The sequence below is a fragment of the Panthera leo genome, chromosome B3 (genome assembly GCF_018350215.1).
Source record: "Panthera leo isolate Ple1 chromosome B3, P.leo_Ple1_pat1.1, whole genome shotgun sequence".
Taxonomy (NCBI): Eukaryota; Metazoa; Chordata; class Mammalia; order Carnivora; family Felidae; genus Panthera; species Panthera leo.
This window is the reverse complement of record NC_056684.1, coordinates 32,665,416-32,909,208: the sequence shown is the minus strand read 5'-3', so window position 1 is coordinate 32,909,208 and position 243,793 is coordinate 32,665,416. Positions and strand designations below refer to the sequence as shown.

Below are 243,793 nucleotides of genomic sequence, written 5' to 3'. Positions count from 1 at the left end.
TGCGGGCGAGAGAGGCGCGCGCTTGCGCGTGCGCGGGTGTGCGCGCCCGGGGCCCCCGCCCCCCACCCCCGCCGCCCGCGGTCTCCGCCCCCCTCGCGCTGGTGTGTGGAGTCGGAGTCGGCGGCGGGTGGCGGCGCCTGGAACCTGGAGACCGACCCCCCCCCACCCCCGGTCCGGAATGTACTGACTCCCCCTTCTCTGCTCTCCTCCCCTCTCCGCCCCCCTGCAGGAGGGAGGCGCCCCCGAGTCTCCCCTCCCGCGAGAGGGGCCGCGCAGGCCGGGCCGGGCGGAACAGCGGCGGCGGCGGCCGCGGGAGCCGAGCCTGCAACGAGGGACCGGCTGAAGCGCGCGGGAGGGAAGGAGGCGAGGGCTCCGCGGCGCTGGCGCCGCCGCCGCTGCCGCCGCTCGCGGGGCAGAGATGGCGGCGGAGCGGGGAGCCCGGCGACTCCTCGGCACCTCCTCCTTCTGGCTCTGCTGCCTGCTGCTGCTCGGGCGCCCGGCGCCCGCCGCGGCCGCCAGGAGCGGCTCCCCGCCGCAGTCACCAGGTAAGCGGGGGCGCGGGCCCTAGAGGAACGGGGTAGGGGCGGGGGCGCGGCACCCGCACCGGCGGCTGCGGTGTTTTTGTTTAGGATCCTGGAGGAAACGTGCAGGAACTTCTCTGCCGCGGCTCAGGTTGCCAAAGAGAAAGGGGGTCGCGCGGGGCGGAGAGTGAAGTAGGCGGGCGGGGGCGCCGCCGGGGGAGGGGCGGCCGCAGGGGCGCGTCGGGGGCTCCCGGGTCTAGTTCCGCGCTTTGTACCCGGAGGCAGGTTCACCCCTCGCCTCCCTCCCCTCCCCCAGGCTCATCCCACTTGTAAGAGTGGGACATTCTTGTGCTCACACAAGCACCAGTAGAGGCCACTACACACCTCATTAAATAAACAATCGCACGGCCAATTCATTAATTTTCAGGAAAGGAAGGGGGAGGGGGGGCTTGAACTCCCCATTCCCTGGCCAGGGATTTCCCAGCTGAAGTCCCAGGGAAGCGCTGGCTGATCTCGAGGGACTCCTCGTGCGAGGATTGTAGCCCCGAGGCTGCGGAAGAGAGGGTGTCAGAGGGGCACAATTGCCTCCTCACAACCCCTGTTGTTGACTTAACTATGAGGGCGCCTTGGAGAACCGCTCCAACTGATTATATCTGTTAGTGTTTCCGTTATGAGATGCCTCTTCTTTCCTGGGGGTTACGAGGATATTTACCGCCTGGTGATTGCTCTTAACCCAGGGAATTGTCTAAACACTGGATTTTAAGTACTTTATGTTTCCAAGTGGCAATATATATATTTAGCCTGAAAAGCCTTTTTCAGGTGTTATTTTTAAATATCATTGATTATTGAAATTACCTGCATCCCTGTTTATTTAAGGGAGCGAATGGACCAAACGCCAAGCCTGCCTGTAGACCTCACAGCGTAATACGTTGAGAAGAAGCGGGACACACGCAGCAGTTGAAGGGCAAATTAGCATATAATCTGTTTAAATCGTTTGACCAAGGTGGTATATCACAAAACTTGACAAAACTCTCACCTAGTAGTATGATATCTGAACTATTTGCATTTGAAAGTCATCTGATGGGGAAGTGGCAGCTTCTAATCGCTGAACCTTTACTTGTTTTTCCTATTCATAGTGAATAGGGTTTAAAATCACGCTGCAAATGTAACTTTACTGATAAACTTTCTTTTGATTTTCTTGCAGAATATTATTAGCTCATGGCTTTTGTCAGTGTTAAAGAAAGCTTTAACTCTGAATACCAATGGGCATTATCTAAACAGCAGTATAAACAACGGTTTTAGTATCAAACTTGCACATCAGCCTGTACCTAGTTCAGAATACACATTTTGGGCCTGAACTGTAGGTAACTGATCCAACCTTTCTATTCTTGGGGATGGGCAAGTAACATGTAACTATTTTGGAAGACAAATTCCTTCTTGCTCTTAATTTATATGTAGTCATATTATATATGTGTTAGGTAATTGGTGGAGTTTGTTTAGAATTTTGTCAGTAATTTTGAAAGTAAAGTGCTAATAATTCTATCAGGTTAATGAAAGTAATGTAAGCAGTCTGTTAGAAGTGGTTGAAATATCTATTTCAACATTGATTCAACTGATGAGCTTTTATTTTGTGCTGAGGAGGTGCAGGCATTGCTTAAAATGTGTGTCCTACCTTCCTGGAGCTTTGAGTCAGGTGAGTGGGTGGGAAGGATAGTCATTAAACTGCTGATTATGTAATTAAGTAATTGTGATTAACACTAGAAAGGAGAAGAAGAGTGTTTGAGAAAGTGTATTCTGCAGGGACCTAACCTATTGCGGTGTCAGAGTATCTGAGAAGTGAGATCTGAAGGGTGAGTAGGACTGGAGGCTGGGAGGCTCGCAACTAGTTAGTGATATAGTGGCAACTAGAACACAGATCTGATTCTTTTTTTTTTTTTCCTTCAGTGTTTATTTATTTATTTTTGAGAGAGAAAGAGCACAAGCAGAGGAGAGGCAGAGAGGGAGACACAGAATCCAAAGCAGATTCCAGGCTCTGGGCTGTTAGCACAGAGCCTGATGTGGGGCTCGAACTCAGGAACTGTGAGATCATGACTTGAGTTGAGTCTGATGCTTAAATGACTGAGCCACCCAGGAGCCCCAGGACACAGATCGGATTCTTGGTTCAGAGTGCTTTTCCCAAGCCACCTTGCCTCATTTCAAAAGTGAAAGGAATAACGGCAATAAGGAGGGGCTGGTCAGTTCTGTCATACGCTGTGGAGAGATCAAAGGAATTGAAAACTGAGTAAGTGGCAACTGAAAACAAGTGGTCAGTAAATCACATGTCATTTGTCAGTGGTTTTAATTTTTTTATTTTTGTAGAGGAGTAGACTCAGAAACCTTTTTGTAGGGGATTACAGTGAGTAGGTGGTAGGGGATGGAGGTATTTGGTAGGAAAAGGAGAAAATTATAGAGCGTGGGACAACAGGATAAATGGAGTGGCTTTCCAGTCTAGGGTACACGTTGAGGAGGACAGAGAAGGGGAGGAACTGGTGATAGAAAATGGTCAGCTGTGGTGGAGGGTTAGAAATGATTAGGCATTTAGGCACACTATTTTAGGAAGGAAGGAAGGGGAGATTTGATGGGTAGGGACCTAAGGAAAGACATCAGGGCAGAGCAGCCTGCCTGAGCAGTGCAAGTCTTCTCTAATCAGAGTGAGGGTTAAGGAACGGCCATTCCGTAGAATTGAGATGCAAGAATGGGGAAAGTTAGGAAGTCAGCTCAGGTAAAATCAGTTTGAATATAAAGTAGACTAGATCAGCTATTTCCACACTTTGTCCAGCAACTTTCTGTATGCCAAGAGCAGAATTCGTGAAGTTTTAATCCAGTATTGGTTGCTTATGAGTTAGTTGAAACACGTAGAAACCTTTTAAAAAAACTTTTATTAGGGTAGTCCGGTATTCCATTCCTTGGTCAGAATGCAAAGAAGTACTTGATGCAGTGCCACAATGGTGGTGAGGTTAGCCTTGACCTAGACATCAGAGGTTTTCTGTAGAGGTCCTGTAGCCTAATTGCTCATTTAAGGGAAGAATCCTCTTGTCAGCATCTTGCATAGATGACTCTGTATGCACTGTTTACTTGGTGATGTGATTCATTACCTCACAAGGTGGTCTATTCCTGTTTTGAATAACTTCTGTTAGTAAAACTTTGCTTTATGCAGTACATTTAACTTTAATTTTCACCCTTCCCACCCTTCTTGATTTTTCCCCCCTTTTCTCTGGCCTTTTTTGACATCACCCTATCTCTAATTCATCCCTTACTTTTGTGATCAGTTGTTATTCAAGTTTTCTTTCTCTCCCTCATTAAATTTGGGTATCAAAGTTGATCTCATTCTGCTTGTCTTCACTTGCTACCTGTAAGCTAATGACTCTCCTAGACCACTTTTCTTTATGTACGACTCAGTAGCTTCACTGAACAGGCACCTTACATCATACGATACTGAAGGTAAAACTCATTTTTGTTCCTCTTCTCTCCTCCTTCCTTCATCCCCTTTCTCTAGACAATAACAAACCAGTTCGTGGCCCAGGGCTCTCACATTTTTGAATGATTGCATGGACCTGTCTTCCCGTGTTACCTGTCTTGGGCATCTCTGTTTGCCATTCACCTAAGTTGAGGTCTAGAAGTCATCCTGGACCCTCCCATGTCCCTCATTCCTATAGCCAATACTTCTATTTGATTTTTACCTCCTAGATCTTTCTTGAATCTGAATCTTTTTCCTCATCATCTCCACTGAGACTAACAATAGTGGTCTTATAATTAATCTCTTTATCTCCACTGTTACCCTCCAGACATCTGTCCTCCAGCTGGAATGAGTTTTCTTATGTCCTTTTCTGAGCTTGCCACACTCCTACTTATAGCCTCTTATTAGTGTTCCACAGCTTGAGTGTTAGAGTCTAAACTCCTTGGCCTGGAGATTGTGAAGGCCCTTTGTGTTTTTTACCACAGGCCTCTCCCATCCCCCAGTTTAAAGCCTCGCCTGTTGGCACCTGTAATGTGTACCTGGTGTTCTGCCACCTCAGATTTACTGCAGGGCTTCATGTTCCCATGCCTTTGACATGCTGTCCTTTCTTCCTGTTAACGCCACTTCCCACCTTGTCTACTTCTGAAGTTCCTATTCATCATTCCGTGAATTTTTCTCTACCATCCCGCTGCCCAAAGAGAGGCAGAGTCCTCATTCTCTGTGTTCCCATGGCTTTTGAGTACTTTTTGTCTTGTGGTATTTTCTTGTCTCCTCCAGTAGTCTGAACCTCTTGAGGTTTGGGACTTCTCTTATTTACCTTTTGTGTAGCTAGTGTAGCATAAGCATCTGGCAGAGGAGGTAACCAGTAAATGTTTGTTGAATGAATGTTGAATTGCCTTTGTTTCTACCCCTTAGGGCCATATAGCACAACTGGTTTCTTTATATGATGGCCTTTCATGTGTCTAATCACAACACTTGTGTGTAAGAATGTCACTTTCCCCTCATTCTCCTTTCTTTTTTTTTTTTTTTGAAATTTTTTCAACGTTTATTTTTGAGACAGAGAGAGAGAGAGACAGAGTGCGACTGGGGGAGGGGCAGAGAGAGAGGGAGACATGGAATCCGAAGCAGGCTCCAGGCTCCAGGCTGTCAGAGCCGGATGCGGGGCTCGAACTCATGAACCGTGAAATCATGACCTGAGCTGAAGTTGGACACTTAACCATCTGAGCCACCCAGAAGCCCCTCCCCCGCTTCTCCTTTCTAAATTAATTGTCCTTTATTCCTCCAGCCACTCTTCACATTACCTAGTTTTCTGCCCCTTTGTGAGTTTGGTCATCCTCTTGATAGGCTATGGTTTTAGCATTTATTACCTTTGTCATCTTTGGGAAGATCAGTGATTTTACTGAGTCTTCTGTAAATAGAGACTGATGCTTGCCTAACAGGATGAGGTATAAAAGAGTGTAGATTTCCAGGAGGAATGTTCAGAGGAGATAAGAAATGTGGCTATTCTTAGCAGACCGTATGAAAATTCGTATGTGATATGGGATAGAGAAAAAAGACTTAGGGCATGAGCAGAGGATTTGGGATATGACTCCTGGTTCCACGCTTTTTTGTATCTGATGGGGGCTATAGGCAGGCAAGAATAATACCTTGCTTATGTAACTGGATTCTCAGAAAAATGAAATGTAAAACTGCTTACAAACTGTAAAGTACTGTATCTTTGTGGGATGGTTTTAATATTTCTTTATGAACTTTTTAAAACGGTAATTCTGTTAAATTTTTGAAAGTGTAGATTTTTTTTCTGTTGGCTTAATTGATCATTGTTGGTTTCTTTAGAAGTTTTCTCTACATTAATAACAAATATTGGGATAATGTTAATCTCATTACATGTGGAGGCTTTGGGCTCTATTTAATAGTCTTTACCCAAACATTGTATTTTATTAGTGATTTCTGTGTGGTTGGGAGGTATTTACCGTGTCATTGGTAGGTATTTTGGCTTCTAGGTAAAATCACATCAGTAACAGGAGAACAGAAGAAATGACCATAGATAAGATCAGATTGACCAGATTAGCTACTTGAGTTTAGGAAAAATCTAGTGTTTATGATTTTAAAACATTGACTTTGCCATGGAACACAAGCCAGTGAAAAATATTACAATATAACCCAAATTTTGGATTCATTTAGAATGAAAAGAGTTTTTTGATTAAAATTTTTTGGATATAGAGACAAAGGTCATTTAGAACCACTGGTGTAATCTTGGTATATTTCTTTCTTGTTTCTGTTAATATGGCACATCATTGTTACATTATAATCATAGTATATGTACAACTTTATATGTAGATGTTCTCCCTTAATGGTTATGCCAGCCAGGTTTTGGTTGCTACATTATCTTTAATTAATTAATATTTATTTTTAATTTTTGTTTATTTCTGAGAGAGCGTGAGTGTGGGAGGTGCAGAGAGAGAGTGGGGTGACAGAGGATCTGAAGAGGGCTTTGTGCTGATAGTAGAGAGCCCGCTGTGGGACTTAAACTCACCAACCGTGAGATCATGACCTGAGCTGAAGTCAGACCCTCAACTGACCGAGCCACTTAGGCTCCCCTTAAATAATTTTATTTTAAAAAATTTATTTTAAGAATAATTAAATATATGTTTGAAGTAAAACAACATAGAATTAAAGTATCACTTCTACCAACAAATCCCGTTTTTACCCATAAATAACCACTTTGAGTATTTTTTCTCCTTACATTTTTTTACATTTTTACATATTTTCTCCTTACATCTTTCTCCTTACATTTTTACATATTTTCTCCTTACATATGTATGTGTAGTTTTATTTTTTACACATAAGCAGTATCATACTATCTATTGCTTTCCAACTTCATTTTGTTAAATAAGTGTATTCATGTTTTAAGTTTATTTATTTTGAGAGAGAGAGGGAGAGAGCATGTGTGTGCACACGCATGATTGGGGGAGGGGCAGAGAGAGAGAATCCCAAGCAGGCTCCACGCTGTCAGCACAGAGCCTGATGTGGGGCTTGATCTCATGAAAGATGAAGTCATGACCTGAGCCAAAATCAAGAGTCAGATGCTTAACCGACTGAGCCAACCAGGTACCCTGATTTTTTTTTTTTTTTAACTTAACAACGTGTTGGAAATCTTTCCAGTATGTATAGATTTTCCTGTAACCCTTATTGAAAATGTCTGTATAATATTCCAGTGAATGAATATGACATTAATAGTGACCAATAAAAGTGATATTTATTGAACACTCACTGAACTATAGGCATTTTGCCAAACTCTTTTACATGCATTTGATTCTTTATGCCACTTTGTGAGGCAGACGGTAATATCCAGCCATTCTACAAATGTGAAGAAGTCGGCATTTGAATCCAGGTCTTTTCAGCTCCAAAGCTATGCTCTTTATGATACTGCATACCTCTGCTGGTATTCTCCTGTTATGGATGTCGAAGTTGTTTTTAGAATTGTGCTATAATAAAGAATGCTGTCATGGACATCTTCCTGCCTGTGGTCTTTCGTTTTATATTTTGGATCCCCACAAATGGGGTTATTGGTGAAAAGATAATTTTTGTGTGTATATGAGAGTCAAGGTTGCATTTTTTATAGAAGAGCAATGATATCATTAAGAATAATATTATTTACTAGGACTTGTACAACTTTTGCAAGACAGTTTCACCTCTGATTTGAACTTTGAGTACTTAAGTCCATTATTTTAAAATGCAGGTCCTATAGCTTTTCTGTTTCATCTGTTAACTGCAGGGGTTAATTACCAAATTAATAGGTAATCTCAAAGGTCCTTTCTACCTTCAAGTTTCTATAACTCTGAAGTCTATAAAATTGAGTGGTGGATATCTAAATGACCTCTATTTAGTTCTTGTGCTTGAACACTGATCATTTCTGTTCGTGGATGCAAGAATTAACCTTTTGTCATTCTTTAGATGTCGTGTTATTGTACATTTTTTTTTCCTGGTATGAAGTTGGATATGATTGGAGAAATCTTTTAAGTTGCTTGTAAAGGATTGTGTGTGATTTTGTGTAAAAATGGATTTATTGATGATTTCAAGAAATGAAGATTTAAGTGTTAAGAAATTGTGAGCTATTTTAAGTTGCAGTGTTACTTGCAACATTAGATGCTTATTCTTAGGCTTATAAGTGATACAAAGTAAATTGCCGAGGTTATAGATCTGACTGAAACCAGCCGATTTTGATTCCTCCTTTGGATTCCCTTATGTAAAGAAAGGGGAGAGAGAGGAATGGATGTTTTATATTGTAGACATTAGTACTTAAATTCTTCTTGAAAGGAGTTAGTAGTTGGCAATCTGAAAATCAGATGTGTGGTTTTTTGCTTCTTAAAAAGAACCATGAAGGGGTGCATGGGTGGCTCAGTCGGTTAAGCCGACTTTGGGCTCAGGTCATGATCTTGCAGTTCATGGGTTCCAGCCCTGCATTGGGCTCTGTGCTGACAGCTCAGAGTATGGAGCCTGCTTCAGATTCTGTGTCTCTCTCTTTGCTCCTACCCTGCTTGCACTCTGTATCTCTCTCTCTTTCAAAAATAAATAAACATAAAAAAACTTTAAAAAATGAACCATGAAAATAAGCCCTTTAAAATTATTTTATAGCAAGAATTTTTATTTTTTAAAGTTTGTTTATTTTGAGAGACAGATAGCACGAGTTGGGGAGGGGCAGAGAGGGAGGGGGGAACAGAGAGAGAGAGAGAGAAAGAAAGAAAGAGAGAATCCCAAGTAGCACAGAGCCCGACATGGGGCTTGAACCCATGAAACCATGAGATCATGACCTGAGCCGAAACCAAGAGTCAGATACATAACTGACTGAGCACCCAGGCACCCCTAGAACAAGAATTTTTAAATTTAATTTTCTAGTCAGACAGTTTTTCTGTAGCCAAAACTAAAAATTTAGGTAAATTTGGCTAGTTGTAAATATATTGATGGCTAATTATGCTCTGTAGAGATACTAAGGTGAATTGTACTAATGGTTTCTTTCCTTAGGAAGCCTTAGTCTAATAGCAGAGATAAGACATACTCAGAGATAATAGATAACTTAATTTGGAGGGAGAAAGTGTCATTACTGCTGTAGGTGGAAGTACAAATTCTGGAATCACTGTATTACTGTTAATCAAGTAATAGTGCTACTTTTCTCGTAATTTTGGTTCTATAGCATTAGAGTAGTCCTAATTTAGTTTTACCAAGTCGGTAGACTAGAATTCTCAGAGGGGGTTATTTTTCATTTCCTCTGAGTGTTATGGTTACTGGAATGTTTGAATATATGAGAATGCTAATAGTGAGCTGTCTGGGGGTGCAGCTACTTCCATGACCTCAGGAATCCCGAGATTGATTATACTGGTTTTCAGGATTTATTATTGGTCAGTAATAGCCAGTAAAACTTGGTGATAAGTCCTGGGCAAAGGGAATTTTTAACATGATACTACATGGAAATTGGATACAGAATATTTGTTTTTCAGCTGTAGAGTAAGTGAATTAAAGAAATCACTTAGATATATTTATATTTATATACATACATACATTATATGTTTATATACATACAGACCTTATATACATAAGGTATATAGTTAAGTTGGTAGCATTATAATGTACAAATTTAGGGACAGAATAACAAATTATGTTTTATTGATAACCTTTTATTCATAGCATAACTTTTTTTTTTTTTAACGTTTATTTATTTTTGAGACAGAGAGAGACAGAGCATGAATGGGGGAGGGGCAGAGAGAGAGGGAGACACAGAATCGGAAACAGGCTCCAGGCTCTGAGCCATCTGCCCAGAGCCTGACGCGGGGCTCAAACACACGGACCGCGAGATCGTGACCTGAGCCGAAGTCGGACGCTTAACCGACTGAGCCACCCAGGCGCCCCCATAGCATAACTTTTAATGTAACATTAAAATTTTTGTAAAATTTAAGGAATTTTTTTGCTGGTTCTTGAATCTGTTACAAGTTTGAGGTGGGGTTATTGTGTTATTTTTTTAGTATTTTAATTTATTTTTTGAGAGAGCAGAGTATAAGCAGGAGAGGGGCGGAGAGAGAGGGACAGAGGCTCTGAAGCAGGCTCTGTGCTGACAGGCTGCTAGCAGTGAGCCTGATGTGGGGCTTGAACTCATGAACTGTGAGATCATGACCTGAGCCAAAGTCAGACACTCAACCAACTGAGCTACCCAGGCGCCCCAGGGTTATTGTGTTAAATTGATGTAGTGTTACCTTAAGTATCCAAGGGATTTTGGGTACGCTTCTTATGGCAATAACCCCTTTATTAATAATCTACCTCACCTACATAGAATTCAACCAATATGTACCCTTACCCCTAGAATATAACTGAAGATTAGGGAGTAGAAGAAATAATTTTCAAAGTCTGTGCAACGAAGTAGGTAAGTTTCTCAGAATCCCAAAGGTCCTTGTTTAGAGCCTATTTACCTTTAATTCACATGCAGCTCTAACAGATTGTACTGTCTGATTTCTAATTCCATTGCTGATCAAAAGTGGGTAGAAGCTATCTTGGGAATGCCCCTTAACAACAGCAAGTTGTGTCCTTTGTAAGGAGGAAGATTCAAAATAAGATTATAAATAAGACCTCCCCTAAACAGAAATAATTGTCTCAGCTATGTTAGGGAAAGTTTCTTACCCTGTCACTGCTAATGGATTTTGCCTGCCCCTTGCTCTTTCTTTTCCCCTCATACTATAGGTAGTTGCTAACTGGGAGATATATCTTCCCTTAGAAATCTCTGGAGTCTGAAACAAACAAACAAACAAACAAAAAGAAAAAAAAAATTTCTGGAGTCTCATCTCATCTCAAACTAATATGGGCTGGGTTGACCCCCGAGGTGGGAGAACGAACAGGAAATGTGCATAGGAAGAGGTGAGGCGGCAGGGCAGGGTTCCTGCTCTGCTGGTCCCTGCCCCTCTGGCTGTGGAATTTATCCTTACTAGCAGCATCTCTAACCCTTGTTGCTAAAATATGTATTGAATATGTATATGAATTTTTAATTTTTATGTAAAATAAAAAGGGAAATCATACACTTCAGCCTTTTCCCCAGGGATCATCACTCTTAATAGCTATGGACTTTCTGTTTTATATGTACAATTATCTGAACTATATAATATTTATATAATTAATATATAGATAAACTAACAAGTTGGGTTGTGCTGTGCATACTGTCTTCCAGCTTGCTTTAAGGACATCTTTCCGTGTGAGTACATATAAATTTATCACACCTGTTTTGATAGCCGTATGGTATTTTTATAGATTTTAAAAAATTTATTTAGCCAGTTTCATTTTGATGCTCCCCATTTTTTTATTGTGAACATATTCAGTGAACTCATTTGTACAGATGTCTTTGTGCATATGTTCAAATGTATTCTAGAATAAGTCTGTAGTTGTGACATTGTAGGGTAAAAGAGCACGTGTTAAAATGTTTGATAGTTATTTTCCAAATTTTTCTCCGAAAGACTGACTTATTCTCCTGTCAGCAGCAAGTGAGACAGTGCTTGTTTCCCCACACATTTGCCAGCATACTAGTTATTTTCAGACTTTAGTCTTGCCAGTTCGATCGGTGAAGAAAGTATTATCTCTTTAAATTTTATATTTTGAAATCGTTAATGGGGACGCCTGGGTGTCTCAGTCAGTTAAGCATCCAGTTCTTGATTTTGGCTCAGGTCGTGATCTCACGGTTCCTGGGATTGAATCCTGTGTTGGGCTGTCAGTACAGCGCCTCCTTGGGATTCTCTCTCTCCCTTTCTCTCTGCCCCTCCCACTTTCTCTCTCAAAATAAATACATAAACTTAAAAAAATTGCTAATGGAGTTGAGCATCTTTTCAGATTTTTATTCATGGTTTGTTTCTGAGAATTGTCTATTCAGGTTTTTTGTTCATATTCCTATATTATTTCTTGAATCATAGGTTCACTTATAAACATAAATTAAACAATACATAATTAAGAATGGGAGCAATTTAAAATTTTATAATTGTTAAAACTCTCATGGTTGCTTGCAGTTTTCAACTTAATGAAGAAGTGAACTGAGAAACCAAGTCAGTCTGCTTATCTGACTTCTGCTGACCACTGCTCATGTTCACTTAATATGGTTTTGTAAGCTCTCAAACTATTCTATTTTGAAGGGAAATAAGTTAAATATTTTATTCATTGATTTGAGTGAAAAATAGGAATTGAAACAGATCCAATACCTCTTTTAAGACAGGACGAGCAATTTTGGTTCACAGTGAGTAAGTTCAGTTAATCAAATACTTGAATGTCAGTTTGGCTCAAGGTACTAAGTGGTTTCAAGTGGAAAATGGATTAAGAATGTAGCGGGAGAGACAAGTTTGAGGGACAGGGTATGATTTCCATTTTGGACACCTTGAGCCTGAGGTGCCAACAGAACATCTCTGTAAAGACATTACAGAATTAGGCTCAAGTGAGAAACATGACTAGACCCCTGGCTAGAAATGTAGGTTCAGGGGGCAGCTGGGGATGGCTCAAATTGGTTGAGCGTCCAACTTCAGCTCAGGTCATGAGGTCCTGGTTTGTGAGTTTGAGCCCCACATTGGGCTCTGTGCTGACAGTGAGGAGCCTGCTTGGGATTCTCTCTCTCTCTCGCTCCTCCCTTCCCCCCTTCAAAATAGATAGATAAACTTAAATGTAGGTTCAGGAATTATATGGATAGAGCTTCAAGTCATGAGGCTAGATCATATCACTGAGGAAGGAAAAAGAAAACAGAGGGCAAAAAGACTTGAGCATAGTTGGGTGTCCAAAGGAAGGGAAATATTACCCTGTCTACAGAAGAAAAGGACCTAGAGTCAGAGATATGTAACATAATAAAGTTCATTTCACCTGTGGATATCTTATTCACAAACATCTGTATGACTAAATGGGACAGTGCAAAAGTAATATTGGTTCTTTTCCCTACTTGCATGGCATAGCCTGGGTTAGAGTGCTAGGCAAGGAGAGGGGAGGCTTCCAAACACCATTCTGAACAACTTTAAATTAAAAAAAAAAAAAAAAAAAATATATATATATATATATATATATATATATATATATATGTGTGTGTGTGTGTGTATGTTTATATGTATATATATTCACTTACCATCCTGCTGGACTGAGGTAAAAGGTGAATGAGTAAATATATGTATGTGCTTAGAACAGAACCTAGTTTATCTTGATCATTCATTAAATGTAAACCACTGTTATTGTTGTTTTTATTTTATAAACTGGATGGAGAGCCTAGCTAAAAATACGTGAAAATTAGATAGTGCTTATGTAATTTGTTCTATATTTTTACTTGATGGCCGTATATATAATTAGATTGTTAAATGAGGGTGCGTATGTTGAGGACAAGGATTTGTTTAGTTTGGAGTATTTGGTTAAAATCTTAGAGGAGGTAGGACTTGACTTGGTTTTGAAGGCTTTTTAGATGGGTAAGTTTTTTTGGCAAGGGGGATGAAGTAAAGAGCAATAGGGGTCAAGGCAGAGTCAAGGCAAAATCAGTTGAAATGTTCTTGATCAGTAAACTATTTCTTGAAAGGTTCATTTTTTTTTTTTTTTATTCTGAAGTTTATCATTTGTTATGAAGTGGAGAGGTGATTTCTCACCTGCTAAGAAGGTCCTAGGCCAGATAATCTTGTAAAGATTGTGATGCTAAAAAAGAAGCTGGAGACAGTGTTTATTGCAATTTAACACCTGAAAATTAACCTTATCATTACGTACCTGCTTTTTAAGACTTTGTTTATCTCCTGGTAGATGTTATAGGCATCTTTTATGAAACATTGATTTGTCTGAAGTTTATTCAAAGTTACAAAAATAAGATTCAGGATAATGTGTATTGTGAAGTTCTGAGAAGTTAATTTTTTCCACTTTTGAAGAAATGTTTGTTTTTAAAACATTTTTGTGGAAGCTTTGTAGGGGAGTGAACTTCTTTCTTCAGAGTAGCTGTAGTTAAGTAGAGATTTTGCAGCTTCAGAATTAGTTTTATTTGTCAGTCATTAAAATTTGTGGGTAAGAAGTATCCGATAACATTGTGGTAATAACTTGGTAGTCAGTTCCATTTTGTGCACATTTAAGTTTTAAAATTTGCCTCTGCATATGCACGACAACTTGATCTTGATATCAGATTCCTGTGTCATAGTCTTTTTCTTTCAAAACTCCCTGGACAGTTCTTTCCCTCCTCTCTACATTTAATGTTGTACATAGTATTAATATCTATTAGATCTCTTTAATTTTTTAATCTGTATATTTGTAGAATTTTTTTTAGTGTGTGGACTTTGAGATCTAGAAATTTCACCAGGCTCTGACTAGGTGGGAGTTTATTAATTGATTTTTTTTTTTCAACCTGGTACGGTGGAGCTTCATTTTAGTTAGGCACTAGATTTAAAGTCTGTAAGTAAAGGGAAGACTGCCTATTATTACATTTCCCTTTAACATTCCTTAGACAGGTCCACCTTGGAGGCTGATACTTCATCTCTCAGTATGTAGGGTATAGATGGTTTTTCTTTCTAGCATTGGAACAGATTATTGCCTTTGTTAAGTATGAACAAAGAGGAACACTTACATTTATATTGTTCAAAAACATTTTTTTTTTTAAACTCTAGAACTGTGGTGTGATGAGATGCTCATACTAGGGCCCACTGGAGCTGAGCTCATCTGGGAGAATAAGTTCATGTCTCAGATTGCATGTTCATATTGAATGGCAGGTAGAATGAGTTGTTCTGTGTGTATTATTTCACATTTTCTCTCACCATATATGGTTGAATTCTTTTAACTTAAAATGTCCGTATGATGTGATTTCTCTGTTTAGTGAGTCTTTTTGTTCTGAATGCACACATCTCTGTTGGGGTAGGACAATTTTATTTATTACCTATACTCTTTTTTTTTTTTTTCCGGAATTCCGGAGGCATTTGGTCTCTTATGTCTTTCCTCTGTGACACTCTATTTCTCCTTTTTTGTGTGTGTCACTTAATAACTGTATTATTAGATGAATACAGATTTGGAACATTATCTTTTTCTGGTGAAAATCATGCTATTTACCTTAAAGTCTACTTTTTCTGATATTAATATGGCCCTATCAGCTGACTTTTTAGTGGTTTAAGTGTTTCTGTCCTTTTATTTTCAGTCTTTTTGTAGTCTTTATATTGCTGGTATAGCATATTGTTAGGTTCTCTTTTTTATTTAGTCCAATGGTTTTTGTCCTTTTACTAGAGTGATCAGTCTATTTACATTTAACGATACATTAGTGGTATATTTGGCTGATATATTTGGCTTTTAAAGCTTCCATTTTATTATTTACTATTTGCTTTGCCTGTTCTGTGTTTTCCTTTCTCTCTTTTTCTTGCCTTCTTTTGATTATTTTCAGTTGTGCAGTTTCTCTTTTGGCTTACCAGTTATATATATTCTTTTTTAAAATTTTTACTTATTTTTGAGAGAGAGAGAGAGAGAGAGAGAGAGTGTGAGCATGAGTTGGGGAGGGGCAGAGAGAGAGGCAGGGAGAGAGAATCCCAAGCAGGCTCCATGCTGCCAGTGCAGAGCCTGACTCGGGGCTTGAATCCATGAACCATGAGATCATGACCTGAATTGAAATCAAGAGTCAGACATTTAACTGACTGAGCCACATCGTCTACTGGATGTATATTATATTCTTTTGCTCTTCATTTAATGGTTCCCAAATGTATGTTTAACTACTTTTCCCATTTATTGGACAATGTGAGGTTTTTAGAATACATTAATTCTGTTTGTTCTTCACCTCTGATTTTTGTTATTCTTGTTACGTATTTTCTCTTTATATTTAAGGCTTATAAGACATTATTTCATAAGTCATTATTCATTTAGATTTATCCATATATTAACTTCCTTAGTTACTTTTCATTTCCTTCCCCATCACTGAGCTTCTATCTGGGATCATTTCCTTAGGCTTAGAGAATATCCTTTAGTATTTAGTTAGGAGTTATGTCTGCTGGAGGTGAATTCAGTCAGTTTTTTTATGTTTGAAAACATCTTTATTTTACCTTCAATTTTTTGGGCAGGGGGTGGGAAGCACTGGGTGTAGAATTCTAGTAGATAGTTTTTTCTTTCAGCCCTTTAAATTTGCCATTCCATTGTCTGCTGGGCTCTATCATTTCTGATTAGAAGTTAGCTGTAAGTCTTAATTTCTTCTTTTTGTAGATAATGTTCTTCCCTCTTTGATCACTTTTAAGAGTTGTTCTTTGTCCATGGTTTTCAGAAATGTGACTGTGATGTGCTTACTTGTGATTTTCTTTGTATTTATCCTGCTTGTTGAGCTTCTTGTATCTATAGGATCACTTTAATCAGTTTTGGAAAATTCTTGGCCATTATCTCTTTAAATATTCTTCCCTGTTGGAGTTTAGTTCACTTAGGTCTTTGAATCCTCATCACACTGATGGGTTCAGAATGACTAGTTTTTGTAGCTTATCTGCCCTGTTTTGGTTATTAGGGTAAGGGCAGTGGTCTCTTGTGACTTTCTACATTCTAACCAGAGGCAGCACTCCTTTTATTGATTTCTAAATTATATTTATTGTATTCTTCAGTTACAGAATTTCCATTCTGTTTTCTTCTGTAGTATCTAGGTTCCTGCTGAAATTCTCCCATCTTGTATTTTTATTCCTTTAACCCATTCTGTCATATGTATTCCCATGCATGTTTGCTTTTATTTCTGCTATTTCTCCTTATTTGGGGGTTGTTTTGTCTTCTTATGTGCCTGTTTGTGATTGAGGGCCAGGAACTATGTATGAAAAATTATAGAAATAGTTTGAATGATGCTGTCTTCTTCCAGAAAGGATTTGCCATTGCTTCTCTTCAGGTATGTGGTTATACTAGAGACACTGACCGTGTCAGATCACTTCAGGGCTGGATTTGAAATTACTTAAAATGGAGCTTCAGACCCTATGAGTTGAAATATTTTAGGAGCACCTAGGTGGCTCAGTCAGTTGAGTGTCTGACTTTGGCTCAGGTCATGATCTCGTGGTCCTTGAGTTTGAGCCCGTGTCAGGCTCTGTGCTGACAGCTTGGAGCCTGGAGCCTGCTTCAGATTCTGTGTCTCCCTCTTTCTCTCTGCCCCTCCCCCACTCATGCTCTGTCTGTCTGTCTGTCTCTCTGTCAAAAATAAATAAACATTAAAAAAATTAAAAAAAAATATTTTAGGTTTACCTTTACTTCTTGGATGTAGCCCATTGAGGTCCTAATCCACAGCTTAAGGGGTTCACCCTCTTCCTTGACAGCCCTCACTCATTTTTGTCCCTTCAGGGATTGAATTTGTCAGAAGCTAAGCTCATCTTTTCAGGCTCTTCAGCAGTAGTGGCCTTTAGAATCTGCAGATACTTCTAGATAAAAAACAGCTTCAAATACCAGATTTGTCTCTTTGGATTTTCTCATTTTCCTGATATTGGTCCCTTAATTCTTTATCATTTTGATTGACTTCACACAGATATTTTCTATTTTGTCTAGTTTTGTCCCCCCCCCCCCGGTCGTTCCAGTGGAAGATTTGGTCTGAACCACCTAATCTGTCATTTCTGGGAGCTGAACTCTCACAATGCCCCTTTCATCTTTTCTCTTAATTGTGTTCTGTGAGGAATATTCAAGCTTGTCTAGTTTTTTGTCATGTGCAATCTGCAATTTATTGCCCCTATTGTATTTTTTTGAAAAATCATTCAGTTTTGTGGCTGAAAGCAGTCTTCCCTTATGTCAGATTGCTCTCTCTTCAAATACACAGCATTTTCTTAAATTTGGGGGACTTTCTATACTTGAGATTTCTGCATTTGAGAATTCTAATGATATTTGAAAGTTTGTTCTCTCTCACTAAAATTTCCAGGGAAAAATGTTGCTCCCGTTAATAGAAAAATCACTCCTTTAGCTTCTGGGTCTTTTCTGGTATCCAGGAAGGGGGGGGGGATGGGGGGCTGGTAATTGTGATGATGGCATGGTGTCTGTGTATGCTCAGTGTTGCTGGTAGAGGTGGTTTCTTTTGAACTTGTGTGGAGTCTTGTTCTCATGTTTCAGGTCCAGATGAAAAAATGAAAAATTTTAGATTTGCAGTAATTTTACGTTGCTAGATCATTGGTTTGGTGATTTGCAGAGATTAGGGACAAAGTATCGTCAGATAGCTGGGAAACAGGGAGGTTTACTGCTAAAGCATTTGTTTTCAGTGCTGAAGTAAAAAAAAAAAATTATAACTCAATGTTGGCAATTGGTTGTAGCATTAGCAGTGCCTCTTCTCTTTTTGCTCCATCAATGAACTTTACTTAGCACATTATCTGCAACATGAATGCTTTGTCAGCCTTTTTACTCAGCGACTTCCTAGTCCATACATGGTTGGTACTCTTCTGAGATTTTCAGTGGGCTACAGACTTTTTCCCCAGGTTTTTTTTTTTTTTTTTTTTTTTTTTTTTAATTTATTCCTTTGGTTATTTCGGTGGCTATTGGGGTGGAGTGTTGGGTGGACATCAGTTAAATTCATGAGCTCAGTTTTGCTGTCTTGAATTGATAATCTACACTGTGTATTGTTTAGTCTTTTTCATTTGGCTTGGTTTGGTGTCTGACTCAAGAATAGTTTTATTATTTTCTTTTTACTTTTATGTACATATAGATTATAATAATGCAATTACTGAAGGACTTTAAGAGACTTTTTAAAAACATTTTTTTAAGTTTATTTATTTATTTTGAGAGAGAGAGAGAGAAAGCATGAGTGGGGTAGGGGCAGAGAGAGGGAGAGAGAATTCCAAGCAGTCTCCATGCTGTAAGCACAGAGCCTGATGTGGGGCTAGAACCCATGGACTGTGAGATTGTGACCTGAGCTGAGATCAAGAGTTGCACGCTTAACTGACTGAGCCACCCAGGCACCCTGGAACTAATTAACTCTTATATGAAAGGAACTCTTTGGTAGAATGGGGCATTTTTTATTCTACCTTTTTGTGAATGCTGTGTTCCCAGGGCTGTGCCAGGTTTTGTTTGGGATTACAGACATGGGCAGAGATTATGTATCTGTTGTGGCAGAGATACTTTTCTCTGAGGCTGAGAGACTTTTCTTTGGGAGAATGAAAGCACCAGTGTTCATTTCAAATTTTGATTTTTTAACCCGTTAGTTACATTGTTGAATATAAATGAATATTTATAAAGATGTTGGTAATAATTAAAAATTTAAAAAATATATTTATTTATTCTTGAGAGAGAGAGACAGCGTGTGAGCAGGGGAGGGTCAGAGAGAGAGGGAGACACAGAATCTGAAGCAGGCTCCAGGCTCCACGCTGTCAGCACAGAGCCTGACCTGGGGCTTGAACTCAAGGACTGTGAGATTATGACCTGAGCTGAAGTTGGACTGAACCGACTGAGCCATCCAGGCACCCCAAGATGTTGATAATAATTTTTATGTATGTGGAAAATGTTCCAGTTAAAATCTTATTTATGATTTTGACTTATTACATATATATATATATATATATATATATATATATATATATATATGATACATTTCAGTTTATTCTCTGACCAGGTGATCATATATTATCAAATGTAAGGTTTTATGTTCTTTATATGATTCAATTTACTCCTGTGTTACACATATGAAAGGAGGATGGCATGGCTTTTTTTTTTTTTCCCCTCTAATAAGGAATCCAGTTCAGAATTTAGTAAGGTAGGACATGAAACAGAAAAGTAGAAGCATTATATATTCATTTTGCAACTTTTTACTTAGGGAAAGAAGAATTAGGAATTTGCTTTAGCCTTATATGTGGAGTTTGCCAGTCTGGAAATCATGCTTTGGAAGTGGTTTGATAGATCAGATAAAGAAGGAATTAGGAAAAGCAGGCAGCTGCGGCCAAAAGGTGGATTGGAAAAGAAAACGGCTAGCTTCATTATGCTGTTTCAAGAAGAATCAGGTTATTTCTGTAAGGAGAGTTGGCTGTCTTCATTTTACATCCAACAAGAATAGTATAATTTAGGGAAGGCTATTAAATTGAATCTTCCTGACTAATGCTTTGTCATGATAGGAGTTAATTTTCTTATATGTTCATCTTAGGTTAAATACATTATTGATGTAATGTTATAAACTTGGTATGACAAAGTACAGTTGCTGCCAAGTTTTCAGTTTTTAATGCAATAGCTTTCACACTTTTTCATGTGTTAGAACATCTGGAAGTAGTGGAGTGCTTTGTGAGATATTGTAGGCTATTAATACCTTTAATTACATTAAACAAATGTATAATTTATAAGTTGTCAATATGACTTATATGAAGGTAATTCAGCTCAGTAGTTCAGTTCAGGAAATATTTGGTGAACATTTATTGTGTACCATAACACAGGATAATTTCATGATGAAAATGAATCATAGAAGAGGTAGAAGAAAATAGAAGTGAGTTTTTCCCCTCCCAAACATCAATGGTATTTATAGTATCTTGTAAGACTAGTTTGAGATCTTCACAGGCACTGTTTTCCTTCAGCCAATGGCAACATGACTGAGTGATTCTTCAGGTGTTGTCACTACTTTCAGGGCATCATTATACATCTACTGAGACAAAATTTTTGGCTCAGGATCCTGGGAATCTGCATTTTAAGAGCATCTGAGTGGTTTCTTCTACACAAAGCTGGGGACATATTTTCTAAGTTTGACTGAGGAAAAACTCAGAATATTGCTTCTGATTTTAAAAGGAATAGTATTTTAAGATGAACTTCCTCTCCAAGGAAGAATATAATCCATATGATGGGGTAGTTGCTATTTATTCATTTGTATTTGAGAAACATCTTTTTATAACTATGAACATTTGGAATATTGAAAGAGAATTCCATTTCTCAGGAAGTCTTTTACTTTAGTTGTTTTTACATGGAAATAATCACATCTAATGACCGTTAATAGTTTTTCAACTATAAAATGTCATTAGAATTTGAACTATATTCCATTAATAGACTATCTGGAAGATTCAAAATTATAATATATTTCTAAAAGTTTTTTGCTTTTTTGACTGCTTCAGCATTTGGTAGCGGGAACATAAATGAAAAGTTGAACTGAAAGTCTTACGTATATAAACTTAAAAATAATCTTTTTCCCAGTGAATTTCAGACTGGTTCACTCGGTAAAGTTCTAGGAGTACATACTGCATGCCAAGCTCTATATTGGGGCCATGAGAACGATTAAAACTTAAACCCTGTCCTGGTAAGGTTCAGACGCCAGTGGGAGTAAGATGGGGAAGGACTATATGTGAACCCGTGATTTGCGCTTTGCTTAGCTTTAAGGAGTTTGAAACTTCAGTAAAAGGTAACTAACCTAACCATTATGATACATGCAAGGAAAAACCTGAGTGTGTTTGTGTGTGTGGAGGTGGGTGGTGGTCATGGTGTTGTCTCAGTTAGGCCATTACGTTAGTCTGGGGAGTCTACAAAGATAACTTGGATTAGGATGACGGAGGTGGGGAAAAGTTTATGGAGTGGAAAGATATTTAGGGGATAAAATAGAATTTAGTGATGGATTGGATATTGTGGTAAGAGACATGTCCGAGATGGTTCCTAAGTTTCTTTAGGATTTATATTGCAGTATGGATGGTAGTATTTTGGCAAGGAAATAAGTTTTTAGGGGACAAAAAGAGCATGAGTTTAATTGTGGACTTAATGAATTTGATAGGCCTTTGGGTTATCCAGGGGGCCGTTGGTTCCAATCTGGAAAATAGAACACACGGGCTGTAGATTTATGTTATCTGCGTAGAGAGTGGTTGAGTTGAGAAGGATGGCTGTTACACAGCAAGAGAGGCGAGTGGAGAAATAGGAAAACCAGGGGGAGGGTTGTATCATAGAAGTCAAGAAAGGAGTCTCAGGTTTTGCTGGAAGAGGAGAATGTCTTTTGCATTTATCTATCCACAAGTTATTGGTGGCCTTGCTAACAGCTTTAAGTGGAATTTGGAAGCAGGTTGAGGGATAAGTGGGAATGGAGGAAGTGAAGACTGAAAAGTTTCAGAAATTTAGCTGTGAAGACGGATGACTTGAATGTGGGTGAGGTCTACTATGAGTGAGGTATATGTTTAATTGGGAGAGATTTGTGAGTGTGTCTAGAGGGCAGTGGGAGGGTAGTTTGAATATACAAAGAAAATGAAATAGTCAACAGTGTAAGTTTCCTGGGGAATATGGGGCTTGTTCTGAGCATAAATAGAAAGACTTGGATTGGATCGGAGAAGAGTGGTAAGGTCACTCTTTAACTAGAGGGAAGGAGCATGAGAATAGGTGAATATTCTTAGTAAGAAAGCAAGGCCTTCTGTGCATGACGAGGATTGAAGTGTTAAGAAATAGTTTCCAGGCGAGTTGCGGAGTTAGTTGATCAGAGAGGAATCCTCCTCATATACTTTTTAAAGTATATGAGAATTTACCATACTGGAAGAGTTAACAAGATTTTAAGTTCTATGGGGATAGCATTGTTTTCTATGCTCCCCCACCCCCCATCTGCTGGGGGAGGTGGTCCACGAGCATCTTGGCAATAGTAGGTTCTCAGTAAATATTTACCCAAAATTAGAATCTCAAATGAAAAATTCATAAACAGTAACTAACTCTTGACTGACAAATGGTAGAATTAATAAGTGAAAGAAGCCTCTTCCTATAACAACGTTTAATATACCATTTCAACAAATTTCTCCCTGCAGCCTACTAAGCTCTTTTTCTTTAATTAAGTACCTGATTTACACAGCAGATTTTGCTCATTTGAGGCCTCAATCCTCGTCTAAACAGATAAAGGTAACAGCTCAGGCATAGTTAAGATACATTGTAAATGCAGTCAGGATTTCACCTCAGGGCAATTCACTTCAGACATCCATCTCTAAAGACCTGTTGTGTCTAAAAGTGGGGACTTTTATAACCAATTCCCAGTTATTCAGGGGCTAATTAACTATTTTATTTGTCTCAAGATTAGGTAATCGCTTTGCTTCTCACTGTCTTCTAACCTGGCCCTCTGTTTGGCTATTTTGTTAGTGTAAACTCATGAGTAAGACAGGGAGAAGAAAAACAGAATATAGATAAATTAATGGCTAAAATGAAGTTTTCTTTGGCTTGTTAGTTTTTCTTGTGCGTTTGTTTCTCTGGTTAGTTGGAAGCTGTCAGAAATGACTATAATATTCAGTGTAATAAAATGAGTTTTCAATATGCGAGGAATCCCTCATGTTATTTAGATTATAAAGATAAGGCAGTTCCAGGCAGATAGTATTATTTTCTTATGTTTGAAGTAGTATGGGCATATGGCCCACTATGGGCGAGGAGTAGCCCTTTTCTCTGTGTCCATTTTCACACCCCTGTCCGTGTGACTGTCCCCTGTCAGTCTTCTTCGTTGCCCCAGGCACCCCCAGCCTCCTTCCTTGCTTTGCAAGCATATGAAGTGCTGGCATCTGGTGACCTGGGCAGACTATACGACCAAGGTCAGGCAGGGTGCAGAGGTCAGGTAGAGGAATTCAAATTATGATCACTAGACCATGACCCTCTAGGTAGTGGCCATGAGTTTTATCTCCAAATCCTCAGGAACTAATACAATACTTGGAATATGATTTGTCTAGAAATATTTATTTGTGGAAGGATTTTCAAAATTACAAAGTCATAGTAGGAATGATTTAATTTATCTTTCTGCTTTTATAGATGAGGAAAGTGAGGCTTAGATTGAGTAGCAGTTATTTACATATCTGTGACATGGCTAATTATACTTTAGACTGTACATAGAGGTGAGTCCCAGCCTTCTAGGAATCCCAAGCTAAATAGAAAGTCAGGCAACCATTTATCTTAGCAGAGTTTCTTTTTTCTTTTCTTTTCTTATTTATTTATCTTATTTATTTTTAATTTTTTAATTATTTACTTTTTATTTATTTTTGCGCAGGGTTGAGGTGATTGGTGGTGATGGTGGTGCTGGGGTTTTGTTTTTGGTGGTTGTATTTGCTGAACACTGTTGTGGCAGGTACAGAGTTGCTTAAGACATAGCTTTGCCCGTAAGGAATTTGTCTAATGTAACATAAGAATCAGTATGTCTCAGAACAGGATATGATTAAATATCAAATGAGTGGTACACTTTTATATATGCCAACTTCATAAAGTGAGAAAAAAAAAAGCTAATGATCCATCATCAGGAAGACATGCATTTTTAGTTACTTTTCTAGAAGTGGGAACAGATTTGAGTTGGGAGAACTCTATATCTGGAAGTACATACTGGTGATTATTGGCCACTAGGTAAGAGATGATGGGAGGCTCTTTCTTAGTGGAAGCTGTCCATGAGGAGATGAAGCCAGTTGATGGCTTTTTTGTGCATGTGATGCCTTGTCAGCAGCTAAGGAATTCATTCAGCCCATTCAGTTAAGTTGAATAGTGCTGACCTGTCGTAAAATTATTTTATCCATCTGTGTGTTTGCATTGTGAAACTCATAAATTCCAGAATTTTTTTTTTTTTAACTGGAAGGGTACCTTTAAGATCATCTGCTTTACCTCTTCCCTTCTCTCTGGTCCAGAGAGGTTGCATCACTTGATTAGGTCACACATTAGTTGAACTGTAACTGGCACGAAGGCGTGTCCTCTTGCAAGTTGTACCTTATTTTTCTCTCTGTTGAATTTCTTTTCTTGCTAAATTTAGCAAGACATTCCCCATGTAAAAAATAAATGTCACATGTTTACACAAATTTGGGACATAGATGAGTGTGGAAGGAGAGGGTAGAAATCCGGGGAGGGAAATGGTGAAATGTTGCTTCCAGTAAATTTAGTAGAAGTACAGAGAACCAAGAATGTAGGTACAGTTCTGGTCTCCCTTTTGTCCACTTTTGGTTTGTGATGGTGTAACTTTGCCTGCAAATAGCCATGGTGAATATTTTCCTTTTTATCAGCAACATGGAGGTATGAATAGATCCTGTGACATATCTAGCTGAAAGAAGCTGTGAAGATAATGACACTTAGTATATATTACTTACCCTGCTCTCAAAGTACTTGTAATCTCTTTGAGAGATACTGCCTTCAGAAGGTTTATAGTCAGATGGGGGTTAAAGCGCCTGAAGAAGTTAAATAACAATACTGAATGTCTTTGTTCCAAATGAATGCTGATTACAGTTTTCCCAGTGTCTAGAATGGCGCTCAGACACATAACTTATTAGCAGTAAGTGTTGGTTGGGTGGCTACATAGAGGCACTGACAGTAAACATGGTGGGGGGCTCTGAGGGCTATGGCAGTTGGAGAAGGCCTAGGATCTCCTACAGCGTGAAGGGTAAGTACTTCATTCCGTCTGATCCTGTGTTTCTAACTTCTGACCTCAGCATTTCCCCACTACCTTCTCAGAACCTGAAGCAGTCTTCCTTTGGGTAACTGATTTTTTTCTTTACCTGACTTCTCACTTTTATTTTGCTACTGCTTTGGCCACCTCCTTAACTCTTCCTTTCTTCTGTCCTCAGGGTTTAGAAGGATCATGTTTTGGTTTCTAAGTTGATTGTGTTTTCTTAGGTCTTAGTTCCCTCTTCCCCTGAAGGGGTTAGGTACTATCTGGGAAAGACCTGAGTTATCGGAAAAAGTTCAGAAACATCTTGTATGATTCTTAAGAGGAAAATTCTGTGGGATAGGTGATATCTTACAATAACATAGCATTTTTTTAAGCCACATTTTCAGGCTGTCATAAATACATTTTAATTGGCTGCATTTTAAAAAACAAACTAGTTATGTTCTCCACCCTCTTCAATTTTGGCAGTATAAAGGCCTGTTTCACAGAACACATAAACAAGTAAGTACAAGGCAGCTTGTGTGAATGAAGTTCTGCTGTATAGCACAGTGACTTTCCCTAATTTAAGATGTAGCTCTTGGCAACTTCAAATAATTTGTGTTCTCTGAGGGAGAAGTCCAGTCTATTTAGCTGTGTTTAATGAAAGCTAATTACGATTCTCCAATGGGAAATAGACTCTCAGATTCATGTATTCACTCAGCACGCATTTATTGAGTAGCTACCATGTGCCAGGCACTGTGCTAGGAGGTTATGGGAGAATATAAGAGTATTCAGTCTAATAAAGGGTGTATCATGTATAAAAATGATAATGCTGTGTTGAACGTGATGTATGCCATGAAAAGGCTGTAGAGTGCTCTGGGAGTTCTTATTTATTTACTTATTTTTGAGAGCATGAGCGAGTGCACATAGGCTGGGGAGAAGGGGCAAGAGGGAGAGAGAGAATCCCAGGCGCTTCCTGGGCATGGGGCCTGATGCGGGGCTCGATCCCACAACCCTGGGATCATGACCTGAGCTGAAACCAAGAGTCGATCCTTAACTGACTGAGCCACCCAGGTGCCCCAGTAGGAGTTCTAAAGATGGAGAATTTACTTCCAGACACATTAACTTAGGGTAAACTTTGCCAGGGTGGTAGAATTGGAGATGGACCATGAAGGCTGAGTACATGGTCCTGCATCGGCAGTACAGGCTATTGTAGGATGTTGGCCCTGGCTAAGTAGAGGATGTGGACTTGTGGAGATGGGAAGGGAGAGAGGAAATAAAATGGGCAAATGTTGGTGAGCAGGACAGCATTGGTGATACGGTCAACAGAGAGTAGTTTACTTTGAGATTCAGTGTATTAACATAAAGTGGCACAAGATAGGGATGGAAAGTTTCAGTGCTTGGTCTGACAATTGGGTATATTATGAATTGGAAGGGTGGATTAAGTCTAGGCTATTTATCAAAAATTACTGTTTTGTGGGCCATTGTTCCACTAGTCTAGGAGTTAAGTTTTATCATGAAGAAAAAGTGTTCTCTCTTCAAGTAAGAGAATCCTGCAGGAGAGGGAGAAAGATTGATATTTTAGAGTGATTTGTGTGATAATACTGTATTCATTTGTGTTGCTGCATTAAAAATCCATTGTCCTATAGATTTTATCAGTTGAAATCTGTTGTAGTTTTTCATGTTGGTATCTTGATTGAAGAGCCGCAGTGTAAGTGATCAGGCTGGGCTCATCCCCCTCTTCTTACTCCACAGAGGACTCTGTTAGACTGTGACAGTGCTTCCCACCTTTTGCTAAATAAGAAGTCCAGTACATAATAAAAGGGTCCTAAATGATTTTAGGGACACTGTGATGTAGGCATGGTATGGGTAGCTGTTGGTTACACAGATATAGTAAATGCCCTGTTTTTCTGCTGTGTAAAGATATAGTTGGCTATATTTTCCTTATGTCTTTCTGCAAATCTCTTCCTCATGCCTACTCACTAGCACTGTTGGGCGTTTGCAAGGTTTGGGAGACTTGAGTCAAGCTGGTTAACTTTTCTATGCCTCCGTTTTCTCATGTGGAAAGCACTACATTTAAACTGGAGTTATATACCTAGTAAGTGACAAGCAGGAGTTTCAACCCAAGCCAGGCTATTAACCAGCTGGCTGTACTACAGTATCCTAAACAGTGTGGTTTTCCCTTCTGGATTGCTGGCTCTTTTCCTCTCTAATGTGCATTCATTCCCATCTCCCCTCTGTTTAGTCATACGTGCTTCCTCTGTTCCAGTGAGAAAGGAAAGCAGCTCTTTGTATTTTATTTTTTTATTGTAGTGGACACACAGTGTTACTTTAGTTTTAGCGTACAACATAGTGCTTGGACAACTCTATACATTATGCTGTCCTTACCACAAGTGTAGCTACCATCTGTTGCCATATAACTCTATTACAATACCATTGACTATATTCCCACTGCTGTATCTTTTTTCCCCATGACTTACTCATTCGGCAGCTGGAAGTCTGTATCTCCCACTCCCCTTCACCCATTTTGCCCATTCTTCTACTCTTATCCCCTCTGGCAACCACCAATTTGTTCTCTGTGTTTATGGATCTGTTTCTGCTTTTTGTTTGTTTGTTTTTCTTAAATTTCACATATGAGTGAAATCATATGGTATTTGTTTTTCTGTGACCTATTTCACTTAGCTTTATTTGTATTCTCTAGATCCTCCCATGTTGTTGCATATGGCAAGACCTCATTCTTTTTTATGGCTGAGTAATATTTCAGTGCGTGTGTGTGTGTGTGTGTGTGTGTGTGTGTGTGTGTGTATCACATCTTTTATCCATTCATCTATTGATGGACACTTGGGTTGCTTCCATATCTTGGCTATTTTTTTAAATATTTAATTCTTTATTTTGGGGGAGAGTGCAGGCAGGGGAGCCGTAGAGAGAGGGGGACATTGGATCTGAAGTAGGCTCTTCACTGACAGGCTGATAGCAGTGAGCCTGATGCAGGGCTTGAACTCACAAACCATGAGATCATGATCTGAGCTGAAGTCATGTACTCAACTGACTGAGCCACCCTGGTGCCCCCCCATATCTTCACTATTGTAAATAATGCTGCAATAAACATAGTGTCTATCTTTTTGAATTAGTGTTTTCATTTTCTTTGGGTAAATACCTAGTAGTGGAATTACTGGATTGTATGGTATTTCCCTATTTAAGGAACCTCTATACTGTCTTCATACCATGGCAGCATTAATTTATACTCCCAGTGACAGTGCACAAGAGTTCCTTTTTCTCCACATCTTCGCCAGTACTTGTTTCTGACAAGAAACTAGCCTAGCCATTCTGATAGGTGAAAGGTGATGTCTCTTTGTGGTTTTGATTGGCATAAGAGGTGCTCCTTAAATTGTTTTGAAGTGTATATGGCAAAGAGAATGCCAAAATAGATTTTGCTTTAGAGTCTTGTTACTAGTTATTTAGTGCCCCAATTCCTTTGCTCCAAAGAGCAGAAGTTTTACTGTGAAAAGTTTGGCCTATATTACATGTTGTTATGCCGTACAGTCAGCCCATAATTGTGACTCTAGGAATACAAATGATGTATTAAAAATATCCTGGAGTTAAAACATACAAGGTAATTTCTGTCAGTATTTTTCCCTGAAACCAGAGTTAGAAAAGAGACCAATAATTTTTCTTGTTAGTGGGGAAAATTACCCAATTTTACTCTTGGACTTTCTTTTTAATTTAATTTTTTTTAATTCAGGTGTGATGAAATATAAATATAGTTGAAATGAAGATGTAGATCTCAAGTGTGCTACTATTCAGTTTTGATGATTATACCATTTTATTAATTTTTTGCTTATTTTTAATTGGCATGTGAAAGCATATTCTTAGTTTAAATAATTGGGTCCCTTTGCTTTGTTTTCTGTATATTAATAAGATCCATATGTATTTTCAACTCATATCTTTGTTACTCAGATATGTTGTCAGACCATAACCTAGTAGCGGAGGTCGCCTTTTATATGAGCTTCTGGTGTACTTGAATAATTTCCCTTCAAAAATGAGCTGTTAGTGTTGGAGCTACATGGAGTGAATAAATTTCCTGGGAGGAAACGATAATAAAATATTCAGGAAGTTATTAGGAAATGAGAACTTGTGTTCTTGTTCATTCAGATAAGCTGCTGAGACCTGTGTGTATATCAAAACAGTTGGTATTAGAGGAAGGACTGAGAGGGTTGGCAATTTTTTTCTAATAGTGTTGGGGACTTTGGACTATAGAATGATGGAACGTATAATGCGTAATTCAAAGAAACACTTCCCAAAGCTAAGTTGTTTGGGAATTGTTTTTTCTCTATTTGAGTGTTTCTGCCAGGGAAGAAAAGTGAGAGCTTTCTGAAGCTGGGTTGTATGAGTAAGAACCCAGTGGGAACAGTGCTTCTGGGGGAGCCTGATGGCATGTGCTTTTTAAGAGTATACAGGAAGCGGATGAGTATACATTATCCCTGCTTGGATAGAACAGTTTTCTTCCTATGCTTTTCTCTCATGTCATTAGACAGTTTCGCTCTGTCCTCAATTTTAGCCACTTTGTTCTAGAGGAACTGTGACCACTGTAACTCTCCAGGCAGTATTTTTCCTTTTACTAACTGGAATTGGCGAACCGTTTGTTTTGTTTTATTTGACAAATCAGGTTTAGAGTCTTATTTTTTCCTCAGCATGTGTCCATGGCAGGGAGGATTTACCCTTAAATTGATGAGTCTGGATCCCCTCACTTCTGGAGGCCCCTCTGGAGCCGGGGAGAGGCTCTAGCACCACGTTCAGTATTCATATATTTCTGTAAAGTCTGCAAAATTAAATTTTCCCCCCTATTCTTATTCCTTAAAAAGGGCCCCCAAATTATATATTCTTCAAACACTACAAAACTCAGTTCAGCCCTGGTTCATGTGGCAGGTTGGGTGCTGATTTCTACTTGTGGCTAAGGTAGATTTGAAGGATAAAAAGAGGAAGGAAATAGTAGTGAGGATGCTGAGCTATTGCCTGGTGCTTGTAGTGGTTAGGGGTCTCTTTCTGAGTGTCAGGGTCCTTGGCTCCTTCTCCTGCAAACAGTCCAGGAGGAGGCAAGAGAAGTAGGGATAGGAGTGGTAGAGGGGAGGGTGTGCCCCAGGCAGGGGAGTGAGAAGATAAGGATGTCTACTTAGATTGAAAGGATGCATTTGCAAATAAGGTTTCAGAGAGCATTTAAAATAACTCGAGTCATCCCAAGATCGTCTGTTTCGTCCTAAAATTTAATAACACCTTTTTAGAATTTTAGGATAATTTTATTGAAATTTTTGAAAAATCAATTTCTTAATTAACTGGTTGACTTGAGATTAAAGTCTTTATTGATGAGAAGAATATTTTGCTGGAAACACAAAAATGTCACTGGTTCTTTTGGGTTGCTGTTAATTTGGGTTTTGACAGCTTATAGGTTTGAGAGGTGTTTCTTGTTGTCTGGTCTTCTTTTCTCATCATGTCTTTTTCTACACTTCCTTTATCTCTTGCTTTTTAAACTTTTGCATTCAGAACTCACTCTTAGCACTTCTGAGGATTTTGAATAACTGAACTGGATAACCACATTTAAAAATCGTATTTAAAAAAAATAAAATTGGGGCACCTGGGTGGCTCAGTCGGTTAAGCGTCCGACTTCGGCTCAGGACATGATCTCGCAGTTCATGAGTTCAAGCCCCGCGTTGGGCTCTGTGCTGACAGCTCAGAGCCTGGAGCCTGTTTCAGATTCTGTGTCTCCCTGTCTCTCTCTGACCCTCCCCCGTTCATGCTCTGTCTCTCTCTGTCTCAAAAATAAATAAACGTTAAAAAAAATAAATAAAATTGTATTTCAGTGTTCTTTATTTAAAGATAATTGTTGCTCTGCGTGGGTTGGAGACAGATTTACAGCTAAATAGGTGTGTAATGTTCTGAGAAGTCATCAGGTTCAAATATGTTTAAAATTATTTCACTTTTTCTAAGTTTTTTTCTAATTGGACTAACTTCTTGTGACTGATAAGAGCATTTCTAGAAAGTTGTATGGATCTGCCACCTGGTGGTGAAATTATAGTAAGTACTGAATATTTAATGAGTTTAATAATGGATTCTTGACTTTGTGGACATCAGGTTTAGATTTAGAGTCTCCTTAGGCTCTTGAGATATATGATATTTTCCTCTAAGTTTTTTTTTTTTTTGATTAAGAAAATGTTACTTAAATGTGACAGAATTGGGAAATTTTGACTGTGTTGTGTCAATTGTATAGGACTCTTCCTGACTCATAAAATGTATTTATTACTGAGTTGAAATAAACTCTGAGCATTCTGAGAATGTACTCTCTTAAATTCAAAAGAGATATGAGCTTTTGAGAAGAGAAGATTGTTAATTATTCTAAATCTTTTAATATGGATAGTCATTGACTTATAAGAAAAACAAAGATCATAGGAACAAAGCAATTTTTTAGAGAAATAAAGCATTTTGTTTATTTCCTTCACAGAACAGCACCAGGCATTTTAAAGCTTTTTTTTTTCTCTTTAGCAAATGTAAAGATTAACAGTACTTTATGGCCCTCAACTGGATTATTAATAAAAATAAGTATTCTATACTGAGCACTTTGTTAGGTGTAGAGGAGAAGGTAGTGAATGTATTTTGTCCTTGTGGCATTTATAATCTAGCTAGAAGCAGATATTAAGGAAGTATGTATAGAAATAATTAATTACAATATTTAAGTGCTATAAAGGCCAGGTACATCACAGAGAGACTTAAGTCAAGCTAGTGTGTCAGGGAGAGCTTCTGTAAGAAGGTGACATTTCAGCTGAGATCTGACAGATGCAGATCTGGTCAAATGTGGGTATATGTCCCCCTGAAGCAGGAAGGAGGTTGGCAAGTATGAGAAGTTGAAAGAAGATCAGGATGGCTGGAGTGTAGCGAGAGAGGGATTGTGGTGTGAAAGAAAACAGGAAAGGTAGTAAAGGAGTAAATCAGGGCTTTGCTGGGTGTGTCTGGAACTTTGGACTTCATCATAAGAGTAATGAGAAGCTGTTGAAGTGTGTCGGCAAGGAGTATTAGAATGAGATTAATGATGAATCAATTGGACAGGGCAAGACTGAGGAGAGGGCAATTGGTTAGGAAGCCATTATGGTAGTTCTGGCTTGGACCAGAGGGTATTGTTGATGTGGTAAGAGGCTGACATATTTGGAATGTAATTGAAGTAGGATAGACAAGACTTGGTGAATGATTGGATGTGGTGGTCAATTTTTGTGTCTTAGTTTCCTCATCTGTAAAATGAGGATGGGGCGCCTACGTGACTCAGTTGGTTAAGCATCTGACTCTTGATTTCAGCTCAGGTCATGATCTCACGGATCATGAAATCGAGCCCTGCGTTGTCAGTGCAGAGCCTGCTTGGGATTCTCTCTCCCTCACTCTCTGCCCCTTCCCTGCTTGCGTGCACACTCTCTAACATTATAAATAATAATAAAAGTGAGAATAATAATATTACTTAGATCATAGGGTTGTTGGGAGTATTAAAAGAGTGAAGTTCTATAAAAAACTACATTTTTTACTTTTTCCCCTTCTGTTCAACATGGTGCTTTCAGGATGTATTTGTCCATGTTGTTATATGTGTGCCTACTTAGTTGCCTCTGATATCTGCCATAGTTTTCACAGTATGTATTTTACTTATCCATTTTGTAAGTTGTGCATTCCTAGCTTTGCCCCACCTTCCACTGCCACAAATACAACCATGACCTAAGTTTTTTTTTTAATGTGAATCCTTACTGAGCTTTGCATAAATTTCTCGGAGATATAAGTCCAGGAGTGGGATTGGGATTGTTATAACGTATGGCATATATATAATTTAATTTTGCTAAATGTAGCCTATTTTCTAGAGTGTTTGCACTAGTTTATTCTGTCACCATCTCCTCTATCCTTGCCAGTATTTGTTAGGACTTACCTTCTAAGCTGCCATTTTGACATGGGTATAAGAGTTATTTCAGTATTGGTTGAATTTGCAAGACTTGCAATGATTGCAGCCATTCTGTTGTCTGCTTCTGTGTTTTTCCTATTTATATCCTGTATTCATTTTTGTGTCAGCTTTCTAGTCTTTCTTGTTGATTTGCTGTTCTTTGTATATCCTGGCTACCATTCCTGTTGGTTCTGGTCTTCTGGTCATTGCAAATCATTTTTTCACTGTCATCTGTTTACTTTGCCTATTGTGTTCTTTGAACAGAGATCCTTAGTTTTAATGTGGTTAAATCCTTGATTTTTTTAAAATTTCACCTTACTCTTTGGGCTTTTTTGTGTTAGGGACCCTAGGCCTCCTACATTTTCTTCTTTCTTAATATAGTTTTAGATTTCACATTTAGATAACAAATATTTATTGAGTACCTCCCATATTCTAGGCGTTAGGGGGTAGAACTGTGAACCAGATATAAAGAGTGCTTAGATCATCCATGGAGCTTAGGAAAGAGCAACTTTACTGATTTAGGTAACATGAGTGATGAGGAAATTTGGGAGAGGTGTGGGGGTTGTATGGCATACAGACCTTTAGTTCAGTTAAAATTTTAAGTTAACTTATTATAAAATTAACTGTGCGTGTTGTGTGTGTGTGCGTGCACACTTCTGAGTTTTATCATGTGTACGATGGATTCCTTTAACCATAATCAGGATACAGAACAGTTTCCAAAAACTTCCCTCATGCTGGCCCTTTGTAGTCAAACTCTCCCTCCACTCCTGATTCCCACTGATCTCTTCTCCATCCCTATAGTTTTGCCTTTCCCAGAATGTCATGCAAGTAGAATTGTATAGCCTTTTGAGGCTGGCTTCTTTCACTAAGCATAGTCTCTTTGAGATTCATCCATGTTATTATGTGTATCCATAGTTTATTCCTTTTTATTGCTGAGTAATATTCTGTTGTATGGAGACACTGCAGTTTATCCATTCACCTGGTGAAGGACAACTGGGTTGTCGTCAGTTTGTGGATATTATGAATAAACCTGTTACAGATGTTTATGTACAGGTTTTTGTGTCAACATGTTTTCATTTCTTTAGGGTAAATATCCCAGAGCGAGATTGTTGGGCCATGTGGTAAGTGTTTAACTTTATAAGAAACTGCCAAGCTGTTCTCCAGAGTGACTGTACCTTTTTGTATTCCCTTTAGCAATATGTGAGAGTTGTAGTTGGTTGGCATCCTCACCAATATTTAGTATTGTCAGTTTGTTGTTTTTTTCTTTCTTGCCACTGTAATGGTAATAGTATCGTGGTGTATTGTAGTTTTAGTTTGTATTTCTGTAATGACTAATGTTGAACATCTTTTTCTGTGTTTATTTGCCAGGGTTGGTGAGATGTCTAGTTAAATCTTTTGCTCAATTAAAAAAAAATTAGGTTGTTTTCTGATGGTTTTTAGTTTTTTGTATACTGTATAAATACAGTTTTCTTTGTTAATGGCTCGCAATTATATTCTCCAGTATGTTGGTCTATTCATACTTTCAGTGTCTTTTGCAGAGCAAAATCTTTAAGTTTTGGTGAGGTTCAATTTATCAGTTTTGTCTCTCTATGAATTGTGCTTTTAGTGTCATGTCTAAGAACTTTGTCTGATCTAGGTTTACAAAAATTTTTCTCCCTGATTTTTGTAAGGAACTTTATAGTTTACTTTTGAATGTAGATTTTGATCCATTTTGAGTTAATTTTTATGTAAAGTCAAGGTCTGTTCTTTCTTCTTTTTTTTCCCCTAGCATATGGCTGTCCGGTTGTTTCAACCCTATTTGTTGAAAAGACTCTCCTTTCTTCATTGAGTTGTATTTGCACCTGTGTCAGAAATCAGCTACCATAATTGTATGGGTTTATCTCTGAATTCTGTTTGCTTCCAGTGATCTATGTGTCTGTCCTTTTGCCAATCCCACATCATCTTAATTCCTGTAGCTTTGTAAGTCTTAAAATGGGGTAGTTTGAATGCTCCAACTTTGTTTTCTCTTTTTTGAAATTCTTTATTTTACTTCATTTGCTTTTTCATACAACTTTTAGTTCTCTTGTCTTTACCTACAAAGCTTCTGGGTAGGATTATGATTGGAATTGTATTAAATCCATAGAACAGTTTGGGAGGAATTGTCATTTTAACTATGTGAGTCTTTCATTTCAGGCATACAATGTGTTTGCATTTATTTACATAGCCTGTGATTCTTTTCATCAGCATTTTGTAGTTCTCAGATACCTAAGTATTTCATGTTTTTGGAGCAATTGTAAATGTTTTTTTTCTCATTGTTGATTGTTAGTATAGGAAAATATGATTGATCTTTTGTATGTTAACCTTGTGCCCTATGACCTTGCTTTCTTAACTCATTTAATAGTTCTGAAAGCTTTTTTGTAGACTTTTTGTTATTTTCAAAGTAGGCAGTTCATGTTCTCTGCAATAATGATGGTTTGATTTTTTTTGGATCTGTATGCCTTTTATTAATTTTCCTTGCCTTATTACTTTGGCTAGGATTTCTAGTACAGTGCTGAATGGTGGTAGTGAGTATAGATGTTCTTACCTTGTTCCTCATCTTATGGGGAAAGCAATTCAGTCTTTCACTATGATGTATGATTTTAACTTAAGGTGCTTTTGTTTGTTTGTTGTTGTTTTAGATACCCTTTATCAAATTAAGAAGTTTCTTTCTGTTCTTAGTTTGCTGAGTTTTTGGTATGAATGGGAGTTGAATTTGACAAGAGCTTTTCTACCTCTGTTGAAAGATCATGCAGTTTCCTCTTTAAGTCTCTCATTCTGATGGATTACATTGATTTCTGAATATCAGACCAATCTAACATTCCCGGGATAAACCTCCACTTGGTGGTGACTTAGTAATCTTTTTATATTGCTGGATTTGATTTGCTAACATTTTGTTGAAGATTATTCCAACTGTGTTCATAAGGAATTTTGGTCTATAGTTTCCTTGTATGATATTTATTTGTCTGATTTTAGTATTAGGGTAATGCTAGCCTCATAAAATTAGTTGTGGCATGTTCCTTCCTTTTCTGTTTTCTGGAAGAGATTGCACAGAATGTTATTCTTTAATGTTTGGTAGAATTCAATATTGAAACCAAATGGGTCTTTTAAAATGTAAAAACTTTTGGGGCTCTTGAGTGGCTCAGTTGGTTAAGCATCCGACTCTTGATTTTGGCTCAGGTCATGATCCCTGTGTCATGGGATCAAGCCCTACATTGGGCTTCGTGCTGGGCATAGAGCCTGCTTGAGATTCTCTTTCCCTCTGCCCTTCTCCTGCTTGCACATGCTTGTTGGTGCTCTCTTTCTGTCTCTCTCTCTCTCAAATAAATAAATGCAAAAACTTTCATAATCAGAATAATACCATTTCTATTGTAGAAAACTTAGAAAATACTGTCAAAAACTTCATAAGTATAGAAATTAATGAAAATAAAAATCACGTATTTCACAATTTAGATGATTTGGTTAACATTTTGGTATTTTTTTTTCCTAGTTTTCCTCCTCTGCATATACATTTGTGTATTTCTAAACTGCATATATGTGTGTTTAAAACAAAATTGGGGATCATATTACAAATACCATTTTATACTGGGATCCAGTATTGCTACCTAAGTTTACTGTATGCCATGATTTTACATAAACGTTATTCTAATGTTGAACATTTAAGTGTGATAAATGCCTCTTATATAAGTTTTTTTTTCCTGAAAATTTACTTAAGATATGTTTCTGCAACTAGAAAGGGTTTGACATATTTAAGGCTCTTCATACACATTACCAAATTGCTTTTTAGAAAGGATGTATAAATGTTTACTCACTAATAGATACTTTAAAAAGTATGTATACATTTATATTGTATGTATTTGTGTGTAAATATGTGTAAAATATATTAATATATATTTCTGTTTCTGTGTGTATACATGGTTTATTTTAACTAATTTTAAGGAGTGGAGTATATTATTCTTAAAAATTTAGTTTCCCAAGTGAGTGTGATTGTATTTTATAACTACACACACTTATAGAGATAGTTTTGATACAGAAACGAAAGTTTTTAAATTATGAATGTGCAAAAATGCTGGTAAGAGGTTATTCTTACCATAATAACGATGTGACATGATTCAGTCTTGAATTTTATTCTCTGCTGATTTTTATCATTGAATGTAGTTTGCACAATATAATTTTAATGAAATCATCCTTGAAAATATGTGTGTTGACTTTTTTATAGGAAATACTTAACTTGTGTCAGATAGACACTTTGATTTACAAGGTTAGGGAAACAGATTTCTATGGTATAAAAAAGTATGGAAAGCTCCCCAAATAGAAGTAGTCAGCAATCAGTTTTTAGGTATATTTCAGCAAGGCCATATAGATGTAGAGTTACCATAGGTCCTGGTTTGCTTGTTGTTTCTGGTATAATTATATTTAGCACCCCCTGTCACCCTCAGAAATGTCCTGGTTTGGATAATAAATTATATATTAGGCCTGTATTTATGATAAATTGGGCCTTTCCAGAATATAAACTTGTCAAAGGCCTTGAAACCAAGTTTAATGAGCCAAGGAACTTTCAAATTAGTGTTTAGTGTTTAGGAAATTATGTGTGCTCAAGAAAATAGCATTTTTGGACTTCTGGTAACACTTTGTCAACCATGGTTTTTAGCAGCGGTTTTGAAAAAATCTGGTTTTATATTTGTATACCAACATTTAAAAATTTGCCATCTCAAAGTATGTTTAGTTCATTTATTTCCCATTAACAAAATAATAGGACAGCAATTACTGCTTCTCACTCTCACTGTAGACGGTGTTTTCAGGTCCTTGAGGCAGTGCAAAGACAGAGATTTTATTTCCATATCAGTCTTGGTATGTATAGATAGAATTTTAGACTCAAAAAATGAACTTAAACCCTGCTTAATTTGTGACAAGCATTTGGCCAATATTTGCAAAATGACAGAAGAATCCAAATACAGAGAATACTCTATTTCAGGACAGTAAGAAAAGAAACACTACAGTCTATATAACATAAAATCATAGGACATTTAATAAATTTATTCTATGCAGAGTATGTTCTAGGTACTATTCTGGGCTCTGGGGTGATCATTGAATAAGACAAACACAATTGTTGCCCTTATGGAGCATGAAATCTAGTGGGGAAGACTGAACATTTAAACATGTAAATAGTGAAATGTAGTAGGTGTTTATGGATAATGGTAAAGTGATACTTAAAATGCCCAAGTAATACTCATATACTTTACTAAAATTAGGAATTAAGTACCCAGAACTTAAAATAAGTCCTGAAACCCTAATATCCTGGTGTGATATGTTAGGCATTCACTCATTCCTGTATAATTTACATGAACCTACACAGAAAATAGATGTGCCCAAGTCTCACTTGGAATTTAATCAAGCTAGGTACATTTTTACAGTTGTTCTTGCTTATACATTTTATGTGAGTTGTTATGTAGGCTTAAATTAAATTGGGGCACCTGGGTGGCGCAGTTGGGTTAAGTGTCTGACTCTTGATTTCAGCTCAAGTCATGATCTCATGATTCATAGACTAGAGCCCCGTGTCGGACTCTGAGCTGGCCGTGTGGAGCCTGCTTGGGATTTTCTCTCTTTGCCCCCTCCCTCACTTGTGTGTGCTTTCTCTCTCAAAATAAATAAATAAACATTAAAAAAGTTGATCAAAATCCTAGTATTATAGTAACAACTTTTTTTTTTACTATGACACATTTGAATTTGATATAGTTTATTGCAGTATACGTTTTATATTTAAAGACTACTGAATATTTTAAGAATTCCTGAAGCTGTACTGTTTAGTATAGTAGTCACTGTCTGCCTGTAGCTTTTGAACACTTGAAGTGTATCTAGTTCAACTTGTGATTTACTGGGAGTATAAAATATACACTGGATTTCAAAGACTTACTATAAACAGTGTAAGATATCCCAGTAATACTCTTTCTGTTGATCACTTGTTTAAATGATTTTTAGATATATTTGGCTAAGTATAGTCATGATTAATTTCATCTGTTTATTTTTTAATGTGACTACTAGAACTGCATTTCATCCCATAAGCTAATTCTCAGGGTAGGCAGTGCATTTGGGTTTCCCATTGAATTGGAACAGAAATGTGATACTGTGAGGGTACCTCTTTAACTTTACATTTTTTGTCTTAAGTCGGTTTGTATGGAATTCTGTTTGTAATCAGAAATGACTTTTGCTCCATCATTTAAGTTTAAGATCTGTTTTCTAATTAGGGTTCTAAACTTGAGGACAGAGATGGTCTTGTATTTTTAAAAAAAATTTTTTTTAATGTTTATTTTTGAGAGAGAGTGTGAGCGGGGGAGGAGCAGAGAGAGAGAGGGAGACACAGAGTCCAAAGCAGGCTCCAGGCTCTGAGCAGTCAGCGCAGAGCCCAATGCAGGGCTCAAACCCACAAATGAGATCATGACCTGAGCCGCAGTCGGATGCCTAACCCCAGGCGCCCCTGGTCTTGTATTTTTTGCAAATGACCTGCATTATAAAAGTGATAAGTACTTGTTGAGCTGAAGAAGTGCCAACACATAACCACCATCTGTAGCACTGATTTTTAGAGTTACTCAGAGGAGAGAGAGAACATTTATGGCTGTGGTGATCTGCAAAAGCGCCATGGAAAAGGTAGAATTTGAGCTTTGACTGGTAACAGTAACAAAGTTACCTAGCATTGCAACAATTGACACTTTCAGAAAGCTTGAATGGGGCCATCATACTTTTGCTATCATAGTGAAGATGGATGAAACTGTCCAGAAGTCTTTCAAATAAAAACAATGCAAAGAGGACTGACTGCCCCTGAGCTAAAGACAAAAACTGAAAAACCAGCACGTAAACATCACAAGACTTGTAATTTACCAGCATTTATGGAAATAATTTCATCTTAGAACATAGTTTTATGTTCATGTGAGGTCAGAATTATCTCAATATTATTTAAAGGCTTTGATTGTGAAGTTAAAGAAAATAACAATTCAGGAAAAGAGGGAAGGGAAATAAGCAATGAGAAGGCAGTAAGAGCATTATAGCTAAAGGGCATAAGCCCCGTATCAGTTAGGACCCAATGCATAAAGCAGTGCAGAAACCCTACCAGTAATTTGAGCAGGGAAATTTTAAAAAGAATTGTTATTCAGGTCAATGGCAATTAAATACCAACAGGAGTAAAAGAGAACACTAAGATGTATGGAGACAGATTCATCCCTTTGGCACCCTTGTGTTGGCTGAGCCTCTTAACAAGTCAGCTGACAGAGGAAGCACATAGTCTAAAGAATCCAGTTCCAGGCCAGTAGGGGTGGATTTAAAACTTAGAGGTGATAAATTAATAACTGGCACAAGCCTCAAAGGAGAAGGAATTTTGTACAAATTTGGAGTACTATTTTGGAAGTTATCAGTAGAAAGGAGAGTGCTGATGTCACTTTCTGTTCTTTGGCTATCAGGATGTAGAGACATGACCAGGATTGTCCTCAGGGAGCCAGGTTTTGGGACAGGAGAGCTAGGAACATTTCAAAATGGATAGGAGATTTGTTTGCAGTGAGATGAATTTGGTAGGATTCTATAGCATCTTCTCAGAAATGATATTGGTGGCTGAGACTGGAAAATGTGCGCAAATTACCAGGGGAAAAGAATATAGAAAAAGAAAAGAGAAAACTAAGGATTGATCTTTGTGAAATACTTTCATTTAGAGAATTGTAGAAGATGCCAGGGAGGTAGAGATAAAAGAGAGTTTTGAAAGTGCACTGTGACAGAGAAGGTGCAGTGAGGGTAGGGGCAGGTGGTCGACATGAAACACCTGAAGATTTTAGAAGTAAAGGCTTTTGATTTTTGGTAAAATGGTGATTGTTGGTAGCTCCAGAAAAAAGTTTCAGTAGAGTAGATGAGTGGATAAGCCATGTTATTGTTAAGGAATGTGAAGTGAGGAAGGTAGAGGCAGGACTACAAACTATTTCAGGAAGTTTGGTAGTGAAGGGAAGGAGTGAGAGAGGAGAGCATCTCAAAGTGTTAGCAAGGATAAGGGAAACATTAAAGAAGACATCTTTTTTCATTTGATAAATGGGAGGTTTTTGTAGATCAAGGCAAAGACAGTAGAAAGAAAGAGTTTGAAGAGGAGAAAGCGATCAGGAGTTGTTTCAAATGATAAAATAGGGTCTAGGTGAAAATGTTGGAAGAAAAAATGATACCAAGGAGAGAAATGTAGGGATCAAAGGAGTTGCACCTCTTTTAGGGTACAGCCATATGAAATTGCTGATATTGACCAGTTTTTACTGAAGTTTTTTCTATTTCAAATAGTTTAACCTGATATTTGTGACACAAAGAGGAAGGATGAAAATAAAGAAAATTTGAAGTACGAAGAAGACAAGTGCAATTTATATAAAAAAGGATTGTGTTTTCTCAGAGGCAGGGTCATCTTAATAGTATGGGATCAAGGCAAAAAGTGAAGCATTTTGGGGAAATATACTTTGGAAAATGTGAGACTAGAGAGAGACAAAGATGAATTAGGAGGCAGTGGTCTCAGCATAAGATGAAGACTAGAATTAATGGAGAGGCACTAGGAGTGAAAAGGATGGGCACGTTCATGAGAGATCACTCCAGTTAATTTGGTTAATTAACTGGGTCTGAGAGTGGTGAGGTAGAAGATAAGTTTTGAGACTCGAGGAGTGGAAAAACAGTGATGCTTCTTAAGGAGATTTGGACAGAATAAGGAGAGAGAGATGTTAGGTTTTAACTTGTTGATCTTGAGCTGATGTGAAGGAAGAGATTCAGATTTGTGCACCATTGTTACAGTTAATGGAGTGTGGACAATGAGTAAATGGCTTGAGGAAGTAAATACAGATAAAAGATAATTTTATTTTTATTGGTTAATAAATCAACAGTGTCTGATATTTTCAGACCATTTATCTTGCTATGCTTTTCATTTTTATTGAGATTTAATGACATATAACATGTTTTAGATGTACAGCGTAATGGTTTGAGATATATATATGTGTGTGTGTGTGTGTATGTATTTTGCACAGTGATTATCAGAATAAGTTAACATCCATCAACACAAAGTTATAGTTCTTTTTCTTGTGATGAGAACTTTTAAGATCTTCTCTCTTGTACAAGTATATAATACAGTATTTAGTATAGTCAACATGATGTACATTACATCCCCAGGACTTACTTATCTTGTAACTGGAAGTTTGTATCTTTTGACCACATCTGTCCATTTTACCTACCCATGGCCAACCCCCCTCCATCAGTGTATTTTCTGTATCTGTGAGTTCAGTGTGTGTGTGTGTGTGTGTGTGTGTGTGTATTTAGATTCCACATATTAATGAGATCATGCAGTACTTGTCTTTCTCTGTCTGACTTATTTCACTTAGCATAATGCCCTCAAGATTCATCTATATTGTCCAAATGGCAGGTTTTCCTTCTTTTTTTATGGCTGGATACTATTCCATTGTATATGTATACCACATTCTCTTTATTCATTCATCTATTGATGGACCCCTGGGTTGTTTCCATGGTTGACTCTTGCAAACAAATGGTGTCTTTTTGAAATTAGCAGCTTTTATTTCCTCTGGATAAATACCCGGAAATGGAATTGCTGGATTAATGGTAGTCTGTTTTTACATTTTTGAGGAACCTCCATACCATTTTCCATAGTGGCTGTACCAATTTGCTTTCCCACCAACAATGCACATCCTCTCTCCAACACTTGCTTTTTCTTATCTTTTTGATAATAGCCATTCTGACAGGTGTGAGATGGTAATCTTATTGTGGTTTGATTTGTATTTGTCTGATAATTAGTGATGCTGAGCACCTTTTCACGTACCTGTTGGCAGTCTTTATGTTTTCTTTGGAAAAATGTCTATTCAGGTCCTCTGCCTATTTTTAATTGATTATTTATTTATTTTTGCTGTTGTATGAATTCTTTGTGTATTTTGGGTATTTAACCCCTTAATATATATGATTTGCAAGTATTTTCTATTTGGTAGATTGCCTTTTCATTTTGTTTCCTTTGTTGTGCAGAAACTTTTTAGATGGATACAGTCCCAGTTGTTTTGCTTTTGTTGTCTTTGCTTCTTGATTATGAGTGGACACTAGATTTTCAATGTGATTAAAAATAATTTCTTTTGTCCCCTCACTCCCTTTTCAGAAGTAGGAAATTTTGCTTTCTTAAGACTGAGCATAATTATATGTGTAGGAGTAGGAGTACAGATTAAAATTAATTTGCTCAATGATTTGTAAATAACCTGATAAAGTATTATCATAACTGTTTTTGATATCTCAGAGAAAAAAAATGTCTGATAGGCAAGACAGGTTGTTTTGGATATAAATGAAAGTGTTTTGAAATATAATAGAAGACGAACTAATGGACTAATCACTTTTTTAGACATCTGTCTCACAATCATGAGGGTGTAGTTAAGGTTCTTTCCTGTCCTAAATTAAAACAATTTTTTTTAACGTTTATTTTTATTTTTGAGATAGAGAGACAGAGCATGAATGGGGGAGGGTCAGAGAGAGGGAGACACAGAATCCGAAACAGGCTCCAGGCTCTGAGCTGTCAGCACAGAGCCCGACGCGGGGCTTGAACTCACGGACCGTGAGATCATGACCTGAGCCGAAGTTGGCCGCCCAACCGACTGAGCCACCCAGGCGCCCCAAATTAAAACAATTTTTAATTCTAAAATTTTTGACTTTTGAAGTACTTTCAGAAAATTCAATAAAGACTTTGGTAAGCAGTAAAATAAAAATATGCAGTGCATGGAAAATAACAATTGTGGTAAAAAGATATTTGATTTTACCCATAATTGAGGGAAGTACAAGGTAAACAATTTAATAGCATTTTTTTGCCCATTAACTTGGTAAACATTTAAAAGCTATCCAATTTTGGGGCGCCTGGGTGCCTCAGTCGGTTAAGCGGCTGACTTCAGCTCAGGTCATGATCTTGCGGTCCGTGAGTTCGAGCCCCATGTCGGGCTCTGTGCTGACCGCTCAGAGCCTGGAGCCTGTTTCAGATTCTGTATCTCCCTCTCTCTCTGACCCTCCCCCATTCGTGCTCTGTCTCTCTCTGTCTCAAAAATAAATAAACGTTAAAAAAAGGTTTTTTTAAAAAATAAAAAAATAAAAGCCATCCAATTTTGACAAAGGAAAGAGGGAAAATCTATCTTATATACTATTAAAGGGAATATAAATTGACACAGCCTTTTTTGTAGGTGGTGGTATTTATCAGAATTTAAGGTATGCATTGTTTTTGACTCAGTAATTTTGCTTCTGGAAATCTCTCTCTTACCATTTGCAAGGGGTTATAGGTACAAGGATGCTCAATGAAGCATTATTTATAGTTGTAAAAAAATTGGAGATGACTTAAACATAACCGGTAGTTGTAGCTCTCTTTTGTAGTGTGACCATATGTGCCAGTTAGCTTGGGATGGGTCTGATTTACACCTGTGCCACTGGCATAATTGTTAAGAGCACTTTCTTTCACTCAGTAGTGTCCTGTTTTGGATAACTTCTGTGTTTATCGTATGTATACACTAATAGCATGGATCACTGTGCATCTGTGAAAAGAATGAACTATATGCACTGACATGGAACTATAGTCAAGATACATTAAGTGAGAGAAATGAGTTGCAGTACAGTATATATCACCGCTTTTGTTTTGTTTTGTTTTTTTAAAGTAAAACTCCTAAACTGTGTATGTGTGTGTGTGTGTGTGTGTGTGTGTGTGTGTATGAAACACAGAGAGAGAATCTGTTGAAAAGGTGTGGAAGAATTCACACTAATTTGTTAATATGATAACCACTGGAGAGAGGTGTCAGCCCCATGAATAAGCATTATGTTTATTTAAAGAACCTTGATAAAGTATCTCTAAGGTATCAGAAACAGTTATGATAATACTTTATCATAACAACAAAATGGAACTGTTGATTGCCTGCAGATACTATAATTTTTAACTAGAAAACATTAATAATTTACCAATATAAAATTTTTAACTTAATGTATCTTGTCCTTATAGATAATAACTTACATTTTTAAAAATGTACTCATGGAAATTTAAAAAGTTATTACTATCATTCTACCACTACACATCAACAAAATTTTTAGATTACATCCTGTTCCTTTTATTTGTATATACATAATTCTTACATAGTTATAATCCAAGTGCAGTTATAATTTCATATATATATATATATTAAGATTACACACTATAGTATATTTTTGCTACAATCTAGTAGTTTTCTTGAATGCTTACTGTGTGCCAGGTGCTGTGTTAAATGGTTTACATGGGGGTGCCTGGGTGGCGCAGTCGGTTAAGCGTCCGACTTCAGCCAGGTCACGATCTCGCGGTCCGTGAGTTCGAGCCCCGCGTCAGGCTCTGGGCTGATGGCTCGGAGCCTGGAGCCTGTTTCCGATTCTGTGTCTCCCTCTCTCTCTGCCCCTCCCCCGTTCATGCTCTGTCTCTCTCTGTCCCAAAAAATAAATAAAAAACGTTGAAAAAAAAATTTAAATGGTTTACATGTATGATTTATGCATCCCAGTTGCATTATGCATAAACTGAGTCTAGATAATTTGCCAAGACCGTCGTTAACCATAGTTAGAAAATGACAGAAATGGGGTTTGAACTCAGGCAGCCTGATTCTTCAACTCATGCTCTTATCTACTACTCTTATTGCCTCCCTTCACAATTTTTTAGTGATTATATAATATCAACATGCCATACTTTACTTAGCCATTTTTCTAGTTACATATCTATATATCTAATTTATCACTATGGATGTTGACCTTGATTACTTGGCTGAGATAGTTAATGTTTGCTAAGTTTCTCCACTGTAAAGTTAGCATGCCCTCTCCCCTTTTGGAAGGAAGTCACTGTGCACAGCCTACCTTTAAGTGTGGAGGTTATGCTCCTCCTCCTTAAGGGTGGAGTCTTTATGTAAATTATTTGGAATTCTTCCACATCGGAGGTTTCTCTGTTTTTAAATGTATTCAACCATTATTTTATACTCTGGGTTATAATATACTACTACTGTTTTGTTGCTCAAATTGTTCCCTGCTTTGGCCTTTGGAAGCTTTTATTTGGCTCATTTGTCCCTTTGGTATAGCTCCATTTTATTTTTTGTTTTGTTTAAGCACTTCCTTACTTTCTGACACCACAAGGTACCCCAGACTCATCTATTATATTTCTTGTCCCAGTCCTAGAATTAGCCATTTTTCCATGGAGCCCTGGTTCTTTTCATAACTATTATTATTGTTATTACTACTATTTTTAGAGAGAGAGAGAGAGAGCATGAGTAGGGGAGACAGGCAGAGGGAGTGAGAGAGAGTCTTAAGCAGGCTCCACGCTCCGTGCAGAGCCCAGTGTGGGGCTCAATCCCACGATCCATGACCTGAGCCAAAATTGAGTTGGATGTTCAACCGACTCAGCCACCCATAACGATTATTTTTTTAATAACAGCTTTTTGACATATATCATGTGTGTGTGTGTATATATATGTGTGTGTGTATACATACATATACACACACACACACACATTTCACCTATTTAAGATGTACAATTCAGTTTTTAATATATTCACAGAATTCAGTAGGTATAGCACAATGTTAGAACATTTTCATCACCTGAAAAAGAAACCCTATACCCCATTACCAACCACTTCCCATTTCCTGTGTTTCTCCCTCTGCCACTGCCCCTCTGCTCTACATAACACTTTCTGTCTCTGGATTTACCTAGTCCAGACATTTCATATAAATTAAATTATACAGTATGCAGTCTTTGGCACTTGGTTTCTTTTACTTTACACTTTCAAGGTTCATTAATGTTGTAGCTTGTATCTGTACTTTATTCCTTTTCAAGGCTGAATTATATTCCACTGTATTGCTCTATCACATTTTATTTATCCATTTATTTTAATAGATGGGGTGTTTCCATGTTTTCATCTTCTGGCTGTTACAAATAATGCTTCTGTGTACATTTGTATACAGTGATTGTTTTTTTTTAAGGTTTGTGTTTGTTTGAATCTGAATTGAGAGCTACATAATAGGTTGGTATGTGTTTTACATTTCTTTTAAGGTATAATTATCCCCCTCCCCCACCTTACTTTATATGTTAAAATTCATTTGTTGAAGAACCTGGGTCATTTGTCCTAAAGAATTTCTTCTCAGTTGATATGTTGTTGATTGTATCCCCATGGTGTCTCTTACTGTATTCCTCTGTCCTTTTTATTTTCTCTTAATTGTTAGTTGGATCTAGAGGCTTGATCCATTTCAGGATTTGTTTTTATTTTTGTTTTATTTTGTGGGACTACCACATAGGTGGTGGTGGTACATACTTCCATGAAAAAGCATGTAATATGTGATTGGGTCTGTTTCCCTGTTGCTCTCAGTCACCAGTATTTAGCAAACTGTGGCCTATGGGTCATATCTGGTCTGTGGCCTGTTTTTGTATATCCCGTGAGCTCCTGTTAGTTTTTATATTTTTAAAGTATTGTAAAAAAATGGACAGTTAAAAACAAAGGAGAATATGGGACAGAAACTGTATGTAGCCTGCAAAGCCTAACATATTTACTATCTGGTCCTTTTAAGAGAAAGTTTGCTGACTCCTGGGCCAATGATGTTTATTGCCTAGAGCTGTCAGTTCATTAGGGGTTGCAAAATGGTGATATTGTATCATTCCCTTCTTGTTAGGTGGAATACTTGTATAAAGAGAAACTTACTTTCAGCAACAGTTTTATTGCCATAAGAAACAGTTTGATTAGGAAAAATGCTTAGTTCTTTCACTTTTACAATGCCAGTTTTCAAAATAATGGTTTGGTTCTGAAACATTCTCTAAAGGTGATGAGTTGTGGGTTTTTTTGTTTTTTGTTTTTTGTTTTTTTTTGGTTTTGGTTTTTTGAGGACATTATAAAGTAATGGAATTCAGCATATTTGAATGTTTCAATTTGTTGCATTATTATCATTATCGATGCTTAAATGTGCCATATTTGGCCAGTAAAAACTTCTTAAGTCTGTTGTGATGACCCTAGTCATCATTTGATAGCTTTTTGTTTTCTGATCTGACAAGATGTTGCAGATTCATCTCATGTTCCAATTGCACACCCGGAATTAGCCAGTTTTTTAAAGATTCTTTTGTGTGGAAAATGGAGTTTAGAGCCAAAATATCTATGTGGAGAGTATTCATTGCTACTGGCTGGGTCATTGTTACTAGGTCTTTTCAGTCAAGTGAGCTAGGAAATACGTATTTTTTAGAAAAGTAAAATATAAATTCATATTGGTTCTTAAGATTAAAACTGAGGGATAGATGGTTTTTTACTTTATTTCATTGATTTTTTTTTTATAGTGATTCAACACTTCTGTACATCACCAGGTGTTCATCATGCCAAGTGCACTCCTTAATCCCCATCACCTATTTAATCCAGCCCCACCCATCTCCCCTCTAGAAACCATCACTTCTCTATAGTTAAGAGTCTGTTTCTTGGTGTGTGTCTCTCTCTCTTTCTTTTTTTCCCCTTTGCCCTCTTTTTTTTTTTCCTTGACTGACTTATTTCACTTAGCGTTTTCTGTAGCTCCATCCATGTTTTTGCAAATGGCATTATTGCATACTTTAAAAAGAACAATATTGATACATCTCCCAACATTATGCCAAATGAAAGAGGTCAGACACACGGGACTGCGCATTCCCATTGACATAAAGTTCTAAACAGGAAAAAATAACTGACAGTGGTGGCCTGGGGGAGTCGGTGAGTTGCCTGGGGAGGCAAGGCAATTTGGGTTGAGGGGAGGTTGTCTGTCTTGGTTGGGGCTGCATACATGGCATATGCAGTTTTCTAAACTAATCTGACTATACCTTAAAAATGAGTACATTAATTTTATAGCATGTAGATTGTGCCTTAAGATTGTTAATTTTTTTACACTTATATTGGCTTTAAAAAATGTTTTTATTTAAATTCCAGTTAGTTATCATACGTGTATAATTATTTTCAGGTGTACAATCTAGTGATTGAACACGTCCTCATCACAATATGTACACTGCTTAATCCCCATCACCTACTTAACCCATTCCCCCACCCACCCCCCTCTGGTAACCATCAGTGTGTTCTCTATAGTTAAGAGTCTGTTTCTTGGTTTGTGCCCCCCCCCCCCCCCGTTATTTTTCCCTTTGCTCATTTGTTTTTCTTCTTAAATTCCACATATGAGTGAACTCATATAGTTTTTTTTTCTCTGACTTATTTCACTTAGCATTATACTTTCTAGCTCCATCCATGTCGTTGTAAATGGCAAGATTTCATTTTTTTAATAGCTGAATATTACACACACACACACACACACACACACACACACACACACACACACACCACTTTTTTATCCATTCTTCTATCGATAGACACTTGGGTTGCTTCCATATCTTGGCCATTGTAAATAATGCTGCTATACACATAGGGGTACATGTATCCCTTTGAATTAGTCTTTTTGTATTCCTTGGGTAAATACCCAGTAGTGCAATTGCTGGAACTAGGGTATTTCTATTTTTAACTTTCGGGAGGAACCTCCTTACTGTTTTCCAGAGTGGCTGCACCAGTTTGCATTCCCACCAACAGTGCATAAGTATTCCTTTTTCTCTACATTCTCACCAACACCTGTTGTTTCTTGTCTTGTTGATTTTAGTCATTCTGACAGATCACCTCATTGATTTTTCATCTATATTGTGTTTATTCCATACTGGGAATCCTGTTCTCTGTGATGTTAATGAAATGACTCATTTGCTCTATTCTACAACACACATGTTCACATACCAGTCTCAGAATAACAGTACCAATAGTAATTGCAACAAAGTGTTTATTAAAACAGTTAAAAAATTTTTGCCATTCTTTTGGTCCTTAGGGCATATTCCACTGAGTATAGCTTGGTTGTTGTGTTCTTAAATTCTCTTATGCTAGTTCCTGTCTGGGTGGTTATAATGACAACTAGAGATTTAAGTTTGTTTCACTTCTGCTTTCAGTGTTTAGGGATTTTTAAGATTAGTTTTGTATTTTATTTTATTTATTTTATTTTATTTTATTTTACTTTATTTTATTTTGTTTTGTTTTATTTTATTATTTTATTTTATTCTATTTTATTATTTTTTATTAATGTTTATTTATTTTTGAGAGAGACAGAGACAGAATGTGAGTGGGTTGGGGCCAGAGAGAGAGGGAGACACAGAATCCGAAGCAGGCTCCAGGCTCTGAGCTGTCAGCACAGAGCCCGACGTGGGGCTCAAATTCACGAGCTGTGAGATCGTGACCTGAGCTGAAGTCGGATGCTCAACCGACTGAGCCACCCAGGCGCCCCAGTTTTGTATTTTAAATATGTAAAATATTTGTACAATCCCAAAGTCAAATCTATGGACAAGTTCTATTCAGAGACATCCAGCTTCAATTTCTTATCTCCGCTAACCATATTTCCTCTCTAGTATGGGTTAAAAATTATGTGTGTGTGTATGTCTAGTAATATCCTACCTTTCTTAGATAAATATACCCACTTTTCTCCAACCTTGCTTTTTCACTTGATTTATTATAGAGATAGAGTTATTCTGTCATCCTGTTTACAGCTGCATAGTACCTCATTGTGTCCGTGTACCACAGTGTGTTCAGTGTGTGCCTTGTTGTTGGACATCAAGATTGTTTCCAGACTTTTACTACATGTAGTAGTGCAGTGAATAGTCTTGCTTGTACCTGTTTTCATATTTGACCAGTGTATCTTTGGGATAAATTCACAGACATAGGATTACGAAGTCAAGGGGCAAATACAGTTATAATTGTGTTAGATGTTGCAAACTTTTTTCTATAGTGGATATGACATTTTGCATTTCCATTAGCCTGTTTCCCTATACTTTGCCTACACAGTATGTTGTTAAACATTTGGATTTTTGCCAGTAGGTAAGAAATTTGTATCTCAGTGTAGTTTTAATTTGCATTTCTCTTATTATGAGTGAGGTTGAGTATCTTTTAAAGTGATTAAGGACCATTTGCATTTCATTTTAGTAACTAATCCTACATCTGTGTGAAAATGGTAGGCAGTTACAAAAGCACGGAAAAGTCTTATTTTACTCCCACAAATGTATTTACAACTGCTTGCTTGATATATATGTGGCTTCATTGTGAGTATTTTGGGGTTTGTGTCTTATCTTTCTGATGCTGTTAACATCTTTCTTGGATTTTTAAGTCTTCTTTTCTCCTCTCCCCCCCCCCCCCGCAGGATTACTTCATATCAGAAATGTTATCAAGAGATTAAGAACTCAATTAATGAAATATGAATTCATGACTTAGTATGACAGCTTACTAACGTAGGCTTGAATTAGCTTTAGGCTAATTAACAAGCTCTTGAATTCAGTTTATTTCTGTCATTAAAGACACAGCTGAAAGAATTCTAGAACCTGGTCTACAGACCTTGGGAAATGATGACACGATCTTTCTGAAACCTGTTTATTTTGCAGTGAGAGCTTGTGCATGCACAGCTTTCTTTGCCGAAAATAGCTTTGATATTATAAGATTCATTATTAAGGATTTTTGGTCTTATGTTCTTCCCTTTTGCATATATTTGTTAGATTGTCCTGTGGGATTTCATAAATTTTTACTTCTGTTTAGTAAAGCTGCTGACAGCAAAAGCTTTCAATAAATTATTCATGTGCAATTTGTTTTCTACGTTCAAGAATTAATGCATCTTTACTCAAAAATTTTTTTTTTAGCTGAACTTGGTAACAGTTTGTAAACATATGGTGGTATAGTCGCATAAAATCTGTAATGCTTGTTTTCCATGTGAAAAAAGTACTCTATTTGCAATATTTAGAGCAGTATCAGCTCTCTAAAACATAGCTGATTACTGAAGAATAATGGAAAAAATAGCTTTCAAAAATGTGAAATAATTACTCAAAAAAAAAATTGCTGCTCTTTCGAGATGTGGGCCACTAAATCTTAACGGTTTTGCTTATTCTCCATTATCCGTGTACTTAACATACTCACTTTCGTTCATTGAAAACTTTAGGTTTTGTTTTATAGTCTTCATTGCAAGTCTGTCACTGTTGTGGAAAATGTGTCTGTTTGGCTTACTTTCTGCTGTCATTTTCAGTTCTTCAACTTCTTTGTCTCCGGTGGCTTCTCTTTCCTGCCACTTCAAGCACCAGCTTCCAGAATTGCACCCTAGGCCCGTCATCCCTCGGCAGCGCCGAGATATTATTAAAATGGTATCACAGCCTCACCAGTCTCCTGGTTTCCCAGGTTTCTCCCGTTGTGCTGGCATCAGTTTTACCGACTTCAGTTCACTCCTGTGTATTTCCTTCCCTGTCTGTCTTAGATTCCATTGACAACCACTTGCTGATATCTTCAAACCTCTTACTTCATTGTCACTTGCTACTCCTCTTCTTAGAGAACTTCAGTTTTAAATGTCTGCGTTCTCTTCCCTTTATAGTCTGCAAAACCCTGTTCTCATAGTGGCACTTCTTTAAATACCGTTACCAACCTAACTGTTCCCACAGTGCAGCCCAGTAATCCCATTCTCCCTTTCTGATGCTCCCTTCCATTCTCGCTGCAGCCCTTTCAGATGTTTACCATCACCTGCAGGCCTCTGACCCTTCCCGACAGCACAGCCTACCCACAGCAGCAACGGTCATACTCACCTCCTCCGTCAGCAACTGTACGAGCAATGAAGTGTGGCGCCTGGGACCCCACACCAGGCTTACTCATATCCTCATCTTTCCTTCCTGTTACAACAAAAGAAGTGTCCTTTCCCTGATCCAGAATAATTGTCTGACATTGTTTTCAGTATAGACATTTAACGCTTGAAATTTCCCTCAAAGCATTACTTTAGTTACGTTGCACAAATTTGACATGCTGTATTTTCATTTTCACTAAGTTGAAAACATTTTGTAATTTCTCGTGTGATTTCTTCTTTGATCTGTGAGTTATTTAGAAGTATGTTGCTTAGGGGCACCTGGGTGGCTCATTTGGTAGAGCTTCTGAGTCTTGATTTCAGCTCAGGTCATGATCTCATTCATGGTGAGTTTTCCAGCTATCTGTTACTAACTTCTAGTTTAATTCCATTGTGGTTAGGAGATATACTTTGTACAATTACAGTCCCCTCATCTGTACATTAGTAGTCATCCACAGATTTGAGGGGACTCTTCTGCCAAACTCCAAAGTTCATGTGCATCATTCTCTCTTTGCAGGTCCCTCCTCTTTTGTACTCTGCAAATTGTAGTAACCTTGGCCTCCCCACTCTGATCTGTTTCTTTAACTGTGAAATTTCAGAGGTCTCTTTGTTTTTCCCTTCTCATGTTAAGGACTGGAAAGATAGGATATTTACAGGCTGTAAGATGGGGTGATTTTAGGGCTCATCTTGTTTGCTTCCTCTCTCTCAGGGGTCACAGTCCTGTATTTCATGTTGTCCAGTGTCTGAAAAGCATTGTTTCATTGATTTTTGTCCAGTTTCCTAGTTGTCTATGGCAGGATGGTAAGCCTAGTTCCTGTTACTTCATTATGGCCAGAAGCCTGAATCCTGATCTTTTGGCCTGAATATTCGATTTCACCCTCTCTTCTGGTTCTGCCCATCTTTCAGCATACTCCAGTCTCTCTTCCATTACAGAGAATATAAAAGATGACCAAGCTCAGATTTTCTTTATTTGCCAGTCTATTTCTCCTCTGCCTTTTACAGCCAGACTTCTTGAAAATGGTCTCTATATCTTTCTCAAAAATGTTGCTTGCGGACTGGCAGAATCCACATCACTTGCACAGTTGTTAGAAATGTGGAATGTCAGGCTCCTCCCTAGAATTACTGAACTGGAGTCTGAATTTTAAGGATTTGACAAGGTGATTGGTATACAAACTAAAATTTGAGAAGCGCTGTTGCACATTTTATAAGCTCTGTTTCTTCGTTTTCCATCTTGTTCCTGAGTGCATCGTAATGTGGCATCTGTCTTCATGACACCACTAAATTTGTCCTTGCCCAGGTCGTCAGTGAACTTCTTACTGCATATCCAGTGAGTGAGTGTCCATTTGTATTGTACTCTCAGCAGTTCATCCTCCTTCTTGAAATATTTCTTTGGCTTCTGGGATGCCTGTTTCTTGTCCTCTAATTTATGTGACTTTTGCAGGCTTTTTTTCTGCCTTTCTCTTAAATGTTGGTGTTTCGCAGAATGTGGATCTTGGCTTCATATTTTACATTTCTTATTATATCTCATTTTCTCTTGCAACTTCAGTTTCAACATATGTCTCCTGAGTGGAATTTGTGAATTCAACATGAATCTCTGCTGAGTTTCCAAGCTTGTATGTCTTCCACATCCATGTACCATAAATACCTTAAACTCCCACATCTACAGCAGACTTCATGATCTTCCTGACTGTGTCCTCTTCCTCAGTGACTGGCACCTCCATTCAGCCATTGTTGAGGCCAGAAACTTGTCAGTCATCTTTGACTCCTCCACTGCCCTTACTCTACATTTACTCATGCTCACTTCCACATTTAATCATTCTCCAAGGCTTACTGATTTGACCTTAAGAATTCCTCAGATCTTTCGCCTCTTAGTCACTATTGCTACTTTCCAAAATAGGGCTTTATCAGGCTTCCACGGAGATAACTACAGTGGCTTCCTAACTGGTTTCCTTCTCTCCAGCCTTGTCTCCATTTGGCAGCAAGCAAAGTAAATAAGCATTTACTTATTAAAAGTAAATGTGATCTTCACTTTTCATCTTAAAGCCCTTGCCTGCTTACTAACTTCTTAGCATATAAAAATCCTTATAGTTTTGGTCCTTGCCTACCCACTTCTGAGTTTCTTTGAGTACTTTGCCTCTTCCACCTTGTTTCTAGGCTTTTGCACCTGCTGCTCCATTGATGATGCATTCTCTTTACTAGCTGGCTCTTACTAATCCCTTAGGTTTCATGTTGGGGACACCCAGGTGGCTCTGTCAGTTGGGTGTCCGACTCTTGATTTCAGCTCAGGTCACAATCCCAGGGTTGTGAGATCGAGCCCCACATCAGGCTCCATGTGGAGTGTGGAGCCTGCTTGAGATTTTTTCTGCCCTTCTCCCCCACTTGCACTGTTTTTCTCTAAAAGTTAAAAAAAAAATTAAAAATCACATTTTGCATAGGTGTCCTCCCTGACTGTCTAGGCCTGGTTTGTTTCTTTCTCTGCATCTTGTACACACCCTGTAACGGTTCCCACCACATTGTTATGATTGTGTTTGTGTGAGCCATGATTATATCATTGTGTGTTTCCACTGTCAGCACTCTAAGAGAGGGTACTAGTGTCTTCCTGTTGTAATTAAGGTGCTTAGCATCCTTCATTCAGTCAACAAATGTTTATTGAGTACCCACTATAGATACCAGACAAGGTTCCTGCTCTTATCATGCTTGTATTATGGGGATGGGAGTGGATTAGGGTGAAGTAAGAAATAATAAACAAATTTTTGTTCTTATACATAGTAGATCTTTAATAATTTTTTTGGAAAACTAGTGTATAAATTATTATTTTAATAAGCCCTTGAAGTCCATAAACCTTTGATGTTATTGTTACTGACTTCAGCTCTTGAAATTTTGCTCTCTAAGAATTATTGCACCTTTTTGGATATAGTGAGCTGTGGTAATTAGGTTATTGTTCAGAGCCTTTTACTCTACCTGATCTTAGTTTTATTTTATCTAGTTTCCTTGAACAGAGCTGAGGTAATGAAAGGCTATTAGAGGTACACTTTAGAAAGAGTGAGAAGTGATGTTTAACTTCAAAAATAGAAAAATAAAATAAGTTATTTTAAATAATAATACATATAAATTGTTAAATAATAATAAAGGTCAAGGCCTTGATCCTAAAATCAGAAAAATTTCTCCTCAAATAATTAAAATATACATTTAATAGTAGATTATCTGAAATTGGCAGAATATTTGGAACACTTTTCTTAAAGTGCTGTCACTTTATCAGTTTGTAACCAATTATATGAAAATGTGGTATTATATTTATTTAAAAATCTTATGTACCCAGAGTTTCAATTAAGTACTTTTTGTAAGCATCACAAATTTTAACTAACTTAAGCAAAAAAGGAATTTATTGGAATGATGTCAAGTAGTTTAAAGGATCAATGGAAATACTAAAGAAACAAACAAATGCCCACTGTATCTTTTAGGCCAAAGAGATTAGTATTTAAGCTAAATCTAAGCTTGAGGAAATAATTCCACAAATCTAGAATTGAAGACATTCTATAATACAGCTGTCCTGGTCTCTTCAAAAAGAAGTCAGTGTCATGAAAAACAAAGGCAAAAGGACTGTTCTACATGAAAAGAGACAAAAGAGGGGCTCAGTTGGTCAAGCATCCAACTCTTGATTTCAGCTCAGGTCATGATCTTATTGTTCATGAGTTTAAGCCCTGCATCAGTGTGGAACCTGTTTGGGATTCTCTCTCCCTCCCTCCCTCTCTCTGTCTGTCTCTGTCTCTGTCTCTGTCTCTGTCTCTCTCTCTCTCTCTCTCTCTCTCTCTCTGCCCTTCCTCTGCTTGCACACACACACACACACTCTCTCTCTCAAAATAAATAAACTTAGAAAAAAAAGAAAAGAGACTAAAGAAACAAAAACAATACTAAGTGATGTTTTGTTCGGCCTTGGGCTTTAAGAACATTTAGGGAATATTGGGTAGATTTAAATTTTGAGTATATTAAACAATATTATTGAATGAATTTTAATTTTCTTAGATGTGATTAATGGTACTGATATATAGGAAAATACCCTTATTTATAGATACTTTCACAGTATTAAAACTTTGAGAGGAAAGCTCTGCATGAGGCTATTGATGATCTAAGGAATTATAAAAATACCAGAAACTATGTGACATGTAGCATGTACTCTTAGGCATTAGAACACAAGAAATTCAGAAAGGTGGAATTAATTAACGAAGGAGAGTTATAATTTAAGGAAAAGTAATCTCTTTGGTCTAAAAGAGTTGGTTGAGTGTCCAACTCTTGATTTCAGCGCAGGTCATGATCCCAAGGTCACGGGATCAAGCCCTACATTGGGCTCCTCACTGAGTGTGGAGCCTGCTGGAGGTTCTCTATTTCTCTCCCTCTGCCCCACTCATGCACTCTCTTTCTAACATAATAATAATAAAACAATATAATAATTCTTCTTACTGCATCCCATCAGGACACATATCACGTCAGGTTGTGTCGTTACTGCTAATACTGAATTTGATCACTTAGTTAAGGTGGTGACCACAAGATTTCTGTCCCATGTAAAGGTACATTTTATCCTTTGTAATCAATAAGTAATTTGTGGATTACACTCTGAAATTGTGTGAATTGCAGAAACCTCTCACCCATTTCATCAATAAAGAATTGATTTTTTTCTGCAATTTTTGATTAAAAGTTTCTAAAAAATTTAGTTTCTAAATAGACATTTCCGAGTAGGTACTAAAGAGAGGGTGCTGATAGTTGCTTAAAATCTTTTAGTTTTTACTGTTTAGATAGTAGACCAGTTGTTTCTATTTGACAGCAAAAAGAGTTTTGCTTTGCTTTGATCCCTCACATCTACTGTCATCATTCATAATCTTTTACCCTTTGCAGAAACAATGCAACTTTTTTTTCTTTAAAAAGAATTTGTTTGTTTTAAAGCATATTAATGAAGGGTAGCATCTGACAAGGAGAAATATAGTGCAAACCACATACATAATTTAAAAGTTTCCAGGTACCACATTAGAAAAGTAAAAAGAAACTGGTGGAATTAATTTTAATAATATATTTTATTTAAATGACTATATCCAAAATATTTTAAGATACTATCAGTATAAAAATTATTAATAAGATGTTTTATTTTCTTTGTGTGTGTGTATGTGCATGCACTAAGGCTTCTGAGTCTTATGTGTATTTTATACTTAAATCTTAATTTAGATTAGTCACATTTCAAATTCTCAGTAGCCACATGTCACCGAGTGGCTACATATTGGATAGTGCAGGTTTAATGGTTATGATCTTGGGCACAGGAAAGCCAGAGACTAATTTGATTCAAATCTTACTTTCTTCATGGCTTTGGGCAAATTACTTTTTCTCTTTGTGGCTCAGTTTTCTCATTGTAAATGAGGATAATAATTCCTACAACAAGGGTTGGAGGGCTTAATATAGGTTAAGCACTAGAACAGTAGTGACTTTTCGGTAAATGAAAACTATTATTTTTATATCTTTGGACTTGGTCCTGTCATTCTCATTCTTAGAAGTAAGCTTGTATTTTGTTAGGGAAGTTGGGACTAGATCTTAGATCCCTTGCTGTTTTGGATCTTACTATTTCTTGCCCTCAGTCTCTTACTTTCTGTCTTCTGTGGTGAATTTATAAGCCAGTAAGACAAACTAGATTTTCCAGGCCAGTTTTGATTTCAAGTGTTCTGTCATCACCATAATTCATTGAAATGAATGGGAAAACCTGATAGCTCTGCAGATGGCAATGAGTTATTAAAAGATTTGTCACTATGATTAAAAAACCTCACAGAAGGTTGAGAGCTACAGTAGTCAGGATTGTTAACTTTCTCTCTGTAAAACCCATAAATACCTCTCTACTACAAAAGCCTATATAATTATAGCAGTAAGATGAGATATGAGCACGTGTAGTAGAGGCAGTCCTGTATATTCATGAGTGTAATTGTATTAGAGTTTTTTAGAATGTGTTTTAAAATAGATAACTATCGGGGCACCTGAGTGGCTCAGTCAGTTAAGTGTCCAGCTCTTGATTTTGGCTCAGGTCATGATCTCACTCAATGGTTTGTGAGTTCAAACCCTGCATCAGGCTCTGCCATGATAGCATGGTGCCTGCTTGGGATTCTCTCTCTGCGCTCTCTCTCTTTTTTTCTCTCTCTCAAAATAAATAAATAAACTTAAAACAAATAACTATAATAACTATTCATTTTCATATTAGGTCAAAGTAACTATAGATGATTGAAAAAGTATTTAATGGAGGTGCTTGGGTGGCTCAGTTGGTTAAGTGTCAGACTTTGGCTCAGGTCATGATCTCACAGTTCATGAGTTCAAGCCCCACTTTGGGCTGTGTGCTGACAGCTCAGAGCCTGGAGCTGACTTCAGATTCTGTGTCTCCCTCTTGCTCTGCTCCTTCCCCATTCATGTTTGCTCGCTCTCTCTCTCTAAAAAACTAAAAATTAAAAAAAAAGAAAAAGTATTTAATGAAGGCCTGCAAAAGAGATATTCTGTTGAAAAAGAACTTAACAATTTACTGTAATAAAACATTTTGTACCAAAAATGCTAGTAAAATACTGTATTGCTCATGGTAGAAAAATATGATACCACTTAATAATCAAAGAAGTATTAAAATACAGTATAAAACAATGTCACAATTCATACCTTTGGAATGTACCTGCAAGTTACTTTTTACATTATATTATCATTGAGCCCATATTTTCATCAGTATAGTAGGCAAAAGTGGAACTGAAAAATACTTTGTTTCAGAAGTTGAAAATACGCTGCATCAAGTATTGGGTAAAATGTCTTACTCTTAGGAAAATCTTCTTACCACAAATAACAAAAAGTTGCTCATAAGATATTTTCATGGAAGTTCTATGTAATTAATATGAAAATTCTAACATTTTTCTCACCTAGCATAATGAAAAATGACCAGTTCAGATTTCCCTATTTTGAGCTGAAATATAAGTATTGCTAGTATTGTTGGCATGTTGACTAAGACTTATTAACATAATTCTCTAGGACAACTCTTAGGAAATTTCCATGTAACTATTCAGGACATTGGTGGTTGGTATTATTTTTAGGTTATCAGATTGTGCCTACTCATCTTGACAATCGTATAGAAGTTACCATAAAATATTAATATTTATGATACTTTAAAAAGTGATATTGAAACATTTTTACAAAGGGCAGATTTGTTTCTTGGTGCTTTAAAAAATATTTATTTATTTTGAGAGAGAGAGAGGGAAAGAGTGTGTGGGAGAAGGGCACAGAGAGACAGGGGGAGAGTGAATCCCAAGCTGGCTCTACTCTGTCAGCGCAGAGACTGACATGGAGCTCAAACTCATGAACTTGAGGTCATGACCCTGAGCCAAAATCAGGAGTTGGACACTTAACTGATTGAGCCACCCAGGCACCCCACAAAGGACAGATTTGAAATCATCAGGATATACATTTTTGAGGCTGATTTTAGAAAACCAGTAGAGACTTGATGCAAAGTTACTGAGAATCACTAATACGTAATTACATCTTGGCCCAGGAGCCTTTCTGACCTGTAGGATCCTGAAAAGAATGCAAACAAAAGGCAAAAACAAATGAAGGTACAAATAAGCAGGACTTTCATGAAGTCTAGCCTTCTATCAGGGAAGATAGGCCTTAAAAACAGAGAGAAAGTGAGTTGCTAGAAAAGAGCACATAAAGGGTAGGATTAGGAGACTGGGACCTTCACAGAGATAGTTGTCAGAGAAGGCCTTGTAGAAGTGACCATTGAAACATAGAAGATGAGACGGGAAGAGTGGGTGCAGAGCAAGTTCAGGCAGAGGGGACAGCAAATGCAAAGACTTTCAAAGGGGAAAGAACATGGCTTGTTCAAGAAATTGAATAATGTGACTGGAGCTTATTGAGTTAGTGGGAGCACGATGTGAGATTAGGTTGCAGAGAGGCAGGGACTAGATCTCAGGCCCTTTTTGCATGCCGTGGTGATGAATTTACATTTTACATTTACTGTAATAGAGGAGTAGTGGTTTAAAAATTAGGCAGAGGAGAAAGATGATCAGACTTGAATTTTAAGATCACTTAATATTATTTTATATGTAATTGTAATTGTCAAAATGTGGTTCAAAATGAAAAAATAAGGTCCATGTTATGCATGGCACTTTGTAAAATGTGATTGGTGAAAACTAAGGTGCTAGATGTTAGCAGTTTGGGAGAAAATACTGTAGGTTTTTGGACTGTTGAACTTTTTTTTTTCCTGTTTTTCTTCCAAATTTTAATGTAAATTTTAGTTAACATTCAGTGTAATATTAGTTTCGGGTGTAGAATCTAGTGATTCATCCCCTAATACTCAGCATGAGTGCTCTCCTTAATTGAATAGTTAACTTTTTATTGAGGACTTGTTACCTGCCAGGCAATGAAGTCGGTGCTTTATACCTGTCTTCATGGAGACTTTCATGCAAGGAGGGCATGGCATTCTTTTTCCTGTTTTATAAGAGAATGTCAGACACAGAGAAACTAACTAGAACAGCAGAGCTAGAATTCAAAATCATGTCTGCTTGACTTCATTTTACAAAAGAGTTTTCCACCATGGCTGGTTTTTTTGGTGGGGAGAGGGGAGTGGCTGAATAATAAAGAAATGGAAAGCACTCTTACTATAACAGATGTTTCTTGAATAAACAAATTCAGATATATTTTGTTTTGGGGGAATAGTTTGGAAAGTAGATGCTATAAATGAGAATAATCAAGTTGAATTTCCCCGTTAGGATATTGGTAGCCTGAAAAAGAATTTCAGATTCAGCTTCGCTTAGAAGTTGACGTCCACTGTTTTTAATGTTTTAACCAGTACCATCAAAGTTCTTCAAAGCATATGTTTATCAGGCAGGTAGGACCGTCCATATGTAATATTAACAACTAACCACTTGCCTTACTTGAAATCCCAGGAGAAGAATTCTGCATGTTCTGTAATTGAGTCTTTGGAAGAACTGGCTGTTCAGGGCAGACAGGGGATGAGCTCTGGAGCTGGGAGCACTAATTGTTATGTAGCAAAACAGGGTGGAAGACATTGAACTCTGAAGTATTGCTTGTTCTTGGACATTTTAAAAAATGGTTTATTTATTAGAGAGAGTATGGGCAAGCAGGGGAGGGGCAGAGAGAGAGGGGGAGAGAGAATCCCAAGTAGGCTCCGTGCTGACTGTGCAGAGCCTGACACAGGACACAGACTCACCAACCATGGGATCATGACCTGAGCTGAAATCAAGAGCCAGACGCTTAACCAACTGAGCCACCCAAGTGCCCCAAGTATTGCTTGTTCTTAATCAACAACGTGAATGTATTATTTTGTTGAGTCCTTTGAATGGAGTATTGTTTTAAGTTCCTAATTTTTATACTTTCTGATTATAAATTGAACTTGAAGCAGGAAAGCCTGAACTATATGGTGATTAGTGGACACTAAAGAGTCAGGAAGGATGAAATGTAGGATTTACAGACTGGATAAGAGAGTGTGGTCAGAAGTAATGTTATTAAGGAGTAAAGTATGAAGTCCCTTTGACATTAGTCTCCTTAGTTTATAATAAAGACATAATTTTCATAGTATGAATAACAATTATACAGGATACTTACATTGGTAGGTGTGTAAAAAAGGCTTATCTTTCTATCCTGCATTTCTGCTGCTGTCAAACTTAGAACTTCTGTGGGTGATAAGGCATTTTTTTCTGCTGGTATTCAAATATTGTATGTTTTTTTTTACTCCGGGCATGATAAAATTTAGAATTATTGTCCACGCTGGTGTGCAGTGAGTGTATGATTTGTTGATATTTGGGGGTTGGGGAAGTACAACTGAAATAAGTTCCCTGTGGATATTTTCCTTTCATAAGATGGAATTCTATCAAGAAGTGTGAAATATTTTATCAAAAAGTGAGGAATAGTCTATCAAGAAGTGAGAGCTATTCCATTAAAATGTGAGAAATTTGCAGAGACCTGGGAGTGTAGAAGAGATCAGACAGGATCATTAAGCCTGTTTCAGAATAATGTATAGTGACTGTGGTCATAGTAAACTCAAATTAAGCAAACTTAAGTGGATAGGGAATTAGGACCCTGGTGGGAAGTATAGGCCAGTTTTTATACAGAATCAGCCAAGGAGTTAGTGTCTGATAACTCCTCTAACTGTGACAAAGGAAAAGCGGTTAGAGAAACCGTGATAGATCTTAAAAAAAAAAAAAAAAAAATTATGTTGCTAGCAAAGTATTGTTTACCACCACCACCAAGAAGTTATTTTGTTATTAAAAAATAAAAAGATGACAAGAAGAATGGATAAGCACTTGTTTATATTTTAAGAAGTAAGCAATACAGAAATCCGTGGAATAAAAAGCCTTCCCCCTGTATGCTCTCTGTCAGTAGTTGAATCAAGTACTTTCCGCAGGAGAAAACACTGTTACACTGTTCAGTGTTTATTCTTCTAGCCTTTCTCCTACATTATTTACGTTTAAATATATGCTTGCACGCATATGTGTATATATATTTTTATATCTTATGTATATTTTAATATTTATATTTTATGTATATATTTATATTTTAAGTCATATTATATACATTTTGAACTTGAGTATTTTTTATTTATATATTTTGACAGTTTTTGAATAACAGTATGTAAATATGCCCCACACTTTTCATATTGTCCCCCTCCTGTGCAGACTACATATAAAAATGAAAATAGCTTTTTTTTCTGCTTCAGCAGTACTATGTTTTATGTAAAATATTCATGCAGTCGCAAAGGTGAAAGAAAAAATTAAAAGTTAACTGAAATCTCACCATCCTGAGATAATCTGCATTTTAATGACTAGTTTTTAAAAGATGTATCCCTTTATGTATTCACACAAGCGTGAACATACAGAACTGCCACATACACGTAATAATATTTATAAAGGGATTATACACACCAGCTGATTTTTGTCATGAAATTATTTTCTAGGTGCTTGAGGATTTTTATCTACCCACCCCTCCATGTCCTTCCATCCTTCTTCTCGCAGTAATAACCTGATACACTTTCCTACTTTCTCAGTGCTCATACAGTCATATGCACATGACATTTCGTTATTTGTACTTGTCCGTATTGTTCCCTTTTCTCAGAATTCACTCCAGATCAGCTAAAACATAGCTAACTTATTTTTTTGCTGGCTAAATATTCTAAGGCAGGAGTCAGTAAACTATAGTTACTGGATCAAATCCATCCTGCTGCTTGTTTTTATAAAGTTTCATTGGAATACAGCCTCCACTTTTCTATTGAGTGGTGTGACTTTTTAAATTCTTTATGTTACATATGATATATTTCCTCCCAGCCTTGTTGTATTTTGCTTTGTTATGATATTTTACCATAATTTTTTTTAAATTTAAATGCGGGGTTCATGGGTGGCTCAGTTGGTTGAGCATCCGACTCTTGATTTTGGCTCAGATCATGATCCCAGGTTGTGGGATCAAGCCCCACGTTGGGCTTCATGCTGAGCGTGGAGCCTGCTTAAGATTCTTTCTTTCTCCCTCTCTCCCACATACATGAGCTCTCTCTCTCTCTCTCTCTCTCTCAACAAAATTTAAAAAATAGAAAAAAATAAATGCAATGAATTGAAGCATATCTATCTTTTCTAGCTTTGAAGTTCCCTGTTTTAAAAAGTTACCTGACTCGGGGCGCCTGGGTGACTCAGCCGGTTGAGTGTCTGACTTCGGCTCAGGTCATGATCTCACAGTTTGTGAGTTTGAGCCCCGCGTCGGGCTCTGTGTCAACAGCTCGAAGCCTGGAGCCTCCTTTGGATTCTGTGTCTCCCTCTCTCTGCCTCTCCCCTACTCATGCTCTGTCTCTCTCTCTCAAAAATAAATAAACAATGAAAAAAATTTTTTAAAGGTTATCTGACTCAAGGGTTATCCTTGTGTTTTCTTAAAATTCTTACTAATTTTTGGGGGCCTGGGTGGCTCAGTCAGTTAAGCGTCCAACTTCAGCCCGGGTCACGATCTCGCGGTCCGTGAGTTCGAGCCCCGCGTCAGGCTCTGGGCTGATGGCTCAGAGCCTGGAGCCTGCTTCCGATTTTGTCTCCCTCTCTCTCTGCCCCTCCCCCGTTCATGCTCTGTCTCTCTCTGTCTCAAAAATAAATAAACGTTAAAAAAAAAAATTAAAATTCTTACTAATTTTTTCATAGGCCTGGAATGTATTTTTCTATATGTATATGAGTGACATTATAGTGTAGTGTGTTTAACATCACAGGCTCTGGTTTTGTTATTTATAACCTGTGTGACCTTGGACAAGGTGACATTTCTGTGCTTCAGTTTTCTCCTCTAAAATGAGAATAATAGTACCTATCTCATAGGATAGTCATGGGGGTTAAATGAGTAGTTAGTTTGTAGAGAATGTTTAGAGCAGTGTCTAATACATAGAACCATGTTAATGTTAGGTTTGTTTTTCTCCCATGTGGATAACCAGTTGTCCTAGTAACATTCATTGAGTAGTTCATCTTTTTCCCCATTTGATATAAAATGCTACCTCTAATGAATGTTAAGTTTCTAAATATATATATATAGCTCTATTTTGTGACTCTCTAACCTGTTATGTGGCTCTGTTTATCCCTGCTCTGGAGCCATAGTGGCTTAATAAATACTGAAAACTGATGAGTGCAGTCCCTTTACCTTGTTATTCTAAATTATTTTCACTCTTCTTGGCTTTCTTTGCTCTTATATATAATTTTTTAGAGACTCATCAAAGTTTGCAAAAACCAGTTCATTAGTTAAGTTTTATCATAAAAGATAGTGATACTAATGGCTAGTATTGGAATGGAAATAAATACTTCAAGCAATGGAAATTTTTAGAAGCTGGTAAAGATAGATACCATCGATTGTGGTAAGTCGACATTATGAATATGGAGAATAAAGATATGTAGAAAGATTGTGAGCCTCTAGTTCCCAAACTATATCCCGACATACCCCAGGTACCTCACAGAACTCCCAGGCGTATTTTAAGCTGTCTAGGGAAACACAGCGACATCTGTTGGACACTGTGCAGACTCGTAGGTGAGAGGAGTTCACAGTTTCAACATTTGATTGTGCTATCTTCATTTCAATGCTGTGATGTTTGTGAAATTGGGTTTTGGTGGTTGCTGGGATAAAAACCAAGTACCATGCAAAAATCACTGTGGAGCAGGAAATGAGGATGGCAGTATCCAATCTGATTTCAAGGTTTGAGAACACGTGCAGTACCCAATAGGTGTACACACCCCATAATAACTGATTGTGGTTAATTAAAAGTTGAAGTATTTTTCAATGTATGTGTATTATTTTTTCAGCAATGTACTAACTTGTTAGGACATGAATATTTCTTCATTTGTTTGAACCTAACTAATTCCTAAACAGAACTGTTAGGTATTTCTTTTAGCCTAGGGAATTCATGAAAAAAATTACTAAGAAAATAAAGGCACCAGGAGCCAAGAAAATTTGGGAACTTCTGTGCCTGAACAAACAAGTTATTACAAATATTTAAAGATTAAGAACATTTGAAGTGCTGTGTAGGTAGAGTACTGTATGCCATGCCTGCTTGGGACAGATGAAACTAATCTTGTCTGGGTACCTGGGACGGACAGCATTTCTGAGAAAGTAGTATTGAAGCTGAGCCTGAAGGAGGACTAGGAGTTAATTGGGGAGGGATGGTGGTGGGAATGGCTTGTGTGAAGAGGGCAGGAGCTGCAGGGGCCGACAGGAGTGCAGCATGCCTTACAGGGTGAGGGGACAGTGGTGCGGGGGGACGGCTGGAGAGTAGGCAGAGGCCAGGTCATACGGTCACATGGAAGTCCAGCTAGGTAGTTTATTTAGATCTTTTTGTAAAAGACAGTGGCAAGCCTTTGAGGGATTTTAAGTGAAGGAACAATATGTTAGGTCACTGCCTATTTACTGAGGGAATAAAATACGAAGAGGATATATGTAAGTATTTAAGTAATGCTGTATTCTAAGTAATGTAGAGTACATATTTGTAAAATTTGAAGTGCCTTGATTTTCAAAGGCATTTGTAAACTTTCATATAATTTAAAAAACTCTTGGAAGACATATACTCTTGTTCACTGTGGCTGATACGGACTTTTAAAATGAAAGAAAATCAAAAGTATGGTAGAGTGTTTAGCTGTAAAACATTTACATTTATGTAATTATTACTTTTTAAATGGCAGAAACTTTGTCCAAATTTTAAAATTAAATTTGGTTTGTTAATAATTATCTAAAATTGTTAATTTGCATATTTTGATTGCCAGTCTAATACATTTATCTCTTAAGTTCCTGAATTGTTTAATTTGGGTGGTATAATAAGATGTAATGTTAAACAGGAATGGTGTAAGAGTAATTTCTCTTAGTTTAGCTGTCATTTTGTACTGCCCTGGAGTTGATATTTTAATTTATTTTGCTATAGTACCAATATAACATTTTTTACTGTAATAAGAAGCAAATCACCTCAGCTTACTTTTGAAAAATTCCCAAGGTTATTTTCAAGAGTTTTAAGTCTTGAAGAATCAATTTCATAACCATCAAATAGGGATGGGACCCATCTCTGGCTTTTGGGGAAGGATGATTAGTCTGTTTGGAATTTGATTAGCATTGTAAGTGTTAGAATTATTTTATTTTAGGGGCGCCTGGGTGGCTTGGTCGATTAAGCGTCCGACTTCGGCTCAGGTCATGATCTCACGGTCCATGAGTTCGAGCCCCGCGTCGGGCTCTGTGCTGACAGCTCAGAGCCTGGAGCCTGTTTCAGATTCTGTGTCTCCCTCTCTCTCTGCCCCTCCCCTGTTCATGCTCTCTCTCTGTCTCAAAAATAAATAAACGTTAAAAAAAAAAAATTAAAAAAAAAAAGAATTATTTTATTTTATTTATTTATTTATTTATTTATTTATTTAATGTTTATTGTTGAAAGAGAGAGAGAGCGCGCGAGCATGAGTGGGGGAGGGGCAGAGAGAGAGATACAGAATCTGAAGCAGGCTCCTGTCTCTGAGCGTCAGCACAGTGCCCGATGCGGGCCTCGAACCCACGGACTGCAAGATCATGACCTGAACCGAAGTCGGACATTTAACCAACTGAACCACCCAGTTGCCCCAGAAAATTTTAAAACAAGCGAATATTATTCCCTTCCCTTTGCCAGTGTGTTTAGTATTTAGTTAGAACTATTGTTTCATAATGTAATAAAGAGCTAGTTGCATCCTTAAATTTACAATGTAAATAAATTTAGATAAAGGGGTGTGTAGATATATTTTAAAAACAGTCTTGGTTTCATTTATTTAACTAAACTTCCCTAATTGTTCACATGAAGAAACCTGATTACAACTGATTGTAATCTGACTGCAAGGGAGTTGGTTAGTACTTTTCTTGAAAAAAAGAGGTAACGCTTGGACTTGGAAAGCTTTCTTTGGCTGAGAATTTAAGGGTTATAGCAGAAATTTTTTAAATGAAATCACAAGAGTACTAGCACAAAACAAAGCTGAAATTTTTTATAATCTTGGGGTAAAAACTTCTTAAGCATAACAGATTTATTTCTGTGTAGTTAAAATTTATTTTCTTACGATCAAAATAAATTCAAAATGGAAAAAGGAGTATTTGCAAAACATGATAGATAATACCCAAAGATTGCCAAATCAATAGGATGAATGATCCACTAGAAAAATGGACAAAGTGTATGTATGGTGAATTTTGAAAGAAATACAGCCAGTAAACATACCTTATTACTAACAAAGAATCATTTCAATTTTATGCTTCCTTTATGTTTCATAGAAAAGTTCACTTTGAATACAATAATTTTAAATATTTATAAATCCCATTGTAGGGTTTGAAATAAAGCTTTTACTAAATATTCATGTAATTTAACAATGATTATCTCATCTGGCAGGGTCTTTTTTTTCTCATCTTCTAAATGGGTCAAATTTTGATTTCCTCATAAAAGAAATTTTATTAGACACTCATGGTGAAATGACTGTTACTATGTATCATATCCAAACAGCATAATTATTCGACAATAATTTTTGTCCAAATTATATTTTCTTACAGAAATAGAAGAAGAAAGTTTTGCTTAACTTTGTTCTTTTCATTATTTTTATAGGATCCAGCGTTCGAACATTCACTCCATTTTACTTTCTGGTAGAACCAGTGGATACACTCTCAGTTAGAGGCTCTTCTGTTATATTGAACTGTTCAGCATATTCTGAGCCTTCTCCAAAAATTGAATGGAAAAAAGATGGGACTTTTTTAAACTTAGTATCTGATGACCGACGCCAGCTTCTCCCAGATGGGTCTTTATTTATCAGCAATGTGGTGCATTCCAAACACAATAAACCTGATGAAGGTTATTATCAGTGTGTGGCCACTGTTGAGAGCCTTGGAACGATTGTCAGCAGAACAGCTAAGCTCACAGTAGCAGGTAAGTTTTTTTTTAAGTAATTTATGTATATTTTCAAATTTATGAAAGGTATATCTTGATAAAAAGCATTATCATCCTGGAGTTTTCACTTAACTGATTACCATAAATAAACTCATTTAACAAATACCAATTGAGCATCTAGTGTGTGCATGGGATTATGCTAAGACTTGCTTAGTGCTGTAGGAAGTAAAATGCAGCACTTTGCCCCTTTCTATTATTTAAATTGCTTACAGTTGCTATTTGAAGTATTGAGTCAGTTCTTTTTTTTCTAACTTGGAAATGACAGGGGAAGTTGTATAGGAAAATTGATTCACTGATTGCTAAATTATCTTCCCCAGCATAACAATTTAGTATGGCTTTGTAAGACTTGCAGGATAGTCAGAATCTTGGTTCCTTTATGCCCCAAGCAAGGAACTGACATTTAATTGGATGATTTAAAAACCTACAGGATATAGGTATTAAGGTGAAGAACAGAAAGTTTAAAGAGAAATATTCACTCCCTTTTAGAACATTCTTATTTGAAGAATAATGGAAAGTGTAAACTGAGTAAGTCATGCTTATTTTGTATTAGATACTTATATTCCTCAGGTCCATGTTTTTTCACTTGAGTACTAGATGAAGTAGTTTTTGTTAAGGGTCACATTGTACAAAAATTGTATTATGTTGGGACGCCTCGGGGGACCAGTCGGTTAAGCGTCAGACTTCAGCTCAGGTCATGATCTCACGGGTCATGAGTTTGAGCCCTGCATTGGGCTCTGTGCTGACAGCCTGGAGCCTGCTTCAGATTCTGTGTCTCCCTCTCTCTCTGCCCCACTCCTGCTTACACTCTGTCTCTCTCTCTGTCTCAAAATAAATATTAAAAATTTTTTTTTTAATTGTATTATGTTTAAGTCATATATATATATATATATATATATATATATATATACACACTCGTCTTGGTAAAATGCTAACATGTAAAAAAAATATGACTGCATGAATAGTTCCCCATTTCATTGCCACTCTAGGGTGATGGTTCCCCATCTCCTGCGCACTTCACAGTATACTTGTTCATTCATTCAGAGTATCATGACTCTTTTTCTCTTTGGAACCAGATACTCAAAGCTGAATTTGAGTGTGATATAGAACTACTGTAATTATTCCATAATCACAGATTGAGGATGGAAAAAGAAAAGGGTGAAAGGTCACTTCTTTTGATAATTAGCCTTTCCTCTCTTTTTTTCCCCCCTTCTTTCCTTCCTTTTTCCCTTTCCCCCCTCTGCCTTCCTTTCTTCCTCTAATCTACTTGTCAGGCTTTCTCCAACCTGTTGATAGATAAGTTAGCATGATGACTGCCCCTGCACAGTTGCTTAGGTGAGCTCCTGTTTATTGTTTACATTTTTAAGCTGGGCTTTAATCGTAACTCCTTCTTCTCAGCTGTCTCCCACAACCAGTCGCCAAATCCAGTGAATTCTGCTTCCTAGTTTCTTGTATGTGATCCTGAGGCCACTTCTCACCATCCCTCACCTTGTAACCATCTGGTGCCTCATTCTTTCCCTCTTCCAGTCCAGTGGTCAGGGCTCTCTTCTCACCCTTCAGTAGCTCCTCAGTGACAACATCAAGTTGATGTCTAAACTCTTACAGGCCTTGTGTCTTTTCATGAGCTAGTCTCCACTTCTCTAGCTTCATTTCTTAACATTCCACCCTGCCTGTCCCTGCCCTCTACCCTCGTCAGCAGGACCACCTGCAGCACATTTTAAGCTCTGCCAGTACTGAACATTTCAAATCCCTTTTATTCTTGGTCTCTGCCCTTTGCTCATGGCTTCCCCACTGCCTGTTAAGCCTGTCCTCTACATTTTCCTCTTTTCTACTCTGCTAGGTTTGTCCAGCCTTCTTTTTAGCTTTCAAAGCCTTCAGGAAATATTTTTGGCCTAATGTAATGTAAACAGCCAATTTTAATATAGTATAATCAATCCTTTGGCTGCAGACAAGATTCTGTAGGAGAGTTATTTAACTCACTCATGGCCTTGAGTATCAGAAGGTAATAATATCTGAGCTAAGAGATGAATAGAAGTTCTTTTTAATAGTTGCATAGTATCCATTGTATAGATATACTGTGATTATCTAAAGATTCCCTTTTTATGAACAGTTACATGGATAAAAATTGTTTGATATTATAGGCAGTACTGTAGTGAACACTCTTTTCTGTAAATCTTTTCTGTAGAATAGATTACTGGAATAAGTAATTCTACTAATTGCTGGATCATAGGATATACTGTGTGTGTGTGTGTGTGTGTGTGTGTGTGTGTGTGTGTGTGTGTGTGTGTAGAATTTTAAAAAGAGCACTGAACTGTTTGGCTCTTCCTCAAAATTTTAACCATAAAGTTACCATATGACTGAGCCATTCTATTTCTAGGTGTCTACCCAAGAGAAATGAAAAGACAGTATGTACAACAATTGTACATGACTTGTTATAGCAGCATTACCTGTAACAGCCAAAAAGTGAAAACAACCTACATGTCTGTCAAGTGTTGAATGGATAACCAAAATGTGGTAAATACGTACATGGAATGTTATTCAGCAATAAAAAGGAATGAAATTGTGCTATATACTGCAACATGGATGAACCTGAAAAACATGATACTAAGTGAAAGAAGCCAATCACAGATCATGTGACTTCATTTTATATATATATATAAATGTCCAGAATAGGCAAACACAGGGGGCCAAAACGTAGATACGTAGATTGGTGGTTTTCTAGGGCTGAGGATGGGGGAGAGGAGACAAGGGCACAGGAGATAGGGTGAGTGAGTACAGGGAATGTGGAATGACTGCAAGTGAGTACAAAGTTTCTTTGGGGGATGATGAAAATGTTCTAAAATTAAATTATAGTGATGGTTGCACAACTTTGTGTGCATACTAGAAACTGTTGAATTGTGGACTTTAAATGGTAAACTTTATGGTATATAAATTGTATCTCAATAAAACTTTTTTTTTTTTTTAAGAGACTACCAAGTTGCCATTCTATTTTTTTTTTTTTTTTTTTAATATATGAAATTTACTGTCAAATTGGTTTCCATACAACACCCAGTGCTCATCCCAAAAGGTGGATAGAGCTAGGAAATGTGTGTGTGTGTGTATATATATATATATATATATATATACACACACACACACACACACACAGACATATTTACATATGTATTTGTTTATATTTATACAGACACACACATACCTATGTGTATATCTCATATATATTTGTACACACACATACACTCATGTACACACACACACACGTATGTGTATATCTCCTAGCTCTGTCCAGAGAGAGTCCAGAATATATACGTATACATATATATATACACACACACATATACATATGTCTGTTTGTAATGACTATGAAATGTATATATATTATACATATATACATTTACATTTATATATACATTTAACTATATTTGTATAATCACATAAAACTGTAAGCTTAAACTGATACTTCAGTTCTACCAATACGAATATGGGATTTATTCTGCCCTCTGCTTTTCCATATTTATACCTTGCTTCTCCAACTGTGAGGAATCTGATTCCGTTTATCCCTAGTACATTTGCCTCTTTGACCTGTATCCGCGTTGTAGCCAATTTCCTGACCCACAGACCTTCGTCTGGACCCTGGTTCCACTCATGGCCACAGGGGCCGACTTGCTCCTGGTTCCCATGACTGCATTTTAAAGTCACATTTAACTACATTTTATTTCTTCTTTTCTCTTTTTTTTTTTTTTTTTTTTTCTTTTCTCTTTTTTATTGTCCAGGTCTTCCAAGATTTGCTAGCCAACCAGAACCTTCTTCAGTTTATGCTGGGAACAGTGCAGTTCTGAATTGCGAAGTCAGTGTGGATCTGGTCCCATTTGTGAGGTGGGAACAGAACAGACAGCCTCTTCCTCTGGATGATAGAGTCATCAAACTTCCAAGTGGGACACTGGTTGTGAGCAACGCCACTGAAGGAGACGGAGGGCTCTACCGCTGCACAGTTGAGAGCGGCGGGCCGCCGAAGTATAGCGATGAAGCGGAATTAAAAGTTCTTCCAGGTATCCCCCTGTCATCAGGACCCGTGGTTTTATGTTCGTTAATGGATAAAAATGGTTCTTTTAGAATTTTCTTTTTTCATCAAACACTGTCAGATGTGTGGTGTGACAAGCTAATGTCAGCATAGGAGTTTCAGTTTTTTACAGGGGGAGAAAAGAGGAAAACGTGCCAGGAAGATCCTCTCTTTAGTGAATACATTAGTCAGTAAAAATGTATCAAGTGATAAAATGTGTTTCATATCGATGGCTTTCTTCTTGGCCAAACACTAGCTCTGTGTCTTTCGTCAAGCCTCCATCTGCTAGTTCCCTGTAATACTTCATACACTTAGGTGTCTTTACCCGTCAGCATCAGAGACTCGCTCAGGCTAGTTCATAGAAGGGATGTGCAGAATGGTAACAAAAACAGCAGCTCTGGAGACGCTGGTAAGCAAGAGTCCTTGGATCTTTATAACACTCCCTTATTTTAATGCAAACCCAGCTCCTTCTTCCCTCTCTTGGTGGGTTCTCACTCTTCCTGCCCCTGCTGGCTCTCCTCATGATCTTGTTTTGTGTGTCTCTTCCTGGCTGTGTCTCTTCTGCTCCTGGCTGTGTCTCTTCTGCTCATGACACCCTCTCACTTGTTGCTCACCACAGTCCTTCAGCCTCCTGATGTCTCACCTTTCGGCTTCCACTCCCACTGCTGGGTGCCTGATTCTCTCCACATTTCTCCCTTACACCTGAGCTTATAGATATAGTTGGGCCATCCTTACGTTGTTTTGGCAGGTTTGTCATATACAGCTACTTCATAGGCTAATTTTTGGTCTATGGATTGGCTTGCAAAGTGAGACCGGTGTTTGAACAGCGACGCTTGAGGGTGTTCCTGATGAGCTTTGAACTAATTTTTTTTTAAATTTTTTTTTTTAATGTTTATTTATTTTTGAGACAGAGAGAGACAGAGCATGAACACGGGAGGGGCAGAGAGAGAGGGAGACACAGAATCTGAAACAGGCTCCAGGCTTTGAGCTGTCAGCACAGAGCCTGACGGGGGGCTCGAACTCACGGACCGTGAGATCATGACCTGAGCCGAAGTCGGACGCTTAACTGACCAAGCCACCCAGGCGCCCCATGAACTAATTTTTTTTTTAATGCAGTTTCTTTCTTTGTTGTCATCATCCATGTCCTTGGCATTCCTGTCCTGTGTGTTTACACCTCAGGAGCCACAGTTATTTTTTTTAATGTGTGTTAGATCATGTCACATCTTTGCCTAAAACCTAATGGTTTCTCATCTCAGAGTAAAGGTTAAAGTCCTTGGCCTGTAAGGATTTATATAATCTTTTTTTTTTTAATTTTTTTAACATGTATTTATTATTGAGAGAGACAGAGCATGAGCATGGGAGGGGCAGCGAGAGGGGGAGACACAGAATCTAAAGCAGGCTCCAGGCTCTGAACTGTCAGCATAGAGCCCGATGTGGGGCTCGAACCCACAAACCACGAGATCATGACCTGAGCAGAAGTCGGATGCTTTACCGACTAAGCCACCCAGGTGCCCCAGGATTTATATAATCTTAATGCCACCTCTCTTCCCATAACGCTCCTTCCATCTGGTACTCTTCTCTCCCTCACTTTGTGATTGTGGCCACCTTATGTTTCTAGAACATTCCAAACACTGTTTTGCTTTAGGTCTTGCTACTTGGCATTTGCTCTGCCTGGAGTCCTCTCTTCCCTCAGATGTCTTCCTGAATCATCTGTCTTATTTCTTTGCTCAAATGTCACTGTATCAATTAAGCCTTCCTTGACCACTGTTTAAAATAAGTCTTCCATTTCTACCCCATAGTTTCCTCTTCTCCTTCGTTTTACTTCAGAACATATCACTATCTGACATATGCTGTCTTGTTTCTTGTGTCTCTCCCCTAATAGTAGGTAAGCTCAATAAGGGTAGGGAATTTTGCTACCAAGAATGGTAACTGGCAGAACAGAAGACAATAGATATTCGTTCAAAGGTGTCTGTTTCTATCAAAATTTGATTAAATGTAGCTAAATCTGGGGGGGGGGGGGGGGGAAGAGAACTATTACCATATTGCAGTGTCTTCCAGCCTACTTCCTGACTTGCTTTTACATGGCAGAGGTCCTGTTTCTTCTTTATACCTGGGGTACCATTCAAGCAAATCCTTAAAACCGGATCCAAGGAAACAAGATTTTTCAGTGTCAAAGGATGAGCCACCACTCAATATCTGAAACATAAACGAAGTACTGAATGTTTCTTTTTACTTAAGTAAGAGAAAACCATACTTTCAAGCACAGTCTTCTTGAATTAATGCAAACTGCTAATCTCGTATAGAATTTTGGGGAAGACGTTGTTTTTGGTATGTTGGTTAAGAGGCAAGGGTGGGTTGATGTCAGCCAAAGAAGCATGTTTAATGGTTGGTTACAGAGGCGAGAGCAGGTTAATGTCAGCTGTAGAAGCAAGTAATTCCACTGCTGAATGGCTGACTTCTAAAGCCTGAGGCTATCACTCATTGGCTGACTTTCCAAGGCATGTTCACTGAAGCGAGTTGTCACTGATCTGTTAGCCCTTGTTTATTTGTTACCATGGCTACAGAACTGTCATCAATTAGTTACACAAGGTTAAAGCCAGCCCTGGTGGTGGTTACCGTGGCTGTAGAATATCTTTTCCTAAGAGTATGGAGACCAGAATCACGTCTCTTTACCTGAGAATGGTCTGTCTTCTCAAAACTTAATACTGGAAATAGATGTTCTACCCATAAAAGTGTAGCCTTTTCAGATGTCCATAAGAGGGCAGCTATATAAAGTGGACACACTCCGAGTAGTAGCCTCATAGCTGTACCATTGTAAAAATCAAAGGATTGACAGACTGCGTGAGTAAGGTAAAGAGACAAAACTCAGAAAGATTTTCATAAGTAACACAGATACAGGGATGTAAAGGAAACCTCTTATGATACCCCTGTGAATGGAGAGGATGCTGTTAAGGATCCTGAACTTGCTCAGTCTTTTCTCTTTGTACCACTCATGAAACATTTACTTATCCAGTCTTTTATTTTTTATTTTTAAAGTTTATTTATTTGAGAGAGATAGAGATAGCATGAGTGGGGGGAGGGGCAGAGAGAGAGAATCCCAAGCAGCAGAGCCCAACACAGGGCTCGAACTCACATACCGCAAGATCATGATCTGAGCTGAAACTAAGTGTTGGACGCTTAACCGACTGAGACACCCAGACACCCCCTTATCCAGTCTTTTAAGGTGAAAGGGATTCGTGTCAAATAATCTCTCAGTTGGTCAGTAAGCACCTTATGTTAGGAGCTATAACTTGTACATCTTTAAGGCCCCCAGAGAGCATAGCACGATGTTTTGCACATTGAAATGACTTAAGAAATGCTTGCTAATTTAATTGGAATTTTCTTGTGTCACTTTTTCTTAAAATATTTAGTTATATAAAGCCAAACAGGGTGCCTGACTGGCTCAGTCAGTAAAGCATGCAGCTCTTGATCTCAGGGTCATGAGTTCAAGCCCCACATTGGGCATGGAGCCTACTTAAAAAATAAATAAAACCACACAGACTGAACAGGAAATTGCAATTCCTCATGATGAAAGTGGTAAAGTGCTTTCTTAATTATTGTCTTCTATTTTTTAGATCCTGAGTTCACATCAAACTTGGTATTTCTGAAACAACCTTCTTCCTTAGTCAGAGTCCTTGGTCAGAATGCAGTGTTGCCGTGTGTCGCTTCAGGACTTCCTCCTCCAGCCATTAGATGGATGAAAAATGAGAAGGCACTTGACCCAGAAAGGTAACGTTGTCTGCCTAAAAGCCTTTTTCAGCCTTAGCTTCAGACTTGGTCTAATCTTGTTTGGGACTACTGATTAATAATGGAAAAAAATGGCCATCTACTTTATTTTTTGTTTAAACACATTATAATGCTCATTTGTCATTCTTGAAATAGTTTCTATACTGTATATGATAAGGATGTTTAAAGAAAAAACTGCTTTCAAAGTACTAAGCGTTTATTCCATTTGTTCCTTCTGAGCTACAGTATACTTAGCTTAAGGCCTCAAGACCTCCTTCCCTAAACTGTTGCAAGAGTTTCTGGTTCTGACTAGCCTGAGGCTTATCATTCATTTTCATGAGTGCAATTTGCATTTTGTTGGTAGTAGTTTTCTTTAACAATAGAAGAAAATGTGTTCCTCATCCTTTTGTTTTTGCCTTTTAAACTCCTGCCACCCTTCTTCTGTGATCAAAATTCTTCCTCTTCCACAAAAACCTTTCTATTAACATCAGCCATCATGTCACCCCTCATTACTTCTTATGTAATGGGTACTTGACCTACGTAATGGGTGCTTTTCTCTGTTGTACTTTGATAAAAGAACTGAGGTAGTGGCAGTGGTGGTATTCAGGTATATTTTGTTTCCAAAACAAAGTTATCTTGTGCGTTGTAGAATGTTTAGTATCACCCTTGGCCTCTGCCTGCTAGATGCCAGTAGCACTCCCAAGTTGTGACAACCAAAAATGTTTCTGGAGCTTGCCAGATGTCCCCTGGGGGACAAAGTAGTCCCAGTTGAGAACCACTGTTGCAGAGTAGTGCTGTCCAATAGAGATATGATGCAAGCCACATATGTAATTTAAAAGTTTTGGTAGCTAAGTTAAAAAAAAACTAAGATGTACATGTGCACTACTAAATACAATAATAATAATTTATACAGTGCACCAGTTAAAGTGAAATGTAGCTCTCCCAAACAATAAAGTCACGGTTAGTGTTACTTCAGCTTTTTAATTTTTTTATTTTTTAAAGTTTATGTATATATTTTGAGAGCGAGAGAGACAGAGTGCAAGTCGGGGAGGAGCAGAGAGAGAAAGAGAGAATATTCAAGCAGGCTCTGCACTGCCAGCATGGAGCCTGACACGGGGTTTGAACCCACAAACCATGAGATCATGACCTGAGCCGAAATCAAGAGTCAGATGCTCAACCATCTGAGTCATCCACGCACCCCTGTGTTGCTTCTGCTTTTATATTTAAATAAAAATTAAATAAAATTCAGCATTCAGTTCTTGAGTCATTCTAGCCACATTTAAAGTGTCAGAAGCCACATCTGGCTAGTGGTTATTGATTTGGACCGAGCAGGTCTAAAGATTCCCAGCTGAGTGATCCAAAGTAAGCAGACAGTCTTAGTTTGTGCACTTGAGTAACCAAGACCTGGGAAGGGGTATCTGTCTAGTCAGCTTGGTGATTGACCTTCAGGTGGGGATGATAGACTGCAGTAAGGTGTTCCATTACCAGAACTAATGGTATCATCTCCAGTATCACCTCTTTCTTTCTCAGCACCCAGCCAGTCACCAACTACTTCTGCCTCTATTTTACTTCCTTTCTTGCCACTCCTTTCTCCAGCTGAATATTTTGCAAAGAATTTATAAGACCTCAAGGGAATATTTAAAATGTATGCCAACTGAAACATAGGGAACCTTTGAAAAGGGGATAAAAATTTGAAGCTCTTAGAGTAGCAATTTTAATTGGCTACATCTTAGAACATAATCTTTATCAGGAGTAGGAAAACTGAAATAGGTTATCTTAAAAGATTTTGTATTTTATCATCATAGAAGGACATTCGGAGGATAGATCATGATAAAGGAGGTTGAGTTCTTATGTAAGAGATAAAAGTGAGGATTGCTGTGATTCTCATTTGCTTATTCAATAATTATCAACATATTGAACACCAATTATGTTAAGCACTGTTCTAGGTACTGGGAACAGAGTAGTGAACCAAATAGACTTTTGCTGTTATGAATCTCATATTCTAGTGGGGAAGAGTCAGACAGTAATTATATAAGCATGTAAAATTTCAGTTTATGGTAAGTGCTATGAAGAACATTAAGACAGAGTATGCCAGGGATGCCAAGAGAGGTAGAGGTAGGATTGCTGTTTTATATATAATGTGTTGGACAGTTGTTCTGTTAGTAGAGTGATTCTCATCTGGGCTCTAGATGTGGGTTGGGGTATACAAACCATGGTAGAAATGTTACATATCTTCCTTTTATGTTGCATAAAATTGTTATATTCAATTTTATTCAAAGATATTTCTCAGGGAAATTTTTTTTTAATTTTTAAAAAATATTTATTTTTGAAAGAGAGCACCAGAGAGAGAGTTGGGGAGGGGCAGAGAGAGAGGGAGCCACAGAATCCAAAGCAGGCTCCAGGCTCTGAGCTGTCTGCACAGAGCCCAGCGTGGGGCTTGAATCCATGAACCATGAGATCGTGACTTGAGCCGAAGGTGGACGCTTAACCAACTGAGCCATCTAGGTGCCCCAAAAATGTTTTGTAATTAAACCAAATGTGAATATATCATGGCTAGTAGTATCCCTCTGAATTTTAAGGATAAGTCAGAAGACTTAAGACTAAGTAGACTGTTTTCTACCTTGAGTTCTCCAGGTTTCTGAATACTTGGGTTAGGTGGTAGAAAAGTCTGAGAAGCATTGCTTTTGTATAGCACTGTCTCAGGAAGTTCACAAGCATATAAAAGGGCAAATGTTGATGTTGTTCATGTCAGTATTTCCAGACCCTCGCATAGTGTGTGGCACATAATGGGGGAGGGAGAAGTGGTGACCAATATTTTTCGGTCAGATGTCTGAATGTAGTGTAGGAAAATCAGAGTGCTTCAGGTTAGATATAGGTAATTACTCAAAATGTCTTTGTTTCTACCAGTGTATTATGAGATATGTCGATGGGCCTTAGCTAATAAATTATTTAGACCTCAAATTAGAAAGAAATTTTGTAATTGGAAGAAACAAGTGGGTAGAAATCTAGATAGTACTAGGCTGGCTCTAGTAAAAATCTTTAACTGTTAGACATCTTTCTCCATTGCTAATCTAAGACCGCTTTGAAAATGAATATTTTAAAACATTACTGGGTAGGATTTAAGATGGTGGAGTAGTAGGAGCACCCTAGGCTTGGCTTGTTCCTTGAACACAGCTAGATGAATATCAAATCATTCTGAATACCCAAGAAATTGATCTAAAGACTGACAGAACAAACTGCACAACTAGAGGGAGAGAAGAGGCCACATCGTGGAAGGTAGGTGTGGAGATATGATTTGGGGGAGAAGTAGATCATGGGTGCTGCAAAGATGAGAGAGAGAGAGAAAGAAAGAGAGAGAGAGAGAGAGGGGATCACACAAGGAAAACCCTTCTCCAAAACCATTGGCTGGGAAAAGGAGAGGGGCTGATTTTTGTGTTTTTACAACCAACAAGGCTCAAAGACTTGAGTTTTGGAGGTCTGTGGCATGGGTGGTGTGGAGCCCAGAGGGCACTGTAGTGCTCCTGTAGAGAAGAAGGGCAGATAGCCCAGGGGCAGATGGTGTACTGGGAGAGGTGGTTCCCCCTTCTTAAAGAGCATCTGGGAAAAGTGGCATTGTCTCTCCAGAGACAAAAGGGCTGGTGGGCACCATTAACCCTCCCTTGCCCCTCAGCATAGGCACAGAGCCATCTGCTGAAGGCAGCTAATGTGGACAGTGGCTCTTTGCTGTGCTTTACTCCAGATTCCACACCCCTGCTCTTTGCTGCGACTGCCCTTCTGGGACAAACCTACATCAGTCCCAATGTGGCAAGACCCTCCCTTAGAGGACCAGTGTGAGTCCATACCACACTAGTTCCCTAAAGTTTGGAGTTTTAAAACTCAGCCAGCCTGCCTGGGATAGAACACAGACACATTGTGCTGTTGGATGGGCAGATGCCCCACACATAGGCAGGGTGAAGGCAGTGAGCTGAAGGACACCTGTGACATTGAAGGAGATTGTTTGCTCTTCTAGGAGGGCTCCTCGAACAGCAGTGGGCATGAACTCTCACTCTGGGCATGAGGGAGGGGGCTGGTGCCATTTCTGTCCCCATCCCTCAGGGTAAACTGACTTCAGTAAGCAGCACAGCACCAACAGTGGTGGCCTGAACCGCTTACATAAAGGCCCACCCCTCTGTACTTTGCACCCCTCTGCTTTTTGTAGGGAAGTGTGCCTGAGAACCAAAGCAGCAAGCCCCTCCCCCAGGAGACCAGCACAAACCCCCGACCATAGAGTTCTGCAAAGCTTCAACTCTGGTGGAAATAGCATCAGGTCTATTTTAACAAGCAGACAGACTAGAGCACACCTAATTAAAACCTGCCAGCCACACTCTGGCCAAGGTCCAAACACTCCCCACTGCAGGCAAGGAGTAACTGCAGAGGACTGACCTGAGGGAAAGAGCAGCCAAAACACAGCAGTAGAGTGTACACAGAATACACCAGAGACACTTCCTGAAGCACCAGACCCTGGACAGTATATGGCCTCTTCTTCATAAAGCCGTTATTCTCAGGAGGCAGAAACTTAACAGGCTTTTCTAACACAGAGAAGACAGCAGAGACATAGACATAATGCCAAGATGGAGAAATAGATCCCAAAAGAAAGAACAAGAAAAGGTCATGGCCAGGGATCTAATTGAAACAGATATAAGTAATCTGCCTGATCCAAAATCTAAAGCAGGAATCATAGAGATACTGGCTGAGCTTGAGAAAAGCATAGAAGACACCAGGGAGTCCCTTAGCACAGAGATAAAAGCCCTAAAAACTAGTCAGGCTGAAGTAAAAAATACTATAACCAAGATACAAAACTGAAAGCAGAGGAACTAAGTGATACAGAAGATAAAATTAGGGAAAATAATGAAGCTGAAAAGAAGAGGGAAAGAAAAACACTGGATCACAGATGTAGACTTAGAAACTCAGTGACTCTATAAAGCATAATAACAACATTCAGGAGTATAGATAACATTCTTCTAGAAATCCCAGAAGAAGAAGAAGGAGAAGAAGAAGGAAGAGGGTTTATTTGAAGAAATTATAGCTGAAAACTTCCCTAACCTGGGGAAGGAAAGAGACCTCTAAATCCAGGAGGCACAAAGAGCTCCCATCAAAATCAACAAAAGCAGGCCAATGCCAAGACATACCATAGTTAAATTTGCAAAATATAGAGATAAAAAAATCATAAGAGCAGCAAGACAAAAGAAGTCCCTAACTTACAAGGGAAGACAAATAAGGGTAGCATCAGATCTCTCGACAAAAACTTTGCAGGACAGAGGGAGTGGCATGATATATTCAGTGTGCTAAGTGGGAAAAATATGCAGTCCAAATTATTCTTATCCAGCAAGGCTATCATTCAGAATAGAAGGAGAGATAGTTCCCAGAAAAACAAAAACTAAAGGAGTTCATGACCATTAAACCAGCCTTGCAAGAAATATTAAAGGGGACTCTTTGGGAAAGAAAGACCAAAAGTGACAGAGACTAGAGAAAGGAAATCTCTAGAAACAACAAAACAAGTAATAAGATGGCACTAAATTCATATCTATCAATAATCACTGAATGTAAATGGACCAGATATTCCAATCAAAAGACATAGGGTGTCAGAATGGATAAAAAAACAAGACCCATCTATATGCTGCCTATATAACTCATTTTATAGACCTAAAGACACCCGCAGATTGAAAGTGAGGGGATAGTGAGAACCATTTATCATGCTAATGGACGTCAAAAGAAAGCCAGAGTAGCAGTACTTAATATCAGACAAACAAGATTTTAAACTGAAGATTGTAACAAGAGATGAAGAAGGGTACTGTATCATAATAAAAGTGTGTATCTCACACGAAGACCTAACAATTTTAAATATTTATGCCCCCAACTTGAGAGAACCCAAATAGGTACAACAATTAAACATAAAGGCACTCATTCATAATAATACAATAAAAGTAGGGGGCTTTAATATCTCACATCAATGGACAGATTAAGTAGAAAATCAACAAGGAAACAATGGCTTTGAATGACACATTGGTCTAGATGGACTTAACATATATATTCAGAACATTTCATCCTAAAGCAGCAAAATATACATTCTTTTAAAGTGCACATGGGAAAATCTCCAGAATAGATCATATACTAGGTCTTAAATCAGGCCTCAACAAGTGCAAAAAGATTGAGATCATACTGTGCATGTTTTCTGACCACAATAGTATGAAACTTGAAGTCAACCACAAGAAAAAATTTGAAAAGACCAAAAATACATGGAGATTAAAGCCATCCTACTAAAGAATGAATGGGTCAACCAGGAAATACAAGAAGAAATAAAAAGTACATGGAAACAATTGATAATGAAAATGTGACAGTCATAAACCTTTGGGATGCAGCAACAGAGGTCATAAAAGGAAAGAATATAGCAATACAGGCCTACCTCAAGAAGCAAGAAAAATCTCAAATGTACAACCTAACTTTACACCTAAATGAGCTAGAAAACAAACAACAAATCAAGCTGAAAGCAGAAGAAGGGAAATAAGATCAAGCAGAAATAAATGAAACAAATAGAAACAAAACCCAGTGGAACAGATCAATGAAACCAGGAGCTGGTTCTTTGAAAGAAGTAAAATTGACAAACTCCTAGCCAGACTTATGAAAAGAAGAGAGGACCCAAATAAATAAAATCACAAATAGGAGAGATCACAACCAACACCACAGAAATGCAAATAATTATAAGAGAATTTTATGAAAAATTACATGCCAACAAATTGGGCAATCTTTAAGCAATGGATAAATTTCTAGAAACACATAAACTACCAAAATTGAAACAGGAAGAAATAGAAAACTTGAACAGATTGACAACCAGCAAAGAAATTGAAACAGTAATCCAAAATCTCTCAACAAACAAAAGTCTAGGGCCTGATCGCTTCCCAGGGGAGTTCTACCAAATGTTAAAAATGTTTTTTTTTTTTTTTAACATTTATTCATTTTTAGAGACACAGAGCATGAGTTGGGTGGGGGGGGGGGGGGGGGGGAGGGGGGGCGGGCAGCACAGAGAGAGAGAGAGAGAGAGAGAGAGAGAGAAAGAGAATCCGAAGCAGGCTCCAGGCTCTGAGCTGTCAGCACAGAGCCTGATGTGTGGCTCGAACTCACGAAGCATGAGATCATGACCTGAACCGAAGTTGGATGCTTAACCTACTGAGCCACCCAGGCGCCCCTCTACCAAACATTTAAAGAAGAGAATACCTGTTCTTCTCAAACTGTTTTCAAAAAACAGAAATGGAAAGAAAACTTCCAAACTCATTCTATGAGGCCAGGATTACATTGATCCCCAAACCAGACAAAGACCCTACTAAAAAAGAATTCTAGGCCAATATCCTTGATGAACATGCATGCAAAAATTCTCAACAAAATGCTAACAAATCAAATCCAACAGTATATTAAAAGAATCATTCACCATGATCAAATGGGATTCATTCCTGGTTTGCAAGGGTCATTTATTATTGGCAAATCAATCAACATGATACACCACATCAATGAAAGCAAAGGATAAGAACCATATGATCCTCTCATTAGATGCACAAAAAGCATTTGACGAAGTACAGCATCCATTCTTGATTAAAAAACAAAACAAAACCTACTTCCACATCATAAAGGCCATATATGAAAGATCCACAGCTAATGGTCATTCTCAATGGGGAAAAACTGAGAGCTTTTCCTCTCAGGTGAGTAACAAGACAGCGTTGTCCACCCTCACCATTACTATTTAACATAGTCCTAGCGTCAGCAGTTCAGACAACAAAAAGAAATGAGATGGCAAGGAAGAAATCGAATTTTCACTATTCATGGATGACATGATACTGTATGTAGAAAATCCAAGAGTCCACCAAAAAAGCTGTTAGAACTGATCCATAAATTCAGTAAAGTCGCAGAATATAAAAGTCAACGTACAGAAATCTGTTGGATTTCTATACACAAATGATGAAGCAGCAGAAAGAGAAATTAAGGAATAGATCCAATTTACAGTTGCATCAGAAACATAAGATATGTAGGAATAAACCTAACCAGAGGTAAAAGATTTGTATGCTGAAAACTATGGAACACTTCTGAAAGAAGTTGAAGATGACAGTGGAAAAACATCCCATACTCATGGACTGGAAAAACAATTATTGTTAAAATGTCTAAACTACCCAAAGCAGTCTACACATTTAATGCAATCCCTGTCAAAATACCATCAGCATTTTTCACAGCTAGAACATACAGTCCTCAAGTATGTATGGACTCACACAGGACCCCAAATAGCCAAAGCAATCCTGAAAAAGATAAGCAAAGTTGGAGGCATCATAATTCTGGATTTCAAGCTATATTACAAAACTGTAGTCAAGACAGCATGGTACTGGCACAAAAACAAACACATAGACCAATGGAACAGAATAGAAAACCCAGAAATGGACCTGCAACTATATGGTCAGCTCATCTTCAACAAAGCAGGAAAGAATATCCAATGGAAGAAGGTCTGTCAACAAATGGTCTTTGGAAAACTGAATAGCAGCTTGCAGAAGAATGAAACTGGATCACTTTCTTACACCATACACAACAGTACATTCAAAATGAATGAAAGACCTCAATGTAAAATAGGAAACCATTAAAATCCTAGAAGAGAACACAGGCAGCAACCTCTTTGACTTCAGCTATAGCAACTTCTTACTAGACACATCTCCAGAGGCAAGGGAAATGAAAGCAAACATGAACTATTGGGACTTTATCAAGATAAAAGTCTCCTGCATTGGGAAGGAAACAATCAATAAGGCTAAAAGGTAACTGATGGAATGGGAGAAGATATTTGCAAATAATCTATCTGATAAAGGGTTAGTATCCAAGATCTATAAAGAACTTATCAAACTCAACACCCAAAAACCAAATAATCCAGTGAAGAAATGGGCAAAAGACATGAATAGACATTTTTCCAGAGAAAACATACAGATGGCTAATAGGCACATGAAAAAATGCTCAATATCACCTATCATCAGGGAAATACAAATCCAGACCACGTTGAGATACTACCTCACACCTGTCAAAATGGCTAAAATTAACATAAGACAACAGACTTTGGCAAGGATGTGGAGAAGGGGGAACCCTCTTATGCTGTTGGTAGGAATGCAAACTGGTGCAGCCATTCTGGAAAACAGTATGGAGCTTCCCTCAAAAAATTGAAAATAGAACTGCCCTGTGATCTATCTACTATGCACTAAATGCACTACTAGGCATTTACCCAAATGATATAAAAATACTGATTCAGAGGGGCATATGTACCCTGATGTTTATAGCAGCATTATCAACAATAGCCAAATTATGGAAAGAGCCCAAATGTCCATTGATTGATGAATAAAGAAGATGTGGTATACATGCAGTGGAATATTACTCAGCCATCAAAAACAATGAAATCTTGACATTTGCAGTGATCTGGATGGAGCTCAAGAGTTTATGCTAAGTAAAATCAGTCAGAGAAAAGACATATACCATATGATTTCACTCACATGTGAAACATGATCGTGGTATGGGGAGAGAGGGAGGCAAACCATAAAACAGATTCTTTTTTTGTTTGTAATTTTTTTAAATGTATATTTATTTTTGAGAGAGAGCTGGGAAGGGGCAGAGAGAGAGGGAGACACAGAATCCGAAGCAGGCTCCAGGCTCTGAGCTGTCAGCACAGGGCCTGGCATGGGGCTTAAACTCACGAACTATGAGATCATGTTCATGTGAGACTTGAGCCAAAGTCAAACACTTAACTGACTGAGTCACCCAGGCGCCCCCAAACAGAGTCTTAACTATAGAGAACAAACTGAAGGTTGCTGGAGGAAAGGTGGGTAAGAGATGGGTTAAATGGGTGATGGGTATTAGGAATGCACTTGTTGTGATGAGCAGTGGGTGTTATATGTAAGTGATGAATCACTAAATTCTACTGAAACTAATGTTATGCCATATGTTAACTAAATGGAATTTAAATAAAAACTTGAAACTAACTACATATTTTTGACCATTAAATTAAATAGAGGCCCCTGGGTGGCTCAGTCGGTTGAGCGTCCAACTTCAGCTCAGGTCATGATCTCACAGTCTGTGGGTTCAAGCCCCACGTTGGGCTCTGTGCTGACAGCTCAGAGCTTGGAGCCTACTTTGGGTTCTGTGTCTCCCTCTCTCTCTGCCCTTCCCCTGCTCATGCTCTGTCTCTCTCTGTCTCAAAAATAAATAAAAACATTTAAAAAATTTAAAAAAATTAAATAAATGAAACATTACCATGGTGTTTGTAACTAAGAATTGATGTGTTTACTTAATCTTTTGATTGCATTTGTTTAGATCTAAACCAAACGTAGTATTGAAGGAAGGGTGGTGGAAATGTATCCCATTCATTGAGTTGTTTTAAAGGGAGAGAATTGAGAAAATATAAATGATAAAGTATAGAGGAACTGACAGCACAAAGTAATTTAGTAACCATGTAATTTCTGTTTCTGTGCAATGATAGATCAGAACTCAGCTGCAAATGAACAAGTTACAGTTATAAAAATGCTTAATGTTATTATAATTGACAATAGTAGAAAAATTGGATTACTTAAAAAAACAAATGAGGACTTCCATTTCTGGGAAGATGGAATAGATATGTTTTTTCCTGTTCTTCCTACTATAAAAACCCCAGACATCATATATGAAACAAACATAAGACTTTAAAAGGTGGAGAGAGGAAGACTGACTGGTTAGAGACCTTGGGACCCAAGTAACACCATGATGGTGACTTCCTTGGGTTTTGTTTTTGTTTTGCGCATCTCAGCTTGAGCTGAAGAAGCTTCCAACCTGGAAGTGCCAAGAGGCACATTCAGAATTGCTCTGAACAAAAGTGTACTCTCTCTGGGCAGAGGACCGGGGAAGGTGGTGTCAGTGGACACCATGTGAGAATGGTAATGAGACATTCCTTCTGCACCCAGCCAGAAGGTAGTACCAGTGAAGGCCTAATGGGGAGCTCTGACTGTTAAGGAATAAGAGGAATCCCTTTCTCCCCTTGGATATTAAAATGGAGACTGAGGAACCTGAACTTTTGCCTCCCATCTCACAGTAATGAGGTGGTGCCTCCCCCTTCCTCTGCTAGAGCAGTGTCAGAAGAAGCCAGCTAAAGCACAAGGTTTAGTGACATCCAGAGTCTCACAACAATACCCCAAATATCCAGATTTCAATTTAAAATCACTCACCAGGGGCGCCTGGGTGGCTCAGTCAGTTGGATATCTCATTTCAGCTTGGGTCATGATCTTGTGGCTCGTGGGTTCGAGCCCCGCGTTGGGCTCTGTGCTGACAGCTTGGAGCCTGGGCCTGCTTTGGATTCTGTGTCCTCCTGTCTCTCCGCCCTTCCCCAGCTTGCACTCTGTCTCTCCTTCAAAAGTAGATAAGGATTAAAAACAATTTTTTTAAAAAAATCACTCATCATACCAAGAACCAGAAAAATCTCAAACGAGAAGAGACAATAGATGCTAACACTGAGATGGCAGGTTTTAGAATTATCTGTTGGATTTTAAACCAGTCACCATAAAAATGCTCCAATAAGCAATTACGAACACATTTGAAACAAGTGAAAAAATAGAGGATCTCCAGAAAGACGCACATGGGTGGCTCAGCTGGTGAAGTGTCTGACTCTTGATATCGGTTCAGGTCGTGATCTTGTGGTGGTGGGATCGAGCCCTGAGCTGGGCTCTGTGCTGAGCGTGGAGCCTGCTTGTGAGTCTCTCTCCCCCCTCTCTCTGCCCCTCCCCCACTCGATGGCACAGGCATGCATGCCCTCTCTTTCTCTCCAAATAAACTTAAAAAAAAGAGTATCTTAGCAAATACATAGAAAAGTCTCCTCAAATAAATAGTTTTAAGGGACCTAGTGGAAATTTTTGACCCGAGACATTAAAAAAAAAAAAAAAATTAAAAATTCAGTGGATGACCTCAGCAGCAGACTGGATGGGACAGAGGAAAGAATCCTTGAACTACAAAAAAAGAAGATGCAATGATCAGCATTAGGGCTGAAACAGGGGATGCTACTACAGATCCTGCAGGCATCAAAGTGATAATAAGGGAATGCTATGAGCAACTATACACAAGTAAATTTGACAACTTATGCAAAATAAACTGTTTGCTCAAAAACACAACCTACCACATCTAGCCCAATATGAAACAGATAATTTGAATAGGTCTCTGTTAAGGAGGTTGACTTTGTAATTTTAAAACTCCTGAAAAAGAGGGGCACCTGGGTGGCTCAGTCGATTAAATGTCTGACTCATGATTTTGGCTCAGGTCACGATCTCACAGTTCATGAGTTCAAGCCCCATTGTCAGGCTTTGTGCTTTATCGGCATGGAGCCTGCTTGGAATTGTGTCTCCCTCTGTCTCTGCCCCTTCGCCACCCATGGTCTCTCTCTTTTTCTCTCTCTCTCTCAAAATAAACAAGTTAGAAAAAAAGGCTCTCCAAAAAGAAGTCTCCAGGCCCACATAGTTTCACTGGAGAATTCTAATGTTTAAAGAAGAATTAACACCAGTTTTACACAATCTCTCCAGAAACTAGAAGAGAAGGAATTGGGGGTGTCTAGGTGGCTTAATTGGTTAAGCGTCTGACTCTTGGTTTCAGCTTAGGTCATGATCTCATGGTTGGAATTGAGCCCTGCATCATGCAATGTGCTGACAGCATGAAGCGTACTTGGGATTCTCTCTCCCTGCTTATCCATGCTCTCTCTCTCTCTCTCTCTCTCTCTCTCTCTCTCAAAAAAAAAAAAAAACACTTTAAAAAAGAAGGAATTGAAGCTAGTATCACTCTGATACCAAAACCAGACAAAGATAGTACAAAAAAGAAAACTGCAGGCCAATATACCCCATGAATATAAACATAAAAATTCTTATTTTTTTTATCCTTTCTTTTTCTTCCAAATTTTTATTTACATTCTAGTTAGTTAACATACAGTGCAATATTGGTTTCAGGAGTAGAATGCAGTGATTCATCACTTACATACAACACCCAGTGCTCATCATAACAAGTACCCTCCTTATTACCCGTCACCCATCTAACCCACCCCCACCCATCTTCCTCGGTTTGTTCTCTATCTTTGAGTCTCGTCTAGTTTATCTTTCTCTCCACCTAAGTGTTCATTGATGAATGAATGGATAAAGAAGATGTGTGTGTGTGTGTGTGTGTATGTATGTATGTATGTATATATACACACACATTGTGTATACAATGTATATATACAATGTGTGTGTGTATATATAGATATAGATACACACACTGTATATATACATTGTATACATGTATATATATATATAAAAGCTCAGATCTCATAACATCATTGTCAACCCCCTACCCATTTATTCATGTATGTATGTATGTATGTATTTTTTTTTTATTGTTTTTAGACTAAGGACTCAAATTATTAAAATGGCTTTCAAAACCTTGTGTGGTCTGGCTCCATTCTCCTCTTTCTTTTTTTTTCTCTCTTAAACCAGGCCACACTAGTTATTTTTAGATCCCCAAACACAGTGTAGTCCTTTCTGCCACTGTTCCTTTGCATATGCTAGTCCTTCCTTCTGAAATCTTTTTCTCCTTTTCATTATTGATTAGCTCCTCCTCATTTTTCCGATCTCAGTCCAAAGGTTACTTTGGTCAGAATATTTCTTTATTTCTAATTTCCTGGTAGGTCCTTTTGGTATGCCATTTTGTAGAATTATCATCTTTTATGTGTGTCTTTCCCACTGAGTTGCATGGGTGCACTGTTGTGTTTTTGCTCACTGCTACATCCCCAGCTACTACCTGACACATAGAGGCATGCCAACAAGTGTTTGCCAAATGAGCAGATATATCCCTCTCCTTACCTTCTCTTGCATCGTTTCTAAGAGTGGTCAATACTTTTTGTTTTCTCTTTACCTCTGTTATTATTGCCCATATTTTATCTTCTTTCTCTTTAATTCTGGACCCTTACAGTGATTTTACAATCAAACTTTCTTCTTCTAGTTTTTTCCCCTTCCTCTTCTTCACTAAATTATGTGATTTATCTGCTTAAAAGCCTTTTCCTTGGCCAAAAAGAAAAAAAAAAAAAGTATTCTTAGCACACTAAGCTCTCTTAGATTGACCCCGACTACCCAGGGGATACACACACATACTCCCTTTGTCCAGCAACACTCAGTCTAACTTGAGTTCAGTGACCAGGCATAAACTTTTCACATATTGTTCCTTTTGCTTGTATCTTTGAATTTTGGAGTTCTAAAGACTTGATTGCCATCTTACTGTAAGCCAGTATATCATCGTGTGAACAAGTTAAGTGAATTCTACCAGGCTAATGGACATTCTTCCTCCCAGGCTTCTTTTAAGGGAGTAAAATCAATTCCATTAAGAAAGATTACAATCTGTAGTGATACTCAGTTATGGCAAATATGAGGCAAAACAAGTATCAGGAGTATTTTTTAGCATAACTGTTAGATATAAATTACTATCTGTCAGTTCAAAAGTCCCATACCAACTAGTATTTCAAGTTATGTTCAACTGGGTATCACATGTATATATTGCTGAATTTCCACTCGTGAATGTTGTTTTCCATTTCTTAAGATTAATAGCGATTTTATCTAAGGGTGAAATAGAGGATTTTAATTTTTGTGAATTTTTTCCTACTTTTTGAGGCACGGAATGCCTTTCTGTCTTATCCTAGTAGTCCGTGCTCTGTTTCATGATATGTTGTATTGCTTCCCTATCTCATCACATTAAGTTGGGATTTGAGGGCATAATAGAGATGTTTCACATTGGAAGGCCGCTTGACAAAGTTTAGTTGTGACCTTGCAGGGTATTTCTTAGAGAAGTCGCCAGACCTCATTCTGGTTTTCCTCTTTCTTTGTTCAGAAACTTAATCTTGTTTATCAAATTCAGGAAGACTAATTACTCAGACTAAAAGTGTACTGACATTTAAGCCAGAATAGCACTTTACTTAGGTTGAGAATTATAATCGTAGCACAGAATAGTCATTTCCTCTATTTTTTGCACAGCAGGAATTTTATGTGAAAAGCCAAATTAGAATCAGAACATTTTTCATTGAACATAGATACAGATAGGAAATGTGACAGTACTAAAATTTGAGAGAAAAAAAATCGGCCTATGAAAACCAGGTTAGACTAACATAGAACCTCAAAATAAAAATAAAATTACAACTCTACAAACTCTCCAAATCAACTAAACTTGTTTACTTTGTAAAAATTTGATGAAAATATTGATTTGTGATTTCTTCCTCAATGTTGTAGGATTATTTTACTTTTTCTTCAAATATTCCTTTAAAAGATTTAAATCACTCTGTAGATTTGGATTATAGTGGGCAGCATCCTTGTTGATAAATGGCATGATAGCTGATTCTCACCCGGCAACCACACCCAGGGAGCTGTTCCCTGGCAACCGTGTTCCCTCCCTTCCCTGCCCTTTTTCCTCCCCTTCCCAGCCAAGCCACCAGAGGAAACTTTCAGTAGGCACTGTGGCCCCATGACTTTATGTCTCTGATCTGACATTTTACCCTCTCCATTAGTCCTCTCAGTGTGGCGTGCTATAGTGGAGTGACTCTGAGATTGATTCCAGACTTAAAAATTACATAATTTGTAGAAAAACTGGGTAGAGTCGGGAGGCAGGGATGACTATGAGGAGTGGAATTGGTTACAAAAGTGGTCTGCTTTTGAGAATAATTAGAAGTGTTGGAGATAATTCATTGTAACATTTTGGTTTGTATTTGTGATATTTATGCACTTAAATATGAGCAAAGCAAATTGGACTAAATTATATTCTGCTAATTTTATGTTAGTCTCACTCCTTATGTAGCCATATGAATAACCTGTTTAAGTGTTTTCTCTGTTTTATGTGGAAAGTTTCTCAGGTATTATTTTCCTAGCTCTGAAATGTATCAATATTTTTTATACAGCTCTGAAAAATTGGCGTTGCTGGCAGGTGGTAGTCTGGAGATCAGTGATGTCACTGAGGATGATGCGGGGACTTACTTTTGTATAGCTGATAATGGAAATGAGACCGTTGAAGCTCAAGCAGAGCTTACAGTACAAGGTATGTAACCATTTCCTGTCTAAATAAATTCTGTGTACTGTATGGGTTTGCTAATTATTTAACATCAAAGTGAAAGAGGCAATATAGGATAGAGTTAACACCCTGAGCTTTAAGCCAGATTGCTTAGGTTCATACTATAGGAAATTTGCTTAACTTCTCTGGCCCTCATTTACCTCATCTGTAAAATGGAGATAATAAGAGCACTCACCCCATTGAGGTTGTTTTAAGGATTAAAAGAGTTCGTGTTTGTAAACCTCCTGGCCTATGTGACTAGAATATGATAAGAGCTCAGTTACTGGTATTATCTGTAGTACTAGCAGTAGTGTGGGGAATGCTGTGTTCTGGGACATCTGGAAGGTTCAGTTCACTCTTCTTGTCACAGAGACTTCTTGTACTCTGATCTAGAACCCTTTATCTCCTAAGTATTGGTGTCCCCTCCTTTTAGGAGAATAGATCACCCAGGACGGAATGCTCTGTGACTCTCAATGTAACATGGTCGTCTCTCCGATGATTTGATGATGTATTTCTTTCTGTTCAACTAATGTTGGTCATCACAGCATCTCCTCTAACAGGTTCTCTGATTTAGAAGTCAGAGAAAATGAACATGACATGTGCACATAATCTCTTCTTTATCCTATCTCCCTTGCCCTTCCTCCATATTGAAATGTACCCTCAGAGAAATATTTGCTCTCTCCTATGATTTGTCTATACCCTCATTTATCTTGTTTCTTTCTTTTTTTTTTTTTAATTTATTTATTTCTGAGACAGAGACAGAGCATGAGCAGGGGAGGGACAGAGAGAGAGGGAGACACAGAATCAGAAGCAGGCTCCAGGCTCTGAGCTGTCAGCACAGAGCCCGACGCGGGGCTCGAACTCACAAACCGTGAGATCATGACCTGAGCCGAAGTCGGTCGCTCAACCGACTGAGCCACCCAAGCGCCCCTCATTTATCTTGTTTCAAATAAAAATTTTTAAGGACTTTTCTAGTACTTTCAGGAAAATTTACCATTGTTTGGATATGTAGAGGTATGTATTGGTTCATGATATTCGTTATTACCTTGTCTCAAATTGTATCATATTTGATAAAATACTTCCTGATCTGTGGTTTGGGGTTGTCTCACATTTTTATTAAAGTTTCTCTTGGTACACTGGTGGGTTTTAGAGTAGGAATCACAATAGTCACATTTATACTCCCAGCAGTCATGAGAGGACTCAAATTTGTTTTGTTCTCATCCAACATGGGGCTCAAACTCATGACCCCAAAATCAAGAGCCGCATGCTCTTCTGACTGAGCCAGTCACGCACCCCTCAAGTTTGTTTTTGATAGGAATTGGAGAATAGATTGCTTGGGATCTTATGCTGACAAAGGCACAGAATGTTTATGTTCTCTGTTGCTATTTGTGGGTGGATTCGTAATCTCTGAAAATCAAAAGAGCAATCCTTAGACTATAACTATTACAGTTATTTACATAACTTTTGCCTCAGTTGAGCTCAGCCATTGTTCTTGGCTAGGTGGAAGGTTGGCTATGACCAGTTGTAGAATGACCAATTTATTTCTTTACCTCTATGTGGGTGGGATCATACAAGTAGAATATTAGTGAACTCCATCTTATTTGGCCCCTGTGCCTCCCTTAGTAGATGTTTTCTCTTTTTGTTTTTACCATTAATCAGATTCTTAGCCTAACACTCTCTTCCATTTCCTACCTGTGCCTGTTTCCTCTACTGTGAAGTACCTTGTCGTTAACCTCACATTGTGAGGCATGGTGTTCACCATACATGTCAGTTCCATTTGTCCGTGTGGTTATTTTCTCCTTTTTAACTTTTATTCATTGTATGGAATCAAGTTAGGACTCTTCCTGTTAACTTAATTAACTATATTTTTTTAGTTATAATACATACATCTTACAGTTTATACCAAGTTCCATCTTATTATCTGTGCCTATAGAAAGTACCTTTTAAATGAGTACATTCTAGAAAACTGAGAAAAGAATAAGAGTGAGGAAACCTAGGTGTTAAAAATTGTCACAGACCTTCTCTAATCAAAACAGCATGGTATTGGCCCAAGAGAAGTCAACAAAAAGGAATAAAATCTAGCTGTTACAAGTGAATACAGAACTTAAAAATATTATCAAAGTGGGAATTCAGTTCAGAGGGAAAATCTTTTATTTACTAAAGGGTATTGGTATAATAGATTTTCAAGTAGGAGGCTATAAAATTGGATCTGTACTTCAGACCAAAGGTCAGAATGTGAAAAAGTGAAGATTATATGGGTTAATGTTTATATTATCTCTGCTGGAAAAGACCATCTCAGGAAAAACAGAAAATAGGATGTCAAGCAAAAACTGACACATTTTGACAATGTACACATTTTTAAAGAAGTTATGTAGAAGAGCCCCTGTAAATAAAGGCTAAATGCGAATGGTAAACTAGGAGAAAATAGTGTAACACATAACTGAGAAAGGGTCAGAATTCTGAAAATGCAGTTTTCAGAAAATGATTTTATTTTTAATTTTTTTTAATGTTTAAATGTTTATTTATTTTTGAGAGAGTGTGCGAGCAAGAGCAAGGGAGGGGCAGAGAGAGAGGAGACAGAATTCCAAGCAGACTCCACACTGTCAGCACAGAGCTCAGTGTGGGACTTGAACCCACGAACCATGAGATCATGACTTGAGCTGAAATCAAGAGTTGGTCACTTAACCGACTGAGTCACCCAGGTGCCCCTGGAAAATGGTTAAAAAAAAGAAAGAAAGAAAGAACCTAAGGAAAATTGGTAAAGAATATGAACAGGCAGTTCACAAAGAGGAGTTTATCAGCCTATTGCATTTCTTCATCAGCAGATAGGAAAAATTAAAAGATACCATTTCCCCAATGATTATATTGGCAGAAATTGAAAAGATTTTTTTTTTTTATTTTTTTATTTTTTTAATATATGAAATTTACTGTCAAATTGGTTTCCATACAACACCCAGTGCTCATCCCAAAAGGTGCCCTCCTCAATACCCATCACCCACCCTGCCCTCCCTCCCACCCCCCATCAACCCTCAGTTTGTTCTCAGTTTTTAACAGTCTCTAATGCTTTGGCTCTCTCCCACTCTAACCTCTTTTTTTTTTTTTTTTTCCTTCCCCTCCCCCATGGGTTTCTGTTATGTTTCTCAGGATCCACATAAGAGTGAAACCATATGGTATCTGTCTTTCTCTGTATGGCTTATTTCACTTAGCATCACACTCTCCAGTTCCATCCATGTTGCTACAAAAGGCCATATTTCATTTAGAAATTGAAAAGATTTTGACCTCCACAGCATGTGGTGTGGTGTTCAGAGTTGAAAATTATTAGTGAAAGCATCTCAACAGTTACAGAATACTGTTGTACAGTAATACAAGCATTACCTCCTTGGTACTAGATAATTGTATTCCTCAATGAAATTTAAGATTGAATTAGCTTTTTGATACCCTTACTATAGGGAACAACCAAATTCATTTATTAACCACGCCTTATCAATTGTCCACCAGCTCTTTCTCTTCCTCCCCAGCCTCACTTGGAGAGGATGTATAAGGTTCTATGTCAGGTCACTTCACTTCTTGCCTACTATTGATAAAACATCCTGTATGCTAACTTCTCTTTTTCTACCATAGTTTCAGATCGGCTTGAGGCTAATAGTTGTCCTAATTCCTGACTCACAGAATCTTTGAGCATAAGAAAATGGTGGTGGTTTTATGCCACTATGTTTTGGGCTATGCAGCATTAGTAACTTGGGAAAGTTCATTATTATTTTTTAAAAGGCTAGAATCAAAGGAAAAGTATATCAGAGATAACCCAGAACTAAAAATTTTGGCCAAACCAAGTGTGGTGGTAGAATAACATATACCATTTGATGGAGAATTATTGGAAAAGATTAACCAAGAATTGAAAATAAGCATGATAAATATATTTCAGAAGATTAGAAAGATATTAGCAATGTATTTGACATTGATAGGATATTGCAACAAACAAATGAGTAATTTTTTTTGTTTTTTTCTTGTGTGTGTGTTTTGTTTTTGTTTTTTAAAGATTTTGTTTTTAAGCAATCTCTACACCCATCGTGGGGCTCGAACTCACAACCCTGAAGTCAAGAGTCATATACTCTACTGACTGAGCCAGCCAGGTGCCCCTAAACTGTTTTTTTTTAATAAGTGCCTGTGAAACAGTTACTAAAAATGCACCACATATTGAGCATAGAATAAATCTTAACAAATTTTAGAGAATGGAAAGTCTATAGATTTGACTACTGTAGAATTAAGTTTGGAACTAATTACAAACAAAGTAACTTTAAAAAATGGTAACTTGAAGATCTGCTAGTGTTTGGGCCTTAAGTGAATCACTTTGAAATAATCCATGAGTCAGGAAAGAAATGATGAAAATAGAAAACAGTTTGATGAAACAGTGGAGGTGTGACCTATCAAAACTTATGGGATACTTACAAGACATTTATAACCTAAGTACAGGTATTAGGAGAGAAGACAGACTGAAAAATCAGTGACTTAAATATCCACCTCAAAAAGCTAAAAAAAAAAAAAAAATAGCAAACTTAACCCAAAGGAAATAGAAGAAGGGAAGTAATGGCAAGAGCAAAATTAATAATATAGGAAAAACCATTCAAAATGGAGAGTTTCAACAAAGTCAAAACTTGGTTCCTTTTGTAAAGCATAAAAACACTGATAGACACCTGACAAGACTTAAATACAAGTCTTGACAAAGGTCTTTATTTAGACCAAGAGTGTGCAAAACTACAGCTTACAAACCAGATCTGCCCAACTGCTTGTTTTTGTATAATAATAGCTAAAAATAGTTTATACAGTTTTAAATGGTTGAAACAGGATATTTAGTGATACATGAAAATTTTATGAAATATGATTTTATTGTCCATAAATAAAGTTTTATTTGGTATACAGTCACATTCATTTGCATACTGACTATGGCTGTTTTTAATGGATTTGAGTAGTTGTGACACAGACCACATCACCCACAGATTCTAAAATACTATCTGGTCCTTTTCAGAAAAAGTTTAAACTCTCCATGTATACTCTGTAAACTCTTACAGATCAACAAGGTAAACAGGTAAACAAAGACAGATAAACCAGTAAAAAATCAGCAAAAGACTTGAATGGCTACCTCACAGATCTTCAGGTGGTTATTAAACATTTGCAAAAGTGGTTTATTATCATTAGTTTTCTGATATATGCAAATAAAAGCTACAGTGAGATACTACTGTACTCCAGAGTGGTTAAAATTAAAGAGATTAACAACAGGAGGTGTTGGTAAGGATGAACACGCTGATGTAGTGTTATTAGGACTATGCGTTGATGTAATCATTTTAGAATACTGTTTGGCAGAATCTACTGAAATTGCACACAAACATATTTTACGATACGATGGTGGTATTCCTAGGAGTATACTTAACAGAAATGTATAAATATATGCATCAAAAAACACATGATAATATTCTCATCAGCTTTATTCACAGTAAATAAAAACTGGGAATAATTACAACATCCATCAACAGTAGAAAAGATAAGTAGTATTTTTAATCCTACAGTGGCATATTATCATTGACAGAGCACTGCTACATTCAGCAACATGGATAAATCTCACAAATACCATTGAAAGAAGGAAACAAGGCACAAAAGAACACATACTGTATGATTCTATTTATTTTTTATTTATTTATTTTTTTACATTTATTCATTTTTGAGAGACAGAGACAGAGCACAAGCGGGGGAGGGGCAGAGAGAGAGGGAGACACAGAATCCGAAGCAGGCGCCAGGCTCTGAGCTATCAGCACAGAGCCCGATGCAGGGCTCAAACTCACAAACTGTGAGATCATGACCTGAGCCAAAGTTGGATGCTGAGCCACCCAGGCGCCCCATTTTTACAAAGTTCAAAAATAGGCAAAACTAATCAGAAATTAGGATAGTGATTACTTTTGGACAAGGTAGTGACTGAATATGGGACAACAGGACCTCTGGTGTGTTCTGTTTCTCAATCTGGATGGTAATTAAAATAATTGAACGTGTACTGTTAATGTGTGTCACATGAGGTTTTCTCTTTTTTATGGTTTACAGATAAAAAGTCATTATGTACAGAAAAAGTTTGGAAAATTTTATTTTGAACTTTGTCCCATAACTGAAAGTATTTTCTTTTTCAAATGGGGTAACCAGTTTATGAGAAAGAGTTGGAGATTATATACATAAATATTTATATAGTTATTTCTATATATGGTCATACCTATCTGACTTCTGTTATTTTTTAAGAAGTTATAGCCGCAGGAAATGCCATAGTGAGTGTTAATGCAGAAAAAGGTTATAAGTTCATTATTCATCTGGTAAAAATTTCAGATGTATTTTTTTATCATTAACTCTTGGGATTTCTACACATGCTGTGACGTGAATTAGCCCATCGTGTATTTCCTGTCATCTCAGATTGCGGATAACACCCATTGGTCATGAGTTGTTTTTTTTTTTTTTTTTTAAGAGGAATTTTTCCTTTTCTCTTACAACATTCATAACAGTCTGTGATACACATCTCCACTCCCTCCCCCATGCACAAAAGAAGAAAATTTTCCATTTGTATCCTTGTGAGATAAATTGATAAATTCTAAATTGGCCACCTCCTTGACTTTGTCAATACTCATAATAAATGTGTCACTGAAGTTTAAATTCTACCATCTTTCTCTGAAGTCAGAGGCTAATGTCATTCTACATTTACCCTTCTACTCTGCTCTCTATCCACATCAAGACATTGATCTCTCCTTTTCTGCCAGTCTGCTGCTTGATTTCATTTCCCTTTAGTTCATAATGAGTTACAATATTCTGCTCTCATTTATTAGAACTCTCAGTTCTCTTGGCTTAGGATAAAATAAACTCCTTGTGGCATATTTATAAAACATTACCAGACCTGGGGCACCTGAGTGGCTCATTCAGTTGAGCGTGTGACTCTTGATTTCAGCTCAGGTCATGATCCCAGGGTCACGGGATCGAGCCCGCATCAGGCTCTGCATTGGGTGTGGAGCCTGCTTGGGATTCTCTCTCTCCCTCTCCCCAAGTCTTTCTGTCTGTCTGTCCCTCTCTCTAAAAAAGAAGGGAAAAAAACAACCAGACCCTTCATATAAAGTCAATTTTTTCTTTTTTTTTTAATGTTTATTTATATTAGAGAGCATGTGCATGCATGCACAGGTGAGGGAGGGGCAGAGAGAGATGGAGATAGAATCTGAAGAGGCTCTAGGCTCTGAGCTGCCATTGCAGTGTTCAGCTTGGGGCTTGAACTCACGAGCCATGAGATCATGACTTGAGCCAAAGTCTGATGCTTAACAGACTGAGCCCCCCCAGGCGCCCCTAAAGTCAACTTTTTCATTGTTAACTGAGAGACACCAGAGAGTAGTTAAGAGCAATCTTTGGACCCAGCATGCTTGGATTCCAGTCTTATTTCTTTCGCTTACAGAAATGAGAACACGGGCAAGTTATGTAACTTACCTTTGTCTTAGTTTCTTTTATCAGTTCAGTAAGTGGTTGCAAGGAATTGGTTAAATAAACTTCTGGCATTCTTCCACCTGAACCTGGGATGGAAATAGAGGTCATCTTTACCAAACTGCATATTGTTTCCTGAACATACTATATTTGTTAGCTCTATTCCCCTGTAGCCTCACACCCTCAGCTAAAATTTTCCGATAGTCCTTCAAGATTAGTTCTAATCTTAACCTTGCTATCTTTTCGCAACCATTCTCTTACCCTCAGGTAATTATTATGTCTCTCTCAGTAGTTCTCTTTTTACCAGTGTTTCTTACTGATTTGTTTGTATGCCTTTTCCCACTACTGTTAGACTGGGGTCCTTACCAAACAGGGACTGGTCTTAATAATGATTTATCATAATGGATTATCAGTAAACAATTGTATGAATGAATGAAACTTTGCATTGAAATTCTGAAATGGGAAAACTAGGATGAGTTCATGTTTGTGGTTACTTTATTACCCATGTTTTCCTTTGCACCTTGCTTTTTATAGACTTGTAGCGTAAAAAATTAGGATTAAAAAAAGTCTTCTAAGGACACCTGGGTGGCCTAGTCAGTTGAGCATCTCACTCTTGGTCTCTGCTCAGGTTGTAATCTCACAGTCATGAGATTGAGCCCCACCTCCAGCTCAGCACTGACAGCATGGAGCTGCTTGGGAATCTTTCTCTCACTCTCCCTCTGCCTGCTCCTCTGCTCACACGCTTTCATGCTTGCTCTCTCTCTCTCTCTCTTTCTCAAAATAAAGAAATAAACCTAAAAAATCTTATAAAAGCTTATCCTGGAGAAAGATGAGTCATTACCCTAATTTATATAATTGAGGCCATAATTGCCACGTTCATGTATATAATGTTTATAAACAGTGCTTTATGGTCTTTATTGCCATTCTTGACTTTTTGATGCCTTCCATAAGCCAACATAAAACTTGAAAGTACCAAAGCCAATAAAGATGAGCTTTCTTCCAAATGGCTGCTTAAAAACACTTATATTCCTGGGTGGCTCAGTTGGTTAAGTGTCTGACTCTTGATTTTGGCTCAGGTCATGATCTTGCAGTCTGTGGGTTTGAGCCCACAGTGCTGACAGTGCGGAGCCTGCTTGGGATCTTTCTCTCTCTGCCCCTCCTCTGCATGCATGCACGGTCTCTCACTCTATCAAAACAAATAAACTTTAAGGGAAAAAAATCCTTTATATTCCTTATTTGCTGTTGTAGTTCAAGACTGTGTGCATTGAATCCCTTCGTCTTTACTTCCAACCCCATGAGATGCTCCAGTACTTTGTCTTGATAACACTGCATTATCCTGCTTCTCCTTTTATTTGTCCATTCCTCTGCTTTTCTTTTATGGACATCTTTTCTTCACTTCAGTGTGCTCATTAAAATATTAGTGTTCTGCAAAGTTCTGTCTTTAACCTACGCCTCTTTGTACTGCTGGCTTCTGGTATAATTGACATCGCAATAACTGCCAAATTCCTATAGCAGACCCCTTGCTGCTCTTCAGACAATTCCAGTTGATGTCCTTCAACCTTCACATGTCCAAAACTGAACTGAACTTTCTTCCTTCAAAATCTTCCTCTGGTTTTCTATGTATTAGTGGTGTCACTGCCCACCTCTTCACTTGTGCTTGAAACATGGGAATCATTTTTGATCATTTCAATCTTTTTTATTTCTTCTCACTTCTAATTCATTAGGTTCTCGTTGTCCTTGTCTTTACTCACCGAGTTCAAGTTCAGTTAATCTCTTTCGTAGGCTGTCTTAGTATCCTAACTGGTCTTTCTTGTTCTAACCTGGTTTTTCATCAAATCAGTTTTATCAGAATGGCAGAAATGACCAAAATCCTTCCATTAAAATCTTGGAAAAATAACTGCCACAGATAAAAGTGGAACGTATAAATGAACAAGAATGAAAAGAATGCCTCTGTTGAAAAAAAGGGAAAGAGAAAATAGTCTGTTTAAAAAAACGAGATGAAAATGGAAAATAGACCTGAAAAAGTTCAACTTCACAAATAGTAGAGAATGCAGATTAAAGTATGGGCCTTTCTTGGCCCATAGTGCCATATATGTGCTGCTGAAGCAAGCACTTTTTTTTTTTTTTTTTTTAAGAGAGAGAGAGAGAGAACACAAGTCAGGGAGAGGGGCAGAGGGGGGTGAGAGAGAGAGAGAAAGATATCGAGAGAGAAAGAATCTTAAGCAGGCTTCATGTTCAGTGTGGAGCTCAACATGGGGCTCGATCATGACTTGAGCCTGAAGTCAAGAGTTGGATGCTCAACTGACTGAGCCACTCAGGCACCCCTGTAGAGTTTTAAAATAATAATCTACTCTTGGCAAAATTGTAGTTAAGTGAGGATTCTCATACATTGCTGGTAGTAGTACAAATTGGTGTAATCTTTTTGTTAAGGCAGTTTGTTAATCAAAAGTCTTAAAATTTGCACATCCTTTGTCCCACAATTCTACTTCTAGTAATTTCTTTTAATGAAGTAATCTAAAGTAATCTAGGATGTGTGCAAAGATTTATGCATAGAAATTGCAATGATACATATTTTTGGAGTGACAACATATTTAATGGAGAATTATAAACCACCTAAATGGCCAACAATAGGTGATTGATAAAATTTTTGTCCTATCCATATATCAGAACACTGTGCATCTAACAAAAACCATATTTTATAAGACTATTAAGTGGCAAGATCATATGGTTTGAATATATTAAATAATATTTGTGTCATAGTTACGGTATAAATTGGGTCATACCTTTGACTTTCATTTACAAATTACCACAGTTAGCAAGACGCCTTAAATGTCTTCCTTTTGAGGTCTCATATGTAATTTTCAGAATATTGGATGTTTACTTATCTTGATGGGGTCATTTTTCTTCTAAATGTCAAGCAGAGAGAGAACTAGAGTCTGAGTCTGATCGGTTCCAGTATTGCCGTTGCTTGTTTTTTTTGTTTTTGGTTTTTTTTTTTAATTTTTTAACGTTTATTTATTTTTTGAAAGCAGACACAGAGCACAAGCAGGGGAGGGGCAGAGAGAGAGAGACACAGAATCCAAAGCAGGCTCCAGGCTCTGAACTGACAGCACAGAGCCCGACGTGGGGCTCGAACCCACGAACTGTGAGGTCATGACCTGAGCCGAAATCGGCTGCTTAACCCACTAAGCCACCCAGGTGCCCTGTTTCTTCTTCTTCTTCTTTTTTTTTTTTTTAACGTTTATTTATTTTTGAGAGAGAGAGAGAGAAAATGAACCAACAGGGGAGGGGCGGAGAGGGAGAGGTCAGCTGAGCTGTCAGCACAGAGCCTGATGCAGGGCTGGAAGATCATGCATGCAAGATCATGACCTGAGCATAGTGTCTGACACTTAGCTACCCAGGCGCCCCTAATATTGCCATTGCTTCTTAAGGTATTATAGCTAGCTAGCTTCTTAGAAATCCCATGTGTTTCTTTTCTTTGTGCTGTTCCTTCTGTGTGGTTTTCCTCTTTTTACCCTCTTGCCTGGCTTTTCTCAGAAATCTCTGAAACTCTTGCTCCCATTTACTCCCTTTGTTTGCATGGACCCATTTTCTCTTACTTCTTCCATTACATATTCTGATTTTGCATATATACCTTGCATATATCTTTCTCACTTTACTTGTTACATTTAAGTTTCTTTTTTTCAGTTTGTGTATGTTTTTTTCTTGCCAGTTCCTTGAAGACAGGTCTGCATCAGTTTCAATTTTTTGATCCATAACACCTAAATATAGTGTCTGACACTACATTTTTAAAAAATGTTTATTTATTTATTTTGAGAGAGAGAGCGAGTGTGTGAGCCAGGGAGAGGGGCAGCGGAGATAGAATCCCAAGCAGGCTGCACACAGCCAGCATGGAGCCTAACGTGGGGTTCAATCTCATGACTTGAGGTGAAATCGAGAGCCTCCCAACCAGCTGAGCCACCCAGGTGCCCCCAACACATTTTTTTTAACAACAAATGGGTAAGATACTTGGACATTTTTATAATATGCAATCTCTATCCAGAATTTTTTTATAATTTCACTTTATAGATGTTCCATTTTTGAAGTCATTGCTGTAAGTCAGAAATTATTTTATAATCTTTATTGGGACCTGAATCTCTTTGAATTGGTTTGCAGTTCTTACATTTTTATCATACCAGTGGTCATGTTAGCTTTCAGGTAAATCCCGTATTTTACAAGCTTGAAATAATTTTCTAATAGTTATGTAAATTTATTCTGAAGTACAACAGCCTCATTTCCATGGCAACTAACCACCTTCAGGAGATAACCTGCAGGTATAATAGAAGAGATGAGGAATATCCACATGAAATAAAATGAAATATGATGTAAAGTTAGAAGCTAGATTTATGTGGAATACAGATGCATGTTTCAGACCACGAAAATACTACAAAATAGAAGAGCCATTCATATGTCAAAAGATCCTGCCTGTTTTGCTGTTTGTGCATTAGTCAAAGTGCAACATGACAAGAAGAATTCAACTCTGTTGTGCTTTTATGTTACCAAATGACCCTAATTAGGAGGAAGCTTTGTGGGACAAATAAGCAGGAATCGTGTTATACAAATAGATCCCTGGTTTCTATAAGATCACTACGAGATCAGGGACACCTGGGTGGCTCAGTTGGTTAAGCGTCTGACTTTGGCTCAGGTCATGATCTCGCAGTTTGTGAGTTTGAGCCCGCATTGGGCTCCGCGCTGGTGGCGTGGAGCCTGCTTGGGATACTCTCTCTCCCTCTCTCTCTGCCCCTTCCCCACTTGCACTCTCTCTTTATCTGAAAACAAGTAAGTAAACTTAAAAAATAAATAAATAAATAAATACCCCTTAAGAGACCAGCATTACCTCATAGAAGGAATATGATATGATGAAAAGAGCTTTGTTTTTGGAGGCATGTCCCTGTTTCCCAGTCTCTGGCCATGTCACCTTGGCAAATTAGTCAGTTACTTGAGCCCTATTTTTCTTATTTGTAAAATGGAGATGCGAATGCCTTCTTTTTGGTGATGAAGTAAAGAAGATGCAAATACAGTGCCTGGTGCTTTGTGGGCATTTAGTGAGTTGCCTCCGCTAATGTCCCTGGGGTTTAAAGACTCTTTCCTTTCTATCTAAATCGTCTTTACTTGATTGTTTCTTTGATTTCTTTTTTGTCTATTTACCTAGATTCTACTTCCTCCATGGATTATTCAAATGGACATCTCAGATGACTTTCCACAACCATCAGATACCATTGGCTCCACATTTTGTTATCTGTGAGCCAGGCCAGTGACACTCCACTCTTCAGCCCAATTTAGCTTCTTAGGCTCTCCTGCTTATCTACTCTGGCAGATTGGACAAAATATTAGTATACGCTTTTTAGTGTTTGTTTAAAGACCATAAGAATTGCAGTGTTTGGGCAAAGTCATTTAGCTTACTCTGGGTCTCTTATTCATTAGTTTTAGCTATCTTTTCTTGAATCTGTTATACATTCAGTCTTTTTGAGTGAATGTATTCCATATAGCATTTACTGTCTTACTAGCTATATTTCTTTTACTTCGAAGGGTGCTATTGAATTTACCAGATTTGGTAAAGAGATCCATGCCAAGAAGAATTTTAGTAATTTCAGTTGTATTGGCAATAAGCCTCTCATTAAATATATTGAATCTCCTAAACTTCCCATTCTCTTAATTTTAGTTGTTTTTCTCTTTCTTCATTAAAGAGGCGATAGCTGGAATTAGGAACGACAGGAAAAGTGGAACAACTTGATGAATTAAAAAATGCCACCTTCTACTAAAAATTGAACTCTCAGAAGCTCCAGAATGGTCAATAGAAAGATACCTCCTAGTTAGAAGAATATGTAGGGCAGGTTTCTTCTTCATTGCAGATTTCTTCCCTGTTTATCCACTCCCACCCCCTATCATTAAGTGTTTATTGTTGGCACTTTCAGGTGAACCCAGTTTATGCACAGGAAAGGAATCTTACCCCAACCAGAATATCTTATCAATACAGCACTGTTATCCTCAGTGTATCTGAAAGCTAACTTCCCTGCAGTGATATAAATTGTGAGAATAACTTGACAGCTTAAATGAAATTAAATCTGTTCTGCATTTTCCCCAATCCCCATTGTAATGATAATGAGCACTTTATTGGTCTTTTTGTCCAGAGAAATTTCTGAAGGTGAGATCATGTCAGTGCTTTTCAAACTTTTTGGAGGTGGGAGGATGGAGGGAACTCAAGGAAGATTTACTTTCTAAGCAAGAAACTTAAAATAGATAAACATGGAACTTCTCTAATGGAAGCTAAATAGGAAGGGGATAGTCTCCACCCCACATCTTCTCCATTCTTTGTGTTAATATTTTTCTTGTCCGTGATTACAAATACAGCGTTTCAATGACTATCTTAAAAGTAATATCAAAGTGGGCGCCTGGGTGGGTCAGTCAGTTAAGCATCTGACTTCAGCTCAGGTCATGATCTTGCAGTCCATGGGTTCGAGCCCCGTGTCATGCTCTGTGCTGACAGCTCAGTCCGGAGCCTGCTTTGGATTCTGTGTCTCCACTCTCTGCCCCTCCCTCGCTTGCGCTCTGTCTCCCTCTCTCTCAAAAATAAATATACATTTTTTAAAAAGTATTATCAAAGATATTTTTCAAGCAATATTTATTCAGTACTTCAAGTTAGGCATAGGGCAGAATCTAGTGTTACTGGAGATAGAATGGCAAATGGGTTGCAGTCTTCATCCTCGAGGGTACAATAGGTGACACAGTGAAGTCATTAGGCATTTCTAGCCCAGGGTGATAAAAGCTGCGATACTATGTGTCAGCTTTGTCTCTGACACTCATTCTTGTCTAGTTGATTTCAGTGATTCTTGCTCAGAAAGTAGAAGAAAAAACATGACGCTGGATGTTTTTAACAGGTGAATCTAATTGCTTGAATTCTTGACGTCACATTGTGAATCAGAAATGGACAATCAGTCCAGACTTTATTTAAGCATTGTTTTTTTTTTTTTTGTTATTTTCAACAACATGGATGGGCCCTCAGGGCATTTTGCTAAGTGGAGTAAGTCAGAGAAAGACAAATACCGTATGATTTCATTGATACATGGAATCTAAAAAAACAAGACAAAACAAAACAAACCATCAACAACAGAAAAACCTGAATTCATAGATACAGAGAATATCTAGATTGGTAGCTGTCAGAGGTGGGGTGTGTGTGTTTGTGAAATGGGTGAAGGTCATTGGTACTTGTTTTTGTGAGGCTTCTTTCACCAAGCATAACATTTAAAATTCTTTCACATTGTTGCATGCAGTAGGAGTCTGTGTCTTTTTGGTGATAAGGAGTATTCCTGTTGTGGCTGATCTTTCCCCAGAGTGGTTGTACCAATTAATATTACTGCCAACAGTGTATGTGAGTTCTCTTTGCTCCGCATCTTAGCTAGCAGTCTTTTTAATTGTAGTCATCCTGGTGGATGTGAAATGGTATCTCTCTCGCTTTAATTTGCATTTCCCTGATGATTAATGATGTTGAGTAGTTTACCATCTGCTTGTTGGTCATTTTTGTATCTTCCTTTGTGAAATTTCTAAGTTTTTTAGAGTATTGATTTTGTATGTAGGTGATGCATCTTATTTATTGGTACCTGAAAGATGTGGGAAATCGAAAAGTTAAAATATTTTTTTAAATTTTTTCTTATTAAAAAAATTTTTTTTAATGTTTATTTTTGAGAGAGAGAGACCGAACAGAGCATAAGCAGGGGAGGGGCAGAGAGAGAGGGAGGCACAGGATCTGAAGCAGGCTCCAGGCTCCCAGCTGTCAGCACAGAGCCCAGTACGGGGCTCGAACCCATGACCTGCGAGATCATGACCTGAGCTGAAGTCGGATACTTAACTGACTGAGCCACCCAGGTGCCCCCTAAAATATTTAACGATATTAATTTCAGGTCTTTGCTTTATATGTCTTTAGAAATAGTTGAATTTTAGCTATCACTACTACTTCTATTATTTTTGGATTTGGAATTTTTCTCAATATAGCTGTTTGAATTTCTCTGGAAGAAGCAAAAGAATAATGTCAAATGTGCTATGAAATATCTGTAAATTCCAATTCAATTCCAATTATGTTTGCCTCTGTAAACTGCTATTTCATAATACCTGTACCTTGAGTAAATAATTAAATTGGCCTAGTATATTAGTCTTCACCTAATTATAAGTATTTTAAAAAAACCTAATTATCAAACCTAATCCTCACATTAGCAGAGGTAAAATACCATTTTCCCAAAACCCTTGAGAATTTTTTTAAAGTGTATTTATTTATTTTGAGAGAGAGAGAGAAGAGGAGAGAAGAGACAAGAAGAGAAGAGAGAAAGGGGGAGAGAGAGAGAGAGAGAGAGAGAGAGAGAGAGAGAAAGAAAATGAATCCCAAGCAGGCTCCTCACTGTCAGTGCGAAGTCCGACCTGGGGCTCGAACTCACAAACTGTGAGATCATGACCCAAGCCAAAATCAAGATTTAGAAGCTCAACTGACTGAGCCACCCACGTGCCCCAGAGAATATTCTATTTCCATACTTGTGAGGTAAATTGTTTGTGAAGCATTGACCTTGAGCTCTAGATTAAAGGGAGCTGTAGAACATACACTACATCACACTAGTGTGTTCAAGTGAGAAAGTAGTATTAAGCAAGTGCATTGGCCAGAGCTCTTATCGTCTGCCCTTCTCAGGGGATCATAAGGACTAATTTCCAGTGATTGTGTAACAGAATTATACCTATCAATGCATTTTACATTTTGAGACTCTAAAGGGATTTAATAGATAAAGCACATGTTATCATATTTGACTCATAGCTGATGCTCCACAAAATTTAGTTTCCTTTTCACTTATAAAACCCTAGAGGGGGTATTGTTACTAATCTACTGATTGATAAAGCTTCCATAAGTCTCGAAATTACATTTTCCTCTTAAACCTTTTTCTTGGGAAACTGAAAATAGTTGCTGCTGAATTTTTAAAAAAATTGTAACAGGACAGTGGAATTATGAGACATTTTTATGTGCCAAGAAATTTTATCATATTAGAAATATCAAGCACCTTTTATTTTATTCATAAAATATAATCTATACTTTATCACATTTACATTGTATGAGTATACCTGGCAAATTCCTTAAATGCCTTTTGTATTAGCAGTTTTCACATGCATATGTCTTATATCCTTTCAAGGAAAAGTAATTTCCCTAATGTCACAAAATGCACTTGAAGGCAAAGCTAGCAGTAAAAGCCTGGAACTTCTTATTCCTAGTGTGTTCTCTTCAAGCAGTGTATACCACTTCATGAGGGTCTTTATTCTCCCCCAGTGCTTTTTAAACATTTTTAACTACTACAAATAGTAAGAAATACATTTTATGCCACAATTCAATATATATATTGGATCCTGCACCTTTCTATTGATCTATATCTATTATGTAGACAGGTTATAGATATAGGTAACTACAGATATATCTGTCTCTGAAGCAAACATTTTACGAAACAGTACCTACTCACACTATGTAAGATGCACTGTTTTCTGTTCACCCCATCCTCTCTTCCTGTTCCGTATTTTTAAACATTGATGTCACGAAACACCAAAGGAAGGGTCAGCTAACAAAGTAGTAGTGGGGGAGTCCACTCTGATGGGAAGGAGGCTTGTATCACTGACGTTGTGGAGAATTGCTGGCACATGGTGGTAATAAAAAGCAGACCAACTTTAACTTTACGTTGGTTTGATTATTGTTTTTAACCTCTACAGACTGTCCTTTCTCAGTTTCTGCACCAGAGTTGACTATGCCCACTGGACTGCCCTAGGTACACCAGTGGGTCAACGGTTTGAAAAACAGATATTCTGCTTTGTACTAAACTGCTGAAGCTTGTGATTTACTGAACTTCTACAAGAACTAAAATGCTTATTTTCAGCTGCTGTGTAGAATTTTCAAATAAATATATTCTTATTTGCATATGGACAAAGGAAGCAAAGATTTTTCTAAGTTAGGCCAATTTGGAGAATTTTCATGAGTAGTAAAGAATGAAAAATATGCCAGTAGCAGTTTGATAAATCAGGAACATGTTTAAGAACAAGCTTTTCATCTTTGGAGATGAGGAATTAGTTCACAATAAGCTTAATGATCATTTACTGGGTTTGATTGGATTATTCTTCAGCAAACCGTATTCACTCATTCAAGGTTTCTGTAATGAGATTATAAAATTATTTCTCCAGAATGTAAATTGATATTACAAAAATAATTTCATCACTTTTTTAGATTATAAGAAATACTTGATATTATGTATTCCCTCTGCAAAACCAAAAGAAATCTGGAAAGTTAAGAAAAATAAGTCACTTATAATTTCATCACCCACAAATAGCATTGTGGTTAACATTTTAGTTTATATATATTTATAAATTTATTTAGTTGTTTATATATTTATTTTAGTTTATATATATTGGTGAAATATATTAACTCATCAATAAATCCATGTTTCTTAAAATATGAAATGATACCATTAATTCTGATTTTGGCATGTTTTTATTGGGTATCATGGTCACATCTTTCTGTGTCAGGACACACAAATGTACATTGTATATAGTGGTTTACAGCAGTCAGTAAACTTTTCTTAAAGGACTGGATAATAAGTGTTTTAGTCTCATGCACCTTTTGGTCCCTGTCACAAGTACTCATTTTTGCCATTGTAGTAGAAAAACAGCTGTAGACTCTACCTAAACTAATGAGCATGACTGTATTCCAGTAAAACTTTATTTGTAAACAGGGAACATACTTTGCTGACCCCTGCGATAACAGTATTCCAGTGTTTGCATGTGTTTATCCAGGTTTTTAATAAATATTTAGGTGGCTTCTAGTGTTTTACTGTGGTAAATTACACTGCTATAGACGTACATATCCGCTTGTACACTTTATCTTTTTATGATTATTCCTAGGACTGTTATTGCTAAAATAAAAGGTATTCATGTTTTAAATATTGATACATCTTGCCAGGTTGCCATTCAGAAAGGTGGTATCACTTTGTTTACTCCCTAGTAGTGGATTTTTAATTCAGAAGAGATTTGACATCTTTCAGATTTTTTTTGACTTTTTATTCTCTTTAATTGTCCATTCTTAATGGACAGTGTTTGGATTATCTTTTATTGACTTGTAGAATTTTTTAATGTATTCTGAATACCAATTCTTTGACATATGAATTACAAATAATTTATTCAAATATTTCACCTGTATTTTTTTAACAGCTGCATTGAAATATAATTGACATCAATGTACTGCATACATTTACAGTGTACAGTTTGATAAATTTTAGGTTTACATGCATGAAACAATGACCAAGATCTAGATAATTAACTTATTCATTACTCCCCAAATTTTCTGATGCCTCTTGGCACTCCCACCTGCCCTTCACACACCCCTTATCTCTAAGTAACCAGTAATCTACTTTCTGTCTTTATAGATTAGTTTATATTTTCTGGAGTTTCACATACATGGAATTGCATAGCATACACTCTGTTTTTGTCTTATTTCTTTCAGCATACTTATTTGAAAGCAGCCATGTGATTGTTTGTATCAGTGGTTTGTTCCTTTTTTTGCTGAGTAGTATTCTAATGTATGAATATACCGTAATTGTTTATTCATTTTGATGGACATATGAGTTGTTTCCAATTTTTAGCAACTTAAAACTGCCATGAACATTCCTGTAATTTGTCTTTTAATTTTAAAGTGTATTTTATCATACAGAGAATTTTTATTTCTTTGTAGTCAACTATGTTGGAATTTTTCCTTTTGGAATTGTATCTTGCTCCCCCTTATTCAAAAACATTCTTTCCCATTTTCTTCTATTGCTTTGTAGTTTATTTTTACTTTTTGATTTTTGATCCATCTGGAGTTTTTCTTTTGTTTTGGTGGTTTTTGTGGGGATTTTTTTGCTATATGGTAATATTTCCCCAAATGGATTACCTGTTGCCCCACCACTGTTCTTGCTTCCCCCACCCAGTTATTTGAAATAACACACTTTATAATCCAGATTTCCAAATTGTGTAGGTCTTATTTCTAGACTCTATTTTATTGATAAATTTGTCTATTCCTACATCAATACTGTACTGTCTCAGTTATTGTTTAGATATTTTGTTAAGAGGATCCCCTCTCATTGTTATTCACAAAAAAATTATTTTTCTCAACATTTTTTCATCTAGATGTACTGTGGAATCAGCTTGTCAAATATTCTTAAAATTTTTCTTGGGATATTAAATGGCATTTTATTGAATTTGTAGATTGACTTTAAAAGAGTTATGGGGGGTGCCTGGGTGGCTCAGTTGGTTAAGCGTCCGACTTCGGGTCATGATCTCGCGGTCCATGGGTTCGAGCCCCGCGTCGGGCTCTGGGCTGATGGCTCAGAGCCTGGAGCCTGCTTCCGATTCTGTGTCTCCCTCTCTCGCTGCCCCTCCCCCGTTCATGCTCTGTCTATCTCTGTCTCAAAAATAAATAAACGTTAAAAAAAAATTAAAAATAAATAAAAATAAAAGAGTTATGGTTGACCTTTTGACACAAGCATGTCTGCCTAGCCAGGTGTATGCATGTCTCTCCACTTTTATTATTTTTAACTCAACGTTTTTAATAGGTAAGGTAGATAGAAGATACAAAATGATATATAATGAAATATTACCTAGTGTCCTACCCCCTTTACAGAAGCAACCACTACTATTAATTTCTTTTGTATCCTTCCAGAGATACTCTGTGCCTATTCAAGCGAATATGTTTGTAGAAGTAGCATTAAATGTAACAAGCAGATCTAGCTTCTGTGGGGCCTGGAGTGAAAACTAAGGCCTTCTGTAAGAAAATGAGTATCAAATTAGGTGCAAAATGAGTATTTACGATGAGAAAAGAAACCACAACAAATACTTTTTTAAAAGAACTGATAAAAGTACAAACAAGGCAAAAATCCAGAAAAATAACACTTCTTTTTTACTGTCTTCTATACACTTACATAATATTTGTTTTGCCTGTATTTTATTTGATTGTCTCCTAACAGTGATTTTTTTCAAGTCATTCTCTGTGAGAACAGAAAGTTCATTTGGTCTTTTTCCTCCAGTGTTTAGAATTTGGCCATGTGATAGGACTCTGCACCTTTTTGTCTCAGCTATTTAATTATTTTTGTAGCATGAATTAGTTTTTAATTTACCTTTTCTTGGTTGTATGAGAATATGAGTGACATTGAAAAGCACGTTAATCATTTTTTTTTTGTTAGCTTACAAAAATTTATTTCTCTATTCGCTTTTCAGTTTATTTGGTTTTTGTTTTTCTTTTTTAAATTATGTAAGTAACAGGGGTGCCTGGGTGGCTTAGTCGGTTAAGCTTCCAACTTTGGCTCAGGTCATGATCTCAAGGTTCATGAGTTTGAGCCCCGCGTCAGGCTCTGTGCTGACAGCTCAGAGCGTGCAGCCTGCATTGGATTCTGTGTCTCCCTGTCTTTCTGCCCCTCCCCTACTTACACTCTCTCTCTCTCAAAAATAAATAAACATTAAAAAAAATTAAATTATATAAGTAGTATAATGTTATTAAAGGATCAAACTGTATCCACAAAGTAAATCTTCTGCATTTCTCCTTTCCCATTCCCACCCTGTTTCTCAGAGGTAACCTTTGCCATTAGTTTAGTATATATATACTTATGGATGTTTTTAGAAAGCATTTGTGTACATGTACATCTAGAAATATATTCGTTTTTTTTGTTAACAAATAGGATCATACCATCTGTGTTGCTCTGCAAATTGCTTTTTGACTTTTTAAGCGTTAGTTTTTTCATGTTTGTACACATAAGACTGTATCAGTATATAAATTCTTGAAAGCAGTGCTTATCAAACTTTTAATGTGCATGCAAATCACCTAAAGATCTTGTTAAAATGCCAATACTGATTCAGACAGAGGGTTTAGAGTAGGGTACAGAGGCTGTGTTTCTTTTTTTTTTTTTTTTAAATGTTTAACATTTATTTATTTTTGAGATAGAGACAGAACATGAACGGGGGAGGGTCAGAGAGAGAGGGAGACACAGAATCCAAAGCAGGCTCTAGGCTCTGAGCTGTTGGCACAGAGCCCGACACGGGGCTCGAACTCACGGACCATGAGATCATGACCTGAGCCGAAGTCAGATGCTCAACCGACTGAGCCACCCCAGCGCCCCTGGAGGCTGTGTTTCTAATAAATTCCCAAATGATGCCAGTACTGATGTTCCCTATACTTTGGGAAGACTGTAATATACTTTAACTAGATGTGCCATAGTTTAATTATCATCCACTTGATTACATTATTGTCCTGCCCCCTCCCCCCCCCCCCCCAAATAGTACAGCAATGCACATTGAAATTTCTCCATGAGAGGGATTTTCTTGAATGTTCTAAATAGTCATTGCCATGGTATACTGGAGAGAGGGGAGTGGCAGGGAGAGATTTTTCCAACCCCACCCCTATATTTATATTTATTTTCTTTTTCTTATTTCATTACATTATTAGAACTTCCAGGAGCGTGTTGAATAGTCTCATTGATAGTGATTCTCTGACAGGAGTATAAAGCTGATACAACGATTGGTAATATGTATAAAGTCTTTAAATAGGAAAACACCATGACCTAGTTATTCCTTTTAGGAATCTAGTCTTTTGAAACTCTTTGACATGTGTGCAAAGATCTGTGTATAAGGATGTGTATTAAAGCATTACTGGTAAAATAAATTATGGTGTAGTCAGATTGTGGACCACTGTGCTGCTGTCAAAAAAGAGATGGTCGTATAAACTGATTAAGTGAGAGAAACCGAGGTTGCCAAAGAGTATTTGTTGGCTGATCCATTCTATATTTTAAAGTGTCTGTGTGTGTGTATGTGTGTGTGTGTGTGTGTGTGTGTGTGTGTGTGTGTGTGAGAGAGAGAGAGAGAGAGAGAGAGAGAGAGAGAGAGAGAGAGAGAGAGAGGCAGGGAGGGAGGGAGGAAGGCAGATGTGTTTGGAATACATAGAAAAAAGTTTGGGAAGCTTACCCACCAAAAATAGTGTTTATCTCTGGGGAAGATATGATAATTGACAGGTAGTTTGGGGCTTGGTATAGAGAAGGATTTTTTGTTTTCTGTTCTCTGTTTCTTTCTTTCTTTCTTTCTTTCTTTCTTTCTTTCTTTTTTTTTTTTTTGTATTGTTTACTCCTTCTATATTGACTACTTATTCAGCTTTTAAAATTAGAAAATGAGGAAAGTAGAGAGAAGGAGAAAAGAAAACAAAGACACTCTCAGTAGATAGAACTAGCTGAAAGAATAGGGAGAAGGGGGGAACAGACAAATCCAAACCAGTACTCAGTAAAATTTTCTTAAATAGTCTGTGAACCTAGGAAAAGTCAAATGTTTCAAAAACGTATATGGTGCAATAAAATAGCACCTCACACCAATTAGGATGGCTACTCTCAAAACAAAACAAAACAAAACAAAACAAAACAAAACAGAAAATAACAAGTATAGGCCAGGATGTGGAGAAATTGATTGGAACTCTTCTCTACGATTAATGGGAATGTGTAGCCATTGTCAAAAACAGTATGGTGGTTCCTCAATAAATTAAAAATAGAATTTACCATATGACCCATCAGTTCCACTTTTGGATATATATTCAAAAAGAATTGAAAGCATGGTCTCCCGGGTTAACTGTACATTCATGTTTGTAGCAGCGTTATTCAGGATAGCTAAAATGTTAGAAGCAACCCAGTTGTTGCAGATGAGTGGACAAACAAAACATGATATGTACATACAATGGAATGTTATTCAGCCTTGTAAAGGAGGGAAGTTCTGACGCATGCTTTGCGACATGGATGCACGTTGACAGTATGCTAAGACAAAATATGATTCAATTCATGTGAAGTGCTTAGAGTAGTCAGAAGCAGAGAGAAAGTAGAAGGGTGGTTGCCAGTGGCTGGTAGGGAGGGAAGGAAAGGGGTGTTACTGTTTAATGGGTATAGAGTTTCAGTTTTACAAGATGAAAAGAGTTCTGGAGATGGATTATGCTGATGGTTGCCCAGCAGTGTAAATGTACTTAATACCACTGAACTGTATACTTAAAAATGGTTTAGATTGGGGGCGCCTGGGTGGCTCAGTCGGTTGAGAGTCCGACTTCGGCTCAGGTCATGATCTCGCAGTTGACAAGTTCGAGCCCCGCATCGGGCTCTGTGCTGACAGCTCGAAGCCTGGAGCCTGCTTCGGATTCTGTGTCTCCCTCTCTCTCTGCCTCTCCCCCACTCATGCTCTGTCTCTCTCTGTCTCAAAAATAAAGATAAACATTAAAAAAATTTTTTTAAACTTTAAAATGGTTTAGATTGTACATTTTCTGTAATGTGTATTTTACCACAGTTTTAAAAATCAAGGGGAAGAGTATATGGCAACAAGTCACTGTCCATCTTTCTTCATTTGCCAGTTTCCCAGTTATCCTCTTGAGAGGTAACCACTGGACCAATTTTTTATGTATTCTTCACTGCATCGGTAGTTAGTCATCTCGCTCTCTATTTGAACTCCCATCTATATAACGCTTATTAAGCATGTCTTTATTGTCATTCTCCTTCACAGTATCCTTTAAAATGTTTTTTTAACTCAGTAGTTGCTTATTGAATATTTGTTTGATGAGTGAGCAAATGAATGAATTCAATGGTTCCAGCAGGCACAAAAATTGGGGAGCTCTCTCTCTATATAAATTGTGATAATGTATGTAGTTATCTCCTTGAGTGACTGACCCCTAACACAGGGTTCTCACACTTTACCATGGTTGAGAGTAATTTCAGAGAGCTTGTTAAAATGTGGATTTTGTGGCCTCATCTTTTGCAGTTCTCAAGTATGTGGTAGTGTGAGGCCCAACACTCAGTATTTTTCTCAGGCCCAATACAGAACTTTGTGTAACTCTTCAAATAGTCTGTGGATCTCACTTGGAGAAACCTTATCCTAAGTTATTTGTATGCTGCTACAAGGCTGAAAGCAGAGAACTGACAAATTGAGTACAGCTATTAAGGGAGCATTTCTATCTAATGTACTTATAGTGCCAAGCAAAAGTAATCAACCTTGAGGCCCTGGTACCTTCTTTGTTGGGGGTGTGGTACACAGCTGATGTTCATCATGGCAATATTGTGACACCATGCAAAGATTAAGTATGTCCCAGTCTTATGAAGGAAGGGGAGCTTATGTTTAGTAAAGATTTTTGAGAATTCTTAAAAAATAATTACTTGTAGAGCACAGTTTCTCAAGTTTAAGACGTATAGGGACCGTAAGACCCAAAGTGTGAGTAACATTGCATTGGGATTGAATTCTGCCATTACAGAGCCAACTGGTAAACATGAATGTGAGTGCTGAAATAACATGCTTATTAAATTTTTACATTATCATAAACATTTAAAATTCATGCAGAAAATTCACAGATAGCAAAGAATAAATTTATGAACTCTTGTTGGAGAAACAATGGTATGAAACGTTGAATCTGTGAAAAACTTGAGAATCCTTGAGAAAAATTCTTATCTGAGCATCTTCTGCTGATTAATGGAAGTTTTAGAATTCAAATAACCATTCATGCTGACAAATAGACATTGAGCATCTGTTTGGGTTTTCAATGATAAATAGGGCAGTGATAGCCAAGATAGCCAATGGTAAATAGATCTGCTGGGTTTTCAATGGTAAATAGGGCAGTGATAGCCAAAAACTGGGGGAGAAGTGGATCAGGAAATGTTTTTAGTTAAGATCCTAAGGACAACTGAGTACCTGTTAGATAACTTGAGGGAGAGAATTAAGGAAATGTGATGAAGCTGGAGGCGTGGGGAAGGAAGGAGACAAAATTTCAAGGTCATATGGCAACTTTGTCACAATGTTGCTCCATAGTTATAATTTCCTCCTGGAGAGTAAGGAAAACCTATTCACTTTCTTTGGAAGGAGAGGCTTTCTTGAGAAATGTTGGAGAGCTCTAATGTATTTTTGCTTTGTTAGTTGAGACAGTACTTAAAGCAGACTTGTTGATTAGATTGCCAAATGACATCCTCAAGGAATTTAAGCCTGTTAAAATGCTTGGGTTTTATTTGTTGGGGTTTTTTTTGTTGTTGTTGTTTTTTAAGGACTTACATGTAATTTTGTGAATAATTGAAAAGAAGCTTAAGAACAGCAAGTGTGCAGTTTAAGTAAAATGGACAGAATTGATTTATTTCTCTACTTAAAGAGCTTTTTAGGAATTCCAATGCTTAAACCTTTAAAATGCAACAATAGAAATTCCAACAATTCAGAGGTAATGTAAATGAAAACTGTTATAATCTTCCAAATAAGAGCATAATAAAGTAACCTTGAAACATTGCTGTTGGCCCTACATTGTTTTCTGTTTGAATTGAGTGGTAATTTCCAACGTTGCAAAACAGTGATGGAATTAAGTGATGTTTCCAGCAAAAGAATTTTGCAAGTATAATATGTTTTAGTATTAAATTCTACTTGTGCATTTAGCAATTAAAATTATTCTTGTAATGATGATGGCATTAGAAGGGATAGGGAGCTGTCAAAGAGAATTTGAAGGTTAATTATCTCTTTGGTAACAAAATGCATAATCTTCCATTACGACGCTTATTTTCTTATGGTAATTGACTCATTTGCTCTCTGGTTATCAATTTAACTTCCCAACCACAAACATCTGCTCTTACATTGTGTTTAATTGGTGTGAATACTATATACAGAGAAGTTAAAATCCAGAGCACATTTTAAAGGCTATATTTTGTAATTCATGAAAGGGAAAAAGTAAATGATGAATTGAACATTGTGATTATTTTTTTCTAATAGTCTTTGAAAGTCTGTTTACTAAAAATGCATGCTAAAATCATATTAATTGGGATTTTTTGAAGAGGATTTTGCTGTGTTTTCCAGAATTACTTACTCTGCCTTACGGGGAGTCTCAGTCCTTGAGATTCAAGAAATACATCATTTCCTCATAAACATGATACCCTAGTAGTTAAGATTGCAGGCTTTAAAGGCAGACAAAGATTGTTCAGTGTGTTACTGATGAGGTTTTGGGGTGACGATGGGGTGGTCCAGAGCTGACGGCCAAGAATTCTTGAAGATGTCTTTGATGCAAAAAGGTGATTTTATTAAAGCACCGGGACAGGACCTGTGGGCAGAAGGAGCTGCACTGTGGTTGTGAAGAATGGCTGGTTTTATACTGTGGAGTTGGGGAGGTAAAGGCATATGGGAGGCCTCCAGAGGGACTTTGACATGCTAAAGAGGACTCTTAAAATTGAGGCATTGCTATTATCAAGCTGGTTGTTTCCCCCCTAGTAAGGCATTAACATTGTGACAGCAGAGGATTCCTGGAGAAATGTTATATTCTGTATTTGCCTCAAGTATTTGTCAATGGGCTGCAGGTTATAAGGGAATTTAATTTTACCTGCTATTTCCTTCTTGCCTGTGTTCCCTACATCACTATGGAAGGGTGATGTTAGAGTTCCAGGAAACTGAGTCTACAGTTTCTGGAGATCAGGTTATTGATAAGATTGCCTTTTTCTTGTAATTTACTAAGATATTTGCAAACTGATGGAGACTCCTGTATGACTGTGATCTCTGTCAGTTGGCCATTTGTTTTGTTTCCTTTCCTTTGTTCTTGGGCAACAAGGAGTGCCTGAGGAATATCACACGTATCCCACCGTGGGGGAAGGGGGTGGTCTGCTAGCTTGTACTTTGTCCTTAGCCACTCCCTCATTACTATTTAATCTGAAGAAGAGAGGTGGGGACAAATTGTGTGTGTTTGCTTATAAGTTTTAAAATGGGAGGCTGAACCTTAAAAAAAATTTTTTAATGGCTACCTATAGGGGAAGAGAGAGAACAGGGTGGAGAAAGCAGGGGTAGAAGCAAGACTTGTTTGAGTATACCTTCCTTTTGTAGATTTTACGAACTAATTTCAGAAAGGGGAAAGTAGAATGAAACAAATGACTCCAAATGTGTATCTAGTTGGTAGTGTAGCCACACAGAAAGTTACAATTCCAAGTAAAAGTTATTACAGGGGCGCCTGGGTGGCTCAGTTTAGGTCATGACCTCACAGGTTTGTGGGATTGAGCCCCAAGTGGAGTTCTACACTGACAGCATGGAGACCACTTGGGATTCATTCTCTCTCTTTCTCTCAAATAAACATTTAAAAAAAAGAAAGTTATTATTACAAATAAATGTAAAATGCCAATTGGACCATATATATCTAATGGGATATATGCTGAGGACAAAAAAAACTACAAAAATCTTGAGCTGCTTTCTGGTATTATATTGTTGGTGGAAACATTGGTATCATTATTCTGAGCCTACTGAGTGTAAGATAAAACATATGAGTTGGTGTCAGTGAGAATGGATTTTTAGTATGAGAGAAAAGAAATACAGATGTGAAATTATTATGATCTAGTTAAAACCTATGGTTTTGAATTTAATTGGAGAACAGGATGAAATCATGATCAATTTTATATTTAAAAAGTATATAATTGCTAGTTTTGTCCACAAATAGGGCCTAAAACTGTGACCAGAAAATACCAAAGACCACTAGGATCATGTCAAAAAGGACTCAGGAACTTTCAGTGGACTCAGGCTTCCAGTAGTCAGAAAGGGGGATAGTTTGTGAATCAAAAGAATAATAACTTGCATGGATTGAAACAAATCAAATTTATTTTAATCCATGAAATCATAAGAGTACTTTTTAAAAAACCCTTCAGTGATTCCCTTCAGTTGGGAGAATATTAGAGAGCCAGACCATTATTTTGAAAAATTGATAAGGGAAGAAATCAAACATTTATCCTGCTCTTTCTTTGAGAGGTATATTTAAGGATAACCAAATAATTGATGGGATTTTTTTTTTTATAGAAGGAATGACAGAATAAGAATATTATTATTTCACAGTATATAAGACTGCTAACATCACAAAAAGAGAGATGGTCACACGTTATGAACTCTCCTGACGGAAGGACCATGGCACTACTTATGAAATAGACTTGAAAAAATAAGAAGGAGCCTAACTCCAGTCAAGCTTCTACATTTAACTGCTAAATGCAGGACGAATGTGTTTAAATACCACCATGGCATGCAGTCAGCAAAAGACAGACTGCAAGAAACTTTATAGAGCAGATGATTTCTACAGCAAATTAATTGCAAACAAAGATAGGAGATAAAGAGGAAACATGTAGGTTAAAAGAAAAGTAAGCAACAGATTCATACCAATGAATGTACCTTGTTTGTCCAATTCAAATAAATCATTTTTTTAAATGTAGGCCAGTTAGTAAAATTAACTAATTGATGGCTAATTGATGATATTGAGAAATTATTGTGGATACCAACCTGATGATGGTATTATAGTTTTGTTTAGAAATGGGAATTCTTGTTTTATAGAGGAATTTACTTAAATACTTATATATAATAAAGCGATACCCGGGATTTGCTTTCAGAGTAACCTGGGGAAAGACATGGGGTAGGTTAGGATATAGATGATGAAATACACTGGCCATGAGTTGATAATTGTGGAAGCTATATGACAGTACATGGGGTTTATTATCACTTTCTCTAAAGTAAAAAGTTAGAACATAGGGTTTAAAGTCAGACCGCTTAGGTTCAAAATCCGGATCTGTCACTGACTAAGCCTTGTGGCCTGATGGAGCTACTTAGCCTCTCGGTGTGTTAGTATCCTTGTCTATAAAATGGACCTAAATAGTAGGGTTGTTGTGGGAGATAATGATAAGAAGTGGAAGGTACTCGTGAATGTTAGCTATTATCATACATCAGATACATAAACCAAAATCATGATGTTGCAGTTGGTTAGAGACCTTGGTGTATTTAGGAATAGTCCAGTTGAGTTCCTTATTTAGTATAGGAGCAGACTGAAACCCATGGCCAACAAAATGTCTACTGGTAAAACCAGAACTCATGTGTAAATCTCTTGACTTCAGTCATTGCAGTGTCTTTAAAGTAAATCATTATTGAATAATATTCAAATAAGCTTAAACATCTGATTTTAAATAGGGAACACTCAGGATTGAAAATACGTTATTTTTTCCTGCATCTAAAATTTATTGCACTAAAATGAAAACTCTGGGTTGTTCTTGTTTGTATGCTTTCTTTGAGAAAGAGCAGATAAACTTGACCAAAGGTGAGTCTAAATTCATCTGGAATTCAAAACAAAACAAAACAAAAAACTAACAATATGATGAAAGTTTTGAGGAAATAAATATTTTAAAATGTGTAGTTACAGTCATTAAGTTTTTGGTTCTAGTGCAGGAATAGACAGATCAGGGAAACCACATAGTATCCAGAAATAACTGCCCCTCAAGAATACATAGGATTTTAATATTAAAACGATTTTGGGGTGCCTAGGTGGCTTAGTCAGTTGAGTGTCAAACTCTTGATTTCAGCTTCAGTCATGATCTCAGGGTTGTGAGATTGAGCCCCACATCGGGCTCTGTGCTGCCAGCATGGAGCCTGCTTGGGATTCTCTCTCCCTTTCTCTCTACCCCTCCCCTGCTCGTTCTCTCTCTCTCTCTCTTTCTCTATCTCAAAACAAATTTTTTTTTAAAGTTAAAACCAAAAAGCGATTTCAAATCATGTAATGTTATTGGGATTACTGAGGTTGCCATTTAGAAAAATGTAAAGCTGGATACTTGGTGATGTCCAGATTGTTTCCCAGACATACTAGAAGAAATTGCAAGTGAATATTTTTATAGTATGGAGGCAGGGAAAACCTTTGAAGCAAGAATAACAAAATATAGATGCCAAAAAAGGGAGAACTGATAAATTTTACCACATACAAATTGACAATTTTGGTAGAACAACAGGTGCCTTAAGTTAAAAGACAAAAGAAAAAATTGGGAAGAAATATTGGCAGCGTGTATGAGACTTACATTAGTGTATTAGCCCGGGTCCAGTCAGGGGCCAAAAATCACACCAGGAATTTGAACAAAGAAATATTAATATAAAGAATTATTAACTAGTAAAAATGTTTTAACTACTAAAAAGGACAAAGGACTCTAAGGAATACTGAAGGATCAGGTACTACGTCTAGAGCAAAAGGAGCAAACAAACTTGGAAAAGGACATCCCAGTCTAAGGTTGCAATTCAGACCTCAGAGAGGGTATAATTGCTGCCAGAGAACACAGCCATGGGCCAGACTGGTCCACAGGAGATCTTCTAGATTCCACAGACCTGAGCTTGTGTGTGGAAAGTTAACCTGCTGGGGTACCATGGGTCTGACTGATGATGAGCAGGAAGTTGCTTCTTAAGATCATGTGTTCTTTCCATCCTTGGCTCCTACCAGTTTCTGGGGTTCTACCTACTTGCTCTACTCTACTCTTACTCTTCGTTAACCCTGGATTTGTTCCCAGGACCTGCCCCAGTCTAGCCCTCTAGCCAGTGGAGTAGGCAAGAAAATGAAAAAAAAGACCAAAGCAGATTGGAAGAGAAGAAATAAAACTGTCTCTATTCACAGACAACCTGATTATTTATGTAGATAATCCCCCAATTGTCTATAAAAAGCTACTAGAACTAATGAGTGAGTTCAGCATGAGCATAGGATAAAAAGTTATATACGTAAATCATATTAGCAGTGAAAAAATGGAAACTAAATAAAAAATTAAGTATGAAAAAAGTAGCACCAGAATCCTTAGGGAAATACCTAAAAAAAGTATGAACAAGATTTGTATATTGAAAACTAGGCAACAATGATGAGAGAAACCACAGAACTAAATAAATGGAAAGGTAAACCAAATTCAGGGAAAGGAAGACTCAGTATAGTTAAGATGTCAAATTGCCACAAATTTAACAATCCCAATCAAAATCCCAGCAGGCTAAGCACATTTTAGCTCAACCATTAAAAACAAAAACAAAAACAAACCCTTGCTGTTGTCATGGTTGCTCATTTGATAGAACTACCCTACAGTGGAACTTGCTGCTTTCTGATACAGGGAGGCTTATCATTTGAAATTTTGAAATAGGGATCAATGAGACCCCTTGTCAAGGATGTTGTATAGGAAATTGCAATGTTAGGTTGGAGGTTGACTAAATGATCTATTCTTATCCTTCTAATTCAGTCTTCCTCTGTCATTTGTAAGTCAGTGATTTACAACTTTAGGGCAGGGAGAGAGAGATACTGGAATGTTCAGACTTTTTCTGCCGAAGGTCCTGCCACTCTTTCTCCCACCCTTGAAAACTATATCATGCAATGAGGGATGTTACCAATGAGGGATGTTACATGAGTGAACTACTTAAGGCCTCTAATATGACATTTATATTCCCTTTTTGGGTTTTTTGGGTTTTTTTTTGGTGTTTGTTGTTGTTGTTGTTACTTATTCAGCTGACTGACAAGAAAAATGTTAGTTTTCTCAGTTTTTAAAAAAATTTTGGTTATGGTTCTTCCGAAATGGTATAAATGTTAGGGAAGTAGTCTTTTAATACTCATTTTTAGACAGTTTAGAATATTCATATCATCAATTTCTTCAATATAGTCCACTTAATATATATTTATCAACAAGGAATCTCAGAAATTATCTTTATAATTATCCTTCCAGTTAATTGTACCAAAATACAATTCGTAAAGATATGTATGAATTTTCCAACAAATGTTTTGAATATATGTTACATGCTTTTGTAAAACTATGTGAAAGCCTCAAATAATAAGTAAAAATCCTGTGAATTCTATGATTTAAAAAAATTATTTGAAATGTGAATAGCTAGCTATATTTATTTTTATTAATATCCTAATTTCCTTTCTATTTTAAAGTCCAACCAGAATTCTTGAAACAGCCGACGAATATATATGCTCATGAGTCCATGGATATCGTATTCGAATGTGAAGTGACTGGGAAACCGACTCCAACCGTGAAGTGGGTCAAGAATGGAGATGTGGTTATCCCAAGTGATTACTTTAAGATTGTAGTAAGTATTTTTCAGAGGACGCTTATCTCTGAAACCTTTACATGTCTTTATTTTCTTTTAATTTTTTTAATGTTTATTTTTGAAAGAGAGAGAGAGAGAGAGACAGAACTTGAGTGGGGGAGGAGAGAGAGAGGGAGAGACAGAATCTGAAGCAGGCTCCAGGCTCTGAGCTGTCAGCACAGAGCCCGACATGGGGCCTGAACTCATGAATCGCAAGATCATGACCTGAGCTGAGTCGGACGCTTAACCAACTGAGTCACTCAGGCGCCCCTTTGCGTGTCTTTAAATGCAGTCACTAAGAGATCTGTTGACTTCCACATGCCAGTTTATGTACCACAGATGAAGATAGAAAAATATTACAGAACGTAATCTCTTCACTGGCTGATAAGAAAGCTGAGCCTAGACATGTTTTGGTAGTTTTTATGGGATCGCATAGCATGTCAGTAGTTGAAGTAAGCCTAAGATCCAGATCTGATCAGCAGTCTAGTATTTCTACTCAGACATGCTAGCACTTTTAAAGACAGCTGTCACTATTTTCTTGGTAATGATTATCCTGTGTGTGCACCTGCTCTCTTCATATCTCTATTCAAAGAGCAGCATCTGTCCTTCATATATACTGATTCTAGGCCCTTCAAAATAAGTATGACCCAGGGTTGTGACAATAGATAAAAAAAAATCCTTAAGAATTAAATAGCATTAAATTTATTTAAGAATACCGAGCCATTAATTGTTTTTTGTTTTTTATATGGGGTTAAATGCTTAGTAAATATTGTCTACTCTTATCATTGTTTTAATCCTAGTAATAGAAATGTCTAGGTTTTGGTAATAAGGATTCATATCTTAAGGTACATATATGACATTCATAGAAATAATCAGAAGTAACTATGGTTGTTAATGATATAATGTCTTATTATAAATTTCTCTCATTAGTGATTCATTCTTAGTAAGAATATAGTTTCTATTTTGAAGTGCATAATCTTGTATGTTATAAAAAGTAATTCACAAGTGTTTAATTAAAAAGCAGTGTGTTACAGCTAAATTGGCATTTTTTTACTCTTTTATCATTTTCACAGTATTCTTAAAAATCTTAAAACCATATTAATAACAACAGTATTTGACATTTATATTACTTTATAATTTAAGGGAAGCCGTATATATGTGGCCTCACTTAACTTATTGTGGTCTAATCTGTTACAACTAATGATATTAGAGATAATTTTAAGAAAGTGCCTTGAATTCATAAATTCAGGCTTTTGCTGTGGTCACGTGGTATTGTATGTCAGGTATTTTTCCAGACAAAGATGTCGGTTTTCAAACATTGTAGGTATTACTTTCTATAAGGATTAAGTTCTTAATTGGTTAGTTACAGTGTTTCCTGTACTAGGCAGTTAAATCAGTACCTTGTCAATAAAATTCAGTTAACAGGTACATAGATATTTTGATAGCTGAATCATACAATTTTACTTGTTCTTCCTCCCCAGAAAGAGCATCCTCTTGAGATTTTCAACTAATGTTCATCAGTTGAATCATAACATTTTGTTTATGTTTTTCTTTCTCAGAAGGAACATAATCTTCAAGTTTTGGGTCTGGTGAAATCAGATGAAGGGTTCTACCAATGCATTGCTGAGAATGATGTTGGAAATGTACAAGCTGGAGCCCAACTGATAATCCTTGAACATGGTAAGAGGGGCTGAAATAGTAAAATGAAAGAGGCTGACTGTGTCGAGGAACTAGTACCTGTCACAGTACCTATTACTCTGGGATACCCCATGATTAATATCCTGTTTGTAAAGGCCAGCATATGGCATAGCGAAGAGGAAGAGAAAGCAGTCTAAATAATTTCTGTTGCTTAAAATGGCCTAAAAACACAACTTTGGAGAATGTTGAAAAGGAAAACTGTAAAATTACAGACTTACATGAATGTTCTTCACATTTCAGTTATTTTAATTTTACAAATATATTTCTGCTCTATTAAAATAGAAAAACTTTACTTGAGGTAATGTTTATTTTACATTAAATTTTTCCAAAATAAAAATAACTTGCCTTTTCTGATTATCATGCACAAAAATTGCTTATTATAAGATCAGACAACATTGAAAAGTAAAAAGGGGGGAAAAAAACCCTACTCTATATCAGTCAAAGTCGATGGGGAAACCACACAATAATTTGAACAGATGATCGTTAATACACAGAACTATGAACTATAATGGGATTAAATTAACAAAGGGTTGGCTAGCAAGAAGTAAAGAGAACTCTAGTGAATATAAGAATGGCAGATATAAAGAGCAGCCACAACCTGTAGGTCTGAGAGAGAGTGTTCAACCCCTCAGGACTAAAATCCAGACCGTGTTGGAGAGAGTGTGGCCATGTCTCACTGGACAACAGAGTAATTGCTGTGCTATTATGCTGTCAAACCCTGCTCAAAACCCAGTATCTAGTGTGCTAGAGAAGACCAGTCACAAGGGGATGTCTCCCTGAAGGCTTTCTGCTACAAAACCACCTGAGAGGTTGGAGTGTTGGGAGAAGCACCCTATACTGATAAAATTTAAAACATATGTCCGCTGCAGAGGAAAGGTAGATAAACGGGCCAGCTTCATTTTTGCAGAGCAGGCAATAAAGTATGACTTCGGAGTTGAGAGGCAATAAATTGGTAATGGCACATGCCCCATATCGTGCCTTCTAGGAGTACTACATATGAGCATGAACAGATGTGTATGTGGTTGAATAACACATTTGCTTAGAACAGCATGCTGTGGACATCTTCTCATGTCAGTAAACACATAGATCTATGTCAACATTTTCCACTGTTGAACAGTATATATGCACTTTGTTTTGTATAAGTGATTCCCTATTAATATTTAAATTGTTTCTTATGTCTTACCATTATGAACAGTGCTGTGCTGAGCTTCTTTACATGATTATTTTCTCACACTAAATTACTAGAAGTTGAATTGTTGGATAACAGTTCTGTGTCAAATTGATAAGGATACCTGTTGGATGTATTGTTTGTTTTAGCGAGGAGCATTTTTCATTTTGTGCAGTTCTCGAGAGTACATGGAGAAGATAAAGCTTTTGACATGTCATCTGGTATCTGAGTCCAATTAAGCTCAGGTTCCAGTGTGGCCCCAGCCACAGAGCCTCGTTGGGAAAGCTAAGTGGCAAAGATGGCGCCCACCCCGGCTTTTCACTAAAATAGCATAGAGGATTTTTACATGCTCTTTCTCGAAAATGTATTTAAGAGTACTGTTACAAAAAGGAATAAAATATTAGAGCTGTTCTTTTTCTTCCTGTATCTGTTTGTGACTATACCTTTCCCTATTTATTGAAAATGATTTAGTAGAAACTTCTTACTTTTCCATCTTGGCAAAGTGCCTGAGTATGATTACCAAACCAGGCACGAAGGTAGATAGGCTTGTTTCTTTTTATCAGCGGCAGTGGTTTCCCTTGGTAAAATTTGTGAGTCTCTTGGGGTGATTTACGTGGAACTAATAAATAAAGAGATTTCAGTATATTTGTGTTTGGGATCACCATTACAGATTTAATAGTAAAGATGGTTGGCTTTGCCAGGAGGTCCCTAAGCTAAACCTAATTGGGTTTTCCTCTGAAAATGGGTGGCATGATCATTATAGTTGCAGTGTGTGTTTTTTTTCCTTTTTGAGACAACATTTCAAAACCAGACAACATTTCTGGGCTGGCAAAATTTTTTAGTAGCCTTGTCAGGGATGAATTAAGAATGCATGGATTATAAGGAAGGAAGTGGCATGTTATTGATTTTGCTTTTTTAATTTGCAAGATAAATATGTATGTGGAAAAGCTAAAAAGAGAATATAACAGTTTATAAGGTCTGATCTCTGTCTGGAGTTTATAATATTGTAAAGGATGTAAGAGATGTGTACAATTTAATGCTAGTCCATAATAAGTGTTATTTTTATAGTACAAATAAGGCAGTAATACAGCATATAGTTTGGAAGAGAGGAATTCTGTCTGTGCGATCATGGACGTTTTTTCATGGAAAGTGTCCCCTTTGTAATAGGCCTTGAATTATAAGATTTCCAAATGTTAAAAAAAGGGCTTGGGTCAGTATGGAAATAGAGTAGAATACCTATACCTGTAGGAAGGTAGCCTGTAAAGACAGAATAAGATCAGATTGATCATGGCCTTGATTGTAAATAGTCAAAACAATACTGTAGTTAGGCAGTCTGATGATACAGTCAGGTTTATTTAGAAGAAGTCCATCTGAAACTAATATAACACTGTGTGCTAACTAATGAATTAAAATAAAAACGTAAAAAGCCAAAAAATGAAAATACAACCATCCCACACACCCAAGAAAAGAAATAGGTGGCAGATTGAAGGGGGCATCTAGTCGAAGGAATATTGTTATAAAAAGACCACTGTAAGTAGTTATACTAGAAAAATAGAAAGGATCCTAATAAAAAATATATGGGGCGCCTGGGTGGCTCAGTCGGTTAAGCGTCCGACTTCAGCTGAGGTCACGATCTCACGGTCCGTGAGTTCGAGCCCCGCGTCGGGCTCTGGGCTGACGGCTCAGAGCCTGGAGCCCGTTTCAGATTCTGTGTCTCCCTCTCTCTCTGCCCCTCCCCTGTTCATGCTCTGTCTCTCTCTGTCTCAAAAATAAATAAACGTTAAAAAAAAAAAAAAAAAAAAAAAAAAAAAATATATATATATATATATATATATATATATATATATATATATATATATATATATTAGTGATTTATTTAATCCAGACTTTATCAACTGGATATTAAGCATTATTATAGAAAAGCCAGAAATACTTCCCGGGCTTTTTCTGGGTGGCTAGAAGAGTGGTGATGCCTTTCCACAATAGAAAAGGAAGGTGGACGGAAGTGGAAGGGGACTTCTACTCAGGTATAGATAGTGGACATAGAACATCCCACTCTCACCTACAATAAAAAAGCTGGATGATTTACAAAATCATAATTTTTCTGAGCCCCATCAGAGAGCTGAGCTTGCAAAGCAGCCAAGTAAATTAAATTCCAAAGAATTGAACACTCTCCTGTCCCCAAGGAATGGGTCATTAATTGTTTCACCTTTGGCAGAGCACGAAAGAGTTGGCTGCTGTAAGAGTGGATAAGAAGAAATCAGCTAAAGTTTTATGTGATAGTTAAAGACTAAGCATGAACTAGTTTGGAATACCTCAGGGCCCCAGATGAAAGGGAAGTTCATACAGGCTTGCAAATACATATCCCTGGAACTCCACAAGATACTCATTGTGAAGACTGGAGGCAAGTCAGAGACTTGAGAAAAGTCATTTTGGGGGCACTTGGGTGGCTTAGTCGGTTAAGCTAACTTCGGCTCAGGTCATGATCTTGAAGTTTGTGGGTTTGAGCCCCACGTCAGGCTCTGTGCTGATACCTTGGAACCTCAAGCCTGCTTCAGATTCTGTCTCCCTCCACTCTCTGCCCCTCCCCGATGCACACCCTATCTCTGTCTGTCTCTCTCAAAAATAAATAAACGTTAAAAAGAAAAAAGAACAGTCATTTTGGTGGTGAAGAGGTAAAAGAGGTAATCTGTAGCTGCTGATAGATAGGTACAAAACCCCTCTCATTTACTCAAACTCCTTTAAGCCTCAAACCAGTGCAGGAGGGGCCAAAAGCCTTATTTCATAAATTTATGGGGGGAAGATGAGAAGCCAAACCCTTCTGCTTCCCGAGGGAGGAACCCTCTGATGCGCAGGACCTGCCTAATACTGAGGCTGATCAAGGACAATTGAAAATCCTACCTGCCCTACCACCGAGCAATAGCTTTCTACTGCTGGGGGAAGGTCAAGAATATAGAGATCCCTGTGTCACAGAGTTATGTAGAAATAGTTGAAAGCTGAGAGGAAAACAGGTAAATTGAAGAACTCTCCTTCATCTCTCTTCTTAAGCACAAGATAATGGTAGTCCACCATTAGAAGAATTTGAAATCTATGGTGTGCTGAAGGTAACTAAAACAATAGTAAAATCTATACCGAGTTCAACTCCTATCTAAATTGATTTAACTCCTTCACACTAATGGCTTGACAGAATAGATATGCCATGTTCCAAGTGCAAATAATAATTATCTCAGTCTCTGCTCAGCCTTCAATCAAAAATTATTGGACATAAACAGAGCAAGGGAAAACTGGCCCATTGTTGATAGATAAACATTCAACAGAACCAAATTAATGAGGCCCAGATATTGGAACAATCAGACAGGGACTTTAAACTAATTATTATTAGTATATTAAAGGAGTTAGTAGAAAAGGTAGATGACTGAACAGAGGAGGAATTTTGACAGAAAGATGGAAACCATGAAGATACTATATTTGCATTTGTCCAGAGAGTGAAAGGGTTCTATAACCAGAGGAAGGGAAATTATTAAAAATAATAGTATCAGAGATGAAGCATTTACTCAGGGTGATCATTGGACTCACGACAGCTGAGAAAATAGTCCATCAACTTGAAGATAGTTCAATATAAATTATTTAAACTGAAATAAAAGAAAAAGAATGAACAGAGTATCTCAGATGGGAAAATATAAGATGGTTTAACAAATTGGAGCCTCACAAAGAGAAGAGAACAAGAACAGAACAGAAAAAAATAAATATTTGAATAGATAATGGCCAAAATTTTTGAATTAAAAAAATGAACAAGATCATACCACAGGTCAAAGAAGAAGCTAAGATAGCCCCACGCAAGCTAATGATAATAATAATAGTGGTAGTAGTAGTAATAAAGGAAGACACACCTATATGCATCATAGTTAAATTACTGAAGACCAAACATAATGAAGAAGCCTTGAAGGCAGCCAGAAAGTTTTAAAAAGATACAGAGGACTTTTTCCTTTCGGTGGCACACAGTGGCAAGATGGTGCGAATTTCTAAGAAGAGGAAGGTTGTTGCCGTTGGCCTCTTCAAAGCTGGATTGAACGAGTTTGTCACTTCGGAGCTGGCTGAAGATGGCTCCTCCAGAGGTGAGGTCTTAGTTACACCAACCAGGACTGAAATCATTATCTTGGCCACCAGGACACAGAATGTTCTTGGTGAGAAGGGCCGGTGGATCCAGGAATTGACCACTGTGGTTCAGAAGAGGTTTGGCTCCCCTGAGAGCAATGTAGAGCTTTATGCTAAAAAGGTGGCCACTGGAGGTCTGCATGCTATTGCCCAGGCAGTCTCTGTGTTACAAAACTCCTAGGATGCCTTGCTGTGCGGAGGGCCTGCTTATGGCGTATGGTTCATCACGGAGAGTGAGGCCAAAGGCTGTGATGTGGTGTCTGGGAAACTCTGAGGACAGAGGACCAAATCTGTGAAGTTTGTAGATGGCTTGATGATTCACAGTGGGGAACCTGTTAACTACTACATCGACACTGCTTGCTGTATAGCCATGCGCTGCTCTGACAGAGTGTGCCGGGCATCAAAATGAAGATCATGCTTCCCTGGGATTCACATGGCAAGACTGGCCCCACAAAGACCCTGCCTGATCATGTGAGCACTATGGAACCCAAAGATGAGTTATTGCCCACCACTCCCATCTTGGAACACAAGAGTGGGAAGCCAGAGCTACCTGCCATGCTGTAGCCAGTACCCACAGCATAACAGGGTCTCCTTGGAAGCTGGATCTAGAGTTTGCTCTGTAAAAACCTTTAATAAAATCTTTGAAAAAGACACATGGCCTGAATAGACTTTGCATCCACTATTTGGACTGAGGATTCTTTTGCACCAAAAGAATATCACTTGATTGATTCTTAGGACTGCCTGGTTCATAATGCTTCTGGGTTTTCCCTTGGTTTCACCTGTGATTGTGAGGCAAGAGCCAGAACAGGAGGACCCAAGCAGAGCTAACCCTAGAGATATCCTGTAGGGGAGTAAATCTGGCGATGCTGAAGCACCTTGATCAGTTCATCTGTGGTTGGGGATTATAGGTTTAGAACAGGGATATATTTGAGATGGTTTTCTTTACGTGGTGTATAAGGAAATCTGTATTGCACACAGAAAATAAATATAGTGCCAATTAAAATACATAGAGGAACAAAAATAAACATTACAGCAGACATTTTACCAGAAATGGTGCCAGCCAGAAGGCAGTGGAGCAGTTTTAAAGTCCTATAAGGAAAGAAAGTCAACCCAAATAATATACCCAACAAAAAATATCTTCTAAAAATTAAAGTGAAATAAAGACATTTCAGAACAAAAGCTGAGAAAATGTATTGTCCGCAGACCTGTGCTACAAGTAATGTTAAAGTTCTTTAGGTAGAAGTAGTATGATACCCGACAGAAACTTACAGGTCTTCACAAAAAAACAAAACAGGCCAGAGTGGTTTAAAAACAGAAAAGTAAATATAAAATTCTTTCTTATTTTCAGCAGTTAATGAAATAACTTACTATCTAAACTAGGGACCACCGATATTTCAGTAAAGGTCTAGACCATAAATGTTTTAAATTTTATGGGCCAGTGTCTGTCAGAGCTACTCAGTTCTGCCCTTGTAGCATGAAATCAACCATATAAATCAACTTCGACTTTTCAGTAAAACTTTATTTGCAAAAAGAGGTGGCAGGTCCTTGTTTGCTGATCTCTGGTCTAAAGAAAAATAGTTTATAACCTATAAAATTAAAATGTATGACAAAACAGAGCAAAGTACAGTAGGATTAAAAATAAACTGTTGTAAGATCCCTTTATTACATATCAAATTATAACATATGAGGTAGACTGTGATAATTTAAAAATGCATATCCTAAAACTTAGGGAAACTACTAAAAAGTAGAGAAGGAGATTTAGCTAATAAGTAAACAGTGGAAATAGAATGGAATCTTAAAAATTAGTCTAAAATAAGGAAAAGAGGAGAAAAAGGGAACAAAGAACAAATGGACAGATAAAAAACAACTAGCGCAATAGTAGATTTAAATCTATGTATCAATTATTGCATTAAATGTAAATGGCTTAGGCCTTAAAACAAGTCTCAAAACATTTAACAGCATTTAAATCATCCAAAGTATATTCTTGGACCTCAATGGCATTAGAACCAAAACTCAATAACAGAGACTAGAAAATTCAGAAATTTTTGGGAATTAAACAGCCTTCTAAATAACCCATGTGTCAAAGAACAAGTCACAAGGAATTAGAAGATACTTTTAACTAAACGAAAATACTCCTTATCAAAATTTGTAGAATGCAGATAAAGTGGCATTTTGAAGGAAGCTTTTAAAAGCTAGATTAAAAACGAATTAAATCTAAAACATTCAGAAGAAGAAAATGATAAAGAACACAAATGAAACAGAAACAGTACTAACAGCTGTTTACTAGTTACTAACTAGTTACTAACTAGTTTTTTGAAAAGATAAATTTAATTGGAGTATGTTTACACTGATCAAGAAAAACAAAAAAATATCAGTATCAGGATTGAAAAGGAGGATGTCATTACAAATCCTATAGACTTTAAGAGGACATAGGGAATATTAGAAACAACTTTATGCCAATAAATTTGAAAAGGAAGGTAATAGAGCTAGTTTGGTTAGGAGTGTTGAGTTTAGGTTAGAATAGAAGAAAACTAGATAAAAATGTCTAGAATCAGGAGCAGTTCATGTCAGAAGCTCAGGAAAAGGGTTGAGGAAGAACATGACAGGCTTTGGTTTTGCTAGGTTTTTTAAGAGTTTTAATCAAACTCTTGCTATAAATTAAGGCAGCTAAATATTTTATTTTCTTGTATGTAGTGAATATTTTGTCCCCAACTTTTATGTGGCAGTCTTTCACACTATTGTAAATTAAAACTCCCTAACTCTCTCTTTAGTAAGTGGAGTTTTAAGGGATCATATATTGTCTAGTCATATTTTTTTGCCTTCAGACTATTGTCTTAGTCAACTAAAGTTCATCTTTGCATACTGTCTTGAAGATCTGCATGGATACCATCACTATAATCTTTGGGTAAGTTTCTTGCCATGTGTTATTTTCTTAATCAGAAAATTCATTCTTGTTTCTACCTTAAATCACCACAATTTTCTATGGACTTACATCTCAGCCTCTTATTTTATCTATTTAAAGATAGCATTTATTGGGGCGCCTAGGTGGCTCAGTTGGTTAAGTGTCCAACTTTGGCTCAGGTCATGATCTCGCGGCTTGTGAGTTCAAGCCCCCCATCTGACTCTGTGCTGTCAGCACAGAGATCACTTCAAATCCTCTGTCTACCTCTCTCTGCCCCTTCGCATCTCTCTCTCTCTCTTTAAAAATAAACATTTTTAAAAAATGAAAATAAAAATCTTTTATCTCAGTCTTATACACATCATTTTAAAAATATGGCCTATAAGAAGCTAGAAAAAGAAATTTATATAGCAGAAATAGCACTTTATATTTGAATGTATGAAAACGTGAAATCACAAATCAGTGTGGATTGAAAGAAACCTGGATTACTTGATATGCGGATAATTGGTGTTTTGTAAATAATTACATTATGTGTTTATCTTAATGTCAAAATAAAATATAGAGAGAGTTAAACTTTTAATTGAATCCATAAAAAATGTTGAAAGATGACAGAAGAGTCTTGCCATTTGCTTTTACATATAAAAGAGGTAAGAGAGAATACAGATGGAAATTTGGTATTTTAGGGTGTAGAAACTTAATTCTTCTTCATAGAAAGTATAACTAAATTAAAGAAGAAACAAGGTAGGGAAGAAGTTTAATATTCTGACTATGTAAGAATGCATACAAGTAACTAACATAAGCTTACAATTCACAATAGAGCAAAGATAAGGATAATTTCTAAACACGACATATGTTCCACTTCACTATCAAAGATACAAGATTAAGTCAGTGAGATGCCATTTTTGCCTAATGAAGATTTTATATCTTCTAATGAATTATTAGTTTATAATGGTTGGTTAGTGTGTGATTAGGGGTTGTGCTTTGCTTTCACTCAGCAAAAATATAAATTGTTACATCATTTACTAACACCATTTTGACAATTATATGTTAAACATTACTGACTCAACCCATTAATTGTTCTTTTAGGATTTTTTAAAAATTATTTTATTTTTGAGAGAGAGAGACAGAGACAGAGTGCCAGCGGGGAAGGGGCAGAGAGAGAGGGAGAACAGAATCCAAAGCAGGCTCCAGGCTCTGAGCTATTGGCACAGTGCCTGATGTGGGACTGGAACTCACAGACAGTGAGATCATGACCCGAGCCAAAGTCAGACGCTTAACTGACTGAGCCACCCAGGCGCGCCCCTTTTAGGATTTTTCCTAAGGAAGAAATCAATGATTTGGACAAAGACTGTTAATATCAGCATTTGTATTTTAAAAAGAAAAAGATAGGGATAAAGAGAGAAAGAATAGGAAATGACTTACATGTCCCAAAATAGAGGAAGTAGTTAAAATAATTATAGTACAACATTGTGATGGAAAGGTTATCTGGCCATTAAAAACCGTGTCTTTGAACACTCTTTAATGACATCAGGAAAATCTCCGGATGTAATGTCAAGTAGAGAAGTAAAATAGAAAGTTATGTATACCAAATAATCTGAATTTAGTTAAACAATTATATACACATATGGAGACATTCCCATACCAAAATGTTAACAGTGCTTATCTTTGGATACTAATATTTTGTCAGTTTTCTGAAATAACCATATGTTCCTTCTATAATCAGTAAAGGTTTTATTTTTTTTAACTTAATACTAAAGCTATCTTTCAGTGCTAAAATTTAGAAAATACACCAAACACATAATTTTGAGGACTTTCCGCCAAAAACGTCATAGAATTACAAACACTTCCCTTCATAAGAGTTGGGTTGTATTGCAGGAAGTGAACAAAGCAATTTCCAGTAGACTCACTGCTACCCCTGATTTGGTAGGACAAGTACTAGAGGCCTGAGCAGCCTGGAGGAGGAAGGATCGAAACTGGCCCGCTTGGAGCCTCTCCCTTTGCATTCATTACCTTGTGAATCTCCAAGAGTAAAGTAGAATGCAAGTATATAGCATTCCCAAATCTGTTTGACTATGGAGCTTTTGTCTGTTTTTATGTACACGTTAATATCTTAAAGGGCACAATTTGGGATACATTGATGTAGAGATATTCAAAGGTGGATGGACAAAAGTGATGTTGGCAAACAGCCCACAGGCCAAGTCCAGCCAACCTCCTGTTTTTGGAAGTAAAGCTTTGAGACCCAGCCACGCTTGTTTACTGATTGTCTGTGTCTGGTCTGTAGTTGTTTTCACACTACAATGGCAGAGATGAGTAGTTTAGACACAGACCACATATCCCACCACGTCTGAAATACTCATTCTAGCCCTTTACAGAAGTTTGCTGAACATGGACATAAATGATAGGAATCGTTCAACCCTGATACTTTGTGATCCTAAGTTATTTCTGGTCACTGGAAGTCTGTTTCAGTTAAAAGTTTTAAAATGAAAAAAGTGGGGGTAGGTAGAGAAAGGCAGAAGAAGGGCAGGAGAGTGAAGGATATAAGGGTAACAGAAGAACGTCAGACGTAGCGTGTAACTCGCTGTGTCATGGTGAGACAGACTCCAGAGAGGAGCTGTTAACAGAAGAACTACCAACTACAAGAGAGTTTGCTAGCACATCTTTGTGGCTAACATCCGAGAGACGTTTAAATACCAGAAACCCCATGGAGTAAATTATTGAAAGTGGAAAGAATCTTAAGATGATGTTTACCTTCATGCATCAGGTTTAAAAATAATATTGAAAGTATTTGAGCGTCTTTGAGACTGAGCCTTATTTTTGTAGGGGGAATTTTCTACTGCCCACTGGCTACCGTCTGCTGGCTAGTGCTTCGTTGCAAGAAGGTAGTTTCGAGTACCCACAGTTGGCCTCCGATATAATTTGGATAGTTCGGGTTTAAGCTAATTATCACCTTGGAATGTTAAATGAAACTTTGTAATTATAATTAAAATATATGGAACATGTATGCAACAACACTAGAAAACAGAATTTCTTTTTTTTTTTTTTTTTATTTTTTTTTTAAATTTTTTTTTTTCAACGTTTTTTTTTTATTTATTTTTGGGACAGAGAGAGACAGAGCATGAACGGGGGAGGGGCAGAGAGAGAGGGAGACACAGAATCGGAAACAGGCTCCAGGCTCCGAGCCGTCAGCACAGAGCCTGACGCGGGGCTCGAACTCACGGACCGCGAGATCGTGACCTGGCTGAAGTCGGACGCTTAACCGACTGCGCCACCCAGGCGCCCCAGAAAACAGAATTTCTAATTGGGAATTAGAATTTGAGAATGAGTATGTTTGAAACATACCTTTCTTTTTTTTCCTCCAGCTTTATTGAGATATAATTAACATTCAACGTTGTGTAAATTTAAGGTATATAATGTGACGATTTGTACATGTTGCAAAATGTTTAGCACAGTAAGGTTAGTTAACACATTCTCTACCTCACATAACCGCCATTTTGTTATTGTTCTGGTGAGAACATGGTGAGCTCACCCCTCCTACAACTTTCAACAATACAACAGTATTGTTTATTAGAGTCATCGTGCTGCACATTACAGCACCAGATCTTACTCCTTTGTAAGTGGAAGTTGGTACCTTTTGACCAACATTTCCCTATTTCCCCTGCCTTCAGTCCCTAGTAGTCATTATTCTACTCTATTTCTCATGCAATATGAGTCAATGCCAAGCATAACTTTCTTAAAATATTTAATTTCATGTGTGTGGGAGTACTTTAAAAATTTTTTTGGTTAACATACAGTGCAAGATTGGTTTCATGAGTAGAACTCAGTGATTCATCACTTAAATACAATACCCAGTGCTCATCACAACCAGTGCCCTTCTTAGTACCCATCACCCATCTAGACAATCCCCCTCCCACCTCCCTCTATCAACCCACAGTTTGTTCTCTATCATTCAATATTCTCTTGTGGTTTGTTTCCCTCTCTTCTCTCCCTACCCCCTGTGCTGTTTTTAATATTTACTTTATGCATTTCTAGGAACAGCAGCTGTCGATTTTAGAATCTCTTGTAGTTTTAAAAATAGTTATAGCAGTATTATTTTTATTTGCTGCCAGTTAAATTAATATTATCTGTCATTTTGTGCCAAAGTACTTTCTATGTCTTATTGTCTACTGAATGACTTTAAGTATTGGCATTATGAAGTATTGCAGTTAAGGTAGTAAGAATTAAGTAAAATGTGTTTTGTCCATTAACTTTTTAATAACCTTTCTTCCTGTCACTTTGAATTTAAAAATAGATTCCAAAATTATCTTGTAAGATTTAAATTTAAAAACACAAGAATGTTTTTCTTTGTACACTCATTCATATCAGGTCTGATACTTGTCAGTTGTAGTTCCAGTAAGGGAAGATGGGCTGGTGAAAAGGGAGTAACATGAACTTGTTTTTAGTAAAGGAAATTCATACTTCACCAGTTCATTAAATGACTTCTAGGATATTATGGCCATGGTAGATAAGGATACATATTGAACCTCACTTTTTTTGTGTGTGACAGAAACATTTGCAAAAAATTCCACATAGTATCTAAGGTAAATACTGAATAATAGAAGTTCTGGAATAAGTGACTAAGGCCTGGCATGATTAAAAGTTGGCTAGGTAGCAGGAAATCATTAGTCATTAGTGGAATATTTTAAATCTGAAGTGCTAGGATGTATGATAGTTGGTGTTGATTTTAATCAAAGGATAAATTCTAACCAGTTATTTTACCTTTTTGTAGCAGTGATTATAAATTTAAGAAAAGTTTTAACTCAAGACAACTATGATGAAATTTGACTTCTTAATCATGAATTCCATGTCCAGGAACTTAATGTGACTGAAAATGCATCTAATGTCAATGTCTTGGTTCTGGTTCTTGTCTGCCATTAACTTGCTGAATGATTGGATCAGGTACTGAAATTCTCTGATTTTAATTTTCTGTAAAATGGAGGATTTAGATTATATGACTTCCTTATCACTCAAATATTCTGTTAAATGCAGCTGTTACAGAAATATATGCACTAACTGTGAGATGCATTTTGAATATTTTTGTTTGAAATAGGTATTTCAAACAAATATAAATAGTTATTTGTATTAAAATAGATACATTGTTTGCAGAAAGACTGAGGTGTTGCCAGTTACCTGCCATAATGTGTATAATGACACAAACCTCATACAGACAACCTGAATTACTGGCTTCATGTCCCAGCCCCACTACAGATGAGGTAGTTAGTCTCTCTGAGTATCATTTTCCTTATCTATAAGTATAAACAGTAATCTCTACACAGCACACTTCTGAGGGGCAAATAGACTAATAAAATTGACCCTTGAACAACATGGAGGTTAGGGGCAGTGACCTCTGCACAATCAAAAATCTGCATATAATTTGACTCCCCAGAAACTTAACTAGTAATAACCTATTGTTTGCTGGAAGCCTTTAGCAGTAAACAGTCAATTAACACATGTTTTATATGTTATGTGTATTTTAGACTACATTCTTACAATAAAGTAAGTTAGAGGACAAAAACTGTTAAGAAAATAATAAGGAGGGGCACCTGGATGGCACAGTCAGTTGAGCCTCTGACTCTTGATGTCATCTCGGGTCTTGATCTTGGTGTCTCGAGTTCAGGTCCCACATTGGGCTCTGTGCCGGGCATGAAGCCTACTTAAAAGAAAAGAAGAGAAAATACATTTCAGGTACTATACTGTGTTTATTTAAAAAAAAAATTGTGTGTAAGTGGACCAGTGCAGTTCAAACCCATATTGTTCAAGGGTCAGCTGTATATGTAAAGCATATTGTAAATCATAAGCACTCTGTAACTCTAGGGTAATAGTAATTTGAAAGAATGTACAAAGGCAAAGCTACTGAATGGGAATTTAGTAGTCAACATTAAATTAAAATGAAAATAGAAGGTTAACTTCATGGGGGCACCTGGGTGCCTCAGTCTATTAAGCGTCCCAATTTCAGCTCAGCTCATCATCCTATGGTTCATGAGTTCAAGCCCCACATTGGGCTCTCTGCTGTCAGCACAGAGCCTGCTTTGGATCCTGTGTCCCCCTTTCTCTCTGCCCCTCCCACTCTTGCTCTCTTTCTCTTGCAAAAATAAGTAAACATTAAAAATAAAAAGGTTAACTTCATGAAGCAAGGTTTGAGAGTTTTTTCAAGTAGACAGTAATTATTTAATATTCAGTTAGATCATTTAAATTTGCAAACAAGAAAAAAATCTTATGTGACCAGATTGCAAGGCATCTGAAATGGTTTGCTTAAAATTAAACTTGCACAAAATAGTTTTAAATAAATATAATCCATGTTCGCTGTAAAAAGAATGCGTAATTGACTGCAATAAAAGTAAATGTACCTTTTACCCCTTCCCTTAATCTCACTTCCTAGAGATAGCCCATGTTCGCAAACATTGTGTATTTATTCAGTAACTATTTGTTGAGCAAAATTCTATATGCTATTTAAAATTGTGTATTCGACTGCACTGAGTGGTGGGGGTGAAATAGCCAACAGGCACGCATGATTCTCTGCCCTGATAGTGTTTATTCACTCTAAGCATAGACAGACATTGAGCAAGTGAATAAATAAAGTAATTATCGATTTTATGCCTATTTAAAGGAAATGAATCCTTTACGCTCTGATAAAGAATTATTGAGGGTATACTGAGAGTTACTTTAAATAGGATGGACAAAGAGGCCCTTTCTGATGGGATATGTAAGTTGAGACTTGAGCCTTAGAAGAAGCCTATGTGTGTGCACATTTTGTACTTAACACATGCATGTACACGTCATGATTAACCTTTTCGTTTGCAGAAATGAAATCATGTTTTTCTATGACTTAATGGAATTTGTGGACATGCTGGTACTTACAGGTTTCCTTTTTTTCTTCTTCTTCTTTTTTTACCTGCTCTGTTATCATCAGACTGGAATATGAGGAGACTTGTGTTTTCATGTTCTTGATGGCAGTGTAAATTTTTTTGAAATGCAGTTTTATAATTTAGAATTCATATGCCCTTTCATCAAATAACTCTATTTGTAATAATTTATCTTGCATGTATAGCTACCAAATATTTAAAGATATTTATGTTAGGCCAGGATAACTCTGGAAACAATTCAGTCAATACAGTTAGTAAGGGGGCTGATTAAATAACATGAATGCAATGGATTACTAGGTAGCTTTTAAAATATAAGGTAGATATGGAAAATATCTGAGTTATATTATTAAACAAGTTGCAGAAAGGTATATGTAGGCTGATTTCATTTGTGGGAAAGGTAAGATAGAAGGATATTTGAACAATACCTTTGAACAGGGGTTAGGGGCACCAACTCCCGTGCAGTCAAAAATCTGCCTGTAACTTTTGACTCCCTAAAAACTTTACTTTACTAATTGTGAGAACCATGAGAGATGACTTTTTACTGCAGTACACAATTTGCTGGAGAGATGAATGCTTACACAGAGATGATTGGTGTTACACAACTGTCATTAGCTTCACACAGCATTTTAAGCAGATACTTGCAATACCTTAGCTCACCACAATGGCAACAAGACATAGCTACTAAATTATTACAGTACAGTATATATTGCAGTTGATCTTATATAGGTACAGTTTATTTTAAAAAATTTTTTAAAGCATTAAACTATTTTTTAATATTTTTTAATGTATTATTTTTGAGAGAGAGAGAGCACATGTGAGTGGGGAAGGGGTAGAGAGAGAGGGGGATAGAGGATCCAAAGCGGGCTTTATGCTGACAGCAGGGAGCCTGAAGGGATTTTTTTTTAACTTTATTCATTTTTGAGAGACAGAGACAGAGCGTGAGCAGGTAAGGGGCAGAGAAGAGAGAGACACGGAATCTGAAGCAGGCTCCAGACTCTGAGCTGTCAGCACGGAGTCCGACGCAGGGCATGATCGTGAGATCATGACCTGAGCCGAAGTCTGATGCTTAACCCACTGAACTACCCAGGTGCCCCAGCAGTAACAATTTAATACTGTCTTTACATTTGTTTACATTTCTCTAAACTGCATATGGCACCATGTATATAGACTGTGCCTAAGTTCTGATTACTGTTACCTTGGTGTATTTTAAGTTTGTGTGTATTTTATGGTAGTAAATTATAAAATAAACTAGTATTTCCATATATTTATGTATTGATGACATATCTAACTTTTTCTTGCTTTTTTGGATATTTCTAGGCTATAAAGTTTTATTATTTCTAGGCTGTGAGTTTTTTCAAATTCTTTACAAATCTCCAAAATAATTTCTAATATATTTATTGAAAAAAAAATTCATGTATAAGTGAACCCATGCAGTTCCAACCTGTGTTGTTTAAGGGTCCTCTGTAGATGTATATATGCTTATAAGAAAGTTTTATAAATCTACACAACAATCTGTTAATTGTGCTCAGATGTGAGGAATGGAGTTGGCAGTGTCTGAAGATGGGGAGGGAAGGACAGTGTTTTGTAAGTATTTGCAAAGTCAAATAAAAAATCTGTTACAAATTAAATTTGGAATATTGCAATCAGGTCTATATACATAGTGATTTTTATTTTGTTCAGGATAGTTTAAAACTTTTTGAGTTTATTTCTTAAGAACAAAATACTATTAGAGAAAAAGTAGGTATTTAAAGTATTTGGCAACTATCTCCAAATATTTTCCTATCTTCAAATATCTTCTATTAGAGCTTCCCTCCCACCCACTGGGAGATGAATCATGTCGTATAAGTGCTAAGACAATTACATATAGTTTATTAAAATATTAAAGCAAATTTGTAAAACCAATAAGAATTTTATTGAGTGTGTGTACTGTGTAAATAGAGCTTCCTAGTTACCCGGCAGCCAGCAGGAGAAAGAAAAATCATAGAGTCCAGTTTAGCTGAGTTGGAGACTCAGTTAAGTGACATGCCTTGTATCCCGTCGCTAGTTAGCATCAAAGTCAGGACTGGTATCGATGTTTTCAGTTTCAGAATTCACTGTGCCACTTTAGCAAATTTAATGTTTTTAAGACAAAGATCATCCACATTCTCTTAATTTCAAGGTCATTTCTTTGAGTCTACTGTTGTTGTACTTACTGACAAGGCTGGTTATGTGTACCACTTTGCAGGGTGACCATGCATCTGGTGTGCCTGAGACAGCCCTAGTTGATGTCTGTTGTCTCAGCATAACTACCAAAAGTGCTTTCTTTTCACTCTCCCAAGTTATCTGGCTGTGGACAGTATATTCTACAGTCGCTCCAATTATTGCCAATCTATTGAATCTGAAAAGCCACGAACAATACCAGGGTAGAAATTTGGTATTATGAGTCTAAAGAACTGTAGTGCCAGCTGTGCTAAATGCCAGAACGCTGCTGTAATTCTGAGTGGAAAAAAATGATTGCTACTTAGTTTGACGGACAAGGATGGCTTCTTGAAGAATATGGCATTTGAGCTGAACATAGAAGGATGAGCAGGACTGTAGATTGGTCAGGTTACACAAAGATGAGAGAGGATGACATTTCAGATGTGTAAGTAAGAAGGCTCAAAGTGCATTTGAAGAATACCAAGCAGCTTAGTTTACCAGTCTTCAGAAAGCAGGAATATAAGAATATACATCCCAGAATCCAGATAGGCCGGATTATTTAGTACCAGCTCAAAAGATTGGCGTTTACTGAGTAGCTACAATACCCCAACAGTTTTCAGGTTCACAAAGAAACAAGTAGCACTTTGTGTACAAGTAGTACGCAAGGATTGGTCTGTTGGAGGTGTGCTGAGTCAGTTTAGAGAGGAAAACATGAAATCTGTGATACTGATTAGAATTCTGTGCCGTATCAGATGTGATGTTTTAGACTCTCCACTGGGCATTGACAGTGGAAAGAGAAACTCTTTTTATCCCTCAATGGTCAACATTTAATAAATGTTGGGTAGGTGTTCCTACAAAGGAAGAGAGGACAAGATTTGTGATTGGCGGGGGGGGGGGGGGGGGAGTGTGATATTTAGGGTAAGGAAGAGAAGATTTAAGTTTCACACTAAATTCAAGGAGAGAGATTCTCTGTGTAAGTCCAAGGTTATGATCTTAGTCTAGTTAGGTTAAGAAAGTTTGTCCCCATTACAGTTGAGTTGTACTGTTGTATTGAATGCTCTGTTTTTAGAGAGCTTTGGAGAGGTAGAAATATAATTAAAGTATGATTCATCTGTTGAATGCTTAACATTTCATCTTTGACAAAAGTCATGAATTTTGAGGCCAGAACTTGTGAGGTCCAGGTAATAACTTAGTGCCTCAATTATAGATTTTTGGTCTCAAGCGACTAAATAGAAGTTCTGCAAATGACCTTTCTGGACACAAAGATGGATTTAGACATTATCAAAGAGCAAGCTTGAATTTGAATTTAATGCTGTTATTTTGTTATAAAGAAAGAATCTATTATGCAGTGCTAAAACACCAGAAGGAAGATAGTATGTCTGAATATCTTTTAATTGGTAGCTATATTTAAGAGATGATAAATTATACAATAATGTCATCGTTGGCAGAACATTATTTAGGACTCTAAGACATCAGTGACAATCTGGCTGCTTGTAGGCTTTATTTCATATAGTTTCAATGCTGGATCAGTGTATTCTTCATTTTAGGTTATAGTGTTGTTGGTGTTAAGAACTTCTCCCATTTGGTGCATGCTTAAGGGAGCACCAGAAATTAAAAAGTATAATATAATTTGATATGCATTTTGAGTTACATTTTTCTATAGTATTAGCATTTTAAATGCTACTACTACCTCATAACTACTATAATATTGTCCTCATATGTATGCATATTTTAAAAACCAACTTTGTTCACTACTAGAATCTCTCTCTGAGTTTCCTTGTATACATTGTGTACCTGAGCATTGTAGACCCCAAATGACAGAAAGAATGTGAGAGACTTGTTAGTCGGATTCTAGTTGGTTGACAGTTTTCTCCTAATTTTTAGGATTCCTCTTCAGTTCACACTCCTTTACACATTTGAGTAGTTGGGGCTTCTTGTCAAACTTGAAGATCCAGATTAGGTACTACTTGAATTCTATCACTTTTTACACAATCGGAGGAAATAAAAACTGCTAGAATTGGGGCTTCTAAATCTGAATCTTAACAAATGCCGAACAAATGCTAATGCCCCTTATCTCTTGACTGTCTCGGAAGACTAGTTATGATCAGAGTTAATGTAAATCATTTAAGCACATTGGAACAAAGTCCGTTTTCTCTTTTTATTGGTCTAAATGGGTAATGAGCAAAAATATCTTTACTCATTTTGTCTTTCCTTTTTTCTAGAGTGTTTAAATCACACAGCATTTTTATTTAGGATGAAAGGAGAGAAGGCTATCTTTTTTCTGGGCTCACTGCTGTGACAGGTGCGTCATTAGCATCTGGCACACCTTTTTTAATGAGTGCTTTTGATGTCAGGAAAATGTCAGATGACTTCCTTAAAATTGAAACATATCTCCTGCACACAAGAATGGGAGGAGTATTTTGTGTTCATTTTATTTTATAACTTCCTTCAGTTGTTTATATAAGTCATTTATTTAAACCAGCAGTTCACTGCAGGGGCTGCTTATCAGAACACACACCTACTAAAACTCTCCAATAGAGTGCGTTCCTCTGATATCAGGTTAGTTCTTCTCTACCTTTGGGATTTAGTTCCTCAGAGGAAGAGCTCTGAAGTCTGTGGAATCATCACATGCAACTTTTATGCCCTTGCTTTGAAATTGTTTGAATACTCAAAGTATGTAGCCTTGACAAAGCTTTTTTGTGAGTTCATGTTCACATTGCATCGTGCCCCTAACCAGTTGCCTAGCTCTTTAACAACTGTGCTGGTAGACGTTTCAGGTATTTGCATAGTTTTGAATTATTTCATTTTGGAGTATGCTATTCTCTCACAACCCTTGAAGACCATTAATAAATTCATAAGCACCAACTTCAGTTGGGCCTCAGACTCCTGGAAGACCCTATTAGGTTTTTCTAGTCTACTTCCTCCCCCTTTCTTGTATATCAATTATTTTAAACCTCCATGCTCTTCAAACCTACTATTTTAATGTCAGAAGATGACCACAGTTCTCATTTCATTGGAATTTGAGATTGTTTTTATGATTTAATACACGGTCAGTTTTTGGTGAGAGTTCTACTGGTATCATGTTTGCTAGATATTACCGCTTGTAAGTATCAATTAGCTCAAACTTGTTAATTGTGTTTGTAAAATCCTTTAGAGCCTTACCTAATTTTTGTCTACTTAGTCTGCCAATCTCTAAGAAAATATATTTCTAAGAAAAGTATGATTGCAAATTTGTTCAATTTTTATATTTCTTCTAACTATAATTGCTTTGAATATTCAGAAGCTTTGTTAATACATTAGGAATCATGACTTATTCTCCTGGTTAGATTACTGTGTTTCATCAAATCTAAGATGATAAGATGCATCCTGATTTCAGAGATCTTAAAATGTGAAAAAGTACATCATAGAATCTAGAAAATGTGTTATCAGCAGGAAACATTCATTTTGCCCTGATTAATTCTTGTTACCTTCAACTATGTTTTGTTTGATATTGACATTACTATACCTCATTTCTTTTTTTTAAGTTTATTTATTTTTTTAGAGAGAGAGAGAGAGTTTGTGCGTGTGTGCGTGCACGCACAGGGAGGGAGAGCCAGAGAGAGAGGGGAAGAGAGAATCCCAAGCGGGCTCTGTTCTGTGCTGTCAGCACAGAGCCCTGTGCTGGGCTTCATCTCACAAACCGTGAGATCGTAACCTGAGCCAAAATCAAGAGTCAGACGTTTAACCAACTGAGCCACCCAGGCGCCCCTGCCTGTTTTCTTTTTAATACTGTTGCCTGGTATATATTTTCTTTTATTTTCAAAGTTTTGGTGTTCTCTTATTTTATTGATTATAGACAGCTTTACACTTACTGTTTTTGTATCCTTATGAGTCCTGCCAACCCATCCTAATTTGTTTCTATTTATCAAATGGTTATCTTTAAAACTTTTATGTACATATTTACCATAGTTTTTTTTTTTTTTTTTGTAGCAGTTAGGGTTAACCACAGTCTCTTCCCTCTCACCAAATAACTAAAAAGTTCATCATGCTGTCACTGCCTTCTTCCTCATATGCTGTGCCTTCCTCCCAAATGTATTCTTTGGACTACAATTTCTACTTTCTTGGATGTGTTTAAATTTACTTTGCTAGAGTATACCTTGTAGTAAATTTCTCAGAAAGGATGTGTGAAAAGTAAATTTAAGACTGTGTATCTGAAAATATATTCTTTGCTCTCATGTGAAACTTCATTATCTCTTTAGCATACTCTTTGGAATCTTGTTCATATTTTGGATAATAGTCGTTTGTTTTATTCTCTGTAAGCTTTTGGAGTTTTTGTCTTTCATTCTTTGAATTCTGCAGTTTCTTGACACGGATTTCTTTCTTCCTCCACCTCCAATTCCTACTGTTCAGCATTGAGTGGTGCCTTTAAAACAGACTTGCATCTGTTTAGTTCCAGAAAAATTTTATGATGTTACATACTTGACCATTTATTGCTCTTGCTGCTTGTTCTTTCATCTCCTCTCAGACTTTTCCTTTACATGTCACTTCTTGTACTTGAGTGTTTTGTTCTGGCAAAATCCCTAGTTTACTTTGCAGTCCACTAATTTTATCCTTATTTTGGGTCCAATTTTCTTTTCTGTCTGTATTTTTTAATAAACTTTTAATTTTAGAATAGTTTTAGATTTATAGAAAAGTTAATGAAGACAGTACAAAGAGCTCTTATACATTCCACACCATTTCCCCATTCACATTTTACATGAGTATATTTTTCAGGGTTAATTAAACAATATAATGTAAGCATCACTTTTTTATTAACTAAAGTTCATACTTTATTCAGATTTCCTTAGTTTTTATCTAATGTCCTTTTTCTATCCCAGGATCGTACCCAGAATATACATTACATTTAGTCATCATATCTTATTAGACTCCTCTTGGCTATGACAGTTTCTCAGACTTTCCTTGTTTTTCATGACCTTAACAGTTTTAAGGAGCATTGGTGAGATATTATGTAGAATGTCCTTCTATTAAGAATTGTCTGATGTTTTTCTCATGATCATATTGGGAATATTATTTGGGGAGAGGATGACCAAAAAGGTAAATTTCCATTCTCATCACATCATATCAAGGCATACACTGTCAACATGAATGATGACTGTAGATGTTGACCCTGATCACCTAGTTAAGGGTAGTACTTCTCAGGTGTCTCCCGGTAAAGTGACTTCTTTTTTACTTTTCTATATCCTACACTTTGGAAGAAGTCACTATACACAGCCCAGACTTACCAAATGGGGAGTTATGTGCCACCTCCTTGTGGGCAGAGTAACTACATAAACTATTTTAAATTCTTCAGTGCAGGAGATGTGTCTGTTCTCCCCCCGATATTTATTTATTCAGTCATTTGCAAATATTTTCTTAAGGATTTTGCATCTGTGTTCATATATCATGAGATATATTGGTTTGTAGTTTTCTTTTCTGGTTTGATATTAGGATAATGCTTTCTTTATAGAATGACTTACAAAGTGTTCTTTCTGTTTCTATTTTCTCAAGAAATTGTGGGGAATTTGCATTAGATGTCCTTTAAGTGTTTGGTAGAATTCACCAGTGAAACTGTCTGGGCCTAGTGCTTTCTTTATAGAAGGTTTTAAATTATTAACTTCATTTCTTTAATAGTTATATGATTGTTGAAGTTCTCTGTTTCTTGTGTAAGTTCTCATAGTTTATATTTTTTAAGGAATTGGTCCATTTTATCTAAGTTATTAAAATATGGACATAGAGTTTTCATAGTATCCCCTTATTATCCTTTATTTGGTAAGTTTATTTATTTATTTTGAGAGAGAGATTGGGGGAAGGGCAAAGGGAGGGGGAGAGAACCCCAAGCAGGCCCTACGCTGTCAGCATGGAGCCCAGCGCAGGGCTCTAACTCACGAACCGTGAGATCATGACCTGAGCCAAAAACCAAGAGTTGGATGTACAACCAACTGAGCCACCCAGGCGCTCCCCCTTTATTATTTTAATGCCTGTGAGATCAAGAGTGATGGCCCTCCTTTTATATCTGATATTAGTAATTTGTGGCCTATTGTTTTTTTCTTGGTGCCTGACTAGAGTTTTTCAATATATTGATATTTTCAAATAAGCAGCTTTTAGTCTTGTTTTTCTCTGTTGTTTTCCTGTTTTCATTTTTGTTGATTACTGCTCTAATTTTTATTATTTTTTCTTCTTGATTCAGGCTTAATTTGCTCTTCTTTTTCTAGTTTCCTAAGCTAGAAATTTAGGTTATAGATTTTAGATTTTTTTTTCTTTTTTAATGTATGCATTAATGTTGTAAATTTCTCTCTACACACTGCTTTTGTTGTATCCCACAAAGTTTAATAAGCTGTGTTTTCATTTTCATTCAATTCAAAATATTTTTTAATTTTCTGTGTGGCTTCCCCTTTGACCCATGAATTATTTAGATGTGTCTTTATTTTTGAATATGTGGGGGTTTTACATGTATATTTCTATTACTTATTTCTAGATTAACTCTGTTGTGGTTAGAGAACCTACTGTTTTATGATGTTTATTCTTTTAAATTTGTTAAAATGTGTTTCATGGCCCAGATGTTGTCGTAAGGAATTCCTATATAAGTTTTTAAACAATGTGCATTATGCTGTTGTTGGGTGTTTTATAAATGTCAATGAGATCAAGGTGACTGACGATACTATTCAGGTCATCTACATGCTTACTAATTTTCTTCCTGTTTGATTTACAATTTACTGATGGAAAGTTGTTTAAACTTTCCAATTATGATGTGAATTTACGTGTTTCTCCTTGTACTTCTATCCATTTTTGCCTTATATACTTTGGCACCTTTTTTGGGGTGCATATGTGTGTAGGATTGTTTTATTGTCTTAGTTGACAGCTTTTTCATTATGTATTGCCTCTCTTTATTCCTAATAATCTTCCTTATTCTGAAGCCTGCTTTGTGTAAAATTAATATAGCTAGCTATTCCAGTTTTTTTTTTGATTAGTGTTAGCTTTGTATATCATTCTTCATCCCTTTATTTTTTTGTTTACTGAATTCATTGTAACTTTTACTCATGTAGTCTTATAATCAAGGGATTTATTTTCTTTATTTGTGAGAGAGAGAGAGAGAGAGAGAGCGCACAAGCGGGGGAGAGACAGAGAGAGAGAAGGAGACACAGAGTCCAAAGCAGGCTCTAGGTTCCGAGCTGTCAGTGCAGAGCCTGTTGTGAGACTTGAACCCACAAACTGTGAGATCATGACCTGAGCTGAAGTCGAACACTTAACCAACTGAGCCATCCGGTGCCCCTAATCAAGGGATATTTAAACTACAACTGCTAACATGAAGATCTTTAAAAAAAAAAAAAAATCAAACAAAGCTACTATATTTTAAAAGGGATCCTCCTACTCAAAATTTTGGAGTTATTGTCCTAATCTGTAACAAAAAGATGTTTCTAACTCAACTGAGCCTCACTGGACAAGCCTGAGAAGAGAATTTATAATCTTGATTCCTATTCACAGCCCCTAATCCCTTTAATATTATCATAAACTAGAATTGCCCTAGCCTATGGTTTTTTTGTTCTTGCTGTCTTTATCCTTTTTCTCTGTCTTACCTTCTCCTGCCAGTATTCTTTTCTTAATTTTTTTATTGAGATGAAATTTACTTTCTTAACCATTTTTAAGTGTCCAGTTCACTGGCATTAAGTGCATTCATATTGTTGTATACCAATTACCACAATTCATCTCCAGAAATCTTTTCATCTTGCAGAACTGTAACTCTCATATAGTGTTTGTCTTTTTGTGATTATCTTATTCTACTTAGCATAATGACTTCAAGGTTCATCCATGTTGTAGCATATGTCAGTATTTCTGCCTTTTTAAAGCTAAATAATATTCCATTGTATGTATATATCACATTATGTTTATCCATTCATCCATCAGTGGATCCTTGGTCTGCTTCCACATTTTAGTTATTGTGAATAATGCTGCTATGAACATGGGTGTACAATTCTTTGAGATTTATACCTAGTGGAATTGCTAGATCCTATGAATTCTATTTTTAATTTTTTTAGTAACTGCCATACTGTTTTTCATTGTGGCTGTACCATTTTACCATTTTACATTCCCACCAGCAATGTACAAGGGTTCCATTTTCTATACATTCTTTCCAACCCTTGTTATTGTCTGTTGTTGTTTGATAATAGCTGTACTAATGGATGTGAAGTGGTCATCTCTTTACTTTAAATGGGTTTAAAATGGATTTCTTATAGACAACATGTGGTTGTGTCTTGTTTTTTTAATATGTTCTGTCTCTATCATTTAATAGCCTCATTTAGACAATTTACATTTACATTTTTTTTTTTAACGTTTATTTATTTTTGAGACAGAGAGAGAGCATGAACAGGAGAGGGGCAGAGAGAGAGGGAGACACAGAATCTGAAACAGGCTCCAGGCTCTGAGCCGTCAGCACAGAGCCTGACGCGGGGCTCGAACTCACGGACCGCGAGATCATGACCTGAGCCAAAGTCGGCCGCTCAACCGACTGAGCCACCCAGGCGCCCCGAGACAACTTACATTTACATTTAAATTGATTACTGATGTGGGGCACTTGGGTGACTCAGTCGGTTAGGCATCTGACTTTGGCTCAGGTCGTGATGTCACAGCCCATGGATTCAAGCCCCGCGTCGGGCTCTGTGCTGACAGCTCAGACCCTGGAGCCTCCTTCAGATTCTCTGTCACCCTCTCTTTCTGACCCTCTCCTGCTCATGTTCTGCCTTTCTCTCATATAAATAAACATTAAAAATTTTTTTTTAATTTTTTTTAATTTTTTTTTTTATCGTTTTTATTTTTGAGACAGAGAGAGACAGAGCATGAACAGGGGAGGGGCAGAGAGAGAGGGAGACACAGAATCTGAAACAGGCTCCAGGCTCTGAACTGTCAGCACAGAGCCCGACGCGGGGCTCGAACTCACGGACTGTGAGATTGTGACCTGAGCCGAAGTCGGGAGCTTAACTGACCAAGCCACCCAGGCGCCCCTAAAAAATTTTTTTTTTAATAAAAATAAAAAATAAATGGATTACTAATGTAGTCAGATTAATGCCTACCATGTTTGTAACTGTTTTCTTTCTATTCATTGAATTTTTTGTTGTTTGTTTCTCCTCTCTCTTTCTGCCTATTATGGTTTTGAGTATTTTCCATGATTCTATTTCAGCTCCTCTCTGTCAGTTATACTTCTTTTAGGGGCACCTGGGTGGCTCATTCAATTGAGCATCCGACTTCAGCACAGGTCATGATCTCACGGTTCATGGGTTCAAGCCCTGTGTTAGGCTCTGTGCTGACAGCTCAGAGCCTGGAGCCCGCTTCGGATTCTGGGTCTCCCTCTCTCTCTGCCCCTCCCCTGTTTGTGCTGTGTCTGTCTCCATCTCTCAAAAATAAATAAGCGTTAAAAAAAAATTTTTTAATTATACTTCTTTTAAAAAGTTTTTGGTAGTTGCCCTAGATTTTACAAACGCCTTTTTAACTAATCTAAGTTCATCTTCAAATAACACTATTACTGCTTCCTCTAGTGTAAGTACTTTATAACAGAGTGTTTCTAATTTTCCTCCTTCCCATTCCTCCGTATGGCAGTCATTTATTTCACTTATCCATAGTACTGCTTTAAACAGTTACCTTTTAGATCAGTCACTAATATGAAAAACAAAAGATTTCTTGCACTACTTTCTCCTTTAATAGAGTCATTGGATGCATACAATTTCTTGTTTACTAAACTAGGATCACTGGGTAAAGGATTTGTGCCTTTCATCATTTGTGTCCTTTATCTAGGATTCCTAGCATTGCCTGTCATGTAACATTTCAACAGATATTATTAATAAATGCATATTTATTCAGTTTAATTTATGTCTTTATAACTGCATCCTTTTAAATCAATTTCTGCATCAGGGTTGTTGACTTATAAATATTTGTGTGGATTTTATTTAAATAGGAGTAGGGATCTTGAATATATCTGTTTTAATCCTGCTAATGGGATTAATATTTATGAATACCCAAGAAATGGAAAATAGTTTTAGAATTAATTAGATAGAGGCTCCTTATTATACTGGCATCAATAAAAGTATCTAAATTTGCATGAAAATTTCCAGGAAATTCAAGATATTTAGGAGTAATTTGCATGCTAAATAAACATTTAGATTTTTTCTTCTAGAACTTAAATAATGTGGATCATCACATGGAAGATGATTCTCAAATCAAATGTAGGCATCACGGGGCTCCTGGGTGGCTTGGTTGGTTAAGCGTCTGACTTCGGCTCAGGTCATGATCTCACGGTCCATGAGTTCGAGTGCCGCGTCAGGCTCTGTGCTGACAGCTCAGAGCCTGGAGCCTGTTTCAGATTCTGTGTCTCCCTCTCTCTCTGCCCCTCTCCTGTTCATGCTCTGTCTCTCTCTGTCTCAAAAATAAATAAACGTTAAAAAAAAAATTCAAATGTAGGCATCAAATAAATCATTGTTTCTGTTACATACACCTAAAAGGAAAATAGCATGTATCTGCCAAGTCTTAAAATTCATGCCACAATTTCATAAAGCAATTTGATTATAAAATATCTTTCTTTTTAATTATATATAACTGAGATTTGTCCCTCTTCAAACAAGGGATATGTTAAACATAGAATCGCTAAGATTTATTAACAAGACCATATTTTTTCTGTTTCAGAATATCATAGAATTTGAGAATTATAAGTGTTACATGTACAGTGATTGTCTTAAGAATAACTCCTTCCATTTTCCAGTGATAGGGCATTCTTTCTCATAATATATCACATTCTACTGTTGAATAGAACTTTATGTTTAAAAAATTATTCCTTACTTTAAACTAAAATCTTCTTTTAAAAAACTCTGTTTTCTAGAGCTTCTTTCTTACTTGTAGTTTGAACTTTTAGAATCTATAAAAACCTTAAGATTTTTAACACTAACCCTCATGTGGGGCATCCAGCAGAATGAGGTGGAGAAGAGGCAGTGGTGCCATAGCTGTTTCTTTATATGAGTCTCCTGAAGGCAGATGTTTATAAACCAGATTGTGACAGCATAAGAGGATGCTAAGCCTGAATCATCACCATTGTGTAGCATTATTCCTCCGCTTTCGTTTTCCTAATTCGATATCATTATATTTTAAAATTGGAAATAGTGGTGAACTATTTTCTTTTGAGAAAGGGGGAAGAAATCTGTCTTTTTCTCATGCGTCTCCGTTTTGCGCTTCCATGAAATATGCCTGATCTGTTGAGAGACACCATTGGGAGCAACCAGTGCACAGCTTTGAACTCCCTGTAACTGCCACATGTTTTTCAGTGGCTCCTTTATGTGATGGATTACTCTCAGGAGCAAATAATTTGTAGCTCTTCTCACATTCTGTTAGAGTTTTTATTTTTAATAAAGTGATATGATTAATAGTCTAATGTAATTGTTGTTTCCCTGTTGAGTGTAAATGCTTCATTTGAATGTCTTTAATCTGAAGGAACAGTTGTTTTATTGGACTCTTGTTGTTTTTCTGTGCTTCTCAAGGTTTTTTGATTGCTTTCTTTGGGCTCTTTACAGTGAGAGAAGGAAATGAATTTCTCCATCAGAATTGTGGAGTAGGACCCAATAGAGAAATGTTAGGGATGAATACTGAGATACTTGAACATTCATGCATATATTTTTATGATAATTTAGAAATGGGACAAGCATTTATTGCAATTTTGATTGATTTTCCAATGGCAATTATGAAAATACCTTGTCTCTTTGGCCTACTGGTGTTATGATGACATTTACATTATAGATGCTTTCTGAAATGCCAGGGTGCTTTCACTAAGTTGTTTTTCTTGTTGTTTTTGTTTTTTTGTTTTTGCAAATTAAAGTATAAGGTAAGACAAGATGTAGAGAAGAATCGTTGAAAAGTGGAGAAATTGTGCACTGAGCTTTTAGAAGAATCTGATGCCCCACTCATCAATAGGACAGTTGTTTGTTCTTGCTCTTGAAGTGGTGACACTCTTCAGCCTGGTCATTCCTACATCCATTCTCAGAATCCTGACTGGGAGCAGAAGTGTAGGAAATACTTCTGTGTAACCACAGAGCAATTTCCCTTTTGTTCAGAAATCCAGAGTTTCAGGTTAGGCTTCTTTGACACTAAACATTGAATACTTCATGAGCCCTTGCCAGGAGCCAGCTACATTGTTAATGGTGTAACGGCATTGGAAAGGTTGTTAATGGTGTAATGGGATTGGAACCTTATAAGAATTCAAAACTAGTAAGAAAGAATCTTGTGAAATTAGTGTTGAATGCATCTAACTTATTTGAAAAATAATTGGGTGAAACTTTTACATATAAGAGAAAAGTAGCTTAAGACTAATTTGGAAGTTGAATAGCATATGTTTACTTATATCTACACAGACATCATTTTGGCCCTTTTTTGGCTAATAAGGGTATTACTTTTACTGTGTCTTAGAATTTAGGGACAGCTGCTTATTTTGGTGTAGTTAAAAGTCTTTATTTTCATGTAAACTAAGTTCTTTTTAGAAATTCAGCCTCAAAAGTTTTCTTTATGATATCAATTCATATTTTAAAATCTTTCATATCTCCACAATTACATATTTTTGTTCTCAAATGTTTTCTTAGTTTTTATTTATGTATTCAGTCACTAAGTGAACATTTATTGAATTATAGTAGATATTAGTTTCTACATAGGAAACTAGCGAACATATCAATTTTAGTAAAAATAAGTGTTTTCTATAATGACTAGAGCTTAGAAGTGTTTTTAATACCGTGTTTTTTTTATTACAGTGGTACTTTTGAAAGAGCATTTTTAATTGTAGTATATTTTTTAACAGTTTTTAAATTAAAAATTTTTTTTTTTAATTTGAGAGAGAGAGAGAGTGAGCATGCGCATAAGCAGGGAAGAGGGCAGAGGGAGACAGAGAGAGAATCTTAAGTGGACCATCGTCAGCATGGAGCCCCATATGGGGCTCAATCCAGCGACCCTGGGATCATGACCTGAGCCTAAATCAAGAGTCAGATGCCCAACCAACCGAGCCACAACCCAGGCACCCCTAATTATCATATCTTGAAAGTACTTGGGACTTACATTTCCAGCCATGACAGAGTAACTAGTACTGAACTAGCTGTCTTGATCTAAACAGCTAGAAAACTGGAAAAAATATATGTAGTAAGTATTTTTAGACATTTGAAAACATGCAAGACCATAATCCCTAAGAGAAGGAAAACTAATGAGATGAGCCCCATAATTACCTCCAGCTTTCTGCCTGGAAGCACTTTCCAAACTGCAGTACAGGGTTGAGAGAAGGAAGCAGACAGCTTAGCAGTCTCAATGAGCTAAGGAGACAGAGATCAGAGTTTAGGGTGAGAAAGGGTAGTTGGAATTTGTGGAGCAGCCCAGTGGAGAGAAATGAGATGTACAGAGAAGCTCAAGAAAACTGTATAGGGTTCCCCTTGAGTCTTTTACTGATGAATACTAAGCTGCACATAAACAGAGCAAGACTCTACAAGTTTAGCAAAGAACATCTATTAAGGAAAGAACAATTACAATTACTAGAGAGCTGGAAAATTCTTGGAGCATAAACCTGGTTGAGAAATGTTTATATTCTGTCCAATCAGAGTAGAGAGAACTTATTGAACACTCCAGGTCTTCAGCGGAGACTACAGAAAAGCTATTTTGAGAGTAGGGCTAATATCGTTCTAGATACCAGGCTACTGTAGAACCATCAGTAACAGTTTAAAACAAATCTTGACAGTCGGTTAAGCATCCGACTTCAGCTCAGGTCACGATCTCACGGTCCATGAGTTCAAGCCCTGCGTCGGGCTCTGGGCTGATGGCTCAGAGCCTGGAGCCTGCTTCCCATTCTGTGTCTCCCTCTCTCTCTGTCCCTCCCCCATTCATGCTCTGTCTCTCTCTGTCTCAAAAATAAATAAACGTTAAAAAAATTTTTTTTTTAAATTAAAAAAAAAAAAAACAAATCTTGAAAGGAACATGTTCAATACTCTACTTAGGAAGACAACAAAATCCAGACAACCAACAGGTTAGCATACATAATGTGTAACATATAATCACAATTAGTTGAAAGGCAAAGAAAGGAAAAGAGAGAAAAGGAGGAGAGAATGGGGAGGGGAGGAGAGAAAATAGAACAGGGAAAGGAGAGAGAAGAGAAAAGGAAAGGAAAAGGTTAACAATTAACCTAGGAAAAAACAAACAAACAAAAACAATTAACCTAGGGGAAAAAATTCAGTAGAAAACAAACTCAGAAACGGCATTAGTGGACAAGGAATGTAAAGTAGCTATTATGGATATGTTCAAAGATATAAAGGAAAACATGAACACACAGGGAACAAATGGTGGCTCAGTAAAGAAATGGAAATACAATAAAGAACTAAATGGAAATTTGAGTACAGAAAAACACAATATCACGAGGAATACTTGGAAGAACAGAAGCTTGCTGGAAAAAAAATTTAAGGAAAATCAATGATGCTAACAAGTACAAGTTTCTCTTTTCAGCTATCTTGTTGAACTGTGCCTAAAAGGGTCATATAAGTTAATACTAATAGACTCACTATTAATGTAGATCTGCACATTTGGAAATTCTTATGTAGCCCTGTACAGGCAGTATAAAATTAATTTTAAACAATTACATTAAGTGCTGTATAGGATAGCAAAATAAACTTACTACATGTGATATTGTATGGCCTTTAGGTTATTGGTAGCTCAGCAGATCTCATCAATATGATATAAATGCCGAGAATCTATTTTAACCTTTGAATACAATGACAAAAATATATAATATTCTTATTTATGTTTTGGCCACTTTAGTTCAAGAGTTTATAGAAAGGTTTCGAAACCATGTTATGAAGGGAATAGAAGAAAGAACTGGCGTATTTTAATCAAAAGAAGACGACTACTACCCTTAAATACTTTAGTCTTTGGCGGCTCATTCATATTTAAGGATATGGTATTAAAAATATTGAAAGTTCTATTTATATGAAAGGAACTTTTAAAACACTTTTCAAAGTAATTTTAGAATTGCAGAAGTGTTAGAAAGAGTGCAGAGAGCTCTCATAGAATATATTCTCCACCCAACTTCATCTAGTGTTAACATCTTAAATAACCGTGATGCAAGCAACAAAACTAAGAAATTGACATCAGTTAACTGTTAACTATGAACTTTATTCTGATTTTACTGGTTTTTCCACTAATGTCCTTTTTCTGTTCTAGGATCCAGTTTTGGATCCCAGTTGCATTTAGTTGTCATATCTCCTACTCTCTTTAGTCTGTGACTATACTTTTGTCTTTCATGCCCTTGACTCTTTTGACTCTTGAGAAAAGTATTGATCAGGTATTTTGTATATTGTTCTCAATTTTTGTTTGCCTGGAATCATCTCATGATTACATTAGGTTAATGGAGTACATTAAGGCTATAATTTTTTTTTTTTTTTGACAAATACTACAGAATTGATGTGCCCTTTACAACACATCCATATCAGGGTTATATTATGTCAGTATGTCTTGTTATTTGGTAATGCCAACTTGATCATGTGGTTAAGGTGGTGTCAGTCAGATTTTTCCATTGTAAAGTTTTCTTTTTGTAATTAATAGATACTTTAGGAGATATACCTTGAGGTTATGCAGATACCCTGTTTTCCCTTAAACTTTTGAGATGAAATCTTTTTACTGCTAGGCTTTATTATAGGACAGCTGAGTAGTCATTCTTTTTTTTTTTTTTTTTTTTTAAGTAGGCTCCACACCCTGTGCAGAGCCCAATGCAGGGCTTGAACTCACAACCCTGAGATCAAGAGTCGGATGCTTAACCGACTGAGCCGTCCAGGTGCCCCAATTCATTCTTTTTTGTTATTCTTGCTAGGACTTTACCAGATAGCAATATTTGTAAGTCTTCTCTGCTGCTCAGCTCATCCAGAGAGGAATGCTTCAATTTCCTGCTTAGTGATAGGAAGCCTGATGGCCAGCCTTCTGGAAATTGCTGAGGAGAGTGCCAGGGAGTTTCATATTTGAGTATGTGGTCTTAATCCCCTTGTTGGCTACCGCTGAGCACAGAGCCCAGCCTCTCTGATTTAGTTTCTCCTGAGTATAAACCCCGTGTTTCCAGGGGTGAGGTGAAGGTTGCATAGCTCCTAATTCCTTTGTGCCCCATGTCATCCCTGTCTCCTGAAGTGCTGCCAGCGCCTCAAGGCCAGTTTGTTGGGAGTCTCATCAGTCTGTCCCTCTAGGAGTACTTGGTTCAACTCTGCTCCGTCAATTAATCTGTCCGCTTTCTCTTTGCATATGTTTTGGGGTGGGATTACAGCTACCTCTTTTGTTCAAAATAGAGTTTGTGTTCGTGTTTCTTGTCCTATTTGTTGTTTGAAGGTATTTATAAAGTTGTGGACCCAGAGGTATATTTGGCCCTCTGTCCTAAAACTGAGGCCAAAGTAGATTTTCAGAAGATTATTTGGCATCGCCTCTGAAGCATTCAAATACACAAACCTTTGGCATTTCATTTCTAAGAATCCATCTTACAGAAATATTTGCACATGTGCACAAAGATACACAGATAGGAAAGTTTTCAAAAACATCATCCACAACAGCCAAAATAAATAAGTAATGGAATCAGCCTAAATGTAAGTAATAATAAGGAAATTATTAAATTAATGGTGATGTTTGTGTTATAGAACAGTGGGTAGCAGTTGGGAATAATGAGGTTTGTTTTTGTATACTGACATGAGACGTTCTTAAAGACATATTATACCATACAGAAGTTTGCAGAGCAGCATTTTTGGTAGCATTTTATTCTCATATTTTTATGTATATACAAGTGTATAATTGAAAAGGAAAATATTTGGAAGAATATGAACCAAACCTTTAACAGTGGTATTTTGGAGATGATGAAAAGTGGAACTTTAATCTTTTGGCTTTGTATACTTCTGTATTGTATATATTACTTTTATAACAAGCTTATTACATTTTTATTTTTATTATTTTTATTTTTTTTTAATTTTTTTAAATGTTTATTTTTGACAGAGAGAGAGAGAGACAGAGCATGAGTGGGGGAGGGGCAGAGAGAGAGGGAGACACAGAATCCGAAGCAGGCTCCAGGCTCTGAGCTGTCAGCACAGAGCCTGATGCAGGGCTCAAACTCACAGACTGTGAGATCATGACCTGAACCGAAGTCGGATGCTCAACCGACTGAGCCACCCAGGTGCCCCAACATTTTGATTTTTAAATAAGAATATGAAATAGACTGCCTAAAGAAGTAGTTGAACAATGACTAGATTTCAAACAGAGGCTCTTTGAAAGAACTGTCTGCTAGATACTATCTCAGGTATTATTAAAGATTGCCCAAACTGGATTATGGTTTGGGGAAAAGAGATTTCACAATCATATAAGAATGGGAAAGTCTAGGTTAACATACCATATTCTCCTGTAGAATTTCTGGGAGTCTTTAACATACTAAAAAGGATGATACATCTGCACAGTCTCACAAATAAGGTTTTTCTCCTCTTTTATGGTATATTTGTTAATATCTCCCAAAAGAAATGCTTTGTAGAACTGCACTTTTGTTGACATTGCTTTTATGTTTAGAGCAATAAGCACCATGGTAATCTGGCTCTGTTTTGAACAATGAATTTTGAATAATACTGCTGTGAACGTTCCTGGGAAATACCAATTTAGTAAATTCCTTTATGCAAGGAAATGAAGGGCTTGAAAGATAGAAATTTTTCCCTAGATGCCTTCAAAACCTTATGAACTCCTTCAAAAGGTAAGAAAGAAAGGTTATGAAAAGGGAACAAAATTTGGGGGCACCTGGGCGGCTCAGTTGGTTAAGCGTCCGACTTTGGCTCAGGTCATGATCTCATGGTTCGTGAGTTCAAGCCCCACATCAGGCTCTGTGCTGACAGCTCAGAGTCTCGAGCCTGCTTCAGATTCTGTGTCTTCTTCCCTCTCTGCCTCTCCCCCACTCATGCTCTCACTCACTCTCTCTCTCTCTATTAAAAAAAAATTTTTTTTAAAGGGAACAAAATTAGGATTTCAAAAGAAAACTTAAATGTGCCTATTCACAGCTCACTTGGCTGGTATGAGTGGGTATCAAATCAGGATAATTGGTTCCACTTAACTGAGGGCAACATGCAGCACAGAATTTAATGATCTCTACCTAGAAACTGTTTTCAGTGCATAGATGTATTGGTTAAACTCATAATTACAAACTAAAAGTGACACATCATCCATCACAAATCTAATGTATCGTTAAAACTGGATCCAGCAACCACAGTGTAGCTGGATTTTGAAAATGATTTCTCAGAAAAATGAGAATATCTCTGATGATTTTCTCAGGTAGCATACTACATCAGGAGGAATAGAATCCTTCAGGGTCTCACAGATCCCTTCAGAGCCTGTGGAGTGGTTAGGTTTCAGCGAAAGTGCCAGTGTGAAGCTGCTGCCAGGAGTTTCAGCAGCAGGTCAAAGCTAACAGCTTTTTTTGATGTTCACATTTTGAAAGTTTGATACCTTTTCTCAAACATATTTCCCAGTTGCCTTTCACTTGCGTCAGATTTACATGGTGTTTATTGCTCTAAATAGAGTAGCAGCGTGAACATAGGTGCAGAAGGTGAACAGCCCATTCTTGTTCAGTAACCAAGCAAACCTAGAGCACGGTATGTAGGACCTTGACCCTTGTACTGAGGCGTTGCACTTCATTCTGTAGATAGTTTTGGGGAGAGATGTGACAAGATCTTTTACTTTCAGGAGTGAACTTTGGTGGCAGATGGGAAAGGAAGCAGCATAACTCCTAATACAATCAGACTTCTTTATTTAAAGAAAGATTTCACTTGTGCTTTAGGACCCTTGATGACTAATGGGCATTTGTAAAATCTTTGAGTAATTTCTGGACATTTTATTTTTTTTTGTGAAGGCTTCAGATAGGTTGGTTTTAAGCTCTGATATTTTGAGCAACAGAAATGCCCTGGGATTCTGTCACTATTACTATTGTAACTGTCTAACTATTTTAACTATACACTAGAAAAAAGTATGTTTAATACTTCCAAATGGCCAGGTTAAGCCATTTCATTCTTTTTAGTGATTTTATTGTAGTATGATTTACATACAATAAAATTCATGCATTGTAAGTTTACACTTTAGTAATTTTTAGTGAATTTATAGAGTTGTGTAGTCATCATCACAATATAGACACAAAACATTTCCATCCCCCAAATCACTTAACATCTGTTTGCAGTCAATACCTACTCTTGTCCCCAGCTACAGATAATCAGTTATTTGCTTTCTGTTACTATAAAAGCGCCTTTTGTCGTTCTTTTACATAGAAATGGAATCAGGTAATATATAGTCTTTTACAACTGTTTTTTTTCATTTAGGGTAATATTTTTGAAATCATCCATATTGTGGCATATATCAGTATTTTGCATCTTTTTATTGCTGAATAATTAATCTTTTGTAGAGATATACCTCATTGTGTTTACCTATGTATCAGTGGTTGGAGACTTGGATTGTTTCTAGTTTTTGTGTATTCTGAATAATGATACTCTGAACATTCATGTATAAATCTTTGTGGGGATATTTGTTTTCATTTCTCTTGGGTAGTAGATTCTAGGAGTAGAATTTCTGGGTCATATGCTAACTCTATGTTTAACTTTTTAAGAAACTAAAACTCTACAGGTGACATCATCTTGTATATAGAAAATCGTAAGGAGTGCACAAATAAACTATTAGAACTAATAAATGAATTCAGCAAGAGTCAATATCTGTACCCAGAAATCATTTGTATTTCTGCATACTTGGCAGTGGACAATCTGAGATTAAAATTAAAATAATTTCATTTAAAAAATAATAATACTTAGTAAACTAACAAAAGAAGTGTAAAACTTATGGCCTGAAAACCATGGAACATTTTTGAAAGAAATTAAAGATATAAATAATAAACGGAGACAGTTTGTATTCATCAGTTGGAAGACTTAAAGCATTCCCGCCAACCATGTATGAGGATTCCAGTTATTCGTGCCCTCACAACTTTTGTTGTATGATACTTAGTTACCCTTTTTGATGATATACATTCTGGTGAGTGTGTCGTGTTTTAATGTACGTTTCCCTAATGACTAATGGTGTTTGCACATTTTCGTGTGTTTATTAGCAGTTCTTATGTTTTCTTTGGTGAAATGTCTAAGTCTTTTACCTACTTTTAAATCGGGTTATTTGTTGTTGTTATTGATTTATAAGAGTTCATTTTATATTCTGGTCCTTGATATGTATTCTGACTTGTATGTTCAAGTCCTTTATCAGATGCATGATTTGGAAATAATTCCTGCCAGTCTGTGGCTTTACTTGTCATTTACTTAGTTGTGTTTTTCTTAAAGTGAAGAAGTTTTTTATTTTTAATAGAATGCAATTATCAATTTTTTTCTTTCATGTCTTGTGCTTTCGTTGTCATATCTAAGAACACTTTTCTAACCCAAGTCACGAAGACTTCTTCCTGTATTTTCTTCCAGAAGTTTTCATTCTTCCATTAAGTCTACGAGGCATTTTGATTCATTTTTGTATGTGGCATTAAGTAAGGATCTAATTTCATTACTCTGCATATGGATATATAGTTGTACTAACACGAGTTGTTGAAAGACTTTTTTCCCACATTAACATTTTTTGGCACCTTGGCCAAAAATCAGTGGACCACAAACTTAGGGGTTTATTTGTGGACTCTCAGCTCTCTTCCATTGATTTATATGCCTACTAATATGCCAATACCAGACTGTCTTGATTCCTGGAGCTGTATTGTAAGTTTTGAAATGGAGTAATACAAGTTCTCCAGCCCTTTTTTCTTTTTCAGAATTGATTTGGCGATTCTAGGCCTTTTGTCTTTTCTGTTACATTTTAGGAGCAGCTTGTCTTCTTAACAATGTTGTCCTCTAACTCATGAGCATTTATTTATTTAGATTTTCTTTTCATTTAGATACTTTTGTTTTAGATGTTTAATTTCTCTCAGCAATGGGTTGTAGTTTTGAGGATATAAATCTTACACTTCTTTTGTTAAGTTTATTTCTAAGTATTTTGTTCCTTTTTTGATGCTATCATGAATGAAGTTGTTTTCTTAATTCCATTTTTGGGTTGTTTATTCCTAGTTTATAGAAATAGAGTTGGTTTTTGTATATTGACTTTGTGTTCTGTGACCTTGCTAAACTTATTAATTCTAGAAGGGTTTTGTTTTGTTCTGTTTTTTGGGGGTGGGCACAAGTGAGCAAGGGGCAGAGAGAGAGAGAATCCTAAGAGGGGCAGAGAGAGACAGAGACAGAAGCATTGCTCACCTGAAGTGGGGTTCACCCAAAGCGGGGCTTATCCAAAGCAGGGCTCACCCAGAGTGGAGCTTGAGGTCACCTGATAGGGGACTCAGACTCACCAACTGTGAGATCATGACCTGAGCTGAAGTCAGTTGCTTAATGACTGAACCACCCAGGCACCCTTTATTTACTTTTTCTCTTTTTCCCATCTTCCTGCACTGGGTAGAACTTTCAGTACCTGCTTAATGTAAGAAATGAGAGCTGACATGTATCCAACCTTAAGGGAAAAGCATTTACTTTTTAACCATTTCATATAATTTCACTGTAGATTTTTCAGGATGAGGAACTTCTGTACTTTGTTGAGAGTTTTTATCATGAATAGGTAGGTGTTTGATTTTGTCAGATTGCTTTTTCTGCATTTATTAAGGTGATCATATATTCTTTTTTGTCTCTTAATATGGCGTATTACATTGATTTCTGGATATTAAACTAGTCTGAATTCCTGTGATAAATCCTACTTGGTCATAATGTATAATCCTTTTAAAATGCTACTAACTACAGTTTGCTAGTGTTTCATTAAGGGCTATTGTATCTGTGATCATGAGGGATATTGATCCCTAGTTTCTTTTCCTTTGGCTTTGATATTAGAGTAATATCGGCCTCACAGAATGAGCTAGAAGTGTTTCTCTTCTGTTTTCTGAAAAAATTACGAAGGATTAGTTTTATTTCTTGTTTTAAATATAGCATTTACCGGTGAAGGCATCTGGGCTTGGACTTGTCTGTGTGGGAAGATTTTTAATTACTAGTTAAATGTCTTAATTTGTTTTATTTCTACCTAGATTTTGTGTTTCTTCATGAGTAGGTTTGGTAATTTTTGTTTTTCCAGGAATTGTTCTGTTTCCTCTGAGTTATCTGATTTATTGACTTAAATTTGTTCATAATTTTACCTTATAATTTCCCAATCTATAGGGTTGGTAGTATTGTCTCTTCTTTGATTCTTGAATTAGGCAGTTTATGTCTTCTATTAATTTCTTAGTCTTGTGTCTTTTTTTTTAAAGAACTTGGCTAAAATATTATTCAATTTAATTTTTCCCAGCTTTATTGAGGTATGACTGACAAATGGTAATATATTTAAAGTGTCCAACATGATGATTTGATACATGTATACATTGTGAAAGGATTCCCACAATTAAGTTAACAAGTTAATTAATACACCTATCACCATACATGGTTACTTTGTGTGTATGTGTGAGAGAATGCTTAAGATCTGCACTCTTCACTAAATAGGAGATTAGGTAATTTATGGGAGACTTCTCTTCTGGTAAAAGTATTTAAATTTCCCTTTAAGCATTGCTTTAGCTGCATCCCATAATTTTTAATTTTTTGTTTTTATTTTCATTCAGTTAAAAATATTATTTAACTTTTTTGTGTGATTTCTTCTTTGACCCTTGGGTTACTTAGAAGTGGGTTGTTTGAGGGGCGCCTGGGTGGCTTAGTCGGTTAAGCATCCGACTTCGGCTTGGGTCTTGATCTCACGGTCCATGAGTTCAAGCCCCACGTTGGTCTCTGTGCTGGCAGCTCAGAGCCTGGAGCCCGCTTCAGATTCTGTGTCTCCCTCTCTCTCTGACCCTCCCCCGTTCATGCTCTGTCTCTCTCTCTCTCAAAAATAAATAAACATTAAAAAAAAAAAGAAGTGGGTTGTTTGATTTCCAAAAATTTGGGGTTTCCCCATATTTATTTGGATTCATGTGTTTGGGGGCTCTACTGTTAGATGTAAATGTATTTATAATTGATATGTTCAAAGAGGTATATAATTCAATGATAGTGGTTAGAGATTTTAATAGTCTACTCTCAAAAACTGATTAAAACAATCAGAAAAAGCTAAGAGTATAGAAGATTCAAACATCCCTATCAGCCACTTTGACCTGATATTACAGAATCTTCGCACAACTACATAAAACATAAAACAAGTCTCAAGAAATTTTAAAAGACTGTAACCATACAAAGTATGTCTCTGACCACATCAGAATTAAATAAGATATCCACATTACACCTGTTCTTTGTCTGGGGCTTGCTATAGAAGCCTCAGAGGTGCCTCAGGGCACCTGGGTGGCTCAGTCGGTTGAGTGTCTGATTTTGGCTTAGGTCATGATCTCATGGTTCATGAGTTCAAGCCCCACATCGGGCTCTCTGCTGTCAGCACAGAGCCCGCTTTGGATCTTCTGCCCCCATCTCTCTCTGCCCCTCCCCCACTCTCATAAAATAAAATAAAATAAAATAAAATAAAATAAAATAAAATAAAATAAAGAAGTTGTAAATCCCTCAAGCTCAGGGTTCTTCTCCTGTTACAACCTGCTGCAGGTGTAGGCATCCATCCTGGGCCTTTAAAACATTGCCTTTGTGGCACTTGAGGGGCATGGAGAACTGATGAAAACAAACAAGAAGCTCTGACCATTGCCATTGCCCTGAGTAATGAAGTTCTTTGTCTCTGATGTGAGGCTTGTGTTTTTGCCTGTGCCCATGAAACAGTAATAGGCTGTCTTGTTAGCTTAAAAGTAAGGTAAATCTCCGACACTGTATAGTTCCTGACAGTTTCCTTTGGTTCTTTGAACATATTTTTAACAGCTCCTCTGAAGTCTTTGTTAAATCTAATATCTAAGGACCCCGAGACCTTTTTATTGACTGCATTTTTTTACATTAGCCTCTGAGTGTAAGTCACACTTTGTTTCTTTGCATGTCTCTTCATTTTTTGTTGAATATTGGATATTTTGGATAGCATATTGTAGCAACTGTGGGTTCTGAGTCCTCTTCCTCCCTCCACTCCCGTTTCCCAAGCTGTTCTTTTTTCCTTAGTATAGTTAGCTTGCCTGGACTAAATCTGTGACATCCATCTTCCCCACACTGTGTGACCGCTGATGTTTCTGCTCAGCTTTTGTTCTTTATTGTTTTGTTTTTATTTTTAAGCCTGGATTTCTAGGGTAACCCTTGTGTCTGTATGGATTAGCATTTATCCAAATATCAGTCAGAAGTTGTGCTCAAATATCTCAAGCCAGTAAGCCTTCCACTCTTAGCTGATGGATCTGTGTGTGGTTTGGGCAATGCATTCAAAGTTCAGGTCATTTTTTAGCCGGCCTCAGCTTTTGCTTTCTGCGGGGCTCTCTCACTTGTGCTCTGAATACACACATAGGTTCCGCTGACTGGGGATATGTAGGTCATCTGGACCTCTTCTTGGCTCTGCTGCATATACGCATGGCTTTCAGTCTTCCTGGATTATGTGGAGAACTTCTCAAGCCTTCTTACTGTTTTTTACCTCACCAAACTCCCTGTTAAATCCAGCCTATCATCTGCTGTTTGCCCCCAAATCACAGTCTCAGGCTAGCAGAGACACTGGCCCTTCCTTTTCACTTGCCACCAACATTGCCACTTTAGCTGGCAGTGCTCCACATCGAGTGTGCCCCTCTGATGGCAGCAGCAGGGCCACTAGCTTCTGGGGCCTGCCGTACCCTGGTTGAACAACTACTCCAACAGAGCTGGGGAGCTTGGAACAGACCCAGGCAAGAATGGCACACACAGACTCACTGATTTTACCTGAACTGTGGTAATTTTTATGAATAAATCCTTCTTGGTTTGTTGTATGCCTTTGGCCAGTTTCCAGTTTTTGACAATTTTGTCCAGCTTCTTAGCTGCTTTTGGGGAAGAGCATTTGTTGACATCCTCAAACCATCATGCTAGAAGTCTAAAGTCCCAATCTGTATCGTTCTGCCATTGATCCTGGTGTATCTTAACTGCCTATTTGATTCTTTGAGATCACGTAAGACCCTTTCCCTTACCTGCCCAGCTAGATCATGGAATGGCAGCAAAAGAACCAACTTGGGGAAAGTGGGTATAAAACACTAGGACCACAGTGGACATGGATTTTTTCCATAGTTAACTAGGAATCATTTACAATGATCTGCCATTATTTACACTTTGATTCTGTGTATAACTGGTAAAATACATTTGCAAAGCAAATGTTTACATAGCATCATTATATTTGTATATACTTTGTAGCAGCTACAAAGATTAAAATATTTGTGTGCGTGATGAGCTTCTGGAAACACTGGTCCCCATTGCACTAACATTCTCCCTGATTTTTTTCCACTTATTCAATAAATACACATTTATTGATTATCTAAGGTATATACATGCACAACGAGTGATGCCAAGAGGAAACAGATATGGATTTCATCCTCAAGGAGCTTACAGATGAGCGTGATTCATCATGAACATGAAAAATATAAGTGGGAAGTGCTAGATGCCATTCAAAACGTACAGATGTGTGCCCTAGAGTTCCATGGGCTAATTGAAATGTCCGTGTCTGACCAGTTCTTAGTTATCACCCATCACTTGTAGCACCTGGTCTTCCTGCTTACATTCTCCTCCTGGTTGCCTTTATATTTAGATTTTTCTGTCAGTGAAAACATGCACCTAGTGCTTCCACATACACTTTTCTTATTGATGATATTTGTGTGGTTCATACCAGCCTGGGACATGAGTGGGGAGCGTTTCTAGTTACAGACAAGGAAACTGAGATCAGAGAGACTGTGTGACTTGCCCAACTTCACGTTATTAGGACGTGACAGAGTCAAGTTTTGAATAGAAGTTCTTCGTACTTGAAATCCTGGGCTTTTTCCAGTATGCTGTACTGCCTCTCACAGTACAAATTTCCTCTCCTCTCCAGCCAGCAGATAGTTGGGAAAAACTTAGCTTAGTGGGTCAGGTCAGACTTGGAAGCAGTTTTTACGTAAGTGTATTTCTGGATAGACAGAAATGAAGCAACAAAGCAAGACTGTATTCAGGCTACTCTTCAAATCATTTCCCTCTAACGGTTTTTAGTGACTTAATTTTACATAGTCAGAGATTCAGCATCGCCAGTTGCTTCTTACACATTTCTCTGGCACCTGTGGGATCATTACTTTGGACACAGCATGTTCATCATTTGCCATCTCTCCCTCAGTCTCTAGTCTCTTTCAATGTTGTCATTCTCTGCGAATGACACCCCCAACCACCCATTCTCCCAAGCCTGGTTTCTCCAGGAACCTGGAGCCCTTGACTCCTTTCTTATCTTCACCCCAACATCTAATCCTGTCATTCCCATCCTACCTCATAGGGTTGTTGTGTGAATAAACTGGCACTGCACATGAAAAAGAACTCTGAAAGCTGTGAAGGAGAGGTATTTCTTTTCTCTGAGGAAGCGCGTCTATTCAAGCATCAGGGATAAGAATGAGGCCTCAGAGGCCATTCAGATATAACGGTCTTACAATATTGACACTTGTGTCCGTGAAATGTGGACTTGTATCTTCTGTGACTGTGGCTGTGACTTCATGGTCTTACATGCTGACAGCACTCTGTTCTCTCCAAAGTACTTTCTCAGAAAGAGAGGAAAAGAGAGAGTAAGTGACATGCACAAGATGATAAAATTAGTAAGAGGTCCAGCAGGAGTAGAGCTCCTATTGGCTAAATGCAGAGGCCTCTTAAACTAGAAATCAAAGTTGATTTTTTTACACTCCATCACTTACCATCTGTGACTTAGGATGAGTGGTTTAGCCCTCTTAACTGTCAGCCTCTACATAGAAGACAGAAATAAAATTTTTCATAGAATTGTTGTAAGGATTCAATGAGTACATGAGCCAGAGTGCCATGTAGAAATGATAGCTGTTGGATGACTTTCACCCTGCCCCACCTGAATAGCGACGTTAGGTTGGTCTTCCTCTGTACTTTCCCTTAGAGAACTCATTCTACCTGGTGTATTTATTTGACTGCTTCACTTTAGATTCTCTGCAGTTCACAGATCTTTCCTGGAGATTGTTGACTTAGCATTTCATTGAAAACCAGCTTCAGGAGTTTTCGTGTTTTCCTCTCTGCCCTTTTTCTCCTAATTTTCCCATTAAGGTTTTGACACAATTCTGATGAACTCCTTTAGTTGAAAGTTGTGAAATTATCCTTATACTTTCTGGCCCCAAGATGAAGGAGATTTTAAGTTCACTATTAGGAAAATCAGAAGTGTCCAGCAACAGAATGGACTGCCTCAGCGAGTAATAAAGTTACCCATGACTACAAATATATGAGGCTCTTGACAAGCAGAGCTTTGACTTGCCTTCACTTCATCTGTCCCACCCAGTTCCTGAGTTCTGCCAGCCACAGAAATATATATTGCAGAGAGGGCTGTAACAAACAGATAAGCTACCTAAGTGTTGTATTTTTATGGTTTTGGAATTTTTGATTCATGTTTTTATACTATTGTAGTTAAGTGAATTGATGAAGATAGCAGATGAAATATTTGTGAAGTGAGGAGAGTCGTCGAACTTCCCTGGGGATTGCCAAATTACAGAGAGCAGAGTTTAATGTTAGCCTGAAGTTAAAGAGGTGGCTCTTGAGTCTCCTGCAGAGCCGAAGACCCACAGCTGTGCCTTAAGGCTGACGGTAGCCTGGGCCTGTGCCGAGAGTACCTGCACTCCTCCATACTACACATGTTATTCCATATTTGATAAAGTAGCTAAAAATACTGAGGTTTTATCAGTAGATGAGACTTCTATGTGAAAGGTTTGATGGGCGATGCATGCTGCTTTCAGGATTAAAAAAAGATTACTTGGTCACTGCTGTGTCCTTCTGTGAGATGTTTTATTCTCAGCTGTCACCTTCCCTGTCCCTTACCCACAACCATTATAGTGACCAAAAAGTCTGCTTGCTCTACAGTGATGTGTCTTGAATAGTGCCCATTAGTTTTCAGTAGTTACCCCTGGCCTGCATGTTAGCCTTCAGTTTAATGGCCTTTTTTATGTTCATTCATTTTATTTTATTTCCCATCGTGGTTTTGTTTATTTCTTTTTTGTTTTTTGTTTTTCTGTTCTCTTTTTTAAAACCGTCGTGGTTTGCCCTTCATATTCCCCAATGTTTGCACATGACAAGATGTTGCCATCCCAACATTACCTCCCACTTCACTGACCAGTGCCACTACTGACCATCTAGCACCAGCCACAACGGGACCACTGCCTTCAGCTCCTCGGGATGTCGTGGCCTCGCTGGTCTCTACCCGCTTCATCAAATTGACATGGCGGACACCTGCATCAGATCCTCACGGGGACAACCTTACCTATTCTGTCTTCTACACCAAGGAAGGGATTGTTAGGTAAGTGTCTGTGTGTCTGGAGCCAGTGGTTGCATCTTGGTCTACCCCAGGCCAGTCATGCTCACCCTGGCTCTTTGTTGTGCAGAATCTGTACCAATTTTCAGTCCAGAAAATATGACCACCAAGATGCATATTTCCCAATTTTAGGTCATTAAAACTTATGCCAAACAGACTCAAGTCCTGGTATTCTTTCCTGCCTCCCTGGAATGACTTGGGGAGAAGGTAGATAGAGCTTTTTAGGTAGAAGTATTAAAATGTAATGAGGGCTGTTCTTTTTTCATAAGATTCAGTCAGCACAGCCTATAGGATGTGGCTTACTTAGAACATTCAGATTCTAGAAATTAAGGTAGACTTAATTTATGGAAGTAATCATAAATGAGTATTTGCCTCCACCCTTATGTGGATGTGGACTGCCCAGCTCTAGGGGGTCTCCTTGATGATACAAGAGTAATCAGCAGCTAATTTTCCTAAAAAACAGCACTTCCATTAAATTTCTCTCCATCTCCACCTCTTTTAGGAGCTCATGTTGCTTCTCCATTGCTTATGGGAGATTTTCCAGAATCCCCAGGCCACTTTACCCATGGTCCAGCTTTATTTTATCTGTCCAGCCTTACTTGCCTCACCTCACAGTTTAATTCACTTTCTAATGAAACCAGTCCAATTCCTATCACTACACTGCCTTTCTTCAAGTGTGTTCTCTTCTGTCACTTCCCCCTTTCCCAACTGAAGCTGAAGTTAGTGAATCCTTGTGGCCCAGATTAAGCCCCATGAAGTCCTCATGCATTTTTCTCCACTTTTTCGCATAGTCTTTCTCTTCTATGCATTTCTGCCACTAATATTGCACTTAATTATGACAACATAGGATCTTATGCCGCCATAAATTGTTACTCTTCTATTTTATGTATATTTGTGTTGTTTTCCCAACCAAATTATAAAAACTTTCGGAAGAACCAAGCCGCATGCTGTGTATTCTTAGCATTGTCAAGTAGATTTCTTTATTCATATCAAAATAAGAAAGCTGAAATCACTGTTTGGGCTGGGGCCCTCACAGATGAAATAAAGCTTGTGTTTCTACCAGGGTGCTTACATCTGGTACATATTGTATTTAATAACTAGACTGTCAAGTTCCACAAATACAGGAACCTTAATCATAATCCCTTGATTTAATACTTTTGAGAAGTCCGAGTGACCTAATTTGAGCCAGGTGGAGATAGATAGAGCTTTGAGATAGATGGAGCTTCTGCTAGAATGATGTTTATCTGAACACTGTACCAGATGTTTTGGGCATTGCAAAGATAAAGAAACATGGTTCTGGACACAAAAAGGCAAGACATTACTACCGAATGGCTTGTGTTAGAATGCCTCCAATGGTCTTTCACATCTCCTTGCTAATTTCATAATATTTCACAAAAGAAAAAACCATTTAGTAATTCCTCAGAATAACAAACTTCTTTCCATTATAGGTCCTTTGTCTCTGCTGTTCCTTCTACCAGGAATGCATTTCCCTCACAAACAACTGTTTCTGGCTTCTTACCAATCATCTTCAGATGACACCTTCGTAGGCCTTCCGTGAATACTCACCCGGCTTAGCCCCCCTCCAACCCTATCACACAGTGATGTTCTGGGGCCAGCTTGTTTCCAAGCCTGTTGTTAAATTTTCAGGAAATTTTGTAAACCCATGACAACTTGGTAGCTCAAAATGGGGTGTGGCATGAGTATTTACTGAGACAAGTGCTACAAACCAGAGCTGGTTATTAAACGTTGACCACAACACCACTGCTGTCACATCATCCTATTTTGTCTTTCTGCTTTTGTTTCCAGAACACGGAACACTCTGACATTTTCTCTCTTTATTAACCAATTTCTGGTGTCTGTCATATCAATAGAATATCACCAGCACCTGGAACAGGGCCTGGCATATAATAGCAGTAAATAAATACTTGTCCAGGGAATAAATTCATTTCAGTCAGTGGAGAGGTAACAGCTTATTCAAGAAGTCATGTTGAGATAATTGACTCCATTTGGTGGGAAGAATGGAAGTTCTACAGCTCTGTCTTATATCATGTATGACAATAAATTGTAGATAGATGAAGAGATTTTAAAGCTTATAAATGTATTAGAAGAAAATACAACTGCTTTATCATTTGAGTGTGAAAGGCCTTTTAAAGGAAGACAGGAAATCCAGAAGCCACAACAGGAGAGATATACAAAGCTTATTATACAACAATGTAAAATTCCATGTGATAAAACATCATAAACAAAATCAAACCATCAAGTGATAAGCTGGGAAAAATTGGTAACAGTTATAAGAAAATAATATTGCCATCCAGTCTATATAAAGAGCTCCTATAAGTCATAACTAAAAGATACTCCAGGAGGCAAATGCTACAAGTGGATGATTAACAGAAGTTAATGGAAAGCCTGTTAAAGTTAAAAAAGGTTTTGCCATCACTTGTGGTCTTGGGAGATACAATGTAATAATACAAAAAGTGAAACCATTTTTCACTTACAAAGTTGGCAAAGATTTTAAATTGATAATATCTAGTGTTAAGCAAGTTAAATGCTGGGAAGAAATCCACTCTAGGCTTTTGGTGGCAATATAAGAGTAGTCTTTGGAGAAAGTGGTTTGGCAGAATTATTTTTTTTAATCTCTTTAATGCATATACCTGTCAGCCCAACAGTTAACACTTCTGGGTGTTCTATAGATAACTGGTATGCATAGGGCACTCATAAAAATGTTTATTGTAGCATTGTTTGTAAGAATGAAAAGAGGAATGAAGGTAAATGCCCATTCATGGAGAAATGAGCACATAATTAATATACGTATATCCACATGAAATGTGATATAGGAATTTTTAAATGATGTGTCTATATATTTTGATGTGTATGTAAATGCTTAGAACAGTGATTCTCAAACAGGCAGTTTGCCCATCCCTTGGGAGACATTCGGCAATGTCTGGTGACATTTTTGGTTATTACAACTGAGATGAGGGAGGATGCTTACTGATGTCCAATGAGTAGAAGCCACAGATGCTGATAAACGTCCTGCAATGTGCAGGACGGTCCCTTACAACAAAGAATTATCTTGCCCAGCAGCTCGCTAGTACCAAGATTGAGAAAAGCTGACATGGAGAGATCTGGTAAGATATCAGTCCATGCCACGGTTAGGTGTCAGGGAAGGACATGCTTTGAGGAGAGAGAAAAACTGGGACTTTCAGATTTTTTTTAACTATATATACTTTTGTTTTTAATGAGAATCTGTCACTTCAATTTAAAATTAAATTGTCAGGCAGGAAGACAAGGCAAGTATATATAAAGGAAGAAGAGATGCAAGGAGGATCCAACTTAATGTGTCTGTCTGGTGTTTGAAGGATGGGAAAGTAAGAAAGCTGGCTTAAGTGGCCCAGAGTTTTGGTAGGAATTAGTAAGAGATTATAATAAAGTGGAAGCTTGGAGCCAGATGTCATAATGCCAGTAAGAATTTGGACACAGTCAGTTCAGAAGGGACCATTTTAGACTCCTGAGCAAGTGTGCACTGTGATTTTATTAGCTTTTCTTAGTAGTTTATGAGCACTACATAGAAGAGGAGAAGAAATAGTCAGCGAGACAAATCAGGTAGTTAACCTAGTCGTGTGGTAGGTATGGCCTGGACGAAAGGGAGAGCCGTGACTTGGAGTGGACAGAATAAACCTGGGGAATATTTCAAAGGAAGGTTCTTGGAGACTAATTTTTTTGTCACTTCATTTGTGAATGAAGCTTATGATTTCTGAATATAAGCAATGAAGGAGTAGAAAGAACACTAAGTCAGAAGACTATATCCTGCTCACTTGTTTTGTAAATAGAATTTATTTGACCTTTATAAGCTTAACTTTTCCCATCTGAAAAACGAGGGTCGTAACTTTTCTTCATAGACTTATAATCAGAATGCAGTGTGAGGATGTATGCCACTACCCATATTTACAAAGCCTTCCACTTCCTGCATTTGAAAAATCAACCACCAGGTGGCAGTATGTGTCTTGGTCATATATTGGTCATGTGTATTGGGTGCCCGAGTTTCTTGAGATTTCAAAGGGTTCTTCCTCTGCGTTTTCATCTAGGAAATGTTTGCCTTTTTTTTCCCCCCAATGCCTTTAGTGTAATAGAAGTGCATTTCTGATATTAGGCACTAAATGGAAAAAAAGCAGAGTGAGTTATTCCAAAATTAATAGCATTTCAGAGATGGACGAAACCTTAGCTATAAGTTGAGCCCAGGAGTTGGCAAGGCAGGAAGACAAGGCAAGTATATTGGACCTTGGACCAAATCAGCCTTGTTATTTTTATGACCCAGGAGCTAAGAATATTTTTACATTTTCAAATGGCTACATTTTAATAGGTTATATAAGTAACTACATAATATTTTCCATTTTGTCTGTAAATATTTGCTTTCTGGCTCAGAAGGAATTAATGATTGGCCTACAGTCCCCCAGAAAGCTAGTAGCTTGCCAGAAGTAGAATTGAAGCTCTTATCGCCTAGCCCAGCACTGTCTTAATATAAAAAATACCTTTGTCTTTCTCCCTTGATTCTTAGCTAACACATTCTAACCTAAGTTCCATTGTAACGTCACACATTTATGAGAATTGTACTTTGTAACTCACCCTGGATCTTGTCCTCAAGTCAAAAGTTTTTTCTAGACAGACACATGGTTCTGGGACCTCAAACCAATCTAGTGTTACAAGCTTTTGCAGGTAGGTGCTGGGTATTTATTTCATCTGAAGGAATCATACCTATTACTGATTTTTTAAATTGTAATGCTTCTATAGAAATTTATTCCAGATTTTCAGTTCTCTTCACTCATTTCTCTTGTTTTTTTCCCTTTCACATAGGAATGAACAAAAAATATACACGTTATTATTACTATACAAAGGTTTACATACAGAAGGCAAATTTCCGTTCGTGCATCTGCACACGTTTGTGAGTGCTACAGTATGAGCATTCTGCTCAGTTCTTATGTAATATGTGAATGTGAATGAGACACTCACTTCAACTTAAAGTAAAATGGTGCCTCCCCCAACTGTATTTCTCAAGATAGTCTCAGCTTTTTGTACAATTAACTTTTTGTTTGAACTTTTATGTACAGAGTGAGCAGAACGGACCACCTGTGCTCTCACAGGGAGCTTTTTTTTGGTGAAGTGTAAAATACCAGACAGCAATCATTTGTGATCAGAACAAAGGTCAGAAACTTCAAAGTGTAAGAAATCAGCTCATATCCTCCATTTAAATGTTGTGATTTGGAGGGTTACCTGAAGAGAAAAGTACCTGTATGTACCTCAGGTGTCTTAGAGCAGTAACTGTTCCCATAGTGCTCTTCTCCAGTGGACCTCATATAGAGACAGACACTCTATAAGTATGATGTGGGTACTGTTTGTTTGTTTGTTTGTTTGTTTGTTTGTTTGTTTGTTTTAAATTAAAATGAGGTAGTTTTAAAAAGTATAGAAAGCTATTGAAAAACACAAATATCTGAAATGTAAATGTTCACATACAATCAGGCCAATTGACGTACGGTCATGTAGAACTAAATTAATTTTAATCAGTGATTTCAGAGAAAATTACCAATATTTTAAAGTAAGAATTTTAATTCAATAGATTATATGGTTTCAAGTAATTTCTTCCACAGAGTAGTTTTGGGCCTTTTTTATTACTGTCAGGATAGATACAGAGCTCTCCTTACATGATCGGTGATCCATAAAGGCCAGCTATTTGTCTAATACAGTGAATTAATACTTCAGTATTTGTTGAAAACGCTTGTGTCATATAAATTAGTTTTTATTATAGTACATACAGTAGGCTGAGCATAATTATGGACCCAAGTGTGGACACACAGACCCTGAGGATAGAGAAAACAAACAACTGCTTTTATGTTTTCAGTTCATAGCACCAGACCACTGGATTCATTTGTCCTGTTTGTCATAAAATTTGTCAAATATTTCAAATCAGTTTGGAAATCATTCAAAAAGTATTTGTTTTAACAAATAAATTATAAAAATCAGTATCAGGATTGGCTTATTTTAAAAATTGGATTACTTAGGATTCATTTAAATGTTTAATGTTCCCAACTTTAAAAGTGTTAATCTCTAGTTTTCTTTTTATTGGGTCTTTTATCCAAAATATACACAGACTTCCTTGATATTTTCTTTGATAATTGGGTCATACCTGTAATCAGCTTCTGTTTGTCTCCCTGGAAATCACTCCTTAAAAACTCAATGATTCCTAAAGCCTGCAAAATTGATGACCAGCTGTCCCATTTGAAATGGCAGTGAGAAGATCCTTGTCTGTGCCTTCTCTGAAAGGAAGTTGTGGTTATGACCTGCAAAGTCAGTCATGTTTAAGCAAAATGTCAGTAAGTTATCAGGCACGTGTGACATTGTTCTTTGCCAGTGTCTGTATTCTGTGCCCTGTTCCACCCCAAAGGTTTGCTTTTTTGAGAGTTCATTTGACTTCAATTAAGATTTTGATGTGGTATTATATCTATAGGACTTGCAGTGAAAATGAAACCGCACATTCTAGAAGTATTCCTAATCAATGCTGTTTCTTTCCAAACCCCTCTTTGTCTAAAGGGAACGTGTTGAGAATACCAGTCGCCCGGGAGAAATGCAGGTGACCATTCAAAACCTAATGCCAGCCACTGTGTACATCTTTAGAGTTATGGCTCAAAATAAACATGGCTCCGGAGAAAGTTCAGCTCCACTCCGAGTAGAAACACAGCCTGAGGGTGAGTCTTCCACCTGTCTGTTGGCCATACCTGTAGGTAGACTTATAGCAAGGTCTGTCTTCTGTGTAGCCTTGCATACTATAGCAAGTGCAGAAAGTACCAGTTCCTTGCCATCAAGGACTTGTGAATTAGGGCAGATAAAATTAATTCCCATCAAACAGTAGCAGATGGTGTAAGGCAATATGATTCTGCCGAGACACAGTCCAATTTTATTGATCCTGTAAGACCTACCTCAGATGTCTTCTAGCGTCTTTCCTCTGATCCTTTCTATCTAATATTGTACCTCTATTATTCTAAGGAAAGTAGGCAGCACAATCTTTTGGTCAAGGACTTTGATTAGGAGAAAGAGGTGAAATAAGAATGTAGGTGGAAGGGGAACCTGATTCTCTTGAGGGTATTTGAGGGATGGAAAGCGACTATAACACGTTTTGGCAAAAGACAAGTTAGCAGAAAGAGACTTACACTTCATTTGGAGGTGCTCAGCCTGTGGCGGGCGAAGGTGTAAGTGTTGGAGTCAGTCCTCAGAAAATATTTCACATGTTTAGCTGAACAAACCATCTGAAAATGTTTTCCATTTATTATGCCACTGTGCAGGTTAAATGGAAGAATTTCTTAGTGCCTTTTAAGGATAATATTGCTTATGTTTATCCAGTGAATATATTGAAAGTGATTTCAAGGGAATTGGGGGACTGTTTTGTTTTCCTTTTCCTTTGATAAGTTAGAGGAAGGTTTTCCGTAGCAGGAGAAGTGTGACAAATCCCACCTGTCAGGCTGCACAAAATGATGCTCTTAACATTAAATGAATAACATGATTTATGACTAAATAAAGAAACAACTGTCAGAATAACCACATTTAGGTTTCTCTACTTTGGTAGCGAAACTGTCAAACTGTGGTGCTGTTATTTAAGAAATCCAATTTGTTTTACATTTTGCTAGTTTTTTCCCCTTCTCCTAAAATCTAATGGATTCTGTTGCAGAAACACTAGCACCAGAGAAATTGTTTTCAAATATAGAATGTCTACCAAAGTGTAGGTGTAGGCAACTTCCAGAATTTGTGTATAAATTGGAACTGGCGCCTATCAGACAAAAAGAATATAGTAAAAAGGTATGGGAACTGTTGTAGGAGGTAGAGCTGGACAGTCAGGGGACTAACCATCCCACAGAGGGTATTGTAATAATCTCCTAACTGGTCTCCTTGAGTCCAGATGTTAGAATCAGAAAGTGTGCAACTCCTGGCCCCACTGCTCACTAACTTTCCCATCATTTAAGAACGATTCTTAATCTCAACCTCATGTGTAAATAGGGATGACAGTAGTATCCCTGTCATGTGAGTTTAGTACAACGATTAAATAAGACATAATTGAAATTTATGTAAAGCGTAAAGCACTTTAAGCTGGACTGATTATAAGCAGTCAGTAAATGGTAGCTATTTTTAAAATCATTATTCTTTTATCTAGTCTTATTCCCATACTGTTTTTCTTCCATGCATGTGTTCACATGTCCTTTCTAAATACAGATCTGATCATGTCATGTCATGTTCCTGCTCATAATTTTTCAGTAATTACCTAACACCTACAACAGATAATTCAGACTCCACAGCAGCACATTAGAAGCTCTTTGGCTCGTGTCCTCCTTTTAAACATTCTCCCTCCCACATTTATTCAGTATTCAGCCTGAACCACATTACACTGTCTTCTCACGTCTCATCCCCATTGAGTGGAATAATTTTCCCCTTGGTGTCTGAGAAAGCTGTTCCTTCTTGCTTCCCAGAAGTCTTCCCAGTCCTTCCCTTGCCTCCCCACCCCTCCCAAAGCAAAGTGTATATTCTCTTTATGTTTTTGTGACAATCACGAAATCTGTTAGCACTTGTGACATTATTTGTAACACTTATATGTCTGACTTCCCTCTAGACTGGGAATTCTTTGCGGGCAGGCACCCTGTCCATCATCATTTCCCCAGTTCCTGGTAAAAAAAAGGCACTCTCTTTTTTTTTTTTTTTCTTACTAAGTTTTTTACTTTAATCCCAGTATAACTAACATACTTATATTAATATGTTTCAGGTGTACAATACAGTGATTCAGCAGTTCTGTACATTACTCAGTACTCATCATGATAAGTGTGCTCTTAATCTCCAGAAGGCTCTCTTTTTGTGATGGCTGTTTTTGTGTGCCACAGTCCTACTGAAAAATTAGGACTTTATAAACCACAGGAAAAATTCTGCAATGTTTATTTTTTTCATTGAATACATTTGAGATACCTCACAGATCATTTTTGGTTATAATTTGAGTCATAAACAGGGCAATGCATTTAATTATATATTATCCTAAAGCCACTTCCATCAAAACGTTTTCTCAGTTTTTATTATTTTTAAAAACATGGCCAAAATGACATTACTGCTGAGAATGGTTATTGAGGAGTATATTAAATTTCACTCATATCTCACTGTCTCAAAATTTTCCTTCTAGTTCAGCTTCCTGGCCCAGCACCTAACATCCGAGCACATGCAGCTTCACCTACGTCCATCACTGTCACCTGGGAAACACCTCTGTCTGGCAATGGGGAAATTCAGAATTACAAATTGTACTACATGGAAAAAGGGACTGATAAAGAACAGGTATAAGATGAAGCCATTTTTCAATCCATTGATTGGAATAGTGGAGTTGAAATATATTTCCAAAACTCAATACTTGCTTGTCTAGAAATCTGAGAATAAAAAAGATGTATATAGGAAATGAAAAGTCAGCAGACTCTATTTCTTTGTACCAAGTTTTATTCTGTATTTTTTATCAGCAAGGGTCACTAAACAACAAGCAGTATTTCCCAGTAAATTGCCAGTGTTTATGATTATTCCACTTTGTTAAGTAGCATTCTGTAAAAGAGATAAAAATCTGCATTGTATCAAATATAGAATTTGTATAGCTCATTATTTCACAGCATGTCTTTTGGCTTGAGTTGTATCCATGGAAATTGTTTTATTTTATTCAAGGATGTTGATGTTTCAAGTCACTCCCATACTGTTAATGGGTTGAAAAAATACACAGAGTATAGTTTCCGAGTGGTGGCTTACAACAAACATGGTCCTGGAGTCTCCACACAAGATGTTGCTGTTCGAACGTTGTCAGATGGTGAGTCTTTCTTCCTTTGGAACACGTGCAGTGCTTGGGGGCCCTGGTGGCCTAGTAGCAAGGTCATGGGCTTTGATGACAAGAAGATTCAGTTCAAACCCAGTTCTACCCCTTTTCTGGACTTCAGTCACTTAACATGTCTAAGCATGCTTCCTTACGTGTAAAATGTAGATAATACCAACTTCATTGGTTTGCTGTAAAGATTTACTGAGACAGTACAGAACATGCAGTGCCTGGTACTAAATAGTTTCTCGTGTTTTTATTTTTGTGTAAGTAAATGGTGTTGCTTGTTCGTAACACAGACCACTCCAGGACCGATGGAAGGCTGGCTTCCTTGACTTAGCAATCATATCTGTGTTCTGAATGGCTCTTTTTAATTCTGAGTATTTTGTGACAGTTTCATTTCTGTCTGCATTTTGAAGCTAACTTATATTCGTATAACCATGACCTGGAGCAGTATTTTTCAAACTACAGCCTGCCAAGGGCATCGAGTAAGTTAAGACCAGCATTTTTAAAAAAATATTTTTATAATAGAACAGAAGATAATGGCATTTATAACAATTAATAAGTATATGATGTATTGTTTTCTGAAAGTCAGCAATATTTTTTAAGAATCTGGGCCAGTTTGTTTATAGAATTTTCCTTAGTTTGGATGTGTCTAACAGGAAAATCCTACCAAAAAAAAAAAAAAAAAAAAAAAAAAAAAACTAAACTGGCCTGAATTCTTTTTGTTTACTTATTTAATTAAAAAAAAATTTTTTTTAAGTTTATTTATTTTTGAGACAGAGAGAGACAGAACATGAGCAGAAGAGGGTAGAGAGAGAGAGGGAGACACAGAATGCTAGGCAGGCTCCAGGCTCTGAGCTGTCAACGCAGAGCCCGATACAGGGCTCGAACTCTCATGTGAGATCATGACCTGAGCTGAAGTCGGATGCCCAACCAACTGAGCCACCCAGGCACCCCTGGCCTGAATTCTTAAAAAATATGAGTCTCATGAAAGAAAAGGTGGGGGAGGACAATTAAAAAAAGTATAGAGACTATTCAGAGAAAAAAATGGGGAGTATCATGGGGCACCTGGGTGGCTCAGTCAGTTAAGTGTCTGACTTCAGCTCAGATTTTCATCTCCCAGTTTGTGAGTTTGAGCCCCGCGTCTGGCTCTGTGCTGATAGCTCAGAACCTGGAGCCTGCTTTGGATTCTGTGTCTCCCTCTCTTTCTCTGCTCCTCCCCCACTTTCTTTCTTTCTGTCTCTTTCTCTCTCTGTCTGTCTGTCTCTCTCTGTCTCTCAAAAAATAAATAGATGTTAAAAATGGGTGAGGGGGGTGCCTGGGTGGCTCAGTCAGTTAAGTGTACAACTTCGGTTCAGGTCATCATCTCGCGGTTTGTGAGTTCAAGCCCCTTGTAGGGCTCCGTGCTGACAGCTCAGAGCCTGGAGCCTGCTTCGGATTCTGTGTCTTCCTCTCTCTCTGCCCCTCCCCTGCGCATGCTCTGTCTTTCTGTCTCTCAATAATAAATAAAATAAGTGTTAAAAAAAATTTTTTTTAAATGGGGAGTATCCTACTATAATCTAGGTTAAAGAAGAATAAAGACATGAAATAAAAAACGTGTATTATCTTCAACTGGCTTCCAGATCTGGGAGTAAAATTAGCTATAAAGGGGGGTGTCTGGATGGCTCAGTTGGTTAAGCATCTGACTTCGGCTCAGGTCATGATCTCACGGTTTGTGAGTTCGAGCCCCACATTAGGCTTCTGTGCTGACATCTTAGAGCCTGGAGCCTGCTGTGTGTCTCCCTCTCTCTCTGCCCCTCCCCTGCTCACACTCTGTCTCTCTCAAAAATAAACATTAAAAAAATTAGCTATAAAGAATAATATTGGTACAATTAGTTAATGTTAGGTAGGCAATTTTAAATATTAGATATGTTACATAATTTTTTTAATTTATTTTTTTAATATTTAAAAAACTTTTAATTACAGTGTAGTTAACATACAGTGTTGTATTAGTTTTGGGTGTACAATATAGTGATTCAGTGATTCCATATACAGTGCTCAACACTCATCATGATAAGTGTACCCTTAATCTCCTTCATCTATTTCACCTATTTCCACACTCAGCTCCCCTCTGGTAACCAGAAGTTTGTTCTCTGTAGTTAAGAGTCTATGTTTTTTGTTGTTATTGTTTTGGGGATTTTTTTTTTTTTTTGGTTTGTCTCTTGTTTTCTTCATTTGTTTGGTTTCTTAAATTCCACACATGAGTGAAATCCTGTGGTATTTGTCTTTCTCTGACTGACTGACTTCACTTAGCATTATACTCTCTAGCTCCATCCATGTTGTTGCAAATGACAAGACTTCATTCTTTTTCATGGCTGAGTAATATTCCATTTTGTGGTTGGGTGGTTGTATATACATACCGCATCTTTATCCATTCATCTATATGTGAACACTTGGTATGCTTCCATTGTTTTGCTATTGCAAATAATGCTGCAATAAACATAGGGGTACGTTTATCTTTTTGAATTAGTGTTTTTGTATTCTTTGGGTAAATATCCAGTAGTGAAGTTACTGGGTCATACGGTAATTCTATTTTTAACTTTTTGAGGAACCTCCGTACTGTTTTCCAGAATGGCAGCACCAGTTTGCATTTCCATCAGCATCGCAAGAGGGTTCCTTTTCTCCACATCTTGCCTACGCTTGTTGTTGTGGTTTTGATTTCAGCCATTCTGACAGGTGTAAGGTGATATCTCATTGTGGTTTTGATTTGCATTTCCCTGATGATGAGTGATGTTGAGCATCTATTCATGTATCTGTTGGCCATCTGTATGTCTTTTTTGGAGAAATGTCTGTTCATATCTCCTGCCCATTTCTTAATTGGGTTATTTGGTTTTTTGGTTTTGAGTTCTATAAATTCCTTATGTATTTTGAATACTAACCCTTTATCAGATATGTCATTTGCAAATATCTTTTCCCATTCAGTAAATTGTTTTTTAGTTTTGTTGATTATTTCCTTTGCTGTGCAGAAGTTTTCATTTTGAAGTAGTCCAATAGTTTATTTTGCTTTTGTTTCCCTTGCCTCAGGAGACAACATTTTTCTAGAAAAATGTTGCTGTGGCTGATACTAGAGATTACTGCCTATGTTCTCTTCTAGGATTTTTATGGTTTCAGGTCTCACATTTAGGTCTTTAAGCCATTTTGAGCTTTTGTTTGTGTATGGTGTAAGAAAATGGTCCACTTTCCTTCTTTTACATGTAGCTGTCCAGTTTTCCCAGCAACATTTGTTGAAAAGGCTTTTTCCCATTGAGTATTTTTGCCTCCTTTGTTGAAGATTAATTGACCATATAATTGTTGGTTTCGTTTTGGGCTCTCTGTTCTGTAGATCTGTGTGTCTGTTTCTGTGCCAATATGATACTGTTTTGATTACTGCAGGTTTGTAGGTTAATTTGAAATCTGGGATTGGATACTTTGGTTGTTTTTCAGGATTGCTTTGGCTATTCAGAGTCTTTTGTGTTCTACACCAATTTTAGGATTATTTATTCTAGTTCTGTGAAAAATGCTGTCTGTATTTTGATAGGGATTGCATTAAATTTGTAGGTTGCTTTGGGTAGGATAGACATTTTAACAATATTTATTGTTCAATCCATGAACACAGAATATCTTTCCATTTGTTTGTGTTGTCTTCAATTTCTGTCATCCATGTTTTGTAGTTTTCAGAGTACAGGTCTTTCACCTCCTTGGTTAAGTTTATTCCTAGGTATTGTTTTTGGTACAGTTGTAGTTGGGATTGTTTTCTTAATTTATCTTTTTGCAACTTTATTACTAGCATAAAAATGCAACTGATGTCTAGATAATATTTTTGGGTCAAGATGAAATTTTCTGAATGTGATTGTTTTATAGTTTTGTTGGAGAACATCCTTGTTCTTAGGAGGTACGTACTATATAGTATTTAGGAGCGAAGTATGATGATGACTGCAGCTGTTCCTCAGATGATTCAGAAACAGTACGTAGATATATAAATATGCAAGTATAAATATAATGAGAGAAATAAAGCAGATGTGCCAGAACATTAACAATTTGTGAATCCAAGAAAAGAATATGTAGAGATCAATATCTTATCCTTGCCGCTCTTTTCTGTGTGCTTGGCATTTTTTCAGGATAAAAAGTTGGGAAATATAAATACAAATTATAGTTTGGTTAGCCAACTACATAAGCCATTTGGTCAGGACTTTTGAGAAAAATTGAGAGAAAAATGTTTAATGTAGGCTTTTAAACTTACACATGAACCAGTTTCAATGCACTCATTGGCATGCTGACTACAGTGCCTGTCATGGGAACTGAATGTGTCTGAGCATGGTGGTTAAGGGCAGCACTGTGGATTAAGACCATTCTTTCCCTACATTAGCGAAGCAAGTAACTCGGTCAGGTTCACTGCCCTGAACCTCATCTATAGCTTTCTCATCTATACCATGGGAATGATTATAGAAACTCCTTTGTGGGATTGTTGTAAGGATTAACTACCTGCCATGTAGGAACAGGCAGCAAATCTTAGTCATGATGATGAAGAAGATGAAGACACCAGCAACAGCTATGTTGGCTGCCTCTGCAACTAAGTCGGGTTCTTAGCCAGGAGATGATTGGAACCATTCATAGACTTTTTTCAAAATGCACTGGAGTCCTACTCGAGGCCTTCTCTGCCTAAATCTCTGGGTTGAGGCCTGATGTACTGTGTTTAGCACAGGATACAACGTTGAGCAAGAAATAGTGTCTGTCCTCCAGAAGCATATAGAGCAGTGGGCACTGAGTCATATATCTGGTCACCAAATGTCAGAGAAAGGGAGACAGAAGTTTCCATGGATGCATTAGGAGAAAATGAGCTAAAGTCAGCATTTCGTGAGTGAAGAGGAAATTAATCAGGTTTACTTAAATTCTTTTTGCCTGCTGTAGTTACTACAAAGGGATGCTAGAAGGTGTGTGGATCATAAAATTTGAGAATGCCCTGCCTTGTGTTCTCATACATGAGAAATTAAAGTTATGCAGCTATTTGTTTAACCAGCAGTCCCAAACTTGTCACATCAAAATGAGTGTTCCCTGCAATAGAATTTGTCTTGGGAAAACAGATGGCCCCTTTACTGAAGCTGTCATTGTATATCTCTCTTTACTCTACTTGGGAATTGGCTTCAAAACCAGTTTAGGAACCCCACAAGAATGCAGAGCTCACTGATTTATGCACCTCATATTTGGGGCTCATAACAACATTACCCAGTACATTTACTCGCCATATTCGTTAGACTTGTTTCCAGAAAATTTGTAGCTCTTCCCCTAGGTAAAGATATGCTATCACCAAGAATATTCAGAATGATATGTTGAAGGTTCAGAATGTATATATGGGGTCTAAAAAAGTTTAAAGTCAATGTCATTTCCTTGAAATGACTCCCCAAAGGTGCAACCTAACTTGGATATGGGGGACTTTATATGAATGTGCCCCTTTTTTTTAAGTCAGTCAAAATGGCCACACCTTATCCACATACTTCTATCAACATGAGGGCATTGGCAGCTAGGTTTAGACCCGCAAGTTGTATAATCAGTGTTTGAGATGCACATTTGTATAAAGTCTGGCCAGGAATATCACATGATGGGTAAAAAAAAAAAAATTTTTTTTTTCTTTTTCTGCCTGTCCAGTTCCCAGTGCTGCTCCTCAGAATCTGTCCTTAGAAGTAAGAAATTCAAAGGTAAACTTTATGTTGCTATTCATTTTTACTAGCATACTATTAAGTCTCAGGAGGGCTTATAGACAGGGAGAGTCTGTGTCAAAAGACTTGTAATCAAGCAGAGAAATAAGGTGTCATAGATATTCCACCTGCCAGTAAAGCTGAATTCGGAAACTGACTCCAGGATTTTCTGTTTAACTTTACTGCCTTTCTCTCATGCCAAAATTACTATAGTCTTTCTGCAGATGTATTGCAGTTATGCAAATCATGACATTATAAATCTCAGCAGTTCAGATAAGGTAGAAAGAAGTAAGTTTATGATACCATAACCCCTCAGTTCCATGCGTTGAGCCCAGTGCAAAGCCGAAGGTGGACATCTGTCAGAGCGTTGCATGTGCTCAGACTCCCTCATAGTCAAGTCCCTGTTCACTGAAGACCACGTGTGCCTCTCAAAGACCCAGAGCCCCTTCTGGGCTCACTGACACCTGAGACACTCAGTCCTTTCAAAAAGTACCATAGGACCCCTTTTCCTTTCATCAAAAACCACTATTAACAATTCCCCTCTTGAAGAGTTTTTGGCAGAAATTGCCCAACTTCAGCTGTTCCACAGTGGAGATAGAAGAGAGCACCTTACACCTAAACCATAGTTTACTTTCTAATCCATGTGCCTCTGACCTTATATTTTCCTTATGAAAACTTTTCTGAGACTTTTGCCTAATGTATAAGGGCCCAGAACATACTACCTGCAACTGGAATCTCCCACTCGATCATTAAAGATTTTAAAATTGAAAAGTAATTTTGAGTGATCCTTAAGCAAAACTCTGAGCACCCTGCTGCCTTTAAAATGTCAGTGAATTCAGGATAATAATATACAAAACAGGACCAAGCTTTTGATAGATTTGGTCTTTTCCCAATATTCTTGTCTTCCCCAGAGTATTGTGATTCACTGGCAGCCACCTCCTCCAGCCACACAGAATGGTCAGATTACTGGCTACAAGATTCGCTACCGAAAAGCCTCCCGAAAGAGTGACGTCACTGAGACCTTGGTACCTGGGACACAGCTCTCTCAGCTGATTGAAGGTAAGCTGCCCCGCACGTGGGCAGAAGTTAGGAGACAGCGTCTTTCTCAGGAGTTGAATTATGTTAGTCTAATGACAACTCTGAGCTGGTGACTTAATGTGAAAACAGTGCAAGAGAATTAATTCAGTCTACTTCTGACCTGATAATCAAGTTAAGGAAAATAGTATTAAGTGTTCTGTTATCTGAGTCTTGAGATTGTGTTCGAGTTTCATTTCTTCACTTGGGGTTTTCTGTAGTCTGCACATTTTCTTTTTTGAATATATAGATATAGATCTTCCTTGACTTACAGTGGGGTTATGTCCCAATAAACCCATCAAAATTTGAAAATATCCTAACTCGAAAATGCATTTAATACACCTAACCTAGCAAACCTCATAGCTTAGCCTAGCCTACCCTAAGCATGCCCGGAACACTTACATCAGCCTACAGTTGGGCCAAACCACCTGACGCAAAAACCATTCTATAACAAATTGTTGGATATCTCATGTGCTTTATTGAATACTGTACTGAGAGTGAAAAACAGAATTTTGTAAGTGTATCAGTTGTTTACCTTCGTGATACAAGGTTGACTGGGTGCTGCCACTGGCCCCACCCAGCATCACAAGAGAAGACTGTGCTTCATATCACCAGCCTGGGAAAAGATCACAATTCAGAATTCAAAGTACAGTTTCTACTGGATGTGTATCACTTTTATATCATTACAAAGTCAAAAAATAGTAAGTCGAACCATCCTAAGTCTTAATTTTTTTGTAATCTCAAAAGAAGGTAAAACAAAGCTGTCTAGCTGTCAGCAGAGGTCTACATAACACGGACACCACTCATGTATATGTGGCCTGAAGCAACGTTTGTGAATAGCTATAGCAGTGTAGCAATCATTCTACTACTTGCTACATGATAAGTTTTAGAAAGTTCTGTCAGGGATAGCTCCTTTTGGGCAGTTTTCCCTTTTTGTGCAGCAGAGCAGGTGGCATAGTTGGTAAAAATGGACCCTCTTGCGTCTCTAATATGGATTCCCTCTACAGATGACAGAATGCCGCCCCCCCCCCCCACTTCTTTCCTCAGGTAGGGGAGTAGAGTGGGCTCGGCAAGGACCAGCTGGCTTTGCAGGAGAAGCATGAGAAGAAACATGAAGTGCTTTTTGCTCTTTGGATATTGGGACTATGCTTACAAGGAACAGAGATAGATGCCCCTAAGAAGCCATTTTGGGGCTTCCCAGCAGAGCTGGTAGAAGAGAACTACAAGAATTGGAGATATTGTCACCATTATTTAAGCCCTGAGAATTAGTTTCATCTCCCTTGGGGAGCTCTCAATTTCCCTTACATTGCTTCCCTCCTGGGGAGAGAAGCATGACATCAACCTCTTTGCTGTGCCCAAGGGGTCACGTTCTTGGCAGAACCAAGATCTGGGGTCAGGAAGTGTAATGGTAGGAATCTCTAACAATTAATTGAGTCTCTGTAGTGGAAACTTTGCTCTGGTAATCCAGCACGCTTTTCTCTTTACTCCTCAGCTCACAGATGGGATTGACTTCTTTCAAAATAGGTGAATGTTTGTCTCTTAGGGTAGCTTTCAGTCTTTTAATTTATTCACGGGAACCCCACAGCTCTAAGCTTCAGCGTGTAAACACAGTTGAAGTAGTGTTGCTGAGACATCTCACAGAGGAGCATCTTCTATGTTCTTAAAAATCAGTTTCTGGGGGCGCCTGGGTGGCTCAGTCGGAGCTGAAGCGTCCGACTTCAGCTCAGGTCATGATCCTGCAGTTCACAGGTTCACGCCCCATGTCAGGCTCTGTGCTGACAACTCGGAGCCTGCAGCTTGCTTCAGCTTCTGTGTCTCTCCCTCTCTCTGTCCCTCCCCTTCTCGTGCTCTGTCTCTGTCTCTCTCAAAAATAAACGTTTAAAAAAATGAGAAAAAAAACGTTTCTGATTTTATACCAAATACAGATAACATTTCCCATCTGTAAGGCCTTTATTTTGAATATTTAGTAGTAGATACTTACTGTGTACCAGGTACTGTTCCTGTTACTAGGATAAAAACAGAGTGTAGTCCTGGACCATGAGGAGACTATTCATTTTCTCAATGAAACATTTGACATGTAAGCCAAGTAATCACCTTCATGTTAAAAACAGCTTTTTCTTTCTTTTTTTTTAATAATTTTTTTTTTAACATTTATTTATTACTGAGAGACAGAGAGACACAGAGCGTGAGCAGCGGAGGGGCAGAGAGAGAGGGAGACACAGAATCCAAAGCAGGCTCCAGGCTCTGAGCTGTCAGCACAGGGCCCGATGCGGGGCTCGAACTCACAAACTGAGATCATTACCTGAGCCGAAGTCGGTCGCTTAAACAACCAAGCCACCCAGGTGCCCCCAAAACAGCTTTTTCTTTATCGAGAAAATCCTTGGATTTTAAAATCATATATGGATTCATTTGTTTAATGGACTATACCGAACTTTTGTTCATATGTGCTGGCACTAGGTACACAATGGGGGGCAAAAATGGACATCTTTGCTCTCCTGGCGCATTAACTTGAAGCTTGATGAGTATTAGCAATGTGGATTACCAGGATCCTGTACCGAACCACAAATATGACTAAGTGGTAACCAGAAGGAATTGTTGTTTCTTCGTTTTATGCCACTTACAGCACTTAACACGTTCTGCCATGTCTTTGTAAACATTAAGTGTGGGCCTTAGTTTTCATCTGCATTATGTAGGTTACTTATGGGGAGAGGGACTCAGCCTCTTTACACTCATGTCTCCTGCTCACATGGGTGTGTGCACTGTCACTTGCTTACGTGCTCTCTTACATTCTGACTTTCACCTACGGGGAGGGAATGATAATCTGATTGGTTGAATTCTTTTAGGACCTCAGTTGAGCCATGTTTGCCAGTAGTCCGTATTATTTGTCTATTAACAGTTATAAACACATGCAGAACCCTCTCTAGCACTTTTGGGTTCAGTGTATGCAGGGAGGTGACAGGTTGAACTGACTTGGGCCCAGTCATTTGACTCCTCCTCCTGCCTTGCTTGTTGCTTCTCCTGTGGGCAACCAGCTTCAGGGTGGGCCTGCTGAGAACAGAACCTCCCACCCATCTCTCACGTGTGACAGGATTGTTTTGAGCCACACTGCATCCTGGCCGTGTCCTCCCTCTCAGGTTCTCTCTTAAGCTTCTGTACTATGCTGCTGGCCAAAGAACCTAATATTTCAATATGGGGAGGTAGGATCATTTCTCACAACCTTATGAGATCTAAGGCTATATTTAGAATTTAAGTGCTCAAAAGATGTATACATGTGAGCTGTACACTGAAAAATCGTTAAGATGGTAAATTTTATGTTATCTATTTTAACAGAAGAAAAAAATGGATGCGTAAATAATATGAATAGCTGACCATATTACTGGCTGTTGCCCTATTTTGTAGGGTAGACTTTTACATGTGGGTTTTTGTTGCCTTCAGTACATAGGCAGGTTTATTACTGATAGTCATTATGAAAAATGGCATAATAGAAAGGGCTTATTCCTCAGTTTATGGGCAGGTAGGCTGTTGGAAAAAGATTTCCAGGCCATATTTGGTGTTTAAAATTGTTCTACTCTTGTTATGGGGATGACTCAGAGAACAGAGGTTGAGGTAACCCAGCAGGAATTACATCTTTGAGTTATTTTCTGGTCTTGGGTATCTCTGAGACCAACTGACTTTGTTTCTCTGTTAGGGTTCTTTCATTATCTTCGACCTCTTTTTGACCTTAGTAACAAAGTGAAGAGATTACATTAAATGATCTCTGAGGGGCCTTCAGACTCTTTAAAAAAAAAAAAAAGGTCTGTAATCTCTTAGGACCTTTACTCATTGGTTTTCCTCCTGATTGTGTGGGCTTCAGCCTCTCCTGGAGATGTGGGGGAGCTCCTCTGAGCTGTGTTGATGTATTGCTTGTGCTATGTTAACTTTAACTGAAACTTTATCAAGATAGTAGCTGTGTATGGAGTTCGTGGATGGGATACGTGCTTAATGACAAATTGTTAATCTTCTGTTTTCCAAATCTGTTTCAACTTGTCTTCTTTTTTTTTTTTCCTCCTCGTTTGGGTCTCAGGTCTTGATCGGGGAACTGAATATAATTTCAGAGTGGCTGCTCTAACCATCAATGGCACAGGCCCGGCTACTGACTGGCTGTCTGCTGAAACTTTTGAAAGTGATTTAGATGGTAAGAACAACAATCAACAGGGTTGGCAGAAGCTAGGTACTAACTAACTGTAGTTAAATTATTTAAACTGGAAAGCCACAGATTTGGTGGTGTATGTGGCTTAAATCTGTGAACTTTAATATATTACACTGCTGTCCTTACTGTAATGCAGCAAGTCTCCTAGAATGCTTTTTTCCCCCCAGTGGCTTTTAGAGATCTGTCCCTTTAAGCAGACCCAGAACAAATAAAAATGTACAGGTGCTTTAAGTCTAGTTTTTTTTATCAAGGCCATTGAGTAGATGGATAATCTAAAATTTAACACTGAGCCACATCAATCCCTCCTTTTTCAGCTACAGTTCCCCTTTTCTCTTAGTCCTGCACACCTTGCCCTTTTTCTCACCTGTGTTCCGTGAGTACCTCCATATAGGGTGTGTGTGGGTGTGGGTGTGTGTGTGTGTCTGTGTGTCTGTGTCTGTCTTTATCGGACACTGGTACTGCACTTAGGAGACAAAAGACCCCGGTCCTTATTCTCATTCTTGGCTTACCACTTTTTACATTGAGATAGCAAGTTATGCCTTGAAGTGATGGATTTGAAAGATACTATAAATTGCTACCTTTTTTAAGCCTCTTAGTCTCCCACCATTTAAATCAATATGTAGTTCTAAGGTTTCCTGTTTTCTGACTTACATCACTTAGGGGAGTAAATAATTGATACGGTTGCTGTAATGTGATACTTGATCACCTGTTGACAACAGGCTTCTAATTAGTTGGTATTATGCCTTTCTCATTCCACCTAGTTGAGTCTGGGACTCAGATGTGGGACCAAGAGGAATGAGTAGTTATTGAAAGGCAGTTTATTTGTTTTTCCCCATTGGGCAGAGGTTCTTAGATTCCTTTGCCTTCCTTTCCAAATTAATATTTCATTGTCTTGTATTTCAGGCTGTTTGGGTTTTGTTTTCTTCTTAGAATGTGATAAAACCACAGGCCATACTTCACTATATATACAGATTCTCTGTGAATTCTTGGGTGTAATGGAAAAATCTTAGCCCCAAATAATTTGACAGGAGGCTAAACACCATGGCCCAAGGATGGTGAAATATTCTAAGTCCTGTTTTTCTACTTTCCTACCCAGAAACTCGTGTTCCTGAAGTGCCTAGTTCTCTTCACGTCCGACCACTTGTCACTAGCATTGTAGTAAGCTGGACTCCTCCAGAGAATCAGAACATTGTGGTCAGAGGTTATGCCATTGGTTATGGCATTGGCAGCCCTCATGCCCAGACCATCAAAGTGGACTATAAGCAACGATATTACACCATCGAAAATCTGGGTATGTATGCTGAGTAGAGGAAGTAAATGCACATGGAATTTCTTCTTTTTAACTTTTTAAGAAAATTTAAAAATTTTTTATTTTAGAGACAGAGAGATGGGAGAGAGGGCCAGAGGGAAAGAGAGAGAGAGAGAGAGAGAGAGAGAGAGACAGACAGACAGAGAGAGGGAGAATCTTAAGCAGGCTCCATGTTCAGCACAGAGCCTGACACGGGGCTTGATCCCACGATCTTGGGATCATGACCTGAGCTGAAGTCAAGAGTATTGGATGCACTACCAACTGAGCCACCCAGGTGCCCCTTAACTTTTTATTGTATAATAACTTTATTTTTACAGAAAACTTTTAAAAACTACAAAGAATTCCTATATATCCTTCACCAAGAGACCCCAAAGGTTAACATTTTACCATATGTGCTTTATCATTCTCTATCTTCCTATACATACATATTTTTTTCTCTGAAACATTTGAGAGTAAGTTATACATGTGATGCCCTCTACCCTCTGACACTTTTATGTGAGTTTCCTAAAACTTGAGAGCATTTTCTAATATAACCATAGTACATTTATCAAAGTCAGCAAGTTAACACTGAGACAATATCTATAGACTTTATTTATATTTTACGAGTTATCTCATTAAAGTCCTTTATAATAAAAGAAAAACATTGTTTTCTGGTCCAGGGTCACTTATTGCATTTAGTTATGTCTCATTAGTTTTCTCTGACATAGAGTAGTGCCTTGTTTTTTTTTCTTATATTTTATTACTGTGACATTTTTTATAAGTATAGACCATTTATATTTTGTAGAACGTCTCTCAGTTCAGACTTGTCTCATGTTTCCTCACTACAGTCAGCTTACCCATTTTTGGAAGAAATGGCATCCATACGTTGTGTTCTTGTCAGTGCATCACAACAGGAGGCACACGAAAGGCTGTTACTAGGTGATGTTAATCAATCACTTGGTTCAGAGGGTATCTGCCACATTTCTCCAACATAAAGTTACTGGTTTTTTCCTTCGTAATTAATAAATACCTTGTTGGGGAGATACCTTGAGTCTTTGTAAATATCTTGTTTGTCGTCAAACGTTCACTCACTTGTTTTAGCGTTTTCCTAACAGGTTCTGTGGTGGTGTTTCCCAAGTGAAGTTCTAATTCTCTTACTTCTCCTACATTCATCAGCATTCTTTGATAGAAGCGCTTTCCTTTTCTTCCTTAGTGAAAGAATGGCCAGTGGGAGTCTCTTTATAGCCACTTCCTTTATTTGACATCTTCCAGTTTTCTGTGGGTACTTTCTTCCTTGTGACACAGTAAGATATTTTGCCTGCCCTTAGCCCTTGAATCAGTCATTTCTCCAAGGAACACTGATTTCTTTTTTGGAAAATGATATTTAGAAACCAGTATCTGCACTGTACATACTTCCTGTTATCAAGGTAGAAAATCCTGAGGAATCTGTAAAAACTCTAAGTGAGCTTAACAAAGTCACAAGAGACAGAGTTGATATACGAAAATAGTTGTGTTCCCGTGTACTCACAATAAACAGAAGTTGGAATTAAAATAACAATACTAACATAGCATCAAAAAATATGAAATACTTAGTGATAAACTTTAAAAATATGTAGAAGGTCTGTACTGGAAATTAGAAAACTATTACTGAGAGAAATTAAAGATGACTTAAATAAATAGAGGTACCATGTTTATAAATTGGATAATACTATTAAAAGAAAATGATTTTATTAAAATGACAGTTCTCCCCAGTACTACTCCAAGTAAAATCCTGGCAGGTTTTTAGTAGAAATTGATAAACTTAATTCTAAAAATCAAAGGAACTAGAATAGCCAAACATTTTTTAAAATGAAGAATCAGGTAGTGTGGTCTTTTCAACATTTATTCAAGTGTTTTCTGAGGACCCACACTGCCTGATTTCAGTACGTATTATAAAGCTACAGTAATCAAGACATTGTGGTGGTATTGGTACAAAGGTCGGTGTTATAGATCAATAGAACAGAATGGAATCCAGAAATAGATACATAGGTTGATAGAGTGAAATGATTTTTTGATTGATAGAGTTAATTGATTTTTTTTTCTTTTTTTTTACAAACACGCTGCCATAATTTAGTAAGGAGAGGGTAGTCTTTTCAACAAAAGGTATGGGAGTAATTAGATATCTGTATGATAAAGAAAAGGAACTTTCCTTGGCCTTTATCTCACACCATACACAAAAACAGATCTAAATGCAAGAGCTAAAACTATAAGACTCCCAGAAAAAGACAGGGAAAAACCTTCATGACTTCGAGGTAGGTAAGGATCTCTCAAGATATAAAAAAGCATAAGTTACAAAATTAAAAAATTAATCTATTGTACTTCATCGAAATTTAAAATTTCATCTTTTGAAAACACACCAATAAAATGAGAAGATAAGCCACAGACTAGGGAAAAATACTCCTCATTCAAATATCTAACAAAGAATTTGAGTCCAGAAAACATAAAAACTCTTACAACTTAATAAAAGAATAGGCAAAAGATTTTGATGGGCAATATACCAAAGAAGGTATGTGAGTGGACAGTCAGCACATGAAAAGACTCTCAGCATCACTAATCATCAGAGAAATGCAAATATAATCACAACAAAATACCACTCACATTCTCTACAATTGCTAAAAATTAATAGTCTGATTATATATCAGCAAAGTTCAGCCAAACTGGAACTCTTATACTTGTCGTGGGAACATCTGAGGTTACAACCACTTGAAACAGTTGAGAGGTTTCTTTAAAAGCTGGCCACACAACCCAGCATTCCCACTCATAGATACTTAGCCAAGAGGAATAAAAATACATATTTACACAAAGTAAATACATATTTACACAAATCTAAAAGGAGTAAACAGGTAAATGGTAAATTGTATCTGTGCAATGGAGTACTCAGCAATTGAAAGGGATAGGCTGTGGATAGACACAGCAACATAACGAATCTCATAACATTATGCTGAGCAAAAGAAGCCAAACACAAACACTGTGTTACTACTTTTCTATGAAATTATAGAGTTGGCATCATTTATCTACGGTGACAAAGCAGTATCGGTAGTTGCCAGAGGAGACAGGGGTGATGGGAATTGACCGCAGGGGACACAAAAGAACTATTTGCAGTGTTGAAAATATTCTGTCTGGATTGTGGTAGTGATCACACAGGCAGGTATATATATTTGTCAAAAGTCAAACTGTATATTTAAGTGGGTACATCTTATTGTATGCTAATTACACCTGAAAGTTGATTTACAAAGCCAAAAATTTTTTGAGAAATAGTAATACTTTATAATAGAAAATGAACTGATTTTGGTAGCTATAATTACTTTTCCAAATTAGGCTATAATTATAGAGATCTTTCTTTGAAAGACTTCTCTTGAAATTCAGAGTCTGCTCTGACCAACTTTTTTATTCAAATCATTTCTTTGTAAATATCTTTCCTAAGAATGACTTTATGTGCCTAACAAATGAATTACCTTCATTTTTTCTGGTAGAGAATAAACAGCAATTTAATGCTTTATTCAGGAACATTATTTGTCTTTTTCCTTTAAGAAGAAACAGCACAGCTAACCTAGGAAGTATTCCCCATGTGAAACAGTCTTATAAGGCAATTGTAGGAGAACAAACGAAAAGCTTTGCTGGTAGGATAAAAGTGTCTCTGTGGTCTTTCCTTTATGCAACTACTCAAATGAAGATTCTCTGCAGTACACATGGTCCTTGACCTTCAGGTGCTTTCAGTCTAATAGGAAAACACAAGAAACAATGAAATGAGTTGATGTGAAGTATGTTCAGAGAACCGAGAGCTAGTTAAGGTAACAGTGGAGCAGTCAAGGAAGAGGCTTAGCCTGTACTTGAAAGACTGAGTTATGATTATGTTTGAAAACGAGATGAGAAGGAGCAGTGCATGTGCTGAAGAATAAACAGACTTTATTAGAAAAGAGAGTGGACATTGAAAAGTAGCAAAAACGTTTAATTTGGCATAAAGTGAAGTAAGCTTGAGCTGTTTGTCAACACAGATCAAAAATGCATGTAATGTTAAACAAAAGAAGAAAGTCAGAAGTGGAAAAAGTACATTAGGAATTCATTAATCAAAAAACAGCTCTCTCCTGAGGTTCCAGTTGATGTAAACTTCTGCTAACTGGGTATCTGCACCGGGATATATCCCATATTCTATCATAATTTAACCCAAATTAAAGTTAGTGTCTTCTGAAGATCTTTCAGTCAGTTAATATTTCATGAACACCTACAATATCCCAGACTTTCAAACAGACATGATTCTAATTATTAGAAATAATACTATTTTGAGATGATTGAAATTGTTTAGAGTGCTGAGGAAGAGATAGGAGGTGGTATAGCCTATAACCAGAGAGGCTAGTCCAGTCTGGGATGAGCCCTCTTAAAGGAATAGGCACCGTCCAGGCAAAGAAGGGTGACTGTATCACAGCACAAGGAACAGCTGCACATGTTAAGGTCCACTAAGCTCACGGTGCTCAGTGAACTGAAAGATAGCGGTAAAGAGCATAGAACACTGAGAACAAGGCAGAGTGGTGAGAGGCAAGAAGGTGGAATCAACAAGACTTGATCATTTGCATAAAGGGGAGGAGGGAGAGGGAGATCTTATGATTCCCAAGTTTCTGACTTGAGCAGCAGGATACATAGTGCCATTTACAAACTAGAGAACACTGGAGCAGATCTGAAGTGGGGACAGAGAGGGAGATGCCAAGTGGGGCATGCCAAATAGACAGTTGAACATAGAGGTCCGGTGCTCAGAAGAAAGGTCTAGACTGGAGATACGTATTTGCATTTGATGGCACATGTGTGCTCATCCAAACTAAACACAATAGGAAAAAAATGAAGAGTGGGAATTGAAGGGGGCCTAGAATCAAGCCTTGAAAATGCGTACATGGTTGCTGTGCCTCTGTCTCTGATCCTAGTGAGTGACATCACCATCTATCATGTTGCCCAAATCAGCACCTTTTCCTTTTTCCTCACCTGTCAAGCACTAAGTCTTGTTGATTCTATTTATCATCACTTTTTTCTGACATTGGAAAACCAGGTGCCTTTGTACATTTCCCACTGATAACTAGAGAGTGGGCCACCAAGCAGACCAGCTCTTTTAAGCTTTTGAAGTAATGCAGGCCACTTGAGGCGTGGCCTCTCGGAAAACTGCCCAGCTTCACCAGAAATAAGTGGTATGGGTCAGCTCCTTACCCTGCCATACTTCAGTGGAGCCCAAGTCCCATTTCTGGAACTGGACTTCAAAGTATGAATACTAAACCTTGCCCAGATCAGGAATGTGAGAAGTAGAGCCTTCCTGATTTGCCAACAGGAGAACGAATTCTGCTCCAACCATTTTATGCCCCTTTTCCACCAAGTGTCACTAGTAGCGTTTTACATGATCACTGGAGGGAGCATTTCTTTCCAGCTTCATTTCCTGCAACATCACCTCCAGGCCAGTTGAAATTTGGGACCATACCTTATCCAACCAAGAAGTCTACCTGAGGGCCAGATGGGGGTTGGCAGTTCCCGGATTTGGAGGTCCCCCACTTGCTGAGTTAACAGTTCTGCTACTTCTCCACTTGCTTGGCTGTTCCATTCGCTGTCACGCTTTCTGAGAATAAAAGGGGTTTAATTCTAACCTCCATCTATGGGCTTACAACACATAAAATTCCTATTTACTCATTCTCATCTGAGCCCCTCACTGTACAGTAACATCAAACCATTGGTTAGTTGAGGCCAAGAGAGGATTCAGGTACAGCCACCCTCACTCCTGGAACTAACTCCAGATAGTTGATCCCAGCCAACTTTTCTGGGCTGTGGACAATGCCATCTCCATTTCCTCACACCCCAGAAGAATCCCCACATGAAATTCTCAAAATCTTTCCTAACTTCCTCTGCATTTAAAATCATGAATAGTCACCCTTGGATTTTTAAAATTCTGGAGTGAGAATTTTTTTCTAAGTGTTTTCACTTGTCTCTTTCCTTCAGATCCCAGCTCTCACTACGTGATAACCCTGAAAGCCTTTAACAACGTGGGTGAAGGCATCCCCCTGTACGAGAGCGCCGTGACCAGACCTCACACAGGTAAGCCATCCTGACCATCTCCAGTCTTCAGCATTTTTTCCAGCAGCTTATGTGGAATGTTGGCACGAGGTCTGCCCCATAGGTATCAGTGGAACGGAAAGTATATGCCACTATAGACTTCATATAGGAAAATGGGCTTTCAGCAGGGAAATTTGTTAATTTCTGGTTTTCTCTTTTTAGAAAATATTAACAGTCCTGTTATGCAAATAATTCTATGTAGATATGCAGCAGATGTTTTTATTATGTTGGCCTCTAGAAAGCATAGTTGTGAGAGAATTAAAAGTGATTTTCATCTTTTGGTCATGTGAGTTACAACTAAAAGGAGTGAAAAAAAAGAAAGGATCTCTATGACTCTGGAGGAATTATATAGGTTACTGAATGTCGCAGTAAATGTGTATGATCAGTGAACCCAGCGTTTTCTTTACTAGTTGCCTGAGTTGATTGGGAAAGTACTTTTCTATTTGCTTTTCATAAACTTTGTTTATATAAAGAGTATAAAGTCCATCGTACTATCCATTTGATTGACTGTACGTTTATTACAAAAGAGACCAAAATATTCATTTTTTTTGTAACAAAGGAATACACATATAAAATTTCTGTAGGTAAATAAAATCTCTAATTTAGAGCTGTATGAGAAAGCTTATTGAAATAAATATGTAAGACTTGTAAGTTTTTCTAAGGAATACTGAAAACCCAAGAATTTATCATTTTCAGAAATGCTCTTTTCCATTTGTTTTCCAGAACTGTGAATCTCTATTTCCTGCTACATTTTTTGGATACTTTGTATAATAGTGCAAATTTGACATTATTCTTTTTAAAAAGATAATCTCTGTCCCTTTTGTTCTTTAATGCTTTTACTTGACAAGACCAACATCCTTACTGCCTGTTTGGTAGTTCTGTCCTGTCTTCTCCTGTGTGCTTGCAATTTATAAGTTCTTTTTCCAGAAAGGGGAAAAAATGTAAGATGAAAAAGAGAATATTTAAATAAGTGGTTTGCTACTTTTTAAAATTAGCTTATAATAGAAAAATTTTTTTGAAATTATCTTCTCTTATGTGACTTAATAATAGTCTTCTGGCTATAAATATACAAGAAAATGTTCCTAAGTCATGTAACATCATTATCTTTTCCAAGAGTTATTACAAATAAAAAAAATTTCTCAAAGAAGTCTAACGATTTTTGCATCTGAAGGTGCATCTTCTGTAACTAATTGGTTTGTGTCCTAATTTTTGAACAAAGCCCTTGACTAGAATGTGTGCTATTCCTGTTATTTTTAGTACTCATTTTGTAGGAATACACAAATGGAGACTATTACATTAGTTTGGCAGTTATTCATAAACAAGGTCCATGCCATTTCAGATTTTGAGTTACAGGAAGGGCTAATTTCCATAACCATGTGGGAAACCCATTTTAAAACCTTAACTTAAAATAAATCAATCTGTGTATACTTAGAAAACCTGACCAAGAGTTGATAAAGCCCAATGTATCCTGCTGTATCACCCCGGGTTTGTGGTCCTTGTTGCCTTTGCGCACATTCTAGCCTCTATTTTGACATTGAGCTTAGAGAAGGTGTCTGTTGCATATGGCACAGGACATACATGAGTATAGACTTTTCATCAAATAAGAACTCTTACTTCTAAAGTTCATAAAGGCTGTCACTTGGATCCATAACTATGTCATTTCCCATAACTGATTTGGATTCATTAGATGCATTGTTTTCTGACCCTACTGGAGAAAGTACAGCAGTTGTTCCTGCATGGTATCACCTTACCTTTTCCCCAGGAAGAATAATACCCTTGAGAGTTACTTTTGCTTTATTTGGATGTATACCATCTTGCTGTACTGCTTATAGACCCAAGAAATCAGTAGATCTCAACTGGACCCTGTGGGTATCAGATAACCCTAACACCAAGGCCAGGTTAAGTTGTCATTGGCTGGCATTCAAGACTCAAGTTTGAGAGTAGGACCCTTACATGTTCATTGACATGCATTGATAAGCCATGTCCCAAAAATTCGGCCATATTCACTGAAATATCAAAACAGATCATAAGCTTTGTGTTGCTTGTTCTGAAATTACACCCTTGATTTTAAAAAATTTTTTTTAACGTTTATTTATTTTTGAGACAGAGAGAGACAGAGCATGAACGGGGGAGGGTCAGAGAGAGAGGGAGACACAGAATCTGAAACAGGCTCCAGGCTCTGAGCACTCAGCACAGAGCCTGACGCAGGGCTCGAACTCACGGACCGCGAGATCGTGACCTGAGCCGAAGTCGGACGCTCAACCGACTGAGCCACCCAGGCGCCCCTACACCCTTGATGTTAAAAGCAGATTGTATCTTCTCACAATCCTTTTTGGAAAGGTAGTAGAATTTTCAAGTAATTAAAAAAATTCAAGTATGATTATGTTAATATCACTGGATTATCAGATTTTAATATACATACAGATAATGTAGAGAATATAGTTAATTATTTCCCTAGAGATTTTCCTGCAAATTTTTCCTGAAAGAATGCAAGTGGAAATATTCTTTTTAATGAATGGTGGTTATCTATTAACTCCGGATTCTCTTTCTCTTTCTCCATTCCTCATCTTTCATTCCATTATGTTACCCTGCATTTCCTTTTCTTTTATTTTTGTTTATGTTAAAATGCCACTTCCCTTTTTTAATTACTTTTTACCCAGACACTTCTGAAGTTGATTTATTTGTTATTAATGCTCCATACACTCCAGTGCCAGATCCCACTCCCATGATGCCACCTGTGGGAGTTCAGGCTTCCATTCTGAGTCATGACACCATAAGGATCACATGGGCGGACAACTCACTGCCCAAACACCAGAAGATTACGGATTCCCGGTACTACACAGTCCGATGGAAAACCAACATCCCAGCAAACACCAAGTACAAGGTACTGGCACATTTGCTGTGGGTGAGAAAAGCTAATTGCTGTGGGTGAGAAAAGCTAATAGCTATTGATACTTCCTAATTCTAAAGTTCTTCATTCATATGCTTCCAGAATGCAAATGCAACGACTTTAAGTTATTTGGTGACTGGTTTAAAAGCAAATACACTGTATGAATTCTCTGTGATGGTGACCAAAGGTCGAAGATCAAGCACATGGAGTATGACAGCCCATGGGACCACCTTTGAATTCGGTATGTGTTGTCTGAATCTTACATCACATGGCATTTCTTCTCTTTGCAAGACATGAGAGCCAGTGGAAGTCCATGCGAGTATTGTCCCACATCCCAAGTCCTGAGACTTCTCATCACCTGCTTCTACGACCCAAGGAAAATTATCGAGGGTGTGAATTAGCACATTTACAGAACATAGTAAGCAGCTATAGCTGGAGTTCAGTGTTTGAATTGTGTTTTCTTCATCACTGAACAAGAACATTAGCCAATAATGGGATAATATAATGCAAAGTATACTAGTTTTTAGGAATCAAGAGACTTGAGTTCAATCCCAGATCAACCAGACACTGACTGTGTAAGTCATAAGTAAGTCATCCAGCCTCTCCATCTGTTTCTTCCATCTGTAAAAGAGGGGTAATAATCTCTGCTTTTCATACCTTACAGGGTTATTGTAAGGGTAAAATGAGCAGATGAGAAAGCACATGGTAATTATAAAGCACTGTGTAGATGTAGAGGATTACTGTCATTAATCCTCCTTTACTGCTAAATTGAGAGAAAAACAAGTGACCTGCCCTTAACAAAGCAGCTGCCAATGCCATGCTTGCTGGAGCCTCAGAACTTTCCTGGTAGGCCACAAAGCTGCCCCAGCAGCCTTCTTACAAACCAGTTAATATCTGGTTGATATCTGATAAATCTCCCATTGGGACAGCCTCTAACGGGTTTTGCCTGTAAATAAACATGAAAGGTAAAAGACACCTAAACAAATTAAGGGGAAAGCAGGCTATCCAAGTTTGAGATTCCGTTTGCCTTTTGCTCATTTGTAGGCCTACCTTCTACCTCTTATACTTTTCTAGCATGTGGATATGTGTAACCATTGGGAGTCTCTGTCTCTTCTGGCCTCCTATGGCTTTTTTCACCTGTATATAATGAAAAAAATGGAGCTATTAAGTCTCTCTGGACTGGGCCTGGCCCTAATGCCTTTTTGTCTTCTGCACAGTTGATTGGACTTCCTGCACAGAAAAAGGGTTGACTTTGGAGAGCTTAGAATTAATAGTGCACAAAAGTTTAGGTAGACATTGAATTTACTTTCTTTGCTAGTTTTAAGAATATCTTTTTGCTTGGGGCCCCTGGGTGGCTCAGTCGGTTGGGCGTCCAACGTCAGCTCAGGTCATGATCTCGCCGTCTGTGAGTTCGAGCCCCGCGTCGGGCTCTGTGCTGACAGCTCAGAGCCTAGAGCCTGCTTTGAATTCTGTGTGTGTGTCTCTCTCTCTGCCCCTCCCCCGCTCATGCTCTGTCTCTCTCCCTGTCAAAAATAAATAAACATTAAAAAAAATTAAAAAAAAAAAAAGAAAATATCTTTTTGCTTAATTCCAACCCATTAGTTAATAAATGATACTACATATTCCCTTAGGATGTGTGCATTTTACCAGGCTTCCTGCCTTCCATTTTATGCTAGGAGAATTCCAGTATTTTAGGTAGAGAAGAGTAAATTGAGGATATACTTAATTTGCTCATTTCTCTACTGGTACATTAATAGTTATCAGCCATGACATCGAAATACAAGAAATGCAGTGTTGTTTTATTCTGTTGGTTTTTCCGTTTCATAAACAACTTTACATTTCAGAACAATATTCTCAAATAGTTGACAGTGTGTGTTTAGTGCAAACTTAAAATGAAAGCATCAATTTGTAAATCATTTGTTTTTTGAGGGAATAGGGATTTTTAAACATTGTGTTTGGTTTGGAGAGCCATCTATAAATGAAAGAGAAAATTATTTTACACTTGAAAATATTCTAACAAAATTATCCAAATTTGAGGGGGAATGTCATCTTGGGCAAATTACCTGACTTTTTTCATTGCCAATGCCCTGATCTGTCAAGCAGGGATAGTGGTAGCTGCCTTTCAAGTTGCCATAAATATTAAGTGAAATACTGTTTATAAAATGGCTGGCATATAGTAGATCTTGGTAACTAACTACAAAGGTCTTTTGACTTCCCTAAGTATCCTATAAATCCCTAACCCGAAGCCAAGATAACAATTCTGTATTCTCATTGTGTGGTATTTTCTCTTTGGTACTTGGCATATTCTTCTCTTGATTGGAGCTATTTGCGGGTAGACTTTGAGTTCTTTGAAGCCAGGAGGCTTTATCTTTTTTGCCTTATACCTCTTACTGTGCCTTATAAATGGGTTGAGGAAATGGTGACTTAAATTGAAATGGACAGGAACTAATGAAAGTCTTGTTTTTTTGTAGTTCCTACTTCTCCACCCAAGGACGTGACAGTTGTGAGTAAAGAGGGAAAACCTAGGACCATAATTGTAAATTGGCAGCCTCCCTCAGAAGCCAATGGCAAAATTACAGGTAAGCTGCCTTTGAGTGTATGTCTGCCCTCTGTTCCTACCCGGCAGAAGCATCCCAACAGAGTGCTGTGTGGTTGGGGGAAGTGGGAGTCTGAAGGCTGGCTTGGTCATTTTATGAGGTGCAGTCATGATGATCCTTGAAAGCGGACCTAGGGGGTGCTGTTGCTCACAGTAAGGTAAAAATGAATGGCCAGTTGGTTGTTCTGACTCACTTTGGGTGAAAGTCTGATGGGCGTTGTTACATTAGACAGTCTTTGGCTATGGTGGGGCCTTATGGACATATTTATTTTCATCAGAAAAGCTCTTCTTTGCCTCTGACTAGATAATCAGCTTTGGCGTCAAAGACCCTGCCTGATTCTAAAGGGTAATACCCGGTAAATACAGATTCGAAGACCCAAAAAGCCCATTAAACTTTTAATTCAGTTTTTTGTCCCCAGGGCTGCTACTTCAGCTTCCTGTGCTCTTAACACTGGAGTTAGAAGTTTGAATTGGCCTAGGCCTTTGAAGGGACCTGGGATTTTTCCTTGGACTTCCAGAGAACTTGCCACAGTAGAGGACACTGTATCTTCCATGTCTTTATCAGGGAGGAAAGCCCAATGGGATTTAGCTCTTAATTATTCCCCTTGGAACCTCTGCTCCGTGTAGGTTTAGGTTGAGGAACAGGAGTTTGCTTTCTGATGTTCCTATGTATGAATAAGGAGGCCCAAGGGAACTGATCGCATTTCTCAGTGTTGTCCTGCTTCCACTTTCAGTTAGAATCCCTTTCCGTAAATCCTTGGGCTTTCTCATGGTGTGTGTGTGTGTGTGTGTGTGTGTGTGTGTGTGTGTGTGTGTATGTGTGTGTGTTTTACTTCCCTGTTCCTTACAAGAAGGAAGCATGACTTGACTTGGGTTACATTTTATTTTATCTTTAAAAACCAGTAATGATGCATGCAGTGCATTTTTGCACTGTGTAAGTCAGGTAGGCATGTAGCTCTTCCTGCCTCAGCCGTGGAGACTGAGTGCCCCCTGGTGGGAGTATCAGGTGATGTTTCACTAGGACTTCAGCCACATCAAGTCTGCAGTTTTAATAAAGGTACTGCCCAACCCTCTCCCCACCGGGGCGGGGGAGTTTTTCTCCTGGGAAATCATGTTGGTGCGAGCTAAAACAGCACTTCAAATCAGTGTCTGTTTTCAAAAGTGCATTATTTTAATTGTAGACCCTTGATGTGTATGCTATTCAAATATTAAGATGTTGAAGTAATTGGATTGTTTCCTTCTGAGAGTTCTTGGCCCTGTATTATTAACTTATGATAGTTACTATATAACTGCTTTTATTGTTTCAACTGCTGATACAGATGATAACTTACAGCTTGGCACTGTTGAGATTGCGGTTTTCTCTATATTATGTTTAGTGTAGCATTTTGAAGGCATTTTACCCTTGCCCCCCCCCCCACCATTTTTTAAGTTTATTTTGAGAGAGAGAAAAAGTACGAGTGAGGGAGGGGCAGAGAGCTGGAGAGAGAGAATCCCAAGCAGGCTCCACACTGTCAGCATAGAGTCTGACTGGGGGCTTGATCTCACAAACTATGAGATCATAACCTGAGCTGAAATCAAGAGCCAGATGCTTAACCCACTGAGCCACCCAGGTGCACCACCATTGCTGTTTAATGAGTAGCTAGTTTTCTACTTGTATATGCCATAACATATATCTTTATTGACTTACCGATCGCAAAGAAAAAGCAGGAATAAGGTATCTTTTCTCATTTCCTCCTTTGGACAGGTTACATCATATATTACAGTACGGATGTGAACGCAGAGATACACGACTGGGTTATTGAGCCTGTTGTGGGAAACAGGCTGACTCACCAGATACAAGAGTTAACACTTGACACACCATACTACTTTAAAATCCAAGCCCGAAACTCAAAGGGCATGGGACCCATGTCTGAAGCCGTCCAATTCAGAACACCTAAAGGTAAAACTCCACTAAACAGTGTTTTCTTGTATGTCTCTTTAGTGAGGCAATGCTTGCACATATAACTTTAGCACATAGAAACTGTGGAGAATATAAGAAGTCCTGATGATGAGTTTATGAACCACAGTGTGAACCTTTATCTCAAAATGATCCTTCACTCACCCATTGACCACCAAATCAGTGCTCCCTAGGTTATTGGCCTAACCATATCACTTACAAGGCTGTTTAAGGCAGATGAATTGCAATGATCCTAAAGTTTTTACCAGTCAGATCAGATGTGATTCGTTTAGTTACCAGGTAGAGTAATAGCATGTTAATTTCCTTTCAACACATGCAGGCTCTCAACCTGAAAGGCTTATGGACCTTTGTAGAGAGAAAGACACTAACGGGGGATGTTTGAAGAAATCTCTAGATAAAAAAGTAAAGTACTGAACCATGTGAGATTAGGAGTAAAATTTAGCTGGGGACTGAGTCTGGAAATTTCTGTTAGTACTGAAAACAAGATTCAATTTGTTTGGAAGTTTGTGGGTTTTTTTTTTTTTTCCTTTAAAAATTCTGCCTGTCCCATCTTCAAAGCTTGTGATCCTTGCTCTTGTTTTTTCTTCCCCTGTGCTTGGCCTGTTAGCGGACTCCTCTGATAAAATGCCTAATGATCAAGGTAAATCAGTTAGATGGCCTCTTCTTTCCTTTCCTCTCTTTTGTGACCTATTATTACTAGCTTTTTGTTGTTCTTGTTTCTTTTTTTTTTCCCCTAAAAATCGGTACTTTGTGTTAAAAACCACATATTTATTGGCCAAAGTGGAGTTGAGTCCATGTTTGTGGCACTTGGGGTATCTGAAAAGCTGGGGATCTACTTAGAAGCTAAATAGGCAGCATCAGAAATGGAGCTGTAAATGAAATTCTGCAGCTGTAGGAGACTGGCCTTAAGTATGGGTCAGTTTGTCCTTTGTGTTAAGATACTGAAATTCTGTAACAATGATAGGCATTTGGGCCATGATGGGAACCCTCACAGTTGTTTGTTGTATTTGTAGCATCTAGGATTGTATTAGTATTTCTAAATGAAAAGTTGTAATCAAATTCAGCCGATACCCTATTTCCCTCCCATCACAAAGAATCTACCCTAATGAATTGTATGGTCATCCATGACAAAATTAGTGCTATTTATTCTGTTACCCTAAGCTTACTTCAGAGCTTTTCTCCATTTCTCCCTTAAATATACTTGCTCATTTCAAAAGAGGTAGAAACAATTTAAAATGGAAACTTGAGGCACTGGCCTCAGTGTCCATTCTTGAAATTATCTGTCCGCATGGTTTTTCTGCTATAATTGCTATGGTGGAGAAGTAACTGGATTGTGGTTTTCATCTCCAGGGAGTCAGCTACAGTTGGTATCTGTTTTCTATACCAAGAGCAATGAGGGGAAAGTTGATGATTGCTTTCAAGATTTAAGAGTAGTTTTTAGAAATAAAAAGTCTTTGGATTTTGGTGAATGGCAAGGAAGAGTCAGAACTTGAGGTTACATGTTTCAGGCTTTAGAAATGTGTTTGCACTCAGTGAGTCTTTCTTTGTATGTGCTTGTGTATATGTGTGAGGTACCTTGATGATGGTAGACATTTTAACTTAAGCATGAGAACAGAAGAAGAACCCTACTGTGTGCACAGATTACAGATGTGCTCACTGTCCTTCCTCTACTTCACTCGATAAGCTAGAGTACAAGTCTTCACTTGCACCACACCTCTAGCCTTTAAATTCCTTACCCATGTTTATTTTTGGTGTTTGGTTAATCCTTGGAATTTCTTGCTCATAGGTTATATTTAAAAGAAAAAAATGCTGGGGAATACAGGAATTCAGCCAGCCAGTTTATTGGCAAAGTGTGTTCTTTGGCAATTAGTTAATGCTACGATACTCTGGATAGTTGGATTTATAGGTGGGCTACCTGAAAAAGAAGCAGACCTAGATGTGAAGAGCTTTGCAAGTACTAAGTCATCCCCTCCAACTAGACTTCATCACAGTGAAAAGAACAGCTGGAGTCATGGCCTGTGGTGTGTGCCACTTGGCAGGAGTGATGGCGACAGAAACAAGGGGATGAAGTAACAAGTATGGACAGCAGGAAAGGGATCAGGGACTCTGAGTTAAATATGCCCTTTTGGATACCCAACAGCTTGCATTGCTTTGGGAGTTTTGAGCTTCTGGAAACATAGAAAACATTGTTTTCATCTAGATATTTATCCTGTTCAATGAACTATATACACAGATGTTCAGATTTTAATTGTTCATTTAGTCCAATGCTATTAACTTTTATAGAAGTACTTGACATTAGCTGTAATATTTTGTAGAAACACATCTAGTTTATGTGTTTCTAGTCAAGCTTTATTTGTAGAAATAACTCATTTTTAAGTGTTTTATGAAGCTTCATACTCTGTGCCTCTGCAAAGGGAAAGATTATATTCTTCCCTGGAGATTTATTATATTTGTAATAGTAGTTAATATTTGTTGAACATTTGCTATGTGTCAGGTGGTATTCAAAATATTTTATAGGATTAAATTTCCATTTAATCATCAATACTATTTCATGAAGTAGAAACAATTATTATCACTGTTTTACAATGAAGAAACTAAGACCCCAAAATAATGAATAACTTGCCAAAAGTCAAGTACACGAAAGGCCAGTATTCAAGTGCAGGCAGTGTCCTGTATTAACCATGAGGAGTAGCTTTGACTTTGCAATTCTTTCAGACTTCGGGAGAAATCCAAACCTTGAATTAAGGAATACCTTTGATTTACTGGGAAAGGATTCCTTATATTTGCTTTACCCAAGCAGCTTTTTCTATAAATGTGAAGAACAAAATCCAAGACCAAGAATATGAATTATTAAAAAACTGATCTTTGTATTTCATGAAGTCTGTTTGTGAGGTGGTCCCAAGCCTAAGGTCGACAGCCTCACTCATTGTGTTTCATTATGATGGATTAGGAGACAGTGTCCTTGGTGAGCAACTAGAGGGAAGACTTCATTTTTTCCATCCTTGGGTATTTAGATGGCTGAGCAGGCACTGAGAACCCGATTTGAACCTCCACTTGTTTTCCTGCTCCTGCTTAAGGCAACTTTATACTGAGAAAGGCAACTTTATAATTGGGGAAAAAAAAATCCAAACACTACTGATACCTGGTAGGCCAGATCAACATAGCCAGGTCCTTGGAAAAGTCCACTTCTGTAATGCAGAAGTCAACCCAGCTGGTCCCTCTGTTCCTTTTCTGAGAGAAGCTAGTTTTGCCAAAAGTGCTCTGAGCAGTCTTTCAGGAACTGTTTCCTGGGCGAGAGGAATGGGTGTGTTCCCACCTTATGAACAGCAAGTGGCAGTGTAGTTACATGCTAGATATAGCCATGGACCGAGGGTGTCAGCCTTTCAGATGCCTCATTGCATAGAAAGCTATATACCTTAGTTTGCTTTGCACAGCCTATTTGTTCCCCTGTTGTTTATGTGCTACTTTGTTTTCTCATGGACAGAGTAGACTAAAAATATTTTTTGTAGAAAACACTTGATGTGAAGCAGACTCATCACACCAATGGCTTGGATCCTTACTGATATGATTTCTTCTCCTTCAGCCTCAGGGTCTGCAGGAAAAGGAAGCCGGCTTCCAGACCTAGGATCTGACTACAAACCTCCAATGAGTGGTAAAGCCTTTCTTATGGCTCTTCTGGCTTCCTGTGGGCATGACACAGTTCTACTTGAGTCTCAATAAGTCTTTTGTAGCTTGTTTGTGGTGGGTTGTGGCATGTTACCTATTTCCTTTTATTGAGTAGAGTTTAATTTAGGCATTTTCTGGCAAATGTTTACTGAATTACTGCAAACCCATTCATTATAGGATCCATAAGTAAAATTGTTTCCCCACATACACAACTTAAAATAAGATTAATTCTAAACAAATGAGTCTTCCTTTGCTCACTGCCTGCCTCTATAAAATTAGAATCTTGCTTTCAGAAATAAACCTTCTGATGTGATTATCCATCACATACAACAAGCCAAAGAAATGCTTCAGAGTCATGAATTTCTCCCCCACACTGCTTACCACACTGTTTTTAATTTGGGAATTCTAAAAACTTCTTCCCAGTTTTCCTAGCCAGGCTAAGAGCTGGTGCCTTCTGATTACTTAAGTGCTGACACCTACTTCTCTGTAGAACTTCACTGTTTTAAGTTACTGTCACATGTGAAATTACATTTGATCCTCATAACCCTGTGAAGCAGGGAGAACAGATGTCATTCCCATTTTTACATTAAGAGACTGAGTGAAGTGAGTGCCTGGGTCCACCCACTAATTATGGAAGTCCTAGAACCAAAATCCAGGTCTTCTGACTTCTGATTGTGCTGTTTCCACTATCACATGCAGCCTAAAAGGTGTGGGGTGCTGTACCAGATGTGGGAATCTGAGTCCTAGTCTGAGTTCTAGGACTCTTGAATTTTTCCTCCTGGGATGCATGTGTTACATTTATGTGCTGTCCACATAGAATATTCATGATTATGAGAAAAGCAATTACTTCCTTGTCTTTTCTTTCATTTATACTTTCATTCACACATGTTTTTAAAGGTTCAGGTTCTGTGTAACAGGTTATGGGAGCAAAAGGAATGGGTAACAAACCAGCTGACGGAGAAAAGGGAAAGCTTCATAGAAGAGGTGATGACTGACCCAGATATGAAAGGATGCATGGAAGATGGCTTGACATTTGTCAAGGAGGGGGTTGGACATTTCAGGAAACAATAACAGCATGTGCGAAAGCATGGCAACAAAAAACAGCCGGCTCTCTCCAGGGATCACGCTGCCTAGAGACAGGATAGAGAGTCTCACATCAGAGAAGGTAGTGGGTTAGAACCAGCCTGCCAAAAGCTCAGGTATCCACGCTATGAAATGTGAGTTTCATCCTGTGCATAGCACATGTAAGATACCTCCTACCACAGGGACACTGGGATTTCCATTTATTGAGTATCTAGTGTTATTACTCTGATGAGTGAAGAATGAGTCAGGGGCTAAGATTATGAAGTCAGAGTGGGGAGTTAAGAAGCTGTTGCAGTAGTCCAGATGAGGCTTAAGAAATGGCCTATCATAATGTCCCTAACTGGACACGCTCCTATGGCAGCTCACTCTCACTCTATCTTCCCTGGGGGGTTTTGGCCCTCTCAGAAATTAGAGGTCAAATGCAGTTTAATGGGAATTCATCTCTGTTGAGAACAGGGAAGAACTGCCCCCACCACCCCTGCTAGCCTCCACACCCCAGGCCCCTAATCTCTGATTCGTACCGCCTGTCCCACCACATATCCCACCCTGTAACTCAAAACTGCTGTTAGTGAAAGTTATTTATGTAAAGCCCCAATATGGTCTAATTTTATTAGTCCCTAGCTCTGTAGTCTTTCCCGAATATAAAAATGTTGTTTTACTAAAGCTCGTTATGTACAGTATATGTTATCTGTCTGCTTACCTTTCTCTCAGATGAAGAATAAAAATAATCAAAGCAAATGTAGAATAATAAGCTCTAAGCCCTCCTAAATCAGCCCAGATTTCTAGCACTGTGCTTAGATGTAGCCTATAAAATCATATAATCAAAAGTTGGAAGGTCAGCTAATACGGTGTTCTGGACGGGATTCCCACAATAGGTAAAGTTTGAATTAGATCCTAAGTTTATAAACCAGAGTTGTATTTGAGAATCACTTTAGGAGCTTTTCTAAAAACTCAGATTCCCAGGCCATAACTTCATGTTGGGAATTTCTTCCACAATCTCCCAGATGGGTAGAATGACTCTTCGTAGGCACTTCTAGAAACTAAACACTCATTACTTGGTAAGACAGCTCATCCATCATTGTGCAGCTCTGTTTGTTAGGTAGGAGAGAGAGAATCGCTAGAAGGAAAGACATCAGATATCTATGATAGAGCTGTTTGGTGGAATTTCCCACATTTTATAATATGAGCATGCATAACTTTTATAACAAGGTGGAAAGCAAAGCAGTGTGTTCCAGAAGGTAGAAGAGCAACACAGAATAGAGCTAAGTTACAAAAGGCCTTGGACGCAGAGTTTGGCCCTCATCCTGTAAGCAGTGGGGAAATAGTAACAGGAAGAAAAGCCAAATTTCCTCAGGGTCATAAATGATCCAGCCTCTGCACACTCGTCTATCTCTGTCTTTTTGTGCTCATTTTATTCCCTGTAACTTTGCATCTCTCCTTGTTTGAGCAGCACTGGCTGCCTTCCTCTTCCTTGGACATGCCAGGGCTCATTCCTGCCTTAGGATCCTTCCACTAGCTGTTCCGTCTCGAATGTTCTTCCTCCACATCTTTGTATGGTGGGATCTTTCTTGTCCTTCATATCTTAGCTCAAATGCCATTTCCTCAGAGAAGCCTTTTCCAACCATTCAATCTAAAATAGCCACCCAGTCACTCTGTATCATATCCCCTCATTTTATTTTTTTCACAGCACTTATTACTAATAATTTCTTACTTGTTTATTTTCTGCCCCTACCCCAGCAGTCACATCTTTGTTGTTCACTGTTGCATCCTTAGTAACTAGAACAATGCCTGGCACATAGTAAAACTACTCGGTAAATATTTGTCAAATTAATGCCTATGTACAGAACTGCTTTTTCCTGAAACTGAATAAGAGAATTGACTTTGCAAAGACTGTATTTATAAAAACAGACTGTATTTTTCAAGTAGTTTTTTGTGGTGTCAGACATCTCTATGGTGGGGAAGACTTCAGCTTTCTACGAATGTACATTTTTTAAATGGTTTGGAAAGTCAGAAAACTAAATGATTTACAAATGGTGCTTTATAACACAAATTTATGCATAATATAATATAAGACCACGACGGGCAGACCCGTTATTTGTCCAAGTATAATGTTTAGTATAATTTGAGAAGCTTTTATTGAACCAGCTTTGTGCAAAGCACTGTGCTAAGAACTGTACATAGTGCAGAAACTTGGCTCTCTAGATTTTGTGAGACACCTGTATGCAAGGCACAGCAATGAGTGTATTACAGAGAAGTTCACATGAAGTTTCCATAGCCTGAGTGTATACATGTTTGGAATTCTCTAACACTAATAAATGTCCCGGTTTTCCCTCTCCAGGCAGTAACAGCCCGCATGGAAGCCCCACCTCTCCCCTGGACAGTAGCATGCTGCTGGTCATCATTGTTTCTGTTGGCGTTGTCACCATTGTGGTGGTTGTGGTCATTGCTGTCTTTTGTACCAGGCGTACCACCTCTCACCAGAAAAAGTAAGGAGCCCCAAATGTAGCCCATGATTTTTGCCATTGATTCTTTTGCTACTATGTGACTTCTGTGTTTGGCGTTGTACAAAGAGATCAAACATAAAATGCACTTCTCCCTTGAAAAATGTGAGGATTAGGGACACTGACCCTAATTCAGAATTAGGCAGTCAGAATTCTGCATGTAAATTTTGACTACCCCCAAATTTAACTACCAGTAGCCTACTATTGACAGAAAGCCCTGCTGATAACATAAACTATTGATTAACACCTATTTTGTATGTTATATATTATATGCTGTATTCCTTCAGTAAAGGTAGAAAAAAGAAAATGATTAAGAAAATCATAAGGAAGAGAAGATACATTCACAGTACTGTACTATAATTATCAAAAAACGTCTGCATGGTGAATAGCAAACATATACCCTCACCCTGGCCCTAACCCTAACCCTAGATCTGGAAAGTGGATTCCTGAACACCCAATAAGAAAAGCTAGGAAGCAGCCTAGTTATTTTGGAGGAGACCCCAAATATTTAAGAATTTCTGAAAACTGGTATGAAGGTAGAGATAAAAACAGAAGGAATAATTGAATATCTATTTAAAGACTGTTTAGAGCCCAAAATCCCCTCCTTGCCTCAGTTCAGTAGATGGCTGCCGTTCTGTTTTTAGCCAAGCAGAAGTCTGGGGTTTTACTCTCTAGAGAGGTCTCTGAACTGTCGGATGCCAGGCACTTACCCTCATGCTCACTCTAACCCTAGATCTGAGGGGGAAAAAGGGAAGATATGGTATATTTATGCAATGGAATATTACTCAACCATAAAAAGAAGGAAATCTTGCCATTTGCAATGACATGGATGGAGCTAGAAGAGTATTATTTTAAATGAATTAAATCAGAGAAAGAGACAACCGTATGATTTCACTCATTTGGAATTTGAAGCAAAACAAATGAGCAAAGGGGGAAAAGAAAAGAGAATGGCAAACCAAGAAACAGACTCTTAACTATAGAGAATGAACCAATGGTTATCAGAAGGGAGGTGTGTGGGCGGACAGGTTAAATAGGTGATGAGGATTAAGGAGGACCCTTGTGATGAGCACCGGGTGGTATATGGAATTGTTGAATCACTACGTTGTATGCCTGAAACTAATATTACACTGTATGCTAACAAATTTAAAGGAAATTAAGAAAAAAAAAGTCTGCATGTAAGTGGACCCCTACTATTCAATCCCATGTTGTTCAAGGGTTAACTGTACATTAAAAATTATGTCTTAAATATTTTTAAAGGAAAAGAAGAATGGTTCCCATAAGTGTGTATCACTCGGTGTCCTGGCAGGAGAGAGGTGGCACACTCAAAAAGAGTGAAAGGAAGATTCTCTTTCCTAACCTGACTCTTTCCTAAATGGTCCCTTTAGGACATTCACAAAGTCATAGGTGGGGTTAGGAAAGAGGCAGAGATGTTTGAGGGCCAGCAGCCATGATGGACACTATCACCCTTAGGCCTAAAAGGGCAAGAGGTCTTTCTGAAGAATAGCTGTGTTCAGAGGTCTGAAGCAGTAGGAGAGGGCTTTCTGGCAGGAACTGGGTGTGGTTGTAGGAATGTAGTCTCTGCCAACCTCTAGCCCAGCAGGGAGGGGACAGGCTAAAAACTCCTACTCTCCAGTCTCTTGCCTGTGTCTTCTGGCCAAATCCATAGGAAGCCACATAAAGCAGATATAGTTCATTTGACTCAACCTCTCGGGTCACAGGGTCACATAAAGAATAGATCTATAGATCTAGAGAATAGAAAGTGGACTGCGTCCCGCCTTGCTGGTTTGGAGTACTGTTTAGAGGTGCACACGGTGAGCCAGATGGACAGGGGTTTATGGGCATTCTTACAAGCTTTTTCATGGCACAAATATACCTGAAGTGGAAGACCACAGCCCTCTTTATTCTACATCTAAGTTTAAGAATATTTTCCAGGGGCGCCTGGGTGGCTTGGTCGGTTAAGCGTCCGACTTCGGCTCAGGTCATGATCTCACGGTCCATGAGTTCGAGCCCCGCGTCGGGCTCTGTGCTGACAGTTCAGAGCCTGGAGCCTGTTTCAGATTCTGTGTCTCCCTCTCTCTCTGCCCCTCCCCTGTTCATGCTCTGTCTCTCTCTGTCTCAAAAATAAATAAACGTTAAAAAAAAAAAAATTAAAAAAAAAAAAAAAAAAAAGAATATTTTCCAGAAAGTGCTACCAAGTGTGGAAGTTGAGGTTAGGGCTGGCAGGGGCAGGTTGGGGGTCAGTGGGGACAGATACTGATCTAGGGAATAAGAAAGGCTCATTTATGATCGGAATATCAAATGAGCAGAGGGGTCAGGTGGCTGCTAGCTCTGAGTTCCTCTGAGATATTAAGGGTCGTGGTAATTGTTTAAAGCAGATAGCCAGATGATTGAGTTACATACTGCTTGATAACAGCCTACACTCCTGAACTTGACAGAATCCCTGACCCAACACTGCTTTCAACTCCTATATAGTATCTGGCCAGCGAGACAGATACCAAAAATAAAAAGGTTCCTGAGTTAGCCCTAATAGCAAAACACATTATGGGCAATAAAACGACTTCAGTTGCAGTATCCTAAAAGATCATAAGATGGAGATACTGCTGCGTAAACGAGAGAGAGACCAGTTCATGTTAGTGTTTGTGATTATCCCTCAGACTTGGTCTGCCCAAGGCAAGATGCATGTGTTTGATAACAATGAATTTGGTTTTAGTACCGAGGACGAGTACAGAGTAACCACCCTGTCACTGCCACTAGTGACAGCTTCATGTCATTTTGTGTATGTTATGTGAGGTGCTGAATCTTTCTTTTGCCCAAAGTAGCTTTCTAGATCTTGCAGAGCATCTCTTTTCCAAGGGAATGGGAGCTCATTTTATAAGCCTCCTGGTTACTGCCTCTTACACCTCTCCTTGTCCCCTTTTGATTATAGAAAACGGTTTCTCTTAAAAGCCTCAGAGATGACATTATTTCTACTCTAGAATTTTCCTGCAAGCTTCTTTGTTTGGCATTTCACATTTATTTACCTTTATGAACTTAGTTTTATATCTAGTTTCAGAAATCTTGAGATCTTTATTTAAAAGAGTCTAAAAAAACAAAGTGACATAATTCCTTAGTGCTTTGGGGAATTTAAAATTCAAAGTAAATAAAAAAGACTTATTCTTCAGATTGAGAGGTAGGAAACTGAGTGCATAATAGGCTCTGTACAATAGGCTCTGTACTTTGTACTTGAATCTGCAAGTCCTACAGATTTGGGTCCTTTGGTTTAAAAAGAATTGTACCAAGGGGACACCTGGGTGGCTCAGTTAAGCATCCGACTTCAGCTCAGGTCGTGAGTTCAAGCCCCGCATCGGGCTCACTGCTACCAGCACAGAGCCCACTTCAGATCCTCTATCCCCCTCCCTTCTTGCCCCTCCCCACTCATGCTGTCTCTCAAACATGAACAAACATTTCTTTTTAAAAAAAAAATTTTTTTAATGTTTTTACTTATTTTTGAGACAGAGAGAGACAGAGCATGAACGGGGGAGGGTCACAGAGAGAGGGAGACACAGAATCTGAAACAGGCTTCAGGCTCTGAGCTGTCAGCACAGAGCCCGACACGGGGCTCGAACTCAAGGACTGTGAGATCATGACCTGAGCCGAAGTTGGACACTCAACCAACCGAGCCACCCAGGCGCCCCGACATTTCAAAAAGAATTGTATTCAGTCTTCATGGAGCTTTCCCTCCCCCTCTCCCAGTGACCATCTTTCCAGGTGTTCCATGAATACTAAAAAATATGTGAGCTTTTCTTATCACTTTTCTCCCTTTCTGATACCTGAAGTACCTCCCATTTCAATTGTAGCTGTTTATAGACTCTTACAACCTCAGTGATAACCGAGCATTTAGGGCCTCATTGCTTCTCAACATGTTCCTCATTAGCCGCCTTACCCTTAGCAGATGAGAACTACCTCCGGGTACCACCATTGGATCCAAAAACCTTCCTCTGCATACTTCCTCCAGTTGTTCATTTATCCTCTGGATCAGTGGCTCTCATCTTTCTAATACCTTGTACTTGCTGTTACCCCCTCTCTGGCACAGCCAACCTTTCACTCTCTTGGTTCTACACCTTCAGCAGTTAAGCATGCTCAGACTCTTTCATCTTAAGAAATCAGTATAATTATAACCCTTATTCTGCTGCGTAGTCCTTACCACTGGCCTTTTACAAACCCCTGTCTTTCCCTTCACCACAGAATTTCTTGATTACTGCGTCCACTCGTCCACTTTTCCATTGCTTACTCATGCTTCAGTCCTTTTCAATCTGGATTCTGCTCCTACAACTTTTATCAAAATTGCTTTTGGTAAGGACCAGTGACCTCCATATTGCTGAAGCCAGTAGACGTTTTTTAGTCCTCATCTTAATCTCTCAACAGTGTTCAACTCAACTACTCCTTCCTTTTGAAACATTCTCTTCTCTTGTATTTCATGATTGTATGTTTTGTTTTTTTTTTTTTCACAGCTCCTCCTGTCTACCCAGCCATCAAATACAAACCTTCCTTAGGGTCTGGTCCTAGCCTGACTTCTCCCTCTATGCTCTTCCCCAGTGATATCTGCTCCCATGGCTTCATTTACTGTTGGCATTCCAGTTACTTCTGTGTTTCTATCTCTAGCCAGGGCCTCTCTTCTGAGTCTCAGACTTGCACACCACTTGCCTCTTCTGCATTTCCTCTTGAGTGTCTCAGAGGCACTCAGCATGTCCAAGACAGAATTTATGATCTTTTCTGAGAAACCTGCTTCTACTGCATTAATGCCAATGTTAGTGAATGGCTTATCCTCACACCTTGTCTTCATCATCTGCTCCTCTTGCTTCGTTACTCCCACCCCACCAAATCTCAAATGACCAAATCTCGTCATTTCTGCCCCCTGAATAGCTGTCAGGTGTACCCCTTTCCTTCATTCCACTATCCTGAACCACCATCAGTCATGGCTAAGACTATTGCAGTAGCATCCTGTTTGGTCTCCTGTTCTGTCCCCTACCACATAGATCCGTTCGTCACACCACAGCATAAATTTTTAACTCAAAATTGATCTTCTTACTCTCCTGCTTAAAACCACGTAGTGAAATTAAACTCTTGGCATGTCTCTAAAAGCCCTTTATGGTCTGGGCTCCCTTTCCACCATCATTTCCTGTCATTCTTCCCATGGTTCACTGTGCTCCCACCACTCAGGACTTCTTACAATCCCTCTGATACACCAGGCTGTTGTGTTCTGCTGCAGGACTTTGACATAAGCTGATTTCATCACCTGGAAGGCATTTTCCGCCCTTCCTTCTTTAAGTCTTGACTTTGGCGTCACCTCTTCCTCCAGGTTTGTCCTCTCCACCTTATGCGCAACTATTAAGAAGTAACTGTAACTCTTGGCATTTCGTTAAGTTCAGAATATTTTAAAATACTTAGTTCAATACTGTCTTCCTCACTTGACCAGAAATGCTGTGGGCACAGCAAGCCAACACAGGGATTGACTGGCATACAATGGACACCTAATAAATGCTTACTGAGTGGATGAGTGAGCGAATGGAGAAACTAAGGCACAGAGGAGTAGACACTGTCATCTGCTTTCGTGACTTTACCTGTTTGGTAGTCCTTGTTTGGGTTACCTAAAATGCTCCCTTCCTTTTTTATGAGCCATAGACTACCTCTACTCCACTCTTACATTTCTAATTAATGTTTTCTGTCTATTGTTTGGAACTGGAGGAGAAACCTTCTGCTTTAGAGATTGTTTAATCTTAAAATGCTGTCTAATGTGTTGATAAAAAAATAGTCACAAAACAGTAGTCAAATGTGCCCTTGTATGTATCTCTAAATACGGGTGGACAAAGCAGAGATACCCTTATTATTCCCTGAAGTGAACTTACTGCCTCAGTTTTTTGTTGTTTCGTTTGTGTGTTTTTAGTTTCTGCCTTTGCTTGAAGCATCTCTCAGATGGGCAGTTTTAGTCACTCAAGCCTTTGACAAATATGTTCAAAAGCATGACTTTAAAAAAAAAAAAACCCTCTTAAATTTGTGCCTAGGAAACGAGCTGCTTGCAAATCAGTGAATGGTTCCCACAAGTACAAAGGGAACTCCAAAGATGTCAAACCCCCAGACCTCTGGATCCATCATGAGAGACTGGAGCTGAAACCCATCGATAAGTCTCCAGACCCAAATCCCATCATGACTGATACTCCAATTCCTCGGAACTCTCAAGATATCACACCAGTTGACAATTCCATGGACAGCAACATCCATCAAAGGCGGAATTCATATAGAGGTGCAGGTTATCCCCAAATATGGGGAGACTATTTCCATTTAAATCATTTTCTGTTTTCTACAATTGCCTCAATTTGGTGATTCCTATGTGAGGTTAGGTTTAAAGAAATCTGTGTGGTGGGATTTGATCAACATCAGGTAAAGAATAGCTAACCTGAAGGAAAAAAAAAAAGAATAGCTAGCTTGTCGTGGGAGAGAGGTTCTCTACCCAGATGAGATAGCTTTCTGGATCTGTTAGGTCTCCTCTCATGTGTTGCCAACTCGATACTCAAACATTTGAGACAACCTAGCCCACGTCTGTACATTTCATCCTGTCCCTTCATTTGGAGTCCACCTGTCATTGTGGTTTTCAGAATGTTCTGGTCTGGATGCCCTTACTCACAGACACCACACTGAAGCATGGTAGGCAGCATTGTGTCAACTGCATTGACTCTCAGCAGAGACTTCCTGTAATGCACTACTGGTCATTCGCCTCTTTATTTCATTTTCTGCAGAAACACCTCATCCCCATCATGGTGTTTGTGAGTCCTGAGTCCCCCACCAGAGATGTTCTGCTGCTGAGCCTACGTAGTGGCGTAGGGCATACACTTGTAACTAACCTCTGTATTTGATGTCTAGGGCATGAGTCAGAGGACAGCATGTCTACACTGGCTGGAAGGCGAGGAATGAGACCAAAAATGATGATGCCCTTTGACTCCCAGCCACCCCAACGTAAGTTGAAAGCCTCTCATTTGCCCTGTGCTATCAGTATATCTAGTCATTCTGGGGAGCAACTATGAATGATCTCTTTGACTTCACTTGATCCTAACACAAAAGATAACCTACTGAAGCTGGCACCTTGAGGGAAAAAATACCAAACATACTTTGCAATTAATATTATTCGTGAGACTATTTTCTTTAGATAAATAAGCTAAAAAGCCAACTCCCTCAGTCTCTCAGGAACAGGGAAGTTGCCAGTCTCCCTGACAATGTGCATAGCATCTCCATGGCACAAATGAGGAAGCCAAATTTCACAGTACTCCCTAGACTTCCTGATACGCACTCAGTGTTGATGGGGCACCTGTGGAATTTTTTCTAATTAATGGACTTTATATTTTAGAGAATTTTTAAGTTTATAAAACAGAGTTTTTAAAACACAATTTTTCAATCTTATTTGAAACCTTATTTGCCTCACTTTCATAAGCATAAAAGTTACCTAGCCTTATTTGCCTCACTTTCATAAGCATAAAAGTTACCTAGCCTTCTTTAATAACGTTTGAAATCCAAAGTGAAATATCATGACTGAAAACCCAAAGGCAATGGGACAGACCAATTTCTTTTTTGAAACGACTGTGTCTTCTCCCTTGTCACTGTTTTCAAGATAGGGAAGCAGTTCAGACTAGCTAGCACAGTGGGGCTCTCAGTGCGGGTCCCTGCACCAGCCTAGAGTGATACAAAACCACCTGCCTACTAAGAGCAAGTTTAAAAAACTTGGAAGTATTTGCTCTAAGCTGAACAGGTGCCCAGTAAGCCTTAACACTGCCCATCCTGAAAGCATCCATTAGATCACTTTTCAATTTAACCTAAATGAGCCTTTGAATTTGTTATTCATTTCATAAGATGTCTGATTTCAGAACTCTCAGGCATCTCTCTGTTGACAAGTGGCAGGGATTTAAACCACAGATACCCTACACACAAAGGAATGAACCATGACTCCCTATGCTTGGAAACTGGCGAAACACCCAAGTGTGTAAGTGTGTGCACACACACACACACACACATACACACACTGTGCACAGACATGTAGACACTAGCCTCTAAAAATCAGCTTTGGAAGAGAAAGGCTGATTCGTTAATAGGTCATTTCTGCACGAAGTAGTTTTTGCTCAGGGACCGTGATGAAAAATGAAGAGCCTGAACTTGGAAACATGCAGGGGGAAAAACATGGTTTTCCTCTTACAAGAGGTGCCCAGGATGGGGTCCCCAGGTTTAAAACATAAATGTCTGAAAAGAGTAAATCCATTATAGTTGCTTTTAATTTATAGGAAGATGGTAGCTTGACTGCTTATTTGTCTCGTATAAGATTTTAGTTTTTACCTGAACTGGCTTATTTTTAAATGTTAAGGAGAAAAGATATGTTATACCAGTTGGTAACAGTTCTTTTTTCTTTCTTTGGGAGGGGGATGGGTAAGGTGTACACATAAATATACAGTATTATTTAATTTGTGCCTTAATGGTTGGGTGAGTGAGTGGAATCTTTAATTCAGGAATCTGGAAACCAGGTACCCCGATGTACTTGTGACCTTCAGGTTTTGAGATCTCCTTTTCTGCCTGTGGCTCCAGTCCTTTCTCTCAAGCTGCAGCTCCCTGAAGTCTGTCTTCACCATCCACCTTCCTATTGCCAGCATTGGGCTGGGCTCGGTCAGCCTTGTACAAGACCTTGCTCAGAAGCCTCAGGATCCAAGTCAGCTGACAGCTAGTAATTGCCAGCTGTAATCTAGGCAGGCACTCTCACATTGTTTTCTTTTTCTACTTGGAAAGATTGGAAATGCCTTTAAAAAGAGGAAGTCAATTTTGTTTTTCTTTGTTAGAGTCCTGCATGCCTAGGATGCTTTGCAGGTTGGACTTCCTAGGTAAAAATCAGGAGGCTTCTTTCCCTCGTCCTAGCCTCAATTCTAAAAAATGCTGATTCTGAAGCTTCTTGCTCCTAAAAACCACCTATCTTCCCCCTAAAGGAAATGCTGACTCCCAGACTGCCCTGAACCCTCCTCTGCCAGCTTTTCCAAGTGTTTTATTCTGAAGGACCACCTGAGCCTTCTGGTCTCTTGGTGGAGCCATCTGCTTGTCCAGCAAGTGGCCAGGACAGGAAATAGCTGGAGAATAAAAGCATCCTGTTTATTGACTAGGATTTTTCTTCACCAGAGTAATTTTGAGTGGCCTCACAAAGATCTAGGAAGATCCTTGATGACAGAGACATTTAATAGACTCCAAAGGCTAATTAAGCTTTATCATAGTTTGTGAAGCCCTTACTTAGAGGGAAAAAAAAAAGATCCCCTGTGTTCCTAATCAGCCCCACCTGTTTGCCTGTTTAAGGGTTTAGAGCCGACCATGTTGGTCTTAAACATTCTGTTTCTAAAAGTGCTCTAAGGGAGGACCAAAGAGAGGCTTATTCCCCAGCTGGGCTTCTGGTTTTGTTTGTTTGCATCTCAATCAATAATGAAGCCTCATTAAAGAAGTGTTTTGTCTTCATAGAAAGTTGTATATGAAATATCTGTGTGGAAACTTGGATTCTATAGCTAAATGCAGCAAATTTAATTCCTTAGCTTTTGTGGGATGGAAAGAGGCAATTAGGAAAGATCCATTTATATTTTAAAATGTGAATGGATGTGGCTGAGCTTCCAGACGAGAAGAGAAGCGGTCAGAGATGGTGCCATAGGCCTGTGTTCCATACTTTTCTTACAACTTTGGAGTTCAGGCCCATTTGCATCCTTTTAAGATACGAAAACTGATTAAGCGGCTACTCATTCATTCAGCCTCAATGCCTACTGCATGCCTCATCCAACTGTAAGAAAAACGGACCGTGTTAGGAATATAATCAGAGGAAAAGAGACTTGTATTTTTTTTTAGCAGGAGAAAAAAAATGATAGAAACCTCAACCATCATTTGTTTGCTAATGGATTTATATTTTGTGACATATTCAGTTCGATGTTTTAATAACTCATGTAATCCATGTTTATTGTAGAAGAATTGGAAAATACAGGTGAACCAAAAGAAATTTTTTTTTGACTCCTGACCACTCTTCCCCACAAGATAATCCCCATAAACATTTTAGTACCTATTCCTCCAAGGTTTTTTTTTTTTGTTGTGTGTGTGTGTGTGTGTGTGTGTGTGTGTAGACAAATACATAGCAGTATGTTGATTTTTTAAAAAAACAAATGTAAAATCCATGACTAATTGTTCACATCCAGCTGCCACCCAGAAGCCAAGGGAACGGTCATACCACATGGGAGGGGCAGGGGCGGCTTTGCTCTTGAACTGTACTTGTGTGTGTGTGCAAGCACGTTAAGCACTTCTCTGTCTTGTGTTCGTTCACAGCTGTGATTAGTGCCCATCCCATCCATCCCCTCGATAACCCTCACCATCATTTCCACTCCAGCAGCCTCGCTCCTCCAGCCCGCAGTCATCTCTACCACCCGGGCAGCCCGTGGCCCGTTGGCACATCCCTGTCCCTTTCAGACAGGGCCAATTCCACAGGTGAGAGATGAGGCTCGAGCCCCCGATGGAAAGCATCCTGGGAGTTGGCAAGCCCAGATGGGGAGGACTTGCCCTGCTTAGAAGGATTTGGAATTTTTCTGTGTTATTTATGTATCATAACATTTCTGTTACTGACTCAAATTTGTTTCTATAAAACTCACCCCATTTTCTTCTCCCTAAGTTGTTAAGTACTCAGTGCAAGGTGTTCTTTCAGTACAAACGCAATAACTCTAATCACATAACCATGTCCTGTTCCATCAAGTTGCATCTTAATTCAGTCATGTTTTCAAGTTTCTTTATTTTTTTAATCTTACAGTCTGAAAGGAAATCTCATTCTGGGTGATTTTTCAGACACTAGAGGTAGCCTTTGCCTCATAGTCACCCTGATGTTGGGAGGGTCTGGAGGGCAGCCATAAGGTAAATTCTCATCTGAGGTCTCACTGCATTCTCCTGCTGTGGCCCGGAGTGAGAGGAGTACCGCGGGGCCACATTGAATTCTGTGCCTCAGATTGTACACCTCAGGATGTGCCCGGTGGACGATTGAAGTTACAAGGGGCTGCACAGACATAGATCATCTCTAAACAGCAGGTAGAAATTAGCCTAAAAATCTGCAGTGCATTGCCAGACAACCATGCCCCAGTTGGGATATCTCAGGAAATAGCATTATCAAAACAGTTTTAGGGAGGAAATCGTGAAGGTGAGGAGACAGTAAACGGAACAAATACTGTTACTCCTCATTAGATGAGAATGAACTTCCATCTTCTCAGTTTTAAGGCAAAAATCTAGTAGCTTCTCATATGTACAGTATGTTCTTTTTCCACCATTTGAAACTTGTCTATTAATAGTTATAACGTCACTAGTAGGACTAAATTTTGGTCGTTCTGGAAAACAAGAGAACTTCAAGTGAATTCCATTTTTTTAAAAACACCTCAAAACCTCATGCTAGAAGTTTGGGTTGCCAGTAACACTCCCCCTCCCCTTTAAGTTTTGATCAATTTGAAATACACCTAAAACATCAAATGAAGGTCAAAGCTTTATTTAGGGATCTACTGACTCCCACAATTACCTCTCCCAAAGCTTTACTTGGTTTGGACAACGCCATTTAAACCCACGTCAGAAATTGGCCTTATGCTCTCTCCCTCAAGATCCAGGTTTGGGGTCCTGCCCCAGGGAGAGACCATCTGCCAGAGGCTGTATGGAGAACCACCCTCTGGCTCACAGACTTAGTCTCAGAACAGGGACCAGAGCGCAGACCTCTAGATGTGCTCTTAGAAAGCATTTTTATGTCCTGACTCTGTTTCTCTATTTTTAAGGCAGAGGAGTCCCACCCACTAAGATGTGGGCCTGCCAGAGTGCATGGTAGGCTCTTCCCAACCAGATTAGCCCCTCTTCCTTCCTCTCAGACTAGGAGGGGTCAAAGGTTGGCAAGAAGCAGGGCAGCCCTGCCCAGCCCTCAGCCAGGTAGTCTAGTGCTGCTGAAAGCCCTAGTCTGTACGGACTTGGGCAGAGAGTGAAGAGAGGGCAAAGTAAAGATCTGCATCACTAGAGGGTTCCTCACTTTAATGACCAGGGGGATAAAGAAGGTAAACTAATGACTGGGAAAGTCACTGAAGATGGATTTGAAACATAGAGCAAGTCTCTAGAAATCATCTGCATTCTCTCACTGTTGTATTTTCCTGTGTCTCTGGAGCTCCGAGCTGCCACCAGCCCTGCACAGGCGGGCTAGGCGTGACTCGGACCGGCCAGGGCAGTCCTTGCTCTGGAGACCATTTACTGTGTCACCACCACTTGACGTAGGAAGAGCACTTTCCTTTTGTCCAAGCCCTTGGCCAGTGTGAGCTTTGTGTGTCTTAAACTCTGAGAGGTAAGTCAGTCAGGAAGTAGACTCCTCACCAAGGGGAAGTTTAGTTACAGCATAGTTTTCCTCGTGAGCCAGCAGTGTTGCACACTTTCAGGGCACACCCTTCACTGAGAGTATAGTGTGCCTCGTGCCCTCTGTAGTTACACCACAAGACAGCCCTGGTCTGTGGCAGCAGGCCAGGGCTCTGACTCATGTAGGCAGCCCTATCTTCTTTTTTTACATTTCCCACCATCTCTTTGGCCCTCAGAAGCTTATGTATGAAATCAAGGCCGTTGAGGCAGCCGAGGTAGGCCTCTGTGCCCAGAGCTGACCCAGCCCGCCTGCCGATACAAGCTGACGGTCCCGATTGGAGCCTGCCTTTTTCTCTGCTGCTCCCTGCAACCCTCCTTGACCAGCTTCTCCCTGGCCGAGGATCACACGGAGTGGGTCCAGCAGCTCCCAGCTGTGGCTGTGGCTGTTTAAGCAAGCACAAGAAACAAGGTCCTTGGTGCACCTCTTGAGAGGATGAAAAGTGACCTACTCCTAGTAGGGTTATCATCACAGCCAGGCTTTCAGCACTAGGGGGAGGGGAGTCCCTCATCCCTGAGACCCAAGGTCTTTAAGCTAAGGGAGTAGCACTCGTGACTGGTGTGACTTGTCTCCTAAGAGCCCAAGGGAAGAGATTCAGTGATACCTCAGCAAAAGAGGCAGGGAAATAGATTGGATTTCTTCAGGCTATTCATGCATTACTACTTAAAAGAGTTTATTTTCCTTTTTAAGGTTGAGGACTCTAGGAGTCAGGGGAGGCCCGCCTCCTGACTAGCTGGTGCAGCCTATTTGCGGAGAGCTGGTGCCTCTGGGCCCCTTCTCAGGACAGGGATGTTGGTCTGCACCTGTTTGAAAGGGCTTCCTCTTATGGCCAGCCTGGGTCTTGGTGCTGCTTCTGCCGCTGCAGGGTCAGGGGCCATGTGGTACTGGAAATGGAAGGGCAGTTTGACGTGGTAGTTCAGAGCATGGGCTTGGGAGTCAGAGCACAGGGGTTCTGATCCCTGCCCTACCCATTCTATCTGCATCTTTGGGCGATGCCTAACCTCCCAGTGCCTTCTGAGTTACTATGAGGACTGAGGGAGGTAAGGAATACGAAGGGCATAGCATAGTGCCTGGCTCAGCGTAAGCACTCAGTAATTTACAAAGAAAAGAGCCTTATCAATTACTCAGGTCCCGTGTTCAGCACATTTCATACATCTTCTCAATCCTCAGTGAGTTATTTTATTCTTCCTGTTTTGTAGGTGAAAAAAAAACAGAGTTTCAGTGACTGCCACATTCACCCAGCTAGTATGCCAGGATTAGAGTCCAGGTTTATGAGACTCCAAAGCCAGTGCTTTTTTCATCCCCCCATGCTGCCTTCTAGAACAGCTCTGAGCCCTCTTCACGTATTTTGAGATTATCATGTTCTTCCTTAGTCTCCCCCTTCTCCAAGCTGATCTACCCCTGTTTTTCCCTCTGGACCCAAACACCCCTCCTATGGCATGCTCTTAAAGCTATTTGCAGACCTCTGGACTATTTGGTTGTCCAGGTCTCACTTGAGCTGTGGGGCTGTTGCTCTGGTGAGGCTGCACACAGTCCGCAAAGGACATATTCACCACCTGTGGCATTGCTTCTCCTGTAGTAACCACCAAGCCTTGTGGGCAGATACTTGTCAGGTACCCAGCCAGCCTTAGTGACTAGATGTGTACTCTATGAAAGACCAGCTTCTAAGGCTGAGTGTCAAGGAGTGATGTTTTAATCTCTTTTTATACTTGTTTACATCTTAATAGACAGTAGTCTCAGGGACCTTTCTGTGTACTACACAGTAAGTACTGAGGAGAACTTTAAATCTGTAAAATTGTGACCACTTAGCTGTGTAGGTGAGAAGGTTCCAGCAGAGCGGCTGGTTGACAAAATTCTTTGGGACTCTCTTAGGTTAGTCCATTCCTACCTGGCCTTGTCAGTAGTGCTAAACCATCTTCCCTTGGACTAGCACTGATCCTAAGTGCTTATTGAACTGGTTTCAGGGGCCCTTAGAAGTAGCCAGAACCCCGGTATGTGCGTATGTTTCATGGTAGAAGAAATGCTAACATTTAGACTTTCCTGCTGTAGAATCCGTTCGAAATACCCCCAGCACTGACACCATGCCAGCCTCCTCGTCTCAAACATGCTGTACTGATCACCAGGATCCTGAAGGTGCTACCAGTTCCTCTTACTTGGCCAGCTCCCAAGAGGAAGATTCAGGCCAGAGTCTTCCTACAGCCCACGTTCGCCCTTCCCACCCATTGAAGAGCTTTGCTGTGCCGGCAATCCCGCCCCCAGGTCCTCCCACCTATGATCCCGCGTTGCCAAGCACACCATTACTATCCCAGCAAGGTGAGTGAGGGCGGCAGCACCACTGGAGGGGCCCTTTGGCTCTGGCTTATGGCAAAAGTCACTTCTTTGAAAATAACAAAGCAAGTATCTTCCAAGCTTATCCTAGCAATTTAGAGTAGCCGGAAGTCATTGCCCCTCTCAGGAAGTACATGGGCTCCCCTCCTTGGGGAATGCGTATGAACCAGAGAATAATTTGGTGGGGAGTGAGGGCTGACTTTTCAAATTGTGTTTTGGGTGCAGAATCCTTGATGGTAAAACCCAGTGGCCATGGGTATGGGCAACAGATCTAATCCATTCAGTTTCCCAGAAGTGCATCATCCTGTAGGGTTCCTACAATCCAGAGAAGGATCAGGGAGGCCAAGACACGGAAGCCAGGGGACCCTTTGGATGGGAAGTCTGTATTCCCTAGGTTCACGTGGCCCAACAAAGTCCCCTGACCTGAAAGGCATGCTTTTCCCCACTTCTCCGCATTATTATCTGTTATGATGGTTTGTTTTAGAATAAGTCAGTGGTTTTCAAGCTTTTTGGTCTCAGGATCCCTTCATACTCTTAAAAACTATTGAGACCATGAGAGAGCTTCTTTTTTTTTTTTTCATTAAAAGAAAATTTTTTTTAATGTTTATTTATTTTTGAGAGAGACAGAGACAGAATGTGAGTGGGTTAGGGGCAGAGAGAGAGGGAGACACAGAATCGGAAGCAGGCTCCAGGCTCTGAGCTGTCAGCACAGAGCCCGACACGGGGCTCAAACTCACGAGCCATGAGATCATGACCTGAGCCGAAGTTGGACGTTCAACCGACTGAGCCACCCAGGCTCCCCGAGAGAACTTTTCTTCACATGGGCTCTATCTGTCTATAATTTACTATATTAGAAATTAAAAGTCAGAACATTTTAAACTATTTTATTAATGCATTTAAAAAGATGAAGATAGCTTATTTTTCTGAAAAATAACTTCTCAAAACAAAACTACAGTGAGAAAAGTGACATTGTCTTCTGTTTTTGCAAATCTCTGTAATGTCTGGCTTAATAGAAGGTAGCTGGATTCTCATACCTACTTCTGCACTCAGTCTGTTGCAGTATGTTATTTTGGTTGAAATATAAGAAAATCTTGGCCTCAGATAAGTTGGAAAAGGGAAGAGTATTTTTGTAACCTTTTCAGATAACGGGATATTCTTTTTTGATACTATAGCAAAATGCAAGAAGTTGTAGTTTCTTACAGGTTTGTTTGTAATGTGGAATCAGAAACCATACCCATGAACTGTTCGTACTCTGTTCCATTAAAATCCATCTATCTTGTTCTTTGAGTGCATGATATCAAACATCACACATTAGTCATTTGGAAAATACTGGTTCAGTAAGTTATACAGATCCTCCAAGTCTTGACCTATTTCTTTATACAATATCTAAAAATACATTTATTAATATCCCCAAAGGCTGTAAGTATTGGGAGGCTCTGAAGCTCATGCTGGCAGACACAAGTTTTTCAGGATTCTAATTTTCACTTGAAACTTAAATTTTATCGCTAGCAGTAACTACTGTCCATTGTTTCTCTTGAAGTGACCAGCTTTTTGTACTTTCTAGAAAATTTCTACAAATGCTCAAGTCTGAATAACTGGTTTGCCTTTCTTTGGACTAACGGTGTTTCATGATAAAAGCAACAATTGCGCTTGTAACTCAAGGTGTCACAAATGCCGGACTCAAAACAGCCACCATCCTTGAGTATATAGCAGGAGTTCTTTATGTAGACTTTCCATCTTGTCACATAGAATATTGAAAAGATGTGTAATCAAGTTGAGATTTAATAAAATAATTTTTACTACTTCATTAAGGATGATCTTAATGAAACAGCCAAACTGTTTTGTTTTTTTCATTGCAAGGGGTGTCAGCTGATGACTTACAGTTTGGTGCCACTGCCTCAATTTGTGCTAAGGCTCCAATAGTTTTACCCACTGCTTTCATACCCTGAGTGCAAAGGTGAAAAATGTCTTCATATTATTTTGAAAAGAATTTTGACCTCCTGGACATCCCACAAGGATTCCATGGATACACCAAGGTGTGGTGACGCTTTGAAAACCATAGGAGTAGATTAGTTTTCCAAAGCCAAATGGAGTATTTTCTCTGGCCTCTGAGATGCCACACTTTCTCCCTCCTTCCATCTAGTGCAGCCTTTTCAGAGCCCGATCTGTGCACTGGGTCTGGGTGCGCCCCTCACCCAGAAGCAGCATTTGGACCTTAGTTGCCTGGGTGCGGAATGGGGGGAGCGGGCTCAGCCATACACCTGATGGTGTGCTTTCCCCCTCAGCTCTGAACCATCACATTCACTCGGTGAAGACAGCCTCCATTGGGACTTTAGGAAGGAGCCGGCCTCCTATGCCAGTGGTGGTTCCCAGTGCCCCTGAAGTGCAGGAGACCACGAGGATGCTGGAAGACTCCGAGAGTGTAAGTTCCTGGGCCACCAGCCCAGCCACGATGTCTAGGTGCATGTCCCACAACCTGCGAGTGTGCTGGTCACACTGATCCTCGGTGCTGGCCCAGAAGTGTGAAGCAGATGCACTCATTCATTGAGCACATGTACACTGAGCATCTCCTCTGAGCCGGGAAGCATGCTGAGGGTTTATCTGCTTTCTCTTTGCTGCAGAGCTATGAACCAGATGAGCTGACCAAAGAGATGGCCCACCTGGAAGGACTAATGAAGGACCTAAACGCCATCACGACAGCATGACGACCTTCCCCAGGACATGACTGCAGACCTGGGTCTAGAAGTCTTGGGACGGAGCCTGGAAAGCAAGGATTGTACAGAGCACGTGAGGACAGCACTTGAGAACACAGAGCGAGCAAGCAGACCGGTCAGCGCCCCTGTGTGGGGCTGGCTCCGGGCATGGCCACCTGCCTTCTCCTGGTCAGCCTGGAAGAAGCCTGTGTCGAGGCGGCTTCCCTTTGCCTGCCGACACCCTGCAGGACTGGGCACCATGGGCCAAAATTTTGTGTCCAGGGAAGAGGCAAGAAGTGCGACGACCTACATTTCACTTTGTGGTCAGGCTGTGTCTTCGTGCTGCGACTGCATCGCCTCTATGGAGTGTAGACATTGGCATTTATGTACAATTTTATTTGTGTCCTATTTTATTTTACCTTCAAAAGAAAAACACTATCAAAAACCAAGGGAGTCCATGGTGTTCTCCACAAGTGGTTGACGTTTGACTGCTTGTTTGAATTATGTATGGAAAGTCATTGACAGTGTGGGTTGTTCCAGGGGTTGGCTTGTTTTTTGTTTTTGTTTTTATTTTTGAATTCCAAGTCATTGCATCCTCTACCAGCTGTTAATCCATCACTTTGAGGGGGGGAGGAAATGTTGCATTGCTGTTTGTAAGCTTTTTTATTATTTTTTTATTATAATTATTAAAGGCCTGACTTTCTCCTCTCATCACTGTGAGATTACAGATCTATTTGAATGAAATGTAACATTGAAAAGACTTGTTTGTTGCTTTCTGTGCAGTTTCAAAGTATTGGGGTGGGGGTGGGCTGGGGGGTTGGGAATAGGAAATGGCGGGGCTGCTGAGGTCTGTGAATGTTTCAGTCGATGTACTTTCTTCCAGAAGCCTGCAGAGAATGGAAGCATCTTCTTTATTGTCCTTTCCTGGCATGCCCATCTCTATTGTCACTAAGTTGCAACTGGAGTTTCGTTTGGATCTAGTGAAAAAAAAAAAAAAATTCTTCTGTGCAATAGGTGAGTTCGAGAACTTAGCTGCCCTGATGTCTTGGTCATATCCTGATAAGAATGTCCATGCTGAGGCGCCAGTGCCATATTTCCAGCTACAGGAGTGATGCCGGAACAGGACAAGAGCCCAAGCCTGTTCCTGGGAAATCAGGGGAAAAGATGGAGTCCCTTTCCTGCTGTTATCATGTGTTCCCTGGGGGAGGCCAGAGGTGAAGGAAGGAACTTTGTCTCCACACAGGACTCCTTGCTTCTCTCTAGCTCCTGTCCTCAGCCAGCCTGGCTCTCGCTGCCGTGTTTCAGAGCCGCTTAGGAAAAGCATTCCCAGGATGAGGCAAGCAGGGGCTGTAGCACCCTTGAAGCTCTCCTTTCTGAACATTGTAGATAACGGGACAGGGACAGCGGAAAGGGACAGAGGAGGCGGCTGCCCCCTCCTCCATCCCAGCAGCTCAGTGAAGCCCCTAATTAGAACAGGGTAGCAGGAGGTTGGTGAAGTAATGCTGAGAGGCCCAGCCACATACACAGAAGCCTTTGCCTTTGCCAACAGTTCTCATGTTCTTTGTCTTAAAAAGGTAAGGAGCTGAGGTGGGTTTTTTGGGTTTTTTTGTTTTGTTTTTTCTTTTGTTTTGTTTTGTTTTTTACTATTGAGAATCTATTCCGACAAAACACAGGACTGACCCTCAAGCATCTTCCCCTACTCCCTACCACTCCCCGGAAGACAGTGTGGAAGGCAGTATAGGAGCATCAGGCTTTGGTTCTGTAGCCAAGAAGAGTTCAGCTCGCTGAGACCACCAGGGGGCGCCCAGCCTACCCGCCTTGGCCCTGCAGGCACCCCACTTGCCTTTGTACATTGGTCACTTCTCCTTTTTTAGGTCTTAACACATATTTGCTTTTTTAGAAGATGAACTCTTTGTATTTATTATTTGGGGGGCAATGAAAAGTGCAATGCCGGAACTCCCGCCACCGTGCCGGCCTGTCGTGGAGGGCAGTGCCAGGCGGGATTCTGGAAAACCAGTGCACTTCAACTGATCCTGAACAGAGCACTCAGAGCACTCTGGACACCAGGAGGGCTAGATTCCCCAGAAACTGTCTTACCTTTTGCCCAAAGAAACGTGCTCGGTATTCGGGGCATTCCCTCCCGTGAACCCTGACACTCGTGTTACCTCAGGGCCTTGGAACCTGGATACTGCCACAGAGCTGGGGCGGGGGGGCGGGGCCTATTTTTAAATAAAATAACTGTTCAAAGTCGGGGGATTTTTTAAAATTAAAAAGGAAAGCTATTCTGTATTGCACCTTTTCACAATTTAATACATTTTCTTACATTTTCCTGTGATTTTTGCAATTAAACCATTGTGTGTCTTGTAATGTCTAGTTGAGCTGCTGTTCAGCAGCTTCCTTCAGGAGGATTTGGAACACATGTGTCTGTTGCCTTGTCGCCTGCTGGAGGGGGGCCTGGAGGACTGCTGGGGACTAGTCTCTGTACACACTTGTTTGGCCTTTTCTGTAGTTGATGCTGTAAACTCTATGGCTTTTTAAAAAAACAATTTCATGTTTTTATTTAGTATTGGAAATCCAATACACTTTTTTAATCCAATCAAACTCTGGTGTGGTCAAAGAGTGTTTTTCCTGGAGAAAACAGAACTGCGGGGTCCCCTGTTCCCTGCCCCAAAATGACTTTACCGTTGCCCTCACCACCTCAAAGGCAGGAGTTGTGCAGGGCACGCAGGGAGGTGTGGCAGGTGAGCCAGGAGACTGCAGGCAGTGGTAGGGTTGTCCACCAGCCCTGAACGGGAGTCCTGTCCCTGTCCCCGACACCACCAACCCCCCCCCCGCTTTGCTGCCCTGCAGGGAGGAGCAACCTGAAGAATGGGAGGTAACAGCTGGTCCAAAGGGCCAAGTGGCCCCAGCAGAGAAGTGCAGCCGCCCCCGGAGGGTGTGTAAAGGCCAGGTCACTGATGTGGCAGCATCCTCGGGCACACTGAGCACCCTGCAGACCTGCACCCTCCCCTCCTGCCCTGCCTCTCATGGGCTTTGTGACACGAGAGGCAGCGTCCACCAGGAGCCCCACCTTTCCCAGGCAACCTCACTCTCAGTCTCCACCCTGGCTCTTAGCTTAGGCTACTGTAACAAAAATACCGCAGACTAGAGGACATAAACAGCAGACAATTATTTCTCACAATTCTGGACGCTGGGAGGCTCAAGGTAGAACAGATGTTGTGTCTGGTGAGGACCTGCTTCTTGGTTCGCAGATGCCATCTCGCTGTGTCCTCACGAGGAGGGGCAAGGGAGCATCTGGGGGCTCTTCTAAGAGCACTGGTCCCACTCACGGGACTCCACCCTGTGACCTAATCACCTCCCAAAGGCCCCACCTTCAAAGAATTCATTGGGAATTAGCGTTTCAGTATATGAACCTGGGGGCATAAACATTCAGTCCGTAAAGCTGTGAGGTCTCTCATGGTACACGAAGGTCTGGGCTTGGAATAAGGGTGAACACAACAGCCACAGGCCCTCCCCTCCGTGAACTTGGCAATGGCGTAAGGGATACGGAGCCCAGCGTCCTTACCAACTGCTCTGACGTCAGCACTGCTTCTGCTCTGCTGCCAGGTGCACCTTATGATACGCAAATCTCATCCTTCCCATTAGCAGCCTCAGGATGGAGTCTGAACTCTCAGGGCTAAGGTCTATGCCGGTCCGCTCAGCCTCCCGGGCAAGGCTTCCATCACCTCGTGCTCCCAGGATTCTAGCCACAGAAACCTGCTGTGAGACAGTGTGTAGGCATTGCACATGGACCGTCCTCTCTACCAATGCTCCTGTTCCACCAGTGCTGGCCCTCCTCTGTCTCCCTAGAGGGAGCTCTTGGCACGTTTTATCAGTTTGAGTCTTTCCCCACTGGACGGTGAACTCAGTGGGGACGGATTATTACTCTTCTCCTGATGTCAGGAGAAGTTTCTGACAACAACAGATGCTTGTTTCCTGGATGGATGGACAGATAATCATGAGGACTCACGGCATAGAGCATGTTGGAAGGCTTCCCACACAAACACCACCCCACCCCTCCTTTGGAGGGGTCCTAATAGGTCTCTCGTTACTGGTGCCAGGACCCTACCATTCCAGCAGACATGGCCCTGTGGTGTCCTGGGCTGAACTTGAAAGAGAACACCTGTCTGCCTGGCAGTCCTAAGTAAAGATGCTGATGCCACGGTGACCAACTAGGTACTGGGAACTAGGGCAAGGGTGTCCTCCAGATTGGCTCTAAGATGAACATTGTGAGCAAGACTCTACGTGAAGAAGTACCCTCTCTCCCCAGTGCATCGGCCTCTCCAGTTTCAGCCATCTTCTGCTAGGGGTGTGATATCATCACGAGAGACTGGAGAATATCCCTGAACATGCCATCAGATTAATGGAGATGGGGGCATGGGCAGGGGTAAAGAAGCAGAGAGCCAAGAGGGGCCCCAGACAGCAGGCGTGACTCTTCCCCTTGGGTTTCCAGCTACCAAAGGAGGGGGTTCACCAGGAAAGCTGGGAGAAGAGGGGGGAGAGACTAATTGAAGGGAAACAATACTTTCTAGTTTTCATAATCTTTCAAAAGTATGTAGTAATACTTTTTAAAGTATTCATGATATTTTAAAAACACATTGAAAAAGTGCTACTCAAAACAATTGCTCTCTAAGCAGAGTGGATGATGTTCATCTCAAGATACTCTTTTACTCAACTAGGGACTTGATGGGTTTTGGAAATGACAAGGTAGGCCTGGAGCTGAGCTGAGAAGGGGTTAGAGGGGGCTCTTGCTGCACTATAAAGGAAGAGGAATTCAGAATTTCCCGAAATAATGGAGTGGGGGGGGAGGTGTGCTGGCAGCATGTATAATCAACAAGATGGTGAGAGAGTGAGGGGCGAGGTGGGAAGTTACCCCCAGTGGGAAATGGCTGCCCTCGAAGTACCCAAAAGGGCATTTTCTTTTTTTTTTTTTTTTTTTTTTTTATTTTATTTTTTTTTTTTTTTATTTTTTTTGGGACAGAGAGAGACAGAGCATGAACGGGGGAGGGGCAGAGAGAGAGGGAGACACAGAATCGGAAACAGGCTCCAGGCTCTGAGCCATCAGCCTAGAGCCCGACGCGGGGCTCGAACTCACGGACCGCGAGATCGTGACCTGGCTGAAGTCGGACGCTCAACCGACTGCGCCACCCAGGCGCCCCCAAAAGGGCATTTTCAAATGGGAAGATCCGAGAGGTAATTTAATGCTGTTTGCTCCTTGCACAACTAGGACACAAACCCCCTCCAACTCCCCAAATTCTGCATGACATCTGCCATGTGTATAAGGCCTGGCATGAGTTACTGGTTTCCCCCCAGCAAAGAAAGGGGCATGTGGGCCAACACAGTGATGGACAGACCACAAATCAGGCATGGTGGGGGTGACCATAAATGGGATTGGCTCACCAGAAACAAGAGCCCAGAGCCAGAAATGACCAAAAGAATCTAAACCTGAGAATGCGCAGAAATCCAGGGGGCAGAGGGGAGGGCACGAGACAGAGGGGAGGGCACGAGACCTTTCACAGGTCAAGAGATGTGAATGCCAATCAGCTTTGTTCAGATTTTAAGAGGCAGGCTGACCTCAGCTGGAGTCTGGGTTGCGATCAAAGATTTCCACACTGTCCGTCAGCGTCCTGGAGCCACCCCCTGTCACCTGACACAGGGATGTATGCTCGGTGCCTGCTCTTCCCCAGTGGGTCTGCCTTCTCTGACCCTGGTCTCCCCAGGGAGAAACCTGGGAGCCATTCTAAACTCTTCCCTTCTCACCAAAGCACATTGCTCAGCTAGTCCTGCGGCTCTCTCTCAAATGCCCCCCAAAGTGGCTCCTCTTTGTTGTGTGTTGGGCAAATTCCTGGCCCACACCCCTGCCTCTGCCTCACCGGCAGTCCAGCCTCCACACGACGATAGGGGTGATTTTTCTAACTCAAATCTGGCCTCTCTCCCCTGCTCAACACCGTATGTTCTCTTTCCCGTCACCTGCCCTGCGGAAAAGAGACCAGTGTGGCCCTGTTCGCCTCTTCACATTTATTTGCCCCTCAGTCTGTCCTCTCGCCCACACGTGGCCCTAGCGTTAGAGAACAATTTGCACTTATAGAATAAGCCATGCCGTCCAACCTCTGTACCATTCCCTTTGCCTCAAATCACCACCCTACCCACTACCATCACTGCTGGCTTTCCCTGGCTAGTGAATTTCCATTCGTCTTTAAGGACCCGGCCTAACCACCCGGTCCTCTGTTCTCATTCCTATTTCTGTCTCATCCAATACACTGTGAACTCCCCGGGGAAAATGATCATGCTAGTTTTTGGATCCCCCACCCCAGGGCCTAACACACTGTAGGTGTTCACTGACTGAACTTTCCTGAGGAAGATGGACTGAAGTTACCGTGGCCCAGTGCTGGGGGGTTGGGCAGCACCCTGACTCATCCTGGGAGCATACACAGGTTTCGCAGAGGAGGCAAGGCTGAGGTGAGTATGGGAAATACCATGAGCCCATCTATCTGGAGGGAGAAGGAGCCACTGCAGACCTGGGCAGCTGCGCCCTTCATGTGGCCGTCAGAAGACCTAGAGGGACACACATCCCAGCCATCCCGTTTCCTGCTGAGGCTGGGGCCTCTAGGACTGTGCTCAGCCCGCTGCCATCGGATTAAGGGCTGGAGTCCCAGCAGGCAGGAGCAGAGGGTATGGAAGATGACAGAGCTGGTCCCGCCCTCCCCATAGTCCCTGGAACACTGCAAGGGTGATTCTGGGCCCCGCCGAGCTGGGTTTGGTTGGCCAGGTACCACAGGTGGAGGGCAGCCCTGGTGAGTTAAGAATAAGGTGGGGTTCCTTTCAGAAACTCAAAACCCAGGTCTTAGAATTCTGGGCAGCTTTCTGAAAGAGGACAGGAAAATCTACTCGTGAAGGCAAAATGATGGATCAAACTAGTTGCCTGGGACCTGGCAGGAGAACCGGCTAAAGAACATTCTAGACTAACACACAGAAGGAAAACTTACTCCTCTTCTACTTTGAAGGATTGGTGTTAATTGTTCTTTAAACATTTGGTAGAATTCTCCATTGAGGTCCTCTGGTCCTGGACTCTTCTTTATGGGAAGTTTTATTACTAATTTAATCTCCCTACTTATAGATCTATTCAGATTCTCTATTTCTTCTTCTTCTTCTTTTTTTTAATGTTTGTTTTTTGAGAGAGACAGAACATGAGCAGGGGAGGGGCAGAGAGAGAGAGAGACACAGAATCTGAAGCAGGCTCCAGACTCTGAGCTGTCAGCACAGAGCCCAACGCGGGGCTCAAACTCACGAGCCATGAGATCATGGCTTGAGCTGCAGTCAGATGTTTTACCGACTGAGCCACCCAGCTGCCCCTCTCTCTCTATTTCTTCTTGATTTGGTTTCGGTAGTTTGTGTGTTTTTAAGAATTTGCCCAATTTCTCAGTGTTATCGAATTTGTTGGCAAACAGCCATTCATATACAGTGTTCTCCTATTTTCCTTTGTACTTCTTAAAGGTTGGTAGTAATAGCCCTTCTTTCCTTCCTGTTAGTATTTTGAGTCTCTCGCTTTCTCACTCTCTTCTCTGTTTTTTGGCAGTCTGACTTTTTTAAAAAAAAATGCAAGTAGTGAGTTTATTTTCTTTGATACAGAATTAACAGGGTTAATTTGATGCCAAGTCCCAAATGAGGTAAACGTGTAACATTTGCCTGTGAAAACTTCCCTTGAAACAGATCGTTGTGAACGTTATTGATTGTCAGATCAAAGAAACGAGTCAGTTCAAGTTTGTTCACAGAAATTAAAAAAAAATGTTATGTGGGAAGTTTCAAAATGGCAATTCTATGCCAGAGCCATAATTACCAGGGGTGGGGGGAATACCGTCTCTGCTGAGCGTGTCAACATCACGTTACTACTAATATACCCACTTTATAGGAAGGCATGTGCATCTTGCAAAGAGAATGGATACAAACTATTACCTCATTTTGGAAATGGACTCAGTTGCCTTATAGTCTCCAACAAGGTCAGTTGTCAAAATGAAAATTTGTCAATTTCACTGATCTCTGCAAAGAACCATCTTTTGGTTTTGCTGACTGTATCATTTTTCTACATTGCATTTATTTCTGCTCTAATTATTTATTATTTAGTACTTAATCATTCATTATCTCCTTCCTTCTATTTGATTTGTTTACTTTGCTTTTATTTTCCTACTTTCCTAAGGTGAATGTCCAGCTTATTTTTTGATCTAAGATCTTTTTTACATATAGGAGCTCGTTTGCTATAAATTTCTCTCTGAGCACTAGTTTTGTTGCGCCCCATATGTTTTGGGATTTTGTTTTGTAAGTTTTGGGGTTTTGTTTCCATTCATCTCAATTTACTTTCTAATATTCTTTGTGATCTCTTCTTTGACCCTTTTGTTCTTTAGAAGTGTATTGTTTAATTGTTTATTGTTAATTAAACAATAAAAATTGTTTAATTTTTATATTTGCAAATGTTGCAAATTTCTTTGGCATGAATTTCTTTTAAAATTTTTTTTCATTTTTTTTTAATGTTTTATTTATTTTTGAGACAGAGAGAGACAAAGCATGAACAGGGGAGGGTCAGAGAGAGAGGGAGACACAGAATCCAAAGCAGGATCCAGGCTCTGAGCTGTCAGCACAGAGCCCAACGCGGGGCTCAAACTTGTGAACCACGACCTGAGCCGAAGTCGGACGCTCAACCGACTGAGTTACCCAGGCGCCCCTGATTTCAATTCTTTTAAATTTATTGGGATGATCTATCCTGCAGAATGTTCCATAGGCACTTGAGAAAAATATATATTTTGCTCCTGTTAGGTGGGGTATTCTAGATGCCTATGAGGTCTAATTGGTTTGTATTGCTCAAATTTTCAATTGCTGATCCAGTTGTTCTACCCATTATTGAAATACTACATTTAAAGTATTTTAAAGTTTTAAAGACTACAACTATTGGGGCGCCTGGGTGGCTCAGTCGGTTAAGCGGCCGACTTCAGCTCAGGTCACGATCTCACGGTCCATGAGTTCGAGCCCCGCGTCGGGCTCTGGCCTGATGGCTCAGAGCCTGGAGCCTGCTTCCGATTCTGTGTCTCCCTCTCTCTCTGCCCCTCCCCCGTTCATGCTCTGTCTCTCTCTGTCTCAAAAATAAATAAAACGTTAAAAAAAAAATTTTTTTTAAATTAAAAAAAAATAAAGACTACAACTATTATTGTTATCTATTTCTCCCTTCCATTGTGTCAGTTTTGCTTCATGCATTTGTGGCTCTGTTGACAGGTGTATATATGTTTATAATTGTTAAATGTTCTCTATAGATTGACCCTTTTATAATTTTAAAATATTTTTTAACTTTATTTTTTATTTTTTAAAATTTACATCCAAATTAGTATATAGTGAAGCAATGATTTCAGTAGATTCCTTAGTGCCCCTTACCCATTTAGCCCATCCCCCCCCCAGCCCCTCCAGCAACTCTCAGTTTGTTCTCCATATTTATGAGTCTCTTTTGTTTTGTTCCCCTCCCTGTTTTTATATTATTTTTGTTTCCCTTCCCTTATGTTCATCTGTTTTGTCTCTTAAAGTCCTCATATGAGTGAAGTCATAGGATTTTTGTCTTTCTCTGACTGACTAATTTCACTTAGCATAATACCCTCCAGTTCCATCCACGTAGTTGCAAATGGCAAGATTTCATTCTTTTTGTTTGCTGAGTAATGCTCCATTGTATATGTATACCACATTTTCTTTCCCCATTCATCCATCGATGGACATTTGGGCTCTTTCCATACTTTGGCTATTGTTGATAGTGCTGCTATAAACATTGGGGTGCATGTGTCCCTTCGAAACAGCACACCTGTATCCCTTGGATAAATGCTTAGTAGTGCAATTGCTGGGTCGTAGGGTAGTTCTATTTTTAGTTTTTTGAGGAACCTCCATACTGTTTTCCAGAGTGGCTGCACCAGCTTGCATTTCCACCAACAATGCAAAAGAAATCCTCTTTCTCCGCATCCTCGCCAACATCTGTTGTTGCCTGAGTTGTTAATGTTAGCCATTGTGACAGGTGTAAGGTGGTATCTCATTGTGATTTTGATTTGTATTTCCCTGATGATGAGTGACGTGGAGCATTTTTTTCATGTGTCGGTTGGCCATCTGGATGGCTTCTTTGGAAAAGTGTCTATTCATGTCTTTTGCCCATTTCTTCACTGGATTATTTGTT

At 38.4% G+C, this 243,793-nt stretch overlaps 1 protein-coding gene and 1 pseudogene across 7 annotated transcripts; both read left to right on the top strand.

The window, feature by feature from the left end:
- The first annotated feature begins 200 nt into the window (after positions 1–200).
- NEO1 (neogenin 1) lies at positions 201–234,308 on the top strand. 7 transcript variants are annotated; one of them, XM_042941469.1, is made up of 29 exons: positions 201–545; positions 69,004–69,321; positions 73,110–73,385; positions 77,011–77,164; positions 93,126–93,262; positions 125,535–125,689; positions 127,249–127,369; positions 172,982–173,141; positions 179,736–179,890; positions 182,356–182,504; positions 182,877–183,015; positions 188,683–188,732; positions 189,644–189,791; positions 193,870–193,980; positions 195,092–195,286; positions 201,290–201,385; positions 204,064–204,287; positions 204,396–204,534; positions 206,765–206,872; positions 208,634–208,828; positions 209,454–209,486; positions 212,430–212,498; positions 215,934–216,081; positions 222,138–222,376; positions 222,994–223,086; positions 226,450–226,608; positions 230,588–230,851; positions 233,152–233,288; positions 233,488–234,308. In XM_042941469.1, exons 1-29 carry the CDS (start codon positions 419–421, stop codon positions 233,569–233,571), a joined length of 4,383 nt encoding a protein of 1,460 aa, XP_042797403.1. In that variant the 5' UTR covers positions 201–418; the 3' UTR covers positions 233,572–234,308. The 7 variants fall into 7 exon arrangements, with proteins under 7 accessions (XP_042797403.1, XP_042797400.1, XP_042797402.1 ...); XM_042941466.1 differs by having other exon boundaries at positions 172,922–173,141; XM_042941468.1 differs by having other exon boundaries at positions 202–545; positions 172,922–173,141; positions 204,112–204,287.
- Positions 132,074–133,292, top strand: LOC122221823 (annotated as a pseudogene).
- Positions 234,309–243,793: the final 9,485 nt, after the last annotated feature.

What these genes read in the sequence shown, in the direction of transcription:
- NEO1 (XM_042941466.1), top strand. Translation starts at nt 419, where the DNA reads ATGGCGGCGGAGCGGGGAGCCCGGCGACTCCTCGGCACCTCCTCCTTC. An exon ending in TTTTGAAAGTGATTTAGATG is followed by an intron (nt 193,981 to 195,091) that starts GTAAGAACAACA and finishes TTTCCTACCCAG; the next exon opens with AAACTCGTGTTCCTGAAGTG. An exon ending in AGCCAATGGCAAAATTACAG is followed by an intron (nt 206,873 to 208,633) that starts GTAAGCTGCCTT and finishes TCCTTTGGACAG; the next exon opens with GTTACATCATATATTACAGT.